The sequence below is a fragment of the Podarcis pityusensis genome (assembly GCF_964106645.2).
Source record: "Podarcis pityusensis genome assembly, chromosome: 2".
Taxonomy (NCBI): Eukaryota; Metazoa; Chordata; class Lepidosauria; order Squamata; family Lacertidae; genus Podarcis; species Podarcis pityusensis.
Genome location: NC_138029.1, coordinates 57,575,175 through 57,863,532, shown reverse-complemented (window position 1 = coordinate 57,863,532; position 288,358 = coordinate 57,575,175). Strand labels below are relative to the sequence as shown.

At 40.7% G+C, this 288,358-nt stretch overlaps 1 protein-coding gene across 8 annotated transcripts; it reads right to left on the bottom strand.

Annotated features, from left to right (window-relative positions):
• Positions 1-125,126: 125,126 nt before the first annotated feature.
• Positions 125,127-265,737, bottom strand: RAPGEF6 (Rap guanine nucleotide exchange factor 6). Of its 8 annotated transcripts, XM_080997077.1 has the most exons (31): positions 263,752-265,737; positions 244,401-244,471; positions 243,872-243,928; positions 242,089-242,172; positions 231,351-231,420; positions 225,297-225,440; positions 187,181-187,312; positions 180,267-180,447; positions 179,132-179,268; positions 178,202-178,360; positions 177,607-177,759; positions 177,085-177,249; positions 175,278-175,385; positions 174,507-174,710; positions 173,870-173,978; positions 170,687-170,930; positions 167,325-167,482; positions 165,820-165,834; positions 162,548-162,788; positions 160,575-160,958; positions 159,782-159,993; positions 157,017-157,140; positions 156,226-156,249; positions 150,717-150,937; positions 147,695-147,886; positions 146,716-146,850; positions 145,160-145,273; positions 140,287-140,515; positions 138,143-138,654; positions 131,168-131,479; positions 125,127-129,026 (listed from the first exon to the last, which is right to left on the bottom strand). In XM_080997077.1, the coding sequence occupies exons 1-31, from the start codon at positions 263,818-263,820 to the stop codon at positions 129,001-129,003; spliced, it is 4,986 nt and encodes a 1,661-aa protein (XP_080853203.1). In that variant the 5' UTR covers positions 263,821-265,737; the 3' UTR covers positions 125,127-129,000. The 8 variants fall into 8 exon arrangements, with proteins under 8 accessions (XP_080853203.1, XP_080853207.1, XP_080853204.1 ...); XM_080997081.1 differs by lacking the exon at positions 131,168-131,479; XM_080997078.1 differs by lacking the exon at positions 165,820-165,834 and having other exon boundaries at positions 263,752-265,736.
• Between the last annotated feature and the right edge of the window lie 22,621 nt (positions 265,738-288,358).

Sequence of the window (288,358 nt, the reverse complement as noted above, 5' to 3'; positions counted from 1 at the left end):
CAACATCTCCTTTCCTCAGTCAGTTCATTTCTACTATAGCTGCTTTTTTGATGGTGCTACTGCATTGACATTTTAAAATCATTATTATTATATGGCAAGGAGCTACAGATCCATTAAAGTATTGGGTTTCTTTATATAGGCTAATTCCATGTTTGTATGTATAGATAATCAAATAATATCATTTTTGAACAAATGTATTTAGAAATCACAGATATGAACACCTATTTAATTTATTGTTGTCATAAAGGACAGAATTCGACTCTCGAGCAATTTTCACATTTCAGACATGTTTGTTCTGATATATAGAATTATAAATTAGAGGTGTCATGGCTACAAAAGCATTTTCTTGCTAGAGGGTATCCAAAGGATTATATAGTCTCAGCTCATTTTATAGAATCAGCAAAAATGAAGGTTCAGCATTAGGATAGCAACATTCTCCTTCGGGGGGGGGGGACTGCACACAGTAGCCATACCTGTCTTTGGACTTTTCATCATGTCGGCTAGTCCTTGCAGAGGACCACATACAGAAAGTATATAGATATGAGGCAAAACCTTTTAATATTGTGTAATGGATGGTGTAAATGGACTAAAATATCAGACAGGAACATTAGAAGAACCCATCTGCCCATCTAGTCCAGCACTCTGTTCTCACAGTGGACAGCCAGATGCCCTTCGGAAGCCCCACAACAGGACCTGAGTGCATTAACACTTTCCCCACCTGTGATTCCTGTGGTATTCAGAGACATAATGCCTCCAGCAATCAAGGTATAACATAAACATTGGGGTTAATAGCCATTGATAGATTGACCATCCATGAATTTGTCTTTTCCACAGTTTAATTATGCAGTGTGTGAAGTACATTCTAGTGATGGACCAGAATGATTCCTATATTCATTCTTGACCTCACAGTCTACATTGATCAAGTCTTCCTTCTCACATGAACATCACCCTTGTGAGCACTGAATTTAAGATTGGAGAACTGAAGTTAAGATTGGGAAAATGAGAAACAGAGAAGAACCAAGACTGACAGCTCAGCCCATCATACTAGTGGATATTATTTTTCCTATTATCAAAGTTTTAAATAGATCTTGTTCTCCTTTTTCATTGGCAGTTTAAACAATTGCTTCCCCTTCCTATACTGTAGATTTTTTTAATAAAAAAGTATTATATATGTTATTTCTTATTTGTAGTGCACTTGAATAAATGTTCTTCGAAATACACTGAGCCAATAGCAGCTTTTTTGCATGCACGCTTGAGATTTCACCTCCTCTTGCCCTCTTTCTCTTATTGGTACCTTCCTTCCTTCATTTATTTATTTTGCCACATTGAATTGTCACATGCATGCCACTGCTTGTATTTAATACTGCTATCTGACCCCATTAAGTCTTTTGCTGTGCTTAACTGATAAACCATCATGGTTACCCTTCTGGAAGTTGCAAAAACTAGGCAAACAGTACAGTGGTACCTCGGGTTACATATGCTTCAGGTTATATACGCTTCAGGTTACAGACTCCGCTAACCCAGAAATAGTACCTCAGGTTAAGAACTTTGCTTCAGGATGAGAACAGAAATCGTGCAGCAGCGGCGTGGCGGCAGCAGGAGGCCCCATTAGCTAAAGTGGTGCTTCAGGTTAAGAACAGTTTCAGGTTAAGAACGGGCCTCCAGAACGAATTAAGTACTTAACCCGAGGTACCACTGTACTGGGAGAACAGTGATTTGCTGTGATTCTCTGTGAGGACACATATAATCCTATAACAGAGGCAGAATTCTGCAAACTCTCTGCTTTCATTAAGAACAAATACAAATTTCTAGTCCTTGTGGCTTTGAAGAGATGCTTGTAAATCAATACGTGTTGAAATCTCAGAAGCCAGAAAGGTGGGAGGGCATTCTATGGCTCGCATAGATTCTTGCTATTGTTACGGGGAGGATAAATTATGCAAAATATTAAAAGGAATTGAGCCATTGATTATGCAAAATTAGAGAAATCATGCACTTCTGCTCATTTTGCAAAAATATGTGGGTCATGTTGTTCAGGTTTGTAAGTGCAAAATTCAGTTTGCTGGAAGAGGTTGTTCTTTAGTGCAAAGTTTAGCTAGCAGTGTGAAGTGATACTATCTCCTCTCGAATTTCTTGGGTCTGTTGCTTCCTGTGTGGAGCTTGGCTTGGCTCACTTGCTTGAATCAATCAGTACAGTATTTGATCTTCAGATACTTACCTTTTTTTTTGCTCTGTAAAACTCACTTTTTCCCTCCTAAAAAGTAAGGGGAAATGTGTGTGCGTCTTATGGCACGAATGCAGGCTCCGCAGCTATCCCAGAAGCCAGAACAGCAAGAGGGATCACTCTTGTTGTTCTGGCTTCTGAGATTCAGAATATATTTTTTCTTGTTTTCCTCCTCCAAAAACTAGGTGCGTCTTATGGTCTGGTGCGTCTTATAGAGTGAAAAATGTGGTATATGTTGTGCACCTGTGGGTGCAGGGTGGGTCATATTGCATGAGCAGATCTGTAGCGAGTCACCAAAATGGGGTGGGGAAAGCTATGACTGTTAAAGTGGTATAACAGTGTGTTAAATGCGACTTCCAGGTTAGCGCCTCCGGTAATGGCTGAACTCCTCTAATCGGGAGGAATTTGCTTCATGAAAATTAGCGTCTGGCCACCACGGCAAAGGCGGGGACCCACCAAAAATCACAGGCGGGAGAAGCCTGTGAACGTGGGATTCAGCTGGCACCTTTTGCGCCTCCCCTACTCACGGGGAAACCCGGTTTCGGGGATCCGGAGCGACGTGGGGTGAGTGGCGCGGTGCTTTGAATTGATTGCTTCTTTCACGGAGTGAAGCCGCATTGCTGTTGCCGGAGAGCGCTGACTTTTTCCTGTGGACAATTTGATCTTAAAACAACTACCCGTGAGTAGAACAGAAAATTGGATTTTTAAACGTCTTAATTTGGCACCGAAACGGGGAGGTTTCAAACAGGAAGTCCGCCTTCCCCTTTTGTATATAGACTGAAGCAAAGAGGCTGCAAGCTAAAGTCTTGGAAAGCCCTTCATAAAGGATTAAACTTCCAGCGGCTAAATCATCAAACCCCCCTTGGAAGCAGGAGAAGAGGGGGAAATTTTAGATCATGTAAGCCTGCAGGAGAGAGTGAAGAAAGTTAAATTACCACCGCTCTGAACCTGGAAACGGGCTGCCAGAAAGACTGAAGTTTTGGATATGGTCATTGACTGTGAATAGATCGTTTGTTGACAGTAAGTTAAAGAAGAGAAATACATTGTTTCCATTGTCTCCTTCTGCGTTTAAAAAGGAGTAAAAGTAATTGAAAATTGAAACTAACTTTATTGTTTGAACTGTGCTTAAAAGGATTGATACAAATAGAAATTGTTTCCCCCTAGAGGAAGCTTTTGAAATTGTTACATGAGCTGAGCTGGGGAAATTTCCACCTGCAAGATAAAACTATGAGAACCTGGGATTGACCTTGGACCGTTAAGAATGTTGACAGAAGAAGCCTTAGTGGTTGCATTATGTAAGATTAATGATTCACTGGAACAGCTCCATAAGAAGATGGATGAGGGGACTATAAAAATTGATAACTTGGAACAAAAAGTGACTAATCTGGGACAAAAAGTGAATATTAATACAGAAATTACTCAGGAATCGATACAGGGATCTATTTTGACATGGCAAATTGAGGAGAAGGCGGGGGAGAAAGTGGTTGTTGTGGAACCTAAAGCTGCACAAGTGGAGAGGGAGAGAGCCCCAGCCTTACAGATGCAATTTGATGATTATAAGTTGATGCCTTTTAAGACTGAATTTAGAGAAAGTCAGACTTTGAGGATTGGAGCCCCGCTTGGACTGAAGAAGGAAAGTTGGATAGATCCCTTCATGCAGGGATTTATTGACCTTTGGGACCTGGATTTGGGTCAGGAGGAGACTGGAGTTGTGGGGACCGCCAGACTTGGAGGAACTTTGAAATACGACTGGAAATATCTTTTGAATTTCAGTTTTAACTATGGAGATTTGGCTGACTTGTCGAGAAGGAATAAAAACATTGCTAGATGGGAATTTCCCCGAGATCCACTTTTCAGCATTAAAGGAAGGAAAATAAGAACAAGATCAGGAGAAGACAAAGTAAAGCGCACGTATAAATATGAAGAAGACTGGCAGAAGGGACTTGGAAAAGAGTTAAGAGCCTCGGACAGAAGATCACCAGGTTGATGGACTAATATGGAATTGATGGAAATGACTGGCAGAATCCGAGACCAGGGAGAAGAGACGGTGGAAGAATATTGGAAAAAGTTTAAAATCTATATATGGAAATAATGTAAAATTAATGAGTGTTAGAAAAATGTTGGGAGGGAATTATATGGCTTTAGTAGAAATGTTTTAAGGAATTAAGCATAAATAAGTATTATAGTATTAATGGAAAATAAGGTTAAAATATGTTAAGATAATTACATGACAGAAAATAGAGAAAGATGGAAAGGATTTGCTGAAATAATTAATAGAAATGAAATACAAAAAGGGAGGTGAGAGGAGGTCGATGAAACAAGGGTATGAAAGAGAGGATATTGAGATGGTATGATGTGTGTTTTTTGAATTGTTTTTGCTTTTGTTTTGTTTAATGTGTTAATGTTAATGTTGTGTTATGTATTGATTATATATTGTACTGTATTGTTTTTGTTGTTGTTGTTTTGCTTTGCTTTTCTTCTTTTCTTTTCTCCTTTTTGTAAGGTTTAAAAGTAATAAATATTATTTTTTAAAAAACAAAAAAAAACAGTGTGTTAAATGCATGGTGCAAATTTGGCCATATCTGTGGCAAAGCCACACCTGTGGCTAAGTCACACTCAGTGGAATTGCATTCCCACCCCCCCACCCCCTGCCATGGTAGTTGGTAGCTTTCATGCATATTTTGGGTTATATGAACACTCCATCTGCCCAGGCCGTGCTTACAAGCTAACTGGTGTCAAGGGCCTGCCATGTGAATAATTTGCAAAATCATCCCCACTGAAAAAGGGAGCAGGAAAGGTGTTTATATAACCATGAATACTGCCTCCACCACATGTTGTACAGTGGTACCTCTGGTTACGTACTTAATTCGTTCCAGAGGTCTGTTCTTAACCTGAAACTGTTCATAACCTGAAGCACCACTTTAGCTAATGGGGCCTCCTGCTGCTGCCGCCGCGCATTATCTGTTCTCATCCTGAAGCAAAGTTCTTAAGCCAAGGTACTATTTCTGGGTTAGCGGAGTCTGTAACCTGAAGTGTATGTAACCTGAGGTACCACTGTATTGTAGGCAAGGTGCAAACATATAACTACACAGAGAAGGAAGCTCGTACCAATAAGTACATATGTAAGCTGGCAATTGGTCAATATTCCATCTCAATTATTTAGTGGCATCTGTTGAACTTGAGCGATCAGGCACTATTTTTGTTAGGTTTGCCTCATTCTCAAGGCAATTGCATATTAGCAAATATCCTGTAGGCTACTAGACTGAACAAAAGAGATGCCACCAGGCATCGCTCTCTGATATTAATAAGATGCACTTTTATAGTCACTCACTGCTGCCAGATGCATTTTCAACACTTCTGGGCAAACCCAAAAACAGTGGCAGAAAAGCCGGTTGGGACGAAAAGCAGGAGGGATACCTCTTTGAAGCACACTTGCAAATCCTCCCTAAAAGCTTGATTTCCATGAAAATCAACTGTGATTCACACTGCCAAAGCTTTTTTTTACAAATGGGAAAGCTTTGTCTGAAAGTTAGCTCAGGCTCCTGGTGTCTAACATTATTGACATCAGGTATGTTGCAGTACTTTTTTAACAGAAGTAGATTTTTATGTGCATCAGATAAAGAAAAGCCATACAGGTATGGATAGAAAGAAGCCATACAATTGGCTCTCTTGGGCTTCACATACACAAAAAGATAGCTTAGAAAACAAGCCATTCCAAAGAGGGGTATTTCCTCTCATTCAAGCTTCTCTGACAGGAGTTTAGAGGTGCTGTTCAAAGAAATCGACTACATAAAACACAAGTTTTCTTAAAGCCTGTTTAAAAAAACCCCACTGTGAACATGGGGTTCATCTTCCTAACTGTAAAATGTAATGCATTTTGCATTTACTATAAGTAACTTTTATTCTGTCTAGAATTTTGGCTGTTAGTAATGAAAGAAGCCTAGTGGATGTGAAATATTTTCTTATTCATATAGAGTAATTGTTATTCTGGCACTGTTCACCAATGGGGCTGTGCTGTTCTCACTTGTGGCTGCTTGGCTGTGTAAAATATATTCATTCTCCTCCTCTCCCAGGGAATGGTTTGCCTCTCCTCCCGCTCTCACACACCGTAGGAAGGGGGTGGAAGGAGTGAGTGTTTTTGAAGCGAAATAGATGCTTCTTCAATGAGGGCATATTTTGTCGCTAGTCAGCATAAAAACAGGAAACCCACCAGTTGTGCCATAATTCCATTGAAATCAATGGGACTTTAGTCATGTCTAACCTTCTCTGCATCCAAGCCTCTGATTCCAAACCCAGATATATCACCTCCTCCATGAGTGTAGCAAATTCACCCAAAGGTTTCTTTTAAATGTAGCGTAGTATATGAGAGTGCTTATTTATGATCATGTTTAGGGAGCTGCATCTAAATAACCCAACTGCATGGGCAAGGCTGATTGCACTGGACTGTGCCCTGGCACTGATGCCTTCAGAAGGACCCATGTAAAAGGTAAAGGGACCCCTGACAGTTAAGTCCAGTCACGAACGACTCTGGGGTTGTGGCGCTTTACAGGCTGAGGGAGCTGCCATTTGTCCGCAGACAGTTTTTCTGCGTCATGTGGCCAGCATGACTAAACCACTTCTGGCACAACGGAACACTGACACCAGAGCAGCACACATAAACGCCGTTTACCTCCCCACCGGAGCGGTACCTATTAATCTACTTGCACTTTTGGCATGCTTTCGAACTGCTAGGTTGGCAGGAGCAGAGACCGAGCAACGGGAGCTCACCCCGTCATGGGGATTTGAACCGCCGACCCTTTGATTGGCAAGCCCAAGGCTCAGTAGTTTAGACCACAGTGCCACCCACTTCCCTTAAAAGCGATACTCAACAGCACTCATATGATGAATCACCACAAATTCTTTCCATTCTTTGAAGCTTTAAAAGACTGCAATGAATCACACACATACATGCCCAAGGTGTTTTTATCTGGAAGCTGCCTAGAGTCCCATCAGGTGAAAAGGTGGGGTATAGATAAATATAGTAATAAAAATCAGAATAATAGATTTCACAGGGTTCCAGTCAACAATGTCCCTGATATTATTGAAGAATTGACATCAATTATCACCCTGTGAGCTTCAGGACATGGCGGTGGACTCATGTGCCTCAAGGTACCCACCAAAACAGAACCATCCAGACACTACAGTACTGCTTGGAAATCTCACAAATCATCCGAAAGGCCACCCCACTTTTGGGATGGGATGCAAGTCTGCACATAGTGGTGTAAGAATGTATTGCAAATGAAACTTAGTGATGCCAGTGAACTTTCAGAGCACTGATTAGATCAAGCATGTGGCATTAGTGGCCCCATTTGGCTAAAGAGATCCATGCATGGAAGTAGCTTTTCGTGTGCATACCTCTTGCATAATCAAAGATGGTGGCTCTAAATCTAATAATGCACATCAGAATGTGTCTTGTATTGGACATTCAAAGGCAGATGGGGCCATTTTGAAGAACCATTTTGAGAATTTTAGTGTGGGGCTAAAAACTCACTCATCTCCGTGGGGAAAACTTAGGTTTACAGGTTCCACAGAATGTTTATTTTCAGAAACCCCAGACTGACTTGGGAGATAGACTAAGCTATCCCCAATTCATTTTGAAAAAAAATCAGCTTTCTCCAGAATCAGCCCAAGGTGAGCATAGGCAAGCTTGGCGATATCTACAATGAATACTGTGAGTCTTAATAAGTTGCTATTTTCAAATAGTCTTAGTTAATATGGTGTCAAATAGTCTTAGTTAATATGGTGTTTTGTATAGAATTTACCAAGTGCTGTTATTCCTCCAAAAGCTTCACTTCTTGAGATTATTCATGCAATAATTTCAAAATTGAAATTCAGCCATATCCCACACTCCCTGAGTTTTTCCTCTCCGCAGTGCAATGTTGTGGGTTACCTTGTTTACTGAACCCTGCCTGGATCTGTGGTTGGTTGTTTTGCCACACGCACATGAGCACACAAAGCAGGTCACTGCACCACTGCAAAACTGCCCAAAGCACATTTATCATTGGTATGGTGACCTGCTTTCCGTGGTGGTGGCTAAGCAAATAGAAAACTGATTTTCTGCAGATACACCATTCATCACAAACACAGTCACCCACCACTTCCACACAATGGTTTCTGTGAATTGCCCCCTTTGCTGTATGGGAATTTAAAGTCCAATACACCAGTGTGGAAAATATGATCACTTTGGAGAGAGGAAAATCATACTGAAATGCTGTGCACACGCCATGCAGTGAGGAAATGGAGTGGGTCCCTGCTGCTGCTGCCGACGCCAAAGCCCTCTCTCCCCTAGTTTGTATGTAAACATTGTTATTCTGAAATATGTTCAGACCCTGAATTGGGACAAGAGGATAGGAAAGTGCTGTGAAGCGCAAACTGATGGTCTTGTCATCTCATTCATGGTACAAGTATGTTTTAATTATTTTGGATCCTTGGAGAAATTATCAGACTCAGCTGGAAATAAACAATTTGTACATTGGCCCAGCCAAGGCTCAATATTTTGTCCCATATTTAATATTACTGCAAATCATCATAAGGCCTTTCTCCCTCAACTACTCTCCCACTGGGGGGCGGGGGCAAAATTCGCTTCTAATTGTCAGGTATAAATCAAGACTCTTAATTAGCCCTGTTAATTGTGTCCTTTCCCCATTCCAATCCTGCATAGACCCACAGAATTATGTACTGCCGCTTCAACTGCAGCCCACAGGGACTTGAAACTATTTGTGCAAGTCCATACTCAGGCAGAGGACGGAGGGGAGAGAAGGAACTTTGCATTAAAGATATCCCCACCCCAGCCTGGAAATTCTTATTGTTCTGTGTCCAAGAAACTCTATACCAGGAACTATCAGCTCTTGAGGGTACGTTCTTTCATATGTGGTGGACCTATAAAAGGGTAAAAGAGCACTGGGAAATAATTCATAATGAATTGAAATAAATGTTTAAAAGTACTTTTCAAAAAAACAAAACAAACCAGAGTCCTTTTTGTTAGGGATGATTCACACGGAAATTCCAAGGTGTCAAAAAAAAGTTATCTATGTATGCCACTACCTCGCCCCGTGTTTTGTTAGCCCCAAAATGGAAAATGAGTGAGGTCCCAACTAGAGAAGAATGGCAACTTAAACTGATGGAATATGCACAGCTTGCAGACCTAACATATAGAATAAGAGAACAAGAAGAACATATGTTTAAAGAAGATTGCAAAATATTTATTGAATATATGGGGGGGAATTGTGTACACCTGAAAACATTGGCAGCATTAAGATAAATTCAACAGTGTAAATAAGTTTTGATGAATGTAATAATGGAATACTGATTGGTTTAGTGTATGTAAAATATGCAGGGATTTTACATGCAAAATGAACCATGGAAAGAGAAGAAGGGAAGTCATTGGTATTTTAAGGTTGTCTAAATGAATATTCGGGACGCGGGTGGCGCTGTGGGTTAAACCACAGAGCCTAGGACTTGCCAATCAGAAGGTTGGTGGTTCGAATCCCCGCGACAGGGTGAGCTCCCGTTGCTCGGTCCCTGCTCCTGCCAACCTAGCAGTTCAAAAGCACGTTAAAATGCAAGTGCATAAATAGGTACCACTCCGGTGGGAAGGTAAACGGTGTTTCCGTGCACTTCTCTGGCTCGCCAGAAGCGGCTTAGTCATGCTGGCCACATGACCCGGAAGCTGTACGCCGGCTCCCTCGGCCAGTAAAGCGAGATGAACGCCGCAACCCCAGAGTCGGCCACGACTGGACCTAATGGTCAGGGGTCCCTTTACCTTTAAATGAATATTCAAAAACGTAAAGCAGAAAATTTAATAAAAATTATATATCTATATCTATCTATCATCTATCTATCTATCTATCATCTATCTATCTATCATCTATCTATCTATGAACTACCAACTCTTTAGGTATTGTCTTTGGATCTGCAGACCCATCTGGAGACCATTTATCCACACTGCTTGAGTTTACATGAGTTGGCATTTTATTAGCAACTTTTAAAACATTGTGATTTGATGTTTAAAGTGGTACGTATCCATCTGATACATCTGCACACTACCAAGGCAACCATCATGATTTTAAAAAATTTAAATGCAAAAGCAAACAAATGGTATATTGCCATCACACCCAGGCACCCAAGAATTCTCCCCCCCCCTCTCTCTCTCTCTATATATATATTGCACCAACAAGGCCTCCTCACTGCTCAGTTACCTGATCTATTCGAAATCTTATACCTGTTCGCAATTCCTTGTATATATATGCATATATATTGAATTGTTGATATGATATGGAGTATTTACTGCCCCCCCAAAAAATTAATAATATTGTGGATGCCTACGCATGTAACCCCAGAGAGGCTGTCCCAACATTTCTCTCAGGCCACCCAGTTGATTGCATCCTTTGCAGTTAATGGCACAAGCTGGGTTTCTTTAGTATTTCATAGACACTAAAATTTGAATGGGAAATATATGCAGAAATGATAAAGAGAAAGCAAGATCGCTCGCTTACAATGTTATTTGCATTTTTTTTGTGTAATGGCAAAGTAACTTATGAAACATTGTCATAGGTTCCTCCTGGTCTCAACAGCTTCAGTAATTCAACAGTAGGGATGGGAAAGAAATTCCGTTTAGTTCACATTTTAAGGCAACTCTACCTAATTTGCACTTTCTGAAACAATACATGAACTGAAATGCAATCATCCTTTGAAATCCAGACGTTTCTATTTTTTTCTATATACTTCTCCAGCCAAGTAACAATGACCCTGTTGAAAAGGATCCTGGTGATTATTGTCAAGTATTACACCTCTCCCCCATCCCACTAGTGTAGGTTGTTTTTCCCAAAGTCTTTTTCTAATTAATACCTGCTCCAGAGATGATCATTATGAAAAAATATGGCTTTTCATCATGTTGCCTTGTAACCAAAACACAATTATCATGCACATTAAATACATGTTCTCATGAAATTCAGCCTTATGACCAAAAAAAAAAAACCCCCACCAAAAGCTCATTTAATTGAGCAGCGTGATTAAACAAAACCTTCATCACAACTTAGAGTGTTAATTTTCTAAAGCAGAAACTCCACTCATTAGTTTCAACATGAAAGGATGGCATCTCCTGCTTGATAACACGCGAAGGGGGTGGGGAATGATTCGCTCAAGTCTATAGACAGATGAGTTTAAAATCACAAAGAGTAAATCTTTTGTGCTTGGCTAGACAGAAACATTTTGATCAATAAGGTTGTGTCCTTGTTGATTATGTGCATCACTCATCCAGCTACATAATCTATCCTAGCCCCACTCCACTCATGTAGGAAGACAACTGGAAGGGAACAAAATGCAAATAGAAAGTCTACCCCCTTGCTAGATGCATCTCCACCTTCCATTTCACCCATTTAAACTAAGGAGTCATTCAAATACTTACTAGCTTTAGTCGTTAACATCTCTCTCTCTCCTATGTCTGAACTACCTCAGGTCTAAGACTTGCTCTTAATGAATACCTCATGTAATAAATAACTTAAGAAGTCAAAAATCTGTGTTGGATCTGGAACAGTTTTACAATAAAATTGTTTTATATAGGTTTATATTATCGGTGTTTTGATTCTTAAATTGCTTCTATGTTTTTTATAGGAAGGAAGCAATTCATGAATGGAATAAAATAAAATATTATTTATCATATTCATTTTACCATTTATATACAATACATTATGTAAAAATAACAATAGTTTATTATAGTCACAACCTGTTATCAAAACGTACTGGCCTGGGGGGGGGGGGCTTGAAAACTTGACTTCTCTCAAAGGTAGTAGATTTTGTGATGGAGTACAGCACCCCATTTGAAAACTAAAGCAGGTCAGTCATGTTAGCTGCCACTTTAGACATTTGAATTAGTGTTTTCTCCTCTATCTCTCCCTCCCTCTCTCTGTCTAGCTCTATCCCTATCTCTGTAAGTAATAAAAATAAAAGCCGACAATGAATATTCAACCAAGTCAATATATCACAACCTAGAAGGAATGTTGTTCTTGTGAGATAAATTCAGAATTTGATTGTGAAACATTGTGGGGTGAGGAACACTAATTGTATTTTGATGTTGGTTCATGTTCAGATCAACCAGGAGGAGCAAGCAGTTCCACACATACATGCATACCCTGCAGACCTCCCCTTTACTGACAAGCCCCTGACTCACAGATAGCCTGGAGACCAAGCCAACAAGCAATGCAGGGACAGTCTTACGCTCCCCCATGTGATCTCCCCATGTGACCTGCTATTGGTTTCTCAGCACTACCCACATAACTGATTATGCAAATGGCAGTGCACATGCTTCCGAGCTGTCCTACAGAAGGGCAGTTGCTGGGATTGGCACACAGGTGATCAACATGTACTTGTGATAGCTGCCATGTGATTTAGCCAGCTCTCTTGATATTGGAGCCATAGCTTTTAGTTGCTATCCCTAACAATTTCCCCCCGCCTTTCAAAAAAAAGAGTGGTGTATAAAAACTTCCTTTTGAAGGGATGGAGAATCAGGACAATCAAACCTACTGCCTTCTGTTGCTTCTTGCTATTGGTCCATGAGGGGTAGTGCAAGTTGCTGAAAGATGGATAGCATACAGTAAAAGTTTGAAGGGCATTTCTAAATCTAAATGCAAAGTGGTCAGAGGACATTCAGTGAGTTAAGAGGCACCACAGAGACTGCAGAAATTGAGGTTTGTCCATCCCCAGTTTTTACAGCAGACTTTTGCCAAGAAAATACATTATCCTTCTGTTTGCCTGCAGCGTTGTATTATCCTAGCATTATTTCTCTCTAGCACACACACACACACACCCTTTTGAAATAAGGCATGCAAGAAATCCCGTGTTCGTCCCAACCATGGGAATGTTGTGTCCTTATCTGAACTCAAGGATAACTATTAGCTTCAGAGACCCTGTGATACTGTTTTGCCTCCATTCTCACTTCAATTAAAAGTTTCAAGGTTCTAATACACTTGGAGCCAGGCTTCAAACTCCTTAAATCAAGCAAGCAAAGCAAAATGCTGGAGGAAAAAACCCAGTTCTGTTCATCTTAAGGCTGCTGTTGGTTGTGACTTCCTAAATCCATTCCAATTTATGTAACTTATCTCTGGAGAGCATTGCTGCAGACTCCATGGCAGTACAGTGGTACCTCGTGTTAAGAACTTAATTCGTTCTGGAGGTCCATTCTTAACCTGAAACTGTTCTTAACCTGAGGTACCACTTTAGCTAATGGGGCCTCCTACTGCCACCGCACCACCCCCATGTGATTTCTGTTCTCATCCTGAAGCAAAGTTCTTAACCCGAGGTACTGTTTCTGGGTTAGTGGAGTCTGTAACCTGAAGCGTCTGTAACCTGAAGCATCTGTAACCCGAGGTACCACTGTAGTGGCTGGAATTGTCAGACAAGGTTGTGGAGCTGTCCTCCCAGCACCACCATTCCTACTGCAGCTTACCTGCTGAACACTGGAGCAATGCAGGGGCAGGGCTTGTATCATGTCCTAATATGACTTTTGAGTCCCCATGCACAGTGTGAATATATTTAGGATGAGGTCTAACATTCTACAAGTGGATTCTTTTCCCTTCCTCGCCTTTGATCTGCTAGTGGATGAGCACAATTAGGTATCACTGTTAGATTTTATCTTGATAAATTCCATGCAGTCTAAGAAGAAAAAAGGTATACTAATCATGTTCTACAAATAACTTTTCTAAGGTCCCATCCAGATCCCTATTTATTATATCTCTCTTTTGGTGTTTCCATTTCCCCACACGCCAGGGTGGGGGAGCAGCAGCTAGGCACACAGTAATTAATTAACAAAATTATGCAGTGATGCATACAAATTACCAGAGGGCAAGATTACTCCCTCAAGACACCTAAGTATTAGACAGAGTTGTGTGATCAAAAGCAGTAAGCCACTGGGAACTTCATTCAAGACAATTATCCTATTTGTAAAAGATAACAATTTTGGTGACTCTGATCTGCTTTCCAGAAAAGTGAAGCAAAATAAACTGCATTCATTTGTGAAGCCTGGAGATCACAGAAATGTCAAGGATCACAAGATGTTCACAAGAACTTTATATTTCAAACACCCACCCTCAAGTAGGATTAAACGTTCTCTCCAGATGTTTATGCAGCCCTTTTCGAGGGGGGGATCACACACCTTTCTTAGACTATCTATTCATTGGTACCCGTTGCTACAGATAATACATATGAAGCTTCCTTATAATCTGTTAAGCCAACTGCTTTAACTAACTGACTGGCTTCAGCTCTCAAAAGCTTCAGACAGACATCTTTCCCAGCTAGAGTTGTAAGAAATTGAACCTAGGACTATTTGCATGTAAAATCACTGAGCTACATCCCTTCTGCCTTCCCTTAAAATTAGCTTTAGAAATCCCCTTTATCCTGAAATGTATATCAAAAGGACACAAGTTGAAGATCTAGAGCAGGCTTCCTCAACCTCGGCCCTCCAGATGTTTTTGGCCTAGGACCAGTGGTCAGGGATGATGGGAATTGTAGTCTCAAAACATCTGAAGTGCCGAGTTTGAGGAAGCCTGATCTAGAGTAAGGTAGCATCAGGGAGCACCACATTGCCATGCCAGAGAACTTGATAGGAGGGGGAAAGACCAGGTCAGGCCAAGATTGAAGCAGAGTGTGGCAGCCTAAGGTACTGGAGGCAGGGCAGTGGAAATTTGTCAATAAGCTCCAGTGAAGGCCCGAGCCAACATCTAGTTCTTTAACTGCCACCAAAATCTCATCAATGTCAACAGCAGTCATATCTCCCCAACCAGCTCACTCTCGCTGCAGGTGCTTAAGAAGCTGCTGCTCACTTCTTGGTTTTTCCTGCATTGCCTGTCAGGCTTGACAGGAGGATATACTTGTACTGGGCCCCAGGTCAACAGGACACCCAGACTCTTACCTTTTTTTGAGACAAACAATAATGAAAGCTAAGTCAGTCTAACATTGATAAGGAAAGTTAGAAAGCTAAATGTGGAGATGCTGTTATGAGGCTTTGGTAGGCAGCAGTGTTGCCAAAGACACTCAACCACTGTTGCTAAGCAATCAGAGAAAGGAATATGAAGCATTACCTATATCTTTCCTGCTGAAGAGTTTCACTCTTTTCCAATAAAACCAGCTTACAGTGAGACGCTCCTGATCAGATACAGGACCAAAGTGAATAATGTTGAAATTAATGAGGAATAGAGGAGAGGAGAGAAATGAATATTAAATGCATTAATGGGCCTCATCACTACAAGGACTCAGGTAAGGGGCTTTCCAAAGCTGCAGAAAAATCAGGAGAAGCTCGTTATTGTCCCCATTATGTTATTTCCTCCCCAAGTGTTCTGCATTTATAGCATAAAACACATTTAAATGATTAAATGCCCAAAATTGCTTAAAGTGGAGTCTGGAGTCAATTTCCTGCTTTTGATACTGTTGTGGCTGGCATTCATCAGGCAAGGCAACTCTTGGCCCAATTTCTTCCACCACATGGAAGCCTGAGGAAGCCCTGATGTCCCAAAGTGGTGGCATGTATCTGTGCCATGTTAATGCGGCAACCTTCACAAAAGCAGATGCAGATGGTTCAGAAATGCATGAAAGGCGTTTTATACTTGTTTCCAGACTCTTTGGAAACAATAACAAAAACTGACTCCTGAAGGTTTCATGAATGTTACATCCTTTCCCATACATTGTGGGAACATTTTCCTCAGCTACTGGATATTGCGTGGTTTCAATCTGACACATGTTGTGCATGTCTTTCTTCAGTGGCTGAATTATTCCAACTTGAGAGGTAGGATGGAGGTAGTGATTTCTGTTGTTGAAAGTCAAACATCATTGTCAGCTGGCAAGCAGGCAAGCAGTCATATGAAAGCAAAAGTTCTAGTTACAGGTAGGTAGCAGTGTTGGTCTGCCATAGTCGAAATAAAATTTAAAAATTTCTTCCAGTAGCACCTTAGAGACCAACTAAGTTTGTTATTGGTATTAGCTTTCGTGTAGGTATCTGAAGAAGTGTGCATGCACATGAAAGCTCATACCAATAACAAACTTAGTTGTTGGTCTCTAAGGTGCAACTGGAAGAAAGCAAAAGTAATAGTGTGTGTATGCTTGCAATTCCCACTACTACTTATTTATTTAGGGCTTCTCCTCTGTCCTTGCAATGCCTGTACTTCACTCGGGGCAGATTATAGCAATTTAAGATGACAATGTCATAAAATAACATTAAATAAACAAGAAAAGCAGAGTCCACAAATAAAATATGGCCTTGATAGCAGATACAGATCAGGCAAAGAGACTGCCAAAATAAAAAATGTCTTTAGTGATTGGTAAAAGACAAGTGAGGGGGGGGGTCATCTGTTTTTCATGGGGTAAGTTGTTCCACGATATTGGTGCAGCCACTAAGAATGCCTTGTTTGGTTGCCTGGGAAACAAACTGCCTTTCTCCCATCCCAATTCCCAAGCAGCTGTTAGAAAACACGCATACACAAAATAATATAGAATAGAACAAATTAGAAGAGAGAGAGAACATTTTGAAGTGGATTCAGGGTTCCTTGTAATTTCCAAGCAAATTTTAAGACAAACAATAGGATCATATATTCCTGGCTGATTATGCTAGATTCAGGCTCCCAATTCAGTTTGCGTTTACAGATGAATTTATCTAATTTGCACTTTCTGAAACAATATGAGTACTGAATCACAGCATTTATCTAAATTTGGCAGTGTCGTTCTCCAGCCCAGTAACGTATACAAAATTGCATAGTCTAGGGTAAAGTGTGCATACATATATTAGGGGGGATTGCTTTGCAAAAATGTGTATATATTAGGTAACATTGCATGCAGATGTGTATATCAGGAAAAATGTGCACAAAAATACTGATAAATTTTCATGAACTGACCTGGTCTCTGCAATCATCACCCAAGGTCCTTCTTTGTGTGCCTCCTCCATGAGAGGCCTGGAGGGTGGCAACAAAAGAACAGGCTTTTTCTGTGGTGGCTCCCTGTTTGTGGAATGCTCTCCCCAGGGATGCTTGCCTTACATCTTCATTCCTCTTCTCCAAGGCCTTTGGCTAAGTAAACAATCTATAACCTTTTAAACTGGGAGGGTATTACTTTTGTTTGTTGCTATGGTATGTTTTCTTGTGTTTTTATATTGTAAAGAGCCCTGTGATCCTCAGATGGAGGGTGGTAAAGAAACAACAACAACAAGCTGACATGGATATGCAAAGCATAAAACGTAAGACAAAAATATAACCTGAGAGAAATTAAAATGGATTTACCCATCCCTATATGAGTGTGTGTGTCTATATTACTGTGACTCAGAAGCATGGCTTTACATTTATCTAAGATAAGAGTCTGCGTATTCCATGTCTTTGCTCCTTTAGTGTTCTGACAGTGTTTTATCCAACCTCCTTTTTATGAAATGATTCAGTTCCCTCTGTTCTTAGTACTACATTCACTTACCATTAATTTTGCAGAGCTTATACCTTTAGCCCTAATTCTGACCTTTAGCTCAGCAGAAATATGTCTTTTAGCTTTATAGTTTCCAGAGGCCTGATAAATTCCTGTTAAATTGAAAGGCTGTAGTTTGAAGTAAGAATGTCACAACAGGTTACTGAACCAGCTACTCTCCTTTTAGAACAACTCCTGAGAAGAGAGGCTTTTGTCAATTCTATTTTAGCTTGTCTGAATCAATAAAATAAAAAAAAGACCAATACATACACATCACAGAAACACTTCCCCTTCTAATTACATGGAAATACAGCATCAAAGTGATGCTAGAAGACATGGGACTTCTATTCTGGTTTGCGGAATATGCTGAGACTAGAAGGGCAGCAGAAATTGGGCAGCTTACAATGTATCAATTATAAAAATAGAAGTGGATCAAAGAGTCACCCATTCCATCCCCTGACCCAAGGGAAGAATTTCTACAGCATTATCCCACTTCCGCAGAACAAATTAAAGCCAAAGAAATCAGCCTACATATAATTGTTTGTTGAAAATTCCACCCTGCTTTCCTCAGTTCAAAGCCGCTTACAAATAAGGAACAAGCATAAAATCAACAATGATTCAACCATTAAGACACAATTTATCAATCTAAAAACAGCAGCACCGGCAATCAATATGTTAAGCAGCTGCAATGGTTTAAAGGGGAAGTTTCCAATTGCTAGTGCAACACAAACAAATATAACTTAAGCTTGGGGTCACAAATGTGGTACCCATCACACAGTGGCTCCCTTGAGGACTTTCCCTGGAACTGGTGGAGGTGGGTCCTCATTGGGACTGGTAGGGCAGAAGTCAGGGAAGTCAGGTCCCCATCACTCTCCCTGCAGAGATCTACAAAGGCAAGACCAAAACTAAGGAGGAGAAGGAAGCTGACTGTCAGTGGCCTCCCCTGGACTGGTTGTAAATGAGGAGGCGGAGAGGTGGGGTCAGGCCGAGGAAGTTCAAGTTCAGAGGAAAGCTTGCTTAAATGGGTAAATCTTCAGGAGCTGACAGGATGTCAGTACCACTGACACATCTCTGTTTTTAGCAATGAGGGTATTCCACAACACTGGTGCCCTCAGTGAAGAATCCCACCTCTTTGTTACCACAAACTGATCATCATCAGGTCCTAGCAAAATGAAGTAGGTTCCGTTTGCTGACCTTAACACAGGGCAGTGGGGGGGGGGGGTGGAGAGAGATTTTCAGGTAACCTAGTCCAGAGTTGTTTATGGCTTTATATGGAATACAGCAAATGGGAGGGCAGGTCAGGAGAGCTCTTTTCCGCTTCTTCTTTCACTTCGGTGTGCATTTCACAGCTCAAATCAGCTCCTGACAAGTTGAACACAAACCAGAACAACCAAGCGGATAGAAAAGGAAAGTGGCGAATAAGAGGAAAAGCAGGGAAAGCTTGGAGATAAGGATGGGGGAAAATGGAGCAGCCATGGAGAAGAAGGTGCTGAGAGAAGGAGAAAGAGAGAAGACTGACACTGCTGCCCCACAGCATTTACTACCTGATACTCTCTCTCTAATGGCCTCAGTCTGCATGGTCAGGGAAATTCAGCTCCATTCTCCTCTGTATCCTATTCACATTTTCTGATGTGCATTTTAATATTTTAATCACTGTGTTATTTAACTTTCGACATGATTTTCACCACTCGACAGCTTCAAGAAAAATGCAGAGAGCACAACCAACCCTTGTATATGGTGTTTATTGAACTGACTAAGGCCTTCGACACTGTAAATCGTAAAATCAGATGCCCAGATAAATTTGTGAACATCATTCGGCTTCTCCAGGATAATATGACAGCAACAGTCGCAGATAACAATGGCTCTCAAAGTCAACCATTCACAGTGGGATCAGGTGTTAAACAGGGTTATGTTATCACCCCAACTCTATTTATTATTTTCATTGCCATGATCCTACATTTTATCGAAGGGAAACTCCCCACCGGAGGAGAAATGATATATCAAATAGATGGAAAGCTCTTTAATCTACGTGGGCGGAAAGCCAAGAGTAAGGTTACCATAACTTCCATCATAGAGCTTCAATATGCTGATGACAACGTAGTGTGTGCACACTCAGAGGATGATCTCCAAACCATCCTAAATATCTTCGCAGAACCTTACAAAAAGCTTGGCGTATCGCTCAACATCAAAAAAAACAAAGCGCTGCACCAACAAGCACAAAATAACCCCTCTGCAGTGCCACAAATCCAACTCGATGGTGTAACATTGGAAAGTGTTGGTCACTTCTCCTACCTGGGCAGTTATCTTTCCACAAGGGCTGACTTTGATGCCAAAATCCAGCATCGCCTGAGCTCTGCAAGTGCAACTTTCTCCCGATTGAAGTGCAGAGTGTTTGAGGACTGGGACATTTGCAGGGAAACCCAAATGCTTGTTTACAAAGCTATTGTACTACCAACCTTACTGTATGCTTGTGAAACATGGACCACTAATAAATGCCATCTCCAACTCCAACAACGGGGTCTCCGAAAAAATTTACACATCACTTGGGAAGACAGGTGAACTAATGCTAGTGTAATAGAAGAAGCAAAGATCACCAGTGTCAAAGCAATTATTCTTCAACATCAACTTCATTGGACTGGTCATGTTGTTCGGATGCCTAATTATCATCTTCCAAAGCAACTACTCTATTCCAAACTTAAAAATGGAAAACGTAATGCCTTAAACAAAAGAGGTTTAAGGACTTTCTGAAGGCAAATCTTTAAAAATGTAGTATAAACACTGACAATTGGGAAACACTGGGCTGCAAGCGCTCCAACTGGAGACAGCCTTTACCAAAGGTGTCATGGACTTTGAAGACGCTCAAACTCAGGATGAAAGGGAGAAACATGCTAAGAGAAAGGCACATTTGGCAAACCCTGACTGTGATCAACTTCTACCCGGAAACCTATGTTCCCACTGTGGAAGGATGTGTAGATCCAGAATTGGCCTCCACAGTAACTTACGGACTCACTGTTAAGACCATGTCATAGAAAACAATCTTACTCAGCTACGAATGATCACCAAAAAAGGAGAAGTGTTTAACTTGCTATGCATAATATCTGTGCTTGTTGTGAAAGTGTGTGCCATGTGCCCCAAAACACAATTCTGTCCCCCCCCCCCATTGTGCTTCTAATAAAAAGCAAGAAAGCATCCTGCCCAGGTGTCTTTCAGTCTTCCTACACTTTCAACAAATCACTTCAGAAGGGAAAGAAGCAAAGATCAATATTAACAATAACACAGCCATGAATCACCATGTGCACAAACCATTGTGGTGAAGAACTCCACAGCGGGGAGTCATAAAACTGGGCTTTTCAGTCATGCCATTGCCAAGAGAGAGAGAGAGGGAAGAGAAAGGAAAGAAACAGGTTTGATAAAAAGTCCAATTAAATTGACAGCTTGTCTGATCTTCTGAACACAAAATGCATTCAGGCCCCAAACCAATAACCTAAGATAATGTTGTCAGACAGATGGCGGCTGCTTCTACATATTTATTGTTTATGGACGCAAATCGGTGAAATGGAAACGTATTTCAAAGGATACGACATTGGGATAATCTTGTTTGAAGAAAAATACGTTCTCAGAGCATTTTCATCTACAAAGTCTGCTGAAAGGCTGCAGCAAGCATGATAGTCTGAGTGTATGTGGCTCAATATAGGCCTTTCATGTTCTGCCATCACACTGTAGCTCCTAAGGCAGGAACAGGGAACATCTGGCTCCACAGGCATTGCTGGAATCCAATTCCCACCAGCCAATGAAGGATGGCCAATCTTCAAGGATGACAGGAGTTGTAGTCCAGTAACACATGAAGGACTGCAGGTTTCTGCCCATGGGCCAGCTTGCATCCTACCCAGCCTGTGACCTGAGAGAATGTTTCCCATTCAAATTGTCCCTGAAACAGCACTACATGTGGTTGCTTCTACCACCATTATTTTGACCTTCACAGAGCCCTCTCTGACACAGAAGTGAAGGGGGAAGCTCCAGCGACTGACAGCAAAGAACGGAAAGAGAGTTCCAAAGGGGAGGTGCCACCACACTAAAGGCCCAAGTCCTACACTGTGTGGGACGGACCTCTTGATAAGATTGCATTTGCAGGAGGACCTCACCTGCAGAGTGCAGTAATCAGCTGGGTATATAGGGAGTCATATGATATTTCATGTATCCTGGTCCCAGGCTGCATAGGGTTTTATGCACCAAAAACAGCACCTTGAACTTAGCCCAGCAGCTGATTGGTAGCCAGTGCAATTCCTTCAACAACAGGGGAACACATTTGTGATATCCTGCCCTATTTTGTGCATACAAAGTATACTTCTCCTAAAGACAGAATGCATATTATTTTAATATGCAGGCAAGCAGAAACATGAGGTGCCCTGATACAGCTTGTGTTAATATTCATATATCTTATGAACAAAGACGTAGTGACCATGGTTCGAGGAAATGATTGTAGCCCAAATAACATTTTGTTGTTTCAGTAAGCAAAACATGCAGATTCCTTAATTGAAAGTGTTCGTTCTTTGGGGTCAGAAGCCTTTATAAACCTAGCATCTGTTACTTTCTCTAGAATTGGAAATCAAGATCTAACACTGATGCCATTGCTGCCAGTTAACCATGTGCATTAGTGAAAGAAAGAAAGAAAGAAAGAAGGACAACATCTCATGATACTCTATAGTTCAGTCATTTGCAATCTAGCCTTACAAGCAAACTTCATTGAACTAGTGTGGACCTGTCACCTTCACTGGAATGGTCAATACCAGTCATTGATTAATGTTTGTCAATAAAAAAGGAAACGGAATAAGAAGGTTCTTACTCCCAGTGAAGATTCACCTTCACTGGAATGGTCAGTAGAAAAAGGAAAAAGGAAAAGAAGGTTCTTTTAATGTATGGAAACTGCAAACTGCATGAAAACTGCAGTCTAGAATGTAATTTTCATCTCTGCTCTTCCCCCTAAACTTGGTATTGGTATGCACTACTATTTAGTATTCTGTTTGGAGCGACAAGCTTGCCTTCAATCCTCTCAGTTTGATGCAAACAAGCCCCACGTATTTTGGCTTCTACGTCTTGGAGAAATGTGACCCTTTAGGCTTTGCTGGAGCAGAAAAGCATAACAGCCAATGGTTGCCATTTAGGAATGCACAGATTTAACTTCATCCCTCTACAGAAGGAGCTCATCTCACACAAGTGCTCATTTCCTATCCTTATGGGAAGCAATTAGGTTTGTGCAGCAAAGTGATTTTCTTAATATAAAATAAAAAAACTCACAAAATTCTCCAGCACTACACCTGAAAAAAAGAAGAAGTAGTAGTAGTATAGCTGTTTCAAGGGCCGAATTCATTAGGTAGACGTAGTGAGGTGAGAATATTCTTGAGAATGAGTATATTCTTGAGAATATTCTCTGCTAGAAAATTCTCCAGAGAATATTCTCCACAAACTGTAAACGCTAATGTAAGAACCACTTTTACAACCCACATTTTAAAAATCTAGTAAATAATAAGTCAAGCTGTGATATTGCCAGTGTAAGTAATGAATAATGATTTTTTTTTTTATCCAGTTACATTACTGGGCATTGTGTCATTCACCATTGGCAGTTCTGAAATGTGAGCTACAGGAAACATTTATTTTATTTTTTTGTTTTTTATTGGTTTTTATTTTTTGTTTTAAAAATGCTATTCATTTAATTTCATGAATATTTGAATTCGTATGTATTTCAACTATATGTAATAGCCTTTTTTCTATTTTGCTGTGGCCTTATTCTTAGCAATTCTACACCCTTGGCCATACAGTGTGATTTATTTATTTTTTACAGAAAGTAGCTTTAATGCTTTATAAAGTACCTAGGCCTAAACAATTATGTGTAACAGCATGTGAGGTGGCCTTAATTTAAACAGTTGACATTTCTATATTTTTAATTAGTGTCAGTAACTGGTTTTTGCAGTGCCACTCCATGGTACAAGGTGCCATTCACCAGAGACTGACATACTGAAATACATTATCATATAGTGATAATACAGGTATATTTAATGTTAATGGCTTCTTTTTTATATGTATCCATATAGTTTTGTTTATCAAGCTGCATTTTAGTCACCAAAACAGTTATTAAGTGTTAGAGCTATTAGAAGCACAAGATAGCCTATTACTGAATTTACTTGTATCAAACCTTAACATGCTGAACATAACTGAATTTACTTGTATCAAACCTTAACATGCCAATTGTATTTTTTGACTTGTCCTATAACATGTACATATTCTAATGGAAGAATAAAATATGATTTAACTACTGAGTTTCCTTATACCAAACCTTAACATGACAATTACTGGTGCCATCACCTTTTAACTTTAAAATGGTTTAATTTTAACTATAAAACATGTTTTCAAGTTTGGTGCAAAAAATCAAAGAATATGAATTCACTGCATTTCCCCATTGAATTAAAGTATCTGCACAGTTTTTGGTTGCCATCTGAACAAGTTTACCCATGAATAAACATGTATATTAACTAATTATATCATTTTCAGTGCATTAAAATTATATCATTTTCAATGCATTCAAATGAATATTCTCCTATTTTAAATGAAAATTCTCTAAAATTCTCATTAACTGAGAATATTCTCCAAAAGATTATTCTCAAGAATTTAACATCACTAGGTAGATGTATGTACGAATGCAGTTTGATGATTCTGGGGAATTATTGCTATTCCTCGTTGTTGGTGAGTAAGAGTTATGAGGAACCACCTAACATGGATGAATAGAAGTGGGGGGGAAACAATCCATAAATATTGCAATGAAATGATGCATACTGTACACTGTTAATGTCCCAGTGTGTAGCGTACCTTCTTTAGATTCATTTGTGGTTAAAATTTTATATTTATTTGAAAATATCCAAGATTATGGGTGGAATTCTTAAATATACTCAGAGTCGAGGGTGGATTTCATGCTCTTTATTCAGCTCATAGTGGTGGGGAGGAATGAAAGTTCCTCCAAAGTATCTGCTTTATAGATATTATTTACACAATGGGCTGCATGTGATTGGCTAATTCCGGAATTCTCCTGTAGGCCAATCAGGTTGTGGATTCACTTCCATCTGGAGCTGGATTAGGTGGCTCCTGCAGACCAATCATACTGCTGCATTGTTCTAGGACCAATCAGACTGCTGTATTTTGGATCCTATTCAACTCAGTACATAACAAATTCAAAGCAGTGCTAAGTCTCTTGCTCCATCAGTACAATAACTTCTCTTGGTGTAGCAGAATGTTCTCCCCTCTCCTCATGCACCACCTTTGTCTCTGGAACAGATTTGGAAAGGGGAAGGCGGGAGAGGAGGGAAAGTCTCATTGCACAAGAAGGAGTTATTGCACTGACCAGATGGATTAACCAAATAATCCCTTGCTTCTGACATAAATTTGTAATTTGAAATGGCCAAAAGGGGACTTGAACCCTGGGCCAGTCACTGCCTCTCAGCCTAACTTACCTTGCAGGATTGATGTGGGGATTAAATAAGGTAGAGAACCATGGATAATAAAATAATAATAATAATAATAATAATAATAATAATAATAATAATTTATTATTTATACCCCGCCCATCTGGCTGAGTTTCCCCAGCCACTCTGGGCGGCTTCCAATCAAATGTTAAAAACAATACAGGATTAAATATTAAAAACTTCCTGTGGCGTTTGCCTCCTAGGATGGGTCATAAGGAAAGGGTTAAAATAGGTGTGATGTGATTGGCCAGTGAGAATGCAAGGGGGGAATAAAAGTTAGAGTGGGAGGTTTTGAAAGTCAGTTGAGTTGTGAATTGAGGTTTGGGAGTTGAAGAAGGAAGAGGGAGGTTTAGGTGTGGGTTGGTAGAGTTGTATTGTGAGAGAGTGAGAGGAATTGTTAGGTGGAGTCAGATAGATAGTTGGAATAATCAGTTTGGAGTTGTTAGGAACTAAGAATAAGAAACTGACAAGAGAAAAACTAACTGAAACCATAAGCTTGTTCCTGCATTTAAAAATAAACTTGATTATTTGTTTATGTTAACAACTGACTGGACTCCGTGTGTCCCCGTGAGATACGGGGTGGTGGCAGCGGAAAAAGCAATTGCAGTGGCAGCACAGGGTCAATAGACCGTCAAACGTCCGGGGGCCCTGTGTGTGATCACCACACTTCCCTAAACAGGGCTGCCTTCAGATGTCTTTAAAAAAAAGATTGCTGCTTATTTCCTTCACATTTGAAGGGAGGGCGTTCCATAGGGCGGGCACCACTACCGAGAAGGCCCTCTGTCCGGTTCCCTGTAACCTCACTTCTCGCAATGAGGGAACCGCCAGAAGGCGCTCGGCGCTGGATCTCAGTGTCCAGGCTGAACAATGGGGGTGGAGATGCTCCTTCAGGTATACAGGACCAAGGCCGTTTAGGGCTTTAAAGGTCAGCACCAACACTTTGAATTATGCTCGAAAACGTACTGGGAGCCAATGCAGATCTCTCAGGATCGGTGTTATGTGGTTCCAGCGGCCACTCCCAGTCACCAGTCTAGCTGCCGCATTCTGGATTAATTGCAGTTTCTGGGTCACCTTCAAAGGTAGCCCCACGTAGAACGCACTGCAGTAGTCCAAGCGGGAGATAACCAGAACATGCACCACTCTGGCAAGACAGTCCGCAGGCAGGTAGGGTCTCAGCCTGCGTACCAGATGGAGCTGGTAGACAGCCGCCCTGGACACAGAATTAACCTGTGATTCTGCCCTGTGCTCCTTGGAGGAAAAGGTGGGAGGTCCATGCACTAAATAATTCTTTCCTTGTGCTTTACAGGTCACAGCTCCACCCATTGCACACCACTCCCTTTATGCCTAGGGCTGGACGATACAGAATGGAGAGAGAAGAAGGGAGCAGTGGCTATCTTGAAAGAATGCAATCAACAGAAAATAAGAAAAAGACAAGCAGATTTTAACCTTGTCTGAGGAAAAGCATGTGTGGCCCTCTTATAATCTGCACACCTTGAAACACATGTTCATACATCATATGTTGACTTGGCAATGAAGTTTCAGCAGAGACATAATGAAGTTTGCCACTACAACCCCTTCTTCTTACAGTCTATTCATGGGCATAGCCAGGATTTTTATTAGGAGGGGCAGGACTTGGGTTGGGGGGGCAGGACTTTTGTTGGGGGGGCAGAAACGATGTAATTGGTTAGTTAGTTATTTCTATTGTTTTACTTGATTTGGGGGGAGCTGCCCCCTGCCCCCCGCTTGGCTACACCCATGAGCCTATTCAACATTTTTCTTCTCTTCCCTCAAAGAACCACAAACAACTGGACGTCACATGTTTCATGTAAGCATCTGCACCAATTTTCAAAAGCCTCTTACTGAGCCTGGCTTCTTTATCCAGGGTATCTCTGTTTGTGCTTGTTCTCTTTGAAAGCAAATTTACAGCTGAGCTGAAGAGACTGAGAGCCATCAAGCTTAAGCAACACTTTCTGTTTGTCAGTGTCTTATCCTCTTACCTTTTGTCAGTAGCCAGTAACCCTCTCAGCTTTAGCAGTGATCATTACACTGCAGTGTAAAGATAACAAATATCCATCTATTAAATGTTTGACAGAATAAGAAGTTTTTATATACCTAGTAGAGGAGAGTCTTTCCAGCGTTAAGGGTGAGGAAAATGCTGATTACAGGATTTTTTTTCATATACTGGGAAGCACAGCAATCGTTTAGTCCTTGATTTAAATGTCATCTGCTTCCAGAAGTCAATCCAAAACATGAATGTGAGTCTATTAGCAAGGAGGGAACAGATAATCTCCACTGTAAATTCAGGCATCGAGACCATTTTTACCACAAACCTGCACCTCATGAGCTATCTAGGGAAGCATAGAAGTGGCACATTCTCCCCATGTGTGATGGGTGGTACAGGTGCTACATCATCTAGTGGTTTCAGGCCAACTGTATCAAGAAAAAGGTCACTTGTATATCCACCTAGACAGAAGATCCCATTGCTAGCCCCAGTTCATTGCCAGTTCTGCCTGTTTGACAACAGTGCTTGCAAATCTTACAGAAAAATCCAAGAGAATTATTCATCTCATAGGGGTTGTTCTGGCTCCAGTGACCTGCGGGTGTCTAAACGCCAATATATTCCCTCTGTAGTGCATGTAAATCATGTACTGGGTCATAATAAGCATTCTTGAATATTCTACCAAATATGCCTCTCTACTTCTTTGTGACTGGAAGGCAATGCTGTTCCTTGTGCTAAGGCAGCCCCATCCTCTGAGACTAAGGACAGATGCATCATCCTGTTCTCCTTCTTTGTCCATTCTGCATGCACTCAAATCTGTTCCATCCCATGTTTTGTAAAAAAAAAAAAAATTAAGTACAGAAAATTTGCATTTAAATTGTGCACATTTTATATGCATTCTTCTCCTAAAATTTGCATTTTGTATGCTTTTCAAAGCATTCTGCTCTAAAATATACATATATTTGTAATGATTAATTTTATTTAGTAATACTTATATCCCATTTTATATCTTTTTAAAAAAAATCAAAAGAGGTGTACAATATAAAATTATATTTTAAAAAGGCAATCAAGCACCATGAAGCCATGAAACAATTATAAATATATCATCCATTCTGGCAGCTGTGTATGCAGGCAACATTACTGGTGTATTTTTAAATGTAAAATTCTCTCTCTTGTTAAAATGATATTGCTGCATTGCAAAATTTACTGAAGTGCATAATCTGATTGATTTACGTAGATGGGGATGCAACTAAGTTGAGGGCCAGCACATTAGATCTGTTTGCTTTAAAAGTGGAAGGAAATATTTTTTTTTCCTGCATCCCTATCTGATACAGCTGTTGAAAAGCTGGCTAGAGATGACTAAGAGAACAATCCAAAAGCCTTGTGCTGAACTGAATGGAGACATCCCTCTGCTCAGCCCTGCCAGTCTCTCACTGGCTACTAACTGCAGAGTAATGCCAGCATCACTCAACTGGTGTGGAGCTCCTCCTTCCTCCCCACTAATGTGCAGACAGAAGTACTGCTGGTAGATAACCAGTGGAATGCCCTCAAGCGGTCATTAAGCTGGGGGGCAGAGTTAGGATTGCTAAAATCTCAAACAAGCACCACACAGAGAGTTAAGAGAAACACCATCCTGTCATACCCTCCAAGTGTCCCTATTTTCCAGGGACAGTCCCGGAATTACAGAAGCTGTTCCAGTTTTCGATTTCATCCCAGAATGTCCCAGTTTTTCCTTCCCTCCACAACTTAGAGAACAATAAAAAATGGCGGGTGGGTGCAAAAACAGAGTCCTGTTTATTCTGGGGGAAAAACACAGTGGTACCTCAGGTTACAGACGCTTCAGGTTACAGACGTTTCAGGTTACAGACTCCGCTAACCCAGAAATAGTACCTCGGGTTAAGAACTTTGCTTCAGGATGAGAACAGAAATTGAGTGGCAGTGGGAGGCCCCATTAGCTAAAGTGGTACCTCGGGTTAAGAACAGTTTCAGGTTAAGAACAGACCTCCAGAATGAATTAAGTTCTTAACCCGAGGTACCACTGTACCTACACCAAGCATGCCTCAGTGTCCAGGCTTCTCCAGCCTTTGGTTACTGTTGGCAGAAACCATCCCTCCTGGCTCCTGTGGACAGCAAGAGAGTAGGCCACTGAGGCCACCTGCTCTCTTTTGCTGGCATCCTCTTGCATTCTAAAGGGTACCTATGTCAGCTGGGTCAGCCTACCATTCCCTCACACCGCCATTGTCCATGTCAATTTCTAATGAGGCTGGGCAGAGACCCAATAAACAGCCCAGTGGTTGACCAGATGGAGGAGCCTTCGCTCTAGTCAACTCCAAGGCCTGCTCCCTCCACAGCTAAATAGTAATAGGTCATTCAGCCAAAGAGAGAAACACAGGGTCTGCTATGTGGTAGGCAGGTGGCTCCACTGCCAGACCCCTTCCCAACATCTCCCTCTCATCTCACAAGCCCAAGCAGCTTCATGCAAAACAGGGAGCCTAGCCTGAAAGCAGAAAGTCAAGTGCAACAATCTGACTACACACAAAAAAAATGCCATCCTCAAGACTTATAAAGCAAGACTCCATCATATTTCAGTGCCTAAACATTACGCAGCGGTTAGGGCATCTGAAGGTTTTGAAGACTGTCTGCCCCTCCCAATTGCATTATAACAAGTACCTTTCTTGCATCTGGTATAAATCCAGCATGACCCTTATTAGTCCCAAGAGGACTTTTTCTTACTATGGAAAACATTCTGCATAACATTCTGCCTTTGAATGTAAGATATGTTGCAACATCTATTTTAAGTACATTTGGTGAGAAGGGAGTTTTCAGCAAACAATGAAATGGAGTCACATAAATGGTGTTATTAGTGCTGCAACACTCGGTCACTACATGCTGGCCCATCCAAACCAGAGTGTACCAAATTGGAGGAGTTTGTTTTTCCACGCAGGCTTGTTCCTAAAATTTGTCAGTATGGTAAACCTGAGCTGGAGAGGGATCATTTTATGCTGAGTGCATGTTTGGGTAGGGGACAAGAGTCGGTGATATATTAGTGGTATAATTAGAGATGGGAATGAGAGCAAAATACAGAAAGCAGCAGTTTCTCAAAGTCCATTAATCAACCAGATGCACCCACCTAGTCACATTCTAGAGTAGTTTGTAACATAAGAAAGTTTGCTTATTAGGCAGGTTCTCTCAGGTTTTCTCACAAGTCCCTCACCAACATCAAAAACAACAACATCAGGGCAGTCAGTCAGTTATGGCTACCCTGAACTTTAGGGCATTGTCAAGGAATGCAACACAATTCTTCTGGTTTATTCAACACTAGGACGCATCATTTCCTACAGATAACTGACAGAACAAAACAAACAAACAAACAAAGGCTAGGATTCTATTCATTTTATTGCCTTTATATTCCACCTTTCTTCCATGACAGAACCCAAGGCAGTATGATCAGAGCTCCTAAGTGGTCCACCTACCCCAGCCCAGGCACTGATCTGACCCAGATCTGCTTAGTTTCAGCAAAGTTGCTACATCATGCGCCTTCCACAACACACAATTTTAGCAATGCGGTCATTTCACTGGAAGAGATTTTAAAGTGTCAGTGTAACAGAATGCTACATCAGATCCTGATCTGTCAGAAGCTGTGCATTTGCACATTGCCACCTAATGCCTAGATGTCCAAACATGTAATTTACCAATAACCAGAACTAGACTATAAGCACCCACCCTTACAAAATATCCAGGGGGGTGCTTGTAGTTTTAGGTTCCTGGACTTCAGTAGAGCTAAGTAAGAGTGCATTGTTGCTGCTGCTAAATTTATATACCACTAACTGTCAAAATCAGCTTCCAAGCAGTTAACAAAATATAAAAATCAATTACACAGCATTGTTAAACATGCAATAAAAATACACCATGAAAATACACCATGCTTAAAATGCACAGTAAAACAATCCCATTAAAATAACACAATGGGTAAAAGAGGAGATCCAGCTCAAGAAATCAAGAGAATGCCTATGAATATAGGCATGTCTTCAAAAGCTGTGGAACATCAGTATAGAAGGGGTCTCGGGTATGTCAGCAAGGATGGAATTTCACAACACCAGAGCAACCAGCGACTGCATGCTGACTACATGGTATGGAGCTATTAACAGAAAGCAACATCCTACTGGACTTAGGTAACAAGCTGAGAGGCATTTATTTTGACCACACATTAAGTTATATCATATTCATTCAACCTCTCTGATCTCATAAATTAACCAAATGTCACCCTGAGCATATGAGTAATAGGGGGAAGGCCAAAGCTTGATGGTTGAAAATCTGCTTTGCATACAGAAGGTCCCAGGTTCATCCCCCAGTATCTCCATGTAAGGTTGGGAATATCTCCTTTCTTAGACATGGTAGAGTTGCCACTAGTCAGGGGAGGCAGTATTATGTTCCAGTGTCATATTCCATTGAATTGAATAGATATGAAAATTGCTCTTAATTGCCTTGCAACAATGTCAAGTTGCAGTATGGGTGGGAATAAATAAAGGAATTATCTTTGGGCTTCTGTGGTTCTTGTGCAAGATGAACATTTTGGAGTGGAGACACCCTAAACCATACGCTAATTCATTCCTCCCTTTGGTAGCTTACGTTCAAATACAATATTAAAAATATATATCAAATGTATTTGCTTGCCAGCACAAAAGCTTTAAATCAAAGAGAATGCAGTTCACATTGTAACATTTCCTCATCCATTATATACAGCAGATGGTCCTCAGAGGCTCAGGGGGGTTTGCATGCGTGCATGCGTTTTAAGATAAAGAGCCTGGCTACTTCCATATAATAACTTTCTTTAATGGCTTGTTTTCTCTAAAAAGCAAATATAACATTTGGATAATGAATGCTACAGATTCCAAACTCAGCAAAACTGGAACAAAATGAATACCACAGCATTCTCCTTTTTATTTAAAAAAAAGGTATTTTGAGAAATATTTTCTAACATAAAACTAATTGCAAATATGGCAAATCACATCAGTACTCAGTTTTAATAGTATGCACCCCAATCCAGCAGCTTCATTTCACACAAATAAGCTTTAGTCTTCCCCCTCTGCTGTACTACCTTTTCTGATATATTTGCACAATGCACTTCCCTCCCCACTGTTGAATAATAGGTGCAAGTAGAAAGATATAAAGCGTGTCTACCATGCAGCTTCAGTGTATATTATCTCAGCCAAACACAAGAAGGCCCCTGTTCCCTGATCTAGAGACATTTCATTTTGTGTTTGTACCTCATTTTTCCTCCAAGAAAGAGAGGGCGTCTAAAGGGACCAACAAGAATATACCAATGCAGTATCAAAAGCAACAAACCAAACAGGCCTGAAACTTACACTGAGTGTCCAGAGATGTGGGTGCGGGCTTTGGATCTGGCAGAATCAACACCTCTCCTGATTTACCCCGACACATTCCCAGAATGCCTCTGTTGGAGGTTTGAACCATCATCAGAATGCTGATGGCATTGGTATGATGGTGACAGAGCTTTCTGCCACCATGCTGAGGAGGCACTTGAAGGCAAACCTTCCTCTCTTCCTGCAGAACAGGAGGTTCCCTGTATCCTATGAGCCCAGGGAATATAAGATTCTAGCCTAATCCAAGTTTTATTATTCTTCTTTATTTAGGGGGGTATATATGTTGATGTGTTGGGTGTACATGCCACGGAAGCTCAGTCAAGCGGTTAAGTTCTCCACAGAAGGCAGTCATTTAACAGAATTATATTCACTAAGCTAACACCAACATATACCACTATACATACACTTCATTTTTAAAAGCTAACTGATGCAGAAATGCGGAGAATCGATGATGAGAGCAGAGAGACTGCAAGGAACCGAAAATGACAGATTTGCCCACTGCTAGTCCTAGCTCAGGGCTTGCACGTCTCTTCCCACCCAAGACTAGGAAACTGGGGCTAACTGGGGAACAATACAGCTCCCTCATGAAACATGTTGGGAGTAGAAGAGGAATGCACCAGAACAGCAAATGTTGAAGAGTCACTCTTATTATGGTTTCTTATATTATTGCTTTCATCGTCTCATTCACTAGTCCACAGAGCAAAGCATTTTGTTTATTTGTATGCAGTGTCTCAACACCCTCTCTTCCTCCTAAGAGACCTGCTGAACTACAAATTCTAATCGCACTGACTTATTTCTGTATCATCCTCTTCTATGACTCAGACTTCCCCTCCTGTCAGTCTGTCTGGCTCCTTTGCAAATGGGCTCCATGAGTGGCGGTTTCCCTGTCGAGTGCTCCTCGACTCCTGCATTTCAAATCTATAACAAGTCAAGGCTACAGAGTGACTGAATTAAACATGCTTTGTTTGGGAAGGGATAGTTTTGGGATTTTGTTCATCTCACGGCTGTAAAGAGGGACCAGAGAAGCTTTTTTAAAAAATGATTGCTTCATTGGTAAGCATTCTGATTCCTGCTTCTCTGACCTTTTTCTTTCCCAGCACTTAGTCTGAGATTCCAAAAGGACCATTGGCTTCTCAACAAAACTATGATTTTATTTGATTTTATTTGGCTAGATGCCTTAGAGCAGATTCAGAGCAGCATGAGAAATTTTGCACTCTGAATTTCTATCTTTTACCTTACATTGGGGATGGCATCAGGGCTCAGCATTGCTGGGTGCCTACCAATCTTCACTCATCAGGGGTCCAACACCAACTCCTGGAACCTTGTTTCTCTTGCTTCTCTTCCTTGCTACCATGGCCCTGTTGACTGGCCACTCTGAGCATGCAAGCAGTGAGAAGAGCAATGAGAAGTAGCTCAGTATTTACATTATCTGGTGGTGGCTCTCCAAAAATTACAGACAGGGTTCTCTCCGAGTCCTACATGGAGATGCTGAACTTGGGAAATTTCACAGATGATCTGCCACTGAGCTACAGCTTTTCTCCTCTCCCTTCCTTGTCTGGTTCCACTGGGAGATGATGATGCAAATAAGGCCCAGAGGCAGAGGGCAAGTGAATTACCAGGAGGTAGATAAATTTAGGGAAAGGTGCCCCCTCAAGGGACATCTTGCTCAAGCCCCCTCCTCAAAGCTGAAATCAGCACTGATTTGCTTAGAAGTACATATATGGGTAAAAGCTCCATAATATTGAGCTTCATCTCCCTAAGATATAGCTTCTGGCACTAATCCTGAGAAAAATATTTGCCCTGAAGTCCCAAAGTGACAAGTTAGTCATTACTAACTTACAATTTTAATGGGCCTCAAAGAGCTCTTGACCTTAGCAGAATTAAGGTATTGGTGTACAGAGTGGTATACAGTCATACCTCGGGTTAAATATGCTTCAGGTTGAACACTTTCAGGTTGCGCTCCGTGGTGACCTGGAAGTAACGGAACGCATTACTTCCGGGTTTCGCCACTCGTGCATGCGCAGACGGTAAAAATGATGTCACGCACATGCATGGAAGTGGCAAATCACAACGCTTCAGGATGCGAACGGGGATCCAGAATGGATCCCGTTCGTATCCAGAGGTACCACTGTACTTATAACAAAGCGTACATCAAAAACGCTTCTTCCTTTCCCCTATCCTGACTTCCAGCAGAAGGAAACTAAAATGTTATGTGTTTCTATTCATGGTGCAAAGGCATCAAGGCCAATTTCAAATGGCAGGATGTATTAATCAGTAGACGATTACAGACCAATATTACTGCCTTAGAATCCAAAATTCATAGACCCTTATCGGTGGGTATGGGTGGCATTCCCAGGAATGCTGTGAGTGTGTCTGTAGTTTCCCTGGTGGATTTGAATATTCTTGTTATGTGTTATTCCCCTCCCTTCCTGGGCTGAGCATACACCGGATTTGCTGGCACACAACCAGTAGATCTCCAGGCCCAGCAAACTGAAAATATAGGATTGCTTATCTAGATATATAAGCAAATGCCAAATGGAGTAACTGCATGGATTTTAACTGACTTAAATACAGAGACTTCCCATATTTTCTTCAAGTCCTTAACTCCCTGCAACCCCTGCTCAAATTATCAATGCCTTTTACTACCTCCAGTTGCTATTCAGAGTTAAGAATACTGAAAGATACTGCTAGGTGCTTATTCTTCTCAGGCTACATTGTGGAAAGTCTGATAAATATAAAATGAAGGCTTCTTCCCCACCCACATCCACCCTTCCCTGATGCCCACAGAGTTGCTCCTGAGCAAAAGACCTTAGCTCTGCTGCCACTCCAGTGTTACACAGCTTCCCTTTGGCTCTAAATGCCTGTTATGAGTGGGCAAGTATCCATTTTAGCAGCAGATCTTGGAGCACCATTATTCTCTTCCTGTCTGTCTCATTGATTTTAGTCAGACTGGCTGCACCATTATTGTTTGCTCACCTTGTACTATTATAAAATTGGGATCTTATCGCTTCCCTGCCCTTTTCAAATGCAGCCTTATTCCTTTCCCATAGGTGATAATGCGCTAAGAGCAGCAAATTGATCCAACTTGATAATGCATTGTCCCCCATGAATTTTTATAGCGAAGCAGGTTATAAAGGCTCGATGAGCCAGAGTTCAAACCTTTGCAAAGCTGGCTCGGGGAGTCAGAAGCAAAGACAACAGCTGGACCTCTAACAAATCTGCTAGGAACAAGCTATTGTTTAAAACAGTGACGTTTGTCAGAACTTTGATGAACTGAAGAACAATAAAAATCATTCCATCTGCCATCAGCAGCAGTCAGACCTATAATTTAGCTAGCTATGTTTTTTAAGGGTTTATTTTATCTGTGTTGTAATAATGATGCTTCTGCGTATAGCTGGAGTTTTTAACTGGTTTGTGGATTTTATCATTTTATTTGTATGCAGCTTGAAGAGTTCGTTGATCAAGCAGATTATGATCTTCTAAATAATGAAACAATTACAGGGGGAAAGCGCAATGTAAACTAGTATCTAGTTCCCCCATCCAGGTCTCAGTGGTACAAACCACATCCGTTAAAATACACCCAATAGATGGATGTGCAAGTTTAGTTTTATGGAATGTAAGAGAATTCAAGTAGTTTAACACTTGCAGAGCTCTCTGGCAGCCAAGTATCTATGTTTACAACAAGTTCCCTTTTACCATGCATGTTCATCAATATTAGATCAGCCCCATTACATTCAGTGGAACAACTTACAAGTACATTTGTTAGTCTTACAGGACTGGCAAGGAGAAAGGTATAATATAGGTATGTATTTATTTAGTAAGAAATGTGTTATATACCTCTGATGTTAAGTTTTTTTCCTGTTACATTCGAGGTTGAGGTGCCTAGCATGCTACAAATAATCCAACGATTTTATATAAAAATATTTGGGTATTTGTACGATACTCAGCAACTTGTCTGTTTTTCTGTTAGAGTATCAGTAGGTGGTAGCATATTGATGGTATAATGTCACTGTGAACAAACAGGGCTTCAAAAAGATATGCTGAATGTATTTCTCCTTAAGGGAAATGTAAGACAATCTTCCATTTCCACAACACTTTTCAGTAAGTACAGCTTCACTTTGGGGACATAGGCTTGATGATATCGAAGCATTCTACCCCATGCTGTTCACTGACAGGTATGTGTATGCTTATGAATTCATCTTAAATTCTGGCATTGTAAAACAGACAGCAAATGTTAGCATAGCAACATCCATCTAATGAAAACTTCCTTTACATGCTGTAGAACTGCAGATTTGGGGAGAGAGAGAGAGAGAGAGAGAGAGAGAGAGGAACATTTGGAACTAATGAACAAGCACAGCTGCTGGTTACATGGAAAAAGCTATTAGTCAAGTATCCATAATGTTTCCTTGCTAAAAGGATACATGAAATAAGAGTGCTGTAACTGAATGAACCTCTGCTCATCATACAGCTGTGGAGAGGGAAATAAGAGATGCAATGGTGATACACAGCTCTGCAAAGAAAAAACTTACTCCTTTGCTCCAAAATGCAGGTCAGCTGCTCTGAGTGGCACTGCTGCATGACTGTTCACTGACAGCAACTGCATAGCATGAGGAACAGTGCAAGGGATTTGGCAAACAAGGAGGTGGAAGAGAGAGGGGAAACAGGGAATTTTCTATCACATCTTGGCCATGGGAGGATTCAGCTAAGTTGTTGCATGCACAGAACGAGGTCTGCTTGCGCAACAGGATTTCCTTCTCTCCTCCCATGCACCCTAAATCTTCTCTGAAGGATTGGGGGAACCCCCATAACAGGTTTAGAGTGCGCACAGGGGGAGAGAGCCAAAAGTCTTGTTGCATGAGGAGACCTCATTCCATCCACTTAATGTTGAATTCCACCCCATGTATTTGGATTTGTATAATTTGTGTTATGAAGATATTAACACGAGTCTGCTGCAGAGAGATGTTGTAAAGATCACCGAGGTAATGTCCAAAATGTTTGGAGCACCCAAAATGTGTTTCATATAGAATTCCCACATTTGCTATTGTTTCTAAGATCTGTATTATTTTGCTTCAACTTTTCTGAGACCTGTTTGAACTGTTGATTATACAAATGGCAAAGCGTTTTTTAAAAAAATCTATAACTGAAGAAAAAATATTTGGCTGTGGATGGTATGATTAGATAGACAGGGCCAATCAACCTCACCATGCATTTTACATGCTCAACCCTGGATGAACATGTATGGTAATTTTTTTCCTGTTATGACCAAATATTCCTTTCTATCAAATGCATAAGTTGATATAAGACTACAGTAGGTGTTGGTGAGGCATAAGGTTACAGGAACTGTGAGCAACCAAACAAGCTGTGATCAGAGCTTATGATTATAAACCATGACAACAAACACAAAGACTTCCGGTCGGCGCCATCGGTTAATGGCGGATTTCCCTCCGAGCTCCGAAGGGGGTCTGCTTTACAAGTTCGGGTCCTGTCGCTACGGCGAAGCGGGGACCCTCAAAAATTACAGGCGCGGAAGCCTGTGAACAAGGAGGCTCGGTGGGCACCATCGCGCCCCCCCGAAATCGCAAGGGAGCCTTTTTAAAGGCTCCGGAACGGCAGCGGGGGGAGAAGCGGTGCTGAGAGCCGCTACCCAGCTTGTAAAGCGAAGCCGCATCGCCATAGCCGGAGAGCGCCGATTCCTTCCTGAAAATTGGACTACAAAGTAAAACCAGTGAGTAAGACTGACTTAATTGGGATTTACAATTATCTTCATGAAATTTGGCTGAAAACGGGATTGGTTAAAGTAAGGAAGTCAGCCCTTCCCGGACTGCATAAGGATAAAGCAAAGAAGGATTAAAAGCTGCAACCATTGAGAGATCGCAAAGAGTGAAGAGAACCAGACATAAACTGTGAATTTTCCCCCTTTTGGTAGGCAGGAGCAAAAGGGGGAGGAATTTGGAATTAGAACCTGCCAGAAAAAGATTTTAAAACTTTTTATCGCTGTGTCAAATACCCCTGAAACGGACTGCCGGGGCAAAGGAACCTGGAGAGAGAGAACTGTCAGTGAGCTGTCACTTAGATTATTACATTGTTTCAAACTACTCAGCTCAGGAGAGATATTAAATTACTGGTTTGTTGAACTCTGAAAATATAAGAACTGTTACAACTGACTATTGGGAAACCTCAGGGGAATTTTGGACTGTAAGACATTTTGTGTAGCTTTGGAAACTTTGTTCCCCTAGAGGACACTTTGATAACTGTTGCAAATTGGGCTGTAACTATTAAGGCAGTGGAAATTTCCCTTGAAAAACAACTAACAGCTGCGAGAGTGACCTTGGCTAGGCATGAGTGGTGCATCAGAAGAGACAACAACCAGGTCTGGGAGACAATACAAAACAAAATCTTCACAGCGAAGAATTTCAGTCCCAGGCATCCCAGTGGCACCAGCTGCAACTGGTCAGACAAGAACAACAATGTCATCAGATCCTGTAACACAAGCTTTGGTTAAAATAAATGAGTCTTTGGAATCTTTGACAAAGCAGGGGGCGGAAAATAGTAGAAAATTGACAGAACTCTCAATTAAACTTGATCAGAATACACAAAGTGTGAATGAATTAGGGAAAAGGGTGACATCTAATACAGAATCTATTAATAAAATATTAGAGGACTCTGCTAATATACGTAAAATCGCAGAAGAAGCCAAAGTCTCTGCTGATGAGGCTAAAGTCTCGGCGGATGCTACACAGGAAAAAATTGTACCAGTTTGCAAAAAGCTAGAAGATCATACATTGGCCCTGTCTATGCTTGAATTGGAGAGGAGAAGTAGAAACTTAAGACTACGAGCGGTGCCTGAAAGTGAAGGAGATAACTTGGCGAACTTCCTTTCTAAAGAATTTTCTGATTTTTGGCAACAGGAGTTAGAGAAGGAAGAAATTAAAATAGTCACTGCTTTTAGGCTGGGAAGAGCACAAGGCAGGAAGAAGCCAAGGGATTGCCTAATAACATTAAGATCAAGAGAGGAAAGAGAAAAAATATTGAGCCTGCATTTTCAAAGAACACTCGAGATTGAAAAGTCTTTTGTGGAGATTTTTAAAGATATCCCAAAGGAAATTCTAGACGCAAGAACATACTATAAAGAATTGGTCGGATTGCTGAAGAAGAACGAAGTACCTTTCAGGTGGGAATTCCCGCAAGGCCTATCTTTCAAATTCAAAGGTAGGAAAATAAGGATAAGATCAGTAGAAGATCGAGATCAATTTCTAAATCACTACAGGGAAGACCTTCTGAAAGGAACAGTCGGAGAGGAAATAACATCAGAAACGAAAGACGCAACAGACATTTTAAACCTGACGTTTGGACTGAAATCACCGACAGAAGAAGAACAACTACTCGGAGCGACAGGAGGTAAATAGCTTCAGGATGGCCCTGCAACTTCTAAGCTGGAATTGTAATGGACTCAATCTTCCGCGAAGGAGGAAAAATATATTCCATTTATTGAAAAAAGAGCAGTTGGACATAATTTGTTTACAGGAAACTCATATAACAAGATTGCATAGGAAATTACTCGTCAATAAGAGATTAGGCCAAGAATTTATTTCATCGGATAAAGTCAAGAAAAGAGGAGTGGTAATCTATGCAAAAGAAAAATTTTCCCCAAAGTTTATATTTAAAGATGAACAAGGAAGATATTTGGCAATTGAAGTGCAAATTCAAGGTGAAAAATTTTTGATACTAGGGATCTATGCACCTAATGAAGGGAAGTCAGAATTTTTTAAGAAGCTGCATGAGACATTGTTGGACTATTTGGATTACAAATTAATTATGATGGGAGATATGAACGGAGTGGTATCCACAAATATGGATAAAGCACAAAGACAGGTAATTACCAGAGATGGGAGACTACCAAAGACTTTCTTTGAAATGACTGAAAATATGGACTTGATTGATATATGGAGAACAAGGAACCCTCTCGAGAGAGAGGGAACCTTCTTCTCTGAAGCAATGATGACCTGGACCAGAATCGATCAAATTTGGATTACTAGTGGGTTGGCTCCAAAGATTAAGAAAGTGGAAATCTGTCCAAAGACTTGCTCCGACCATAACGCCGTGAAGATGGAGATGAAATTTACAGTAACTGGTCAATTCAGATGGAGGATGAATGACAATCTATTTCGAGACGAGGAGATCCATAGAAAGGCCCAAAAAACTTTAAAGGACTATTTTGAAATAAATCTAAAAACTGATGTAGAAAAAAGAGTGATATGGGACGCAAGCAAAGCAGTGATGCGAGGATTTTTAATTCAACAAAATTCAGTAAAAAAGAGAAAGCAAAATGAGAAGAAGGATAAGATTTTGGAAAAGATAAAAGAAGGAGAGAAGAAATTGAGATCAAAACCAAAGTCCCAGGAGATTCTGAGAGAGATTAAGTTATACCAGACACAATATATGGAATTGATGAATCAAGAGATTGAATGGAAGATAAAACAAATGAGACAAAAGACTTTTGAATCAGCAGATAAATGTGGTAAGCTTCTGGCTTGGCAACTGAAGAAAAGACAGAAACTAAATACAGTTACAAGTCTAGAAGTGGATGGAAAGAATATTTCTAAACCTAACGAGATAAGAAACTGTTTTTTGAGTTATTTTAAAAAGCTATATTCACAAGGACCGCAGAAGGAAGAAGATATAGACGAATTCCTTAAAAAGTATGGACTACAAAAAATCTCCTACCAAAGTAAGGTGGATCTAAACCAGAGAATAACAGATCAAGAGATAGAGAGTGCCATTCAAAATATGCAACTGGGCAAATCTCCAGGACCAGATGGACTGACTTCCAGATACTATAAAGCTTTGAAGGAGTGGTTGGTACAACCATTAAAGGAAGTCTGTAATGAGATCTTGGAGGGGAAAAGGGCACCAGAATCGTGGAAAGAAGCGTATATTACACTCATACCAAAGACAGAGACTGAAAAGACTCAACTTAAGAACTACCGCCCAATATCATTACTTAATGTGGATTATAAAATTTTTGCAGACATTCTGGCAAAAAGATTGAAAAGAGTGTTGATGGAGAAGATTCATAAGGACCAAGCAGGCTTTCTCCCAAAAAGGCATTTATCAGATAATGTGAGGAACATAATAGACATTCTGGAATTATTAGAGGTGAATATAAACACTAAAGCAGTTCTGATCTTTGTGGACGCGGAGAAAGCCTTTGACAATATTTCTTGGAGTTTTATGAAAAAGAATCTTCATGGGATGGGGGTAGGCCAAGGATTTGAGAATGGTATGGGTGCCATATACGCTGAACAAAAGGCTAAGTTGATTGTAAATAATGTGATAACTGAAGAATTTAAAATAGAAAAAGGGACACGACAGGGGTGCCCAATTTCCCCTTTACTTTTTATTTCTGTTCTGGAGGTGTTGCTTAATATGATTAGAGATGACCAGCAGGTTAAAGGTGTACAGGTCGGAGCCAAACATTACAAGTTAAGGGCCTTTGCAGATGATTTAGTACTTACTTTACAAGAGCCAGACACTAGTACAAAAAGGGTGTTGGAGCTAATTCAAGAATTTGGTCAGGTGGCCGGATTTAAATTGAATAAACAAAAGACTAAAGTTTTGGAAAAAAATTTGACAGTCATGGAAAGGGAGAAGTTCCAGAATGAAACAGGTTTGACAGTGGTAAAGAAGGTGAAATACCTAGGGGTCTATTTGACATCTAAGAATTCGAACTTGTATAAAGACAATTATGAAAAATGTTGGTCGGAAATTAAAAAAGATCTAGAAATATGGTCAAATTTGAGATTGTCAATGTTAGGCCGAATTGCAGCTATTAAGATGAATGTATTGCCTAGAATGTTATTTTTGTTCCAAACATTACAAATTCTGGACAAGATAGATTGTTTCAAGAGGTGGCAGAAGGATATCTCGAAATTTGTCTGGCAGGGCAAAAAGCCCAGAATAAAATTTAAAATACTGACGGATGCAAAAGAAAGAGGGGGGTTTGCCCTGCCGGACTTAAAACTGTATTATGAAGCAGCAGCATTTTGCTGGCTGAAAGAATGGATGCTCCTCGAGAATACAGATATCTTGGACTTAGAAGGTTTTAATAATACATTTGGTTGGCATGCATATCTATGGTATGATAAAATTAAGGTGCATAGGGCCTTTAAAAACCATATTGTCAGGAAAGCATTATATAACGTTTGGATAAGATATAAAGATTTGTTGGAAAGTAAAACCCCTAGATGGTTGTCACCTTTAGAGGCTACAGCGCTGAAAAAGCTTAATATGGAAGCTAAATGGCTAAAGTATTGGGAAATTTTGGAACAAGATGGAGATAAATTGAAGTTACAGAGCTATGAGAAATTGAAACCCAAGGTTCGAGATTGGCTCCATTATTATCAAATAATGGAGGTACATAAACAAGACAGGAAAATTGGATTCCAGGTGGAGAAATCAAAATTAGAAATTGAACTGTTAGAATCCAATACTAAGAATTTGTCAAAAATGTATAATCTGCTGCTGAAATGGAATACACAAGATGAAATAGTTAAATCAGCTATGATTAAGTGGGCACAGGACATTGGTCATAACATTATGTTTGCTGACTGGGAATGGTTGTGGAACACTGGTATAAAATTTACGGCATGTAATGCCTTAAAGGAAAATATTATGAAAATGATCTATAGGTGGTACATGACCCCAGTCAAGCTAGCAAAAATTTATCATTTGCCTGATAATAAGTGTTGGAAGTGTAAAGAAACGGAAGGTACTTTTTATCATCTTTGGTGGACGTGCCCGAAGATTAAGGCTTTCTGGGAAATGATATATAATGAAATGAAAAAGGTACTTAAATGTACTTTTCCTAAGAAACCAGAGGCCTTTCTCTTGGGCATTGTCGGCCAATTGGTGTCAAAGAAAGATAGAAATTTCTTTATGTATGCTACGACAGCAGCAAGAATACTCATCGCAAAGTATTGGAAGACAGAAGAATTACCCACCTTGGAAGAGTGGCAGATGAAGGTAATAGACTATATGACACTGGCTGAGATGACTGGCAGAATCCGTGAGCAGGGGAAAGAGACGGCGGAAGAAGATTGGAAGAAATTTAAAATTTACCTTAAGAACTATTATAAAATTGAGGAATGTTAAAATGTCGAGGTTTGGAGAAAGAAAAGGAGATTACAGTGACATAAGATTAAGTTGAAGAAAAGAATAAGAAAAAATATATTTGATAAAATTAATTAGAATTTGCTGAAATAAATTTTGGAAATTGGGATGTAGGAAGGGGAGGTTTGGGGGAGTCCGAGAAGAGAAGGACATGAAAAAAAGGTTATGAAATTTTACATGTTTGTATGTCTTTTTTTATTTGTTTGTATTGTTTAAAATTATTCTGTAAAACCAATAAAAATTCTTACAAAAAAAAACAACAAAGATGCTCATCGCTCCGTAATTACCTATTGTCTGAAGAAATTCTGTCCTTATGGAAGTCTAAGGAAACCAGGCACATTAATCAAAGTATTTCTTTTAATATAAGTGATTTTCTTATTCATTCCCAAAATTTAATAAATAAAATACCTATTTATTTATTTATCCTACTGTGCTCTGAAGTCCAGTCAGATAAGAAGCCATTGCACTAGTCATCCTGCTTGGAAAGAGAAGCAAGGGGAAGAATCCAAGCCTGGTGCACACATCTCTCTCAAAACAACACATCAGCAGTGTCACTGGTTGCCAGGTGGAGCTGTATTGGAACTGTATTCTTCAGCTGAACAAGGCTGAAGAAACATACCGGCAGTATCCAAGCCCATATGAAAATCCCCATTCAAATCCAGATACACCGATTTCTACATGCTTACCCTCCCTGACTAGAGTCACATTCACACCACACATTTAAAGGACTATTATGCTGCTCTGAACAGGCATGGGAGCTTTAGCTTGTTAAAGATGCTGAGAGTCGTTAGAGGAGTCTCCTATTTCCCTCACAGAGCTACAATTTCCAGAGTAGTTTAATGAACAAGCCCTCATCACAGGGAACTCTGGGAAATGGTTTTTAAATAAACATTGCAATTAATAAGTGACACTATTCCTAGAAGATCTATCTTACAGCCAGAACAAACGATATTACTGTCATAATGTAGTTAACAGCAATGTTTTTTTAAATCCCACTACAAAATCACTGCGATTTTCTGGGAAGTCTACCATGATGAACTCAACTCAGCAAACTACATCGCCTTTGTTCTGTAGTCTCTTATCCATACACCTCTGTCTACTTAGTCCCCACAGAATCAGCAGTTGTTATAATCTAATCCCCTGACTCAAGTATCTTTACATACACTGTGGGCAAGATGCTAAAATAAATGAATGCCCAAATTAGCACACTGGCTTATAAATGGACTACTCTCCACCTGTTAATGATTTTAACTGCCAAGACTCACTTGAAGTCAGAAATTGATATATTTTCAGTTCAGGAAATATCTGAACGCTGTGCCAACTATAATTAAGATCTTTGTTAACTGTACACTCTTAGCTTCTTCTTTTAAAAAAAATTAATCATATTAATTGAGTTTTCAAATGCAAAGTAAACATACCATCAAATGCACAGAAAGCAATATTGACATGAAATACTTTAGCATACTTTCCTCTCTCTCTCTCTCTTTTTTTTTTTGCTCCAACAGATGAAAATTGTTCCTTCCCTCCTGCATATACACTTTGTTGCATGACCTGCCTACAGTCTCAAAATGCGTCCTGCCACAACAATCCATAGGTCTCTGGAGGATTCCAACTGCTCTGTTCTCTGTTACAAACATAATAAAGTTATACCAAGTCTCTTCAAATTCTTCAGTGTTTGCTTATCCTTTAGGCCTTTTCTACTTCCACTGACAGCTTCTCCAAAAGTGTTATGTTCCAGACTTCCTGTCTCCATAACTCTAATGAAAGAATGAAAGATTTCCTCACCTTCACTGCTACCATAAAAAACACATTTGATCCTGTGCTATACTCTCCCCTTATATAAATGCCTTAATTTTAAAATATACATTAGATATTGAAAACCGAAAGGATCCCAGCCACCTCACCTCCCATCAGTATGTGCTTATTCGGATTTCAAAATGCTTTGTGGTTCCATAAGCAAGATTCCTCTTCAACAGAAGCAGTAAACTCTGTGAGAGGTATATATTCAATTAACAATCAACTTCTTAGGTTAACATGTTGCTTCAAGGGCTTTCTATGTTCATTAAAGCTCCAAAATGCTGGAAAATTGCAGCTTTTAATGACCATGTGCATAACAGATGCATTATTTGGAAATAGGGATATGGTATGATATTTTAACACTGAGTTTGGGCTTGTTTTGTAATCCTGAAGAAAATCCTGTACTATAGGTTAATATTACCCTACAGTAAAGAATGAGTAAAAGAGCTGAGAGAGAGAGAGAGAGAGAGAGAGAGAGAGAGAGAGAATATCTCACTTTTAAGTACCTTTTGAGTATTATTAGAGTTTGAGAAGGGAGTGGTAGTTTCACATCTGGAGAGCCACGGATTCCAAATCCCAGTGATAAACCATACTTTTTTGTTATGTGCAAACCATTCCACTAAATCACAAGCAATAAGCTTCCCATGTGCAGGAAGAGAAGTCATGTTTTAATTCAAACTGTATTATAGAAATTCTAAGTTGGCTCTCACCTAGAGACATCCTGAGGTATAATTAGAGGGTGTGATATTCTACATTATTTCCAAAAAGATGAAACATAAATTATATGTGTGTTTCATAAATCCTAGGCTAAGAGGACTATTAGACTCAAATCCCTAAGCAGCAATAGTTAATTGAATAGGCACCATAGGCTTATGACTAATTAAGCTGAAACTTTCCAGTTCACCATTCACATGACACATTTTGCTTGAAAACACAGTTTCTCAGATAACTTTTGGTTCTTAATGAAGGTAAAGTAGTCAGTAAGGGAATACCTTTCAACTGATTTTTGTATGTTAATTTTCTCAGAAGTACCTTGTTTAAATGATCTGTTCTTGCAAGATGATGGGATGATTTTGAAGGATACTTGTCTGTGCTGCTATGCAGGTCTACTGCAGAAATCTCTGTGTGTGTGTTGTATCTTGGACAATAACAAATTGGAAGCTAGTTTAATTATATAATGTCCTGCTTTATCTTGTGGGTTCAGAGCAGTTTACAGCAGTTTTTCAAATCTGTCTCCAAGAGGCTCATGATTTAAAGAAATAAGGATTGTGCTAGAGGGGGGCAAAGATTAATTTTTTTAGTTAGGCACTTAACACTTGGTGGTGTTTTTTCCCCAGTACATCTCTCTAAATACCTGTTACTGTGGAACATGGAGGGGCAAGGCTGTCAATGGCTTCTAGTCATGCTGGCTATATTCTGCCTCCACTGTTGGAGGCAGTTAACCTCTGAACACCAGCTGCTAGGAATCAAGTGGGAAGAGGGCTGTTGTGATCAGACCCTGCTTGCTGGCTTCCCATAGGCATCTGCTTGGCCACTTTGAAAACAGGATGGTAAACTAGATAGGCCCTTGGGCTGATGCAGCAGGATTCTGCTCAGGTTATTCATCATGTGATCTGAAGTAGTTCAGAAGGCTTCTAAGAAAGCCTGCATGGAGGATCTGGGGGCATGGCTTTCAGTAATATTTTTTCCCTAGCAGAAATTCCTGCTTTTTTTTTTCCATTCTCCAAGAACGATGCATACATTTGTGCTACCTAGATCATCCCTTATGTGATCTAGCCAAACAGGAAATGAAAACAGTATTCACATTCAATATGAAAGAGAGATGATAGGAGAGAATCTTCAGCAATACAAATGAAAGAGCAGAAGTCCCTTCCCGTAATCTGACAGGTGTTAAGTTTGAGCTGCTTTTCAATGGGCAGCCAGTGGTTCAAAAGCCTGTCAGATTACTGCAAATCCCTTTCCAGACATACCATATAAGGTGATTAAAAGACGTTGGAAAAGACCTGAACATTATATCACACTTTTATAATCCTGTGGCTTTACAATGTGGCCCAAAATTCAAAATTCTGTCCAATGTTCCCACATTATGCTGCTCCTGTGTGTGTTCAGCAGTTTTGTATGCATGCTGATTTGTACAGCTCAACTAATGTGTAAACAGACTGGACACTTATTGAAAGTTATATGTGAATAACTGTGCAAGTGTACAGCTCCATTATTTATGTACAGTACAGAGATTACACACTCATTGAATGTAACATGCAAGGCACCCCTATTTATTTCAGTGCTCAAGTATGCTTATGTCTGTGTTGAATGGCAGTGCTGTTGCTCATGAGGTTAAATTGGTGTGAGTGTATCTACAGTAAACAGCCAAAAATATAAACTAATAGTGCCAATCCAATGTATGTCTGCTCCGAAGTAAATTCTATTGAATTTGATGAGATTTATTTTCAAGTAAGTGTAGCTAGGGTTGCTGCTTAAATCCAACATCTGAAATATATGTAAATCAATGGCTTTTTCGCTATGCTGCAGATCAGGGTTTATAGCCAACCATTTGGGAATGTACACTTGTACACCTGTAGACATTGCCTTCCCTTCCAATAGTAGATGTAGAAAATAGTTTCCTTTGTAATTTGCACTTCTTGTATTTTAATCAAACTAGTGAAAGAGCTTCACCTTTATTTTGCTTTCATTGAAGCACTATTTAAAATTAAAAACAAAAAGTTAATGACAATTGAAGAAGGCTGGGATCCACAAAGCTGAGTGGCTGCACAGGGACAAAAATACTCCCATTTAAGCAAATAGGTTGAGGCTGCAATTCTGTGCATACACACTGAGACGTAATTTCCCATTTATCTAGTAGAATTTACTTCCAAGTAACTGTGTACGTACAGGTTTATAGGTCAGAATGCCTTAAAATTAATTGAATGTTTTGTGCACTTTCCCCTAAACCTCATAAAAATTGCCAAAAAAACACCCTTAATTATCAATAGTCAGTATTTGATTTTGATTTGCTATCACTATTTTTCTTGATAACTTCAATCCTGAGAATGATAGCCATGTTGTCACCATTGGAGGTCACAATAATCTTTCATTCCTTGTGATACAGAAAATGTAACAAAAGCTATTTTGTGCGTGTATGTGTTTTCACTTTCAGAATGGTTGCTTTTTTGTCTAGAAACTGTGCTTGCCAGGAGATTTGGAAGGTCACGGGAGGGATAACAGGTAAGCGGGGGAAATCTAGTTTGCTATGGGGAAAAGAACTTAATAGAACAAAACTATACTCCACTTTCCATCCATCCATCCAGCAGAAAGGCCCTCCTCATCTTCTGTGCAATCAAGCACTGCAGTTGTTTATAGGGACGAATGGGACTCTGGTGTTATAAGGATGTTTCTTGATTTTAGTTGCTTGGTGTTAGAAATTTAATTCTATGTCATTGGTTTTATTTATATTATGGTGATGATTTAATTATAGTCTATACTGCTCTAAGCTTCCAAAGGGTGGAATAGCCTTTCTGATTGAAATCAATGTTACTTCTGAGTACACATGATAGATTTTCACTGTGGGAGCCCAGATTTATTACCTGAGGTAAATGTGCAGCTGGAAATCAAGGGGGTACAGCTACTGGGGGGTTAGAACAGAAAAATATCTCATTGGGAAAAACTTACATGTCCTCTCTTCCAATGCCATGGATCTATCTGCTCAAGATGTCTCTGATGAAGGTGAAGAAACTGGCAAAACAATAACAGGCTTTATTTATAGAATGTTTTACCCAGGGAAGTACACCTGGCACCATCAGTTTTTGCTTTTTAGTATCAAGCTAAAACATTTCTGTTACCCAGGACTTTTATTGGGAGGGTAGTGACTTACATTTTCTGGCCTTTTAGTTCTCATCTTTGGGGGGGGGGGGGGTTATAAACATTCCTTGGTGAGCATGTTTAAGTATTGTGTTTTATGGTTGTTTTATAAAGAGTCTTTATGTCTTATGCCATAAATCACTTTGGTGCACTCTTGTGTGTATCACAAGCAACAAATAAATATAATAAATTTAAATATAACTTCTGCTGTTAACCACTAGAGAATGGTGTTCCTTCAGTATGCCTTAGGGAACAAAGAAACTTGTGTCCTTTCCATAGTTGCCATACCTCATTAAACAATCAACAGAGGTGACAGGGCTGTTGGGATTTTGCACAGCTGTTCTTAAACATAGAATGAGTGGATTAGATTAGATTAGATTAGATTAGATTAGATTAGCTAAATTCTGTTTGTGTTGATGTATAGATATTAAATACTTTTTCACTATCCTACCTGCATTCCCATAGTAGTGTTGCAAGGGCATTTGATAGGGTTGAGTGGCTACAGAGTTTATGATCAGAATAATCTGTCAATTCACAAAAGAGAATGCATTCATTATCAAGGTTAATTGGGTTCCTAATTGCTACCAGTTCAGACATCTGTGATCTGTTAATTGTTTTTTTCTTTTCTTTTCTTTTTTTAGAAGACACTAAACAGAAGTTTAGTGTCTTCTAAAAACACTAAAAACAGGGACGCGGGTGGCGCTGTGGGTAAAACCTCAGCGCCTAGGACTTGCTGATCGTCAGGTCGGTGGTTCGAATCCCCGCGGCGGGGTGCGCTCCCGTTGCTCGGTCCCAGCGTCTGCCAACCTAGCAGTTCGAAAGCACCTCCCGGGTGCAAGTAGATAAATAGGGACTGCTTACTAGCGGGAAGGTAAACGGCATTTCCGTGTGCTGCACTGGCTCGCCAGATGCAGCTTGTCACGCTGGCCACATGACCCGGAAGTGTCTTCAGACAGCGCTGGCCCCCGGCCTCTTAAGCGAGATGGGCGCGCAACCCCAGAGTCGGACACGACTGGCCCGTACGGGCAGGGGTACCTTTACTTTACCTAAACAGAAGTATCCTGAAAGACTGGGCATAAGGTACTAGGTGGGCAGGAAGGAGCGTGTCCCTAGCTTGAATTAAAGAAAGCAGGGAGTAAAATTTTCACTGAACGAAAGCTGTTTGTTTTGCAGTGATCACAGTGATTATATATATAATATCACTATCTACCTCACCGTAATGTGAGCTTTCCATATAAATTTGACCTGAGAGCTGAAATGAAAGCCCTGTTGAGATGCTCTTGGGAAACAATGCATTAATTTCAGTGTACAACTATACTGATAGCAATGCTTGACTCACTCTTATAGTTGTTATATTTTAATGCAAAATGAGGAAGGGAGGAGGTAGTAAAATCCCCACAGGACAGATCTGGGCTGCAGTTCTATACATACTTATCTGGACGTAAGACCCAGGCATGCATAAGATTGTGCTGTTTCTCTGATACACTATACATTTTCAGTCCAAACCTGTGCAGAATTAAGTGCACCTAAACCCATTGCTCTCATGAATTTAAGTGAGCCTGACCGTGTACCCTGTTGCATTAGGTGACATCCAGTGTTAGTCACACTCAGAGTAGAGGGTCTGTACTGAGTATTACTTAGTTGGATAACACCCATTATACTTATCAGGAGCATATGATTGCCTGAAACGCCTTGTAGAGTTGATAACAAGCCCATGTTTGCCTTCGCATAATGTGCAAAATGGCCTAACATCTTAAATGTGGGATTTATTTAAGGCAAAGGTAAAGAAATGATACAGAATTTGCACCACCAGTATGGTATTGCAAACAACATATTTGTAGGAGACAAAAATAAATGTTGGAGCTATTACAAGGCCTAATAATGTCATCTGCAACCTCCAGAATTAATTCACCAGCACATCTTCCAAGGTGATACAGGACTTAATCTTCCAACAGTGTCATTCTGCATTCTACATAGGATAAACATGCTCACCTCTACACCAAAGAATGTTTTCAGAAATGGCATACATATATATATATACACACACACACACACACACACACACACACACATGTGTGTGTATATATATATATATATATATATATATATATACACACACACACACACACACACACACACACACACCCAGTGGGGGAATATTTCAGCCTCTGAGGACACTCTGTAATTTACCTTAAGGTGGCCATGCTGGAACAAAGGCATTTCAAAGCAACTCTGCAATTATAAACTGCTCTGCAATTATAAACTGCTGGTGTCCAATGAACTAAGACAGTGTCTTGACTGCTTTTATCAGCAATTGTTAATCAGGCAAATATCCCTGTCACTGTAATTTTTGCATTTCATTTCTCTCTGACCTCATTGTTTACAAACTCCCCACCCCAAATGATGTGCATTGGTGATACAGGATAATCATTCATGAAGTAGATGGTAGTTCACAAATGCTTTTACCACAATAATTGTGTTAGTCTTTCAGGTGCCACAAAATTCTTTGTCGTTTCCACTGCAACAAACTAACAGGTCTGTCTTTCTGAGAATAATAGAATTAATTATTTTCTGCATCACACTGCCAAGTATGTGAATCCCCACAAAGAAAAGTTACTAAATATGGAAGTGCACTCTAAGTAGAATGTTCAGTCTTTATTTTGTTAATGAGGAATGAATTTTGGCCTTAATCTGTTTTTCCAGAGTATCACAGACTAATTTGATGAGATTTCTGTACATGTAGTGCAAACTGAAATTAAAGCCTGTGCATGCTTACTCAGAAACAAGTTCTTGAGTTCAGTGGGGATTACTCCCAGGTTAATGTGCATAAGATTGCAAGTTCATTTATGCTAGTTTTAGACATGATTAGCAATAGCTAGCCGACATAAAAGAATTATGTGCTAATTCGGAATAATTAAACTCTTTTAAAAGTCATATTAACATTTTGTCAGGGAACTGCCATCAGAGCTAGAGGCGGAGGGAAGGCTCCAGAGGGATGGCGGAGAGGGTCCCAGTAGGGAGAGAGGCAGCCCGTCCACGGGGGAAGGAAATCAGCGTAACACCAGTAGAGAAGGGGGGCAGATGGGGGAAGCGGAGAGGGGGCTCCAAGACTCCTCTCCGGAGACCAGCGGAGAGAGTACGGGTACTCCGCTGCCCACACCCTCCCTGCGCAGAAGACTTCCGCGCAGGGAGAGTAGGAGGAGACTTGGTGTCAAAGAACTTTTGTGCTGGAAGAAGTTCAAGAAACGCCCACTGACGGATTCTGCCAGTGACTGAGACAGTCACGATGCTGGAGGCTGTTCAGTCAGAAAGGGTTAAACCAGGTAACCTCGCCAGCAGTGGCGGCAACTTACACACGAGCAACCCCTAAATCCATTACACATTTATACTGTGTGCAGTCCACTCATGGACAGCACAGAAAGCAAGAATGTCAATAAAAGTTTTCAAAAATTTAGTATAACCTAATAAGTTAAACGTTGGTATCATGTTAAAAGATTGCACTTAGTGACAGAGGGAAATTTCAGAACCATTTAATAAAACGATTTTCAATGTTGGCTTATATAAATGGAATTCATAAATCTATTTTGGAAGAAAAACTGACTGGGGGAAAAACACTTCAACAACTGTTGCTTTTAGTGGTACTTAAATAAATCTACTATATATTTTGAAAAGTGGCTTGTTTGTCTGTTTGTTCTCTATACGCTTGGACGCCTCCTGAGATATCATTGAGATATCATCAAATTTGGCATGGGGGTTTCAGAAGTGGGAATGGGGACCTATGTCAATGTTTGGGTGCCAGGCACCATTTTGAATCAAGGAGACAGACAGAAAAATCAGTCCAACCAAGATTATGTACCTAAATTATGTACCTGGGTTATTGAATACCAGCTTTATTGTGATATTTTTAAAAAAGTCCCGAAGATGCACTCACTCCCTATATAGGAGACACATTTCAGCACAACTGTCAATGAGGACACTACTTCCATTTTAGGGTAGGCATTGAAATATGGGACACATATGGGTACACAATGCTGAAATGTAATTTCAAAGTCTCAATTATGGAAGACAGCTGCTGGATAGATACTAATGTCATAAAGAACAGATTTATCATTTTATAAATGTCTGCTTCACTGTGTCCATTGCCAAGTCTCACAATACTATCTGAAAGCCTCAAATCAAATTGCTTGGACATCCTATGGAAGCATCTCTTTTAAAGGTGCTGATTTTACTTCTCTGAAGTGGCTTTTTACTCTGGCTCTGTCTTGCATACAAAAAATTCCAGGATAGGCTAAGGGAGCTAAATCTGAGTGTAGAACAACTTCCTTCTGCTTATATTCTTATACAGGGTGAGTCTTTTAAAAGAGGAACATGTGTACTCTGTATCCACGGGGCCTCTTTTAAAGGACTCACCCTGTAGTTATGGCTCTCAATGAGAGGTGGGGAATCTTTTTCTGTCCAAGAGCCACATTCTAAGCTCCAGTGATGGATGTGGCCAGAGGCAAAATGGCAGGGTGGGTGTGTGTCAAGCCTTTGTACGTTCAAGTTCCACTAGAGTCAAAAGATTCTACACACACACATACATACACATGCAGCTCTCCATCCAGGCAAGAAGGAAGCATTATCTCAACTCAGGGACAAATTCTGACCAGACAAAAAACACTCAAGAAGAATGTGGCCTGAAGTTAGCCTGGGAAGAGTCGGGGATGGGGCACAGAGAGCTATGTTTACCTGCCAGACCTAAAATTCCCTGCTCCTGCTCTAGTTCTGTATATTTAGGAATTCACATTCCATTTCTGCAAGTTGGGAAATTCCACAGACCTCCCACATCTGCAAATGTTAGCTTCAGTAAGTCATGTCTGGTTCAACATATATGGCATATAAATAAGAAAGCCTAGGAACCCCTAGCAATGTCCAGAAAACTTCTACAGGATTTTGGATGGTAGTGTGATGCCTGTCTTTCCCTTTTTCTTTTGCTAGGATGGAAGTAAAACACCCTACTATGAAAGTGAACGTGCGGATATCATTAGGTGTATAAGTCTATAATTTAAAATGGCAAACGTTGCAAATTAACTGAGATATCTAGGACCCTTTGACTTAATTACTAACATATGAGTTTAATCGAATTGGGTGCCTAAAACATTCTGAGTATCTAACTTTCTTTGGCACTTTCGAGAACCCAAAGGCTAATGAAACCCACATTCTGGCTGTTAGTATTTTAGTCATCATGAATAAAAGTGAGGCCAATAGGGTTAATTTAAATCTAGCTACATGGTAGGATGCTGATAAAGCAAGCCTTTTATTTGAGACCTATAAGCTGCCAAACTATTTACCTACCCAAAGCCTGGGGGAAAATACTGTACATGGCGCCCAAGGATGGAAGAAGAACACAAGAGGATTCGGCAACAAAGATTTATTTCATGTAAAATGTAAGAGGATATAATGGAAGTTTCACAATGCCCCTACATAGCATCCTAGTACACATTAGCTAGACTTTCTCTGCTTCAAGTTTCCTTTGACTATTGGTTATAACCTGTGAAATGTGGCTTTTTTATGATTAGAGCACTGTCATTTATAGGCCCAACTAAGGCCATTCATTTGGCCAAAAAAAAAAAAAAAAAAAAGAATCATTTGTCAGGCAGAAGAGAATAATTTAGTTTCAGGAACAGTTCAGTCTTGTACATTTATGGAATTTATAAATTACTCCTGTGCAGTCAGCCAATCCAAATGTAGAATTATGTAGCCCTGATCTCTTACTTTCATCGTATGCCTTACATCCCAGAAAATTAAAAGTTTTAAAAGAAAGTACCCAGTCTGCAGAGTCTTTCAACAGAAGGTGCTAGTATGGGATTTCTCTTTGAGTCAAAAGATTTAATTCTTGAAGCCAAAATGGCAAAACATTCTATCACCCACACACAGAGACCCCACTTATCTTCAAGAGGAAACATTCTGTTTCCAGGTTTGAAATAAAAAGACGAATGCATGCCTCGAGATGGCTGTTAATGTTATATGCATGTTTGACAGTTTCAAATACAAGTATCAAAAAATAGGAATGATGATTCAGCCACTTGGGTTTAATGATTTATTGAGTTTTAGTCCAATCCTTAGCAAGCTCTCTGTGCGTATGCCTGTGTGTATCGGTACAACAAAAAATATATCCAGCACATTCCCAAAAAGAAAATTAAAGACGGCCAGACTGATCATAAAACTGGTTTGTGAGCAATAATTCCATTCATTTCAAGAATTAATCAACTATTGAACTCCCAAGGGAGATGAGTCCCCAGGTGTAATTTTCCTTTCAGCAGTCAGGAGAGGGAGCTAGACAATATCCAGGCAGACGTGGGGCTACCACTAATTTCTTCCACCTTTTTCTGGTAGCATCTACTCCCGGACCCAGTTCACATGTAACACAATGGCAAACCATGGCTTAGCATGGTTCAGGCTTCCAAAGAGATTGCTGCTGCTTTGCTCCTGCATGAGTCCTGCTACTGTTGTTGGGAGCTAAGCAAGGATTCCTGCCTTACTTCCTTGTAGGCCCCCAGTGCTTTTATAGCTCCAGCATGTCTCTTGTATTCAGAGCGACCTGGTGAGCGGCCCTCTGTTTCAAGGTGAAGAATCTTCTCATCAGTAGGCACATGTTTAAGTTCATTTATTGATACTCCTGTCAATAAGGCCACAACTGGAGTAGGTAGCCCCATATTTTACAATCTCTTGGTGGGGCAAAGTGCCATGATGGTAGTTCCCCAAGAAGAAAATTCCACAATGGGGGTGCCACCCCTAAGAAGGTCCTGTCCCAAGTCACTGCAGTGCACTGCAAGCCTATTAGCAAGAATCATCAGCTGGCCCTCCCTGGCCAGTCTCAGACTATGAACTGGTTAGTACTGGGGGATGCACTTTCTTAAGTATTTAAGTCTTAAACCATTAGGGTAGGGATGGGTAGTCTCAAGCCTGCAGGTCAAATGCCTTTTCATGACACCCCAAACCACCTACCTGAGGCAGTCACTTCATTCTACCCACTTAGCATGCCTGCTGCCTTGCAATTTGATTAATATACACTAGTGTACATCTGGACGTTAGCTTTTTGTATTCATCACAGGAGTTTCATTTTTCATCAACTACCAACAGGAAGCTTGTTGTGTCCACAGAGTCATTCTTATCTATACTTTATAGAGAGAAGAAATCTCTGCATAGCTTTATTTTAAAGTGTCTCCACTATATCATTTTGTGTGCTTGTTATGATGAATTTTTCATTTATTTCATTGTGAAATATATACAGTGCTGCCAATGATAGCATGCCATGAAACTGGATGATTACATCTCAAGAGGGTGTTTAAAATTTCCCCTGCATATGTACGGTTTAATTCACTGATGGTAAAATACTGTTTAAGACAAAGGCAAAGGGGAAACAGATTAATAATTCTGGTATATCCATTATAGCACATTTTCTACTTGGAGAAGAGAAGGGGGTGGGAATCCCACAAAAGGTAGAGACTTAGATGGAAAAGGCAGATTTTGACCTAGTGAAATAAGGGTGGCTATTTAAGGAAAGTGATTTCATTACAGTTGCTATAGCAATCAGAGCTATTTGGCAAAAACTAATGAAAAGATTATGAAAGAATTAAGAAAAGGCCGAAAGCGGTCAAAGGCGCCATAGGAATTGAAAGCTTATGCATTTCTGAGCAGAATCTATCCGAAAGCACCCCATTTCCCCTGGAATATACTATATATATTCTGTCATCCACTCTGTTGCAATTGCAAAAAGATTATTAACCTCTCAAGTTATACTACAGTAGCAATCCTAAACCCACTTGCTAGGGAAGAAGCCCCAGTGAACTCAGTGGGGCATCCTTTTGAGCACTTTAAGCTGATCAACCCATTTTCTTGTTGGCTGGCATTCTTCTGTCTCAGGAGACAATGGAGGAGTATGCCTTTGGCGGTGCAAACTGTTGGAAGGTTGCAACACCTGCTGTGGAGAGACAGGTCTTGTTGCAGCTGGGGCAGATAAAGGCAACCAGTTCTGCTGCTGCTGCTGCTGCATCATGGTGTTTCTTCTCTCTGTGCTCCTCCCAGTGGTCATTCCTCCTCTGGTCGCTGCAATGGCTGCAGGAGTCGATTTTCAGCCTCCATTCTTCCCCAAACTGAATTGCTCCACCACTACTCCTGCTTCTCACTACCACCCCACGTAAGTTTATGGTTGGTAGAAAGGGATTACCTTAGCCCCTTCTCCTTTCTTTTTTTACTGCACAGCTGTTCTGACTAGGAAGTTCAAAAGTTCAGTCAAAGAACTGACACTATAGATTTGATGTTCCTCTGGAGACTAAAGCAGGAAATGAAACCAAAGAAATGAGGGGAAATGCAGACATAAAAATAAACTCTCTTGCCCTTATGAACAGCCAGTATTTGGGAGGGGGAGTAAACCTAAAAACACAAATATCAGTAAAACTGGCAGATAGGGTGGTGTTAAAGTGCTGGGAAAAGCGAGAAGGCTACACCACAGTGCAAACAAAGATCAGAAAGCTCTGGCTCTGTGTTTCTTTAAAGCACAGGTGGAGAACTAGTGGGCCCCATATGTTGCTGGACTACAGCTCCTATCATTCTGGGCCATTACTCCTGTGGGCTGAGGCTGATGGGAGTTGAAGTCCAACAACATCTGGAAGCTGAACACTTAGATGCATTTTCGAATTCATTATAATTTAATTTTGCTCTTATTTGTGCATTTATTGTAAAAATGTGCTTCATTTATAAAAATGACCCCAATTGCAGTGGTTCTGGGCAAGGGAAGGTACAGGGGAGGGGGAGGGGCAAGCCAGGTAAGAGCCACACCAAACAGGCAATCAGTGATTGTGCCATGTGCCAACCCCACCCTCTTCTAAGCCGTGTAACTTCATAGCTTCAGTGCAAACTGAAATCTGTTTTAAAAGGATTATGATAGGGTGGGCAGCCATAGTCTTGCAAATATCCAGAGGTATATCATTGTAGAATGCCTTGAGTAATAAATGAGGTGGAGTGATTTAAGTTCTACAACTGTCTAACTAATACAGTGGTACCTTGGTTTATGAACATAATCCGTCTGGAAGTCCGTTCTTAAACCAAAGCATTCTTAACCAAGGCATGCTTTCCTATAGCAGTGGGGGACTCAATTTACAAATGGAACACACTCAACAGGAAGTGAAACATGTTCTTATTCCAAGGCAAAGTTCACAAACCAAAACACCTTCTTCCGGGTTTGCAGCGTTCTTAATCCAAGGTGTGTGTGTGTGTTTCTTTGTGGCTGATTAGCTGCTCTCTCTGTGCAAAGGTCAGAGGGGGCAGGGTTTCTGTTTGATCCATCTTTTAGATTTAGGGGAGCTAGTCTCAAACGTTTGTTGGGGGAGACCTAGGTTTTTTTTGTGGGGGGAGTTATTTGTCCTGTCTTCACGCTTTTTATGATGGAGGACCGCTGTAGCCACCCCCAACGACACGTTCTCAAGATGGAGGGGGAGGGAACAGCTGCAGTTGCCTGCGGTTCCTGCGCAATGTTTGCCATCTTGCCAAAGGTTGCAGGCAGCTTTACCTGCAGCAATTGCATGTTGATTGCCCTCTTAAAAGACAAAGTCCAGCAACTGGAGGAATGTGTAGCTACGCTCCAAAGAATTAGAGAGCTGGAGCTCTTCTTGGAAGCAGCAGAGCACACCGTCTCCACCAAGGAGGAGACAGGGGACTCCCCTGAGAAGGAGGCTAGTTCACCAACACAGGAGCCAGATATATGGAGAAACATGACTCAAAGAAGTAGGAGGCCCAGGGTTCGCTCTGATTGTTTAGAAATACACAATCGCTTTGAGGTCCTCTCCCCTAGCATGGAAGACGAAGAGCAGACTCCATTTGAGGATCTCTCCCTCATTACAGTCGATCAGGTATATGAAGACGAGCAGCAAAGTCAGTCCTCAGGGAATGTGCAGGCGACCTTGGAATGGACAGCTCACGGAAGAACCCCGACCAAACCTAAGAGGAGGCGTGTAGTGGTGATAGGGGATTCCCTACTGAGGGGAACAGAAGCAGTGATCTGTGGGCCTGACAAGATGTCTCGGGAAGTGTGCTGTCTCCCCGGGGCTAAGATCCAAGATGTAACTGAACGACTGCAAGGAATCATAAAACCCACTGACAAATACCCCTTCCTCTTGGTTCATGTGGGAACCAATGACACTGCAAGCAATAGCCTCCAGAAGATCAAAAGAGACTACGAGGCTCTGGGCAGGAAATTGAAGCAATTAAATGCACAAATTGTCATCTCATCTGTCCTCCCAGTTGAACAACGTGGCCCAGGGAGAGAGGGAAAAATAGTGGAAGTGAACAGCTGGCTTCGCAAATGGTGTAAACAGGAACGGTTTGGATTCTTAGATCACGGACTGCAGTTTCTTGAAGATGGACTTCTGGCAAGCGATGGGCTGCACCTCACAACGGTTGGGAGAAATGTTTTTGCCAAAAATCTCAGAAACCTCATCAGGAGGGCTTTAAACTGACTAATGTGGGGGAGGGAGACAGTGCTCCTGAAGGTAGGAGTCTATCAATTGATGAAGATGATCATCCAAATGTCATAGACCAAATGGAGCAAACAGCACGCAGACCTAGCGGTGAGAGGAAAAAATCCTTAAATAAGAGTCACGGGGGAATGATTAATGGACTTCAATGTCTGTACACTAATGCACAAAGCATGGGAAATAAACAAGATGAGCTTGAGCTCTTGGTACAGCAAACTAAATATGACATAATAGGCATCACTGAAACCTGGTGGGATAAGTCCCACGTTTGGAATGTAATAATGGGGGGATACAATCTATTTCAGAGAAACAGACCAGACAAGAAAGGAGGAGGAGTGGCGTTATATGTCAGGGATGTGTATACCTGTGAAGAGATCCAAGATTTAGAACCTCAAAGCCAAAGTGAGAGCATTTGGGTCAAAATTAAGGGAGAGAAGAATAACAGTGACCTCATTGTGGGAGTTTACTATAGATCCCCAAGCCAAACGGAGGACATAAATGATGCCTTCCTGGAACAGATGGCCAAGCATGCAAAAGGAAGGGAGATAGTAGTAATGGGGGACTTCAATTCCCCGGATATTTGTTGGATGTCAAACTCAGCCAAGAGCATGAGGTCAAACAGATTCCTCACTGGCCTTGCAGACAACTTCATTGTCCAGAAAGTGGGAGAAGCAACAAGAGGAACAGCCATTTTAGATCTGGTCCTAACCAATGTGGATGACCTGGTTAGTGGGGTAGAAGTGGAAGGATCATTAGGCGCGAGTGATCATGCTCTTCTGAAGTTTACTATACAGCGGAAAGGAGCAGCCAAGCATACTAGGACTCAATTTCTTGACTTTAAGAAAGCCGACTTCATAAAACTTAGGGAAGTGCTGGGTGAGATCCCATGGACAGTAATACTAAAAGGAAAGGGAGTTCATGATGGCTGGGAGTTTGTTAAGAGGGAGATAGTAAAAGCACAACGTCAGGCAATACCAATGAGACGGAAACATGGAAGGTGCCTAAAGAAGCCAGGGTGGCTATCTAAAGAACTTTTAACTGAGTTAAGATTTAAAAAGGATGTGTACAAAAAATGGAAAAGGGGGGAAACCACCAAAGAGGAATTCAAACAAATAGCCAGCACGTGGACACAAAGTCAGAAAAGCTAAAGCCCAGAATGAACTCAGGCTTGCTAGAGAGGTTAAAAGCAACAAAAAAGGCTTTTATGGGTATGTTCGTAGCAAAAGGAAGAACAAAGAAACAGTGGGGTCACTCAGAGGAGAAGATGGTGAAATGCAAACAGGGGACGCAGAAAGGGCTGAACTCCTCAATGCCTTCTTTGCCTCAGTCTTCTCCGATAAAGAAAACAATGCCCGACCTAAAGAATTTGGAGCAAATGATTCAGCAAAGGAAACACAGACCAGAATAACTAAGGAGATAGTACAAGAATACTTGGCTAGTTTAGATGTATTCAAGTCTCCAGGGCCAGATGAACTGCATCCAAGAGTATTAATAGAACTGGCAGATGTGATCTCAGAATCACTGGCAGTCATCTTTGAGAATTCCTGGAGAACAGGCGAAGTCCCGGCAGACTGGAGGAGGGCAAATGTTGTTCCTATTTTCAAAAAGGGGAAAAGAGAGAACCCAAATAATTACCGCCCAGTCAGTCTGACATCAATACCAGGGAAGATTCTGGAGCAGATCATTAAGCAAACAGTCTGTGAGCACCTAGAAAGGAATGCTGTGATCACCAATAGTCAGCATGGATTTCTGAAAAATAAGTCATGTCAGACTAACCTGATCTCGTTTTTTGACAGAATTACAAGCCTGGTAGATGAAGGGAATGCAGTGGATGTAGCCTACCTTGATTTCAGCAAGGCATTTGACAAGGTGCCCCATGATATTCTTGTAAAGAAGCTGGTAAAATGCGGTCTTGACTATGCTACCACTCAGTGGATTTGTAACTGGCTGTCTGACCGAACCCAAAGGGTGCTCATCAATGGTTCCTCTTCATCCTGGAGAAGAGTGACTAGTGGGGTGCCACAGGGTTCTGTCTTGGGCCCGGTCTTATTCAACATCTTTATCAACGACTTGGATGATGGACTCAAGGGCATCCTGATCAAATTTGCAGATGACACCAAACTGGGAGGGGTGGCTAACACCCCAGAGGACAGGATCACACTTCAAAACGACCTTGACAGATTAGAGAACTGGGCAAAAACAAACAAGATGAATTTTAACAGGGAGAAATGTAAAGTATTGCACTTGGGCAAAAAAAATGAGACGCACAAATACAAGATGGGTGACACCTGGCTTGAGAGCAGTACATGTGAAAAGGATCTAGGAGTCTTGGTTGACCACAAACTTGACATGAGCCAACAGTGTGACGCGGCAGCTAAAAAAGCCAATGCAATTCTGGGCTGCATCAATAGGAGTATAGCATCTAGATCAAGGGAAGTAATAGTGCCACTGTATTCTGCTCTGGTCAGACCTCACCTGGAGTACTGTGTCCAGTTCTGGGCACCACAGTTCAAGAAGGACACTGACAAACTGGAACGTGTCCAGAGGAGGGCAACCAAAATGGTCAAAGGCCTGGAAACGATGCCTTATGAGGAACGGCTAAGGGAGCTGGGCATGTTTAGCCTGGAGAAGAGGAGGTTAAGGGGTGATATGATAGCCATGTTCAAATATATAAAAGGATGTCACATAGAGGAGGGAGAAAGGTTGTTTTCTGCTGCTCCAGAGAAGCGGACACGGAGCAATGGATCCAAACTACAAGAAAGAAGATTCCACCTAAACATTAGGAAGAACTTCCTGACAGTAAGATTCTATGATTCTATGATTCTATGATTCAAGTTGTTCATAAACTAAGCTGTTCTTAAACCAATGTACCACTGTAAAACAAATTTCATTGGTTAGCTAGTTAGTTTATGTTACCTAATATATGTAATTGTTTAACAATGATTTGAAACCATTGAACTTTTGGACCTTTCTCATTATTTATAGTGTTCTGTGGCATTTGGAATGGTTTTATGTGTTTTATAATTGTAATGGTTTTATCTGGTTTTATAATACTCTATTACATTGTTGTAACCTGCCCTTACAGCGAGGGTTAATAAATAAATCTATAAACAGAATATAAATAATGAGAAAGGGCCAAAAGTTCAGTGGTTGACATTGTTAAACAGTTGCAGATATTAAGTAACATCAAGTTCTTATTGTATTCAATAAAAGTGATTCAGTTTATTATGAATCTCTTTTGTCATCGTATTTCTTTGGAACGGATATACTGTGTTAACTGAGCCACTGAAGCAAACGCTGACATTTTTTCTATCCATTCTTTTCTAGATGATATCACTGATAGTCTCCAGGGGTGTGGGCTTTTTTGTTGTTGTTGTTTTGCAAACAAAATTCTGACCTGATCAAGTAATTTGAGTTCTGATCTCCTGACTACATCTTAATTTCCAGATTCCTGAGACAGCCATGCGGGGCCTCTCCCTAGCCAAGCTATCAGATACTCTGAGCATCTTTAAAGATAAAAAGTGGGGAAATTGTCATTAGCAAGCTGAATGGCCTACTATATTATACTGAAGAATAACTCAGACATGAAACTTCGATTGAAATGACCAGGAGCAGGCACCCTCCTCAATGACTCACCCAGATATAATTAATTCCCTTGATGAAGAATTGCTGTGAACTTAGTTACAGTCAAGAAGGATTTGAAAATGAGAAAAGGCAAAAAGTTCAAAGAAGCTATTTTATGCATCTGAGCAGTCAGAAGAATCAAACGAGATTCAGTTACAGGGATAGTAAGCAAAAGGCAAGGAGGGTGCTAAATGCTTTGCAGCTTTGAAGATGGACTTGCCATTACAAATTCACATTCTGATCCTACTTTAAAAGGTAATGTCATTCAAGTAAAAATTGTGACCAGTGGCATGATGATCATTGAAAGAGCTGGCCCAGTACTAAGTGAAGGCATCCCTTTTACTGATTCCTTCAAAGTGAGTTGCATGTAATCTAACAATATTGCCCATTGGCCAGAGGGATTCTCTTGTTGGTCACATGTACCTTAGCAAGATTTTTATGGCAAACTGAGCCAAAGCATGACAGTCAACGAAAGACATTCCTTCAGGTGTATAAGCAAGCATTAGAAAGGGACATTTTCATTCTCCTTCACTTGATGTGATGAAACAGAGAGAGGGGACTTTAAAACTTGATGGACATGTCCAAAGATGCATACAGCCAGGTGAAAAAATGCCCATAGAAAACATTTTGAGAATTAACATTAAATCTTATTGCTCATCTGTAGCGTTTACATTATTTGATATATTATTTCTTTTTTAAAATAATCAATTAATGGAGAAGGGAAAAGCTTACATAATTATGATAAATTTACATAGATGCTTATTCAGAAACTAAGAAGGCTTCCCTGCAGAGAAGACCTGACAACGGTCATTGTCTCTTGCTACTCGGTGACCTTGCTTGAGCACAATGCTAAACTATGCTTTAAAGGTAAAGGACCCCTAACAGTTAAGTCCAGTCACGAACAACTCTGGGGTTGCAGTGCTCATCTTGCTTTACTAGCTGAGGGAACCGACGTTTGTCCGCAGACAGTTTTTCCAGGTCATGTGGTCAGCATGACTAAGCCGCTTCTGGTGAACCAGAGCAGCGCACGGAAACGCTGTTTACCTTCCCGTTGGAGCGGTACCTATTTATCTATTTGCACTTTGACATGCTTTCAAACTGCTAGGTTGGCAGGAGCTGGGACCGAGCAACGGGAGCTCACTCCGTCGCAGGGATTCAAACCACCGACCTTCCGATCAGCAAGCCTTAGGCTCAGTGGTTAAGACCACAGCACCACCCACGTCCCATAAACTATGCTTTAGCATCATGCAAATGAAACTTCTGTGTTGTAATTTTGGGAAGGAGATCACAATATTCCAAGTTTCAAATATACCTTTGTACATGACTGGCTCCAGATTTTGACAACAAACTCAGGCCTCCAATTTTCTGATGGGGGAAAAACAGGAAATATAAGTAATAATTAACTGCCAGCTCTGGGGATCATACAGATCTAAGAAGTGAGGGAGTGTGGTACGAGGGCATCATTTTCTGTAGTAAGTACACTAATTTCATGTCATCTGTGATCAAAGAGAAGTGCCACAAAGCCTTGCAAACAATGTTAATGTTGGGATGAGTGTGCATATCACAGCAGAGACTCTATCAAAATTGTCATTTGTCTGTTTTAGCTCTAAAATTCTTAAAATTAAACAAAGGTTTCATCTCTGGTGTATGTGTATGTTAAAAAGGTAAGTGTTTATCATGAGATAATGAGAGCTAGAAGCATTTTGTATAAATTAAAGGTGTGTAGAATCTTTTTTAAAAATAATAGAAGTAGAGGCTTTGTTAAAACTGCTGCAGGCTTTTAGCATCTGCTACAATGGCTACCCTGCTTAATGGCTGCTTAATGGTTCACCAGAAAAACAGGCAGATTAAGGCTGGGTAAGGAAGGGGAAGTCAAGTCACAGCCGTAAAGTGAGATCAATAAAAGTATGGCCAAAGGGTATTTTATACAGAAGGCAGACCAAACAGGATCTTGGATAGCTCCATTTGAGCCCTGCTGATTAAAGTGCTATCCTACCAAGAAAGCTGTTTGCCAGAAGGAAACTGAAACCAATTTAAGCCGTATGTACGCTAACAAGACCTGCAGTGTGATAACCCACAGTAGTGGGTTGTTAATGGTTGTGCCTTTGTCCTCTCCCCAAGAATGCCCTGAATAAACTACTGGTGGTTCTCTCCTTTGAGAAAGAGATCTGATCATTATCTTCATCAGAGTTGTCTCCATGGTCTCAAGGATCTGAGACCATGATAAGGCCAGTGAAATCTTAGCGAAATTGTGAAAAGTGATTATTCCTATGCTCTTTGCACACACTGAACTCATTCGTAGGAGGGTTTTTGGTTGTAGTTTTCTTTGCAGTGGTTGCCGCTACACAAGGGAAACTGACAAAAAGATACCCCATCATGCCTTCTTGTGTGAGAAGAAACAGATGCCTGCTTTTGAAGATGGGGTGTAAATAAATCTAAAAAGAGAAAAATGAAATATGGTAATAAAGGATAGGTTCTAATTTAATTCACCCTGATGTGCTGGAGAAGAATATCATTCCATTATCAATTAAAATCTCTTTCCTGGAGACCCAGTTAATGAGAAGACTCTCTGTCTTTAATGCTGCCAAAAAAAGATAAGTTTGCATTGATTGAATAGACTAGAGTTTCCTATTATGAATTCTTTTTTTATCCCTTGAAAGGGTTCTCCCATTTGTCTTCCTTTCTATGCTAATAATAAAAGATATTAATGTTTATCTGGGGCAATAAACAGAGCCTTGTTAGTGTGTGATGCCAGGATCATCATGTAAGCCCAAGTGTTCATAGTAAGAAATCTTTTAAAGGCTGGCATGGAAAAATACAACTCTCTTAAGTGCTGTACTTCTTCACAATGAGGAAAAAAGTGATGCATAGTTGTCTTCAGACTGTTTCCCCCAAAACGGAACAGCTCTGCATTTCTCTGAGTGTTTGAGGGGATGATCACCTTGTGTAAATCATTATGTGGCTACCTGAAAGGATGTGGGGAGGGGAAGAGACTCTTTATATCCTTTCCCCCTTGAAGTATCCTCTGTGCAGCAGAGCCACAACTTGAACTGTGTTTTCTGCACCCAGGATCATTAATTTTTTTACTTCTCTCACTGCCAGCTCAATTAATGTATCAATCGGTATGGATTTCTCAGATGTAAGATCCGAATTCAGGAAAAGGAGGAGCTGTCTCATGTAATACATAGTTGCTTTCTCGTCTATCTGACCTTGGAACATTTAATGTCCTTTGTTTCTCAATTCACAACAATTAGTTCTTCTGGTGGAGTAAGATTCTGTATCGTTGACTCTCCTGCTTTTGCTTCATGCTGACAGAATTTACAGCATCAAGCTACACCTTAACTCTTCATCAAGCCAATATTTTTTTTAAGTCCCTCTTCTATTCAGTTGTGTATTTTCATACTTTTCCTCAAGGGAGGGGGGAGATAAGCTACCTTTTTGCTTCAAGATAGTAAATAAGGAGTGTGTATAGTATGGTTTTCTTGTTTCTGAAGGTTCTCCATTATTCATTTGTGATAAGGGATCTCCCTTTAGCTCAATTCAGAATGGGCTCAGGATTTTCAAGACTTTTGTTGTGTGTTCAGAAAAGCCTTGTCTGCTTTCTGAGAGTTCTCTCCAGGTTTGCATTATTGGTTGATGGTGCTACACATATGCCCTGGGACTGTAGTCTGGTTTTCTCCTGTCTGACACCTACCCACCAGTTCTAGATCTATTGTAATATCAACCATAGCCACCCTGCCTTGCTACTGAGTCACACTTGTTAGTATAGTCAGGGCACATAGTTCATTCCCTTGACAAGAGTTTCATCAAAAGGATTCATGTTGAATAACTTCAGTTCATACATCCACAATGTGATTGGCTTTGGCTGTCTGATCCACTCAACACTGCTGGTTCATACACAGATCTAAGTAACATTCCAAGCCAAAGAAGAACTTTGGTGGCGAGTGTTTGTTTTATAATGCAGCCAAGTATTATGAGGCTGTGCAAGTTCATATATTGAACCAGGTGATTACAAATATTGGTGCCATTTGTGCTATCATTGGTGCTATTATTAACTGTATTATTCACTGGAAATGTCAGATGATGTAGGAGGGGGTCTCTTCTAATGGAAGAGACTTCCTACTATTGCTTAAAAAAACAGGAAGTTGAAATAACATCTACCTATCCCTCAAACAAGGCCTCTTCCAGCATGCTACTAGAAAACAGCAGAAGAGAAAGAGGATGGCGTGTAGGCAGGCACAAGCCCTGGGATCAAAGGATTATCACCTTGGCTCAAGCAAAACAAGCACTTAATCTAAGGAATCTCTGGGCAACTATGGTGAGGCTTTCATTGTCTCCTGAGGGCTTCTGACAGTGTATCACTGGCCTCTATAGAGTCCCCTCACCCATCGGACTCCATTGCACAGATGGTCAAGAAGACTCCAAAGTTATCCCACACCCAAAGAATTCATTGTAGGTTCCCCAAAAACTGGGTTTTATAAATTCATTAATTCCTCATGGGGGCCCAAGTGTCACTCCTCAACTTTCACCCGTTTGAGAATTTGCATAGCTTGTATTAGCTGTGGCAGCAAAAGGGACTGCCTTTGATTTCACAGATACTGTAGCAATATTATTTCTGAAGGTGAGGAAGAACTTGGGCCTGTTCCAACTCAGACTTTTTTCTGCTTAGGAATTAATTGACTTTCTGGGGCAAATAGGTCCATAGGATACTGCATAAAAGGGTGACTGTCAGCCAGCGCTTGATGATAGGCTAGTCTTGAGTTAAGGTCAATTATTCTTACTTGTGAAACATTATGATAAGGGACCGGGAACATCAATATGCTTCTGCTGGTACGAATAATACATATTTGTTTAGTGAGGGGAGAGGAAGGGCATGAGAATGAAAGTCCACATTTAGGGAAATTCATTATAATAACAAATCAGGGAGTTTATTTATCCGCATCCTCTTAAAAGAGAAGGAAGCAGTCAATCATATTGATTATATTATCCAACTGAGAGGAAGAAATAACCCTGAATACAGAAACCTAATCACTACATTGTAATTTACTAAACAAAACTAATACCAAAAGAATTGTTTCTTCTGGTATATTTTATAGCAAGCGTCAACATTAAAGAGACTACAATTGCAATTCATATCAACAAATAAATAACTGGAAGCTAGCTGGAGCTTGCATAGCACAGAAGGATTATAAAAGTTTTCCTTTTCTCCTGAAGAAATACTGTAGTCAGTGTATTGGAACCTGCCTTATATTTAATCAGACCATTGGTTCTTAAAGCTCAGTCCTCAGTACTCACTACTACATTGAGTGGCAGCAGCTATGATTTCAGATAGTTACTCCCTTGTGTAAAAGTAGTATTATAGCAGCTCACTACGTGTGTGTGTAAATGCATTTTTGCTCCAATTAAAAGATGGTGATAAAAATGCCATCCGCCATGAGAGTTATAGTGGATGTGTACCTTCAAATGCCACTCAGGTGAACTTCTCCATCCACAGCAGGTATGCCACACACCAGCTGACATGGATGGAACATAGCAGGATGTACACACAGAAAAAGTGCAATATTCTTGCTAGTGTGGAAAGTCTATTGCAATTCTACTTGTAGTTTACAAGAGAGGAGCAATGATTGGGGAGCACTAAGATCAGCCTCTCTGGAAGCAACCAAAGATAAAAGTGTTATGGCCAAAATTGGTATCAGAATGCAAGGCTGACAGCTTCAGCTTTATTTGCAACCTGTCTCAAATGTGCCCTCAGCTCCAGCTTCCATTACAACATCAAGGCTAACAGAAGGAAACAAGTAAAGGTAAAAATGTTTTGTGAAAGGAATACAGGCTTTAATGACAGATGTGTGAGCTGTGAAACATCACCCACAAAGGACAAATGAAGTTCAGGGAGTGCAATAAAAGATAAGATGAGTAAAAGTGGAAACTGTAAATAAGGCCAGCAAAAACATTAAGATAAATAATAAGCAGAATTTCTCATAAATAAAGAACAAGAAATCATGTGAAATGATGGAGGCATCTAAAGAGACGACAATGAGAGGAATAATATATAGATGGGGAAAGGGAATAAGAAACATTTATCAGACCTTCCTGTTTGTTTCCCTTGATGATAATCGTATTTATCCTATGCCCATGGCCCATAACCTTGGAGTCCTATTTGATTCTAAGCTCTCCCGTAGGAATCATATTTATCAGGCAGTAAAATTGTCACAGAATCATTTAGGACTCGCTCCAGACTGTGACCTGTGCGTTCCTACCAAAGGCTGAAATTGTTGTGCTGCTGGCTTTTGCAATGTCTTCTGCAGGTTATTGTAACCAATTGTTTGCTAACTTCTTGGATATTAACTTGCCTGTCAAACTCAGCTGCCACAAATGCTTACTAAATGGTATATCCTCCAAGCAATGAAAAAGAGTGTTATGATAAATAATTTTCACAGACTTTTCATACTATGCTGATCGAGGGTGCCCAGAGTTCAGCAAAATTCTTTCTTTTCCCTCCCTTCATCCCAAGCACTGCTAAGCTAGATGTGTACAATGAATTAGAAATGTGAGTATGCTTCTTAAAAACCTGAGATCAAGGTGACATTACCAGAGATGGACTGTAATTATGCAGGCAAGAATGAAGACTTTTTCATTGCTCCTAGTTTAGAAATATTTTGTTACCTGATTTCAGAAATCAGAAAATCTGTCTTTTATTTTTTGTTGTACACACACACACACACACACACACACTCACACTTTGCAGTGGCCACCTAGAAGGGAAGAAATTATGCAATAGAAGATACAAAGATAATATTCGCAACTGAGGTTGCAGTCCTATATGCACTTATCAGAGAGCAAATTCCATTGAAGTCAATAAGAGTTATGTTCCTAAGTAGACAAATAGAAGATTGCACTGTTAGATCCATATTCATTTATTCCTGTTTAACCTTGGTAGTTTAAATTTTTAAAGGAGTAAAAGGTTTGCTGAACTGGGGTGCTTAACACACAGGAGGACTTGCAGCCATAGAGCCACATGAGACCACCCCTCTCAGACTAATTTCAATAGCCCTTTCAAAATGTAGCAATCAGTTTTGACCCCTGGTGAAAGTGATTCAATGGCCTGCTAAGCTGGGAAGGGGGCAGAGAGAGAAAAGGGGTGATCCTGCCCACTTGTCTTCCAATGTACCAGCATGTGGCTTCCCATAGGCTACCTCTGAGGAAATGCAGGCCTTGACAGACACAATCTGTTTGCCACTACAGAATAAGCCCTTTTATTTTCTTTTGTTGACAGAAGTAAGAAACTGTGAAAGGCAGGATTTCTGAACAAACTAATATCCCAATTTCTGCTTTGCTCAGCAAGTTCACCCTGCCAACTTTGTTCCTTTAGATAAATAGCTATCTCCAGACCAGGCTGGCATCAATTTGTGCATCAGCTACATCTGGCAATGTCTCTCCTGCAAATGATAAAAAAAGCTGATGTGGAGATATTAAAATGTTTAATTCAAGCAGCTGGGAATTTGCTATGTATCCCAAGCAGTTGCCCTTCTGCTGTATTGACATTCATGAGAACCTATTATTTCCATCATTGAAATTGCTGTCAAATGCAGGCAAAGTAATTCTATGAGGTGTCTGAAGAAATCTTTTTGTCACTGACCCAGTTATGGTATAATACTAAGCCAAACCGTGGGGTTTACTATACATGGGTTTCCAGAGAGGAGATTGTGCCTATTTGCTCCTACTCCAGTCCTGCTGCCACACAGAGTTGAGTAGGTCAAACATGCTAAACCAACAACAAAAAGACCAAAGGAAGGTCAAAATTGCCATGATGTTGTCTCCCATAGCCCACATGCATTTGCTTTAAGCCATGGTCTATTTTAGCGTTACATGTAAACTGAGCCTTTCAGGTGCCCCCCCCCTTAATGCTTTGCAATTTATTATTTCCACAGAGATTGACATTTTCCTTCTTTGATAGGATAAAACTATTGTTATGAGTTTGGGGTGTTAATATGCCAGAGCCCTCTAATCCGGGGATCCAGCAAGTGTTAAAAACTAATCGAGCCTTCTAATACCTGGAATAGCCAAAATAACTTCCTGGTGAGGTGATGGGGAATTAAGGGGCTCAGTGTGAGATGGCAAATGGGGGGGGGGGCACCCTTAACAGACAGAGCCAGACTTTGCAGTAAAGTTTCAAAGTGATGTGACCCAGAAGTAAAGCAGCAAGCTGGAGAGAGCCACAGCAATGTTTGAGAGCAATGTTTGATTTCTGCAGCTATGGGAGAAATAAGACCCTTTTGGGGTGTTCATGCTGTGAACCCCTCCATCATAGGCTCAGGTTGTGTAAATAAACCATAAATCATAAAAACACCCAAATCTCCGCTGTGCCTCATTCCAAAAAGAAACATGAAACCTGGATAAACTCCTGGAACACCGGGAATTTCACACCGCTCAGGGATTGGGGTGGTGTGCAACACCGTTATAATTCTGTCAAATATAATTGTAGACTTTAAATAGTTAGCAGACTCCAAAAGAGGTTTTTTTCTATAGACGGGCTAATTTTCCAGCAATTAAGAAATTCTGTCACATAGATGTTTCAAACTTGCATGGCCTAAAGGAGCTATAAACATTCGCTAACAAATACCTGCAGGTAGAATGGTGATTACCCTAAATAGTCCTAGTTGTTGGAGGGAAGCCTTAATCTGGAAATTTGTCAGAGTGGACACAAAGTCTACTATTTTTGGTGTTCATCAATCACTCCAGCAGGCAAGGAAAGAAACTTTATCAAAACTAAACAAATGAAGGGCATGGTGTAATGGGCTCAGGTGGCACCGTGTCACGGGACACCCGGCATTGAAGTATCCATTTGTCAGCAAAGTCCGACATGCCAGAACCCAAACTCACCTTTTGTTTGAAGAGCTCTTGAAAGGAGGTCATGGCCCGGAAAAGGCTTGGGCTCCCTGTGGTGCCAAGTTCACTTTTGCTGTCCTAATTGAATTTTTGTGCTGAAAATAAATTTCCTTCATAAGAACAAGAAAAGGAGAGAACAAATCCTGGCTGCTTTCCAGGTAGCTATAGCCATTTCAACATCATCCGGAGATTTAGAGATCCTAAAATGAATTATAAATGGGCCAATTTTGTTCTGCTTAATGGAGGACTATGTACAATGCAGACTGGGGGATTTCTCTTGTGCTAGTTGGGACAATAGCCTTAAAACACTGCATGTTTTATAACAGAGACATAGTTGGAATAGTTCGAGATGACTTTTGCAGGTGGCCAACATTGTAAAAAGTCTGCCGGGTCCCTTCTCATTTATACTAAGCAGGACAAAGCAAAGCATTTCCACGGAAGTCTGTGGAGCACAAAATTAAAACCTGCATGGATGGGGAAATGATAAAACTAATACATAAAACATTACCATGTTCAGATCCCAGGTAATACTGAGTAATGGCAGATGTTACATTTTTAGAGTACTGGTGATGGCTTGTAAAAGGATTCTTTTTTTAAAAATCACTGCTTCATTAGTGTAATAGATCGGTGGAATGCTTCACTGTTTGGTCAATTCTTGGTAGCAACTGTCTTGATTACTCTGTAACTTTTAAGGCTGCAATCCTATACATACTAACCTGGGAGTAAGCTCCATTGAAAGCAATGGGGGCCTTAATTCGGAACAGACAAGTATTGGATTACACTGTACATTGCACCAAACTGCAATGTAATTCCTGATAATAATGTACTGTTTCAAAAAAACAAATTAAGCAAGAAATAAACAATTATTGTGAAAGTCTGCCTCCTTACTGACAGACCCTCTCAAGCACTAAGATCAGCAGGGGGACCATCTTGGTAGCTTCTCCCCCTGCAGAGGCTCAGGGGGCTGGAGACCTGGAAGAGGGCATTCCCTATGGCAGCTCCAAGCTGTGGAACCCCCTCGTCACAGAGATGTGTCTGGCACTCTCATTATACAGCTTCTGGAGAATGCTGAAAACATACCTTTAACCCAGCTTTTGACACCTGAGGTGTATATTTTTAGGACCCACCTTGCTTTTATGATTGCAAGTTGTTTTAAACCGTTTCTAATGTTGTGTTTTGAAGAATTGATGCTTTTGAATTATGGTGCTGGAGGAGACTTGAGAGTCCCATGGACTGCAAGAAGATCAAACGTATCCATTCTGAAGGAAATCAGCCCTGAGTGCTCACTGGAAGGACAGATCGTGAAGCTGAGGCTCCAATACTTTGGCCACCTCATGAGAAGAGAAGACTCCCTGGAAAAGACCCTGATGTTGGGAAAGATGGAGGGCACAAGGAGAAGGGGACGACAGAGGACGAGATGGTTGGACAGTGTTCTCGAAGCTACAAACATGAGTCTGACCAAACTGCGGGAGGCAGTGGAAAACAGGAGTGCCTGGTGTGCTCTGGTCCATGGGGTCACGAAGAGTCGGAGAATGTTGTGTTTTAATGTTGTAATGTGACCTTAGGGTGAAGGGCAGGAATTAATTAATTCAGAATGCTTTGATGCTATCATAGAATGCTACACTTAAATTAAATATTTCCAGGATGGTTTACAGCAATATTACAAAAAAATGGAATAAACCATGAAACAACAATGAAAGAAAGCATTATAAAGGTACAACAGAAATAAAAAGCATATCTGTGATTAGAAGACTAGGAAAATAAAAAAGAATTTGCCCGGCATCAGAAGTGAAAATACAATCATATCTGAGGTAAATACACACACCACATAATGGTGAATGTTCCAGTAAGTTTTAACACAATTATTCAGGGGAGATTCCTACAGGAATTTTGTTGTGACTTTCTTGTTTTTACCATATGTTTTTTACCATATATTTAGGTTGTTGGAAGCATCCCGATGTAGTGAGATTTACTGTATTTTTCCATGTATAAGATTAGGTATAAAAAATAATGTCCAAAATTTGGGGACGTCTTATCCACAGATAGATCTCTCCCCATTTTCTTAAATCGGAATCTCCAAAAATAGGGGGTGTCTTATACATGGGGGTGTCTTATAGACAGAAAAACACAGTATTTTTTTTCACTAAGTTGTCAATATTTTCAAAAATTAAATATCCTTAGGACTGGCTGGCAAACAAGCAAAAAAACCATGAGAGATGCAACCCTATGCATATTTTACAAGGAAGTTTATCCCACTGTATTCGGTGGGGATTACTCTCTAAGTTTAGGATTGCAGCTGCAGACAGCCTATTCCTCCTCAGACCCTGAGTGACTTATTGTATGCCCTGGGTTTTCTGAACAACAACCCAAAAAAAAGCCTGAAAAAGACTGCCAAGCAAGTTCATAGGCCCCAAAAGGCTATTCTGATGGTAAGAATGCTAAGCTCAAATGCCCAAAGAATGCAAGGCCTCCTAAATTTGATCTGCCACATTAAAGCTTTCTGGACACACACATAATAAATCCACTGATGGGAAATGAGCTATATTTTACTATGTAAGCTTTACAGCCTTTTAAAAAGTGGGGGGGGGGTGGATTCCACACGCTTCTGCTCATGTTGCCTCCAGAGTGATTTCACCTCCACCTTGGTCTCCACAGCATATGGTCTGTTGCTGCTATTCCATTTCCAGTCCCTGTGAGAGCCATTTGAAACAGTGTGAAATAGCATGGTACATTTGAGTTTATGGCGTATTAAAGGGCTACACTGAAAGGTAGCCCTGGCAATGAGGTGAGTTTTTTTATTGCCCCATTGCACTTTCCCCTGAACTGCCTTAAGTCAGGTCAGGTATTGGTCATTTCCAGTAACTTCTCTAAGGTCAAAGATGTATGTATTAATGGAGATACTTAAGAAACATTTACAGCAGCCAGACCTCTCTATGGCTTCGCATGGATCTCCTATGACAAGCTACTGTCAGAGTCATGCTGAGCAGAACAGTAATTTGAGTCTTGGGGAAATGAATGGCATTTATACCGTAGTTATGTAGCCTTCTGAAGGAAGGAATCTGGGAGCAGGGAGGGACAAAGGCGTAGAGCGCTGAAGCAGCTGGCATGCCATGGTCCAATGCTGTATTAACTATCTTCGAATCAATCACGATTTACAGGTGAAATGTACAGAAATTAGGAATCAGATAGGTAGCCGTGTTGGTCTGACACAGTAGAAATATATAAAAAAATAAAAAAAATGCCCAGTAGCACCTTAGAAACCAACTAAGTTTGTTCTTGGTATAAGATTCCATGTGCATGGACACTTCTGTGTATCTGAAGAGGTGTGCATGCAAATGAAAGCTTATAGTACCAAGAACAAACTTAGTTGGTCTCTAAGGTGCTACTGGACAATTTTATATATATATTAGAAATTAGGAATGGCTGTGAAGTCTCTGAGGTCAGCCTTGAAAACTAGTTTTGGGCTCTCATCAAAGTTCACCTTAAAGGAAGGGCAAGATTTGAAAGCCCTGACATTATTCTCCATCTTGGATTAAAATCTGAACCAGAGAAGAACTCCTGGCTTCTCCCCACAGTTCCCTGCCAGTCTCTAAAAGTCTTCCAATCCATATCCCATTTCACAAAACATCCCCTTCCCTTTGTTCACACTTCAAGTGAAAAAGCATCCTAACATGAGAATTAGCAATGTGCCAGGGCACATAATTAATGTTTGGTCTATTTAACAAAATTCATATCCTGACTCCCAAGGAAAGAGATGCTTCCCCCTGAAATTCAGCCCCTCCTGGTGGGCTCCCGTTTTGGCTATGTTTTAAATATCTGGGTGTGCATTTTTTTCTGCCCTTGGGTTCCAAACAATGCCTTCAGCCCAATTGGAAGGAAAGCATAAAAGCATCCCTTTTGATCGCAGACATGTTTCTGTGGCACTAGGGAGGTATGAAGGCTTGGCTCCCGAACTGTTGCTGGACCACCATTCCTATTATTCTTGACCGCTGGTCATACTGACTGACTTGACTTTGAGTCCAACAATATGTGGAGAGCCATACATGCAACAGCCATTTAGAAACTTAGCATATTCCTATGGCCTCTCAGTACTAGAAACCAACCAACTCACTCAGTGCATTTTTTGCCTCTGCAGTGTTACAAACAAAAAAATTAAATGGTGTGGTAAAAGATGAAGAAGCTGCTGAAGAATCCATTGGAATTAGCAAAAAACTAATCATCCTTCTGCAAGTCCACCACTTCACTTTAAGGGCTTAACTTTATGAGTAGCTGGAAATTCTGGGTCATGTTATAGCCACACAGCAAATGAGAAAAAGCCACAAACAACCCTTTCCTCCATGTTAATTCAGCAGATATACCGCCCACAGTTCTTCTCCAACCACAAGCATAACAAAAGTACTGTCTCAGCAGTAAGGTGGTGATTACATATTTTTATGAGGCTTGATGGCACATTAATTGATTTTATTGCAAATTATTGCATTTGCATAATGATGTGAAACAGAATTAAGCTCATCATGCAGAAAGTTATAAAAGTTGGTGTTCAGGAAGGGAAAGGTCTGATTCAAAAGAAATCAAATGCAAAAGGTCCATTTTCTTGCTCACATTTTCCACTTGTTTTTCAGCCAGAATGTTTTCGTGCATCATTCTCGGAGGAAGTTGATAGCAAATAATCCAAACATAGTGTATATATATGTACTGATGAATGACACCCATTAGCTAAGAATAGCTTTGGACTCTGAAACCTCTGATCTGCTTATTTGGATGAAGTGGCTGAAAAGTTCCCTTCCCCCACATTGAACTGTGATTGGCAATAAGATGATGTTGACAGCAAAAGGTATAACAACATTACTATGTGATAAATGATTTACTTGAAAAAATTCCACTGCCTTGATTCGCTCCACACTTGTGTATGCATACAATAAAATAAGTGTGCAGACTTATTTTGAAAGATGTAATAGCCTTTTGCAGTTTTGACTGCATTTTCTGTTAACTCCACAGAAATATATTTTCTTAACCACAGGGAGTGGTTGGAGCAGAAGACTGAGACAACACCCCTGCTGGTAACCAATTCCTTATGCACAAACCTGCGGTGCATGGGAATTCCTCTTGTTCCCTAAGGAACTGATGCATGAAACACAACTTGGGTACAACTGGAAGAAGAAAGACAACTATCTTGACACTAGCAAAAGTAGTCTATTAGCTCCTTGTCATGTCCTGAAACAGTTCCCTCCTCGCAAACAAAATTTGATCTTACTTCTAACAATGAATCTTCAAACAGCTCCCTCAAGAATGGAGAGTAGTGCTGGTGTGTTTTTCAAATACTTTAAGGAAAATCCTATTAACCTGATTCTGCAAATCTGATCAGTGAATTAAGACTTAAGCAAGGTTTCCTCTGAAGGTACCTGGCAGGCAGAAGAGTCTGTGTGACTTAATGTAAATCTGGCCCTACACTTTCAAATTCCTGCTCAGTCATAAAGCTTGCTAGGTGTTCTTCAGCTCAGCTAACCAATCTTAACAGGGTTGTTGTGAGAATAAAGGCCGGCAGAACTATGTCACTGAGCAATCTGGAAGAAGAGACCAAGAAGAGGCGCGGAAGCAGCAGCAATGGGCCGCGGGCTCCGCTCTGTGCCGGGTGGCTTTCTCCCGGCATGCAGCTGCCCAGCATATTAGGCGACTGGACTTATAAGACGAACCCCCAAATTGCAGCTGCTAATTTGGGGGGTCGTCTAATACGCCCAGTCGCCTAATACGCCAGAATCTACAGTATTTGTTTTAGAAGCAGCTTGTTGAATCACAGAATCATAGAACTGTAGAGCTGGAAGGAACCCCAAGGGCGATCAAATCCAGCAGCCCGCAATGCAGAAATCAAAACTAAGGCACTCATGACCATCCAGCCTCTGCTTAAAAAGCTACAATGAGAGAGAGTCTACCAGACCTTCTGAGGGAGTTGGGGAAAGGAAATTCCAAACGGCAATAGGGCAATGCATTCATAATTCGGAGCAATTACTGCCCCCCCCTCTCTCTCTCACACACACACACACACACTTTTCTAGGCACTTCCACTCAAAAGGCAAGTTTTTGGGCCAGTATGAAATAGTACACAGGTGGAGGGCAGATGTTGGGTACATACGTGTGTGTGTGTGTGTGTGTGTGTGTGTTTTAAAACTTCCAGTAGCAATTAATTTAAACCTGGAGCAAAGTGCTGTTACAGAGAGGGGCATCTATATGCACTAGAGAGAAATCTGATTAAGAAAATCAGTGGGTGCTGTTTTAGGAACAGTTTTGATGGCATGATAAAGACTGCAAATGGAAGACTACTTCACACAGCTTTACATGCAACCAGTCATTTGTACTTCCTGCCACAACTGTGCCCCTGGCATCCCATACTGAGAAGAGCCCCTCGCCATGTTTTCACACCCAGAGAGACCCTTCCGTGAAGGTCAAGGTGATCAGTGCCTACCAGCCACAACGGCTCTGTTGTGCCTCAGCTGTCAGAGGCATAATGCCTCTGAATACCAGTTGCTGGGAGTCCCAGGTGGGCTGGCCCACAAGCACACTCAGGTGCTGCATTGCAGGGGCTTGGTCTAGATGACCCCTTCCAACTCTACAATGCTATTATTCTATGATCTGGTTGATCACTATGAGAACAGGATGCTGGGCATGATGGGCCTTTGGCCTGGTGTAACAAGGCTTTCCTTATGTTCTCTTTTTCTGGGCCTAGCTGCACTGCTTCACCAACAACCTTCACAGATGTGCACCTTACTGATCTAGCCGCTCACCACTTCTTCCCACCCCACACAGAGCACTGGCTGTGGAACAACCACCCATCTTCTTGTGCCAACCTTATCTTCTCTTGTAGCAGCAGGCAATCAATTGCCGTGTCCCCATCACTCATCTGCAGTGGGAACAGCAGCATCCATTTCTGCTCACTTATAAAGGACTGGATTATATAATGGCTAACCAAGCTATGGGGATTGTGCCAGGAGCCAGAGAGGGCTGGATGAAGGCTGGTTTAGGTCACTGGCTCTGCAGTGCCAAGCCAGCCAGCTGCTCCTGGTTCATATTCAAGTTGTTTTTCCTCTTGGTCGTTCCCTGTTCTTTTGAGAGCTCACAAAAAAATCCAGCTTTTTTTTTCCAAGAAGGAGCAAAATGGTAATGCAATATTTGCAGGTGCAAATCACCTTAGCAATAAGTATAGATTTAACATGTGCAGCGATGTATCAGGCAATTGAGTCCTCTCCACTCCAGTACATCTGCACTATTACCTTTCTCCTCAGCACCATTTAGCAGTGTATTACATGTTTTTAAATTTCTACTAAAAAGCCTTTCGTCTTTTTTAAAAAAATGTTTTAGTATATTTTGTATATTGCCTTGGGATATATGTAGATAGCAATTATAGCCTCCAACCTATATTCCAAGGTGATGTAGAAAACGTAACAAAAATAGCTTAAGAACTAATTATACAGCAGTACACACACACACACACACACACAACCTCAGAAGATGAGTTTCAAAAAAAGGCAAAAAGCAAAAGGGACACCCATGGCAGAGACCTGCTCATGTAGCTGAGAAAGCTTATCAGAACAAAAAGATATTCAAAACAAAACTGCTACCAGAAAGTGCAGATAGTGAGCGCCTGTTGTATCTCAACAGGGATGCTGTTTCACAGAACAGGGGCAACCACACCGAAAGCCCTGCTCCAAGTTACTGCAGAGCAGGCTCCTAAGATCTTTGGAACTATCTGGAGTAACTCTCCTGCAGACTGGAGTTATCTTCTGGGTATATAAGGGATAAGACAATCTCTAAAGTAACCTAGTCCTGAACTGTTTAGAGTCTTATATGTTACTACCAACACACTGAAATTGGCCAGGTAGCAGATTGGCAGCCAGTGCAAATCCTATAAGCAATACAACATTATTGAATGCAGGCTGTGCAAAGGAAAGGAGGAGCAGATTTGTGTGGTCTCAACCACCCACCCACTATCATTTAATGCTCTTGTGGGACTGTTACTACTTTGCCACTACAGCAGTGCTCTTGCAGGGCTTTCTAGTGGTTTTCCAGCCTTTTGCTACAGTAAATAAATATTATTAAAAGCTTTAAATATTATTGAAAGCAGAAAACTGTTGAAAGTTCAACAGTTTCCTACTCTTAAACTTCATATAAAAGTACTCATATAACATATATAACAGTCCATTTCAAGGCAGTTTACAAATTAAAATGATAAAACAGTGGTAAAACAGAAAGCTCAAAATAATAAATATAAGATGCCACTGATAAATAACGTTTGGAATAGTATTTGTGCAGCTGCTTTTTGAGGCCACCACTTCTGGAAGGACCCTTCATTCCCTTAGACAGTATTCTTCAGTCTTGAGATGGACAGGGACAATGGGAGCCATATTCTGACACCATCTGGAGGGCCCAGGCTGAAGAAGACTGCCTTGGCGGTCCATTGTGAGGAGGAAGACCCTGGAGAGCTCACACTGCCATTGCTGATGTGGAAGAAAACATGAGGAGGCAGAAGGTTGGTGTATACAGGTGATACGTGGAGTGGCAGCAGCTCTGCCTCAGCAGAATGGCTTGTGCCAGCCCTGTACATTGTGCCCACTAATGGGTACAGAACATAGTGGGAGGTGTGCACACAAAAGCATTCTACCCACCAAAATCAGTCATAACTCACAGTGGAAGGGCAATGACTGAGTAGAGTAAGACGCCAGTGATCTGTAACTATCCTCGTTAAGCCATGTTCTGGCCTTCATTGTAGTTGGAACAACGTTGATGCTACAGCAGGCATAGGCAAACTCAGCCTTCCACATGTTTCGGGACTACAAGTCCCATCATCCCTAGCTAACAGGACCATTGGTCAGGGATTTTTTTTTAGATTTATTGCATTAGCCGTGTGGCCATAGCATGATATACATTGAAATAACAACATAAAATGGGGGTGGGGAGGTAGAGGTAGATATCGTCCTGGGCGAATACTTAAAGAAAGAGAAAAAACAAAACAAAAACTGCTGAGGCTGGAGGAGGACCGTTGAAGGGTCCTTCAGCTCCTCAGATTAGTCCTAACTCGATTGTCCTTGTACAATAAGGCTACTTGGAACTTCGTTCGGTTGTGCGGCGTATCGACTGCAGCTGTGGTGTTAAGGAAGAAGTTAGTGCCGCTTTCCTCTTCATCACACTAAGCAGGAAGTTAGCTGTCATCTCGGTAATCCAACAATCAGAATCCTGCAAAAAGAGGGACACTATCCAAGGCTGGATTGGGAGATGGAACTTATTCACGAGGGGAGTTAAAAACCGAGATCTTTCATCTGCCCAGTTGGGACAGAAGAGCATTACATGTTCCATAGTCTCCAGGGCCGTGTCATTACAGGAGCATGTTCTGTTTGCGATGGGAACTCTGGAATAACGACCCGACAGAACTGCTGTAGGAAAACAGTTGAGACGGGCACAGGTAAAGGCCCTTCGCTTAGCCTCCGAAGAAATTGTGAAGCAGTATAGAGGGATCCCTTCAGGGGGTGGAATAGCTAGGGCTAGGCCTGAACACTGTCCTCTTGCACAAGAAGCTGTGTTAGAGAAGTCAAGTTGCTGTAGTTTCTTTTTAATTGGGGGTAGGGCCACCGGGCTGATACACTCTAAGTTAAGAACAGTTTTACAATTCAAATTGAGAAGAGAGCGGAATTTGAGGTTAATTGTAGTTTTCCAAGGGGAGTTATGAATATCTCTTAGGATCAGATTGGAAAAGCCACCTCTAATTCGAGCATCCGATGCTAATAGGTGGAAGGTGTAGGAAATGGCTCGACTCCATGCTCGTCTAACAATTAAAGGCTGGGCGAACTCGAGTCGTAGGGCTGCACCTGAGACACATCTCGGGACGCCGGAAAGAGATCTCAGAAACATATGAAGTGGGCGATCCAAGTTACCTGATATTGCTGTAGTCCATACTTCGCATCCATATAATAATTTAGGGACAACTTTGGCATTAAATATTTGAATTGCTGCTGGAAGGTGTTTGCCGCCCTTCTGGTGGTAAAATCGGACAATGGCGTTAGAGGTCGTGGTTGCAGCGAGAAAGGCAGATTGTAGATGGGTGGTCCAGGAGAGATTATAAGTGAATATTAAGCCTAGATATTTAAAGGCTTTTACCTTTTCTAAGTAGCCACCTGTGATCTTAAGCGGCTCCAACTTGAGTTTGCGGGAACGAGTGAAGTGGAGGACTTTCGATTTTTTATAATTAATATTAAGAGCTTCCGCCTTACAATAGGCGATAAATGCATTAACTGCATTTGCTAGGTCCGCAGCTGTTCTGGATAAGATGACGGCATCATCAGCATAGAAAAGGGAAGCAACGGGGTGGCCTGCTAAGTGAGGAGGATACTTAGATGCTAGCTTCAGAGTGGAAATTGCATCATGAAGATAGAGATTAAACAGTAAAGGGGCCAAGAGACAACCTTGTCGGACGCCCTTGGCCATTGGAAATGGAGTAGTGAGGGAGCCGTTAGGACCAGTTCGGACGCGAGCTGTGGTGTTTGAATAAAGGGAGATAATTAGGGAGAGGAGGTGCGGATCAATTCCCAGATGGGCAAGTTTGGACCATAATCTCTGCCTAGGAATGGAATCAAAGGCGGCCTCCAGGTCCATGAAAGCGGCAAATAGGTGGCCTTGCCTTGGAGCAGTGTATTTACTGGCAAGGTGATAGAGAGTTAGACAGTGGTCCATGGTTGACGCTGACTTTCGGAAACCAATCTGTTCTAGCGGTAGAATGTTCCTCTCCTGGACCCATGAGAGAAGTTCCTCCAGTAAAACAGCGGCAAATATTTTCCCCGGGATGGATAATAAGCTGATGGGGCGATAGTTCCTAGGGATGTTTGGCTGGCCGCCTTTGAAGATCGGAACTATTATAGCTTCTCTCCAGGAGTCGGGGATGTCTAGGGCGGAGGAGATAGCGGTGAATACAGGAATACAGGTCAGGGATGATGAGAACTGTAGTCTCAAAACATCTGGAGGGTCGAGTTTGCCTATGCCTGTGCTACAGTGTTAATGCCTTGGGACTTCCAACTCAGGCTTTTTTGGCACTGAATGACCTGAGAGTGTTGTTGTGCTCAGGTCCTGCTTGCAGGTTTCCCACAGACATCTGGATACTGAACTAGATGTGTCCTTGGCCTGATCCAACGGCTTTATTTATGTTCTTATGATTTTGTACACGCCCCACAATCCCACATAATAAGAAACATCATTGTATCCCCTGCTTAGTTCCGACACTGCTGCTACTGATTCTGCCATGTAGCCACTTCTGGGGGGAACGCTTTCAGGTTTTGGTAGAAGGGAACTTAGCATTGCTCATGGGTGTATTAAACATTAAACTGTAAAATGCAGCTTATTTTAAGAGCATTTGTTCTGGCTACTTTTATATCTCAAAATAGCCAGAGAGACAGAGATAATCCCGAGGAATTATTGCATGACAAGCAGCATGCTGGGGAAATGACTTCTCCTCCCCTCCTGTGATGCCCCTGTCCTCTCTTATTTTGTTTGGGATTTCACTTCACCTGTAATAGTTTGAGACTGGAGAAGCTTTTTCAGATCAAGGGCCACATTTCCTTCTAGAAAGCCTTCTAGGGGCCGTATGCCAGTGGGTGAGTGAAGCCAAGGCAAAAGTGGACAGAGCAATTAAAATTTACCCTTGTACAGTAGGCTAGTTTCTACCCCCATCTCCCTCTCCACCCTCCATCCAGGCAAGGAAGAAGCATTATCAGAGTTCAAGGACCCTTCCAGCCAGGTGAAAACACTCAAGGAGAGTGTGAAGCAGTTCCAGTAAGGAACATGTTCTGGGGAGAGGAAATGAAGGCAGGATTCCCAAGGGTCAGGAGGCCTGGAGGACAACAGTCAGCCTCTCCATCCAGAGGACTAATCTACACTGGTGAGTTGTAACGTTAGAAATGTGTTATAAAAATGTGACACCAAGAGGGCACTGTAGAGCAGCAATCTATCGCCAAAGGAAAATTGCATTGGGAGCTATGTTTTAATAGCGTTTTCCAGATCAGTGTAGATCTAGCTCCAGTTCTAGTGACTTCCTTTCTTTGTAAGGAGGGCCAAAGCGGGAATTTCAGTGAGTGAGGTTTTCATGACAAGCTTCCCAACTGTTAAATATGCAAGATCCCTGTCTCCTTTTGCACATGCCTTCCCTGCTTCTTAGATATCTTTGTGGCAGTGTGTATTGTCAGTTTATCCCCACCACCACCTTGCCATTCCTGCCTGAAGGCTTTTGTGCTGCTTGAAAGCTTACTGGCTTGACCCATTAACATAAAAATTGTGTCATCTGAACCATTCTGGGTCCTATGTGTACAGCTTAGTTATTATCTTGGCACCTGCAATTTATTTAGAGAGTGAACCCTAGCAGAACAATCAGCATCCTTAAATAATGTAAAACATTAATGGAGCATGATAATTTTAGGAGTGAATCATTATAGATTTCTGCTCCTCAAGAACTCATTATCAGTGCAGCTGATTAACATAAGAGCACTACATCCTTATTCTACAGGTCCCAGGTATTAATAATGATATATATTTGTTTAAAAAATAACCTTAAAGTACATTTGTAGAAACTATTGGTGTAATTTTAGTGAGAGAAATTGGTTACCCTCTTCAAAACACTTCCTCAAGAGTACATTCCATTGAAGTTAATGAGATCTGTTTAGGACTCGAGCTTTATTATGCAGTGCCTAATATAAATGGTTTCACATTTCCTACCACAGGAAAAAAACACAAAGAACAGATTAGAACCTCAGCTAGTAAATAGGCATGCCATCATTAAGGCAGATTTCTATCTAAATATCAGTGTTTAAGCTGGAGAATAAGTAAATAATGAAAATGGGAACTCGTCCAATTTTATTCTAAGTGAAACAAGAAAGGCCTATTCTCACTGAGAAGAAATATGAGACATGTAATAGCATTAATATTTTACACTGTATTTTCCTCACAGAAATTCTGGCAATGATGCACTCTCAAGCCCCTGGGTCTTTGCTGCTGGAGAGGGTTAAAATATGTTGGTGGTGACCCTCTGCTGACAGGTGTGTGTGTGTGTGTGTGTGTGTGTGTGTGTCCACAACTCTGGATCTTCTTCTCCCCCCACAACCACCGACGCAGAAGGCCACTGCTGGCAGTCCTGTCATCAGCTGTGGAAAGCTAAAAAATATTGTGTTTTGAGGCAGGGCACTAGTGGCTTTCAGTTCAAAGCCCCTGAAGATCCTAGAACCAGCACAGTTAAACAACGAGTAAAGCATCCCCATCGTCTGCCCTGGCCAGCACAAGCCACCATGGTTCTGGATGCAACAGCTGCTCCCCAACCAAGGGTTAGGGTGGCCTGGCCCCTGTCCATCTTCTACTGAGAGAGGTGTTATGGATACAATATTGTTGACCCAAGGCAACAGCAGGGAACAATATCTAAGATTGATACTGGATCTCTTCAATATAGACCTCTTCGGGTATTAGTAATGTCTAACCATGAAGACATGTTTACCACCACCCCTCCACATTATAATATCAATAGAAGTGTGTTGCCTCAATTCTGCCTTATTACTACCACGAAATAAAAAAAATCCTTCCAGTAGCACCTTTAAGACCAACTAAGTTAGTTCTTGGTATGAGCTTTCGTGTGCAAGCACACTTCTTCAGATACACTTCTTCAGATACACGAAAGCTCATACCAAGAACTAACTTAGTTGGTCTTAAAGGTGCTACTGGAAGGATTTTTTTTATTTTGGCTACTGGAAGGATTTTTTTTATTTTGACTATGGCAGACCAACACGGCTACCTATCTGTAACTACTACCACGAAGCAACTGCAGCACCACACAGAGGGAAAACAATTCTCCAAATTCAGCTATGGCAGACCAACACGGCTACCTATCTGTATCTGAAGAAGTGTGCTTGCACACGAAAGCTCATACCAAGAACTAACTTAGTTGGTCTTAAAGGTGCTACTGGAAGGATTTTTTTTATTTTGACTATGGCAGACCAACACGGCTACCTATCTGTAACTACTACCACGAAGCAACTGCAGCACCACACAGAGGGAAAACAATTCTCCAAATTCAGCTGAGTCTTCCTACAGATGAGGAGGCCAAACGCAGTAGACAAAGCCCTAAAGACAGACAGAGCCAGCAACTTACCCACTGCATCCCATGGGTTATGTACTTGAAATATACTCAGAGTCGAGAGTGGATTTCATGCTCTTTATTCAGCTCATAGTGGTGAGGAGAAATGAAAGTTTCCCCAAAATATCTGCTTTATATACATTATTTACATAATGGGCAGCACGTGGTTGGCCAATTCCGGGGTTCTCCTGTAGGCCAATCAGGTTGCGGATTCACTTCCACCTGGCGCTGGATTGGGTGGCTCCTGCAGACCAATCATACTGCTGCATTGTTCTAGGACCAATCAGACTGCTGCATTTTGGATTCTATTCAACTCAGTACATAACAGTACTGCAATGATTAAATTCTAAAGTGAGCTACATTGTACAAGAGGGCAACCAAGATGGCCAAGGATCTGGAAACCAAACACTATGAGGAAAGGTTGAGGGATATGGGTCTGTTTAGCCTGGAAAATAGGAGACTGAATCGAAGTATTATACATCTTCATATATCTTAAGGGCTGTCACCTGGAAGATGGAGTAAGCTTGTTGCCTCATGCTCTGGAGGGTAGGACTTGAACCAATGGATTCAAGTTACCAGAAAGGAGAATCCGACAAAACATAAGGAAGAACTTTCTGACAACAAGAGCAGTTCAACAGTGGAAGAGTCTGCCTTCAGGAGGCTGTGTACTCTCCTTCCTTGTAGGATTTTAGGCAGAGGTTGGATGATCATCTGTAATGAATGCTTTAGTTGAGAATGCTTTAGTCCTGATTTCAGGGGTTGGACTAGATGACCCTCGGGGTCCCTTCCAACTCTAAAACTTTATGGTTCTATGTTTTTGAGAGCCAATCCCTAGATCTTTTTCAAAGACTGTTTCCAGAGTCTAGAGAAAGGATAGAAAGAAGAAGACAGGAAGCCTGTGGCAGATAAACAAACCCTTAAACCCATACAATAAGTCCATGGTTTGTCTATTGTACACAATCACACAGAGTCTGTGGCTTACTGTAAATCCCCATTATTATTATTCTTTTTCTTTGGTGATTAGCCATATTTGAGTAAGATTGTCTTCCATGAATACGGTCTTAGAGGTGTGTCTGTAAGTGACTGTGGAGGCCAATTCTGGATTCACGCATTTCCACAGTGGGGACGTAGGTTTCTGGGCAGGAGTTGATCATGGTGAGGGTTTGTCAGGCGTGCCTTCCTCTTAGGACATTGCTCCCTTATTTGGAAGCTGAAAGAAGGGTTGCATAGCATCCATGCAAATATGTGCCCTGCTGTATGCTGTGATTTCACCTAGATGTAGGTTTATAGACAGCTGGTTTGGCAAAAAAGATTTTCACACAGTAGTGTTTCCTTTGTGCTCCTTTTCTGAAGTTTCCCGCAGTCATGGCTTGGCACAAAAATGACAGTTTGCACGCAGTTGCCAGGAGCTACACTGCCGGCATAGAAATCACTAAGCCCTGTGCTGTTGTCTCTGCGACCCATCAAAACAATAACTGAGCAAAAATAATTTCAGCTGCTAAGTATTCAGAGATTAGAAATCAAAAGACAGTCTTTGCATGACAAAGGGGCGCGCTGGAGTCAGAACGCCGCGCTATTGTACAACCTAAAGTTTGATTTGCCTTGACACTCTGAAGAGCAAAGGATAATTGCCATGCAGTTTTAATGCCGAAGTTACGAATAAGCTGCTATAATGATTTGCTGCTTTATTGAAAAGAAGATCTGGTATAATCTCTTGGAAAAGCACAGCAAGATGATTACTGATAGAGCTGGTCTTTAAGAAGAGATCACCCCATTGCTACAGAAATGTGACTACACATCTCAGGTAACAAGGCGCTTTCTATGAAGAAGGTAGTCAAAGATTTAAGCTAAGGCATGCAGAGTTTGTCTCTTCTCTCTTTGTGAGGGTGGAGAGGCTTAGAGTAAGGGGAGAAATCAGGTGTCACTGAAAGTCACAACATTATACCACATTGTTTGGAGCAACATAGAAGGAAAGGGCTTTCATGGAGCCGGAAATTTCGCACGGGGAAAGCTTTAAAGAATAAACAGCAGCTGTTTGCCATTATATAGTCCTCTCCTCCAAATTCTGCATGCTAAGCCAGCAGTCACTGCAGGTGACTCATCTTAAAGCTGCAGATACATGCAGCAGCAGAGTCACTGTGGTCTGACCTCAATCTGTAGCTATTAAAGAGGTCAGCGATCAGTGCTAAATCTCTTCCTTTTTCCATGGCCGCCTTACACAGAAACGTATAGACACCCACTAACAGAAGTATTCAGGAAATTACTCAGGAGTTGTCCTGTTTATTAACTCACTCTGTCAAAACTTACAAATCCAAAACAGATAAATATCAGCTTGGCTGGGGAAGCAGCAAGGTCTGCAAATGTTTGTTTTTGTTTTTGTGGTTGTTTTTTTTAAAAAACCATAAGAATTTTTTTTGGAGACAAACCGTCCCCAAAAATAGCCACATAAACATGCTCAGGGGACATGGAATGCTGTCTGTCTGTTGAGGTGGAATGATGGTGGAATGCAGTATCCTAGAAAAAGGAATGGGACCCCATTTTGCCACAGGTCCCACTAGTGGGAACTATGATCCAAGGGTGCTAGTCAACTAAGTTTTACTCAGAGTAGACCCACTGAACTTAATGGCCATGGTTAAGTTACGACCTTCCCTTTCAATGGTTCTACTCAAAGCAAAACATTACCAAATACCAAGTCTGTCCTTTCTTCTATACAAAAGTGTGCACCTATACTACATTTATTGCACCTTCATAGAATATGTTTAACAGAGATTTGTTGACTGCTGAATGGGAACAATCCAACCAAAATGAAGCATTTTCAAACCTCAGTGATGTACTTTCCAGTTGAAATTAATGAAACTTAAAAGTGTTCAGAAATTATGGTGCTTCCAAGGTGGCAGGTATAGAGCTAGGACTAATGAGAGGAGATGCCTGGGGAGAGGGGTTGTGGTCTGGATATAGTCCAAGGGGCAGAGCAGAGAAGCTTGGGAAGCTACATTAGGCCCCTTTCCAGCCTGAGTTTCCCCATCCTCACATTAAAAAAAAAAGAGCACTTCAGGACACTACAAAAGTTGACAGCTATGCAACAGCAGAGTTTGACCACTAAGCTTTCCAGATCATTGCTGGCATATTAATTTCTTAAAATCAGTGCTAACTTCGTTCCCCTTCCCACACCATTCTCCTGCCCAGGAATGCAGGTTTTTTTGTAATTTGATAGAAAGTGTTTACAAGCTGGGAAATAAATCAAGATCTTTCCATGAGCATGAACTACCTACTGCAGACAGCCTCTTAAACACTACCGTGGAAGCAAAACCACGAGATTTGTAATGACTGCAGCAATGCAGTTTTGAATCTTGGGTAATGGCTTCTTGATTGCACAGCACAGAGATGACAAGAGCCTACAACAGCCCATTTAAGGCACACACTCACAAAGACATCCTATACGTACCAGCAACAAATGTGCAAACAGCATTATCCTAAGATGAAAACAAAACAGAGCAGTAAATAGTTCACCCATGACAATCAAATACTCCTTCCATTGTACACAACAGGAGAGGAAATGATGCTTCATTTCCAAGTTTAATTCTTTTTCAGTGTGGCCATTGATCTTGCTTGTTCACAGAATAGGAGATGCAGCCTGCAAGTGGCGCTCAATTACACACCAAAGAGCAGATCGTTCCAATGGGTTCCCACGCTCTTCAACAGAACTGCACGTCCAGAAATATAATTTTATCAGCCATTTGTACAGTACTGTCCTATGAGAAAGTTCCATTTTAAAGCAACAGGAGTAAGGCTGCAGTCACAATGAAGCAATCCCCACTGAACTCAGCAGGACTTCCTTCTCCATTAACTTCTATAGGAATGCACTGTAAAGTTGGATTAAACACACACACACACACACACTCATCTGAGCAAGTGCTACTGAGCTAAATGGGCTTGCTCCTTTTTAACCATTTTTTAAAATTACCTTTTTAAACCATTTTTTTTTTATAAAAAAAGAAATTTCCAGAGTACAACACAGAGATGCAACCTTTAACTCTCCCAACACATATCGCTCTGTTTTAACATTGCACCTCTTGAAGCCATGATGACTCAGGAGACTAGAATGCCTTTCAGATACTTTGTGCTGGGTTGCAGCTTGCTGTGCATTTTAGACAGGGCCCAATAAATGAGATCACCTTAGGTATTTGAATCCTCTTAGCTGCAGAAATTATATGCTGACACATTCTTAATAGGCTTTCTGGGGGAAATGATATGATGTTGTGAGCCTGAGATATTAAGCTCTTTTGAAAGTTGGCCTATGCCTGAGGGCCACATTCTTGTCTGCCTCCTCCACGAGAGGTTCAGAGGGTGGCAACGCAAGAACAGGCCTTTTCTGCAGTGGCTCCCCATTTGTGGAATGCTCTCCCAATGAAGATTTGGCTGGCGCCTTCATTATGCACCTTTAGGCTCCAGGAGAAAACATCCCTTTGCAACCAGGCCTTTGGCTGATTTACACCCTTTTAAATGTGTTTGTGGGAGGTGGTGGTGAAGGGAGATTATTGGTTAGTCGTTTTTAGTCTTTATTATTGTGCTGAATGGGGCTTAGTCCCTGAAATATACTCAGAGTCGCAAAGTGATTTCATGCTCTTTATTCAGCTCATAGTGGTGAGGAGGAATGAATGAAAGTCCCCTCAAAGTATCTGCTTTATATACATTATTTACACAATGGGCTGTACATGATTGGCTAATTCTGGAATTCTACTGTAAGCCAATCAGGTTGTGGATTCACTTCTATCTGGAGCATGATTGGGTGGTTCCTGCCAACCAATCATACTGCTGCATTGTTCTAGGACCAATCAGACTGCTGCATTCTGAATCCTATTGTTCTAGGACCAATCAGACTGCTGCAGTTTGGATCCTATTCAACTCAGTACATAACAGTCCCAGACAGTTGTGGACAGGTTTTCACCATTCAGCTGCAATCCTATCTCCACCCACCTGAGAGCAAACCTCAGTGAGCTCAATGAGTCTCACACCTGAGAAGGTACCTATGTATGGGATTGTGCTGTCGAGCCTGTTATTAAAGTTTTATACACTTGTCTGCACTTTTCAGACTGACATTTTTACTCCTTAGAGCATCACACAGTAAGTTCTAAGTCAATATATGATCATAAATTACTCTTTCCCCATTATTCCTAGGTCACTAATGCAAGCTGACTGAGAATAATCTGAAGTAATGCCTATGGTGCAGCACTGCATAACATGACTACTTCAGCTATCTTACTGTTCTCAATAGTGATCTATTTCATTTTCCTTCTTACATGGAAGCAATTTTAAGCACACATGCATCACCATAGTTATGGATGTACTGACATCCCTGTACGTGATGATGGCAGAAACTCTTGCCCCACGGAAACCGCAGTCTAAATCTCACCATTGCGGCAGACGAAGAAGAATAAGGAGCAAAAGGGGTGGGGAGACGGGCAACAAGGGAATTTATATATGAGTAAATGCCCTTTGTATGGACATAGTTTCAGTAGGGTAAAGACAGAGGTTGCGATCCTGGGCACATTTACATGGGAGTAAGTATATCATTCAAATATTTCCTTTGCCTCCTCAGTGCATCTGACACCCACACATGCACATAGCTCAGTTAGCTAGAGCATGGTGCTGGTCACAGATTCAATCCCTGTATGGGACAACTGTATATTCCTGCATTGCAGGGGGGTTGGACTAGTTGATCCCTGGTGTCACTTCCAACTCCATGAGATTCAATGAGATTTCTACATTGATCATAACGTCTGCCTAGGTACAAATGTGGTGTGGCAGGGTGTCAGCATCTATGTGATCAGTGCTCTCACTGGTGCATTTGCAGTGTTGTGACCTCACCACCACCTTCCCCTCTCCCACCCAGGAAGCTGCAGCAATGCCAATGGAAGGAGGTCAGGCGAATGCAAGTGCATCATTCTTCCAACAGTTACTGGACATATGTACGTCCATCTGAACACATGTAGTGTGGAGTCGCATGACGTATCTGATCCAATGTCGCAGTGTACAGACTGTGTGGTTCTGGCTCACGCACATGGGTCTCTGTGCGGAAGGTGTGATCAGTGGACTGGTGCCAGGTGGATTATCTCCCCTCCCCTGCCCAGGTGTTGATCATCAGAACATCTGCATGTCCACTATTTCATGTTCATAGGAATTTCACCGCTCTCTGTATCTGAAACCTCATTCTTTTGGGAATTCAACAGAGGGGGGAAATCTTACCAAAATAAATAAGTCATTTATATGCAGGATTGCATAAACCCTCTCCACTTTCTCTCAGTAGAGGTTTTTTTCCTCAGACACAAATGCCTTTATGTAACAGAACAGCAAATCGCCACTAAAACCAATACAAGGTTTAACCGCCTTATCAAGTGATAGATAGATGATAGATGATAGATGATAGATGATAGATGATAGATGATAGATAGATAGATAGATAGATAGATAGATAGATAGATGATAGATAGATCTCATTTGATAAGAAACTATGGAACAGTCTAATCCAGGCTATTCCCATGCTCAAGCAAACCCCTCTGAGTTCTCACTTCATCGCAAATGAAAATGGCAAAAGTGTAAGATCAGCAGATCTATGGGACCTGGTTTCCCCACCTTCTGATTCAAGAACACTGGGTGCAAACATTTCCTACACTTGGTTCTCACGTTGTCCCATCTGTGTCTTACAGTAGCCTGGTGGCTTATGGCAGCTCCTGCTGGTGCCCTTCAGACACTGGGCTTCCTTGAGCTCAACTGAACCTCCCAACAATCTCTAGCTTCTTTGCAACAAGCTCTATTGTGATATTAGTGTTTGTTTATTTAAAAGATTTATAGCCTATTGTTCATAGATACCAGGACAGGATAAAACATAAAATAAATTACAAGGACCAAATCAATTAAACAAATAAATACATCAAAATTCAGACAGAGTCAGCTAAAAACAGTTGGGGAGAGTGCTGTGCCATGAACGTCTCCTGCTTTGTTTCTTTCCTCAACCGTTCTCCATCGATTTATAAGAAAATAGCTTATGTTCAAAAATTTTGGACTGAGGGAGTAAATGCCAGTGAAATTCTCATGGGCAGGATACAGAGTGTTTGCTGTTTCTTGCCTTACTTTCAAGGTAGCCAAGGTGTGTTTGCTTGGATCTCTGCTTTCATTCTACAAATGATCCTTCCCATGGTCTACACTTTGCAGGATACCTGGCTGCCTACATTTCCAAACAAAAAACAAAACAACCGCACAACACCCTCATCTGGACTTTTATGTAAACATTGAAAGGTGAGGAGACTGCCTACTGGGTGCACTGTTCATTGGTTGGGGATTTTTTTCAGTGAAGTCAAAGAAATCAATGTGGAAACACTGCAAAAGGAAGCACTTCCACCGAAAACAAAATCAGTGACCACACTCATCTCAGGCACTCACTCACTGGGCAGCTTCATGAGCTTCAGTTACCTCTCAAGAGGAGGCATCTTGAGGTAACTCCGTCCATGGAGCGTTTTCAGGTCTGGAAACAAACTTCTGAGGACACTGCAGAGCACAGGAGAAATACGGTAATCAATGGAAATTGCAGTTATTTCTGGGTTATACGGCCTTCCCCAACCTGATGCCATCCAGACGTTTTGAGGCCTAAGGCCTCAGCATGCCTTTATCTGACCCTGCCTAACAACCTACAGTATCCTGAAGGAAAGTGTGGGTGGGTGTTTGGAACCCTAAACAGAGGAAGGTAAACTGCAACATTTTGTTGCAGGTTCTATCAACTATCAGGGATGATTATAATGTTGACAGATCTAGAGGCAAAAACCTAGGCTATATGAAATGTGTTGAATGTTAAATTTGGTCATACTCTGTGTAGCCTCCACTTCCCATCCAATTGTATATACACATTACCCTGTGTTTTGCTTTTTAGTGAAACCTGAAGGCCACCTGCTGCTGCTGTAGCCAATTAGGTCTCCATGCGACGTACTGGATTCCTTCCTTGTGTACATATTACAGGCTCATCCTTGTTTGCACATTTTATTAATTATTATATATAGCTCCATCCAGGAACATGGCGATTTGCAGAATAATAGAAGCAGAAACATGCAGGTCGTTTCCCCGAAGGAACTGGTCATCTAAATTCTGACAGCATCCCAGGAACAAGTTGCTGTGGGACATGGTTTTTTCCAGGACAGCTGACATCCATACTAAGGACTAAGGCTCCTTGACAAAATAACATTTGTCAGGGCTCCTGCGAAGGGAAGAAGTGCACCAGCCCGTATTATGATCTGAATTCAAGAAGGGCATTTGGGATAAAGGATGCTCAGCTTGCAACACATGTGAGCACTGCAGGCTGGAGAGGTTTGCATCCCAAGGCAAATGAGCACCAACTTTGGCAATTAGCTTTTATCCTGGCAGAGGAAGGCAGGCATGGCTAAAAATTTAAACTTGCACCAACCCCTGTATTTCTCTAGCTATATATATTCTCAGCCTGTACCAGTCCACTCAAAACGCAGGTGGAAATTCTAAGACAGCTTTCAGAACATTATTTCTGACACTTAACATTTCCATTTTATTTTTTTGCTCAGGGTGTGCATGTCACCGTCAGCAGGCATAAGCCAAGCACTGGCTGGCAGCAAGGAACTCCAGTGTCCTAATCAGAGGACTGACACAGAGGAGTCGTAAAGAATTCTGAAGGCGGAAACGACAAATGCTAAATGTGATTAGTTTTCTACTTTTGTAGCCTACATCCTCTGCTGAGGCAGATTTCAACATGCTTAATTTTCATTAATAAAATCAATATGTGTGCATACTTCTAAGTGATGCACGAGGTACCACTGCAAATTAGGACTTTAAAAAAGTCACCCGTTATCTGCAATACTGTCAACAAAAATACATGCTTTGGAAGTTCAGTGTGCAGCTCTTGGCTTTAAATAAAGACAGGAGGATGGAAACCCGGTGGGTTATATCCAGCTAATTTCAGAGTAGAACCTTTGATATAAATGAACCAAAGTTAGGGCTCATCCAGACTTCCTTTTCTGCCATGCTTTTAGCATGTTTCAAGCTGAAGTCAGCCCACCAGCCAGCGGACATAATAAACCAATGATGTCTTCTACATACCTAAGCCTGCAAAAAGTAGGGGTTTGTAAGGCACCTAGCAGGTCATAATATATGTCTAGTGTGCTGCATTGGGGTTGGCCTGTCACATATTGCACAGGCTTGGGTTTACAAGTTAGAATTATCACACATACTGTGCATAATTGAAGCCATACACCATGATCCACAGTGCTCTTGCCTTTTAACTGGACATATGGGTAGATGTACAATTTTAATTTTTGGTTGAAGCTATTGTCAAACTGGGCTGGCTACTCTGATGTAATTCTCCAGGCACTCCGAAATTTATTTACAGTTCCTGGTGGGCATGAGCCATGCATCTGGGCCATGGGGGACCATCGACAGGGACTCCCCCAAAGACTTCAGTGGACAGGCAGGGGTATAAGGGACTAGGCAGTCCTTGACTCAAATTCTTACAAGACAAGAACATTGAATCTGGTCTGGTAGCCTTGCCCAGCTCTCTACCTCAGCACAGAATTTGAAGGCTGGTCTCCCTCCATCTAGCTTCGGAATCTGATCCATCACTTGGATCTTCTTCCAGTCAGTTTCACCCTTCAGGCACTAAGCAATGGATATGAAGGTAGGCTCCCCGCAAGCAAAGCTTGCTAGGTAAAAGCGAAGCACTTAGAAAGACAGCAGCTCCTCTGTCAGCTAATCAAAATAAGGCTTGTAAAACCTGAGCTGCTGAGATCAACACAGACTGCTGTACAAAGCCTGAAGAAGGCTGGGATTTGATCTTAAATTATAGCAGCACCAAAGCCTCATATTGCTTCTGTGTTTGACACATTACAAGGGCAGATGCCGAGATATCCAGGTTGGATTGATTATGGGTCAGGTAGTGGGTGAAGACTTTATGGTAAAATCCTTTCGCTGCCTTTTTCAAAGGCTGGCAGATACTTTGGATGCTGTTTGTATTAAGCCACTTTAAAGTACGCCGTATCTCAGACTGCATTATCACGTAGCAGGGAAATGTAACACACCTGCATGTGTTTCCTGAAATAAGTGTTGGGTCAGAGATTTGCAAATGCCAAGTACAGCGAACATAGGGCCTCTACATCTGTTGATCTGGCCTCAGTGAAACAAAATTTTAATCAAATCCTCACTACACCAATGGCCATCAGCTTGGAAGGCTTCAAAAGAGGACTGGGTTAATTCAAGGAGGATAATGCTATCAATAGCTGCTTGCCATGATGGCTATATGCTCCACCTCCATGTTCAGAGGCAGGAGTGCTTCTGAATAACCAATTCCTGGAAGCCACAATAGGGAAGAGAATTCTTGTGCTCGGGTCCTGGTTGCCATTTCCCCATGGGCATCTGCAGTGCTATTTTTCTAGAAAAAGAGATTCCAGAAGTCACCATGAACCATCATTCTCTTAGAATGGCAATGGTGCCCACCTGAAAGGTGCCAGAACTGAGTTCTGGTGATTTCCGGCTGAAAAACAGACTGGGCATCTGGTTGGCACTGTGAGAGCAGGATGCTATACTAGATGGGCCATTGGCCTGCTTGTCTTATATTTTTATTTCTTCTTTGGAAGGAGGCTTGACTGTTGCTTAGTGCTGTCAAGGGAAGCTCCCTAAGAAATAGTATAGAAAGTTGCCAGGTTAAAAAGGAAAAAAAAGGAAAAGGAAAACTTCCATTATCACCTTTAATTAAGCAATAAATTCACCAGGGGGAATAGATCACTTGGCTTGCCTTTTAAAAAAAAAAATACTGTAGGTTTAAATTTTCATTTCTTAAGAACGCCACAGGCAGTTACACTCACAGACATTATATTGAGACTGAATTATTGCCATCCACTATCCTATTGAGCTCCCCGTAGAAAGAATGTGTTACATCTCCTAAAGACCAGCCTGGTTATTACTGAGGAACTCTGGAATATCACAGCAGCTGGTTTCAAGAAAGCTACACAGGTTTGCTAGTTTTCGGCCACTCCAGCAAGCGGCTGACCTTTCATATGCTTTTGCAAATGTAACATTTTGCATTAGCAACCACTGACACTGACACACAAATGTCAGAACATTCCACTGTTTTGAATATGTGGACCTTCTAATGAGCTATGGGCAAGGTGAAATGTAGCTGCCGCGTCAAGACTGATCACAATGAATGGGAATAAGACCCTCAGCCATTTTCAAGTGGTTCAGAGGGGGTGTGGAGTTTGACAACCACTGATCTGGTGGTAATTCTCAGAACTGAGAGACATTTCTTGAAAAGAGAAGGAGGGGAGAAGACAATGGGAATATAGCTTTGTATATGAAGGGGGGGATGATTTATTATTAATAATAACTTTAATATCTCTATGAATGTATCTGAACTTTGCTTTATAAAGCGGATTGCAGATGCACTCTAGGCAGCCTGAAGCCTGTCAACTAAATGTACTCAAACCACCAGCCATTAATTAGTGAGGACTGTTTCTTTTGTGTGCTATTTTTCAAGAAAGTGATGTTATTTTGTAGCTATATATACTTTCTTTTCTTAGTCAAAAGGGGTACAAGCAGAAGAAGTCATTTGGTCTTTGCTAATAATGGAGTTTACTTTATGAAAAGCCTTGAGAAAACAACAAATTGAGAGATGCTCGATAGTCAACATAAAAGAAGATTGTGAGAGAGAGGGGGCTCATGCTGAGAGAGGAATAGAAACACAGTGCCATCTTTTGGCCTAACAAGAGGATTTTAAGCTGCGCATAGCTGGATAGGAACAATTAATTGCTTTCTCTCTTGCTGCAAACAAACGGCTGTGGAATTAAGGCAGTTTTGCACATCTTCAGTTGTACGCAATGTGGTGGTTGCTACACACCCCACCCCCCCAAAAAAACCTGAAGGTATCTTAACATATGCCAACACTATAATATGCTTTCATGTATAGCAGCTCTGAAAAGTTGTCAGAGACCAGTCCAAAGGGCAAAACTAGCAGCTATTGCATTTTAGTGGAGAGGGGATACAAAGCCACTTTTAGTATTACCCACCAAAACTAGATTTATGAGTCTTCTAAGGAGCACCTGGATTGGACCTCTTTCACTACTTCTTAAGAGCTCTGAGAAAGGGAAGATGCTTCCTTCCACCAGCGGACAAGACCATCAGCAGGCACAGAAGATATGTGGTGGCTGTAGCATTGGACCTGTTGTGTTTATTTCTTTGCTTTAATGTTTCAAGGCTGCCTATCATGGATCGCATGGATCACCCAAATGCAAACCAAACAACAACGGCACAATCATCCCAGTCCACATGCTGCATTTAAACTGCAAGAAGTGGTGTGGGATGAACCCACAGCACAGCATTTCCATGTTGCTGCTGTAATGCCCAAAGGGCACCATATTGTTGCCTTATCCCCCATGATTTCAGAGAAGTAAAAGATGAAAGGGGCAGGAGGAGGAGCCACTGTTTGCGCACACTGACCTGTCCAACCTGCTCAGCCACCGCAGTGGAATTCCTACACCAGTAGTCTCTCATTTGCTGTAACAGAAGCTGATATTCCCTGACCGGAACTACACAGATGAGAAGCTGCTGCATTGAAAAGAAGGCTGCCCCAAATGCAAGTAGGTACTAGAACCATGGAATCCAGCATCTGCGCATCCCCTAGGGTGGGGATGAGGAATTGTATGCCCAAGCCAGTTTATGCTGCAGATCCAATCCAAGAGTTGGGACTGCATGCAGACAGGATGTGTTGAAAAGCTAACATTCAATGGTTCCATTCGGTGCAATTTTTTCTAGGAAAAGTGGTGATGGAACTCACTATGAACGCTTCCCTTGTTCTCTTATAATGGCAATGGGGCCCACCTCAGAGGGGCTGGAACTGAGCTCCAGTGAGTTCCAGCTGGGGGGGGGGAGCCCTGGCTCCTCTGTTTCTGAAAGGAAAAGAGGGTCCAAATTGAATCCCTGGCAATCCATTTGTCTATTCCTTAAACTATTAAGAGGATAGCTAAAAAATAAGTTCCATTTAATGCAAATATTAGAAGGGGAAAGGTTGTCCAAAATGTCAACAATGGGCAATCATATGGCCACCCAAAGGAGACTAGAGAATATATTTTAAAAACATGCAAACAAGTGTAGCAGATGCTTTGCCTAAGAAAAACGTAAGCTTGGGAGGAGAATATTTGAGTGGAAACACAGTGGGAGAGTGTTGATTTTGTTTTTCTCGTATGTTGCTTCTCTGCTCCACATTGCAGCTCAAACCTCATGTCTAGAGGACTAAATGTGTTTGGAATTGGGGGCAGGGAGGGACGCACCTTGCAGAATGGGATTAGGAGCAAAGAAGCAGCTGCAAGAAGAAGAGTTAAGCAACCCCTTGCTGCTTTTCTGCTTCAATTCCCCCTTGCAAAGCTGCATTTTCTTAAACCACCAGGCTTTTGTTGTGCATGTTCCTGGACAACCTTCTTGCACGTAGACCCTGGGGCTCAGCACACATCTTTACAGTGCAATCCTATATGCAGAGGTAAGACCCATTGAATGCAATGAGGCTTACTCCCAGAGTCCAGAACTGCAGCCTAAGGCACCAAACGCTTCTTATGTACAAAGGCAGGCATTCATTTTCTCTTATCTCAGAAAGTCTAAGCATTTTTCAACAAGGTAAAAACGAAACTAGAAAAAAACATTACTGCCTTGTCAGCGAAAAGCTTGTGGTTTTATTTCTTTTTTATTATTATTTAGGCCAAGTCCCTCACTTCTTTAATATTAAGATCAATAAGGTGTCATCCCTCCACTTTAAATGCATTCCTGTGTCTATGCTTTATACTCCTATGTGTTTTGGATCAATTCTTGCTTTGTCATTTCACTTCACCTTTTCTTTTTTTTTTAACCTTGCTGTGCTGCTGAAGAAAACAGAATGAACATCCTAAATAAATCCTTGTGTTGAAATTAGTGTGAAAGCGTCAGCGAACACAAAACTGAATGAAACTATCTTGGCTAGAATGTTCCATTAAGAATTCACAGGTAGATCAAATGTTAAATGCAGTAGGAAAGATCATAAACTAAAGTTGCCTTCATTTTAACAAAGGTCAAACTAGAGAGAAAGGCGACCAGAAGTGCCAGCAAATCCACATTGAAAGGACTGCAAAGTGGAGCTGTATCCTTCTTAGGGCTACTGTTGCAGGAGGGCTCTGTGTCTGAGGAGTCTTGGTCTAGCGCCATGACAATATCCGACTATCAACCCACTCCATGCAGACTTTGTTCCCCAATGAGCAACTGCCAAAAGTCAGGGCCCATTCATAATATCACCAAGACTGCAGTGATCCCCTGAAATTGTTGTATTAGCAGACCATGTATTTGGCTAAAGCACATTTAAAGAACATTCTGCATTTTGCAGAAACATGCACCAAATTGAGAGGTACATTGAACTGAGTGATATGTTTCTTTTCTACAGCAAACCATCCCCAAAGCAGCTCACAATAAACATCAAAATTCAGAAAAATATTGAAAAAGAATGCATTACAAATCGACAAATTCAAATAAGGCAAAGTCAATAAACACACCGTAGCGTAAAGTCAATTATAAAGAAAAGATACAATCACACTTAACCAATACAAAGCAATTATAAAAGCATGATCAAAGTTAACAGTAAAAAAATATTAAAAAATTAAATAGATACACAAGCTCTCGTTGCTAGAGCTGGTCTTCCTGCACTCCAAGGAGCTATTGAAGCCCAGTGTAAATTGGGTTTGGATCCTGGACCTGAGTTTTCTGTCATCTGGTAACAGCCATTACAGCAGGCTGTCTGACTGGGAGAGTTCGGTAGCAACGCCATTCCATCAGCTCTGCTGAAAGACCAACTCTAACAGGCTGCTCCCATCTCTCAATTGCTTCCACATCAGCTGATAATTATAAGATCCCCTACTTTTCTTCAAAACTGGTGACCAACTCTGCTTCCCTACCAATCCCTTTTGCCTTTTGTGTCACATCTTTTAACCTATAAATCTTGGCAGGGGTTTTGGGAGCCTCTTCAGCAGAAGAGCAGGTTTAAAGTGCTCTAAAGAAACAGACAGATAGACAAACTTCTCACTAGGCTGGATGGTTCAGAGCTGGATCTATCAACCATAACACAAACTGTCCTTTCCCAGAGTCCTTTGCACAGAACAAGAGTGTTGCGATTATTAATACTGCGCAGTTTGAAGTGACTGGAAGCATTAAGAAATGACTTCTTTTGGAAGATATCATTGTCCAGGCCCATAAAAGTATCATTCAAACTTTTACTGGCAGAACTCTTCAACACAGAATAATCAAAGATACAACCTAAATGTCCATACAATGTATTGTGCTGTCCAGCACAGGCTCAGCATCTTAGAAAATATGAAATAATCCAAGCAGACCTATAAGCAAAGGTCTCTTTCTCTCTCTTTAACAGCCTGCATTCCCGCCTCCATTGGCCTTAGGCTATTTACTGTCCCTTCAGGAGAGCTTCATTTACATCTTTACTCCTTGGAATTTGGGGGGGGAAGACTCAAAGGCAACTCCCTTGAAAATGGAGATCTGCAACCCAAAACCACTCATCACATGATCTAAGGTTACAACACTCAGGTGTTAGCTACCACAGAATAACAATCAGTTATTTAGTCATCAACTTAGCAAGAGCTCAAGAGTGTTCTCCTTTAGAAAACAACACTGGAAAATCCCCAATGACAGCAACCCTTCAGCAATACACATTTAGCCATTTTCCATTTTAAACCTTCATTAATACACATACATTTTTCATTTCTGTGTGAATTAAATCAGTTATACTTAACACAGAGCACTTGCAGGAAACAAGGGTGTCTTTCTTTGTGGTAGAGATTCTGGAATGGTGAAAGAATCACAAGATAGACTTGAGCTACCTTCCCTAGCCTCCCATGCAAAGCAATAATGACAAAATGTCCTGCTCCACTGATGTGTGTCTGTTGACAGCCCAGAAATCTGCTAACATGCCCATGCCTATTTCACATCCCTACTAGGACTATTGCCATTCGTTTCAGCTGGCTATTCACAGTTTCTTTCTAGCTCATCAAAGAATGCAGGCAGTGACTTTTAATGATTGCCTTGCAGAACCTTTCCAAAAAGCTTCAAGCTTGGTTCCAAAAAGCATGATGAGTTGTTTATCACCTAGAACAAATCATAGGTGATAGAGCATCCCAGACAATTAAGAAGCTGAATTATTGACTTTAGATTTGACATCGTGAAGTCTATTAACTGCTCCTGTAGGCAATATGTATTTGACATTGCACTGGCACATTAAATCTCAGCAAAGCATCTGACCGGATGACAAAGTACAAAGGAACAGTCCCTGCAACGCTGCAGATATACCCTCCAGCTACAGGAATGAGACAAAGCCGCTTCTTGATTAGTCAGCACAGACAGCTTTACTAAAGGATGCAGGTACTCTCCCTAGGAAAAGAAAGGGTGTGGTATGTTGCAGACGGAAAATGCACAAAGGGAATGAAGTTTCATTTGAGTATGGTGCAAAGCATGGCTGCATTCCCTTTTTTACACCACAGTATTGTCCCTCCAGTATTTTGGCAGGGATGGATTTGCCCCTCCCACACTCTGGGGCAGAATGAGGGCACAGATGGCGTCAGGTGTCCCTGCACAAGGGTGCTCAGAAGAGGAAGCAGACATGGAGATATCTAATGCTAGCCCTACCCATCCATAGCTTCTTCTTACCCTGTAGGCTACAGTGAGATATCACACCAGGCTCCCTAAGAGGCAGAGTACAATTCTTTTGCTGGACTCTGAGTTCTTTTTTTGCATATTGCATGCTGTTTGCCATGTCACGGGTATTTTTTCATTCATTCATTTAATTAAAACCATTTCTAAGTCACTCAATATTTTAAAATCTCCAAGAGATATACAAAAATAAGATTAATAAAACACTATGATAAAAACAGTAAAACAGCATTATAGAAAATAGAGAAATAAGCAGGAACAGTTAAAACGTTGTGACCAAGGCACATGCATTCTTGTATAAATGGGTGGTATTCAATGCTAATCCTCCTTAGAGTAGACCCATTGAAGTTAATAGACATAACTAACTTAGGTTCATTGATCTGGCAAAAACCCCTTCACTCACCAGCCAAAGGGCAGGACCTTCGCATGCATCAGGAAATATGTGGGGCTCATCTGCGTGGCCTCTCAGGTCCCCTTGTGTGTGTTTTGTAAAATACATTGGCAGGGGCATCTGAACCTTCCTGATGGAATTCTGATCAAAAGCTGCTTAAACATGAATTCTGTAAAATTGTCTTTTTTATTCAATGAATAACTCAAGTGATGAAGACTTCATATATATTATAAATATTTATAATATACATATTCTATTATGTGTTTTGAATACATTTAAAAGAAAGGAGGAGGCCTGATTGGTATGGGGAAATGTACTGCAAGATTTGTTGTTTTAGAACACTCTGAGAACACCATGGAACAATAACAAGTTTGGGACAAGTATTTGAAGCAGGGGGATAAAAACTGCAAACTCCCTCTTGCCACAAGAGTGGTTCTATGAAGAACATGTGCAAGCTGCTGCCTCTTACTTCTCCCGCTGCTTCTCCAATGTGTCTTTTTTTAAGGGGGATAGGAGGGGTGATGTGGGGTCAGTGGAGACTTGCACAAAGGGGAAATTGACTGATTGAGTATTCAAGTCAAACATACAAGCCGCCGGACTGGTTTTTGGATTGAGCAAGTGGCTGCTCACCCATTCCTCGCATGAAAGACATACAGAATTTCAAATAACTCTCACGCTTTTTTGTCACACACCCCACTGGCCATGCAGTCAGTGGAAGTGGCCACATACCTAGATGTGAATACATAGGCATCGCGTACACAAATGGGAATGCTGACAGCTATATCGGTTCGCGCTCAGGGCCCCTTTGCAGTTCTACCAAACATGCAGCTGATGGGGATGTGGTTACCTGCAAGCATGACCTACATATTTCCTAAATAGATGAGGTGGGTGTTTGAAGACCTCATAGCATCCTGTACTGAGGCAGCTAAGATCCTATCCTATGCACAATGAGCTAAACAGTTGTTTTGTCCTTCTCTTCCTTGAGTATAATGTTCCTCGGGCACTAAGGTGAAGGAGCTACTCTGAAAACCTGAACAACATGATACTCTGAATCACCTCTTGCTGGCCACAGCTCTGAGTTCCTTGGAATGTGTGTGGGATACAAATTAATCAATCATAATGAATAACCCTTTCAAAACCAGGAAACTATGGCTGCCCCTTTCAGAACAAACCAGGATCTTAAACCAACTTCAAACCAGACTAACAAACAAAACGTGTAAGTCTATTTGCATTCAGCATTAAGACTGTGCTCACCAAGCTCAAAGCACAAACTTGAAGGTCTGTCAGAACAGCCTTGTGTCACTGTTGAATTATTCTGCAACAACCTGCAGAGATACATTTTTCTCTTCCCAAAGCAAGACCGTCTCCAGAATGTTTATCAGCAATCCAACTGGCATATGCTTGCATCTGTGTGCCAACTTGGCACACAATCTTGATGAGCACACACAGCAGGAGAAATGGTGTGTGCAAATAGCAAAGTGAATGGCTGTTGAGCAGCAGTCTGCATATGGAGGGATGGTATCCATGATAGTTGTCTCAACTGCTCAGTCACGCTCTTGGTTTAATAGTGGACTGCAAAGCTATATGGCAGGGTGGTCTATATTGCTTGCTAAAAAGAACAAGCAGCCCCAAACCAAAAGCAACTACGCTTGCCAACTTTGCTATTCAAAGGATGGTGTGTGTGTGTGTGTGTGTGTGTGTGTGTGTGTGTGTGTGTAGTAGTGGCAGTAAGGAGCACTCATAAACTTTCCAAAAGGAAGCTAAACTTACTCGATTTTACTTTTACTCAACTCTTATTTCTGCTGTCATTTGTCTTTTGTAAAGGTAAAAAGGTAAAGGACCCCTGGATGGTTAAGTCAACTATGGGGAGCAGCGCTCATCTCGCTTCAGGCTGAGGGAGCTGGCATTTGTCCACAGACAGCTTTCTGGGTCATGTGGCCAGCATGACTAAACCGCTTCTGGCACAACAGAACACCGTGACGGAAACCAGAGCGCACAGAAACACCATTTACCTTCCCACCATAGCAGTACCTATTTATTTACTTGCACTGAGTCTAAGCTGTGAGAACAATCAAAATATGAGTACCATGAACCCCTGGCCTACCTGTTAGCAAGACAACATGTCGAGTCCCCAGCCCAGGGTTAATCCATGTGTCCAAACTGAAGCAATCCTGTAAAGATCCTGCAGCATCCATGAGGAGATCACTCAACATGGGCAGTTGAGCAGCATCTCAGCTCTGCTGCCCTTGTGTACTCTTCATGCTGATTGCCAGCATCTGGGCTTGATGAAGCATTTGACCCTCACCTGTTCCAAGCCTACTCCAGCTAAGGAATCAGAGTTAGCGAGCCCCACCTGATCAGCTAAGGGAGCTGGGTTGTGGTTCCTTGCCTGCCTCAGCCTCCTAAAGTTCCCCTCCCACTGCTCCCTATGTCTATATATTTAAAACAGTATCAGGCAACTTTAAACAGTAATGGCTTCCCCCCAAGAATCCTAGGAATGGTAGTTTGTTAAGAGTGCTGAGAGCTGTTATGAGACTCCTGTGCCCTTAACAGAGCTACAACCATAGCTGTCAACTTTTCCCTTTTCTTGTGAGGAACGCTATTCGGAATAAGGGAACTTCCCTTAAAAAAGGGGGGAAAGTTGACAGCCATAGCTACAACTCTCAGAGTTGTTTACCAATTGAGCCATCTTTCCACAGAACTCTGGGAATTGTAGTCTCCTAGCAGCTGTCAGCACCCTTAACAAACTACAGTCTCAAGGATTCTTGGGGGAAAGCTGTGACTACTTAAAGTGGTGTGATATTGTTTTAAATGTATTGTGCCGATGGGACCTGTATCCCTTTTTTCAAACAAACCAGCTAAGAAGACAAAAAAAGCATCCAAATTCAACACAAAAGGGAGACTCCATCCATCAGACATTTAAAAAGAGATGAGAATATCAGTTCACAACTCACCAGTTCGTAATTTAAACACTGATTTTTTAATTTTAAAAAAGCTATTTAAAGACAAACCAGTATCACAATAGCAAAACAACACAAACATCAACTACAAGTGTAACAACCCCTGAAAATAATATTCTTAACCAGAAATCTGGCAAAAGGAGTGTGTCCTTTTGCACCCTTTTCACTAGGGCTGTTCAAATTAAGGGTGTGGTAGAAATGCCCCCCCTCCCAAAAAAAAAACCATGGCCTTCCTCAGTGACATGGCAACTGACCTCCCAGTGGCTTTGTGCCCACATCACCAAGGAAGAGGCCCAAGAGATATACTGGTTGAATTCTATGATTCTACAATTCTGGTGCAAAAGTCTCAGAAATGTATATTGGGCATAGTAGCTATCCTTCCTGTTCATTATCTACAGCTATTTCAAGGCAGGGGAAGCTCCTTTTTCTTTCATTGCAGAAGATACCTGCTTCTCTTGAGCATCAATTATCATTTCTGCATCATGGGAAAGCACATTATTAGGCTGAGTGGCAATTCCAGAATGCTGTTTCCTAGGTCTGGGGAGTGTTTTTAATTTAAAGACAGAAGATGGTACCATTGTTAATCATTTGAATTGGCTAATTTCTAACTGACCAGCTTTTCCAGCTACATAATACACAGGGAGATCCAAAAACAAAAAAGCCAGTTGTCAGATTTAATCACTGTAGTTGGTCCCCAAGTTATGATGGGGCAGGGGGAGAGCAGGGCCCCAAACCCATGGCTCCATCATGATGGCTTTTTCACAGTAGCCCAGAAAGAGCAGCAACATTATCCCTTGTCTGCAATATAAAAGAATTACTTGTCAAGTGATTTTTTTTACATAGCCAACTGCCATGAAATATTTTGCTTTCGGAGGGAGGGGTGAAAGTGGGGAAATACAAGCCCTCCTACTTCCACTTTCTCAGCTTCTGGCTTTGCCATTGTCTACAGCACAACCAATTTATGCTCATATCCACAGATTCTCCTACCTTTGCACCATGCTGCTGTTGTAATTTTGCCTTTTTGCCAGTTAGACCAAAGGTATCCTGCAATTTGGGGGGGGGGGGGTAGGGGAACAATGACCAGAAATCAAGGACAAAGGAGAGAAGCCAGAATGAAACCTTCCATCCCTTCCATCCCCTCTCCCTGCCATGTTGTCGGTTAATTGTTTGTGCCCTCTTCTGTCTTTTTGTTTTTAAAGAAGTTCCTTCAATAACATGCATCCTTGTTTAGAAGCTACTTCTTCCAATTACATGTAATTATGTTTTGCGGCTGCTGTAAATTGTTTGGGACGCGTAACTACATTTAATTAGTTTCTTCCACAGACAGTACCAAAGGTGAAGGACAAAAGTGCTGTTGAATAAACACTGGGAGTAGGGGGGGGAGGCATTGAAGGAAGCAGGGAAGGAGATGAGGGACACAGAAGAGCAGCAGGGAATGTGGAAGAAGGAACGTGGAGCCTGGAAGCTTCCAGGTGTCATTGGACTTCAGTTCCCATCAGCCCCAGTTGGCATGGTCAGTACTCAGTCCTCCATTTAGAGACCCACAGCCTCCCCAATCCTGGTGGATGCTATGGTACTATGGGAAAGGGAGTAAATTGATTGGGTGCATTTTTCACCTCACCCTAAGGCTCTCAGTCCTGGGAGGTCGGTTAAGCTGATAGACATTTACTTGCCCAAGGTCACTCAGGAGCCTCTATGGCTGAAAGGGATCTGGACCCAACCATCAGGGTCTCTGTGTGGCTGCTCCAGATGGTCAGCCACTGTTGTAGCCTCTGCCTAGACCTTTTGGTATCACAAGACCTGGATTGACCCTGTATAATCAGGCAGTCCATAGTATTGTAGAATCATAGAACGGTAGAGTTGGAAAGGACCCTGAGAGTCATCTTGCATGTGACAACCCTTTAGATATTTGAAGATGGCTATCCTCTCTCCTTTCAGTCTCCTCTTTTCTAGGCTAAACCTACTGAAATATACTCAGAGTCGCAAAGTGATTTCATGCTCTTTATTCAGCTCATAGTGGTGAGGAGGAATGAATGAAAGTCCCCTCAAAGTATCTGCTTTATATACATTATTTACACAATGGGCTGCACATGATTGGCTAATTCTGGAATTCTACTGTAAGCCAATCAGGTTGTGGATTCACTTATATCTGGAGCATGATTGGGTGGTTCCTGCCAACCAGTCATACTGCTGCATTGTTCTAGGACCAATCAGACTGCTACATTCTGAATCCTATTGTTTTAGGACCAATCAGACTGCTGCAATTTGGATCCTATTGTTCTAGGACCAATCAGACTGCTGCAGTTTGGATCCTATTCAGCTCAGTACATAACACCTACCCAACTCCCTCAGCCATTCCTCATACGTTTTGGCTTCCAGCCTTATGCTTTACATTCCCCCTTCTTCCCCACCCCCCAGCTCTGCCAATGTACAAATGTAGATTTCATTCTGCCTTGGATATCATATTACAAATATGCCTCCACTGTCTTGATGTGAATGCCTTTGCACAGTTTCCAAGCTTGCCACATGGCACCATTGCTCAACACAAGCATTGCTTTCTAATAAACGAGCTTGAATATATAATAAACTTGATGACGCCTAACTGATAAGTCAATTATCTCACACACTCGACAACGATCCAAAGACAGATGCTTGAGTATGTAAAAGTATGTCCTGTAGTTGCAAACTGCAGATACAATTACAGCCTTCACTTTTACTGCTGCTCATAAATGTTAAATGCAACTCGGTCTACATTTGAAATTCATTTATTCTCATTTATTCTCGTATCGCTGAAGCCAAAACGGACTTATGAAGTTGTCATCCTGGTAATTACTCCCCTGATGAATATACAGATATGAACAGAAACATTTGTTAAACCTGATTAACATTCCTCTTAGACCAAGGTGGGTGGCAGCAGGAGTGGGGGGAGACCTATATCACAGACTATGGCAACCAAGGAAACAGAAAATATCTGCATCTGCAGTCTGAGGAAAAATTAGGGGGGGAAAGAGGCATAAATAAATATGCTATCAGCAATTAGTCTCAAAATGTGAAGCAAATATCCCTCAGGAAGAAATGGCCAATTGTTGGAAGCACAAAGTACTTTCCTCAAACTGTCTGAAAGTTTGGGGGGCACCCCAATTCTACCTAATAACAGATGCTGCTATATCTTCGTCTCATCATTAATGGTTATTTCACAAGTTGTGACAATTCTGCCCAGAAGGCATTTGCTCTACAGAAATTAGCATGCAACCTACATGAGTGCTGGCATGTGTAACCATATGTGTATGTGTGTACAGGTACTGTTTGTATGTCTGTATACATGTATGACAAAATACAACCATGACCAAAAAAAATACCTCTGCAGTTGCCTAACAAGACAACAGTTTGCTTGGCAAGAGAGGAATGCAGAGCTGTGAATCATTGGAAAGAAATATACTTACATAAAGAGGTGCTTTAACAGAAAGACGTGAGAACTGTAGCCTGGGTAGATTCTTGCAAATGGATCCTTACATAGTAGTTGTGGGCAGGGCCAGCACAAGTTATTTTGACACCTGAGGCAAACCACAAAGGAAACCCGTCACTAAGGAAGAAAGGGTGAGTGAAGATCAGGAATGAGGGAGGAATAAAGATCTACAATGGGAATGAAGGTAGAAAGAGACCAGGACTCAGCTATACATCTGCAAATAAAATGTTTTAAGCGTGTTGTAAAGTGCATTATACAAATGTGACACTAGATGGTGATGTGAGCTATGGCAAATTCAATATATTTTTCAAAACGTTTTTTAAAAAGCATTTTCACAACTTTTTTTTTAATATGTGTCTAGATTCTACCCAGTAGTGCCTCCTAGTCATGGAGGATGCTGCTGCTGAGGAGGTGGCAGATTCAGCCTCCAAGGAACGTGCCACAGCTGTCACTGTCACCATGGCAACAGCAGAGGATGATGCCTTCCTTGTAGGCCGGATCTGCTGATCCTGTGAATCCTGCCACCTGAGGCAGTTGCCTCACATTGCCTCATGCATGGGCCAACTCTGGTTGTGGGATTGCTCCTCAATGTCTCAAGGCTCATACATTCACCAGGCCTCAGCAATGCCTACAAAAGTAGGGTGCACAGTTTTGTGGCGAATGTGGTTATAGGAGCATCTCCACCCCCATCGTTCAGCCCGGACACTGAGATCCAGCGCCGAGGGCCTTCTGGCAGTTCCCTCATTGCGAGAAGTGAGGTTACAGGGAACCAGACAGAGGGCCTTCTCGGTAGTGGCGCCCGCCCTGTGGAACACCCTCCCTTCAGATGTGAAGGAAATAAGCAGCTATCCTATCTTCAAAAGACATCTGAAGGCAGCCCTGTTCAGGGAAGTTTTTAATATTTAATGTTGCATTGTTTTTAACACTTGATTGGAAGCTGCCCAGAGTGGCTGGGGAAACTCAGCCAGATGGGCGGGGTATAAATAATAAATTATTATTATTATTATTATTATTATTATTATTATTATTATTATAGCTAAAAGTCTGATATAATAAAGACACGTTCAACCAAATGATAGAATTGTTGGAAACTTGAGTTCTGTCCAAGGTTGGGTGCTCCCTGACCCACATTTACAAGACCTTATTAACAATGTGAACTGACTCAGTAACATGGAAGACAACCACAAACTACCCATATTCCCTCATTATTTGGGGTAGTCACAGGGCTTATGCACACCTCTAACAAACACCTATTGATGAAACTATACTCTACATTTTTGGGGGGGAATAAATACCAAAATATCGCAGCAGCGTGCAAAACAAAAATACTGTAACACTTAAAAAAAATCAATGTCTGTTTCAGCGATCACTTTTTTCAAACCACACAACCCAAGGTTGTCAGTTTATTCGTGAATGTGTTCTATACCACAGAATTAACAAAAGAATTACCTCCACCTGCTTGCAGTTAAAGCATTAACCACACTTCAAGGTATGTCAGTGCTCTCCACTTCACACTAATGCACATTTGACAGGAAAGCAAAAGAAGGCAAAGGAGCTCCTTTAATCCAGGGTATTGTGTGATACATCAAGCCTTTGGGCAGGCGGTGGGAGGCAAGGATAATTTTCAAAATTAATCTTGCCCAAGGCTCTTAGAAACCTTAGTTCAGACTTTGATCCTCCTTAGATTGTATACAATTTCAGTTGAAGAAAATCAAAATGCCCACATTTGATGTTGGGATTGTTGGAAGGGATGTGTGATGGGAAGAATGACATCCGCAGGCAGCCATTTTCTCCTCTCCCAACCTGATCTGAAGCCTGATAAAAGCTGGTACTGATGCTGCTGCCTAGAAAACAATGCTGGAAGGTGTAGCTGGCTGAGAGAGGATGAGTTAAGAGCTGGCTGAGAGAGGCTGTGTGTGAGAGAGATTTGAAGGTTGACGGCATAGTTATTTTATAGTATGGTTGCTTTAGTCAACACTGGCCTGGTTTGCACATCATGCTAAGCCATGGTTTGTTTACCTTAACATGATTCGTTTTATCCTACAAACCCCCGCTCAATACCGTAAACTGGGATGGCTAGGAAAGCACCACGGTTAAATGAACATTATACAACAATATTCCTGTTAACCTTATTACATTGTAGTGGCTGTTTATATGTGAATGCTCGAAAAACATTATATATGCACAAACTGTAGTGTGGATGGGTATTTTTAAAGTGAGCATTCACATAGATAAACCTGGCAAATTTAAACAAAATCCAACTGTTTATGGTAAAGCAATGCAATCCTAAGAGGGAAATTAATTAACACAATACCACCCATAGGGAAAGACTGTTGCCTGCTTGTTGTGGTACAAAGTTAATTAGCACCTCCTGTACAAACACCTGATTTACTACTAAAAAAAATTTAAAATTAATTTTAAAGAACTACCCCCACTTAGGCTAGGTGTATGTTTGGGGTGTTCATTGGTGCCTTGTAAAACTCTGCTCTTTGTTTTTCTGAACCCAAAGTTGCAGGGTAGGGTTATGGAATGGAGACTTGAGACAAAAACAATGACTTTTTGCAAGAGAGCGCTGCAAAGAAGGAGCTTCATGACTCCAGTGAACATTCTGTGTTCATTTAATGGGAAAGTGTGGGAAGCTGGTACCTCTTGTCTGCTGCAGAGATTGGCTGAAGAGCTCTGAGGAGATATCCCTGACCCATTTCTGCAGGTTGCTAACGGCAAGAAAGCTGCAAAGGAGGTTGGGAAATTTGGCAGGCAACAACATAAGTGTGTGGGGTGGAACAAACCCCAATTTTTAACAAAACAAGCCACAATTTGTTTCATCATCTTTGGAACAACCCATCTTTCGTTTACTGTTTGTAAAACAAACCATGACTTACACAAACCATGGTTTAGGGTGATGTGCAGACAAAGGCACTATGATTGCTTTTTGTAATGATTTTTATTGTGTTCCATTCTGAATTGTATTGCTGATCATTTCATGTAAACATTGGGCAGAATCTTGTGGGAAAGCAGGAAAGCAATATAATAATAAACGAACGATAGACTCACCCTTGGAAGTGTGATTATGAATTGGACTGCTTCTTACCCCCACCACCAGTTTGATTTCTTGGAAGCAATACACGTTGCACAATCCCCGCTTGATAAATTGCACAAAAGAATGGACACCTAGAAAGGGAATTTGTAATGAGTGACCCACTGGAGATTTTCTTAATATCTCATCCTCTTTGCCAAGTAATAGACTCCTCCAGCTGCCAACATCTGCTAAATTTATTTTGTGGCTTAAAAAGGGGATGATCTCCCATCACGGATTTACTTCTGGAGAGGTAATTCTCAACTTTTCTGGGATCACATAAAGCCATAATATTCTTCCAGTGCATAAGTGGTTGCTAATTCTTCCTACTAAACAGAAAGAAAGAATGAAAGAAAATTGATTGAAGCTCACTTCCCTGTTGAAAATTAGAAAATATTTTGGTTGACTGCTTCCAGTGAATGAAACTCAAGCTTAGGCTAACAGCCCATTTGTACTGTTGATGTTTGTCAGGAACTCGGGGGGGGGGGGGCGACTGTGCAAGATAAAACAGCAGCCATGCAATTAACAAAGTACCCTTTGCTCAAAACAGCCAAGGAAAAGCAATCAATTCCAAGTTTAGAACCAGACGGGGAAAATAGCTCCAGGAGAAAAGGCCTGAATGGCTCCAGATTACTACTGGGAAGATGAAATGTTTTGACTTTTGCAACACATTGGGAACAGAAACAGCAAGAAGAAAGAATCCACAGCCCAGAACAATCACTAGAAGGAGAGCTTTCCTGCAGCTTTTGGACAAATCCCAGACCTGGACAGTCTGATTCAGGTTTTGCCCAGAGCAAGTTGAGGCAGCCCTGGATTATTCTGGGTTGGGTCTACCTGGAGCAATCTGGAGCTGCTGAAAAGGAAATGGTCAGGAAATCATATGTTTCATCAGTTGTAGTTGTGGGGAGAAGGAGATGCAGGCAGAGACTCTCACCTGTATGGAAATGGGCCCTGAACCAGATCAGTGGAGCCATGCACAGCCCTAAACAGATGAACCACCTTGCAGTTTGGCACTCTTTGGAGGCAAGCAGCAAATACTCCTGGGCAAGCACTAAAGTGACAAGCTGCCCCTGAATGATGCATCTGTTAAGGACATGGCATGGCCCGTATCAGCTTCAATTTCCCAGCATTTTGGAGCTTGAGTGGACACAAAAAGCCCTTAATATAATGTATTAAACTGAAAGTTTGTGTGTTTGTGTGTGTTAATTGAGTAAATATCGATAGACAACTTTGAAGCCTTTGTTCTTACCATTCTTTATATTTGGACAGAACAAGCGTCTCCTGAGAACACCTTTAAATAAAAGACTCTAAACTGGTCATCCTACGCTCCAGTGGTAAAGCTATGCATGCAGTTGTGCTGCCACTGCACGGTGCATAATACAGCACAGAAACCGAGAACAGGACATCCTTTCTCTCTGCTCTCAATTGTTTAATAAACATTAGACTTTTAATACTAGATGAGTGGGTGCATAGCCACATACACCTTAGTGGCTGCTCAGTAACCATGTATATACCACACATACACAGTGACTCATTTGTAGCCTCGTTTGGTCTAGTGGGCGCCCAACCTAAGTGTCTGGCTCTTCATTCACGATGTGTGCCAGCTCAAGGGCCTTGCTGTCTGTGCTAGCCACTGACGTGGGCCATGGAGGCCACACACGTCACTCAATGTGCCCTCCCCTCCATGTCAAAGGTGTACTGTCCCCTTTAATGCTAGGAGAGATGGACAGGTGGATTTGTGATGCATCTGTGCACTCTACCTTTTTCTAGCATAGAAGATGTACCAGCAGAGGGCAATGCGGCAGGCTGCCTTGTGAGTAATTTGCTTGCAAAACTGTACGACAGGACTCCAGCCACCTGCAAATCCAGCTGGTTTGGTAACCCTCCAGTTCTTCTCAAGTTTCAGTGAATAATTATACACTGTTGTCAAGCTTTTGGGACTTCAGCTGATCAGAACATTAGATTTTTAGAAGCGAAGGGAGATGAGACTACATCACCCCTTATATAAATGAGTAGATTTTAATGTTCATGTGTTTGTGGGAAACATTCCATGCATCTGATCCTAAGATGCCATAGATTTGTTTTGTTTTTTTAAAAAATAATAATTCACCATTAAATATATTTGGCACTCCTGTTAGCCTGAAAGATTGTGACTGGACCAACATAACACTTATTGAGCTGCAAAGCTGAACAGGGTTTTGGAGCCACCTTTCCCCATCCATTGCAGCAACCACATTAAGGAGTATTGTACATAGTACAAGTGCACAACTATGCAGGGATGGTGTCTGAAGTCTGTCACAAGTCTCAACCTTAACATTTATCCTGACGTGCATTTTCCTGAGGAAGGGCTGTAAGCTCAGTGGTAGAGAGTCTGCTTTGCATGCAGAAGATCCCAGGACTAACCCTTCGCGTCTTTAGGTGAGGCTTGGAGAGAGCCCCTGCCAGGAACTCTGGGGAGCTGCTGCCAGCTGGTATGAACAAGACTGGCTCAGTATGAGGCAGCCTCCTGTGTTGCGGCCCCAGTCGCAGCATCCTCCATCCCTGTGCGAAGGCAATAGCTATATGGATTCCTCACTCCCCACCCAACCCAGGCACCCCCATGCATCTGGCAACATTCAATCAACTGAAATCATTGTTTTCTTTTGATAAAAAAACAACTGAGGAACAAGTATTTTAGGCAACAATTAGCCACCACAATTAGCAGAGACATCACCTTGCCAACAAAGGTCCGTATAGTTAAAGCTATGGTTTTCCCAGTAGTGATGTATGGAAGTGAGAGCTGGACCATAAAGAAGGCTGATTGCCGAAGAATTGATGCTTTTGAATTGTGGTGCTGGAGGAGACTCTTGAGAGTCCCATGGACTGCAAGAAGATCAAACCTATCCATTCTTAAGGAAATCAACCCTGAGTGCTCACTGGAAGGACAGATCCTGAAGCTGAGGCTCCAATACTTTGACCACCTCATGAGAAGACTCCCTGGGAAAGACCCTGATGTTGGGAAAGATTGAGGGCACTAGGAGAAGGGGACGACAGAGGACGAGATGGTTGGATAGTGTTCTCGAAGCTACCAGCATGAGTTTGACTAAACTGCGGGAGGCAGCGGAAGACAGAAGTGCCTGGCGTGCTCTGGTCCATAGGGTCACGAAGAGTCGGACACAACTAAATGACTAAACAACAAAGCCACCACACTACTGAAGAATCTGCTCCATCGAGAAAATGAAGCGAAACCTGGTTTAGCTGCCAATGCATTAAAAAATGTCAATTTTAAAATTTGACATGAGCAACTTATTTTCTTGGTGCAGTTCCCTTCACTTGAAGCTCCACAAATGCAACTCAGATACCAAGTGCAGGACGAGTAGTTAGCTGCATCTCAAGAAAATGAAAATAAAATAGAGTGGTTCGTTACAAGACTTCAGATCTTGCCTCGCACATTCATGTATGAAAAACCCATTTTCACAAAGAAGAAAAGTCCTCTCCTTAGGACAAACAAGCAAACAAACAAAATCCCCACAGGTATCTATTACATAAAACACACATCCTCCATGTAACTGAATTCTTTTCCTAGCCCCTTCTCCACTCTAAGGGGTAACCTAAAGCTATGCATCGCGATAAATAAATTACTGGCTGACAGCAAATTGAACGAGCTCCCCAAAGGTGTAAGGAAAATAGGACATAGCAGGGGAGGGGGAGACCGCTTCGTGCGAAATGCATAATGGAGTGTGTTGACTTTCTGTTCTGCTTGACCGTGTGATTCTGTCATGGCGACCATGATGGATTGCATGTGAGCTGTTCACTCCCTATGGTATATGGTGAAAACCACCTGAGGGCAGAACTTGTATCGGAGACAAATATTCCCCCAAATTCTAGTGAAAAAGTCAAAGTAAATTTAGGAGACTGATGGTGGTAGAGAAGTAAAATGACCGACACACGACCATGTCAAAAAATGCCAATGTTACTATAGAACTCTGTCTTGCTATCAAAGGAAACTTCTGCAACCTCATTAAGTTCTACACAGGTGTGACTGGAGAAAGCTTCCGCCATGTTCTCTTCATACTGGACCCCTCTCTCCCAGGGCCAAGCTTCTGCTTGATGCTCCGACAGGTCCAAGAGCTCCTCTGCCACCTTCCCAATCTCTCACAGCTTTGGGAAAGAGGCGGGAGGGCTCCAGCATCCTGTCAGAGGCCTGAGGCCTCCTTCCAAAAGCCCAGAAAGCTTTGCCCCAGCTTAGGGAGGGAGGCACGATGCTTACGCACACAACATCAGGACATCATGATATGTCCTCACCCACCCCTGCAATTGGTCTTGCAAGCTAATAATAATAATAAATAATAATAATAATAATAATAATAATAATAACAATAATAAAAATAAATTTTATTTATATCCCGTCCTCCCCAGCTGAAGCCGGGCTCAGGGTGGCTAACAACAATAAAATAATACAACATTCTAAAATCATTTCATTATAAAATTAATTCAAATCAAATTGGGGCCTCTGGCCCCAATTGTTCCCCTATGAAAAATTTCATCGCACGTCACTGCTACCGACAACACCTGCCCTTGCTTCTGCTTCCATTTGGCGAAGCATTTTGTGTGGTCCCCATGCCCACCTCCTGGAGAATGTCTACAAAGAGAAATGTATGGATTTGGTTGATCTGGTAGGAGTATCCATTTTTCCCCATTTACGAAAGTGAGAACAATTTTTTTATTTTAAAAGGGGGGGTAAATCTAAACAACGGGAGGGCTTCAAAATGTTATGGCTGTGATTTAGTAGCATAAATAACTGTTGCCTGCAACCTGAGTTTAATAAGCCAGTGCTTCAGGGGCAAGTGCATAGCAATAAAATGGAAATAATGAGATTTGTGAAAAAAGACAATATGTATAATGAGAATTCATCAATGAGGGGGATAGCTTGGGAAGGTAAATTGTCCCATTTTGTCGCATTTATATGAAGCTTTTAAACAAGGCAAGAAGGGGAGAACCTTTGGGGTTTCAAGCACAGTGTGCCAACATTTTGAAGCCATTTTTTTACTACGGTATTTCACTTTAAAAATATGTTTTATCCCAATTATCCACTCAAAGCAACATTGGTTAAATAAGCTAGGGCTCTTCAAACTTTTAAAAAACAACAGCAATGGAAGAAGATGCTAGTACCAAAACAACTCATTAAGCAGAAATCTCTTCTAATGAAACTGTTCCTTGTTAATTTGATTTTGTTCAATAAAATGCTCATTAATGCACACCTTCCAGTGGAATATAAATGGACCTGCTGATCGCACGCAGTGCAAAGCACACATGTTTAAATCAGTTTTCTTGGCAAAATAACCAGAAGTCCTTTCCCATTCATGTATTTTTCTACTTAAGGCAGCTATATATATAAGCATGGTTCACAACCAATAAAAAAGATGTGCATTTTTTACTTGGATGTCTCTACCCAAGCAGACAAAAGAAGTGGGTTCAGTGGGCTGCCACACACTGCAAAAGCATTGGTTCAGAATAACTTCCCAAATGATAGTACCTCATTATAGGTGTCTAGCAGGGTGTTTTATCTTTTTTTATAATTGCTTTTCACTGGCTATAAGCTGCCTGGATAGCCTTTCATCTCATAAATAAATATATTTCAGCAGGTGAATTCAGTTAGCAGGCATGAGAGACAAGGTCTTTACTTTGGTGGCCCCCAGAACTCCCTCCCCACAGAGCTGCATATGGTCGAACAGGGTCAGTGTTTAAGCTGGCCTTAAACGTGTCTCATTTGGACATTTTCTCTTAATGGTTATTCTCTCTGAATTGGTTATTTTAGTACAGATGGTTTGGTTGGATGGGGTGTATTTTATACTGACGTTTGTAAACTGGGTTACCTGGCCCAAGTTTTTTAAATATTGTTTAAACTGCTGTTGTTGTTATGTTATATCTCGTATATATGTTATATCTCTCGTGTATGTGTGTGTGTGTGTGTGTGTGTTTAGGGGTACTCTCATTTTGACTCAAGAAAAACGCCTTTTTATAGTTAAAATCAGGGAAAATAAATACAGTAAATGGACCCAAAGATTAATGAAATTTTTAGGTGTATGCGTCCCCCTGCATTCCCCCATAAAAAGATCACTATATAAATATACTCTTTAATGGTGCTGTGATCCACTCTGGGTGGGTATGCCTAAAACGGTAGCATACAAATGATTTTATTTATTTGTGGGGCCTGCCTGGTGTTTTTACAGGAGTAGAATGTGTCCTTTTATTTTAAATGCATCTCTGGGTCATTTGTGGGCGAATTTCTTTGGTCTGATGGACAGTGGACCAGCTCCCTGCTGAAAAATTTTGCTGACCCCTGTTCTAAACTAAGCCAAAGCCCCAAATGTTTCTCACAGAGGAGTTACAGTGGTGCCTCGCAAGACGAAATTAATCCGTTCCGTGAGTCTCTTCGTCTTGCGGTTTTTTCGTCTTGCGAAGCACGGCTATTAGCGGCTTAGCGGCTATTAACGGCTTAGCGGCTTAGCGGCTTTAAGAAAAAGGAAACAAACTTGCAAGAACTCACAAGACGTTTCGTCTTGCGAAGCAAGCCCATAGGGAAATTTGTCTTGCAAAAAGACTCAAAAAACGCAAAACCCTTTCGTCTAGCGAGTTTTTCGTCTTGCGAGGCATTCGTCTTGCGGGGCACCACTGTACTCCAGCCCCTTGATCATCTCAATTGCCCCTTTCTCCACCGCTCCACTCCAGAGAATGTATTTTGTTCTCAGGCTGAGAATTCAGGGCATATAAACACACAGACTTTCATGTAAGACAACATCTCTGCTTTCAAAGGGAGGGGGCGAGGAAGCACTATGAGGCCAAACAAGATGAAAAGAGAATTTATGCCCCGCCTTGGTTGATTAGACCTTTTAGATCAAGAGAAGTTCAGCGAATTAGTTCACCATTAGCCAAAATCAGGACATGAAAGATGCTGCCTGAGCCATTAGTTGACAAAGTAATCCCAATGAGCCATTAAATTGTTCCTTCCCTGTGAACTGTAGAGAGGAAAAACTGTTATACAACGCTTGAGGTTATTGACTAAATGGCAGCTACTTTAGCAACAGTCCATCTGCATATTGAATCGGTCGGAAAGAGAATGATTTAGGAAACTCTGAGCAGCTGCAATCTGGCTCTGTTGAAGAACTAAAAGTGCAGATCTGCACTCGTATTAGGCCTGTCCACCACTGAAAGCTACACCGGAGTTCAACAAATGGGCCGGATTCAACATAAGTTGTACCATCTTATTAGCACATAGGACTTCCACATGCACAATGAGACTTCCTCTCTCTCTTCTCCATGAGAGTCCCCCACAGATGTGCTCCGTAGGGGTGGGCAACTGCCAGAACCAATTTAAGGAGTGGGCATGAGATGGGAAGAAGAGAAAAGGCCTGTTACAGGAAAGACGACCTTGCGCTAATGGAACACTGCACCAACATACAAGCCAATATTTAATGCTTTGGTTTTCAGCGAAAGGAGCCCAAACTGGTTCCAGAACAATCCTAAATTAGGAGGATGTTTCACCTCAGAGCTGCTGCTTCCATGCAAATTGCCCTCTGGGTCTAGTCCCATAAGCACCACCTGCTAACTATGTATTAACAACATTTCACAGCAGAAGGGCAGTTGAAGGAGAGACAACACATCCTTAATCAGTATTGGGCAAATGCAGATGTCCCATCACTGGAGCTATACATGAAAATAAAAGGCAAAGGGGGGGTGTGTGGTTTCTGGTACTTCTGAACAAGTTTTGCCAAAAGTTCCCCCTCTTTTCTTTGAGCCCTACAAGACACGAAAGTACTTAGTGGAAGATTCTCTCTTAACATGGGATCAGCAAATCACGATATAGAGAAATGTACATAGATGTTAGTACTTTAACATAAGAAGAAGAGTTTGGATTTGATATCCCGCTTTATCACTACCCGAAGGAGTCTCAAAGCGGCTAACACTCTCCTTTCCCTTCCTCCCCCACAACAAACACTCTGTGAGGTGAGTGAGGCTGAGAGACTTCAAAGAAGTGTGACTGGCCCAAGGTCACCCAGCAGCTGCATGTGGAGGAGCGGAGACGCGAACCCGGTTCACCAGATTACGAGTCTACCGCTCTTAACCACTACACCATGCTGGCTCTCATAAGTAGAGTTCTGCGGGGTCAGGACAAGAACCTACCTAGTCTAACAACCTCCTTCCCACAGTGGCCAAATAAATGCCTCTGGGAAGCCCAGAGCAGGACATGAGGACAATGGTCCATTCCCTGGGCTGATAGGACTATGCTTTTGGTTTGCCAAATACAGTGCACATTTCAGCATCAAATTACACCTCCAGGACATTTTTCTTTGGCCAGCGCAAACTCACATTGTGAGAGCAAGACACATTATCCCAAAGGTTCAATCGCAACATTTGGGCTCAAGCGGCTACTAGCTTGGCACCGTCTTAGGCAGCTATCTGATAACAAATCCCCTAGGTACATGGCAAGATACTTTAGAACTAACTCCAGGTGCTGGAGACAAACTGGGAATGGCTGTAGCATTTGCGCTCTGCTTGTGAGAATCCCAAAGTATATGGCTGGGGGGTCTGCAGCCCTCTAGATGGTGATAAGAGTTAGACTCCAACTCCCATCAGCCCCAACCAGAATGGTCAGTGGTGATGGGAGTTATAGTCCAGCAACATCTGCAGGGCCTTGAGTTCTCTACCTCAGGCTCAGACATAGAATTAATCCAGGGCATCTGGGACAGAAATGGCAGCTGCTATGGAGGTAATTTTAATGAAATGCCAGCTGCCCACTGATAGCTAAAAGCAGCTCTTCCACTGCCAGGAATAAGTTCCCTCGCCACGCCCTGAACCCTGTCAAAATCTCCACCCGCTAATAGAGTGGCAAAATGTGGGGCCATTTTAGCTCAGGCCTATTCCGTGTTTTGTTATGTACAACAGATGCTCCAAATTCTCGCCTATTGAATCAGGGGCTAAGGCTAAGAATCTTGTCAGACGCAGAAGGCTGCAGTGTATTCTTGTAGCTAGTTCAGGGATAAGGTTATGTTTTGACAAGTACTTGTCTAAAACGTATTGACCGTTCATGCTACTGCCATTCTTGCTACAGCCTTGATTAGTAAGTGGAGAAAACAACATGCCATGCTGCCCTCTGGTGGCGTATAAATATTGCAGCAGCAAATAATTTTGTATCTTAGATTTTATAAGTTGGCACACATTGTGTGCTCTTTGTTATCGGTTTTAACCACAGAAGGTTGTAGTAAATGTTTTCTAGTCCAAATCTTCCATTTCAACATGCCAAATCTGGAAACTTCAGGTTACAAACAAAATGATAGAAATATTTTTAAAAAATAATAATAATAAAAAATTAATGAGTCAACAAGCACCCAAAACAACAATAGATTGAAGTAAATATTGCACAGATAAGTGACTACTTGTGGTTAAAGTAATTGCTTCAGGCTGAATGATCAAAATATCCTTGTTTGCTAATATTAAAGTAGGCCCCTTTAAAGAAGGCTGTGATTCAACACACTTACCTGACTACGCTCTACTGAATGCAGTGGGACTTCAGTGCCAGCAAAGATGCACAGGGTTGCTCTCTATAATTACAATTTGACACAGGTGCGCCAGTTTAAAACTCACTGCTCTGGTCCAAACCAACAGGGTGGAAGGGGAAAATATATTAGTGCTGTTCTGTGAACTCTTGCCCAAGCACTACCCAGAATACTTCTCCTACTGCTGCATGATATTGGGGTGGGGGGGGGGGGTTGTGATACAGTTTGAGAAACACGCCAGAAAAGAAAAGCTGTAGAATACAAGCTCAAATGGACTACGAAAAGGTTTTGAATAAGGAGCTTGTGAAAAGCCTTCTCTAGATCCGAGGTCACTTTTCTCATGTGGCACACCTGTGCTAGGGAAAGAAAAAGATAGCCCTTCTGTACATAGTGTTTTCCGCTACCTTTGCACCCAAGTTATTGCTTGCAATGAAGTTAAATATGCCCAAGACCATGTGGACTAGAGGAAGCAATTGCACATATTAAGGGTAGGGAACCCATGGCCCTCCAGATGTTGACGGACTCCAAATCCCATCAGCCCCAGCCAGTTTGGCCAATGGTCAAGTTGGAACTGTACTGCAGCAACATCTGAAAGTTCTCCACCCACTGTATTAAGTGCCTGCAAAAACAACAAAAAGAGAAATTTCCTCTATAAACACCCCAGCATTGATAATCAGTATCAGAGGAAGGCTGGACATGGTTTCGTGAGTGAGTGGATAAGTCCTGGGGTGGGAGCGAATATGAGGATAGAAGGAAACCATTCACAATAATCCATATTAAGTAAGTCGTTTATTGATTCCAACAACATTAGTAGATTGGATATTAAACAGTACTTTTAAACATTCTCTTAACCAAAAATATAACAAATATTTACAATCACTCGGTAAAAATACAAAAAAAGCATACAGAGGCACTGTCTTTCTAAAAGACATAAGTGTAAGAGGTATCAAAAAATAGAAGACAAACATTGCTTGTTACAGAATACTTTACAATCACTGACTTGTGCAGTTTTACAATTGCTATCAGAATACCATTACAACTGTGCAGTTTTTGCCCATATGCTCACATATGCAAAAAGTCATTAATACCAAGCTAAACTGCATTCCATGTATATATATATAAAAATTAAAAGACAAGACAATGACAAAAAAGAGAAGTGAACCAGAGCCAAATTTGTTTCCTACTCGATTTTTAAACTGTTGGCATTTAAAAAGCTTTCGTCAACAAGGGATCACCCCTATTTTCCCGATCAGCTTTGGAGGCAAGTAATATCCTCTTTAAAATTACATTTAATGTAATGCCAATTATATGGGACTTATAACTGTGCTGTTGCTGATAAGTGAATGGCTGAATGGGCCAGGTTTCTTTTTGTCCTGGTTTTACCTCCTCAGAGAAGCTAATAAAGAGGAGCAGCTCACCTCTTACTTCAAATCACAGTAGGATCAGGCCCTAAGAAGTGATTTCAAAAGCCTAAGTAAACAGCACCTCTACTAGTGTCTGTGCAAAGTCCTCTCATCTTTAGCATAGAAAGAATGACTCTTCAGGTGAGAACACAATGTTTTAGTTTACCTTAGGTTGACACTGTGTCTCAGGGTAAGCAGAGTGCATATAAACACATGGGCACCTTCAAAATTACAAAATTGGAAAACATCAGTACATCTAGTACACTTTTTCTACCCCAATATTATGCACATTTCCACAATGCAGTTCATCAACATTATAAGCCCAGCATCAAATAGCACTCAACGGGCAAGCTTAAAATGATGTACAGTTCACTGGTCTACTTACACGTGAGGAGGACTTTCCCCCTCCTTCTTACCCATGTCACAACATGGAGGCAAAAGTTGACATTGGTTCCATGTTTCAGATTTCCAAACTTTCCTGCTTTAAAGGACATATCCTGTTTGGTTTGAGACACGTTTCCTCACAATATATTGTAATAATAATAATAATAAAGGTTATGTGCAGAGAAGAGGCAGCCATTTCAAACACATGATCTTAGAAATTATATCGCAAGGGACAAAAGCACAGAACATGCCAACAATGTACTCATAAACATTAAGAATTAAAGTCATGTAAACAGCATAGAATAGGATTAAGAAAAGTTTTCATGTGAACTGGTTAAAAAAAGGTGATTCTGTCTCTTTGTATCCACCCATTTTGGCTAGTGTCCCTGATCAATGTGACCAGCTGATTAAAAGGGGGGCGGGAAGCAAACAAACAAATGAAGATCAGAGCAAGGACAGACTGAGGCAATTCACACTGTGCAAATCGGAAGCAGTCAAAAGAGTTCATTTACCCAGAGCATATTTACACTATATGGGCTCTATAGGACAACATGATTAACAAGATGTGCAGTGGCTTGAACACCAATGTACTTTAAAAAAAAGAGTATTACTGATGCTGTAGATATGGAAAAACCAAATTTAAGAGGGTGATTGTTATCAAATGGCTGGTTCGATGATCTTCAGACAAGGTGAGCAGACCTTGAGATTTGTCAATAATGTAAATGAAAGGAGTATCAGGATTATCAAATGGAGAAGGATTACCCTCAAGCAAGAAGGCCTTAATCCTTTAGTTTTGTTCCGGCAAGCTAAAACAGTATTTGAGGTTACTGAGAAATTATATTATTGGCCCCAAAACATCAGTATTCCCTATTATGTTTGCAGTTATGTTAGCACTTATGCACCACTTGATACTTAAGATGAAAACTGAAGCTAAGGCTTGAGGTTTGCAAACTTTTTAATGGCAAGTATAGTTGCACCCTTAGCACTTTATGCATGTTATGCAGAGCTAGAGTCATTGAGGTTCTTCACTGAGGTCAGCTGGCTGAACAGGAAACCAGAAGTTTTAAACAGAATAGCAGCTTGCTCATTCTAGGGAGTGAAACTCACCGTAAAAACTTCACTGTGGGTTGGATCCAGACTAAGTTAATGATGCCTAAGGGGACTTAAGCAGGCTTGGGGAAAGCTATGGTCCTCCCAAGGTCAGTAGAATGCAACTCCTATGACCACAAGCCATGCTGGCTGAGGTTGGTGGGAACTGCAGTTCATTATCAGGAGAGCTATAAGGTTCCCCACCGCAGGACTAAAGAATGGCTTAATCTGGATCCAACACCGTTATCTAGCTGCACAGGTGCTTCTTCCCTGCCTCTGCTATGGCACTCATGGATTGTGGCCTATGTACACTTTCCACCAAGACTGTATCTTAAACAAGTCTCACTCAACAGATGAAGTTGGAATAATATGGAATTCCTAGTGGGGTTTGTGCTAGAAAATGTCACTGTGGGTTGGTCTGTGCCTGTGTCAACATTGCCGTATATGCAGAAATCACGGCTGCCAACTTGAGTCAGGTTTTGATATTATTTCATTAAGGCCCATACAAGTTGATCGCTCCCATTAAGGCCTTGGAGGCAAAGAAAAGAGAGCAGACTGATTGCGCAGCTACTTTTCTCAGATACTTAAGGCTAGAGTATTAACATGTGATTAGCCAACTAAATGATGAATCAGAGAGCCTCTCCATCTCCTTCTATTATTTTCTGGTTTGTAATTCCATGTTACAAGGCATCAACGGAATACCTCAGCGGGCTGCCAGAAATGGCATAGGTTTGTCCAAACACCCTCCGGTTCACTAGCACTGCCCTAAGTCAATATGGATCATGCATATAGAAGGCTTAGGGAGTTACATTTTGTTTTTTGGTACGTGTGTTTGGATTCTGCATCTGCCTCAGACTCAAAAGAAAACTTGAAAGCTTAGTACAACTTGAACAGTAAAAAAATAAGTTACTCTGAGGCACCTTTAAAATTGACAAACATCTTCCTTCTAGCTTGGATTGTAAACATTTAAGGTACTAGGATTTACAGGTAAACCTGAAACATACATCCATTTATAATCTTTGACTGGGTAATTGCTAGAGGAAGAAAATAAATGCAGGGAACTCCAGTTCTTCTCCATGTACTCTGGTTGGCTAAGTAAAGCAAAGCTGCAACCTCAGCTTAGCCTAACTGTAAACAGTGACTTACTTTGTTCCTTAGCTTGTGTGTGTGTTCTACATATGCATGTACTTAAGATAGATATATATATCTTTCTACACACACACACATGCAGACTATATTTAATACGGCCAGATGTCCGCATGTTTTGGAGGATGGTGCCTTGATAACAATTCCAAAGATTTGGTCATAAACAACCCTGCTCCTCCCCTAACTTGGGTCATCAGAGCACCTCCAAAGCACAACAATAAAACTACTTTCAGGGTCCGTAAAAGGATGGGATGATGTGCCTGCAGTTGCCCTGGGTTTCAGAAGTGCTTCAAAGTCACTGAGCATCTTTGTAGCCCTGCACCGAAGCCTTGGACAAGGGGAAGGGCTTGATCCTGCAGTCACAGTAGGTTTCTGAGACACTTGAGAGAGAGTTAAAGAGTCCGGCTGCTTCCAAGTGCCTCCATATCCCAGAGCAACTGAAGGCACGAGTCCCCAGCTGTTTCTCATTCTAAACACCCACAAATGTGCTCAGCATTGGAGATTAGTGAGCAGTATTTATGGACTCCCATGGATGGTAATAAATTAAAGGCTACACTTTACAGGTTCGCTCTAAGAGTGGGTTATCTCGTTTGTAAAGACCCTATACCTCAAGTATTTAAAATGGTTTTGGGGGGTGAGGATGTAGAATATGGAATAATCTGGACGCTGAAACACACTAAATTTAGTCCTGGCCACAAAGACAGAAAGATAAGCATACAGTAGTCTGCAGTGCAAATATTGAAAGTTATTGATGGCCACACATTTTGTGCTGAGTTTTTGTTCCCGAAGACTGAAATTCTAAACACCTTCCCTCTTTTGTGTTTTTCTCTAAGACATTGTGGTTGCAAGGAAGCTGACAGTTCAAGTGCAGAGCTTAACCGGAGGCAAGCCTCACTGGGGTTTAGCCTCAAAGTCGTTTCCAGATATGAAGGCTCAGCCAGGATCATATGAGTTCAGTCTAGTGGAGAGTGTGTCACAGCAGCTACAGAGCAAGTAACTGCATCCAGTTTTCAACTCTGGAACTGGGGGGAAAAATGCTTCCAGGTAAATCTGAGGCCTGAGAATCAAGCACAGCATTGTGCATATATAGCTTTGTTTTTTTAAGGAGAAGAACAAAAACCTAACATTCCGTTCCAATTTCCAAAGTTCTCCTTGTTTGAACACCTCAAGCTGAGCATCACTTGACGGGCACTTCTCCGGTGCAAACTGGATGCAGCTCAAAAGTTCAGGACCTGGCAGCTTCTTCCATTTGTTGCAAGGGGACTTGCACTGGATGGGTTCACAGGAGATTGCGCTGTAAATACAACGTAACACACACAGCATGATTCAATTCGACGGAAGGGCAAGAAATGGAATGCGGGAAAGAAAAGAACTGCAGGTACTTCCTTGTTCATTTGATAGCTGAAAGGACGGCGGTCACATGTACTTCACCGGTTTTAAAATACAGGACCAACAGATGGCAGTGTTCCACTACACTATGCACATTAAAGCACACTCAATACACACGTCAGGGCTTGGCATTTTACAAGAGAGGTTTATGTGGCAATGTGTGTAAACCTCTAGCTGCACTCATGACATCCAGTTCCTCAGAAATCCACGGTGTTTTGCTAGCATAAAACATGTCATTAACACCAAGATAATTTGTTACCTTATTTTCTTTGTAAAAGCATTCACATTAGCCAACCAGAGCATTCTAATACACATATAAACAAACAAACAAACCAAAGCCTTATTATAAACTCCAAATTAATAAATTACTCTTCAGATTGCTGCAGATGTATCCTTGGTTTCGCTGAAGTGTTGCAGTTCCATAAGCACGTAAAATAACATTCTTCAATCGAGAGCCGTAATGGTCACAAAGAAAATATCTGAGCAAAGTCTACCAAAAGTGTCTACAGGTTTCCTGCAGAAGAATGTTTCCAAGTTGGCCCCACTTCTTTAAAAGGGAGGTCCTTCTGGATTCTGCTTTCTGCAATTCAGGGTCAGTATTCCTTGGAAATTGTTGTCTGTCTCTCTCAAGATATAAATAGTTTTCTTAGGCTGTGAAGCTGATTGCAGTGAAGCAAAAGAAGTTCAAAATTAGGATCGAGATTAGGTCCGTCATATTATTCAGAAGACAAGCAAATGCAACATTTGAAGTCAATAGCAGCAAGCTGTCAGCTACAGCTAACAATATTGTACAATTCCTTCTTCCAATGTTACTGTGACTTGGGGCAATTTTCACAGGCAGCGCAAAGGCTAGACTGCTGAAACTTGTTCATCTTCTGTGAAGCAAGAGAAACACAGTAAACCATCTGTTCCATAAACATGCAACACATTTAGTCAATACACTGACCACACCCACTCTGAACGTGAAAGCTGCTCCCCACCGGGTTTCCCCGACTCAAAATCAAATGAGTGGCATGCATTTTCAAAGCATTCAAAATCCTCCCTTGCAGCCATCCTTAATGCTTTTGATCATGTGAACAAAAATGAAAAGAAACATGCTGTCAGCTTAAGCAAAATATTACATGTCCTTTCTGTCATGCATTTCCTTTTCTTTTTCTAAAAGGATTTGGGAAGCTGCGTATGCTAGATCTATGGAAACATCACTGCTTATCACCCTTCTTCCCCCCAGTAGCTTCCTTTACTACATACTCTTCAGATAAGGTACAAGGCACACATGCTACTGCTTGAGCACACACAAAAAAACTCTGCTTTGTGTGTGTGCTCAAGCAACAGAATGTGTGCATGGGATGCTTTCAATCATAATACAAATTCAAAAGACGTCTGGAAACTGGGCACTTCATATGGCGGAAACAATGACCAATATGGGGAGTTTCAACATAAAGTTAAAAATCCCATTGCATATGCCCAAGTCATGGGTACATCTAACATAGGTATTTTGATCTCAGCCAAAGTTTGGAAGGGGTCAGTTGACTGGGACTCATTTAATGAGGTACAGCATGGTGCAGTGATGACTGGATCCAAATTTCCCATCAGTCACTGATGCACACTCACTCTGAGCCTCATCTGGCTCACCTGGATGGGGAAAGAACTATACGGGCGGGATAAAATTATAATACAAAAATAAAATAATGGATTATTTTGAATTTGAAGCTGGGGAATGCATCCTAATGTGCTATTTTTAGAGCGCTTTAGTATCCGAGAGATTAGGAACATGATCCCACACTGCTGTGTATATACACATACATTTCCTTCCTTTCACCCACCATCATTCCCCTTCTTCTGAAACACAGCACTGTGCATATAGCACAACTAAGAGCTTTCTCAACTCAAGGGAGCATGTCAGGCAAAATTTGTGCCAAATTTCTAATTTTGTAAAAGCACACTCAAAGAGGAATTTCAATTCATGCATTCAATTAAAAATGGAGGAGGGGATTGTGCCAAACAACCAAGAGTGGTGGACAACAGAAAGTGGACAACAAATGGAATAAATTGCAAAATCAAAGTTGCCTGTTTTCATTAGGTAAAGTGGGGGGGGGGGAGAGCAAGCAAAACCTTCACTTTAGACCCCTTTTAAATCTTCATGATTTGGGGAATTAAGCCCTTTAGGAGATGATTGTTGAGGTGTAAAAAGGTTGGGAAAGGGGTCAGGTGCAAAGTACCAGCGTGGTCCAATTAGTGGGTCCCTCTGGGCTCAATTGTGCCCACTAAGCAATTTCGTGAGGTTTGCAACTCTTGCTTGTAAATAATTGAAACTACAATTTAAAGTCTCAGCTGTTTTCAGTCTGATAGCATTCCCTTCAAAAACGTAAGGGTGGAAACTAATGGCCATTTAATGTGCAGCCACGACTTTAAACTGCACTTCGTTACAGCTCCAGCTGCCTGGGCAGCCAGTAATATCTTGATTCTGGATATCTGGGACACTCAGCCTTATAGCCCCACAGAGCTGTACAGGAGGAAATGCCCAGCTTACTACATGACAGGAGCTTACAGATGGCCACCATGTGGCAGGGGCCCATCTGTTTCCCCCCTAACCAAGACAGAAGTTGCTTGTATGCACTAGCAATTTCGTAGACCTACTTTGGTTTATTTCATTCTGAAGCATCTTTCTGTTACGTACAAAAAAAAAAAATATTATAGGCTCTTTGGGAGAGTTTCATCTGCCTTTCAGGGACAAGAACTGTGGACCACTCTGTGCACCTGGCTTTATACTTGCATTTGTTGGACACATGCTGGTTAATCATGAACACAGTGATTAATGTGCTGGATTTTTTAAAGAGTTGTTCATTTCACAGTACGCACTTGTAAAGCGTGTGCAATTGATTTAGAAGCGGAGGGGGGAAATCACTGAAGCACACTCAAGGCGATCCTTGTGAGGTCAGACAATTCGTGCATTGGCCACACTTACAAATCACACACCAATTTACTCAATAGCTGTCAAATTAGATCTTCAACATACCATCCTCTTCACTATTTGCGTCAGTCATATCTGCTAGCTTAGGATGGGACGGCTGTCGGCCATGCAACTGAGGCATCTTCTTTGGAAAACAAGCCACTGGTTCGCTACTCAGAGGAGTGGAGGAGAGCCTAGAGAGCTTGCTATGCAGCATCTTTGACCTCTGCACCGCCACACTATAGTCTGGAGGTTTTAGGTGTGGGTGGTGAGGTGATCCTTCCTTTAAGTCCGCTAAGGAAATCCCCATATATCCTGGCGGGGTGGGCGGTGGCTCCCTATACCTATTGTCTTCCTTAGGTGAGGTGACACAGTACACTGGCACAAGAAATAAGCAATGGAAATGTTAATGGAGAAAACAAATGAGAAGGGGAAAAGCATTTCTTTAAAAAAAAAACAGTGAAATGTTACAATGGCTAAACTGAAAACTGATAACAAAAAAAGTAAATGAAAGAATTGCTTGTTATAAAAGGCCACCGGCAGGATTTTAAACATTACGTACTGAAAAAGTCACAGTATAGAGAGGCAAGATTCCTAGATTCAAGGAGCTGAAGAGGTCCTTAAAGGCTCCCTGATCTCAACGGTTGGCAAACAGGCAGACAGCAATAGGCACTGTTATAAACCTGCACTTCAATTAATACATTTTATCTTGTAGTCTCCACAAACTCAAGTGCAAAAATCAAATATCCCTAAAATGAGGTGGAAGGGGCGGGGAATAGCTGCATTTTGAAAACAGAAAGAAAAAAGAAAAAAACCAAGTCCAAAGAATTTTAGCAGGACCAGCAAAGCATTCATATACAGTGATATGTGAAAACAGAGGTTTTGATAAGATGTTTGCACGAAATAAGCCTGTTTAGTTGCTACTGGAAGTTATCTCTAACAGCCATGTGATTAATTTGCCTTCTTTGACCATAGCCATGCCGTATACAGTGTCCCCAGCTTTCCAAACCTACTTTGCTAGAACATCTTTTGACAGCAGTTGGACCAACTCTCTAGCTAAAACATGTAAAATTACCGTATTTTTTGCTCTATAAGATTCACTTTTTCCCTCCTAAAAAGTAAGGGGAAATGTGTGTGCGTCTTATGGAGCGAATGCAGGCTGCACAGCTATCCCAGAAGCCAGAACAACAAGAGGGATTGCTGCTTTCGCTGCGCAGCAATCCCTCTTGCTGTTCTGGCTTCTGAGATTCAGACTATTTTTTTTCTTGTTTCCCTCCTCCAAAAACTAGGTGCGTTTTATGGTCTGGTGCGTCTTATAGAGCGAAAAATATGGTAATTTGGAAGACTCTCACATTCCTGATTTTTTCCCCAGCTATCTATCCCTGGAAATGTTCCTCTAAAATAATGACAAGGTGCCGCCCACCAAACCCTTTGCATTGGGGCTATTCTTTAAAAATGTCCTAACTCATGGGTAGGCAAACTAAGGCCCGGGAGCCGGAGCCGGCCCAATCACTTTCTAAATCCAGCCCCCGGACGGTCTGAGAATCAGCATGTTTTCACATGAGTAGAATGTGCCCTTTTATTTAAAATGCATCTCTGTGTTATTTGTGGGGCCTGCCTGGTGTTTTTACATGAGTAGAATGTGTGCTTTTATTTAAAATGCATCTCTGGGTTATTTGTAGGGAATAGGAATTTGTTCTTTTTTCTTCTTCTTCAAAATATAGTCCGGTCCCCCACAAGGCCTGAGGGACAGTGGACCGGCCCCCTGCTGAAAAAGTTTGCTGACCCCTGCGTGACCTTACACCTATGCTATTCATGAGCTCTGGTGCCATTCTTAATTCTATTAATATTGGGTGGAATAATTTATTTCAGTTGTGAAAATCTGGTTTGGAGACAATGGGCAGTATCCAACAAGCTTCTTCTATCGGTACTAGGATTTTTCCCTAATGCAACAAAACTTACCCTCTCTAATAGTCCCACACCCTCCCCAAATCCGCTCTGGAGAGTTGGAGAAAAACCCAGAACAGATTTAGAGGGCACATGGGGAGAGGAAAGTGGGGAGGGAGGGAGATCTGTTGCAAAAGCAAAATTCCTTGTGCTGATGGAACAAGTTAGTTGGATACTGCCCAATCCTCTTTTGAAAAGGTTTATATTACACTCCTAGCAATTAAGATAAGAGTATAACCTCTTTATTTAGGCATCACATTCCTAAATGCATTCTTTGTAATAACAGGATCCATTAACAGAGCAGAGGTAGCTGCTATATTGGCTTCAGGAAACAAAAGTTGCCTTGGTTCTTGGCCCAATAGCTGTTGGTGTAGAAGTATACAAGTGTTCTAAATACACATAATTATTCACTTATAAAAATGTAACTAATTATGAACTGTGCAGAATATTTTAAAAGGCAGATCTTTTAGTAAAGAACCAAAACAAAAAACAAAAAAACCCCAATCTTTCGACACCTGAAATTCATGGTCCACTACTGAATTACAGACAGGGTATTTATTTTATTTATTTTTTGTAATCCTAGGCTAGTTGATTACAACAATCTGAAATCTGTGGTATCTCGGTTTTTGAATGTCTCAGAAGCCGAATGCCAAAAACCTGGAAGGAAATGCTTCCATTTTTGAATGCGTCTTGGAAGTCAAACGGCTTCCGCTGAGGCTTTTTCCCCCAATTTTCTCCATTGCAATTGCAGCCAGGCCTTGGTGCCTCAGTTTTCGAACATTTCGGAAGATGAACGGTCTTCCGGAACAGATTATGTTCAAAAACCAAAGTACCACTGTACTAGACAAAGCACTTTACACACACACACACACACACACACACACGTAACTTATCTGTAATACAAACACTGACATTTCCAAACCTGAGAATTTACTTCATTGTTCCTATGTGAGTGAAAATTCCTGATCAATAACTTTCAAAACCTTTTATATTCCGGCACACACTAAGAGAATCCCACAGCATTAATTTCAATTACTGTATATGTCATACTGCCAGCATTTTTGGCAATAAATGTAATTAAACTACCTACAATTCACCTTGATACTTGCCTTTTCTAGAATTATGTAAGTTTAGTTTGTGAAGCTTTTGTCTTTTGTCTTAAGACTACCCCATTCTCATCTTCAAATATGACTTTTCTTAATCCTAAAGTAGGTAACCAAGGTAGTCTAAGCCAGACAAATGGTGTTAACACTGGAATGTCAATGTTATCCAAATAAGTTACTTATTATTATTATTATTATTATTATTATTATTATTATTCATTTCATTTCTATACCGCTTTATATTTTTAAGAGGGACTCTGCCAGTTAAGAAGCTGCATGTATCAATTCAACACACTCTTAAGTTGCAATTTTACATGTTACATTCATTCAGTAATATCACTGGAAGGTCCTTTCTGCAATTCAAAACCTACAGCTCTTACATAGATTTCCTAAGGTATATTCCAATATTTTACCACTGTTAGATCACTCTAAATGGTTAGCTTACTACTCTCCATCGATAGATTGGTACAGAGCTGTAGTCCTACCACTTGCTAGTGTGAAACCTTGAAGTAGCGGCAGTGTAAGCACTGGAAAGGAACAAAAAAGGGCAGCTGAAGTCATGCATTTCCAGGCTCATCTGTCACTTCTAAACTATGCCAAATTTCAACATTAAATTTATTTACAGTGCCAAGGAGCACAATTTGCAACAGGTTTTTTTTTTTTTTGGTAAGTTTCTATTCCAAAACAGCTGGCTTCTATAAATCAAGGGCAAAAGTGAAAACAAGATTATATGCTGATAAACTAATATCATTTACAGACAATTGTTGTGATGCCCTTTTAGTTGCTAACAAATAAATGGCAAAATCAAACAAGGAGCAGGCTTTGGGGATATCCTTTGATAAAAGATAAAAATGGTTTGAACTGAATAGCTCAGTCGGTAGAGCATGAGACTCTTAATCTCAGGGTTGTGAGCTGGAGCGTCAGGTTGGGCAGGAAATTCCTGTACTGCAGGGGGTTGGACTAGATGATCCCCAGGATCCCTTCCAGCCCTACAATTCTGTGGTGTTTGCATGTCAGGTCTGTGGAAAAGCAGACAGCTGGCAAAATGCCAAGACTGATCAAGGTGGCAAGAACAGACAGGAACAATGAGAGGACGTTCCTCAGAGTAGAGAATGCTGGGCTTACATCGACTGGGTGTGTAACCCCTGCCCCACCCAAACATTCATTCGGCAATGTTGGTTTTGCCTTAGAGCTAGGCAGAGGATGAAATGTAATGCAAGCCCAAATTTTGGGGGGTGATCTGAGGAGACGCAATTACCCTCTGATGAAAAAGCTATGCCCTTAGGAAAAGGTTTATTATTTAGATTTCACAGGCATTTAACTTCCTGACAATTCCTCTTTGCAAAACTGCTTATTCCTGCTTTGATCTCGTTAGTTTTCCTTTAATTTTGAACTGTGGAAATCCTGTTTACACTGGCACTAATAGGAATGTGAATTAAAACTGTAATGGCATGGGGCAAAAAGACAAAATGGGCCAGCTACTAGAGAGGTGGTTCTCAGTTTGAAAATTGTGAATTCCCTTTCTTTGGTCTACAGACGTGCCATTTTCTTTCCTTCTCCTCTTCCAGCTTGCGCCATGTCACAAACCTGTCACAGATAGTCTCATTCCCTTTCTTTCCAGAGATGAGTGTGGAGCCCTATGTAAGCCAAAAGAGGACCATGCACACACAAGAGGAAGGTGCTAGCACAGGGGTGAGCAAACCTTTTCAGCAGGGGGCCGGTCCACTGTCCCTCAGACCTTGTGTGGGGCTGGACTATATTTTTGGGATGGTGGGAGAACGAATTCCTATGCCCCACAAATCACCCAGAGATGCGTTTTAAATAAAAGGACACATTCTACTCATGTAAAAACACACTGATTCCCGGACCGTCCGCAGGCCGGATTGAGAAGGCGATTGGGCCAGATCCAGCCCCTGGGCCTTAGTTTGCTTACCCACCTGCTAGCAGTCATATGGGAACCTCAGGTCCTGAAAAAATGTGTGTATGGATGGATGGACAGACAGACAGACAGATACAAGGCCACATAATGTTGACTGTTTTTTTGGGGGGGAGAGCTGAATAAGAAACTGGCTGGGTGGAAAAATGAAATTATGAATCCCAAAAGAATGCACAGCTGGTTGGCATACTGAACAGCAACACTCCGCACAGCTGTAATATTTTGCAGCAGCTCCCCCTTGTTGACATTAATTCCATTTTGATTTATCAAAATGGCTAAAAGCTGCTAGTGACATGAATTTAATTGTTCCTACAGTGAAATACGCTTCAAATGCACTTTGAGGAAAAGGAAACTGTGTTCAAAGACTTGGATCCCCCTACTGGGAGAAACGGGAAGGTAATTTTCACAATTCCACCTGTTTAGGGAAGTTTTTAATGACTAATGTTTTAATGTATTTTTAATCTTTTGTTGGAAGCTGCCCAGAGTGGTTGGGAAAGCCCAGCCAAATGGGCAGGGTAGAAATAATTTATTATTATTATTATTATTATTATTATTATTATTATTATTATTATTTATTATTATTCCCCAGTCCCCTAAGATAATATATTCCAAGTGATTAGGAGACCCTCTGGAGGTGTCACTGGGAGCTGTATAGGGAAAGAGGAATTGGCAAAAATTTCCTTCCTTCCTCCCTCCAGTAGAAGCCTCTGTTGGATTGGAGTCCCTCACATTGACAGAAGAGCAACCAAGGGTCCAAGCCAGGATGCCCCCACTTTATCCCCAAATATCACAAACAGCTGATCAATGCACAGTGGTTGCACAAAAATAAAAATTGCAACTCCACCCTCAAACCCACTACAACAACTTCCCTTGCAGGGCTTTCAAATATTTTTTAAAAAACAGTCAGCCAAGGATTCCAAAAAGCACATTCCAGACATGCAGCCAACACCACGCCAAAATATCCAATGTCACAAAACACTACTTTCTTCCGGTATGGTCCTGTATTTCATACCTGACTGAGAACATTAGTAGGAAGGTACTGGTAGCAGTACGTGAACGTGCACTGCTACCAGCAGCTGAGCATGTAAGGCAATCTATTGGGTGGAAGAGGATGCATATCTCACCCTCTTTCACAAGATGCCTGGGGTGGACACTGATGTGGGTGTGAGAAATGAAGTAACATGGTACAGCTGAGGATGAGTTAAAGGGAGGAAAGAGGTATAGGGCAAGTATAGCATCTAGGAGCAGAGATCATTGCACATTGGAAGAAAGGGCAGGCAAGAGAGAGAAGTCCCCTGAGAAAATGTATCCATATCCTTTTCTTCAATGCTGGAAGCAGCTTTCATATCTAAGACAATGTGGGATATATATATTTTTCAATAAAAGAATCACAATGATTTATGTATTCTCTTAACTGATTTACAATCTGTGTACAATTATATTTTTATGCCATATTTCCCGACTTCAATAATACGACCTGATATGTCAGTCATTTTGGTATGAAATCTATTTGGTTTTGGCACAAAATACTTCCTGGGATACTCAGCATTTGGAGGATGGCCAAGCTGCTGGCAATGCAAAATGACACCTGGGGAATATTTTCTTTCTGCCTTAAGGGCAAAGGGGAGCAGGTAAGCAGGGCTGAATGGCTGGGAAAAGTATCGCAACGTGGACAATTTCTGCACCAACTTGGTCATCTCCAGTGTAATGCATGAGAGGGCTCAAGAAAGGACAGCCCAAATTCTTATTGGAAAACTGCAAAAAGATATCTCAGAAAGGTTTTTTTGGAAAAGGCCACAGGGAAAATTTCCTCTGCTTGTTGCATAAGCCTGCTCCCTTCCCTGTAAGGCAATAAAAAGTTTGCTGTTCTGTTACTTTAAATCCCACCCCTGCTCCCAAGGAGGTCTGGAAACACTTTGGGCTGTGGATTTATTTGATTGAAAACATGTGTACAAACTGGATTTTAACATGCAATCTGCTGATGTCATTTCTTAACAGCTTAATAACATAATACAGTGCAGCTGTGGGAGCTTCCACAGCCTTTGGGCGGCTTACCTATGAGGCCTCTCTCGGTACTCGAAGTGACAGTTTTGTATGTTGTATCGCCACCTGCTTTGGAGTCCAAAACTTCAGCTTGCTCTACTGCTAAGCTGTCAAGTCCTCGCCGCTTCACTGTCCCACAGTTTGCTTCATATGCGTCTGACAGAGAACTCGATGAAGCCCAGCTCTGCCGGGATTGGTCAAAGTCCATGCCCGTTTTGGATTGCCTGCTGCTGTTTGAGTGGGCGTGGGGCTGCAAGTGAATCTCTTCAGGGCAGCTGCTTGATGGTTCTACTTCAGCAATGGCCCTTTCTAAGTGAGCGTGGCGGTAAGAGTTTAAGAGGTCCCAGCCTTTCTGGTTCTGGATATTTTGGAAATTATCATGAGAACTACTGGAGCAGGAGGTCCAGCTCCCACGACCACTATCTGCTGCTTCTATCGTGATGTGTTCGTGGGAAATCTCCTCCGTGCTCATGGAAGATGGGACAGGCAGGCCTCGGATCACTGGAGGTCTGGACAGTGGCCAACTGAAATCGAACACCACAGCATTATAAAGGCAGCATGCAAGCAATTCAATGGTGACAAATGACGACAACATCCAGGGTTGAAGATAGTCTGTAAAATGCTTGCTCACCTCTTTGCATCTGAGCACGTTGAGCAGAACTCTTGGAAATTTTCAAGGTATGAAATTAAGTTTAGAGTCCAGTTGGTTCAAAATATGACTACTTTTGCCTTAACCACTGGTTGTGTCTATACAGTTGTACCTTGGCTCCTGAATGATCAAAACCCGGAAGTGAGTGTTCCGGTTTTCGAACTATTTTCGGCAGCCAAATGTCCAGCGTGGCTTTCAAGCCAATCAGAAGCCGCGCCTTGGTTTTCAAACGGTTCCGGGAGTCAAACCTACTCTCGGAACACATTCTGTTCGAGAACCAAGGTACTACTGTACTGAAGACTTATCTATGTGTTATTATATCTAATACAATGCTATGGTAGGGTTATCCAATGTGGTGCCTTACAAATATTGTTGGACTCCCAACTCCCAACAGCCCCAGCCAACATAGGTACTGGGCAAGGCTGATGGGAACGATAGTCTAATAACATCTGTAGGGCACCACATTGTCTACAACTGCATTACAATGTCTTTCCACTAGCCAAGTCTTCTGACAGGCTTTGCCAACCGCAAATGTTGATTTCTATGGGTGGTAGTCAACTAATTGAAATTAACGTACCCAAGCTAGTCATGATCATTAATATTAGTGTGTCTACTATGAGGAAAGTTAGTTAAATACAACCCCATGATCTCCCTTCTTTCTTTTCTTCAAGACAAGCATCAGACCATTACACATCTAAATGCTACAATTTTACCTGCTTGTAGGAAATAATAATTTCAACAACTTATATTTTCAATCTTTATGCAATTTCTTTTAACCTATGATGACGTGGCAAATCATGTACTGAGCACCAAGTGCTATTGCATGTCAAGAAACAGTTATTAAATGAATCAGTGATTAACTGAATATTGATTAGTGAACAGCAACGTTAATTGAATCTACATGGGGGGGGGGATTTTTTTATTTTTTTTACAAAAGAAATAAATGTTGGTAAAAGTTCTACAGACCCTGGAGGCCTTAGTTATAATTGGTATTGTCCAGCCTTCCACTGGCAGAATCCATCTTCTCTTCTGAGAGCAGCAACCAGGTTTCTGACCATTATGCCTTAGGCATAAGCCTGGAAGCACATTTCCCACTTGCTTAGCAGAGCTGTTAAAGAACTGTCACGAAACACCATGGTCACGCTGTACATTTGAACACGAACACATTTTAAATGGCAAATCTTTTCAGGGCTTTCCAGGATAACAACTTTGAACATTCAGTGCCTGGTGCTATACCAGAGGCAATTTATTTAAATCCTGCAGCTTTAATGCATTTTCTAGGATGTACATTAATACACCAATTTAAAGGCCTACCAATATAGGGAAAATCATAGCCTGTTTAAAATTCTAACTTGAGATTTCCCGAGCAGGGAGCATACTTCGCTCTTTCTAAAAGTGGTTTTCAGCAGGCTAATAGCACCTGTAAGCATGATTACAGCATAGGCAGTAAATGGCTTGAACAGAAAATCCTTTCGCTACTCTCTCACACGTGTCAATCACTTCTTACCCAGGGCAAGGCTGGCTGTATTCAGAGGACGGATGAGGGTGCTCCTTCCTTTCAACTGCTCCTACTGAATCCACAACTACGACAGCCTGAGCCAGACATCTTTCATCCTGAAGGGCTGCAGACATGGAGTCAGCAGAGCAGTTGCTCACAATGCTGGACCGTGAAGAGATCTCACTGTGGCTGGAATCTGAAAAATTCTCGGATTTTGCAGATGGTATCAGGGCATAGCCTAAGGAGGACAGGGGAAGAAAGGATTCAACTTTTTTAAAGAGTTCAGACAGCTAATTTATGACACTGCTATGGTATTTTAAAGACAAAGATGCTTTCCACCACTTCTTTCTCCTCCCTTGTATGGCTTTTTAATTGTTCATTTTACGTTACTGAGCTTCCTTTTCATTCAAAAGAAGAGAATAAAAAAATCAACTGTAGAGTGGAGCAACGCTTCACTAATTACTCTGAACATTTGTCACAAGGATACAATTTGCATGCTTTCCTTCAAATGGCTATAATATACAATGAAAACAGAGCAAAAAAACAACAACACATGGTATTTGCAGATAAGGCTTCTTTGAAAGCTAAACATAAACCACAATGTATTTTGTATAGTTAAGTTTTTACCTCTCTCTTCAGCACATTGTATTTTATTTTATCGCTATGGCTAGTAGCTGGTGCAAATAAAGATTCTTCTGATTCTGAAGCTAAACATAGGAAAAGTAATTTGCCAGTCAATAGCGATCAAGAATCTGCAACGATTTCACCCAAGATACACCCGCAAACAGTTTAAAGTAATTTTATGTTCATTTGCACTAACATTCCCCACGGCCAATAATGAAATCTAAGCTGTTCATAAATCTAGATTGAAATAGGATATAGATACTGTGTTGACGGTTTGGCTTTAATTTACTCCAGTTAGGTTACGTAGGGAAAGTATTCATTAGTATGACAGTTCCAATTTTTGTTCTACCTGCTGTTCTGAAAAAATTGATACAGGTAACTAACAGAATTGTGAAGTTGGAAGGTACACCAAAGGGCCATCTAGTCCCCTGGAATGCAGGAATCACAGCTAAAGCATCCCTGACATGGCCATCCAACCTCTGATTAAAAACTTCCAATGAAGGAGAGTCCACCATCTTCCAAGGAAGCCTATTCTACCAGCAAATAGTTCTTACTACCAGAAAGCGCTTCCTGATGTTTAGTCAGACTCTCCTTCCTTGCAACTTGAACCCATCAGTTGAGGTTGTCCCCTCCAGAGCAGCAGAAAACAAGCTGGCCCCATCTTCCATGTGACAGGTATTTGAAAGTGGCCATCATATGGTACAGCTTGATTTTTCTCTTCAGCTGCTTAACATGTGTGATTTCAACTTTACACAGTTGGAGGCCAGCTGGTTAAAATCACACAAATTATAAGCATGGAAGGCAGAGAGCTTAAAAGCTCTTTCTGCGCAGGGTTTTCCCAGTGCGGAAAGAACTGCTTTTCTAGGACTGCAGCTGAGAGTAAGCTGGCTAGGATTGCTGAAACCTCATTCACCGCAGGCAACTGTGGCAAATCCTTAGAAGGTGAACGTGCTGGTAATTTTCTTATCTGGCAATCTGAACAAAAAAAGTACCTGTTCCGGTCTTTGCTGGGCTGAGAGGCAATAAAAAACCCCAGAAGCAATGGGTTCACAAATTAATTCTAAAGCCTGTGGTTTGTTGCCTCTCCAGTGAAGTATGGGAAGAAGCAGAGGATATCAGGCACAACTAAGCAGCATCCCATTAGCACACTGTTTATTCACTTTAGGCCATAGTTTGCTTTAAACTGTGGTTTAACTTTGGTGGTGAACCAGTCAAATACGAGCTTCAAGTAGCATTTTTATACCAATATTCTTGCTAAGCCTTACTGTGCTGCACTGTCTACTCCCGTATGTTCAATTTAAGGTGCATTACATTTCAAATGGATTTTTTAAAGGTAAGATTCAGATTTAACGTCATACGAGATAACACGAGCTTCAGTACAAAGATGTCTGCAAATGTAACATAAAGGCTGGCAACATTAACCCTGGCACGTGGGAATCCCTTGCAGATGACCACAGTGCCTGGAGACAAGCTGTCAAGAATTCATAGCTGTGACCAGAGGAGAAATGACTACTGGGAGGAGCGTAGAGAGAAAAAACACCATAGTGGATCTGCAGCAGCCCTTATCTGCCCCAGCTGCAACAAAACATGTCTTTTCTGCATCTGTCTCTACAGCCACAGCAGGAGCTGCAACTGTCCTACAACTTGACCTCAACCCCAAAGGTGCAGTCCTCCATTGTCTCCCGAGACAGATGGATGCCAGCAAAACAAAAACCAATACACATTTCATACCTGTGAACTTCCTAGGCTGTGTAATATCTTGCTGATGTTCAACTCTTACTGAAACCGTAAGCCCTGGTCCACAACTTAAGCGCTACGGCACTCAGTAAGTATATCAAAAATAGTGACAAGTCAAAACCTTTATCTTAACACTGCAGAAAAGAACTTTAAGGGCATCTATCTATCTATCTATCTATCACATTTCGTTTGCTTCAGCTAATTGTAGTAAGTACTGGCAGTTCTGAAAATGCCTCCATTAAGTAAACCAGGAGACTTCCAGAGTGAAGCTGTAGAATCTGATGGGCCAATCAGACATGCAATTTTCCATTTGTCAACTAAAAAAACAAGCAAGCAAACTTGTCTGCAGGCGACTCTAGACAAAACCATTATTCAATGGTTCAGAACACATGGTAACATGGTTCCTCACTGCTCCCAATCCTTGACAGGTCTTTCTTTTTTCTTTTTTTAAGTATGTTCCTGCAATGCCTTAGCACTTTTCATGTTTCTATTTTTCTCCCTTATCTTCATTGGATATGGGCTTTTAAAGTAATTTACTTGTAAAAAGAAAGTAGGAAATTGGTCTCAACATACTGCTTATGATCCAGGAAAAATAAGTGCCAAGCTTCTCTTGCTGTAGCTGGTCATATATAGAACACCCAAATTAAAAAACTAGCTTGCTGTATTGCTTATTTGAAAGGGAAATTCCCAGAATAATATGTATGTTATCTGTGCCCTTTTTAAATTGGGGGAGGAGAGTTTGAGTAACAGTTTGGGGGTCCATTATATGTAGCTACTAAGAGAAAGAAACATTCCTTGTGTATGTGTATATAGGCTATGCATATGGCTCTGTGATACATGGCCAAGATTTATTAATGCATTTATTTTGAAAGTAGACACTCTTTGAACTGCTTCCCACGGAAAAAAACAACCTGTGTTTACCTCTTATGAATTTATACAAAACACATGGAAATAATCCCAATTAATAAGCAAGCTGGCATTTTGGGATATAAAATCCAGAAACTTTGAGGTATGCACACATTTATAAATATTTTCATTAGTGGGAAGTAACCATGTGTGATATTTTATGAGATGATAGATCCAATAGCTTAAATGTAAACAGATACATTTTGCCTGAAAATAATTCAAAATGCATCTACTCACAACATGTTAGGGAAAATTTGTGAAACATTTTAAGTATATAGTAAAAGCAGAAACCTCTTTATCATGAAAGCAGTTGGGAAGTGAAGTTAAAACCTTTGATTACATAAAACACTCACACCTGTATTATTATTATTTTTAAAAGTAAAATGAAACTGTAAATACCAAAATTACACATAACTGAATAGTAGTGCACACTGATGTGATATGAATGATAATTGTAGATTGTGGCTACACAGTTCAAAGGCTATCCCTACAAGAGGGCAAATACTGAGAATTGTTGTATATTTCAAACAGGCTGAGGTCTCTCCAAAAGAAAAATGAAAAAGGTACATACAAGCTTATGCACACTTTCTTGAAATAAGTGCCATGGTCCTTATGTATAGGTCAAGCTACAAGGGCTGATTCCTATATGCAAATCATATACTTGGCCACATGGGAAGGCTTTTGTGTGAAGCAACTACTCCACTACGGTTCTGTTTATCTCATCCACACCACTATATGAACTGTATGAATAGTAGGAAGGGCACACAGAGCTGCTTCACACAATTTGTTTGCCATGTAAAACTGCATGTATGTAATTGCATATCACGCAGCAGCCCAACTGGAAATTGCATGTCGCCATGTATGTGGCAGGGGGCTGGAAAGCAAGATAATAAAGCATATTTTAAAAAGTATTTTGCTCCAGAAAGCATGACCCGTTAGTCACTCGCTGTATTCTCATCCTCTGTACAAAGCCTGCAGAACAAGGCTTAATCTGCTATTAAGCTGAGATACAAGTCTATTTCTAGTCACTTCTCAACCATCACCAATAGAAGAGGTTGGGTGGTCTTCTAAGAAGCTCCTAAAGGAGTGTGGTCCTTCTAGCTTTAATACTGAAAATGTACAAGTAAAAATGAATCTCTTGCTAATATCGGCTTCCATGTCTGAAAAAACTCAAAATGGTGTCACACATACTTAACATATCTGAATAAATATTTACAGTATAAATACAGATTTAAGCCTGACACAGGCAGAACGGCATGTCACATAGTCTTCCTTCTCTTGTGCCTCAGCTGTGGACATAACCACATTAGAGAGCTACTGTTTCCATGGCTACTGGCTGTATGCAACACATTACTGTCTATGTCCTTTTGTTTCTCAGCTCTATCCCTTTCCTCCTGCATGCACTTTGCGTCCATGTCACGGGCGACAGCTGATCTTTCCCTGGAGATACTCCTTTCCCTGAATCTTGCAAAGGGAGAGACCATTCTTTTCCTGGGCTTATACTGAAGTTCTGCCTTGTCTCTGGCATCCTCACTTTGCCTCTTTTCAGGACTGACTGATATTTCTGCTGTCCTGCTAGTCATCTGCTGGATTTTCTTTTGCAAATAAGCCCCACCTATTCCGTAGCTGCGCTGTCCACTGTTCTTGTTGCTTGCTTCGCTTGCAAGAGAGGAGGACGAGCCAGAGAGGTTGATCTGGCTGCAGTGATCAGACCTCTGGGGATTACCAGCTACAAAGAAAGGAACACGCAAAGTAAATAACACACGGGCAGTAAAAGAAACACTCTTCTTGTTTTTTAATCTACGTAATGTTACACTTGGATGCAGCACAAAAGGAAAGATAAGCTGCAGTTAAGTAAAGAGGGGAAAATGATGTGCCTGTTTAATTAGTTAGAGAACAAGTAATCTAATTTTAGCTCTGCAATGAGATGTTAACAAATACCAAACAGGGCAGAGGCCACTTTTATCAAAACAAGGTTGTTCTTAAAGAAAACAACAACCCCTGAATGCGTATCCAACAACTGAAATCAAAGGAGACAAAGCAATCCTCATGGAGTCACATGAAAGTTAATGAAAGTCGCATGCTTATGTAGAAGAATTCTAGCAGGAGTAACTTTTGACAATCCAAGAAGAAGAAGAAGAAGAAGAAGAAGAAGAGGAGGAGGAGTTTGGATTTGATATCCCGCCTTTCACTCCCTTTAAGGAGTCTCAAAGCGGCTAACATTCTCCTTTCCCTTCCTTCCCCGCAACAAACACTCTGTGAGGTGAGTGGGGCTGAGAGACTTCAGAGAAGTGTGACTAGCCCAAGGAGCCCAGCAGCTGCATGTGGAGGAGCGGAAACGCGAACCTGGCTCCCCAGATTACGAGGCTACCGCTCTTAATCACTACACCACACTGGCTCTCAATCCAACAAGAATAGTCAAATATCCAGAAAAAATAATGACACAAATAATGGTTCTTTGAATTACTGTATATGAACCAGCCTGGACCCTGCAACCCAGACCTGGGCCTTGTGATCATCATCTGAGGCCTCTCTTCGTTTGCCGCCTCCACAAGAGGTGTGGAGGGTGGCTACACTGAGAATGAGCCTTTTCTGTGGTGGCTCCCCACTTGCGGAATGCTCTCCCAAGGGAGGCTCACCTGGCGCCTTTGTTACTTATCTTTAGGCACCAGGCAGAAATATTCCTCTTCTCACATCGTCCTACTTATAGCAGTTACATATCTCCCCCCCACCCAGATTTCCTGATCCATAAGATCGGACCCTTATGTCTGTGATCCCCTGAATTTTTGTTTTATTTATTTTATACACTTTTACATGTTTTCATACAGCTGTTCTACTTGTTTTAGGTTGCATTTATAATTACATTATTTTTATATTTTATACCAATTAAGAGATTTGTAAAATATTAAGTGGTTTATAAATGCCTTTCAATAAATAAAATATAATAATATCCAATGTTAAAAACTTTCCTGAAAGGTTTCAGGCACAATGGTCTTTTCCATGAACACATGAAGTTTCTTTTCTTTTCCCCAGTGAATAAGTTATGCCTTTTGTGAATACCCAAAGTTCATCTTTTGAGTTTACTGAGGAAAGGAAAGACAGATCCTGAGAAGAAAACTAAAATATAGTTAAGCTGAGACATGTTAAGACTAAACTTGTGTCTTCTCCTACCTTTGCGTGGGGAGTCCTGAGGAGAAGCAGGAGGACTGGAATGCAAAGAAGATGCCATAGATATATTGTCTTCTGCTTGTTTTTTATTGTTTGTTTCCTCAGACAAACTCATTGACTTCTGAGGAGAACCTGCACCTATGAGAGCAATCACAAAACAAGACAAATGCTTATACACACAATTCAAACTGAAGAGTTCCTACAAAAGCATCTTTTATGGTCCAAAGGCAACTGAACTATGACCAAAATTATTTCTGGACTCCTTTGTGAAGGTTGCTTTGTTGGAAGACAACTTTTAAAAGCCAGCCATGTTCAGCAGGGCCTCAAGTTATGTTGGGAGATGTTCATATATATATATATATATAAAACACACTGACTCATACTGTCCCCAAACCTCAAAACAGAATTTTGAATCAGCCCTTTCTTGTTTACATGAATTTGATAGAAGTTGCAAGACATTTAGCAGAAACAATTCACATTCTCAGTGTCCCTTTCCATGAAATGTAGGAGATTTGGAAACATTTGGTATGGCTTAATTTGTCTTTATGGAAAATTTGACTTCTCAAATCTCTATACAAATGTTATTTAATATATTTGCATTTTTCAAGAAGTAATATTCTCAAAGGAATATACAAACTACTTATCAAGCAAACAATAAAATACATTTTAAAACCATAAAAATATATTGTTAAAATATTTCAAAACTTAGTAATACTAAAACATTAGTAATACTAAAATGTCAAAATCAGGCTAAAATTAAGTATTTTGCTTGAAAAATTTAAACATATCCAATCTGCTGCTGAAACTGTAGGGTTTTATAATCTAGTATAGTGAAATATATGCTAGGATATGACTATATCAAAATGGAAATGAAACTGACATGCTTTAAGTATAGCTTAACATTAGCCTTGCAAAACCTTCTATCTGCCCATTTTATATAGTAATTTGATTTAAGAAGTGAATCCTGTAGATAAATACTCACTAAAAGTCACATGGTCCTTTGCTGGTGCTTTTTTCCTAATGGGGTACAAGTTAACAGCTGGAACCTGAAGGACTTGACTCATTCTGTTTTGTTGATGTAGATGAACTTTTGTAGTTTGGCCAACAGATCTCAGTGGCATAGGAGACATTTCTACAGCTTTTCCACCTCGTCTTTCACTTAGATTTTTCGTCACTGACATGGTGAAAAAGAGAAGTCAATATTTTTTTTCTATAATCTGTTGCAATGTTAATAAAAACCACAATTAAAATGGAATGTGTATTGAAACACTAGATGGCAAGCTGGTATTTTTGTATCCATAGCAATATCTGTAAGGATTCTTATCCACTTGTTCTTTAGAAAGGTATCCCCAGTGTTCCACTAGGTGGCACACTTAACTCATAGAATAAGCTATACTACTGTGTATCTGAAGAAGTGTGCATGCACACGAAAGCTTATACCAAGAACTAACTTAGTTGGTCTTTAAGGTGCTACAGGAAGGAATTTTTTTATTTCGACTATACTACTTCAATTTCATTACCGGAAGATGCTCATCTATGGTGTAGCCTCATCTGCTGCTACTCCTGCACCCAGCACAAAAATGGTGCAACACATTACAGCTCTGACCTGTTTTGCAAGGTGAAATCATGCAGGATTTGTGACTTATCTCTCCCCCCCCCCCCCAAAACAAGCCCTAAAAAATGGAGAGAATCTGCTTTATGAATCAGCACTAAATGTTTTTGGTAGCTAAGTGTTATGCACTTCCACTGTGTTGTGCATTTCCAGAGGGCAGGTTTTCTAAACAGGTAAAGTAACTGTTTATATATGAAACCCTGCTCCTGATTTCATAAGGAAAGTAAGCTTCTGTTTCAATGAGGGAAACTTGCTTCCGTTAAGTTCAATGAAATATGTGCATTTGGTACTCTCCGACAGGATATACAGCTGAAAACCTCTACTGGAAAATAACTTCATGGTGCTTGCCTTTTACCATCTGCGCACAATTAAATCAGCTCTGAAGTTAAAAAGCAAACAGCGCATCCAAACTTTATCTTTACATTTCTGTTAATTTACTATCGGAGAGGATACAACATTTTGAGATGAAGCACAGAAGCATTTGTATACCTATATCTCAGACTACCCATCCAAAAACTCAGAGCACTCCAGATCAGAAAACTCTCAACAGCCAAGAAGGCAAAAAACTGGCACTAAGAAACTTTAATTCAGTAAGCCAAAAACCAGCAAAAATAGGAAGTAGAGAGAAAGGGTTGGGAGCCAACGTTGGCAGGACCCACTTGCTCTCCCAAGGACACTGTCCACAACTCTGCTGCACTTTTAGCTCTCTCAGATCTGGTAAATCCCTGGCACACCTGTGAGCAGTCACGATAGCTCCTGGCCCAGCACTGCATGTTTTGTAGTATGCACCTCTCTGACTGGGAGCTGCTGTGAACACTCGAGCCACCTGCAGCACTATTGGTCGTTGGTGCATGGCAGCCCATGAAATCATTAGGGATATATCTGGGGTTGGCTAGGGTTCAGCTTATTGGGTTTTGTGCATGGTGTGGATGAAGAAGGGAGGAAGAACATCAGCACAAATAAGTTTAGTTACAGTGATGATGAAGATTACTACAAAATACTGAAACTTCCAGGACTGCTTACAGTTAAAAAAATAAAACAATTGAACAACTAATAATTGAAAAAGCAGCAGAGTCTAGGAAGATCAGCAACATAGGAATGGAACTAAAAGTACTAGAAAAAACAAGGTCTTGTGATGTTAGAAAATGTAACATTCAGTACTAGGAGAATTCCATAAACAGTGTGCCATCACTGAAAAAGGACTTTCCTGGTTACCACCCGACAAACTGCCAAAGGCAGCTGTAATTTTTATAACCACTGGGCCAGGCAGAACAGTTTGTCATCCCTCTTACTGACAATTTGGGGCCAAGGCTGATGAAGAGAACCTTGCCCAAGGTCACCTAGGGAACTTTTCCAAACTGGGAAGCCTAGCAAAAAGGAAGTTGCGAGGGAATGTCAGAAGAGTCAAATATCTCCAGAAAACTTGGAGGTTATTAAAAACCACAATAATAGAAGCTTAGGTATATTTACTGCAGATCACAAAAGGTGCCAGAAAATTTCATGAGAACGTTAGTGTGGTTAATGAGCACGATCAGGTGCAAGAAGGATCCTTTCAGAAAACAAAGGTCTTCCCAAATGGTAAGAACAAAAAGGCACACAAACACCCAGGCACAAAAATAATGCAAGGAGGCTGAGGATTGTTTACAACAGTCTTCCCCAACCTGGTGCCCACCAGATGTTGACTATTAATTACGATTGCTTGCCAAAATTTAGATAACCTTAATAGTGCATTATATTTTGGAGTCTGTCTTAAGACGTTCGTTATTTCCTGAATAGCACAGGTCAGAGGTCTGTTTATAAACTCTTCCTCCGCAACAACCTCTGTTAATAGTCAAGGCATTCAAAAAGTGTCAGACCATCATGGTATATCACTCTCCTCTCTACTATTTTCCCATTTCCCAATGAAATAATTTCTTTACTTATGTCTTTCTAACTATTTGTCTGTGATAATATTTTATCCTTTCATTTTCTTGTCACTTACACTAGGCTTACCATTACCATTTCTTAATTCTGTAAAATGCTAACTTGGCAAAAAAAATATTGCAACATACTATGGAATTTTTTGGCAGGCTAGTGATAGGCGCATAGATTAACAACTGAAGGTCAATGGTAAGACCTATAATTTCAAGTTTGTGCAAACTCAGTCAGAACTCAAATTGACAAGATGCCAAATATTCATCAAGGGTTTTGAGGTTGTTGTTCTTTTGCAGTATCTGCTTTTAAATATATATTTAGCCTGCATTAAAACTATGCTTAAGAGAAAGCCCATAGAAATGCACATAATTATGTAACCATAGAAAATTAAGTCTAAAGAATGACACAAACATTCTTCCTAACTAACACCACAGACCGTTCAAGCTCAATTGCCTTCCTCAAAGTTTGCTTTACTTACAAGTGCTATACGCAGGTTCACACTGAAGCGACATTATCTGGAACTTTTCTTCATCCGTTTCCACATTCAGATTGGAGAGGTATTGTTTGACTTTCCTGGCCATCTGAGCGTCCTCATACAATTTTTTGGCATTTAGAAGGGAGCTGCGCCGGGCACGTTTTTTGTGTGCGCCTCCTTGAACGTCCAACATGTTTGAGTTTGTGCTGCCCTGACTTAGTGATCTGCAAGAGAAGACATCCAGGTAGTTAAGCGGCAGCCGCTTTAGTAGTGAGGAACCAAAGCAACAGACACTGAAGCACAAATACTCTCCCATTAAAAGCGCATGCTGATGTCAAGTTAAAAAAGAAGATGAATAGTGTTAACAACATTTGTTCTAAAGCGATTTGCAAGACTACTGAGTTAATATGTCCAGAAGAGAATTATAAAACAAAAAGTGTGCAATGATCAGGAGCCAGGAAAATTTCCATGAAAGCTCCTCCTAACAGATGTAACCAAGGCTCTTCAGACTTACACCAAAAGCCCCAATACTGTGTTTGGGACAGAAGATAAATTCCTTAACAGTTCTGAATTCGGTGTTAACGCAATTTGGTCTCAGAAGATTAGAGCATGAGCAAAATGATGGTTGAAAAAGCCCTTTCTTCTCTCTCTGAGCTGTTCAAAAGCTTGCAAAATTGGAGGGGAAATGTTTGCAGTAAAACAAAAATCATAATTCCATTGTATTAATAACTTCTGGTAGCAGTACTTTGCATAGGGGTAGGTGAGCTTCATTATTTTTACCATATTCCAAAAACTGGAATATCATCTTGTATTTATCAGAAGACAGCAATGTGTTCTCTGATAAACAAGTTGAGTCTGCCAGGAGAGATTAATGTAAGACTTTGCTGGGAGCTGCTATAATTTACTATTCTGCTTCTGAAATGGGAGCAACAACGACGGCTGTGATCAAGAGATTTGTGTGTGGAAGACCCAGGAACACTGCTAGATGTTTTTCTTTATGTTTTTATTCCAGCAGTCACTCTCTGAATAGCAAACTGCATTTTGAAGCACAGCAGTTCAGTGGGGGGAAACTGATGGACAGGACGTGGAAACAATGTCACCCAGCTGCATGCATAAGGTGGACTCTTTGAATAGTGATCAGAGCTTGGAGAATTGGAACCTGGGATTCTAAAGATGATTATCTCCCGTGAAGACATGTAGTCTTCAATAACAACAACTATTACAAAATCCTTCTCATCACACCTGTAACGAAATTACTACCTTTGGTCAGAAACAAGCTTTACTCTCATTGAACGAAGTGCCTTAATAGTTAAATGGAAAATAAGACTGATTGTCTTTAAAAGTGTGCGCCTTCCTTGCAATTTTCTCCTGTTTTATTGTGAGACAGAAACGATAATTTGTTTGTGGCCATTTAAACAATTCTAGGCATTATGCACTTAAACTGTGAGAGCTCCGATTCCTTCCATAATCTGTCCCTGAGCCATCTAACAAGCAGTCACAATGATCTGGAGAACTAGACAAATACCTTCCAATTCAGTACACAGAACTATTGCTGCTGGGGAAGAAGCAAGTAAGATACCTCAGCTGGAGGGAGCTGTTGTTGTTTTTTTAATTATTGTCATGAAAGAGTCTGAATTTGAAAAATTATGTGTCAATAAAAGCAGCATGTTCTATAATACCAAATAGGAAGTAATTAGAAAGAAAGTAGAGACATATTTTCAAGCTGACACAGATATAAAAACTCCATATTTGTGAGACCCAGAGATCTTCTGAGGAAGATACGCAGATCTGACGTTCTTTGGCTTTACTGTTGAGTCAGTAAAGCAAAAACCGGGAGAACAAAATGGAAAATGAGAGAACTTAAGTGAGTGAGTGGGTAAATTTCCAGAGATCCCTATACTGAATAATAGAAAAGGAGAAAGATTTAAGGCCTCTGTCTCACACCGCAACAGGAACAGGAAGGGGAAAGGAAGTGATGGAAGATTTCTAGTAAACAAAGCAAGGAGAAGCTGTGAAGAGAATAAGGAAATGGATGTGAGGGAAAGAACTTGTGAAATTTCTGGTTTTATCTTGGGAAAGCTTCTGACAAGTATAATCTAGTATATCAAGTAAGAAAGAACCTGTTTTTCCGACGAAAGCTACTAAAAATTCCATGTATATTCAGGCTTCTTCCCTGTCAGGGATTTTGTAGTTTTAATAACTTTGAGAGTATGTTTCAATTTAAAGGATGATCTAATTCCAGTATATGTCTCAAAAAGTACTTTGAACTGCAGGCTAATTGTATATATTTATTCTGACTGAATGGTATTTGGTACAAAAGTACTGCTATAGCAAAACAAAGTGGACCACCTATTTTTTATGAAACAAATTTTAAACTGTTAAACAAATTAGCTCAATATTTCAACAGGGGACACAGCCAAACAGAAAATGCTTTGAAATACATAACTTTAACAACAGAAGCAGCAAGATTTCAAACAGCAATAAACATTAGAATATGAGTTCTGAGAAGTAGAAATGATATTCAAAGAACAAGGGACACACTGAGTCAAATAATACATATAAAGGAACAACAGGTTTAGATAACACATATTCACAACAGAATGAAGACTGATCACTGATTTGTTGACATCAGAGCAGCAACAGGCTCAGAATGTTGTACAGATTTAACATGGGAAAGTTTCGTAACTATAAACATTCACAAACCACAAGATGGAAATACAAGTTATGTAACCTGGTGACTTTGGTTTGTTATACACCATGTTTTTGGTGTGTTTTTAAATCTTACTAACTTAAAAAATTTTAGTATCCTTTTTATTAAAGCATCATATTAACTCATGTTCCTTTAATTTTCCCAAGTAAAAGTTGAAATGCAAGCTATACAAGAAGGAAATGTATTTTTGTTCTTTACTGTCATCTGAATATTGAAAATCAAGAAGAGTGTTGGCTAAACTTTAGCCCACCAGCTACTGCTGCAGAACTACAACTCCCATGATCCCTGACTATAGACAGTATTGGCTACGGCTGATGGGAGCTGAAGTCCAACAATATCTGGAGGGTCAGAGGTTTCCCACCACTGATCTAGAAGAAACATCTATTCTTTGCCCTTCCCCCATTATTAACAACTGAAATCTCAATCTTGTCCATTCCAGAAATCAAAACTGAGTTTTTGGAATGTTATAAAAGGGTGAAATAATCTATTAAGGGAAATAATTTCAAGTTCTTCTCTGCAGATTCCATATCTCAGGAATATGATCTCATTTAGTTACTGTTAAGTTTCCCCCTCTTTAGTAATAAGACAATGCAAAATTACTATCCAGACAGCATAGAAAACCATACACACAACCATACACACTCTGATCCAGTGCTATGGTCTGGGCACAGAAGTGCCAATATACCCATATATAGCTTAACTACTTGGAATGACTTCATATTCATTTAAACAGAAGCAGTCATTAAATGTGTGAATAGATTGATCCTCTGGATTTAAATTAACATGGACCCCATGAAACCCCAATATCAAAATGCATGCAAAACTTTGGACTGGAGCAATTAGGTCTAACTGCTCGATAGCAGGAGCCTATGCGTGTGTGCACACCTAAGTAGCTTATACATGCTGGCTGAAATTTTAGGCTGCATTATTGTGATCATCTTGGTCCCTTGCATACATTCAAGGAATGACCAGCACTTCCAATAAAATGTGAAAAGAAAAGACACTGTAATTCTGAAGCAGGGGCTTTTAAATTTTGCCTTAATAAGGAGACAATGATTCAAGGTTCTCCATCCAGAATTGGAGCCATGTGTTGCCAAGACGCAAAAGAAGACTATTGTGTTAAGGTAGCAAACAGGCCATAAAATACTCTATATTATTTATTTTATTCCAACAATTTGAAAACCACTTAATCACAGTCATCTCTAAGTGGTGTACAGGAGACCCAATAAAGTAAGACTAAAAATGAGTTACAACTATAAAATCAGAATTCAATTAAAAAGTATGCTTGAATTTTTTAAAAAGTCTTTTGTGGGTGCCAGAAGTCCAATAGGTAGGTAAGTGGGCTTGTCTGACCTCAACTAGCAGAGGGTTTTATGAAATTGGGCCCACAGTACTGAATGCATACTTCTTGGGGATCTGAGCCATGCAATTTGAGCCACGGGAAACCAGTAACGGTGACTCCCCCAAAGACCTCCAGCAGACATGGAAGGGGTCCAGCAGACCCTGAGGCTTCCCAGTCTCAAGTTGCTAAGGGCCTTGTACATTAATACAAGAACCTTGAACGTGGCCTGGTGGCATCATTATCAGTCTAGCCACAGTATCCTGGAATAGCTGGAACCTCTGGACCAAACCCAAGGGTAGCCCCACATAGAAAGCATTGCAGTAATCAAGATTTGAGATTGCCAAAGAATGAATTTAGGGTCCAATTGGACACAGTAAACATGTGGGAATATAGCAAGTAAGCCGTGTTACTTATTGAAAAGACAGAAACAAACTGAAGCTCTTCTGTTTAACCAAATCCATGACGACAAGAAGTAGAAACGAGAGACCATTAAGTGGATTACTCATCACAAGGATTCGGTGTTTGTAAGATTGTTCTATCAAAATGGGGATTTGGTTGCTGTGTTCTAGTCATATGAATTTAGAACAGGACTTCCGGAAGACTTGTTGGAATTCCTGTGGGTGTCAGCAGGTCTTCTTCTGCAGTTGTGATGGCTGGACTGGTTGGCAATTCAGCCTACATTGGGGTGGTTAAACTGTGGCCCTCCAGATATTAACAGACGACAGCTACCATGACCCCTAACCTTTGGTCATACTGGTTGGAGCTGATAGAAGTTGGAGTCCAACAATATCTGGAGGAACTCAAGTTAGCCACTCCTTTCTGACACAGAGGTCTCTAGTGCCAATGAGCACTGACTAATAACAGGATGCACGACTTCTAGAGAGATTGTGTCCAGAGTTTTGGGGACTGAGCCCTCTGTCAAAAGACTCTTCACTGGAGAGCCATTCCTAGCATGCAGACTGCATGGATGTCTCTAGGTGCTGATGACAGAACTTTGTGGCTTCCAGGATCTTTCACACAGGTGGCTATCAAGCTGTTTCCCCTTCTTTTACAGCCCAAGGTAGTGATATTTTCAAGCAAACAGCTGGAAATCTATGATTTAGAACCATGGAATGCCTCCATGGTAGGGGCAGGGGAAGTTGGACATCCTTTAATAGACGTTTAATGCCAAAGTTTTAAAGTTATGTTAACCTCAAGTGAAAAGGATAAGCTCACTATGATTTTGTTTTGCAAGAACAATAGAAAAGCCCTCCCCACCCATGGGTGCACTCAGGTTTGTTAAGAATCCATGTTATCGTCGTGGGCCTGTTTTTCCTTAATTTTGGGAATAGTTAGAAACAACTGTTGCAGAGTTAATAAAATGCATGCTATTGTTCAGATGCATGCATTAATGAGGATGCAGCATGTTAAAATTGGCATAACTTTTTTTGAGTCTTAGTTGCATTAATCTCTACACTTACCCCAAACTCCTCCACCTCTTCTTCCTGTAAGCAAGAGCCATATACAATGAAGCATGTATTTAAAAAGAAAAGCAAAGGGGGAAAATCACAGTTGAGAGTCAGAAAGGAAGAGGATGTAGACAGGAAAAAAGAGAAATGAAAATTTCAATTAAGTAAAACAGTTCTCAAAACAGTGACACACATTTTTCAGTGGAATAGAGACAGAACTTGTTACTATGTGCAGTGAATACACAAGCACAGAGAACCAAAGGGTTGGGAGTTTAAAAGACCATGTATTTTGAAGGAAACCTCCACTTAGGTTGGCATGTGCTGTTTTTCACACATCACTCACTCCCTTTCGAACCTACAACCTGATCTCAAGGACAGTACAAATTAATGAACTATTCAATCCTGGCACTGATCATATTACAACTGAATTTTTAATATGAAGTTCCATTTTACTGGGTTACATTTTCAATGCCAATGATTACTCTGAATTGCCTAACCTCTTTGACTTAAGATATTATTGTGTTTTTCCTATTATGATACTTTATCCTGGGTGAGATGGAAAGAGCCCTAAGCTAAAAACTTCATATATTGAAATACGCCAAATGTTATTTAAAAACTTTTGTAAACCTTCACTTAAGCATTGCAATCAGCATTAATCTACATTTGTCTCATATTCACTTTCCCATGATAAATGTTAACAAACAATGAAATTAAACAAAAAACAAACATGTGAACATACACATATTGTTTCCTCCACACAAGAACACCTCCCTTCACCCAAATTTCCATTTTAAACGCCATACCTTTGTCTGAACATTACTGCAGGATCCATATTAGCAGAAGTCATTCTGATGACTTGACGAATCTCTTTGGCAATCATTCTGAGCTTCTCGAAATTTACCAAGCCATCCACCCTTGAATCATTTCCTATACAATTAAAATATGTGCAAGAAAACCTTAAGAGGGTTCACAACACTTCAGAGACTGACATGTTATTTCTCTCATATATCACAAGCCACCATCAGATGTCAAAGGTCTCAAATTCAAGTGTCGTTAAAACCACAAGAAGATGTAAGGTAGAGTATGGATGCCAGTCAAAATGCTAACTTTACCCTCACTCAGTTGTTTTTATAGTGGCAGCTGTCAGCAGAAAGAAAATGTTACAATTGGGCTGTGTTCGCTTTGATTTTCCAATGATAAAAGGGTCGGGAAGCTGATAGCAACAAGGTTATTGCCCTTTAAAAATTGGTTCTACCTCTTAATTTAGGGTGGAAAGAATTCATCTTCAACAGTTTTCAATTCTTTTCATACACAGGAGCCAATGCTAAGCCAAATATGGGTATTGTAATGGTTCTAGGGGTTGCTCGTGCGTAAACTGGTGCAAACACCTGGCTGGGTTGCCTGAGTGAACCTTTTCTGTCCGGACAGCCACTCACCCGTGGCTGTCTCAATCGCTGGCAGAATCCGTCAGTGGGCGTTTCTTAAACTTCTTCCAGCAAAGAAGCTCTTGACGCCTAGTCTCCTCCTACTCTCTCTGCGCGAAAGCCTTCTGCGCAAGGAGGGCGTAGGCAGCGGAGGACCCCTACTCTCCCCGCTGGTCCCCAGCAAGGAGTCATGGGACCGCCTCGCCGCTTCCCCCATCTGCCCCCCTTCTCCACTGGTGCTACGCTGATTCTCTTCCCCAGAAGATGGGCTGCCTCTCCCAATCCCGGGACGCTCTCTGGAATCCCTCTGGATTTTGCTCTCTCCCTCCGGCACTGATGGCAGTTCCCTGACAGGTATGTACTGTTAATTTTTTACTGTTAATTTTCATTTTTCTCATTGTTTTTGAGAGTTAGGGTGACAGATATAGGGAGGCAGGGTCCCTATACTGCAATAGCTATATAAAGTGAGGATTTTGACGTGTGTAGCTTGTTGATCGGGGTGATGTTGTACCTGCTGAATTTCCTTCTTCACTGCAGCGATTAATAGCCAAACATCTGATGTTATAATGGCATCAGGTGACTGTCAAGGTTAATATGTGGGTGACGGGGGGTCCAGTTTGCACAGAATGTGCTGGTGAAGCAGGATGTGACGGAAAAGTTTGTTTTGCTGGGCAGTTTGGGTCCCCAAGTGTTTTCATTTTCTTTTTCCCTGCCAGCAAATGGTTACCGAATGGCAGCCTCTGATTGGCCGGGGCTCCAGGTGATGGGGTTGAAAAGGAGAGGATTTGGAGAGACAGTTTGGTAGGTTGGGATAGAGGTTGGGAGAATAGGGTGGGGGATAGGGAGTGAGAGGAGAGAAAGTTGGTTCTGGGTAGAAAAATCCCCTCTGAGGAATATATCAAAAGCTAGAGAACGGAGGCTCTGAGTTTAGTGTGAAGGACAGCGTGTGGTGTCCTGTAAGGGTAATTAGGCCAGGAATTAACTAAGAGGCTGAGGTTGAGCCAGGAGAAGTAGAAGCTGTGATAATAGTCTACCAGTCAGGAGAGGAGAGATTCTTCTACAAAAAGAGAATATTCCCAAACCAGTTAAGAGGGGTGTGGTGATCCTTTGGGTCTGTTACTTGGAGTACCTCAGGAATGGTTGTCAAAGGGGTGTGTAACTGACAGAAAACACCACCTTGTTTAAGAACCAAAGTATTAAGCGGCATTATAATCTGAAGTATCCTATGTTTTACCCATTTTGTGTCATAAACTTCCTTTGTTAAATAAAAGCTCTCTTGTTTATTTGATCAAATCCTGCCTGAGACTCCAAATTATTAATTTTTTCCTCACACAAATCCCCCACAAGATAATCTGGGGTAGTTTGTAGGAATTGGTGGAATTGGTGTTCTGTGAGGTTGGTGCATTATATTTAAGTGAGGGCAGGCTAACGGCGCCAGGGGGGAAAGTGCCATTGCGCCGTCGCACAGGACCCAGCAGGACTGAACTTGCTGCTCACTGAGTGATGTCAGCTGTTTGACACATAGGCATGGTTTAAGCAAAAGGGCATTATGGGCAAATATTGACCTGCAAACTGAAGGTTTCCCACCCCTGAATTCAATCAAACACATCTACCCACCACCACTCTCTGTATTTACTTTGCTACCATCTGGTTTTAAATTGTCATGACCAAGAACCTGACATCTCTCATATTAATAACATGCTGTCAATTGGTGTTATGTTAATTTGGCCAAGGTTTCAGTGACTCCTAGAGGACAGATTCTGTTGGATGCTTGCTACTAGAAATAATCAGCATTATAAGCCAATAAAAAATAAGGAATTGTGGGCATTGTGTCTTTTGAGCCTCTATAATAATGAACCTATCTAGACTCTGAGATCAACAAGATCATCATCTGAGGCCCTTCTTCATTTGCCTCCTCCAAGAAGTCCAGGGGTGGCAACATGAGAATGGGACTTTTCTGCAGTGGTTCCCCATTTGTGAAATGCTCTCCCTCTGCTTACAGTTTTCTATGTGCACCATAGTATATTTAATCTTAGCCCTAATCATGTCCTCTTTGGCAGCAAACCTCAGATCCCTTGGCGCAAACCAATGAAGTATTAATATGCAATTTAATAAGCTGGCTCATTACTTCTCTGTGGCATTACCTTCATGCATAAATGTAATATCCTTCTTGACAACAGGAAAAAGTGGAATAATTGGAGGCTGCATGCTCTGACTGCTAAGGATGTTGCGATACTTTGCCATGTTTCTAGATGGATCAAAAAGGTCTTGAAGATCTCGTAGGTGCTTTTCATACTTGCTTGGTAACTTTTCCCATGTACCCCTAAGTCGGGCTACTGGTGCCAGATTAAGACCACTGCAAGAAATAACTCTCACATTACCAGTTATCAAATAGAAACAAAATCATACACCCTATTCAAAAGAGGATGCTCCTGACCCACATTAATATCCCAGGATATAGAAAGGAGCCTCCTCCAAACCCTAAACAAAAATATTGTGATACGAGTGAAATAGTGTGGATAAAAGAATGCTTTCTGAAGTGAAGGTTTCCATGAGGTTGGGTACAAAGTATGCTAGCTTGTCCACATGAAAAATTAGTTGCCTGATTATCTGCAACCTGGTTAATAAATTTTATCAATAATATTATATTACTGCCATTAAAGATGTTAATTGTACATTTAACTAAAATGCATGAAGAGTCCATGTCTATAAACAACACATTTCCACCTAATAACCCCAAAGAGTCATAAGTACATTTTAAAGTTTTTCCCCCCAGTAAACTTCTATCAGTATGTTATGACATACCTATTAAGTTACCAAGCACATCCCAGATCTGACAATAACTATTCAAATTCTGATATCAAGGCTATGATCAGGTACTTCATTTTAATTCTAGTTTTCTACTACTCTGCTATCTATCAAAAGAGAATAACCTACCTTATAACAGCAAACATAGAGTTGAAATTCTTGCACTCTCGACAATGGAGAGCAATTTTTATGAAATGTTTTACAATCTTCATCCTTTTAAGCTGGTTTGGCTCTGATAAAATTTCTGTGGCAACCCAAAATGTCTCTTGATTCATAACATCCTCAAACTGTTTTAGATTAGCATTCCCCGCTTTAGATTCAAGTTTATATAGTTCATCAATATATTCAGTAGGTTCAATGTTCCGAAATAACTCAAAGTCTCTCATTGATAGCTGGGTAGCTACCTCAATGGTGCTCAGCTGTAAAAGGGAAATCTGGCTCTCTCTAAGCAATTCTTGAGCATCTTCATCTGAGCATAGAGTCTCAGTTTCCATATTATTTTTCAAGTAATACCTAAAAAGCATTGTTAGAGAAACAAACATTAAATGTATTTTAATACAAATGCAGAAAAGTACCAACATAGCTAAACATAGCTTCCCTGCAGTAGCAGAGGGCCTTGTTGCACCTCCCTGCAGCAGCAGAGGGTGCCACCCTACCTCCCCGCCATGGTGGAGGGTGTGCCACACGTCCCCGCAGCAGCAGAGGGCCTTTATAAGGCTCCCCGTGGTGGTGGAGGGCCTTAAAATGTAAGGAATTCAGTAGGGCTTGCTTGCGAGTAGACACGCATTTGCTTGCACTGCTTACCAAAAAACACCTTCCCCATCATTCCCACATAGTACCCAAACTCCCATTTCAGCATAAAGGTAGCCAGCTAAATCTTCTCCCCTCCATTACCCCCCCCACACACAAATACACAGAAGGGCCCCCCAAAAGCCCTCATCCTAGCAATCTCTCCCTTTTTATCAAGGTGAAGGAGGGAGGGCAAGCAAGCAAAAAGACAGTCTCCTTGAAATAATAATTTAACAAAACCTTCCTTTTTAATATGGAGGAAAGCTATTTAGGGGGAACCAACAAACATAAACACCACCAGAAAATAAAAATAAAAACTCTTTCCCCTCTTTTTTCACTGGTGGGGGCGATTGCGTTCTTTGTTTACTTTGCCGCTGGATCTTTGATTTTCTAGCTGTGTGAGGTTCATCCTGAATTGTTAGCAGGCTCTGCATAAGTAGCTGAACTGGTAAGAAGACAATAAGCCTTCACACAAACCAGCAAACTCTTTCAGTTTCACCAGTATATTTCCACTTAAAGAGTTTGCTGGTTTGTGTGAGGGCTTATTGTCATTTCTTATTGGTTAGGAGGGAGGAGGGAGAGAACAAACAAAGGAGACAAGGTGCCTGCAATTTATCTGAAAAGTATCTGTACGGGACGCAGGTGGCGCTGTGGGTTAAACCACAGAGCCTAGGACTTGTTGATCATAAGGTCGGCGGTTCGAATCCCTGCGATGGGGTGAGCTCCCATTGCTCGGTCCCAGCTCCTGCCAACCTAGCAGTTCGAAAGCACCTCAAAGTACAAGTAGATCAATAGGTACCGCTCTGGCGGGAAGGTAAACAGCATTTCCGTGCGCTGCTCTGGTTCGCCAGAAGCAACTTAGTCATGCTGGCCACACGACCCAGAAATTGTACACCAGCTCCCTCGGCCAATAAAGCGAGATGAGCACCGCAACCCCAGAGTCGGTCACGACTGGACCTAATGGTCAGGGTCCCTTTACCTTTTCTCTGTAAAGTATTGGTTCAGCTGGGCTACCCCCTGGGAAGCTGTTAAGTTCCATCTTTTGTTCACCGGTATATTGCCTTGTTGAAACACTTATCACAATGTTATTTCAATACTGGTATTCAACAATATGGCGATTTATCACACAGCCCTAGCAGGAATTAAAACCCTGGTCTCTCAACACTAATCCAACCACTATACTCCACTGGCTCTTCTAACATTAGAGAAAATAAATTTAGTGTTATGCTCATTGTAAGAGATTCCTCTTTTTATTTTATTTTTCTACAATTTTCTTACTTCTGTCCTTTACTTAAAGATGCAAGCATACCAACCTTCCATTCAGCTGAATCCGATCGGCTAACTTTGAGAACTGATCAGGAAGCCTTCTCTGTTTGATAACTCCTTCGGGACTCACAGAAACCTCACAGAGAGAATAGGTCTCTGAGCCTCCTGTCAAATTGAATTCGTGGACTGCATGGCTTACGACTTCTTTTGCTGTAGTGTCTTTGCTTATGATAATGTAACAGCTCTGTTGATCGGCTTTGAAAACTCTTATAACCTGATCTGGAATGTCTAGGTTAAAAAAATTAGAAGTATACAGTTATTCCCTTAAAATGATGTTAAGTTTTTCAAAAATTATATAGCTTTGTTTTCTGTCACAATAAATAGCTGTTTCATGTAAGCGTATGTGTAGTATTGTTTGCTGAGCAAAAACAATGAAAATTTACATTGCATGTATGTTATCTTTAAAAATATATATTATTTCTTTCTATAGCCACAAATTTATTTTTAAGGTTTTCATCCTCCCTGTGCCCACTGACCAAATAGGTAGCTCTTTGTTCTGGACCTTCAGCGTTACATAATGCTAACGTAATTTAGAAAATAACTGCACTTGACGATTGATGTGGATTATGACAAGTAGTAGGTATATCATAAATCAATGAGGCTCTAAGCTTCAAGTTTAGTTTATTGATTCATTTTTCTTATAGACAATTTACTCTTTGTGAAGCTGAATTGGTTTGGAAAATTCAGCTGATAGGGTACAAAGTGCTATATAATTTAAATGACCATGTGCTTCTTTTCTTCATGTTGCCCTGTATCACCAAAGTCAATTAACAAACTTATAAAATGGGCTTTTCAGAAGAGAGCCAGATGTGACTCAATGTCAGACAGATCTGATTTTGACATGCAGATAAAACATGGCTCGTGGTGCAGGTGGTGGTAGAGAACCACATGTGTAGAATCCCTGTTCTTGGAAAAACAAAACTAGCATAGCAAGAGAAGACAAGGACAACTCTCCTCTCTTTCCAAGGGCAAAAAAGTTTTATTTTTATTTTTTATTATTACATAGGACAAGCTGTTGTCAACCTGGTACCCTTCAAATGTTTTAGACTACAACTCCTATCAACTGGGGATGATAGGAGTTGTAGTCCACAAAATCTGGAGGACAACAGGCTGGCAAAGGTTGGCATAGGGCAACATTGAAATCTGCTATCTTCCACCTGCAATCTGAAATGGTACAGTATGAGAAAGACTCAACCACATGTTTTGGCTGCATGTCTGAATCAGACAGTTACACAAGTAATTAGTTCCCAACAGCTGGCATTCAAATTTGCTATAAAAGCACAAGCCCTATAAATTCATCCTCTTTCTCCCTCTTGTTTGAAGTGTTCAACAAAAGCAGTATTTCTGAATCATTCTAATGATTTGAACTCAGTAGTATTTACATCCTTTTAATATCTATATGAAGCCGTTGGGAGAGATCATCAGGGGGTTTGGGCTGGGTGTTCATCAGTATGCAGATGACACCCAGCTCTACCTCTCCTTTAAATCAGAACCAGTGAAGGCGGTGAAGGTCCTGTGTGAGTGCCTGGAGGCTGTTGGAGGATGGATGGCGGCTAACAGATTGAGGTTGAATCCTGACAAGACAGAAGTACTGTTTTTGGAGGACAGGGGACGGGCGGGTGTGGGGGATTCCCTGGTCCTGAATGGGGTAACTGTGCCCCTGAAGGACCAGGTGTGCAGCCTGGGAGTCATTTTGGACTCACAGCTGTCCATGGAGGCACAGGTTAATTCTGTGTCCAGGGCAGCTGTCTACCAGCTCCACCTGGTACGCAGGCTAAGACCCTACCTGCCCGCGGACTAGCTTGCCAGAGTGGTGCATGCTCTAGTTATCTCCCGCTTGGACTACTGCAATGCGCTCTACGTGGGGCTACCTTTGAAGGTGACCCGGAAACTGCAATTAATCCAGAATGCGGCAGCTAGACTGGTGACTGGGAGTGGCTGCCGGGACCACATAACACCGGTTCTGAGAGATCTGCATTGGCTCCCAGTACATTTCCGAGCACAATTCAAAGTGTTGGTGCTGACCTTTAAAGCCCTAAACGGCCTCGGTCCTGTATACCTGAAGGAGCGTCTCCACCCCCATCGTTCAGCCCGGACACTGAGATCCAGCGCCGAGGGCCTTCTGGCGGTTCCCTCATTGCGAGAAGTAAGGTTACAGGGAACCAGGCAGAGGGCCTTCTCGGTAGTGGCGCCTGCCCTGTGGAACGCCCTCCCAGCAGATGTCAAAGCAATAAACAACTATTTTACTTTTAAAAGACAACTGAAGGCAGCCCTCTTTAGGGAAGTTTTTAATGTCTGATGCTGTACTGTTTTTAATATTCAGTTGGAAGCCGCCCAGAGTGGCTGGGGAAACCCAGCCAGATGGGCGGGGTATAAATAATAAATTTATTATTATTATTATTATTATTATTATTATTATTATTATTATTACATCCAAGAAGGCATGTATAGGATTGTGCTATAATTGTACTTTCACCACCCTAAAACTACCTTACTATAAGATAGCAAGTCCTGTAACCTTTTGCAACTGCCCCCCCCTCCAAAACAACAAAACAAAACAAAACAAAACAAAACACCAAGGCTGAAAAACAGGAGTATAACTGCTACACCTTCTTCATTCCAAAGATACCTTAAGAAGGTGAAATTTTGAGTCTCCTAGGTCCTAGTCCAGCAATCTTACCACTAAGTCACAATGGTTCTAATGGAGTTATTTCCATTTGCCTAACAGCAAAGATAGCATGGACAGGCATGGAGAACTTTTTTCAAAAAATCTGCAACAGTCACCCTTCCTCCACACAATTTTTGCACCTCCATGTAGGCCACGTACTTCATGTACTTTTGGTACTCCATTGAATTAATCTCTGTCCTGCATAGATGCATTTCTCAAAACGTGACTGTCATGACAAGGTAGGTATTTTATAGGAAAGTGCCATTATATTTATGAGAAACTTTAGGAACAAAAGTCAGCCATCTCTAACCCTCAAAGGAGCAATAATTTAGAGTATGTTGCAAGCTAATACTTGCACAGCGATCAAAGAATTATTACATAGTCTGACTCACACATATGTTGAAAGATTAGACACTGAAAGATTATAGACACTGAAACAAAACAGGTTCAGCTATACTTCTGAAAAATGGCTTCACCACTTTGACTGCTTAGAAAAATGTTACTATTTAAAGCAGAATTTCAAAAATACATTTTTTAAGAAAACATAACACATTATAAAATCATCAGGTTGCCAGTGATTGGAATACTTACAGTAAAAACCAACCGCTGCAGGATAAAAAGAAGGGGGGAAAGTCAGGATCCAGACTTTACACTGACATCATTAGTCACACACTGTATATGTGTGGATATGAAAACAAGTTACTTTGATTTTCCTCTTATTAAAAACTGTATACCAATAATCTGATTCCTTGTTACATCTGAGAAATATTAGCTAATCACAGCTAACATAATTGAAAAGAAATCTCTTCAAGTGTAAACAGAAGTTGCTACATAAACTGTTACATAAACATAAAGTTATGCCACAATGTGTTGTCAGAGTGCATAATTAAGCTAAAAATGTGATCTGTATAAAAACAAAGAAGAGTTTTTCTTGTTTTGTTTCTAAGAGGCCTAGGTGTGATTTAGATTACTGCAGTGAAAAGATGTGATGGTAAAAGACGCACACTAAGTTTTGTAAAGAGATTGACACAGTAAGGAACGAAGAGGTGTTTAGGTCAGCAATGATCATGGGTCAATAGCATCTGGATATGCACACTGCCAATTAATTAACTTTGATAGGTGGAATCCAGTTGATATTTCTCCACTGATAGAAAGTACTATTGGTACCTATCTGAAGAGCGGTTTCCCACTGGAACTGCAAGGTCATCAGGCTGGGCAACATCTCCCCCTGGTAGTTGAAGGCAGGATAAAACTTTTGGGAAGCACGCAGCTCCCATAATCCAGTTTGTGGACTTGCTTAGTTGTAAGCAAAAATTACAAAAGGTAAATTTGGTGGCTTCGTCAATAGCACCTCATTTGTGTCAAAAAAGGTACCTCTGGGATGATATACTTGCTGGTAGCATAAAAAGTTGGGGGGCATTGTCTTCCAACTTCTTAAAACACTTCAAATGGTATATGGTTTAAATTGTAGTAGCTATGAAAGCATGATGATAAATGCATTAACGTGCCCCATTAGAAACAAATCTGTACTGTGTAAAGCACTAATGAGCACAGGAAGCCTCAGTGAATATAGAAACCTATTGTTTTCTTCTTTGTTCTTTTCATTTATTCTTTTAACACTGCTTGACACATATCTAGAATAATCTGGCAAACCCAAATTGTATAGATGTGTCAGGTGGCATAGCAGGGCTGTGTGGTGGAGCCATCATCCTGACAGTGGCATTGCTGCTGCTGCTGCTGCTGCTACTTACAGGAACAGTGTAGAGGAGGGGCAGAGTAGTGACGAGGTTGGGGCTACGTAGGTGTTTAGATGGGAATGCTGGATTTTGTGCACCCACAGAACCCTCCCTGCTGCCCCACCCTTACTGCTCTTCCGCCCCAACCCACACTGGTAAGCAGCAGCAGCAACACAGCTTTCAGAAGGCTGGCTCGAAAATACTAACCCAGCAGCTCCTGAGGTGTGCATCAGAGTCACAAATTCTGGCAACTGCATTTAACCTGCCTCCATAAGTAGCCAACCACGTATTGGATTGTCAATGCTGATTTACAAAAACATGGTGGGAAACATAGCGGATAACAACTGAGGGTCTTTTTACCTGAAGGGTTAGAAAAATCCAACATGCTGGTTGTAGGCTGCAAGAGATCAGGACTGCTGGACGAGAGTGTGCCAGGAATAGGCATAATTGCCAAACTGTGTCTGCACTGCCTTGTCCCCACAATGCTGTCGTCCTGTGACTGGCTTACACTACCATCACTGCAAGGAAGTTTTAGAAGGTGTCAGTGTTTAAATGAAACAAAAGCATAGTTGTTCTACACAAATGAAGCAAAACAAGGTATAATTTTCACTGACAATGGAAGCATGAGATCTTAAAGCATGAGACCTGCTCTTCTTGTTGTTTACAGGCTGCTGTGTCTCTAAGGCTCAAGGTAAAACTGAACTGCTTACCGAAACCTCCTTTCAGAGTATGCACTGCACATCCATAGATTTAAGAGTGCAGGGCTGCTGATGCAGAAGATTCTTTATCTTGGAAGCAGTTACAGCACTTGTACTAGTGCCCCTTCTAGCCTACTAACACTTCTCTTTCTCTGCAGCATCTGATTAGCTGATGCATATTACCTCCATGAAGGTCAAGAAGATGGCTATACTGTTGGTTTGTGTTTCTCCTATGCAGACTGATGAGCTTCAGGGCCTTGGTCTGTCCTTTACTAGCCTCCTGTTTTGCTTCCTCAGGAAGTGAATAAAAACTGAAGTCCTCTCATCTCACAAGGAACTCCTTGTAAAAAGGGAGGGTGCCTTTTGGCCCACTGTGTTTTATTTGGCTCATTTCCATAATAAGGAAATTCACTTACAGTGCACAGATTCTCTCATAAGTTCTTTACTGCCTTCACAAGGCTCTGAAGAATCAATAGGCTTCAGAGTGAATGTCAGAATTCTGCAAGATGGTGCCTATTCCACCAGCTCTGCTGAGAGACTGGCTTACTTTAGTCTTCCTCAGTGATGGACTGAATGGGGAACAATAAACTGAGGCTGAATCCTGATAAGATGGAAGTGCTGTGAGTGAGTGGTTCCTGTGTCTTTGAATAAGATGAAAGGCCTGTTCTGAGAGGGACTGCACTCTCAAACAGATTCATAACCTGGGAATACTCCTGGACTCGTTAGAGATCTTACTAGAGTCTGAAGTTGTTTCTTTGGTTAGGATTGCTTATGCTGAGCTTAGGCTGATTTACCAGCTATGACTATCCTTGGTCCATGAACTGATATAGTTGTCCATGATCTGGTGGTCTGCCTTCTGTACTACTATAATGTGATATATATGGGGCTATCCTTGAAGATGGTTCAGAGGCTGCAACTAGTACAGAATGAAATTGCTAAGCTGGTAAGTGGGGCAGCCTGATGGGACCATAGGTCTTGAGTCCTGAAGCTGCTGGCTGCCAGTGAGCTACTGGGCCTAATTCAATGTATAAGTATTAGCATACAAAACCCTAAGTGGCTTAGAACCCAAGTTCCTAAAAGAGCATCTTCCCCTATATCACCCACCTCAGACTGTACCATCAGCAGGTGAGACTTTGTTGGTGCTGCCATTGGGGGCTGCCCAGTTGGCACTGACTCATGACAAGGCCTCCGCAGTGGTTTTTCCCCATTTGCAAAATGCCCTCTCTGATGAGGTGCATCTGTCCCCCTCATTATTATTTCCATTATTTTTAAGTTTTATCTTTAGTTTTTGTAAATTAAGAAACAATGAACCATAATAACAACACGGTAACAGTAGCAACATGAGAGCAGCGAGTACAAAAGTAAAAGATAAGTTGTGTTCAGCACAGGTTCGTCCCAGTAATCATATTCTGAAAGGTCCAGTTTCAGCTAAGATGTTTTTAATGATATTGTAAGTAACATGTTTGGTGACTGGGCTCCTTTGGGAGGAAGAATGTGACATATATTGACTAAATTAAATAAATAAATAAAAACTGAAAGACCGTAACAAAAGTCAATATGGCTCTGCGTAAGGGGAAGTCTATGCATATTCCCATACGTGTGACTACGAAGCAGAGGCACAAGAGAGAAAACTATCTCATAAACTGTGGTTTTACACTTACTTTTTTTGGTTCAAAAAGGTGCCAAAACCAAGGTCAATACATGGGATGTGCTACCAGGTAATAAAAGTATGTTTCCAGTAGGACAAGTGAGTTTTTCATCCTATTTCTGCCTGTGTTTTTTTTATTATTATTATTATTCTGTCAGTCACAATCCATTAATAGAGCAATGGAAAATAACTGAGGTCAAGAAACACCAAGCCACAGAGAGTAACTATTCACAGACTGATGTGCAAAAAGCTATAGAGAATGACTGCTGTTAGAAAAACTGTAGGTCTTAGCACTGTCTGTAACTGATGGAGCTTTCTTTAGCAGCTCTATCTGACTTTCTAGTAATAGACTACTTCTTTTGAAACACAGAATGCTTATTTAACTTGGTTTACAAAATGTTCCAGATACTAACAAAAAATAACAAGGAATAATGCAAGTAATAAAATTTAGATGGTTGGAAATTTTCCTAAACAAGAAAGACAAAAGGGATGTCGATGAAGGGATGCACAATCTAGTTCACAAATCAGCAATCGTCTTAATATTATTGTTAGTGGGATTTCAACATATCTGGCAAACTAAACTCCAACTATTCCTGGGTGTGCTAGAGGACAGGTTAGCTGACTAAGCCGTCGGTACTTTAGATGAAGAAACACTAGGTTTGATTTGCTGTGCACACACCCCTTGGAAGCACAGCCAAAGAGGCCAAATAATGGACATAAGTTTGTTTCCAGGGAGGAAAAGAATGTAGTGAGGCTGGGGGATCATGGCTGCTAGATGGCTGGTGACTACTGTTGAGCAGTGATTATCAAGATGAATAGCAAATTTATACAATTTATACTTAGCAAAAAAAAAAAAAAAGACTGTATGCAAATAAAGGGAGATTAAACAACAAGAGAGAAATAAGCAATGACTACTTTGCTTTTGCTTTTCAGAAATCAGAGAGAGTGAGAAGGAATTGGAAGCTCTGGGGCAGTTTTAAAATTATAAATATACTCGAATCCAGCCAACAGATATTCTCCATTCACTAATAGTGGAAGAGCCTTCCGGCAAAAGGCTATTGGAATGTACTCAAAAGCTTAGCCTAGGAATTGGGCACAGAGAAGGAAACAGCCCTTTTGCCGAAATGCCTTTGGTGCTGAAATGAACAGAAAAGACTTTTACTTGTGGAGCTTTGGATTAGGCAGCATAGATCAAGGCATATACCACTTGCCTTCCCTAGTGCACCACAAGTAAAAGAGAGGAATTGTCACAGCCTGCAGCTTTAAAGGAAGGAAACTGCATTTCCACCAACAGAGAGCTAATATAGTCTTTTCTTGTCTAGTTATAGAAAGGGTTGTAGAAAAATCCTAGTTTATGAGAAAGTATTTTATCATACCTGAACAATTTCGGAGGTAAGATGCTGAATCGCGTCTTGTCTAAAATTTTCTTTATTCTGTTTCTTCCACCAGACACAGTGTTTGCTTTTATTTTCTTGTTTCCTTTCTCACGTGGAAACATCTGTTCCACATCTCCAGGAATATCTGGGATGGAATAGCGATTATTTTTCTTTTCTGCAATTTTTGGAATATGAGGAACTCCATTCTTCTCCTGCCCTATCCTGCTAAGCAGCTCTTTGAAGACTGTAGAAAAGAAAGTCAAAATGTTACACATTCATTCACCCAGTATTATTATTATTTATTAGGATTAGGATTATGCTAAATCCTAAAAAGGAACATTTTAAAATGTGTTCCATTTTATTATAATTTTGCTTTTAATGATCCAAATCTGCAGCAAATGGCCAAAATCCTAAAGCGTATATATTACCTTGAGAGAGCACAGCTTAAGATGCACAAAAATAAAAGAGTACATTAGGATTCAAAACTCTATAGAAGCTTTGGTATGGGTCAAAGTCTTTTTTTTTAAGTTGTTTTATTGAAAACATAAATTTTCAATAGAGAAATATTATTTTAGTAGAAAAATGAAGTGGAGAAAAGGTGGAAAAAAGTCAAAAGAAAAGAAAAATGTGCTTGAAACTGTGGTACAATACATCATATGGTTATATAAGTAGTATGGTTATTCTAACAAGTAGAAAATTATTAACAGGTTTTATAATTTTTATAAATGCATTCCTGATATCATCATATTTCTCCATGCACAATCTACATCTAAAAGCTTTTAGACGTAGATGGGTCAATGTCAGTTTGAGGTATGTATGATGTGTAACAAATCAATGAATAGCCATCTCTAAGCTGAACCACCCGGGAGCCAGTCTGCATGTGATGCCATGCTAAAATCTAGGCCAATCTGAAGAAGAGCAAATATCCCCAGGTAAACCTGGTTTGTAATTCTGTTGACCACTAAGGCAGCCTATCATATTTAGACAGAACCTGACCTTAGCTCCTCTGCTCTTTGCCCTTCCTTGTCTATTCCCCTGACTTAAGTAGCAAGGTTTCTTGCTGGTTTTGGTTGCTTCAACATAGTTTTCACAATGAATTCTCATACATGACAACTTCATTTTATCCTAAAAGACTATTCAATACAGTCCTAATCCAATATCTTTCTTAAAATATATTACTTATACCTAGTAATCAAATATTGGCCAGGATCCAAAGAGGTTTGAGAAAAAAGCAAAGTCTGAACTTTCCATTCTGATTTGCAGTCTCTTGCACCTCACAGAATGCGGCTCTAGAATATTCTCAACCTTCAGGGGTGATGTTTCAAAGAGTGTGCGAGAATGTGATGCAAAAGATCCCTTGGATAGCAGCCATTATCTCCTAAAAATTATTATAGTGTGAAAACTAGAGTAAGAGCACACTACAGTAATATGAAAGATGTGGCTTAACTTATCTAAGAGGCTCCCTCTATTGTGCATCTGAGGTTGCAGAGTTAAGACTACATTCGCCATATAATTTATAGTTCAAATGCTTTTTCCCTGCTGCAAATGCTACAAGCAATTAAGTATTGATCGTTCACATTTTTACTTCTTGGACAGCTCAAGCTATGTAAAATGAAGTTGTGCTATATGACATATGTGTACATTTGAATAAGAGATTAAAATACAGCAGTAGGGTCTGGGTGGTGCTTTGGGTAATATAGAATATGGGGGAAAGAGTTAAACACAAATCCATTAAATCAGCAAATAAAACTCCTGCCAAGGACTTCAGCAGACATTCATGAATTTTCATGAGCAACAAACAAGGCAAGCACCTTGAAGCCATTACATCTGACAAAAGAAACTTGGAATCCATCAATAGATGGATCTGTCTATCTACATAGCTGCACAATTAAAAAAATAAACTTAGACCAATTCATTTTGTAAAAACATCTCATATATCTCATCTCACTATTGTTTCTACTCATTCAGGAGGTGTCAATATTTCACTGATTAGTCCTTCCCAGAGCAATTTCCAGCACCATATCCCATGCTACTGGGAAGGATACCCTGACTTACAGGAGTAGGTTTTCCAAAGGCTGCAACAGAGGGGGCAGGAAGGACACAATGATCACATCAACTATATTTCGCTATTACAATTTTTTCCCTTGAAGGTGGCTTGCACGTGACACATTTTGACTTCTATGTTGATATCAAACATATGAAAAGCATACAGTGGTACCCTGGGTTACAGACGCTTCAGGTTACAGACTCCGCTAACCCAGAAATAGTACCTCGGGTTAAGAACTTTACCTAAGGATGAGAATAAAAATTGCATGCCGGCGGCACAGCGACAGCAGGAGGCCCCATTAGCTAAAGTGGTACCTCGGGTTAAGAACAGTTTCAGGTTAAGAATGGACGTCCAGAACGAATTAAGTTTTTAACCCGAGGTACCACTGTACTTGGATAAAGATTGTGACAAAATAGAAGGGGAGAGGAGGAAGAATCAGGTCCAAAAGAAGCGGAAGTAATAGTTACCACCTATAGAAAGAAGTTCAAACACCCTTAGGAAATTTTCTGTTGGACTAAAATGTGAAGCTTTACTGTATGGCCTGTCACCTCTAGATGTAGGTCATCACTTTTGAAGTGCCACAGTAGACCAAATTCAGGATTTTGTATAGACCTTTAAGATAAGGACAGTGTCCTAAAACTGTAACTAGTCCTGTGCACCAAGAGTGATTTGAGCATACAGTAAGCCTGCAATTTATGCAAGAGTTATGTTGTGAGGGTCACACATTAAGCCAAAATTGAGTACAGCCAAAGCACATTACTTTCAATGGCAAATGGGGCTGCTAAAGCGGGCTGCTAAAGCTGTTTTTCGCAGAGCCCCCTCCCCTCCCTTCTTTTTTTGCCGCATGCCTAAACTGAATGCACACAAGTTAAATGCATGTAAGTGGCAGACTTACTGTATTTCTTAACCAGCACCTTCCTCCACCATCCCTTTGGTGTATAAAGGAAATTTAAAACTGGGTGGGTGGGAGCTTCAAAAGCAGCTTGGGAATGTCATGGGTGTCTATGCATGCAGTTCTTAAATTTTAAAGGAAATAACTTTCAAAAACCTCATGAACTCACTAAAACCTTCAAAGTAGTTCTTTGGCCAATGTCTCTAAGCGATATCATTTATATGGCTTATACAACGGTACTCACCAAAAATATTTGTTTTTACAGTGATGGAAAGATGAGTATTGTTTCTCAAAATTTCAGTGGCTTTTGCAAATGTAATATTCTCAAAGTTTTGCCCATTTACTTCCATTACCTTTAAAATAATGCAGGAAAAAAGAATTTTGTTATAAAGAAAGATGGAGTATTACCAACATGGAATCTTAATCCACTTTTTTAAAAATTCAGCTCCGTTCTAAAAATACGTTTTGAAACCAGCCTTATTTAATGCCTCAGAAGTTATAAAAGCAGCATTTTTATTAAACAGCATGGCTGAAAGAATTGCTCCCCTGCTTAGACTGTTTACATATGTTTGTCTTTCACTTTCAAATGTTACATTTCCATTTGACTACCATAACCAATCCTGAGAATAATTTGTTTTTTCACAATATAAATTTCTCATCACATTATGGAGGCAAAACTATTAATTTAGAAAACAGGTCAAACCATCATTAAACAAACCAAGGAACATGAGAGGGATGTGGTATGAAAAGTGTGGTTTTAGCCGAGATCTCTAAACCAGCCCAACAAAACAAATATCTGAAGTCAATTTCTTTGGTTGAATATACTTCACTTAACCAAAGCAGATATATGATTGTAAATGAAACACCGGGTTTTACTTTACCTGATCACCACGTTTAAGCCCAGCTTCTGCTGCTTTGCTTCCTGGTTCTACTGTCTCCACAAAAATACCAAAACATTTTTCACTTCCTCCAAGGAGGCTGAAGAAAAGTGGGGAGTCTCTAGAAGGCTTCTGCAATGTGATTTGTCTCCATTTTGCCTTGGCTGCACAGGCGATGTTTAGTAATCTGAGGTGCCCCTTCATTTTCTGTAAATTGTCAAACACATGAATATCTCCCATCTAGAATTAGGTGACACCAAATCATGTAATGGTAAAATTACACAGAACTACCTCACTACCTAATCACACCAACCCATTATTTGCCATAACTGTGCCATGAAACAGCATTACCTGTATTATGTCTATAATAAAAAGCCCTTTGAAATAAATTTGCAGTGCTCAGTTAAAACCTTCTAAAAATGGTTGCAGCATTCGAGGAACTTCAGTAATAGTTGCAATGTAGATATAAGAATTAAGATATATTAAGAAAAAGTTAAATTATGATAAACGTGTGTATTGGCAATAAGTAATAGGAAATTGAAATAAGGAATAGATGGGAGGTCGGGTCTTTAGTGTTAAGACCAATTTATGTTTTATTGTTTATTTGTGTAATTCGGTATTTGTGTTTACACTTTTTTCTTTTCTTGCTGTATCAATAAAAATCTAATAAATAAATAAATATAAAAAAACCTTCAACAAATGTTTTTGCTATAGTAAGAGCTGCTTTTAAAAATGCATGATGCAGCACAAAACTCAATTTATTTAGGTTCCTACCGCATTTTCCAAGTTTTTTTCAAATTCTTCCAAAAAACGTGTCATGGCTGGATCTCCCTCAAAATCATTAAAATGGTTGTTCACCCACAATAGTACAACTCGGGTAACCTAAAAACAAGTACATATGTCAAGTTAATACAAGTTTTGTTTGTAAGAGGAAATTAGGTTGCTATTCTTAATATAGTTTTGACACTAACAACCAGTCAAGTAGCTTTTGTACCAACTATATACCTTTCCACACTATGAGCCAATTTGTCTATGCTTTTATACATTTTTTTAAAAAAATAATATGACTATCTTTGTTACCATAGAGAACAGGCCTACAACTCAACACCTGGAGTACTATCTCTCTTCCATGGTTTTCTTATGAATCAATATTTCAAAGTTGCTGCCCTTGCAAAATATTTGTCATTTGCAACGGCTGCTTCTATGAAACTTACACTAATAAAGCTAGAATTTCCATCTTCATTTTTTTGACAAAGTAGCCAATTGGGCTATAAAATTACTGCACAACTGGCAGTCTGTCAGATACCTTGTCAGTTTAAAACAAAAATGTTTTTCAAAGAGATCTATCCAAGTTCTCTAACCGCATAAAATGTTACTTCCTGCTCTGAGGGCAATGCCTTTATATTTGTAAACATATAATGGTATACAACTTCTGAGGTCATACTAATTATGACTAATTTTTTTTTGTGATAATCATTTTACTTGGGATATCTCTTAGTGACTGGTTCATGGGTGTGAATTGAAATACTTAGGCATAAAGATGAAGCAAGAATAAAAGTTCAAAATACAGCGGAAATATCTGAATCATAAATGAGTTTATTTCTTGCAAGTTTTCCCCATCCCCCAGCTCTGGTATATGATGGAAGACTTTTATTAGGCAACAGAAACTTTTACCAACTGCAAGTTGATACTGCCAGCCTAAAAATATTTAGGAATATTGCCTGTTCTCAGCATTCTCCGAATTTAAAACAATGTACATGCTTTATTATTACTACAATTTTTATATAGTGAATACATTATTTTTCAGATGATTTCTAAGTTCTCTGTGTTTCACAGTACTGTAAGTCACCACACCAAGAAGTTCAGATAAGACTTCATAAAAAAGAGTGACCCACTGTGAAGACAGCAAATTCTATGACATGGGTCATTAGAAAAGGAACCAAAAATAAAACTGTCAATGTCACAATGCCATTACACAAATCTATGTTGAGACCACATTTGGAATACTAGGTACAGTTCTGGCTGCCTCACCTCAAAAAGGATATTGTACAGTTAGGGGGGGAGTTCAGAAAAAGTTAACCAAAATGATCAAGGAGATGGGGCAGCTTCCTTATGGTTACAGCATTTGGGACTTCTTAAAATAGAAAAAAAAGGCAGGCAAGAGGTAATACAATAGATGTTTATAAAATCATGCACCACATGAAGAAAGTGGATAGAGAAGCTTTTCTCCCTCTGCCATAACATCTGAACCTGAATGTTGAAAGATTCGGGGTATTGAACATAATTAAAATATGGAACTCACCCCCACAGGGGTGAGGCACTAATAACCACCAACTTGGGGGCTTTAAAGAGGACTGGACAAATTCAAGGAGGAGGAGAGTATCAATGGGTACTAGCCATAAGAGCTATGCTCTGCATCTGAATGCCAGTTGTGTGGGCTTCACACAAGCATCCAGTTGGCCACTGTGAGAACTTGATGCTGGCCTGGATAGGCCACCGACCTGATACAGCAGGCTCTTCTTATTACCAGTACAAGAAAATTACCAATCAGGGTTTGGTTCTCTCTCATCTAGAAACTAACCTTGTCCCTGAGACTGTCTACTTGAAACCATTCCAATAGTTTATCCCCAACTTCCAGGGGGCTTGCCAAAAATGTTCTGTATGTTAAGAGAAAGTCTTCAATGTATGTTGGATCCACAATAGAATGTTCTTCTATTAAATGTGTAATCAGGCGTTCAGGTGTTGCCTTAAAAAGAAGAGATGACAGTTAATAAAATAATTCCACAAAAACAACATACCATTTTGTAATATCACCACCAAGCCATATTCATAAATCCAATTCCTAACTTTCATCCTAGAGACACATTTATTTTCATAATACTTCCTGCATACCAATACAGCATTACAACTCAGATTTATGTCTGTAAAGACTATATTGTTGAGTGATGTCTAATTGCCCAGAGGCATATTATTTCCATTATTTCTAATATGACTGCATAACAAGAGAACTTCTATGAAGATGAGAAACTAGATCACTTTGTTATGAAACTGAAAAATGCTATATAATAAAACAACTTCTTCGTAAGGTTATGTTTTTGATCACCTTAATGACAATGTGTCCTTTCCTGGTTCCACTGCGGTCCAGCTCTCTGTGCTCTTTCACCATAACAATTTCTCCTTCTTCTTCAACCTTGTGTGTATTTTTTTCAACATGGTTCAGAATTCTCCAATAATCCTGCTGGGCTATACATACAAACTATCCAAAATAACAGAGGTGTATAAATACACAAGCAAACCGTTTTGTTTTTTTAAAATCCATCAGTCAAGCCTAGACACATATAACATAATTATGGCAAAATGGAATTACTAATCAATCTGTTTCCATCTTGTTCAACTTCATAATTTATTTATTTTTGTAATACCTTCAGAGATTACTACAACTGATACATATAGATAAGAAGTCTACATGAGAACTTGAATTCAAAAAGTAAAATTGTCCTGAGCCCATTTCAGCAGACTTTGATATATAAAGTAGGGAAAGCATTGGTTCCTGTTTGCTGAATAACCTATGCTATGAGCAAGAAAGTTGTAAGTGGTTAACATTAGCCAAAATTGCACTATTTTATTTCTGGAATGATTAATTAAATAGAATTTTTAATGAGAAAATGGAAGAATGTTTTACTATGAAGTTATCTTACCTGGCAGTCATCTACTTTGGTCCGAACTACACCATTCATATATTGCTTTTCCAGAGAGGGAGTAATTCCAAAACTATTTCCCATACAGAGACTTTCCGTTTTCCCATCTCGATGGCTGATTTCCACAGTGCCATTTAAAATAACATACCAAGAATCAAGCTAGAAAGAAAACCCAATAAAAGCATTTCAATTATCTTAAGCATCCAACTGTATCAACAATAAGCTAAACAGAAGGCTCACTGGATGCTTAGTATGCCTCTGCAACAGCAATATAACCATTGGGGTAACAATAAAAATGATTAATTTAGTAGTAATGTTAACAACCGGTACCCATCTTCCATGACCAGATCAGGAAGAAACACAGAGATGAATGAGATATTCGGACAGAAATTAGGATAGTCATTCTAATGTAAGATTCAGGATGTGGTATTGTTGCTTTAATTCAAAACATTCATCAGGTGCATTTGAGAAACTATGGCTTGGTTCGCATGGCGCATCTTAGTTACAAACTCATGGCTAGTGAGAAGAGAACTTAACCATGAGTCCAGATCCAAATCATTGTGATCCAGGAATAAAAAAGACCAGGGAGGAACAAAACAACTGCAATCACCTCTCTGGGAGCCCATGTTTGCAAAGTTTCACTAAGCCATAGTTTGCATTACCATGATGTACAAACCAGGCCTATATCTAAGGGATAGAAACATGGTTTGACATTTGAAATAAGCTAGCAGTAGGTCATAAAAAACCCCTGTGAAATGTTTTTTGGAGCTTTTGATAATATGCAATGACACTGGGGAGTTATGCACTGCTACATATGCTGTAAAACTGAAAACATTTCACCCTTATCTGCATGGTAAAAAAAATATATACTTATAGGTGTTTGATGATCACATAGCAACATGATCATAGCATGCATTATTCAATACTTACTTCTTGCCCATCATTAAGAATGATGGCTCCTGCTTGTTCTACAACTTCAAATATCATCACTGAGCAGAGTTCTCTCCTTACAGACATAGTCATGTTTGCAAATGCTGGAAGCTGGTGCATGAATTCCAGTAATTGTTCTATAAGAACAAAAATAAATATATGATAGAAACAAAGCAAGGCAACATTTAGTTAAGTTTTACTATCATGCAGGTTGGTATTATTTAATATATAAAAAATGGATTTCAATCTGTATTTGCGTCGCTCATCAATTTATGTTAGTTAATAAGAGCGGTTACAATGAGTTGGAATCAAAGAGGACTTTCAGCATGCAAAGGCATCTTCTACTCAAAAATGGGACTTTTGAATGAGAAAAAGTGAAACTTATTATGAAAGCAGAAGCATGAGAACTGCTATAGAGCTATTTTAGCATTATGCAAACTTTTGTGAAAGACTTTGCAAAACTATGCCAGCAACTATTGTTCTATTATTCATAGTTATTTGGATCCAACCCCATGTTAATAGTACAAAAGGAGGAAAGTGAGTAAGAAATAGCAGTCTGGTGTTAGAATGGCCCAATCTGCACACTTGGAAGTGCAGCAAGATGTTTGGGTCCTATATGCATAGGAATTGATAACATTTAGTGGGTGGATGCTTCCCCTGCCTATACATTCACACACAATCTATATATTTTATGCAATAGATAAAGCTATAGATAAAGGTTAGCTATAGATAAAGACATAGGGAATGTGTGTAAATAGATAAGTGAGACCTGCAACAAAATGTTGCATTGTGAACTGCTTCAGATCAGATTTAGCCAGACAGACACGCTCTCTTCAAGGATTCTCAGTTCCATTCTCTCCCTCTCCAAATGTCAACCAAAACGGCTGGGGCTCTTTTGTGGGAGGCAGTCATTCTTTTGTTTTGTTTTTAAATATACTTCTGCAAACCTTAGGGTTCTCTCCCAAGCCTGCTACTATCTCTCTCAATGGTGCCACTTTAGCTACATAAGGATTGGCACTCAGAGTGTGTGTGTGAAATAAGCTACTCTATCAGCTTGTCATTAACTTTCAAAATACTAGATTATTAGGGATAATCTGTTGAAACTATGTAGAAGTAGTTTCTTTTTACGTCTCACCAATGTCATCATCTGTTTTGTCAGCAGGTTCCTTTTCAAGGCATTCCCGTACAACATCTCGCCCCAGCAGTGGATCTGAAGTTCTGTCAATGTCTTCATCTTCTTCTTCATCATCTTCAGAATCAACTGGTGCTTCTGGGAGACCAGTTAGATCTACATCTCCCATCTCACTTTCGGTAGCCTGTACATAAAATCAATGCAAGTTCTTTAAGCTGCTGAAAATTAAGCACATAACTTTTGACACAAATCCACTTAGTTCTGGTAATATCAACTACCAGCCAACTGAACAGCTTGGAAGAGCTCTGTGAATAGCCTCCAGCTGCGCTGTGGGCAAACAAGTTATACTCGTCACTAATGGACCCTTCTGATTTTTTGGGGGGGAGTGGGATTGGGGATAATCAGTAGAGCATGGCTAGAATATTCACTTGCATAGGTTATTTGTGAAATCCAGATGTTAAATTCCATCAATAACGAACACAGAAATTAACAGATTTTCAGGACCATAAAGCTGGTGCTGTCTGCAGCAGAAAGTAAGTCAGAACAAAACTGACAAGTTCTACCCTATAACCAATTTAACATAAACAATAATATTATATCCTAAAGGGAAAAAATTGTTAAGATGGCTAAAAGAGTGATTGTACATTTAAACAGAATGATTTAAGCATTTATTATCTGCAACTAGGCCATGTCATATGATGCCGGTAGATTTAAACTCAAGCTAGGCAAGGTCAGCTAACCTCAGCAGATCCAGCTTGTTCTCTGAAAGGTTCAGAGTTTCTTTGAATATGTGGGGAACATAAAACTCAGCCCTTCAAGAGACTCTCAACAATCTATCAAAGCAGCAGCTCATTTGATTCCTATATGGCTAACATATATAGAAAACTCCTGGCAAGTAAGGTCAAGTGCCAGTTTAAAAATAGAAAGATTTAGCATTTGTACAATCTAGCACTTTGTACAATGCAGCAGCATTTCCTTTGAGAAAAGGTTTTGTCAAGCAGAATCACCGTTTATAGCTTGTATTTTTAAAATAATAATAATATTGTAATAAAGGTACAATTCAACTTATGGAACACTAAATCTGAAACCGTAAAAGCAACCAAAAGTTGAAAAGTAAATTCAGGTAACATTAAAGATCATCTGAATTAGGTCTCTGTCAGCCCACTAGCCCCTCTTCAAAACTTGGCATCTCTTCTTACTTTGGAAAAGCCTCTATTTTCCCTCTGGAACTATTGCAAGATGGTCTTGCAAACAGCCTCAAGAAAAGGACATCCTTCTGATGGCACCACACCAGAAGAGTGGATTGGTAGGGTAAGAAGAGGGCTTTTTCCAACTCCATGGAGAGACACAAACAGTGAGAGAGCTCTGCTGAATATGAACTTGCATTTTTGGTGTTTCTCAGTGTCTGTTTCTGCATCTGTCAGAACGTATAGTGTGTGTGAGGGTCTGTATGTATGTTCTGGAGAGTATGTATATATGTTTACACAGCAAAACATGTGTTAGTCACTTTGACCACAGCCATCACCAATATGAAGCCCTCAGGAGGTTGGCCAATTTTCAGCATGCTCATCAGCTGGGGGGGGGGGAGCTACTCAAGGTCTAGATGAACAAACCATGTGGGTTGAGTGGGGGAAAGGGTTTAGTTCACTGCTAAGCATGGCCTTCATGAAGGACAGTCAACATTTCTGGGAGAAGGAACTTAACTCATGATTTCTGTATATCTAGATCAGTTGTAGCAAACTTCTGGCCCATGGGCCTAATTAGTTAAAGCTGCATTCAATATATCTGCAGAGATAGCTCTGTCAGCACAAATATTTCTGCTTGCTCTTCCCCCTACCTGGTGTTTCCCTGCATCACCCCTCTCCTCTGCATGATGTTCTTAAGGGCTCTCCTGATTCTCCAAAGGAGATTTGGGGGTGGTGCAGGGAAACACCGGGTAGGGGGAAGAGAGGGAGGAAGTTGTGTTATGCTAGTGATAATTTCTTATACTGGCTTCTAGCAGACCCACAATGAATAAGACCCACAGAATTTATTTTAATTACTTAGGTAGTTTATTAACCTCTTGATCAAAGAGGTCTTCTCCAATTTGGCCCCATTAGGCTCCCCCCATTTGGCCCACTTGGCTGCTTATTCCAAACCATGCCTCCAGTCCATCATATGACATCAGGAACAAGACAGGTAAAGACATCATTTCAAACTGTGCTGAATTCAAGCCACAACAGCAAAGGAATATTACCCTGCCACACCACTTTCAGGAGTGATAGAACAGAATACGCTTGGGAGCTCCTGTTTGCTCTCATGTGTCTGACCACTTTCAAAAGCTGCTGACTGAGCACACTGAACTTGAAATTTCTCTACAGGTATAGTTTAAAGTTTAAGTAATCTGATGTTATATGTTCTCTGGTGAGTGACAGGTGCCCTCCATCCACCTGTCAAAGTGGTCTACAGCAGGCTGGCTACTTCTGGATTCAACTGTACAGCTGGATCTAATTCCCTATCCCTGATCTATATATTAAAGGAATAGTCTCTTCTTCAGAGAAAGAAGGAACATTCAGAAAATATAAATGGATATTCAGGGATCCAGTCTTAGAGCATCAGTAGTATTGAACCAAAGAAGATGGAGGCAACTGAGAGATCACTTGGAGTCCCAAGTACAATATTTATTTTAATATCTGTGGGAGAAGATACACAAAGGAATCTATTTACACCTATTTACACCACATCCTCTTTCAGTGTTCCACGAAACTTACATATTTTGGTCTAGTAATTTCCTGATAGATAATTCTGATGCAGAAAAAATGATCAAAGGATCAGAGTCTCAGATTCACACAAAGCAGTAGCTGCAGTGATCAGCATGGACAGAACAAATACTGTATTTGTCCCATTAGCTATGATGACATCCAGTGCAGATCAATTTTGTTAACATATGGTTATAGGGCAAGTGCCCTAAGCAATTTAAAGAGGGCAAATAAATATGGAAACAAATGTGCTTACTACATGACAACAGAAAGAGATTAGTTACATGATTATCAACCTATACAGCAGATGGAAAGCAATAAAAACATTCCAGTTCTGCTGTTGTAAATATGAAATAGAAGCAAGACACGTTGATTATGAGCTAAGAAAGTAAGAACGTTTTCTGAAACAGTACTGATAATATTTATTTAAAATGTTTGCTGCGACGATTATGCTGTCAGATTAACACTTATAAAAGATCTCAACCCTACACATAACTTATTGTGTATGTAAAAACATTCACTCTGTGCCACATTCAGTTCAAGTAAGCAGTGCATAGGTCAGTTTTTCCACATCTGTAAGTAAATCATAGACCCAAGAGATGTTACACCTTGGACTTTAAAACTGAGGTCCTGGATCTCTTCAAAAGAGAGATATGTGGTTACATTCACGGAGTTCTTTCACAGTCAGCCTTAATAGCAGCTCATGTACGGTGACAGAACCATTACTTTAACAGCTGATCCCCCAACCACACAGAGATTACATAAAGTGTCAGCTTCAATACATACATTATCAAGGATATCAGATAAAAGTTATAATAATCAATGTGAATGTATGCCTCCTGCATATGTAGACTTTGGAATGTTAGCACACAATCTTTAGAGACTATAGATGGACTTTTTGATATTCTGAAACACTCTGTTAATTGATTTTATGTACCTTTGGATGGAATAAGCCTCATTTAACATTACTTTTTAAAACTCAGTCTATCATTGTGCACTGCTTAGGAAAAATCTACAGTAGAAGTAGTAGATGACAAAACAATTAAAGCATATCAATTATGCCAAGGTCATCCACTGTCACTTAATGTACTTTAGGGAACATCAATTATTAACCTATAGTGGATCAATGATGAATATAACCTCCAAGATGTATTTAGATACAGACTAAACAGAAGTGAAATAATTAAGTTGCTTTTTATAGAATCCAGCATATATCAAAGAAGTTGTGTGACTTACTCCACAATATTAATTTCGAAGAAGGGTGGAGCTAAATGTTAAATGCACATGTGCATAACAAGAACCAAACAGGAATAGTGATTAGGATCAAGAAGTAGCAAGGAGGAATAACATATCTATTGCTTTCCCCTGCCCACCACTTTTCCTTAAACCTTGGCTGGATTGTGTTCAGACTAATAGAGAAATTACCCTGTAATTTATGAAAGACTTGTGATCTGCTGGATATTGTCTTACCACCTAGTTCCATGCTTGTTTAAATCTAACCAATTATAGTAGACTTGCTGCTAGATAAGTATGCATAGGACTTCAGCCTTAATCAAGCCTCTTAACTTTGACAACTACTTTTTTATATAATAATAATAATAATAATAATAATAATAATACAGCACATCCAAAAGGGCTCAGGGGAAACACAAATGGTAGGCAATTTGTTGCTCATCAGCTGGCCTTGTGAAAACTCTGGTTGGAAACTCTGGTCATTTTCTATCCACCACTACATGAATGGGGCTTGAAACATGGGGCTGGAAATATTCCAGGACATATCCCAAGCTATTCCATGACTTACAAATGAATGAATTTGACGTGTTTAACCCAGCTGTGCAATCTTTTTTTCTTCTTTCTTTTTTAAACCTCTTCTACAGTCTTTCCCACCATGAATATCTAGAAGCTGATAGTCTGGGCAGGAGACTAATTATTCTGGGCTTACTGCATGGCCGTAAGGTATAGATGTCTGGCTTTCTATATATTAGGAGCCACCACATGTTGTTGTTTAGTTGTTTAGTCGTGTCCAGCTCTTCGTGACCCCATGGACCACAGCACACCAGGCACTCCTGTCTTCCACTGCCTCCCGCAGTTTGGTCAAACTCATGCTGGTAGCTTCGAGAACACTGTCCAACCATCTCGTCCTCTGTCGTCCCCTTCTCCTTGTGCCCTCAATCTTTCCCAACATCAGGGTCTTTTCCAGGGAGTCTTCTCTTCTCATGAGGTGGCCAAAGTATTGAAGCCTCAGCTTCAGGATCTGTCCTTCCAGTGAGCACTTAGGCCTGATTTCCTTAAGAATGGAGAGGTTTGATCTTCTTGCAGTCCATGGGACTCTCAAGAGTCTCCTCCAGCACCATAATTCAAAAGCATCAATTCTTCGGCCTTCTTTATGGTCCAGCTCTCACTTCCATACATCACTATTGCGGAAACCATAGCTTTAACTATATGGACCTTTGTTGGCAAGGTGATGTCTCTGCTTTTTAAGATGCTGTCTAGGTTTGTGACTGCCCTCCTCCCAAGAAGCAGGCGTCTTTTAATTTCGTCACACAGTTCACTTTTAAGCAGTTGTCTGAATTCACAGAGAGAATTAAGCAGGAACAGATATAGGAAAATAGGAATCTGCCTTACACAGAGTAAAACCGCTAGTCTATCCAGCTCAGCGCTGTCTGCACTCACCGGCAGCACCTTTCCAGGGTTTAAAACAGGGATGTTTTCCAGAGGAACTTGGAGATGTGGCAGGTTGAATCTGGGGCTTTTGTCATACAAAGCAATTGCTCTACCACTGAGATATAGCTCTCCTACTATATATTGTTGTCTGATTCTTGAATTCAAATAATCTTCCCTGTAGTCATAGGAATTTTGATCCAAATTTTTCACGTTTTTTTTTGTACTACAAGCTCTTTAGTGAGACACAAGTTTCATTATAAGGCAGCCTTAAGTTGCGTGTCAAGACCCCCAAGGCCTCCCCCCCTAAGTTGACTAAAGACACATGGGTTCAAATAGCCGAAAGCCACGCCCCTAGGCCAACCGAAAGAAGAAGAAAAGGAGGCTGAAGAGTTTAGCAGGGTTCATGTCATTTGTTCCCCTAGCAATGCAAAAGCCTGAAGCTCTGTATAAAAAACTCTCAATAACGCAATGATACAAAGTGTGCCTACATCAAACTAGAAACACATACTTAAGTCTATTTATATTGTTTAAGCACTCTTTCCTTCCTATAGCACAAACAGCTCTATATGCACATTTAATGAGACTAATGTAAAATATAAATGGTTGTATCCAACAAAGTTAGTGTAGAAGAATTGAACCTAGAGCATTTAAGTTAGCCATATTAATTTATTCCAGTGAGTCTACTCTGAATAGGCCTAATGTTGAAAGCAACCCAGCTTTTACCCAATCTATTATTGTCAATCAGTTGACAATAATTATTTATTTAATTAATTAATTAATAAAGCCAAACTCACTCTAATATGCCATTTGCTTAAATTGACTTCAACACACACATATCATTAACAGCACTGCCCTCCTTTTCAGTTGCTGCTGAGCCTAGTGAGTGTTCAGTGGCTTGGGACTCAGGACACCAAAACACCTCTGATTGTATCCTAAATCTCAGTTGATACATTGCTTCTTTAGGCATCATGGGGGAAAAACCTCTATTGGTTACAATAGCCAGGTATCACTTGAATAACTACATATTATCACAAACACTGATTTTATTATTATTTCAGTTAGATTTTAACTTGAAACAAATTACATCATTATCTTCCAAATCAAAACTTAATATTCCTTACTGAACCCAACATATTACAGTGGTACCTCGGGTTACATACGCTACAGGTTACATACACTTCAGGTCACAGACTCCGCTAACCCAAAAATAGTACCTCGGGTTAAGAACTTTGCTTCAGGATGAGAACAGAAATTGTGCTCCGGCGGCACAGCAGCAGCAGGAGGCCCCATTAGCTAAAGTGGTGCTTCAGGTTAAGAACAGTTTCAGGTTAAGTAAGGACCTCGGAACGAATTAAGTACTTAACCTGAGGTACCACTGTATTTTGTTCATTGTGCTGTCAGACTTTAAAAGTATATGATAGCAATCTTATGCTTCTGCTAGCATACAGGGATTCAACCATTTAAGTCCTCCCTCTTTTAATGAAAACAGAATGTTAAAACAAATTTTGGACTTACTTGGTAGATGTCAGATAAACTGCTACTCCCAGAATCACTAGCAATGCTGCAGCCAGACTGACTTGAGGGGACATGTGTCACCTGTGGATGTTGACCATCTGTGAGATGCATCTTGGTCAGGTCTGCAGGAAGCTGGAAGCAAAGTGCAATGTAAGGGAAGTTAAATAGGCTTTCAATTTCAAGCAATTCATGCTATGTTTAACTTGATATAATTTAATGCTGACTGAGAAAATGCAATATACATTGCTTTTTTTTTTTTTTTTTGGTTGAAATATTGTCAGTTACCAACTACATATTAAGCCTCGTTGAGTTTAGGAAAGCAACTTACAGTGAAAACTTGTGCATGTAAAAATTGCACTTTGCTAAGTTCAAGGTGTTGGTTCTGGTGTACAAAGTCCTACACCTCTTGGGACCACAAAAGCTAAAAGAGCATCCTACCCTCTACGTACCCAATTGGTCACTCTTTCTACAGATGAGGGTTTCCTGCAGATCAAGAGATCTGTTCCATAAGATATAGAGATCTGTTCTTCAGTGTGGTGGCACCTAACCTTTGAAACTCGTTCCTGTTATACATCAAACAGGCACAGTCTCTATTGCCTTTTTGGTGCCAATTAAAGACCTTCTTTTTTAAAACAAGCCTTTCAAAAGGAGATCAATATCCTAGGCTATACCTGTATTGAATAGGAAATGAATTTTACATATGAAATTGCTTAATTGTTTTTATATAATGGAATTGTTTTCATTGGTTATTTAAAAAAAAAAAATATTTTATTAAGGATTTTCTTGTTTTACAGAAGTGTAATGCCTCCTTTTTTTTTCCCCCCATGTAACATTTTTACAAATCCGTTTCATTTGTTGAGGCATTAGGGGGAGAAGAAAAAAAGGAAAAAAGAAAGGGGGGTGGAGAGAAGGAAGATGGATGGGGGTGGGGTCGGGTGGTGGTGTTTCTATTATGTTTAATGTATGTAGAGTTTGGTGTCAGCGTTGCTTGTGTTGTTCACTTGTGTTCCTTTGGTGGTGAGAGAGGTTGGGGTTTTGGGGTTGGCCTAGGGTGTGATTGTTTGCTTGTGATTGGCTGTGGTGATCTTTGTTTTCGTGTGTGAGTGAGGTGGGTGGGTGTTTTGGATCAGGTTAGCCATATTGATTTGTATGCTGTTGGTGGATTATTGTCATTGTCCTGTTGGGCTGTGTATGTGATAAAGGGGAGCCATACCGGGGTGAAGGCGTCTTCTTCTGTTTGTCCCCGTGTCAGTTTCAGTTTATTAGTTAATTTTTCTAGCAGGGCTGTTTCCCATACTATTTGGTACCATTGGTCCATGTTTACTCCTGACAGGTCTCTCCAGTGTCTGGTTATGGTGTTTCTGGCTGCTGAAAGTAGGTGGGTTATGAGTTCTTTGTGGTGTAAATGGGCATTGTTGTCTTGGAAAATGTTTAGTAGGGCCAATTCTGGAGTGATGTCTATTACTTGCTTAGTTATTTTACATATTTCTTGTATGGCTAGTTGGATTTTGGGACACTCCCACCACATGTAGAGATATGTGCCTGTGGAGGTGCACCCTCTCCAGCATTTTGGTGAGGTTCCTGGGTGTATTGGCGCTAGTTTCCTTGGTGTTAGGTACCACCTGTAGGTGAGTTTCAGTGTGAGTTCTTTTCTTTTTGTTGATATGGATTTAAAGGGGGGTTTAGACCACATTCTGGTCCATTGAGTGGGGTTAATCTCATAGCCTATGTCATTTTCCCATTGTTTTTTGATTGCATCTAGGGGATTTGCGGGATTTTGGAGTAGTATTTTGTATATTGCAGATACCGTCCCTTTACCGTTTCCCTTTGTTGTTAGGAGGAGGTTTTCGAAGGTTGTCAGGGGCCTAGTTGCTGCTGATTTTACTGTTGGGTTGTTTAAGAGGGCATGTAGTTGGTGTTGTGTTAACCAGGGCATTTGGGTGTCTTCTAGTTTGTCTTGTATTTCTTGTGTTGACAAGGGTTTGTTATTTTTATAAAAGTCTATTAGGCGATATAAGCCTTTGGTTTGCCAGGTTTTTATCTGGAGGTTTTGTGCTGCATGGTGGAATAATGGGTGGTACGCCAGGGGGATTAGTGGGGATGGGGTTGGGGATAGTTTGCCTATTTGCGTGGCGAGTTCCCGCCCCCCCCCCCACCAGGATAAATAAAGACACAAGACACCATAATTTAAGGTTAATTGGGCGAATTAGGCCACAACTTTATTGAATTCAGGAATGAGAGGCATTGGCTTAGGCATTGGTCCTATCGACTATCCGGCTCCAGCCCATTTGCTGGAGACACGGGGAAGGGTTAACACTATATCGGGGGAGTCTCCTGCCGAGGCACGTCGACTAGGAGCTCCCCCGGGTCACCGCTCGGGGGCGTGCCTTTGGCCCACACCTCCATAGGCTTCGGACAGGGCCACGCCCCCCGGAGTCCTTTAACGGACCACCCTTCGCTCACTGGGGGGAGGTGATGGCGTTCCTCCCCCCCCCCACATCCTCTTAACCCCTTCTTACCAATGCCTACCGCCACTCGAGCAATCGCTCGCCGCCAATACTCTCATGCCTGAAACCAATCCCTTATCCCCTTTGCTATGTCGCACAGCCAAACATCATTTCCAGCATCCGAAAGATGCACGCCATCAAGCCAAATATCATTTCCCACATCCGAAAGATGCACGCCATCAAGCCAGTAGAGGGCCTCGCAGTTGCCCGGGTGGTCAATGACCCACCCACCCACGGCTGCCACTCTACGCACCACCGCCCGATCCAAGGCTTTCCCTAGCCCTATTTATGGCTATCGGGCACCTGCTCTCTCTCCAAACCCGGCTTTCCATCAACAAGGCCCAAAGAATGGTGATGTTTGGATAAGAGGCCTTCAGTTCCTCAAAGTCACTAAAGATATGCCACATCAAGTCGACAGCCTTTCTGTAAGCTAAATCCTTTTCGCCTAATTGGATAACTGAAGCATCTGGGGGGCCCTCCGCTGCCGCTCTGGCCCTAATTGCGGGCCACATTTCGGCCCAGCGCATTCCCCTCCGATAGATCCAAGATATATTGATGTAGTTAAGGTGCGGCCCGAGACCAGAATTGATGGCGCGGACCCTGGCCCAATGCACAATGCTGTGCCCAATTATCCAGATGCGCGCCCTCATAGCTCCTGCACCCTAGGGTCCCCGTTAATGGCATGGTTTCTATCCCAGGGGACAGTGCAGGGCCTATAATCCAAATGTGCACCACAACGTCACCTGAAAGCAAAAGAAGGTAACGAAGCCAGGTCAAGTATACTGTGAACAATCACAAGGTCTTACGAATATATCCCTTAAATGCATCAGACTTCCACTGCCCCCAAGTCCTTCATCCTTTCAGCTGAGAGTCCCAAATGCAGTGCTGTGGTGGCGGCCCCAATCCTAAAGGAGTTAGCCGCGAATTCAGCTGAGGATAAACTGCAGGCAGCAATCTCCCTTCGCATAATGCGCGTGGACTGATGCCATGCAAGGCGGGAGCCATCCAAATGTATAAGGAATAGACCTGAGACGGTTGGTCTCACGTACACGGAAGTGGCTTTGTGTTTTCCATGCTTTGAGCATGGTCTGTGTGTACCTGTTAAGTGTTGTGGGAATTTTCTATGAAATTGCTTTAAGATGTTTTATGGGAAGTGTTTCATAAATTGGATCAAATAATAATAAATGCTTTGTATGCAAATGGTCCCACATTCTAACCTAAGCACCTCCATTTTCCAGTGCTGGGAAACAATAATACTTCAGTAGCCTCTGCTGCCACATGCTTCTTTGCAAATACATTCTGCAAACATCTGTTACTATCACATTATGCAACAATTATTAGTACAGTGTGTTCGGCATAATACAAAAGTGTTAACACAATAAATAGAAGGGAGGAACCACTACCTGAAATGATTATCTGTAACTTAATTACAATAATAAAATATTTAGTTCAGAAGCAGAATGACAGCTATTAAGACGTCGTGTTCGTTTGAGCCTCTGCTCCAAATGTTGTAATACTCTTCCTAAAAATAGGAAGAAGAGACTCTTCAGTGGAAAGATTTAAAGCACACCTTGAGTTAACTCAATTTTAGCACATTTCAAAACAACCTGCTTAAAACTGTATTTCTTTTTTAAAATAGAAAATCATAACTGTGAACAGAAGCAATGTGCTCAGATTGAGAATCTGCAAGTAGTATTTTTCTGAACACCTGCTAAAGAACAGCAGATGCGAAATAGTGAACATGTTCCAAGGACATTAGGAAGTTTCCAGATTTGAATAGTAGTTTCAAAAGCCAGCTAACAGATTGGCCCGAATGTCAGGCTGCTTATATTAAAGAAAGAAAGCAAGGGGGGGGAATAAATCCCCTGGCTGAGAATTAATTGGCTTTCTGTCAGCACATTAGATGAGATCCTGGCATATACTTGCATGACCTCTTTATGTAATCACAAAGGCAGCTCTGAAGCAAGACAACCTACATTTACTAAGTCCTAGGTATTCTATTTGGTGTGTGTGTGTGTGTGTGTGTGTGTGTGGAGGGGGAATACTAAATTCAGTAGCACCTGCATGTCTGCCATTCTAGAACATTGAAGGTAAGCAGACATAAATGCCCATTAGCCAACATCATCACATAGTCAACTTATATGTAACTAAATATATCCATGACATATCTGCCTATATTTTATCTTATATTCTGCCTGTAAGATTTCCATAACAAGTTACAAAATAAAACATTAAATCAAATATCACGTCAAGAATTATGCACTGGCCATTAACCGAGATGCAAAAAAACTTAAGTTCTTAAGGGGGGGGACACAAACTTTTAATCTAGTGCATGAATGCATGGCCAATAATTTTGGGGAGGGGGTTTCACAGTTAGGGCACCACCCAGAGAAAGCATTGTCCTAGATAGCCACGCCCTTCATCTTTGAAGGCAGTGATGTTCAAAGCAGAGGCTCCAAAGATCCTAACTATTTGGAGGTTCATTGGAAGCAGATGATACCAATATCCCAGACCATTTAGGGCAGCAGTGAGAAACCTGTGGTCTTCCAGATACTGTTGGACTACAACTCCTATCATCCCTGACCACTGTCCATGCTGGCTGGGACTGATGAGAGTTGGGAGTTCAGCAACATCTGGAGAGCTGGTTTCTCATCTCTGATTTAGGGATTATGTACATAAACAAACCTAAAACCAGTACAGATGCTTAAATCACCAGATAAATATGGTAGCAACTATATTTTCAACCAGCTGCCAGTTTCCAAAGACAACCCCATGTAAAATGTTATCATGGCATGATTCACCAAAGCAAGATCATGTTTCTTCGAGAAGGGCTAAAGCTGCAGTACCTATTGAAGTTGGTGAAAGTTGCCATGGATGTTATTTGGGCATCCATTAGCAAGGCTTTATTAAAAGTTAAAAGTTAAAGTAGTGGACTGGATTCTTCAGTGGACTGCAAATTCATTTAAGAAGTGGCTGAATCTCTTTTGCATGGTCAACTGTACCACATACTAACACCAGCACCATCTCTCTGGATGCTATTACAGTGAAATCTAGAAATATTTGCTATTTTAAAGAAAATAAAATTCAGATGCAGTATACATTTACTGGATATCATTTTTTAAAGTTGGCTTTATATTTCTGACTGAGCGAATGAGTAGTTATCACTGTACGCAGAGCTACATTTCCCTCAAGATAGAATCAGTATTTTATGTTCAGTTGACAAGTGAATCCAAAATTACTCCTCTTCTCTTTATAAACTAAAAGAATTCAGATTGTAATAGATTCTGCTAGAAGCATATTGGTTCCTCCTCTTTATAAATCAGTAGTTGGCAACATCCATGCTGAACCGTGTGGTACCAAACAGAATTTGTATAGTGGGTGAAAGAGACTGAATGAGCTAATGTGAATTATTTTTAAGAAAACAGACTAATAAATCTCCAAAGCTGAAATGAGGTGCATGAATGCACAAAATACCTATTTGAGACAAGCAACCTTTGTACTGCCTGCCATTTTTAACATAAATCTCTGCCTCTATTTTATATACATCACATTTATTATCCACACATATTGAGCTGCCTTACATACCTCACTATGTTGAACCGCACTGATATGATGAATTTGTAACATGATGGTAGCAGTTGTGAAAATGAAATGTAGGATAAGGTTTGAGCCATGTTTACTCAGTATAATATAACACATTTATTCAACTGTGAATGTTTCAAATGAGAGATTGTGTAAACTAAAGACATGTTTTCCTGGAGCAATTTTCCCTCTCCAGCCAGATCATTACCTGCATCAAGAATTCTTATAATAATGCTGCAAACATACAATTATTTGTTCAGATGCCTGAACAATGAAATATTGTTCTACTGCCATCCCTACCACTAAAAACCTTGCAGATCCTACTGTCCATTGCCTTCCCTAAAGCTGTATTTATTGCAGGAAAAGTACTTCTTTTTCCTAATACTGCATGCATAGAAGAAAGTTACAACTCGAGGATTAGTGATTTTCTATATATATTCTGGCTAATCCACTCATTCTGGCTACCCTACTCTTCTTGGTTCTATGGCACATCCAAATGGACCTCATTTAAACAACTTCTCATGTTGCCTATATCTCTACTACTTGTTGCTCAGTCTGAAAGACTGTCTCCCCTACCTATTTTCCTCTAGCTTTCCTGCCCTAATCAGTATAAGAAACAAATCCTGAAATTACTCAAAAATACCAAGCCAACTCTTAGATCACTAAATTAGCTCTGCACTGGGCTACTTGCCAACCACATTTCTTTGGAATACAGTCACTTTTTGTTTTATTGGCTCCAGACTTCCTGCATCAAACAGACTAATCTTTTCAAGAATATTTATTTGCACCTTATAACTGTGGGTTTACATGGGGACAATTGCTCCATAGATACCAAGTATACTTAACAGGGGACAGGACCAAAACACAAATAAGTAGTTCCCACACATCTTGCTGCCATTGTCAATGTAGTCCAGTGAACAGTGACAGAGCTGCATTCAGTGACGATTAACAAGTCCCATTAACTCACCAGGTGATGCTGGGCAACCCCTACTTCAACCTTTGCTCCCTACTGTATAATTGCCCTAGCTCACATGCTCATCATGCAAATAAAGTTGATACATATTGCTTAATACTATTATGCACTAATGGAAATGAAAAAATACTAAAATAAAACTACAGTGGTACCTCGGTTTAAGTACAGTCCTGTTTACGAACTCCGCAAACCGGAAGTAGTGTCCCGGTTTCCAAACATTACCTTGGTCTACGAATGGAATCCGAACAGTGGAAGGGCACCGGCAGCGTGAGGCCTCATTAGGGAAAGCACGCCTCAGTTTAAGAACAGTTTCGGTTTACGAACGGACTTCTGGAACGGATTAAGTTTGCAAACCGAGGTACCACTATATTAAGTTCTCACTATTTTGTAATGCCTGTTGTCTTTGTCCATGCAGTTTTCTTGGCAGGGATACTGGAGTGGCTTGCTGGTTCCTAATCCAGGTGAATCACGTTTGGTCAAAACTCTCCACTATGACCTGTCCGTCTTGGGTGGCCCTGCATGGCATAGCTCATAGCTTCTCTGAGTTATTCAAGCCAGGAAATTGAATGCAGATTTCCGAAAAATAGCAAGGAGAGACAAGAGGGCCTTCTTAAATGAGCAATGCAAAGAAATAGAGGAAATCAAGGGAATGGGGAAAACCAGAGATCTCTTCAAGAAAATTGGAGATATGAAAGGGACATTTCGTACAAAGATTACCATAATAAAGGACAAAAGTGGTAAGGACCTAACAGAAACAGAAGACATCAAGAAGAGGTGGCAAGAATACACAGAGGAATTATACTAGAAAGATATGGATGTCTCGTACACCCCAGGTAGTGTGGTTGCTGACCTTGAGCCAGACATCCTGGAGAGTGAAGTCAAATGGGCCTTAGAAAGCACTGCTAATAGCAAGGCCAGTGGAAGTGATGATATTCCAGCTGAACTATTTAAAATTTAAAAGATGATGCTGTTAAGGTGCTACACTCAATATGCCAGCAAGTTTGGAAAACTCAGCAGTGGCCAGAGGATTGGAGAAGATCAGTCTAGATCCCAATCCCAAAGAAGAGCAGTGCCAAAGAATGCTCCAACTACCGCACTATTGCACTCATTTCACACACTAGCAAGGTTATGCTCAAAATTCTACAAGGCAGACTTAAGCAGTATGTGGACCGAGAACTCCCAGAAGTGCAAGCTGGATTTCAAAGGGGCAGAGGAACCAGAGACCAAATTGCAAACATGCGCTGGATTATGGAGAAAGCTAGAGAGTTCCAGAAAGACATCTACTTTTGCTTCATTGACTATGCAAAAGCCTTTGACTGTGTCAATCACAGCAAACTATGGCAAGTTCTTAAAGAAATGGGAGTGCCTGATCACCTCATCTGTCTCCTGAGAAATCTATGTGGGACAAGAAACTACAGTTAGAACTGGATATGGAACTGATTGGTTCAAAATTGGGAAAGGAGTACAACAAGGCTGTATATTGTCTCCCTGCTTATTTAACTTATATGCAGAGCTCATCATGCGAAAGGCTGGGCTGGATGAATCCCAAGCCAGAATTAAGTTTGCCGGAAGAAATATCAACAACCTCAGATATGCAGATGACACAACCTTGATGGCAGAAAGTGAGGAGGAATTAAGGAACCTTTTAATGAGGGTGAAAGAGGAGAGCGCAAAATATGGTCTGAAGCTCAACATCAAAAAAACAAAGATCATGGCCACTGGGCCCATCACCTCCTGGCAAATAGAAGGGGAAGAAATGGAGGCAGTGAGAGATTTTACTTTCTTGGGCTCCATGATCACTGCAGATGGTGACAGCAGTCATGAAATTAAAAGACGCCTGCTTCTTGGGAGAAAAGCAATGACAAACCTAGACAGCATCTTAAAAAGCAGAGACATCACCTTGCCAACAAAGGTCCATATAGTTAAAGCTATGGTTTTCCCAGTAGTGATGTATGGAAGTGAGAGCCGGACCATAAAGAAGGCTGATCGCCGAATAATTGATGCTTTTGAATTATGGTGCTGGAGGAGACTCTTGAGAGTCCCACGAACTGCAAGAAGATCAAACATATCCATTCTGAAGGAAATCAGCCCTGAGTGCTCACTGGAAGGACAGATCCTGAAGTTGAGACTCCAATACTTTGGCCACCTCATGAGAAGAGAAGACTCCCTGGAAAAGACCCTGATGTTGGGAAAGATTGAGGGCACAAGGAGAAGGGGACGACAGAGGACGAGATGGTTGGGCAGTGTTCTCGAAAATACCAGCATGAGTCTGACCAAACTGCAGGAGGCAATGGAAGACAGAAGTGCCTGGCGTGCTCTGGTCCATGGGGTCACGAAGAGTCGGACACAACTAAACGACTAAACAACAACAAAGTCTGTAATGCATATGCTTCCTAGATACCATATCTTTCCGTGTATAAGATGCCCCCATGTATAAGATGACCTCTATTTATTTTAACCCAAAATTAAGAAACTAAGTTGTTTAGCTTCTTTGTGGGGGGGAGGTCACTTCCGCCAATCACTCACCCGCTTGCCTGCCACTGCCGCTCGCACAACTTGCCACAGCCACCAACTGTCTGCCTGCTCACCGCCACCAACAGCCCACCCACCCACTTGCCGCAGCCGCCAATCACCTGCTTGCCTTGCCATAGCCGCCAAACGCCTGCCCAATTGCCGCAACCACAGCCAATTGCCAGCAGGCCTTGCCGCAGCCACCAATCACCCACCCAATTGCCGCTGCCAATCTCCCGCTTGTTGCTACCATTAATTTCACATCCCCCCTCTGCATTCATTATCCATGTATTATAAGATGACACTCAAATTTTTCCTAATTTTTTTAGCAAAAAGCATCATTTTATACATGGAAAAATACAGTATTCTCCCATCTAGCTATTTATATTTAAGCCTTCTCAGCTGGGTGAATAGATTGCTGACATAGATATTGTTCATAACTAATCTGTTGTTTTTTGTTTTGTTTTGCAACTGTTTTTGTTATATTTTGTGCATTTTTTGGGACATATGTGGAAGATGATTAATAAATAACCGTTCTTATTGCACATGGACATTCACCGACTATCCTACTTTGTCAACTTTGTGAATTGATCTGGAAGATGGCAGGCTTATATCCATGTAACTAATAAAATAGTCATACAAAAATATGGACTGTTTATTTAATGAAAAGGCAGATTAGAATCAGACAACTGACAGTGTTAAGGTGACAGGTTTCACATACAAAAACCACATTCTTTCATTTCATTTCAGCCTTGAATCACCACTACTGACCTTTTTAACAAGAGGAAATTAAAATGCAAGAGACCATGAAAGTGTGCTAATGTGCTGAGTGCCTGAATGCATTAAGAGTCAAGGCATTCAATGACGTTGCTCCCACAGCCACCTAATTATATTCTCTAGCCTAGATAGCGTTTCCTATCACACACAAATACTTCATTAACTAACCTATGATAGAATATCAGCAAGCTATATGTGTAGCTATTTATCCATATGTGCTAGCTAAAAATACATCTATTCTTAGAAAGTCTGTCCTGATGGCACAGGACCTTTGGTTTGTGACACAGACCTAGAATATTAGCTGTCTGACAGCAGTCTGGAAATTTGTTTTTCTAAGGGTGGCACACGTGGCCCTTAGGATAGGAAAGCTGTCATTGTAGCCCATGTTCTAGGTTGACAGCTGAGGCATGGGGTAGGGAAACTGGGAAAAGAGACAAGCAGAGAACATGAATTATAATTCATTTCAGAATGGTAAAAAAGCAAACATATGTGATTCAAATGATAAAATTGTATAGACTGATTTAATTTATGAAAAGTGTCAACAAGGGAATAAATATCTAAGGGTCAAAATCAGTCGCTTGAAGTGACCTCAGAAGCCAGTGCAGATGGAACAGAATTGGTGTTACAAGATCAGTTTGCCTTCAACCTTCAACAGTCAACAGTCTGGCAATCACATTCTGCACTATAGTGGTATCTCGGGTTACAGACGCTTCAGGTTACAGACTCTGCTAACCCAGAAATAGTACCTCAGGTGAATAACTTTGCTTCAGGATGAGAACAGAAACTGTGTGGTGGTGGCAACGGGAGGCCCCATTAGCTAAAGTGGTGTCTCAGGTTAAGAACAGTTTCAGGTTAAGAATGGACCTCCAGAATAAATTAAGTTCTTAACCCGAGGTGCCACTGTAATTGAAGCTTCTCGGCTGTTTTCAAACACAGTCCCTTGTAAAACATATTTCAGTAATTCAACCTAGATGATGATGATGATGGTGAGGATTATATGTTCTGGTAGTTGAATGTAATATTTAGATCAGATATAAGGAATCTGAGATCTTCCAGATTTTATTGATGTACAGTTCCCATCATCCCTGACTACTGGGCCAGGCTGGCTAGGACAGATGGGAGTTGGAATAATTCCATTGTTTAACCACTGGTACCATCTAGCTAGCTCAGTACTGTCTCTGCAACTACTCTCTAGGGTTTCAGACAGGAATCTATCCTGGGCCTACCAAGAGACGCTGGGATTGAAACTGGGACCTACTGCATGCAAACCAATTTCTTTTACCACTGGACTATGCCCCTTCCCCCACAAAACACGGGCTGCTTCACCAATCTCTCTTTAAGGCAGGCTTCATCAAACTCGGCCCTCCAGATGTTTTGAGACTACAGTTCCCATCATTCCTGACCACTGGTCCTGCTAGCTAGGGATCATTGGAGTTGTAGGCCAAAAACATCTAGAGGGCCAAGTTTGAGGCAGCCTGCTTTAAGGAATTGATTGGAGAGACTGTAATCCCCACTTGATTTTCTATCTTTCACCATTTTGAAGCTTCCTTATTTTTTATTAGCCAAGAAACATGACAAAACATGACCATTTAAAATATACCTATCATTATAATTTATGCTGTATTTCTTTGTTCCATGTTTTCAGCATGTTTTTCTTAACATTTAATACACTGAATGCATTATGCCACCTATGTGACCAAGAACAAGGAGGCCTTTTTGAAGCCCCACAAGTAACCTACTTCATACTAAGGATTTGTTATGAGAATAACTCTTTTCAAGACATGTTTTCAGCAGCTTAAATGTTTATATTCTACCCCAAAATTACAATTTAAAACTAGTTTCCCTTATGTACAAAACCCAAACAATTCAAGCTTATGGGATATATTTTCACCTAGCTCTAACCTCTATACAAATTTACTTTTTCAAAACTATCTGTTACAGAATTGTTACTAACATAGGCTGTTCTTAATATACAATTCTAAAATATCTTAATGCCATATGTTAATGAATAACAACAACAAAACTTCTCCACTAGAGCAGCTAACCTATGGCTCTCCATAAGTTGTTGTACCCCAACTACCATCAACCCCAATCAACATTTCCAATTATCAGGAACGATGAGCACTGTAGGTCAGAAACATCTGGAAGCCACAATTTCGCTACCCCTCATTTGAACAATTCAGTGAATAACTGATTAAATGAAAGTTTCAATAACTCAAGCAGTTAGTTTTCTGATATGGGGTCACATGTCACGGCAAAAATGGCCACTGTTTCTTTAATGCTTAAAAAAGCTGGGTCAGCATGAGTCAGCGGCCTGCACCGGGTTGTATATATATAGTGAGAAATGTTAGTTTGTTGTTGGGTTGGTTGGTTGGTTGGTTGGTTGGTTAGTTGGTTAGTGAAAGCTGGTAGTGTTGTTGTGTGTCAGTTGCTTTTGCAGAAAGACTTTTAAGAATAAAACTCTGCAAGGATACTTTTCTCGTGAACTCTTTTATGCCGACAAGGGTCTGAGGATCAGGCTGAGGAGACAAAAGTAGGTCAGAACTCTTTTTTTCCCTTTTACAAACACTGACATCACAATCCCGAAACAGATGCATTTCGCTTTCAAAGACTAAAGCTGCATACTTTGCAGAAGAATTTGCATTGCATATTGGACAGCATTCTTCAGTGTGGACTTCTGAAAAAGTGCCTTTAACATGCAGTAAAAATGGCACATTACCATAACTTCTGCCGCCCCACTGGCTCAAGAGGGTCAGAAAACTTTCCATAGCAGTTTACCACCACTTTATGTAGGACAGAATTTAAAACTGATGAGTCTGTAATTTCCTGGGTCCTCTTTCCAACTCTATCTATCTATCTATCTATCTATCTTGCTACTACATTGACAAATGTTCAGTAAAGATGCAGATGCAGAATATAGTGACAAATTCCATATTTTTGACAGCATATCAACAACAGCATTTGTAAAAGTTGCAAACACCATCTTAAAAGAGACATTTTCCCTTTTCTCTTTGAAAGAAGGAAATACCACTTTCCAAGCTGCCTGCTACATGACATGCACATATAATATACTTCTTCAAAATAAACTATGAAATTTACTCCCACAAGATGAAATAATGGCCACTAATTTTGATGGATTACAAGACAATTAGACCAATTCATGGTGAATAAGGCTATCCATTGCCGCTGGTCACAATAGCTATCTCTACCTTCAGTGTCTGAGGCAGTATCCCTCTGAATACCAGTTGTTCACAAGTGCTAAGGAGAGGACAGTGCTGTTGCACTCTACTCTTGCTTGTGGGCTTCACAATGGCAACTGTGAAACCATGATGCTGCTCTAGGTGGGCCTTTGGCCTGGCCCAGCAGAGCTCATCTTACGTTTTCAACATAAAAACCAAGCAAGTATGCTTCTTGCTTTATATTTTACCCACTTGCATTAATCAATTAAGATCTCTTTAATTGGGCAGCAATCCTAATGTGTACATTTTGTGAGTCAAAAGCCCAGCATTCTGAATGGGTGCTCAGGATATAATACCATTTACAGAAAAGACGCATGAACTCTTTTTCAGTATCAGGACCTCTGAACCAATCAAAGCTTTTTCTGGGTACCATTCCACTCCAGAGACACAAACTGAAGCAAGAAACAGGCACAACTAAACTCCACCCCCTCATGGTAATAGACTTGTCTGATCCTCTCTTGTCAGGTGCTTCTATGGGTACATCCCCCTCTTCTCCCAAATTGCTAGAGAGCAGCTGCCAATTGGCTATAAAAACAGTAAGGGCAGGCTCATGTTTATCTATAACTTGGTAGCAAACTAGCTTCATTCATTCAATTACTTCTCTGTATTTATCTATCACAAATCACCAGTGTATGTAAATCCAAAATGTCATGATTTTTCAAAGTTGCTACAAATGCAAGTATATTCCAAAAGTTCGCTCTCATAGGTTGCTGACATAAAACTAGGGATTCCACAAACCTATTGGAGCTTATACTTAAGAAAGAACTTGGGAGGCTCATGAAAGCCCACCTCAAAGTAAAAGTAAGCTACCCTACCTCACCACCAGTCCTCCTGCTGCCATGACCTCTCCAAAACACCCTCACTCTTTCCCTGGGAAGCAGCAAAAGCAATGGGGGCAGCACCCATATGGGTTTGCTCCTTTCTTTTCAGCACTCTGGCCAGTAGTTGGCATCCATTTAAAAAAAAAAAGGTTCAGTTATAAAGTTTTCAATAAATTCCATTTTGTATATAGATTTTTTTAACCTTTCAGAGACTATCAAAGAATTACATGTTTATTATTATTTTTCTATGTTGCTTATTAGTTCTGTATCTTTATGATCACTATTAATAAATGAATTTTGTGTACGGGTCCACTTGCTTAGCATTTGTATTTCAGTAGCTAGAAACAGTATTGTACTATTTACTTATATGAAAGATGTTTCTTAATATGGGCACTGTAAACTTATTTACATAAATATCCCTGATCATGAATAAGAAGCTACACCCATGAGTGTACACCCATTCAGTTGGGAAATGAACATTAAGTAGCTGACTGCTAATTAAGTCAGCTTTCATTTTTTGAAAGGAAATGTAACTGCGATGTTCCTTGTTACCTACTGATGAAAGAGGGACAAATTATACATATATGTATAGAATGGCTTTCGTTGTTTTCAAATGAGCAATAAATTTTAATATTGAGATTACACTCATGAAGTAAACTTGCCTTTTTTTAAAAATAAATTGTGCATACACTGAATGCTTATTAGTTTTGACAGATTGTTATATATCGGTTGCCTAACTTTCATGATTAGCTTTACTAAATTAGTCTTCGGGAGATATTTAAACAGGCAGTTTCTCCTTTCTAAAATTTCAATATTTAGTATGTTGAACTGCATGATTTAAAAGGCACATTTCATACAATTTAAAAAGAAGAGGACAACTAATATTATTAAATATATGTGTTTATCTAATGTTATTGTTGGTAGTGAACTGCAACCTGAAATTTGAATTTCTTCAATGTAACAGCCACAAAATAACTATTTTGACGCTATAATCATTACTCCTAATACAGTGGTACCTCGGGTTAAGTACTTAATTCATTCCGGAGGTCTGTTCTTAACCTGAAACTGTTCTTAACCTGAAGCACCACTTTAGCTAATGAGGCCTCCCACTGCTGCCATACCGCCAGAGCACAATTTCTGTTCTCATCCTGAAGCAAAGTTCTTAACCTGAGGTACTATTTCTGGGTTAGCGGAGTCTGTAACCTGAAGCATATGTAACCCAAGGTACCACTGTATTAAAATTGTCAGCATTATTGTAGAGCTTGTTGCACACAAACTAATAATACCTCTACAAATTTGTAAAGCATAAGTGAAAGCCCAAGATCATAGATGCTTGGTGTACTTAAAGAGGGAAGGAGTTCCAATGAACCAGTGCCACCAAATTGAAGGACCTGTTTCATGTACAGACAATCCAAGCAACCGAAACACAAGATACTGTCAACAGAGTCTCTTCAGCACACCATAGTGGTTGGACAGGGTTGTAGAGGGCAGAGATGTTCTTGCAGGTAGTCTAGTTCTGAGCTATATAGGGCCTTATGTACCAACTTTAAAACCTTGAGCGTGGCTAAGTAGCATACTGGCAACCAGTACAATTCCTTAGGTCTGCTTCACACACAAGTCTAGCTGTGGTTTCTGGTCCCAACTTAAAGACACCTCCACATAAGCAGCACTGAAATAATTCATTCATGAAGTTAACATCATAAGCACAACCTTATCTTTGTTAATTTCCAATAGGTTGGCCGTCATATTAGTGGATAGCCTATTATCACCTAGGGAATTCACAGCTGAGATGGAATGTCAATTGAAGGCTTATGGCTCACACTCCCAACCATCACTCTCAAACTGTGTGAAAATACTTTTCTTTTAAAAATTAGCAACAAAAGTTTATTGGAGACTACATTGACAACAATGATTTATGTCAACAACAAATTTTAAAACAAATCTGACCTGAAAATTTTCAGAATTTATTACATCGTATTTGCAGGAGGTGTATAAGGGGTGAGATGATCTTTCAGGTCTCTTTCAAGTTATGCAAGTCTTAATGTGACAATAATCAGTGATTGTCCAATGTCCAAGTGTCCAAACTATCAATCTAGTCATATGTGTAAACACAAAGTTAGAGATTTACCAAGTGATTGTTTTCATTGTTTTATTCCTTAGTACAGTCGTACCTTAGAAGTTGAACAGAATCCGTTCTGGAAGTTCGTTCGACTTCCAAAATGTTCGGAAACAAAGCACGGCTTCTGATTGGCTGCAGGAAGCTCTTGCAGCCAATCAGAAGCCATGGAAGTCCGGTCAGACGTTCGGATCCCAAAAATAGTTTGCAAACCAGAACAGTCACTTCCAGGTTTGCGGCGTTCAGGAGTCAAAACGTTCGAGAACTAAGCTGTTTGAAAACCAAGGTACGACTGTATCCCCTGTCACAAAGAAGCCTTCAAAGTCTTTCATGGTACAAAGCATTTTATATAAATCAACACACACGTCTGACAATGAGCAACATATAAAAGAAAACAGAAGTTAAACATTCACAAGCAATAAAAACATTACCAATATTTTTTCCTTAAAAACTACAGAAGGATAAAATTAGTTATCTGATCAAGCTGGCTAAGTTCCTATTATTAAGCCTTGAAGGACAAAAATGCAATGTACCATTTCAGAATTAAGAAGAGCGAAAATGCCAGAGAATATAAAAGCATTTATGCTACATAATTTTCTACATCTGTCTTTGATTATAGCAACCTTACGGTAAGAGCTGTGAAAATTTGTTCCAGTAAGTGCCCAAGCATTTTTACCTATTTTAAACCACTTTAAACAATGCAAAGAAAATCAAAAGCAATAAAAACAGAGTGATTTATTTCAAGTTACTAGGAACTCTTGTTTTAAACAAGGAAATGAAATTTGTATTCAACTAAAACTGGTGACATCAATGGTCGGTGGGCACCAAATCATCTTTCTGAATGTTATACAGTGTGTTAACAGAAGGAAAGCAAAATCAACAACAGACAAGTAGAAGGTACATGGTTGTCTTGGAAGGTGGGGTGCTTCCATTAAGAATCCCAACAAGGAACCAACTGAAGCAGTATAGATTAAGACTGTAATCCTATACCCAAGGGATTCCCAAACTGTGGCCTGCAAACCATTCAGGCGGTCTCTGTTATGTCTGTGGATTTATGGGTGAAGACAGCACACCCATCGTATTAAAAATATACATTGATTTTTAATTGTAATGTTACTGCTTCTTATATTCTATTTCTTACATTGTATCTTATTGTATTACAAATTTGAATTTTATGGAATTCAGACTGTGATACAATAATACGTAAGAAATAAAAGCAGCAATAAGAATACAATTAAAAATCATACAGCATCTAGCACAGTACATTAAAATTGCTATAACAGTCTGGAAAAATCATGAAGTGGTTCACCAAGATCCTCAGCTATGTTCAAGTGGCCCAGGAGGGTGGGAGTTTTGCAACCACCATTACACTTCCTTACCAGGGAGTATGGTCTTCTGAAATTAATACGACTTTTTTCCAAGTAGACATGCACAGGATTGCACTTTCATATATAGCAGTCAGATTTAAATAGGCAACTTGTACATTAAATTAGTGACAATTCTGAATGTAAGCATTCTAAATGTGATTTTTATGACAGAGGCTGCTTTTTAACCATAGGACAATATGCTTTACATACAAGTCAGACCAATGGTCCATTTAGAACAATATTGTCTACACTGACTGGAAGTGGCTCTCCAGGATCTGAGTCAAGAGCCTTTTCTACCCGGAGGCGCCAGGGGTTGAAGCTGGGACCTCCTATGTGTACAACATGGATTTTACCACTGAACTATGGCTCCACCCAATTTGATTCAAATTGAATCAGTTGGAATCCAATAACATCTGGAGTGCACCATCTTGGCTACCACTGATTTGCACAAACCACAATTTGCCTAGAAATTAGAGCTTGAAATGGGTTTTTCATTTAAGTTTGGAGGCAAGTTGCTTTTTGCCCATTTTAATCAGAAATGAAAATTACGGTTTGTCCCAAACAGGGATGGAAGGAGGAGGAGATCAGGAGAAGAGAGTACACTTGTCCAATAGAAAACCAACAACAGATTGACTGTTAGGTATGAGTCAGGCCCTACTGTATTATTTATAATATTTAACCTCAAGAGTCAAATATCTTACTTCACAATTGCTTTCCCATGTACAAGAAGTAGATCTTCAATCAGTTGATTGAGTAGAACTCAATCAGCTTGCTAGGATGTCATGATTACATTATTAAGATCTCTGCATTAAATTAAAGGTTCGTCTTCAAGTAAGTTCTTTCTAAAAAGAGACTTACTGCAAATAGTATTATAAAAAGCAAAGGGATCTTATTTTTCTTTTTAAAATAAACTTGTATTTATGTAGATTTATGTTCCCACATCAATGTTATTTCTTATTGGTATTCTTAAAATTATATGGGAAAGTGGATCCCATCACGACCAGGTCAAGAAATTACACCCTTGCAAGGATGGACAAGTTGACATAACTCAGGGGTCTCCAATATGACATCCACAGGGTCACAAGTGCCTATAGAGTGCTACCTTCATGCCACCAGAGTTCCTAGTGCACACACGGCAGTTTCTCAGTTTGCAAGTATGCTCATGGACCCAAAATGTTTTATGACTTAAAGAGTTTTATCCTGGGAAACTCTTAGGATAAATTGTTTCAGACAGATCAAATCCCTTCAATGTCTCACAGTGATGGTTCAGTAACACGTGAAACATTTGATTTTAACAAATTAAAAACATAACAGCAGTGCTGTACTCACTGTACTTACATTATTATAATACCTGCACTATTCATTCCATCAACACTTCTGCAGAGATCAAGATACCCTTACAAGTTGTATTTACATTATCTCAATTAGGTCTAAGCCCTTAGATAAGATTCAGTTTCCAAGTAAGAAGCATAACTGAATATTTAAACATTATATACTATAATTTGCTTCACACGGTCAAGGCTTTGGAAGGTAATGTATAGTTAAATAGATTATCTAAGTTGGGACAACCCATTCCTATTTCAAACTTATGGGGGGAGGTTTAACATTCCAGGAATGAAACAGACTTTAAATGGCTTGAAATATAGGTAAAAAAAATCTTTGGTGGTCCATCAGTCACAACTTATTTAAACTGCTTTGTGAGGTCCGTCTGAAAAGCAAAATTTCTTAAATTAAATAAAATCCTACATGCCAATAAAAAACTGAATGCCAACTAAAAAAGCAGTAATATTTCTTAACAGTGGTACATTGGTAAGAGGTGATAAGGAATTTTGAATACCATACACAAACAACCCAAGAATGAACCTGAAAGTATTTTAGAATGTATGATGGGAAATGGCCAGTCAAACTCAGATTTACTACATGATACATTTAGAAAAGCTTGACTACGTGAAGAAAGGAGAAAACAGCACAACCAAAAAAAAGTAATGAACTACAACACATAGTTTAAGATTCCTAATTAACACAAACTTTTATTCTTGGTTTCAGGCAATAAGGTATGTTTACCTGGCTCCCTCGGCCTGTAAAGCAAAATGAGCGCCACAACCCCAGAGTTGTTTGCGAATGGACTTAACTGTCAGGGGTGCCTTTACCTTTACCTTGAATAAAGCAGCATCTAGTAGGCCTCGGGCAAAAATGGGAATACGGTTGAAGTGTTTCACAAAAATCTTTGACCACTCTGTAAAACATTTTGGTGATGGGGTGCTGTACAATGTGGCAAAAGTATCTGTCCACTCAAGAGTGAGGACAGGATGTATTGCCACCATTCTGACTCCTTCACATCATCATTATGTAAGAACATAAGGAAGATCCTATTGGATCAGGCCAACGGTACACCTAGTCCAGCTTTATCTCCTTACAGTGGCCAAGCAGGACCAGAGTGCAACAGCACTTACCCCACTTATGATTCCCAGCAACTGGTATTCAGTGCCACATTTTGTCTCTGACAGTAAAGGTAAAACATAGCCCTGAATCCACGAATCCATCTAATTCTCTTTTAAAGCCATATTGGTGGCCGCCACTACATCTTGAACGAGCAAATTCTATATTTCTAACTGTCCGCTGTGTGTAGAAGTACTTCCTTTTGTCTTGCTCTGAATCTTCTAACATTCAGCTTTACAGGGAGGCACAAGTTCTATTATTTCAAGGGGGGGGGGGGCTTCTCTATTCACTTCCATCACACTATGCTCTATCATTCCCCTTGTTCACCTTTTTTCTAAATTAAAAATTCCCAAGTTGTAATCTTTCCTCTTTGTGGAGTTGTTCCAGCCCTTGGCTCCCTTTGGTTGCCCTTTTTCTTCTTTTTTCTTTTTTGCATCTTTCCCAGTCTAAAATATCATTTTTTAAAATAAAGCGACAGAACTGTGAACAGAATAGTGAAATGTGACTGCCCACGTGATCCCCAACATGCTATCAAGGCAGGAGTTGGGAGCAAGTCAGCAATAACTCACAAGGTGTCCGTGAAGTTAACTCTTTATTCAAAGAAACAAGAAAGCTCAGGCCTAGTGATCACAGCAAGTCTTCCGGTAGGTCTTGCCCCAATGAGGCAGTTGTGAGGACTGAAGGTTCCTGCCTTCCCACCGCTCTCTAAGGCTGCTCCTCTCCTTGTCCTCTCTTTGCTCCACCCTCTTCATTCCTCTTTATGTTCTGGGAGACCAGGGAAGAGGGGAGCTGGTCACAGCAGGACAGGGAGACTCCCTGACTTCTTCAGCAGCCTGCTTCCACTTTGCTTCTTGGCCCCCTCTTTTGCCTCCAATTTTTGCCTCCAATTCTGAACTGTTCCCTGTCACAGCCTCTTCCTGCTCACTAAACTCGGTTAACCCTTCAGCTTCAAACACCTCCTCCTCCCAGTCCGCTCCCTCTTCTTCCTTTGAGCACTCATCATCGTCCTACCACCAACCCCCTGGGGCTCTGAGTCTTCTTCCCTCGGGGGTTCCCCAGCTGGTCCACTCCTCTGCATCCAGCCAGTCCATAACACATACCCAGTGAAAAGAAACACTCTTTTTAAACATTGTCCCAAATCAGTCACTGATCACTCCAGGTAAAGCCACAGCTTGCAAATCTGCTGGAACTGAAACTTAGCCGCTTCAGCCATCTAGGCCTCCAGGGCAATGATGGATCAACAAACACCCACAAGATCCTTCTGAAACAGCACAACCCTATCCAGAACTGGTCATATCCCCACTTCTCCACCATAATAGCCACCTACACACAGAGACTCCATCTTGTCAGGATTTAGTATGCTACATTACTTCTCTAAGCTAGAAAACACATAGTGCTAAGAAAGCAGCACTCAAGTCTTCTAGACTCACAGGGTCACTGAACTTTGAATCCCAGGAAATGAAGAGCAGGGGCAGAAATGTTTTCCTAAGCAAGCATATTAGACAAGAAACTAGTTCCTGTCATGGGTGTCAATTTCACTATGCTGGCTGTATGTCTTCTCTCCTCTTTTCAGTCTCATATTGGGGGTGGGGGTGGTGCACACCTGAGCATGTAGGTTGATATTGGGCACTGCCACAACACAGCTGCCTTTCCTAGCTGAAGAAATATAGTGTTGTGATAGTTAATTCAGGGTAGGGGGAAAGACAGGAAACAGAAGATGGATACAGGAGAATTCTAAGAACAGAGCATCCAGCCTGACAACAATACAAGACCAAAGTGGATATTCACCTTTTCAAATCACTTATTTGCAGGGCTGGTAAGAAAAATAGGTTTGAAAATTTGATCTCAAAACGATGAAGAGATAAATAAAGATGCCCTGAATATAAAAGCTGCTGGTCACATGAAACAGCCACCAACTTTTAAACAAACATTTGCTATCTTAAATCCTTACCAAGAACAATACTAAAGAGGGATGCTACCTATTTCTAGCACACAGCACGTTGAAATTGTAGAGACAAATGGGGGTGACACAATTTTTAGTTGATTTTTAGTTCTTCATTTTCAAAACATCAACAAATTTTGTGTACTGTACATATTTATTATTACTATGTTCCATTATCATAATAATATTAAGAGGGAGAATACTAGACGAACTTTCAAGCTCAGGAGCTCTATGAACTTTCCACCCGCAAGTCAATTACTTCACTTCAGCCTTAACAACCAGAAAATAGCTTCTAGGACACTAAAGTTTGCTGTTGTGAAGAAGCAGTGAAACTTTCATGGAGGTATAACTTTTGTTTAAAAAGAAAGAGTAAGGATATCCAAAATATGTAGCTTTAAAGATAATTGCTTCCTCTTGCAATGTCATATATGTTTCGAGAACTACAGCCATAAACAGTTGTATTGCAAACTGACTATCTTCACATACATAATGGTGTTACTTTGAAGACACGATCATTTCCTAATTACAAGCAAAATGAGGAAACCATAACCACAGCTTTCTGCGACTTTAGGTGACTGTTAAGGAGGCCAAAGAGCTCAAGCATTAATATATATCTTGTTAGATTTAAAGATTTCTCTTACACCAAACTGAAACATCCTAAGATTACCACAAGAGTATTACAGAGTTTCAAAACTAGAAAACAAACTGATTGTATGTTTAAACTTTAAAAAGTTCTTAAGTAATAGCTAATTTCAAATTATGTTCAGCTTGAGAAAAACCTACATATGAATTCTTACTTACTTTAGAGGCCCAAGGCTGCAGGCAGTTGGCGTAACAACGAACAAGAAAAGCCATTTCCTGGGTTGAAGGGAAAGTTTCCACTCACCAACAAGAAATTAAGATCCTTAGAAGTTTAGAAACCATAAGCCAAAGAAATGGATTTTCAGGCACAAAATCAAGTAGACTTTAATTTCACAGTGATTAATTAAAAATTAAATTCCTACTGTATCTCAGTGGCTTTCAGTGTTGCAAAAATTACTGCAAAAACAGTCCAATTTCGACAAGTACATAACTGCACATTCAAAATTTTCAGTGCTGCTTCTTATTCAAATACAAAGGTCAATAGATTTCCCCAGGCAGGAAATATACCTGAAACAGCTAGAATAAATTCTAGAAAGGTTTACAAGTTAAATGCAACAGTCTCTGGAAAGCTGAAAGCTGAATTCCTTTTAAGTATTTTCCCATTGCAAGGCACAGGTTAAAGCTGGTTAGTCTTCAGAGTCCCATTTCCTCATCTTCACATTTTATAATGCAGGTATAGTTTTGCAAAGATTCTTGTTAAAGCAGATCTTGGATGACTGTGGAATCCTTCATATTAAAGTTCCTTCTTTATACTCTTGCCCACCATGACAAGAGTAAATCCATTCTCAGCTAGTATCTTCAAGATATATAAATATACACAGTACTCTTAACAGGTTTGCACTACAGAATTGCTCAAAGCCTCTGCGATCAAAGCCATTTCCCTCCCAACCCCCTCCAATGCAGAGTTTAAAAATGCTGCAGTATAGCTTAGAATTCTAATGCACAGCCAGATACATGGTTAATCCAAACCCAGCATTTACCAATTAAAACATTTCTAATACATTGCAAAAGGCAACATCCACAGCAAGACTGAACGCTCGAGTCCTAATTCCTACTATCTTTGCTCGTTTCTCAGCAGCTCCCTCAGGAGAAGCTCTCATCGATTGGATGCTCCGCAGCAAGATGAAATATCTAATAAGGAGGGGAGAGAGTGGGAGGGGAATGGAGCTAAAAGGATGACATCACCTGTATAGAAAGCCTTTAGAAACTGCATTAGATCAATTGGCTACTGTATCTGCAGATGCAGCCAGAGCATCTTTATTGACCTAGTATAAACACACCTCTGTACAACAACAATTCAGCAAAACATACTCTATGTTACATTTCATATCACTCTGCTGATCTGACTGTGCACACAATTCCTTTGGGTGTTGTTGGGTTTTTTTAAGCACTTACTCTTGAAATGTGTGTATCAGCTCACATTTTTTTCTAAGTAGCATTATGGACAAAGCATATTTCTTATCATTGTGATAAAATTTGGCACTGACAATTCCTTCATTATGACCTGCTGCTTATTATCTCCCTACAGATTCTGCCTATCCACACCCTCTCATAGCAAGGAATTTTATTGAAGAGACTAAACTTTCTCCAGTAATGTTGAAAGATAATTTTAATCACTAGTCAGGGTGACCATCTTACAGTAGGTATACTACAAAAGGCAGACCAAATTTGCTTTTATGACCAAAGCGAAACACTTTGTGGTTGAAAATGGGTGTCATTCACCCACAAGTTTACATCAACCTGCAAGTTACATTCGATTTGTATCTTCCCAAAATATATTAGTTAAGAGCAGAACTCATCAAAGCTTGAACTGGCCAGAAATGGAGAAACAAAGATATACATGCAATTGAGATCTTGTGTAGAAACTGGGTTTTATATTCGAAGGCAGCAACTTGAAAATAACTTTTAAAACATAGGGTTGTATCCATCAGCATCCTTCCATTCACAGGAGACCCTGTTTGATCCAGTGGAGGCTCCCCTATATGGGAGGAGGTGATTTTTCACTAATCACCTTGCCCTCTGTAGCCCCTTTAACTGGCTCCCAGATTTAATCCAGAGTATTAGGGAACCCACCAGCACAGCGTGGAATAAGGGCACGGGAGGAGAAAGAGGAAATTGCCTTCCTTTTGCTCTCCAAAGCCTCCTCTGGGTCTCAAAGAGCCTTCCATGAACAGAAGAACAGTACTGGATAAAACTGATGTGTACCTAGAGTATGCTTTATTTAAATAATTTTCCTTTTCGTATGTTTATTTATTTTTAAAATATATTCAGTACTGCTTGAAAAATGAGAAAGTATTCCGCATTTAAACTAATTTTTTGTTCACAATAAGGCAGCAGATGAGCAGCTCCACTACTGTACCTACATCTTTTTAAACGATTCATGTTAACACTGCTCAAAAGTGAACAGGTATAAACCCCAAGTAAGAAACTAGGTTTCCAAAGAGTTCAACTTAAAAATAATTGTTTAGTGATGCAATGTAACTATACTAAAACAGGCTGTATCATATTAAGAGACATGCATTTTATTTTTATTTTAAGAAAAGATGCCTGATTAACAACAAACATATTCTGTTGTACAGTTGAACTGTGTGTGTTAGCTTTGAAATTGCTGCATTGTGCATGAATTTACTCCACCAAAGATTTTTAAGTGAATGCAATATTTCACAACTACTGTAAACATAAGCTTAATAAGGGGATTTTCTCCCCTTCCTTTCTAGTTTCCCCTTTAAGTGAAGATGACATCATCCTTTTCCTTTTCCTACGAATCAGACTGCAGCTACTGCAACACCCTGGGGAATGTATCTCAGCCCCTACATGCAATCCTGCCAGCCTAACAGCTATGTGCAGGGTGAAAAACTGACCTAATTCTACGCTGGCACCCTTTTAAAAAGCAAAGTGTCTTTATGCCACTCTTACATAAATTCCTTAATAAATTATCTGTTGAAGACAAATGTCAAATGATCAAAATTCATTATCTGCAACAGAGGAAAATAACCAAGTAGGATTTTAAAATGAATGCAATCAGAGCTAAGGCTATATTAAATATGTATTTGTCTGTAAATTATTTATTTCATTTTTTTAAAAAAGGCTATAAATGAAATAAAGTGACTTTTTTCTTTTATTAAACACTTTAAAATAATCCATCTACATACTGAAGTAGGAGAGAAAACCAACAGGGTGATGTGAATATGATGGAAAGAACACTGTATTTTTGTAATCTGAATACTGTTTGGAGGTTTATTATTGGACATTTTTTCAACAGGACTAGAGGCCTGTTCTTTTTTTAGAAGATATACTTTAATCAATAATTATGCAAACCCACCATCAAGAGAATGTATGCCCGTCACAGGACTTCTAGCCAAGCAGCTACTTTTCATTCCAGATGTCCAAAAAATGTCAACTCTCCTAATTCATTATTTGTGCCCTGAAGATGAATGTTTGAATTAATTCCCCGGTGCACTACTACATGAAAAAGCAAGTGATAGGGGAAATGCCAGTACAGTAGCTAGCAGGTTACTTCCAATGCAGTGCAAAGTAGTAGCGCGACTTCGGTAACCCACTGTACTCAGGAGTTGATAACTTGAAAATACAGTGGTGCCTCGCAAGACGAAATTAATCCGTTCCGCGAGTGTCTTCGTCTAGCGGTTTTTTCGTCTTGCGAAGCAACCCTATTAGCGGCTTAACAGATTAGCGCTATTAGCGGTTTAGCGGCTATTAAAGGCTTAAAGGCTTAGCGGATTAGCTGCTAAAAGGCTATTAAAGGCTTAGTGGCTTAGATAAAGGGGGGGGAAAGCGAAAAAAAAATCTCAAGACTCGCAAGACATTTTCGTCTTGCGAAGCAAGCCCATAGGGAAATTCGTCCTGCGAAGCAACTCAAAAACGGAAAACCCTTTCGTCTAGCGGGTTTTCCGTCTTGCGAGGCATTCGTCTTGCGGGGCACCACTGTACCTTGGTAATTGGCAGCAAAAGGCAATGTTAATCAGCAGTATTTTAATACATATTATACATGGAGAAAGAGGGAGGGAGAGAATATGAATGAATAGTGATGGGTCCGCCTAACATTTTAGTGTTTCAACAGAAGAGTTTCAAGAGTTTAAAGTTACATACAAAAGTGTTTGAAATGTATTCCAAAACAGAAAGGACCAATGATGGAAATGAATATTGGCAGATGGAAAAGAATCTGAGAGAATCTTCATGCTGCACTGGCAAGCCTTGAGTAACTTCATACTGCTGGCAGATCACACACACACACACACACACACACACACACACATACTGCACTTAAATATCTTTCATAAATATTTTCAAGCAAGGTTAGATCTATACATTGATTTTTAAAGATGATTTTATTCTTCAGTCTTTGCACAGGTGAGACATTAAAAACAGCCCCTATGAACTCCCCTCATTTCCTCTTCCATAGTGACATTATGCTCTGACATTAAACAGCAAGTGTACAATAGTTTTCATTGCAGCTAAAATCCTATCAAAAGGCACAGAAAGATTCAACAGCCGTATGAAAATGTAAGCCATCCTAGGAGGGAGGGTGGAGAGCAGAGGAGAGGGGAGGGGAGGGGAGGGGAGGGGGAGAGAATGTAAGAGAGAGGCTGTCACTAGAACTAAAATGATGTAAGCTTCTAAAATTAGAATCAGCGATACAGAGGGAACAATAAAAAGGCACCACAGATTCAATTTCCCTATAGGCTTTGTAGCTACTTTTCTTCTCTAAGATAATGCGATATACATGAAAAGGTCATCTCCCATTTAGAGCTTTGACATTTATATTTTTAATAAAACTAATATGAATTTTATATGAATGGCTTAATTGTTGTTTCATGTCTATTTCAAATGTTAACTGTACCCATGTGTATACATGATCAACACGAAAAGTCCATCCCTGTGTAACTCTGCAAAGACAACACACATATTTGTATTTAGAGTTTCATTGACGATTACAATCAATCTGTTAATTAATGTTAAAATATTAAATCTCAGTGTGGAAGGACTGCCTCAACAGAATGCAACACAAGCAAGAGAACTATTAGGCATGGCGTGTGCACTGCATAAAGGGAATCAGTTATTATTTAGGGAATTGGTAGAGGGGTGACTGATAGCATAGACCCAAATCACATTTTCTCAATCCAAAGCTCTATCTCTTTCACAAAATCAGAGATGCTGTCTCAAATGCTTGGCTTAGGAAACAAACCACAAGTGAATCTATAGGCAGACATACACATTATTTTGTAATGCACAGGCAATCATTTCAAACTGCCTCCTTGTGATGTCTTCACCATGCTACTACCTTCAAGTGTAGAGTTTCTATTGTACTGCTTTCCATTTCGGCAGCTACCTGTCCATGTGATATGGAAAACTGACATAATCAGCCATACTATGTTATACTGATGATGGGAAGCAGACATATGGAGAAGTTAATTCAAGCAGTCTCTGCATGATAAAGGTTACATACAGATCGGCCAATGCCTTTTGGTGCATCCTTAGGCAGTCACACTGACTAGACTGGCATACACAAACTTCATGTGCCTGCATAAACAGTTCTCTTCAAACATGGTTGTTACAACTGCGGCTATTAGGAGGAATAGGTTTTCTCAAATCACACAGCAAACATAATTCCCCAAGCACTACTGCTAGGGAAATACAAATCATTTTTCTTAAAAGGATTGTACACCTATATTAAGAAATTCTGTAAGGATGCTGGAGCAGCTAGACTAGTATGACCAAGTGCAATCCATCACAGCACAGCTACTCTGATGATGCAGGTGTCCAGGCATGCACACAAGCAGAGCTCTGCAAAAACATAGGCTTCCACATTTATTGCACCACATTTTTTTGCTAATGCTAACTTCTGCATACATATTGGAGCAGCACAAAATTAGAGATTGGACTTAAACTTCCACCAAACACAGGTCCCTATGAAATACTGACTTCCCTGAACACCAGGAGTATGTAAAGCATCAATATGGAAGACCTTAACCTGTTACACAAAGGGAGATCACAGGATGTCTGGTCTGAACATGTCCTACTTTTCAGATCTAATTCTATCAGCTTCAGAAAACAGTATCAGCTTGAAAACAGATATTTAAACTTCGGACAATCGTATCTTTGTTTAACAAGCCAAAATATTAATAAGTATGTTTCCTGCATCCTATCCATTCTGAAGGAAATCAGCCCTGAGTGCTCACTGGAAGGACAGATCGTGAAGCTGAGGCTCCAATACTTTGGCCACCTCATGAGAAGAGAAGACTCCCTGGAAAAGACCCTGATGTTGGGAAAGATGGAGGGCACAAGGAGAAGGTGACGACAGAGTACGAGATGGTTGGATAGTGTTCTCGAAGCTACCAGCATGAGTTTGACCAAACTCCGGTAGGCAGTGGAAGACAGGAGTGCCTGGCGTGCTCTGGTCCATGGGGTCACGAAGAGTCGGACACGACTAAACGACTAAACAACAACAAATGTTTCCTGCATAAGCAGTGCCTTCACTTTTCCCTTCATACAAGCAGTGATTAAACCAGACAGTCTCCAATTAATCATAGTTTTCCATTTCATCAGAACCAGAAAACTATGGTTACCAGGTTGCATACAAGTCAGGATCTTAAGCCACAGTTTGAAGATGGTTTAAGATTCTGACTTTTTCCATTGCCAATAACCATGGATTCCCAGTTTGGATGAAACAGAAGACTATGGTTTATTAGAGATTTCCTGCTTTAATAACAGCTCACATGTGTGGGCAAAAGGTCCATTTACATCTCTGCTAGTTAAACTGAGATGTGTTTATTTGAGGCAAACTATTCTGTTTCATCTGTGTGATATATCTCTGAATGACAGTTTCTATATTCTATATAGGGAACAAAAAGCTTTCCTGGCCTGTCTTGTAAAAGTGGATCTTATGGAGTCGGAAAGACTTTCATGACACAAATTCAGTAGAGGAAGCTTTTCCTAACATGAAGAAATCTGTGTTGAATTTCATGCCTGTGATAAACCTCTTTAAAAGGTTCAGGAGTAAATTACACCAAAAGTGCCTAGATAAAATTATTCAGTAATTATTCAGTCATTTTAGAGATGGCTCATGTAAGTGAACCAATCAGCATACCATTTCAAACACCTAAGGCAAGAGCATTTCAGTTGGTGGAACTTCACAGCAGTCATGTTCATAAGCAAAAATGAATGGAGATGTTGGGTGTGAACAAAACCCTCGCATGCTTTCCTTTGTGCAAGCAAACAAGGAAGTCTTCTATTAACATTACTTTCCCAGTTTGTCCCAACCAGGAAAGCACAGTTAATATTCATGCATGTTCTGAAGCTGCTAAGCCATTGTTTGAAGCTGATTTATATACTGTATCCTGGTTTTTCCAAAGCTGCTAACCAGAATTTCCCAGTTCAGAAGAAGACAGTGTATTGGAAGACGCCCTAGCTCGTTTGCTTCTGCCAGGAAAGGGGCAGCAAAGGGGCTGCACACATGGCCAAAACACTTGTTCCTATCTCAACTTATTAAACCAATATATGATTGTAAGTTGATACAAGTACTGTTGATTTAAAAACACTGCCCAGTGTCAGGAAAGCATTGTTTAATGTCTGGATAAGATATAAGGACCTACTTGAAAATAAAACCCCAAGGTGGTTGTCACCGATGGAAGCGAAGGCTCAGAAAAAGCTCAATATGGAGGCCAAATGGCCAAAATATTGGGAAATTTTGGAACAAGAGGGAGACAGATTGAAATTGCAGAGTTTTGAAAAACTAAAAAATAAAGTGCGAGATTGGCTTCATTATTATCAGATAATGGAGGCATGCAATTTGGACAAGAAAATTGGTTTCCAGGTGGAAAAATCAAAATTGGAAACAGAATTGTTAGAACCCAAAACGAAGATTTTGTCAAAGATGTATAACTTGCTGTTGAAATGGAATACTCAGGATGAAACGGTGAAATCTGCTATGATTAAATGGGCACAAGATGTTGGACATAACATAATGATGGCTGACTGGGAACAGTTATGGACCACAGGTATGAAGTTTACGGCATGTAATGCCTTAAGAGAGAATATTATGAAAATGATATACAGGTGTACATGACACCAGTCAAGCTTGCAAAAATCTATCATTTGCCCTGTAATAAATGTTGGAAATGTAAAGAAACTGAAGGTACATTCTTTCACCTTTGGTGGACATGCCCAAGGATTAAGGCTTTCTGGGAGATGATCTATAACGAAATGAAAAAGGTATTTAAATATACCTTTCTGAAGAAACCAGAGGCCTTTCTCCTGGGCATGGTTGGCCAATTGGTGCCAAAGAAGGACAGAACTTTCTTTATGTATGCCACAACAGCAGCAAGAATACTTATTGCAAAGTACTGGAAGACACAAGATCTACCCACTCTGGAAGAATGGCAGATGAAGGTGATGGACTACATGGAACTGGCGGAAATGACTGGCAGAATCCGAGACCAGGGAGAAGAGCCGGTGGAAGAAGATTGGAAGAAATTTAAAGACTGTTTACAGAAATACTGCAAAATTAATGAATGTTAGAATGATGTCAGAATGAAGTTAAGTGGTTTTAGCAGCAATGTTATAAAGGAGTATGTAAAAATGGATTGTTAACAGGTGAGAATCTAAAGTTATAATATATTAAGTTAAAGGATTAAGATAAAAACAAAGAGGGAAAGGATTTGCTGAATTAACTAACTGAACTGGAATACAAAAAAGGGAGGTGTGAGGAGGTCAGGGAAACAAGTAAATGAAAGACAAGACATGGAAAGATTGATTTGTTTTTAAGTGTTTTTATTTTTCTGTATTTTGTATTTTTTCTTTTATTTTTTTCTTTTTTTTCTTACTTTTGTAACCTTTTCTGAAACTTTAATAAATATCATTTAAAAAAAAATAAAAACACTGCCCAGTGGAAACACTTGATAGAAGACAATCTGAGAAAAATAGACCAAGAGACAACTAGCACCTGGCTTCCTGGACCTTATGTAATAACCGAGGAATCACTTTTTCAGTTGTTCAGCCCTGCTCCTGGCCCCTGAACAGTGATGCCAAGAGCAGATTCTTACATCAAGGCTCTTAATCAGGGGTCTCATACAATCAAAGCCATGATGCTGACATCCATCAGCCAGTACCTGCATCTTTACCTGTCCAGCCACAATTTCCATTGACTCCATTCTTATAGGCTCATCTCAACACTTATGAGAGCTACAAACCTGCTGGTTTCCAGGAGCAGCTGGATGCACAAAATGGTCATACAATAAATGAGCATTTCTTCCTACAAATTGCACTTGCCTTCTGAAATTTTAAGTGCTAAAAATGCAGCCAAAAGGGAAATTTGCATATACCATATACAGATGGCAATATATTCCACTCGTGCTCATGGAACCTTGGATCCAACGGCATTTGAATAAGGGTTACAAAGCAATTGAACACCACAGTGTTCCCAAAGTCAAGGGTTAACAATATAAACTTCTAATACAAGTATTTTCAAAATAGGTAGCGAAATGGCTATAAGCATTAGGATGCTTGTGAAGACAATCACCAAAGTAGATATTTTTAAAAGCAAATATATTGCTAACTCTTTCTGTGCTGAGAATGGATGAACATTAAACCAAGAATTCTGGCTGCATTCCAATTGTGAAACATACTTTGGCCGGAATCAAATAAATCTTTTGTTCCAATTAGTTATAGAAGCAGTACTCTGCACTCAATATGAAGTCCTGGCATGCTTGCTCTTAAGAAGTTGAATGATTTGCAACTATTGATCACATTTCAGGAGCAGACAATCATGGACTGGTCCTTCCATCTTCCTTTCTCCACAAGTAATGTAAGCAGTGTGTAGAGACTAAACAACAAAAGAGATGGCAAAAACTAGACACAGCCACTTAATAGAATGAACGGGCTTCAACAGTATCTGTTTAATACTTTTTTAAAAGACGGGCCATAATTTGCCTATTCCAACATTCTCTTACAATGTCTCCAATAACCAAGCCACATACTTTTTCTAAATTAAAAATTAAGAAGCATTTCACTCTAACACTTATGCCCAGATGCAGCAGATGACCTTCTCTGAGGCCACAGAATTCTGACACTTCTGTGTCATGGGAGATCAGTCACTCCTAAATGAAAAGACACAGTAGAATCGGATGCCCTTGTAGGAGGCTGACTGGAAGGAAGCACATCCAGAGTCTCACAGGACATTTTAATTATTTAATATATTTATTACAGCATCACTAGTAATGCTCTACGAAGCCCAACTAGCATTGACAACACAGAGATAGTCTCTTCAGGAACCCATATATTCATGAGAACTGGGCCATTTTCTACATTCCTACATTTTCCAAATTACCATTAAAAGTTCAACTGCACTGGTTAGAACAGTACAAAGTGTAATATACTGACATTCTTCCTGGGAGCAACTTAGTTGCTATATTTTTCAAATTTTTAGATAAGCCAATAAATATATGCATAATACCCCAAAGTTCAGTGTTTTGTTCACTATATACAACAGAACAATCATTTAAAATTTCAGTCACTGCATAACTCCCTTAGTACTGTTGCCATTACACTACCTGGGCTAAGCCATGGTTTGACTTAGTGTTAGTCAGAGCTCAGATCATGGTTTGTCTCATTCTATGAGCTGAAACCAAGAGCCGGGGAAGACAAATCACAAGGCTGTGTTCAGAGACAACACTGAGCTAAACAATAAGGAGCACAGCAGCAGCAACACAACAATCTTCTCTCCAGAAACCCACATGTGTTTGATCATGCTAAGCTATAGTCTAGCTTAGCATTTCATACCAAGTGGCCCACTAAATTAAGAATATACATTGAGTAACATTAGCCACATTTTAAAATTGAAAATATCATGTTAGTTTCTAAGAGGAAAAGGTGTGCACTATGATACTTTAGAGACAGAAATGAAAGCCTTAGGTCATAATAAATCAAAGCTGCATCAAAATAATTTGATGATGCTTGCTTCCTTTAGATATAAAACTAGAACAAGAAATCAGAAGAGACAATTCCTTGTCACCTCACCAGGGAGTTTAGTTTGCCTGGTTCTTCATGCTGTTCTTTTGGATGCCATCTTAAGCCTGTTATGCTCCCTTTGTACTAACCAGGCATTCAGCCAGAGAAGCAGCTTCCTGTAACAGTTGACAACATCGCTTAACAGCACTCTATGACAGATATGACTATCAGTCTTCCACACATCTTGCTAAATGAGCCTGACTAAAGTTCAAGGAATTCCCCCACCAAAAAAAAACCCCATCACAGAATTTTGCAGCATTCCTGTACAATACATTGCAATTCTCTGTATAAGCTCCAGACAAACATCTTTTTCCTGCAAGTACCAAGGTAGCAAATGAAGCAGTAAATTACGTGTTCATAGATGGCATACAGAAGTAGCTTACTACTGTATCTAGACTGTTCAGGAAATTAATTCACCACAGTCACAGCTTCTTTCTGCTAACAAGGTTAACAATCATCTGACTGAAGCATTAATACAAACCACAAAATAAGAGACCAAACAACTGTCAGACATATTTGCTTAGCTCCCCTACCAAAAAACAAAACAAGAACAGAAGATAGACTGCTGAACTAACCAGTATCCACTGAAGTCCTTTCTGATTACATGTTTGAGCCCAGGTACATTCATGAGCAAAGAACATCAGATAACAAAGAGTAAGATGGATGAAAGGGACTTTGGAGAGCTAGCAAACGTTGTTTTTTAAAAAAGGAGACGAAGAGCTATTTTGCTTTACCCAAGTCTTCATCTCACACAGATGAGAAGTGAGATACCAGCTCTTTTCAAGCGGTTAAACTGAGAGCAAGACATTCTAGGCAGATTGAAACAAACTGTCCGAAACTTCAGGGATGGGAAAATCAGAGAGCAGTTACTGAATTACTACAGTATTTCAAGATATCATAACAAACTACTTGAAGGTATGGTTCACAGTAGGAGTGGGGAAAATCTTTTTTCCCCCCTTTTTTTTTTTCATTGGGTCTGCATTCCCTCATGGGGAACCTTTCAACTAGTGGGTGCAACCAGAGGCAAAATATGTTTTGCATTGTAGGCTGCCTTTCAGCAAGAGAAACAATCTAGGCAAGTAAGAGGCTTTTTCACAGTACCATTCCAGCCAAGTCAAACCATTTGAGGAGTGGGGTCAATGGGAGACGTAAGACTAAAAATTGCAGTGACTGGTGCTTGAGGGCCAGCCATTAGACCCCTGAGTCTGAGATTCCCTATCCTATTCTTGGGTATCTTTTGTTAGGGTTGGATGAAGCTCACAATAATGTATCAATTTAATAGGAGATGAATGCATTAAAAAGATGAAAGTAAACTTACGAGAAATTAAAATTCTGGTATATAAAAGCTACTGGTCTAAACAGTACTTGAGCATAAAGGACATCTTGCTGGCTTCCCAGCAGGACAATTTGCAATGTATTTAATATGGGAACTGAAACCAGATAAGTCCTTGTTATGGAATGATTAGCATTTTCCAATGGCAAGTCCTTGCTAAATCAATTTTAAATTAATAAAAGAAAAATTCACATCCTGGATAAATGCATCCCACACAAAACTAGACTTAGTTCCTTAGTAACAGGAAAAGAATCATCTGCTGGTTGTTCTCTCAGATGTCTGCAACAGTGGGGAGCTATTTACCGGGAAGGGGGAATCCTTCCCCATCACCACTGGGCTAAATAACTGCCCAACATAAAATGGAATAGTCTCAGGTGGAATATACAGAAGAGCCTCAACTTGACCAAAACTGCAAGATTCCCTCAATTACTGCAAAAAGGGAAATCTCATCTTTCTGCCTTGATTACATTAATCCAAAGTTCAAATTCCCATAGCCTTATGCTTCACTGACTTTTTATGCTGACATTTTTTTAAACAAACAGGTAAATTATCCTGTGCCCCTTGATAGAAAGATACAATACAAAACTGACTGATAAATAAAAGAGGGGAAAGATCTGAAACAGCTATTACTTTACATATTGGGAAAATGAATACACAGCCTGTAAACATTAAATACATCCCAAGTGCAAGAACATGTCAATCTGATTGAAGGATGTATTTAAGGATATTCATACATTCACTATCAAAAATAATCCAAGTATCACAGACAATTCCTAATTAGTATCACAATTATCATCTTTTCCTGCTTTTACAGTAACTCTTGTACAAGAGCATACGGCCAATATTCTGAAGTTAATTACTATATATTTTATATTAAAAGCAAATATGAAAACCTTTTTTTTCCTTTTTCAGTGAAAATATGCCTGAAATATGTACTTCAATTCATTTAAAATTACCACAGTGCTGTATTCACTACACCAATCTTTTTCAAGGATTATACATTTTAAACAAAAAAGTCTTGCCCTAGAACTCTCAAAACAAGCAACAAATTCTCCCTACCAGTCACAATTTATTATGTTACCATCTGAGTTACTTACTTTAATAATTACAATTACTTATTGTAATAATTTTTACCACTGATATCAAATAATTTTATGTCAGCATGCAGGTATGGAGTAAATCTCTATATGTCTACTCAAAAGAGTTCCATGGAACTTACTCCCAGAAAGAATAGGATTGCACTCAGAGAACATTTTTGATCTTACCGTTATCACAACTGTAACAAAGATAAAACTCTGCCTAAAGGTGGGATCAATTAATGTGTGTGAGCATGCTTTTTTCCCATGGTTGTCTGAGCAGAACACAGCACATGAATATAAGAAGAGCCTGCTGGATCAGGCAAATGGACCATCAAAATCCAGCATCCTGTTCTCACAGTGGCCAACCAAATGCCTGTGGTAAGCTTGCCAAGCAGGTCCCTTGGTCAGGAGAACTCTCCCCTCCTGCGGTTTCAAGCAAATGGTATCAACCAATATTGTTCTCTCCCTTCTCTGTCCTGTACTCAGCCCCAAAACACTGTCCAGAGTTTAGGATTGCTCTGTAACAGTGAGGCTACAGTGTGAGGCAAGGAATCCCCAAGGGAGGCATCCACTCGCACAAGACAGCTCTTCCTGATTTGGGCTGATTCTACCCTATAGGCACACCAAGCAGCAGCCTGAGGCTTGTTTCCTACAGATCCCCTTCATTTACAGCCTGAACAAAATAGGGAAGAGGATGCAAATATGTCCATGTCTTCTTTTAAAAAATAAATAAATCCAAAATTGAAGCTTAAACTTTCTGTTTGTTTTTTTTTAATGATATTTATTAAAATTTCAGAGAAAAAAAAGAATTACAGAAAGACAAAAAGTAAAAATACAAGAAAAATACAAAATACAGAATGAAAAAATAAAAGACACTTAAAAAGAGAAAAAAGAAAAATGCGTCAATCTTTCCATAGCTTACATTCATATCCTTGTTTCCCTGACCTCCTCATACCTCCCTTTTTTGTATTCCAGTTCAATTAGTTAAGTCAGCAATTTCTTTCCCTCTTTGTTTTCTCATGATCCTTTAACTTAATATACTATAACTTTAAATTTTCATCTATTAACAATCCTTTTTTACATACACCTTTATAGCATTACTGCTTAAACCACCTAACTTCATTCCAACATCACTCTAACATTCATTAATTTTGCAATATTTCTGTAAATAATCTTTAAATTTCTTCCAAACTTCTTCCACCGACTCTTCTCCCTGGTCTCGGATTCTGCCAGTTGTCTATGATCAATCTTTTGGTATTCAGAGTTAGGCTGACAAAAAGTGGATGAGAACCTAATCAAATTATACTTTAAATCAAAATTTGTGCATGTGTGTGCTTTGGTTAGCAGCCCTAAACCTTTTGTAATGGAGATTGCTAAAAACCTAGAAAAAACTGAGATGATGCATAATAGAGTCCAACAAATAATTAATCATACTAAATATCTGGCGTTTTGGTAGCAGCTGGGCTACCAGAAAATGCATCTGAACACAACTCCAGTTGATCGGTCTCAGTCTAAACTTACCAAATGCGACCACAGAGTGATGTGGTCTGGAGTAATCTTCACCAACGGATAGTACATTAACACAATCCTTAAAAGGTTACAACTGCATTACAGTCAACTCCTAAATAGCCATCTACAACTCTAAGTCCAACAAAATCACCTTTGTAAATTTTATCCACTTCTTCATCTCTGACTTCATCAATATTTCCCACAGAAAGAGCAAGCCTCAGCCAAACAGGTTGGAACATGGAAATAAGTACACTCACCGAAAGATAGCTGCTAACATCCACGTTATCTGTGATGGTCTGACGTTCTCCCCTCTGGTTAATCTTCCTAAACCTTCGTCGAGATTGTCGGAGGGGCACTTCCCTTTGCAGGATGTTGTCTTCATTCTCTTTCGAGTTATCCACCTGGAACACATGTTCAGGATCCTGATTAAACATCCAATTCTTCCATATCATTGAAAGTCTGTGTAATCTTAAAAAACTCATGAGAAAAAGCTCTACGTGAGCTAGTAACGTCTGGGGAAGTTTATCTGAAGGCAGCCTATTGCAAGATCCTGAAACTAGAGCTACACGTCTTCAACAGTGTTATTACAATGAGTTGGAAGGCCACAATTTCCTTCCCGGAAAGAGCTTTTTTCCCCCCCTAAACTAAGCAAGACTACCTTACCAGCAATAAAAAAACTATTCATTGAACTCAGACTGTTTAAAATTAAAACAGTTGCATAGTCACAGGGTAAAAGTTGTCAGTTTGATAGTTACATATTAAACTACAACCTCAACATACACAATTTGCTCTCTTCCACTCACCAATGTTCCAATACCTCAAAAACATGCAGCAAAACACTTTTTTTAAAAAAGTCCTGATGCGCCATAGATCAGATTGTTAAAACCTTAGCTGCAGCTATAATGTGACAAGGCTAACTTTTTGAAACAACATTTTGAACCATATTACAGTAGTTCAGGCTGAAAGCTTACTGTCCTTCATGATCATTTATTCTATAAAAAGCAAGTCCTATCTTCACATTTCCTTTTGAAATCTCAGCAGGAAACAACACAGACAGACACATATATACAAGAAACAAGTGGCAACAGTGTCTATTCAGGATTTCAACTGTATATTACATGTAAGTGTGTACCAAGGGAAGGAATTGGTTTATCACTGCAACTGGCTGGGATGTAAAAAGAACTGAGAAATTAGCAAGGAACATTTGCACTTAAAACACTTATAGAAGGTTCATTTTCAAACTGGAAAAAGGTCTTACTATCCTTGTCTACCAACACAAGTGATCCACTGCACTGAAAAACACACAACTCATACAGGTATCAATATTTGAAAGAATTAGATCATTCAGAAAGGGTGGAAGCCTATCAAGGTTGTGCACATTAAATTCCAATGGATTTAAAAGGAGATTAAAGCAGCTACTTAAACTTCTCTCACTGAAATCAATGGACCTTAAAGTATGGGTAGGCTGTACCAAAAAATATTTATAATAGTTATTTGAGGAACAATATATCTGAAGAAATGTAGCCGCCCAGAGTGGCTAGGGAAACCCAGCCAGATGGGTGGGGTATAAATAATAAAATTATTATTGTTTTAGATGTGTCTATGCAGTTATGAGAATATTTCTACATGGAATGTAGAAAATGATTACAAAAATTATATTCATTCCTAATCACTGGCATGATTCTTATTTGTTTTCTTCTGATTCTTATCTTTTTCAGCCATTTGTGCACCCAGCAAGCAAAGGCACTTGACTGTCTTCATATTTACAAATACTTTAGCTGTGATTTTGCACAGTATGATGATGTCATTATCTCATGCCAGAAGCTGTTCAGGTAGTGACGACTGAGTACAAAGTTTTTTAAAAAGCATGTAAGAGATTACAAAGTACAGGTTACTACACTTCATGGATCATACACAATACACATTACAACACACACACACTTTTTCAAGTCTATTATTCTTCAAGCCTGCTGGTATGTCCCTTTTTTGTGCTTATGATGCGATATAAGGCACAGACTGGCACTTGTGAAATGAGTTCATTATTTGTATATAGTAGAGGTGCCACAGAGGCCTTCCCTGGCACCTGCAGGTTCTTAATCCCCTGCTGAAAATAAGCTTGAGAGAAGAATTCTATTGTAGCTAAAATAATAGGCTGTGGTGTATGGTAGGTTATTTGGGGGCGGGGATGCCCAAGACAGCGTCTCTGATTTGCATATGTCCCTGACAGCCAAAAAGCTTGGCAACCACCAATATATCAAAACATTTTCTCCAAGCTCACTCTGTAGTTCACCAAATCTAGAATCCCCAAAACCACTTCTAGTACTTTACTATCTGAATAGGAAAGGTCATTGCCATGTAGCCCAAACCCTTTGAAAGACTAAAAATATCTTAAGTTCATAGGTTTTTCAGTGAGAACTGTGGACCCTCAGTACCTTCACAATCAAGCACTATTATTCTGTTCACAAGTGGAAATATATCATAGTTTTTTAGGAAATTATGGACCTATGCAAAGCAGTTTTCCAGTTGAAACAAGGTTTTTTTTTATACACAACACAGGCTGAATACTATGAAAGCAAAAGGTTAAGTATGTTTGTTACCAGAAAGGCAAATACAATGAACTGCTAGCAGGAACTATAGTAACTACGCCCACCTGCTTCCTTCAGATATTGCCAGTACTATGCAGTTGAAAAATACAGTCAAAGGAACTGAGAAATCTCTATAAGAAACAGCTTTTGTTGACAATTTCTCTTGCTTTCTATACTACAATGCTTCTTGGGCACTGTAGATTTCCAATGCTTCTTAGGCAGAGTAACTTACAAATTTAACAAAAACTAACCAATAAAACATTCCATACAAGAAAGCTGAAATCATACAGCAGAATAAAGTAACAGTATAACATTTCTAAAAACAAAGACAGCAAAGGACATAGCAGTAGCTGCAACAATTCTAAAAATGGGCCATTAGCAATGGCAACCAAATTCAAGGATATATGTACAGTGGTACCTCGGGTTACAGATGCTTCAGGTTACAGACTCCGCTAACCCAGAAATATTGCCTCGGGTTAAGAACTTTGCTTCAGGATGAGAACAGAAATCATGCAGCAGTGGTGCAGTGGCAGCAGGAGGCCCCATTAGCTAAAGTGGTGCTTCAGGTTAAAACAGTTTCAGGTTAAGAACAGACCTCCAGAACGAATTAAGTACTTAACCCGAGGTACCATTGTATTCAATTGCACTAGTTGCCTCAATAGGCATCCAGGTGGCAAAATGTGCTATGCAAAGTTGTAAGCCTAGATGGCAAAGCTCCATTGTTTAAGCCCAGGGTGGGCAACCTGTGGTGCTAGGTCTAATTTCATGCAGGTGATAAGCAAGTAAAAAAATGGAGGGGAGAGGTGGCAGGGAGAAAAGAAAACAACTTGGCTTGGGCCCTGCCCACCACTGGCATGAAACCCACCCACCCTAAATCCAGTCCTTGAGAGAAAAAAGTTCCCCTCTCCAACCCCACCCTGCTTGAATCAAAGTCTGAAAGAGCCATGCATTCAGTCTGATAGGACAGTAGTGAGCCCAATGTGTCACCCAGTATTACTTCCCATTCCTCTTACTTTTAAGGCCAGAATGCATACAGAGAGCAAAAGAAATATTTTATTTGTTTAGTGCATTTGTACCCCATAGGGACGTGGGTGGCGCTGTGGGTTAAACCACAGAGCCTAGGACTTGCTGATCAGAAGGTTGGCGGTTCGAATCCCTGCAACAAGGTGAGCTCCCGTTGTTCGGTCCCTGCTCCTGCCAACCTAGCAGTTCAAAAGCATGTCAAAGTGCAAGTAGATAAATAGGTACCACTCCAGCGGGAAGGTAAACGGTGTTTCCGTGCACTGCTCTGGTTCGCCAGAAGCAGCTTAGTCATGCTGGCCACATGACCCGGAAGCTGTACGCCGGCTCCCTCAGCCAATAAAGCGAGATGAGCGCCGCAACCCCAGAGTCGGTCACAACTGGACCTAATGGTCAGGGGTCCCTTTACCTTTACCTTTTACCCCATACTTCAGACAAAAAAGGCTCTCAGAGTGGCTTGCAATACAATCAATTAAACCAAGACATTAATACTGTTCCCTGAGCACAACCATTAGGGTAACCTTCTGTGCTACTTTCCCTGCCTTCTGAGGGCTGGGGGTCAGGAGGATAGCAGTCTGCATTTTGCATCCTTCAGTGCTGCAAACAGAGCAACTACAAGTTGTTCCCCAAAAGAAACAAAGAAGGGTTTGCGTATGACGGTAGCAGAAGCCATCTGTGAGGAGTAATCAGAACTCCAGGTTGCCAAAGAAAGCCACCATGACTTTTAATATGTTGGTATTAAAAAGTGATAGAAATAAAAACCCAATATAAGAAATGCATCCTATCTTCCCACTGTGCACAATTACTTTCAGAACAAAAAGGAGCACATTTCCAAGAAAGAACATCAAAATTTATGGGCTCCTTCCTCTCCGTTACAGATGTAGACAAGAAATATATCCAAGAATCAAAAGGCTGGATCAAAGAGTAATACCAAAAAAACCCCACAAATGACCAAAAAAATATGGTGACTGCTGTAACAGATTTGAGTTCAAGGAAGCAATGGCTTAAAGTGACCCATACAAAGGCAATATTCCATGTAAATGTCGCTAACAATACAGCCACAGAAAAAATAAGGCGGTTGATATTTTCAGTAACATCTTACATGATCCAGCTTTAACCTAAACTTTCTGGCAATACACAAAAGGAGGCAAAAAAAAGAAAAGAATAGGTCATAGGTATATATCAAAGCATCAGCACTGGGCAGTAAGCATTAATACAACTTCAAAAGCTCAGGTTTCATAAGCCATATCTTAGGTTTTTAAAAATGAAAGGCTTTTTTTTTAAGCAAAGCTCTTTATAAGATAGAGATTAAGATCCAGAGAAAGGAGGGTATTTTATTTCTGAACTGCTCTTACAGTTTAGCAGCTTAATCCATTTTTCTGTACAGTACTGCAGATGGGAAGTTCCTACCCACACTCAGTGAATGTGCTGTAGAATTCCATTTCAGTATCTTTTTAAATATTTCAAAGTGGTCAAGATGTCTTGCTTCAATTCCCAAGTTAAGTGTACACATGCATACATGTGCACACACATCTCTCAGCCTACACAAAGATATATGACATTTTACAAGTTCCAAAGCAAATAGAAGTTATGAAGCGCTAGGTGTGTCAGCCTCCACCAGCCTGGTACCCTTGACCCTGAGGTCATCTCTGACCATTAACCATGCTGACTCTGGTTGGAGGGCATCAGTTTGGGGGCGGCTGACATAAATGTACTACTGAATAACAAAAACAGAATAAAATTAAATAACATCAGAAGTTAGGTAAAGCAGAGGAGCATTAGTTATCTGTTTAGACTTGCAGGGGTCAGCAAACTTTTTCAGCCGGGAGCCAGTCCACTGTCCTTCAGACCTTGTGGGGGGCTGGACTATATTGGGAGGGGGGAATTGAACAAATTCCTATGGCCCCACAAATAACCCAAAGATGCATTTTAAATAAAAGCATACACTCTATTCATGTAAAAACACCAGGCAGGCCCCACAAATAACCCAGAGGTGCATTTTAAATAAAAGGACACATTCTAATGAAAAAAAATGCTGATTCCCAAACCGTCCGCGGGCCGGATTTAGAAGGTGATTGGGCCTGATCTGCCCCCTGGGCCTTAGTTTGCCTACCCATGGTTTAGAGAAAGGAGAAAAGGTATCAGAATACCTGTAGAACATAACAGGATTGTGGGCCAGTAGTGCCATAGTGCAGCAAACACACAAACAGTTTAGCTGAGACATATTGAGCATGGTGTCCATAATGATAGGGAAGCATTCATTAAGAAGATAACAGTCACTCTGTTCATACGTCACAGTAAGCCATAAATCTTGGGTTACCATGAATGAGCAGTGTGCTAAGTGCACACTATTAAATTACTCCCATTTCACTTTCTCCTTCTTGGTGCTGGCAGCAACAAACTAGCACTCCTAGTTTGTTTCTGCCAAACAAGCTGCCACCAGTAAGCCAAGAACAAACCTTGGTTTATTACCATAGTCAGGAGAGGAACACCCCAAAGAGTGAGTCAAGACTCATGGGTTTGTTGCTCCTGTTTCCGGAAAATGCAGAGCAAGACAGGAGTGCTTCAGCAATATGCACTAGCACACCACTCATTGATGGTAGCCATGGTAAGATTTGTGATAGAATTCTCTAGAACTGCAGCCAAAGTGAACATGACTATTTCAAGGGGGACTATGCACACTGGTTTTTAAAAGTCTATCCTTACCACAATCATTTCAGAAGGCTCCAATACAATACACTCGCAACCTCGTTTTCCTCCAGACTGCTTGCCAAAGCTGAGAAGAAAAAAGAAGAAGGAAAGTATTATTACACATGAATAGTAAGCAACAAAATCAAACAGAGTAGGGATGAATTATAGGAATACTAGTAACAGCACACTGTGAAACAGTACCTTTGATTGTATTTCACATGCCTATTAAAGGGGCAATATGTGTTTTTGATGCACCATCACATTATGCAGCTTGTTCAACCATCAGAGATTTTTGTGGCATAGAACTGAGCCACTCCCAAGTGAAAGATGTGAGAAGAGTATTGATGAGCCTGTGGGGCATAAGACCATTAGTTCTTCAGTGATGGAAAGACACTCTTATATGTATATGCTTGGCAGCAATCCTTGGTATGTGGGTTGTAATTATGTTGAGAGTGAGTGGTTTGCCCATGAATGGCTGCTTGATAGAGGTACCATATGAAGGAGTGAATGATCATAGTGGTTGTGGGAACAGATAGTGAGTGTGGTTGGATGAGTGGCTACATGAACAGTGTGTTTTATGTTGGTTAGGGAGTCTACATTTTTCTGCCTTGTAATGCTTTACGACTTTCCTGATATTGTTATTACGGATACTGTTCATGTATTTTTAATGTAAATAATTTTAAATTGTTTTTATTGCTCTTATTGTGGATATATATTATGCAAGTGTAGCTACTGTAACCCACTTCAAGATCTAAAGCTATCAAGTGGTCTATACATGGAAACACAGTAGAATCACAACTGCTGCGCATTTAACTTGCATGATCACAGCTTTCTGCGCTAGGTAGCAAACCAGCTGATATCACACAAACGCAAGGCAGAGCGCTTAACAGTTCTTTGCACACCAGGTTTTCCTGCAACAGAAAGCACTTTTTATCTCTCTGCCTTGCTTAGTGTTCTGGGAAATACTTGTGCCAAAAAGTAAGATTGTTCGCACGGTAGCGGTTCCTTGGAGTGGTTTTGACACAATTTTGGCTTTATGCACTAACCGCTCCCCATCATCATCACCACTAGAACCTAACACCCACACAAGACACGACACGACTGTGACGAGGACAACAACAAGCTGTTTTTGGAGTACAGCTCCCGTGCATGCAAGGAGCCAAAGAACTGGAATAACTGCCTATATGGTATGATAAACACCATGGTCACTACTAAACACAGCAGAACATCTTAGAGCAAGGGGAAATTCTCTAGTTGGACAGAAAAAACAGAAGTGTCCCTTGGAAATTTTGTTAGTTATCCCCCAGCTGAGGGAGGTGTGAAAGACTTAAAGCTGCATTTGAATGTGTGAAGGTTTCCTGGCATATTATGTTTCTCTTTATGATCCCTGCTGATACAGTGTTTATTTTCTTCTCATAAAACACAAGTAATTATTTGCATGGATTTGTCAAATTGGCTTTCATCTACAGTAATCAAAATACCACAATCAACAGCTTGCTCTGTGTGATCGCTTGAATCACATGGAACTAGATTTGGTCTCCTTATTGATGATGAAATTGAGAGCAAACATCTTACCACACCTCCAAAAATGTGTGAAATACAGCACAAGGAAACCAGGTAAGCATCAAAGACATACCGTATTTTTCACTCTATAAGATGAACCAGACCATAAGATGCACCTAGTTTTTGGAGGAGGAAAACAAGAAGAAAAAAAATATTCTGAATCCCAGAAGCCAGAACAGCAAGTGGGATCTGGCTTCTGTGATAGCCGTGCAAAGCCTCTTCAGGGCAGCGGGATGAAGGCTCCCCCTGCCCTCAAGAGGCTTCGCACGGCAAAGCCAGGACAGCAAGAGAGATCGCTGCGCAGGAAGGCTCCCCCAAGAGCCGCGCTCCCTTTAAAGGGGAAAAGTGTGTCTTATGGTGCGAAAAATATGGTAAGTTACAGTGAAGATTTAAATATTTTGTTTGCTGTAGTTCCCTTCCTTTTCTTGAAATTTTCATTATTTATTTAATTCAAAATACCCAATTAATCATTTGACGTTTCAATATCAGGGTAGTGAGAATGCATAATTGTTTGATTATTATGCGTATTACAGAACTTTGTGAGTTATTAAGAAAATCTTATTAGTTCCTAAATATTTCAAGTTCAGCTAAGATCTCTTATTCAGGCCTTTTTTCTTTAAAATAGTGTTGTGCAGCCAACACACAACACATACTCAGATAGTATGAAAATGGGTGTGATCAAGTCACCATGCAGGGAAAGTTTAAACTCCAGAATATTTTTTTATTTTAAAAAAATGCCAGAAAATACAGATGTGATTCATCAAGAACAGATGTTTCCTGAAGTTATTCTAAGAATGCCTCAGTTCTTTCAAAATGATAAGTTTTAATACTAAGAGTCATAGTGATAAAGAATTATGATCATGATCAGTAGGAGGCAAGAGCATCGTAATTAGAACTGTCAAATCTCTTTTTAATAATCTATCACAGAACACAGAGCCCTCAAATGTGTTAACTGTGAAACTTATAAATATGACTAAATGCACCTCTTTGTAATAAAGCACAGGAAGTGAGATTTATATTGAAATAAGCGGGTCAGAGTGGGGATCTCCAAAAGTTGAAATGGTGACAGGACACAGAACTACATTTTATACTAGCAAAACTCAATGCCTTCTGGATTACTCATATGCAGGGGCAGTAGTGTACTTAATCCTTTTTACAAACACATATTAATCTCTGCAGAAGGATAACTCCACCCTGTTTTTCCAGATTTCTTTTAGTGTTAGCGTCTGGCTAGGAGATAGAAGTAAAAAACCAGCTTGGGTGGCAAGGATGTGCATTACAGAGGCAAGTAGGCAGTACCCAGGTTATACTGTACCATACGCTACTCTTGTTGCCAAGGCAAGGGTTACAGAACAGAGCAGGCAGGAATGGAAAAAGTTCAGCATACCCCACCTGGCAATTCTTGGGATCAAGCTACCGTATTTTTCGCTCTATAGGACGCACTTTTTCCCTCCTAAAAGCAAGGGGAAATGTCTGTGCGTCCTATGGAGCAAATGCAGGGGGGAGGCAGGTGGGAAAAGCCCCCAAGAGCCGCACACAAGCTCCGTGCGCTCTTGCGGGCTTTTCCCCAGGAGGGAGAAGGGACTCACTAGCCGCATCAGTCCCTTCTCCCACCTCGTAGAAAAGCCCACAGGAACCACGCACCCTTTAAAGAGCGTGCGGCTTCTGCGGGCTTTTGCGGGAGGTGGGGGAATTTTCCCACCTCGTAGAAAAGCCCGCAGGAGCCGCACACCCTTTAAAGAGCGCACCGCTCTTGCTGGCTTTTCCCCGAGGAGAGACAAGGGACTGACTGGCCTCGTCAGTCCCTTCTCCCTCCTCGTAGAAAAGCCCGCAGGAGCCGTGCACTCCTTAAAGGGTGCGTGGCTCCTGTGGGCTTTTGCGGGAGATGGGGGAATTCCCCCACCTCCCGCAAAAGCAGGGAGAAGGTCTGGGAGAAGCGCACAGGCTGCCTGCAGCCTGTCCGCTGTTTCCAGAGCTTGGGGGGGGGGGAGATCCTATTTTTTTCCTTGATTTCCTCCTCTGAAAACTAGGTGCGCCCTATGGTCAGGTGCGCCCTATGGAGCAAAAAATACGGTACTCTGAACTCTGTGAAACTTACTTCTAAGGAAACATGTATTGCAAACCTTCCACTAACAAGCTTCTAGTGAAGAATACTTAAAAACCACAGTAAAATATAGTAAAGCAGCAGCACACATAAGCAGCAACAAGTGGGGTAAGTAAAAATGCCCCATCTCACCAAAAACCAGTGCAAAGAGTCTTGACTTGCTGTTAAAACCTATATAAAATTGGGGGGTGGGGAGTGCCATAGCTCAGGGGCTACCACTGAAAAGGCAGCCTTGTTAAAACTTTGTCATATACTGGACTAAACAAGAAATATGTTTCAAATTGGACGATGTACAGAATTAATGAATCAAATCATAGGATATATATTCCAGAAGCATATTTTCTGAAATTATCAGAAATAGTAATATATACCACATTAACGGTTATTAAAACATTTTATCATCTACTTGTGAGGGGTTTGCATTAAAAGTGTTGCAACAAGGGCTGGTACATATAGAATGTTCAATGATAGTCATACTCTGAGTAGACCCAATGACATCAGTGGACAAGTAACTTGAGTCCATTAATTTCATTGGAAATACTCCAACAATCATCTAACTACAGTATGGATGACAAAACCTCAACTGAACCCACTGAAGGTCCCTGGCAGTCAGTGTAGACAATATTGACCCAGATATAGCATCCTCAGCTCTACTGAACAACCTCAACCTTCAAAAAAAAACCAGCGCCTTCTTGTTTGAATATTACAGCTCAGTCTGGTGTTTGCAGTTTAAAGAAATGATCATTGGGAGCAATCTGCTAAGGCATCAAAAAGTTACTATACTAACATGAGCAAAGCTTTCTATTATAATAGAACCTTTTTCAATTAGTACATGCTCTTGCTTCAGTGCATTATTGTGCTCTGTTCCCCTGACGCTTTAACCTCTCTTCTACTTCAAGAGAAATACTCACACATATGTATGTGGAAGAAAAAATATTGCATGCATGCTGACACACTAAGCAGGATGCATTTGTTAAGCTTGAACATTTTTTCTTTCCCTGCTGCCCTCCATGCCCTGCCAACTTAAAAGTTCCTTTTCTCGTGCTTGAGGAAATCGGTTTCTTATCCCCAGTCTCTGTGGTGCTACATACATCTTAAGAAATCTCTCTTTTTTTAGGCTTTTCATTATTAGATTGCAGAAAAGGTTTCATACCTGAGAGTTATTATAATTTTTATGACCTTGAAGAAAAACTGCAGTATCTATAGCGCAAACATTTTACAGTTCCCACAAGAAGCAAAAGACAAAAAGCCTCCATATTCCATTATTTACCCCTTCAAAAGGCTTAGGCTTCACATAAGTGACAACTATAGGAGATCTACAAGTAATGTCCATAAGGAAGTTCCATAAAACCAGCACTTAGTAGATCACATCCTACATTTCCATGTAGATCTAAGTTTGGGAAATCAACTAAGAGAGTCAACAGGACCACTGGATGGCAAGGAGGTCAAAACAAGATGGCAGAAAATGAATTATTTGCATCTGTCTTCACTATATAAGGCAGCTTTCTGTGCCTGAACTACCTTTCACAGGAAGGTAGTCTTAGGAAGTATGGTAAATGGTGGCAAAAAATGACAATGTATCTCAATGAGAGGGTAAAAGAGGCAAGAGAAGGAACTTAGCTGAAGCAGTCCACTCTCAGTGAGCCTCCATGAAGTCAAGCAGCTACAAGTTGAGTGTGGAGCATCAAACATGTGGTGAGGCTCTACAGAAACTGAACAGTCTGAAGCAGCCTTTAAAATATTGCTAAACATAACTGCTTTAGTTTCAGTGAACTAGATTCTCTGTTCATTCCTGATCTTATATTATTCTGTTTTAATGATGCATTTCATCTTATGGCAGTTTTTGTTGTTTGCATGTTTTTAATTTTGTTTGCTTTGATTTAGAGAGCCAATCGATATTTTTGTTGTTGTTATACAGTATAAATAATATTAACAAACAAAAGAGGCACTTCAGTTCTTTTGACAAGATTGGCTTTCAAAAGCATATTTCTTGTCACAACCAGCACAAAAGGATTATATTGGACTCTTAAAATACTACAAAATACCTGAATCCAATGGCATGGCTGGACAATTCAAACCAGTAAAGTATATAAAAAGAAACTTTTGACTGTAGGACTCATTTTTAAAGGGAAAAACTGGTCTGTGCTTCATCACAATCTCTGTGAACTTAGAAGGTCTCAAATAGCAGGTTGGGAGTTCTGTGGACTTCTAAGCTACGAGCACAGAGTAATGCTCAGCAATTCTATTAACAACTACAGTTTTATCTTTTGACTTAGCGGTTGCCTGGAACAAAATAATAAAAGCTGTAATTTATTTCAATTAAACAACATTAAATTTGCTTTAAATAACAGATAAAAACAAGAAAAAAGCACCAGAGAACAATTGAATCCACCACATGCAGTTAAATCACTGAGAAGGAATTCACAAAATGTTTATTACTCAGATTACATCCATCTTCTCACTAAAACTCCAGTTCCTGCCATGCATTGTTATGCAACAGCTATTCCTTCTATATTTGTATATCCCAGAATACAAGTACTTATGCCAGAATTACAAAACTCAAGATTTTTTTTTTTTTAAAAATGCCAAGCTACAATAGGAAACGATCAGGAAGTCCTTCTGAACTACATAATTTAATAAAACCACATCATTTTTCATTTATAATCTGCTACTCCAATAGTAAAACAATATACAATAGAAACGATTCCCAGCCAATTTCACAAACCGCATAAACTGGAATACGCAAATAAATTCAGAACACAGCATTCTAACTTAGCTGATTAATGGATTGGGAAATAAAACTGATAAGCACCTTTGGCAGGTCTCAGACTGCTAATCCTACATTTTCCCACATTCAGCTTTCCCTTATGAATGTGATTCTGTTGGGTGCAGTATCTTCAGTAGGACTGTGAATGCCACAAGGAAGCATTCCTGCATATGATTTCCTAACTCCCAGACTGATGCCTGCATTCCCATATGAAAATGTGAAATCCACAAGATATACATTAGATATCATAACTTTCCTCAAAAAATGAAAACACACCAAGATAATTACTCTTCAACCAAACCAGACATTTCCAACAAATAATTCCTTGCTCCCTCATTTCAAAAATTACCATTTGTGAGGTGGCTGGGTTTGTAAAAAAAAGAAGAAGACGTGACTATTTATAGTAAATATGAAATACTAAATATTTAATTTACTACTGAAAGAGAGATTCACAAGAAAAAAAAACCAAGCATCTCTGTTCTATTTGAAGAACAAACACACATGGAAAGAATTACTACCTGAGAATTTTTGGACCAATAAGGAAACTCATTATAAGACAGAGAAATTGAAGTTGAAAAGCAATTGTGTGCAATGGCTTTTTCCCGCCTGCGGATTGGAACATCCCTTTTTCCTGTGGCTCCCAGAGAGCATTCCAAGACCTTTGTATATAAAAACCAATGCTACCCCCAAATGGGCCCAAGGAGATTTTCAAGAGACTGATACACAAGAACTACATACCTCCTCAGCCACTAAGACAGTGTGGATGCTGTCACCTTCTCACTAAAGAACTTCTCCCAAAATCATACAAAGAAGGCGTCCAAATTCCTTACAGACACAAACCTATCCAAATAAAAATATGGAGTGCCCTCCATTTGTGCGCACATACCTCCATTTGCAAAAAACCAAGCTTACCTTGAGCAAGAATGATGGATCAGTTCTAAGCACTATTTTATCCTGGTTAAAAAAGTGCAGATCTGAGGATCAAATAACAGAGCTCCCAACTCGGGGGTGGGCTCTGATCCACTGGAGGAGGGTGTTGCACCACTTACGAGTGACCTTAACTAACATAGCTAGGGACAGCACTAGGGAGGAAAGGTGCTCCTTGCTTACGAAAGGTAGCTCCAAATCCTCCTTAGGGAATCCTCCTATCCTTCCTCGAGTCTGAGCCGGTGGCAGGGAGTAAGCTAACGGTGCCCAAGGCGGGTGCATGGGGCACAGCCTCGACTAGAACACCAAGGGGAAAGTTTTATTTAAGTTTTATAGTGATAGTGGAATTATAAAGGGATATCACAACCACATAATCCATAGGTTAGCGGCATACTTCACATGCGGTGTCCCTGGAGTGAAATATAAAAACTTTTATTTCTCCACATTTAGTGGCAATCAGTGAGATAAAAGCATCACATTATTTACAGAACTAGAAAGTCTGTAAACAATGTTCAAAATGAAATGGGGGAAAGTGCTATTAAAGAAAAGAACACAAGAAAATGGGTATCCTCCACTTTAGCAAAAATCCAGGCTCTAAGGTACATTTGCCTGAAAGTGAACACCTACACACGTGGGGGGAAATTATGCTTCACTAAAAGCTTCCAGATAAAGTGGGAAGATACTTATGCAACTCCTTCACAAGAAAAGAACTAGTGCAGAAAAGAATACATAGGATATATCTGAAATGCTCCCACGATTATGGGTGAAGCTGTCATGCTGGCAACAAATGGCAACAGCAGCATCTCATTTAGTAGTGTTGGCTATTTAGCATAATAAAGTAGAAAATGGGCTTACATGAACATACTATGAATAAATTCTTCAATGCTTGCCACACAGTATATTGAAGAAAGTGTTAAAAGTAAACACTATTCCACCACAAGCTAGGTTTGTATGAACACACTTATTTTATGTTCAGATAGATGTGTCGAAAGAAAGAACAATACAAACACCACAGAACAAATTCAACAAATCCAGGATACTAAGAATTTTAGGAATCAATGAACAACCTTTACTCGAGTATACAGTGCTGCCCTTGCCATGATGGCTCCTTAAAACTATTATGTTCAAGTACAGTCTGGTTGAAAATGAACCGACCCACTTCCTTTTCACACCGTAATTCCAAGAACCATCTGTTAGGTATCTTTATTGGGTTTCTTCAAAGAATAACCTTCCTCAGTACAGTCACCCATTAAATGTAAGGCAAGTTTCACTCTAGGTCTAGGAGCAGCAATATCTATTATTTGCTACAGCAGCAAATGCCAGGATCCAAAGAGCCCTATATAAAACTGGAAATAACTTACGGTACAGTGAGTTTTTCTCATTTTCCTTTCCAACTGCAGCTCTGAATGCTGCATTGAATCCTGCTCAGTCTGGAGGGTTGGCCACTGTGAGAACAGGATGCTGAACTGGATGGGCCACTGGCCTGATCCAGCAGACTGTTCTTATGTTCTTATCTGGTCTCTTTTGGGTGAGCAGAGGCACCAAAATATAGACAAAATGCCTGAAAGTGTTCATCTGTGATCTCAACCCCTTGCCCTTCTTGATTTGTGCATCTAGCAGAAGACTGACTGGGTGAGTCCAGGGAGAGTTAGTTCTTCACTGTGGTATCAGCTAGATTGAAGGACATGCTGGACCCAGAAGACTGGCCAGTAAGAGGACCCTCACAATTATTACAGAGAATAGTAATTACAGAGAACTTCAGAGAGTGGTGGCCATGCAACTTTAAGAGTGCTTGGTGGAAGCTGATTATCTTGACCCATTTCAATTGGGCTTCAGGCCTTATTTTAGTACTGTAATTGCTTTCATTTACCTATGTGTAACCCTTTTGCTTCTCCTTGCTTCCTTGGCAGCTTTTCATTTTATCAGCTATGATACGGGGAGGCCCTGTGGTTTAGGGGTTGAGGGCATGATGTTTTGGTGGTTTCACTCCTATCTACAGGGCTAGTTTCTGAGAGTGACAGTGGGTCAAAGTATACAGAATGTGGTAATCTACTGTCACTTAAGGCCAAAGTGGCATGGATGATGTGGAGAGCCTTTTTTCAGCAACAGATGGTTTGCTATCTACCACCATTCCTGGACTGAGATAGCCTAGTCATGGTTATCCGTGCTCTAATAATCTCATGGCTAGACTACTGCAATTCACTCTGCCTGGGTCTGCTCTTGAAGACTGTTCAAAAAGTGCACCAGGTACAAAATGCAGCAACCAGAGTGTTGATGGGCTTTTGTGCACACAATCATGTGCCACTGGCTTTTAAAGATCTGTCAGTACATCACTGAGCCAAATTTCAAGGTGTTAGTTTAATATAAAGCCTTAAAGAGCTTGGGAAACTGTTACCTGAAGGAGCACCTCTTTTTATAATGCCCCATCTAGAACAGCTGGGGAGCAGAAAGGTGGCTGGGAGGTATAATCCAGTTTGAGGCACATGCTATACTGTGTTTTTGTTCACTCTATTTAGAATTTTAAGATGATGAAACCTAGTTTGCCGACTCAATGAATCTTTATGCAATAATTTAATTGCTACAAAAAGCAGCTACCTGAAAAACTCTTGTGGACAGTTCAACACAGCCTGGGTGCTACTGCATCAGAACAGCTCTACTACTATCTACCTTGTGATAAAGGATAAAAAATGTGGTGCAATTCATGCTATATAGACAAGATAAATTCATATTCCCTAATAGGCAGAAGCTAATAATCATTTACTTCAATGTTCATAAGCAAACACAACTATCACTTCCAAAGATTAATGCTATCAAGGAAACCTAAATCAATTATTTTGAACGTGTATTCATTCATCTTGTCTAAGACATTATAGGACTGGGGGCGGGGCTATAAACTAGTAGCCCTGCTTTACATTTTCTACTCAGGCAGAGTAAGTGCCATACACACTGCTCAAGAGAAAAAGTCGTGAATGGCGGCTAACATGTCAAACTATGCAAAGGATTTATGCTTACCTTTAACACAAAGGAAACAGGGAGCCATGCACAGAGCTTGCTGGTAACAACCACTAGCTCCCATTCAGACTCCCCATGTCTGACTTTAAAGGCAGAAAAGGAGTGAACAATGAGTACTCTTGGCAGTTATCCTTGGGGGAAATTTAAAGATGGATGGACCAAACAGGAAGAGAAACTGGAGGAAAATGTAGAGTTTATGCCAATTATCCAAGTTCAGAAACAATATCTGAACAAGAGGAGGAAAGATTTACCATATAGCTTATCAAAATTAGGTACTACATACTTGAAAATCTAGTGTTATAAAATATGTATTTAACTAGGCATCCAGGTTTATGGGTTCCCCCCCCCCGTACTAAAGAAGATGCTAACTTCTTACATACCTGCAAGGTGGCAAAAACATGGAGTCCTTCATAAGCACAGATCCAGAAAGAAGAATATACCAGCATCTTGCAATAGTGTCTGAGCTAAAGAAAAGGAACAAGTATTAGCTACATCCTATCAGTGTGAAGTGCACTATATATCTAAAACATATAATCAAAGCTTTAAAAGCATGTCTTTCGCCATTCACTGCCCTATCTGGGCAAATTTCAAACATGAAAAGGAGAGCCTCTCAAATATATAACAAGTGGTAAAGCTCTTTAAACATGGGAGCTCTGTCCCAAGGTGTCAGTTTCTTTTTGGGGACAAGTCACAGAAGGTAAATAAATTTGAGAGTAGTGTAATTCCTTTGAATTCATAACTTGCTTGAGCCAAAGAAACAGTATACAAATAAAAAGGATTTGGTTCTGAACCTTCTGGTGACAGCTAAGGTAACAGTTGGGTCTTCCGGGCAGCTCTTAAAGAAAGGGTAGAAACGTGGTGTAGTAAAGTGGCTACAAAACCAAGTATGAATCAGAAGTGTCTGGTTCAGATGTTGTATTTGCTATTAAATCAATAGGCAGCATTAGACAAGCCACTCCCTCTGAGTCTCTAGGCCTCAGAATTTGAAATATGGGGGATAACACTTCTGATTTAGCTTACAGGGTTGTTGTAAGGATTATAATGCATTGAAAGTACAGTGGTACCTCGGGTTAAGAACTTAAACCGTTTTGGAGGTCCGTTCTTAACCTGAAACTGTTCTTAACCTGAAGCACCACTTTAGCTAATGGGGCCTCCTGCTGCTGCCACGCCACCGGAGCACAATTTCTGTTCTCATCCTGAAGCAAAGTTCTTAACCCAAGGTACAATTTCTGGGTTAGCAGAGTTTGTAACCTGAAGCGGCTGTAACCTGAGGTAATAATAATAGTAATAATCTTAATAGTAATAATAGTAGTAATAATAATAATAGTAATAATAATAATATTAAATTTTATTTATACCCCGCCCTCCCCAGCCAAGACCGGGCTCAGGGTGGCTAACAAAAAGTATAAAAACAATTGATTAAAATACAACTTAAAAACAAGATTAAAGTACAACATTAAAATGCAGCCTCATTTCAGTGGAAACTCAAATCAAAAACTTTTTGGGGATGAAAACGTCAATTCTTCACCAAGGCCAACTGTACCACTGTATATGTAAACTTGAAAGTACTACATAAATGTTGAGTATTAGTATTTATAATTTACTAAATGACTATCAAATAGGACATGTCCAGTCAACTGAAGGCACAGCATCTGTGTGAATAATTCCATAATCTCAGTACACTCCTGTTTTTCCCTACAACATCCCACCCTACCACCAGCAGCAGAAGGGAACATTTGTGTTATTAGTAAGTATGTGTTACTAGGAAGCATAGCCCTAGACAGCTTTCTACCTACCTTGCTTCTATCTAAGCATGAAGTAGAAAGGAGTGGAGTGGAAACACAAGATGCTCTCACACCTCCTGTTTCCTTTAATGGCTTTGTCTGTGTACACACCCATGATCAGAAATAAATGGAGAGGAAAAGATAGGGCTCCATTGAGCCAATTGCAATCTCTTGAAATCTCATGCCCTAACTCTGCACATGTGATGTACTGAAATGTTTTCATATGACTTACGCCAAAACCATAGAGAGTACACAGCAAAAATATGGGACTATTGCACAAGAATGTGTTTTATGAGCTATGTTAAGGAAATCTAAATAAATGTTAAACTGTCCTAGATGTATTAAATTTTCAATTTAGGTAATGGTGAAGTGCACTTACCAAAACAAAACTTGATTTCCATCGTACCTTTTGTAACGTGCACTGGAAGTCATAATTCTGAGAAAAAGAAATTCAGTATCATTATGAAGCATGCTTATCATATTTTGGATAATTGTGAACTATTAATTGCATACAGTTCTCCTCTTTGCAATACCAGTGCTCAAGGAGGCAATAAATTAATATTCCCGCTTTATCATTGAGGAATTAAAGTTAAGAGAATTCGGTGTACTGAGATTTAAACACAGATCCCCCAAGAATGAATACAATATTTAGAACCCCTGGACAAATTGTGATTATCATTTTCACATTACGATTTGTAGTCTTTTACTTTAACAACATGTCATACTATATTTCACAATGCATCATACAAAAGGTTCCATGCAGAAAACGGAGAACAAATGCTTTCTTACTTACAAAATCAGAAAGATTGATCTTACCTCAAAACAGTCAAGTATTGCAAGCCTGAATGCAAAGAATGCTCTCACCAGCATAGCCAAAATCACTTTTGCATTAGCCCAGCTGCTCTTACCTTAACTGATGCTCCCTGAGATGAGACAGTATGTCCATTCCATGAAGATAGTAGTAGATAGTATTTAATTCCTGAAAAGAATAAAATAAAATGTTATATTCAGCAACAGAATTTTGTGTAGTACATTAGTTAGTACAGTGTAATGGACAGGGTGCCAGTCTAGGGATAAAGAGGGAAGGAAAACCTAAAATTTTATCAACAGTATGCCGACACCAGGTTGAAACTGGTTGTTCAAGAGTGCCTTTGAGAAAGACTTCTGTTCAAAACATATTGGACTCAATTTTTTAGTGTTTTTGTGTACCTGAAGGTCTCTTCCACTACAGGGCTCTGTTTATAGGAATGAAGGGAAAGAGAAGTTTACAAGTGATGGAAAAAGGTGACTTAAGCCAGAATTAGATCACATACTTCATAACCCAAGGACAACAGAGCACAGGCTTAGGTAGCTTTTCACACTTGAACTTTGATTAAAATGTGGGTAGGGTGTGCCACTGATAAGCCATAATGGTATATCATCAGAAATTTGTTTAATTTACATATTATTGTAAACCACCTTATAATAATTTTTTCTAAAGCATACAATTCATTTTTTTTAATTTAAAAATGTATTCAGTGGCATCAACATTGGCTTAATAACTTTTAGTCACATGGCAGACAGGAATACAAAGGATGTAACAAACACAAGAATGCTTCACCACTCATAAAACAAAGTCATGCTCGGATCACCAAGGAAAAGTTACTGCTTAAAATGCCATTTATCTTCTGTTGGTGTTAGCTAGTTGTCAGGGAGCTTATTAGTCAAAATGTGATTTAGAGCTCCAGTGGTGAATGGCTAAACACCTAAATCTCACGGGTTAGTCCTTTTCAGCATCTCTTTGTCAACTTGTTTTTCCTACCTAGAAATACTGCTGTCATAGAAAGATGTATTCACTTATGTTTTTAAATATACTGCATTAGCAAGTCTTCTCTGCAACTAGTGCATGAAGAAAATTTGTTGCACTTTTAATGGGAACCTGGAACTTCAAATCTAGCAAAATTGTAAGCATCCATGCCCTGTCATAGAAGCCATGAAAATTTATATGGCCAGCTCCAAGAGACAGACAGCAATTTAGGGCCAGGATACCCAAGGACTGTCTCCTGCCATACAATGTGTCTGTCTTTTAAGATTTACCAGGAGCTCTATTGCCATCCCAAATCTGAGGTACATTTAGCAACAGCATGCAAGAGATGGCTTGGCCGAGTTTGTTGAATTCACTGTCCCGGTAGATCTGCCTGCCCTCCATATTACCTTTTTGTGGACTCCTCAATGCTTTTTCATTCTAACAAGTATTTCATTTAGCTGTTTAACTTCTAATTTAACTGGTATAAATTTCTGATTATAATCTACCATCCTGTGTCTGTCTGATGGACTGACAATCTGTTGGTTTTGTCTTTCAAAATATTGATAGTCACTTTCTGTGGATGCTTTTTGTGGAAAATGTGGTATAAAATTTGACTTCAGTAAACAGAAACATTTTTTTCCATAGGAGTGCCATTGTCAGTGCCACAAGCTCACAATCTATAAATATGCATAAATGTGTGTGTGTGTTTAATTTGGGACCTGATGTTCTAAATGACATTTTTCTTAGTTACATCTTCCATGCTAGAATTTCTCAGACAAAGTACTGGATGCTTAATTCAAAATTTGAGAGTGAAATTCATTCTACCACAATCCCCTTAGCATTGCCAGGAAGCAACACTGCAGTGACAGCAGAAGCCACAACTTGCAAAAATCCTGGAACAGTCTGCTTTGTAGATAGAGAAACCCCAGACTGCCTGGCCACTTCCTCCTGCCAACAATGCACTGACTTAACTATCTCAACAAGTCCTGTGTGCAGTTTAGACCCAGTCTAACTTTCGCTTTGTCTTCCTTTCACTGCATCTACTACTTTTCTCATCTTTTCAAACCACTCAGTGGGTCCCACTTCCTTTCAACACTTTTTTCTCATTACCTATATCCATATTGCATTATTCCCCTCACCCCAAAACACAGCTTATAGAGCAGGGGTAGGCAACCTAAGGCCCGTGGGCCAGATGCAGCCCAATTGCCTTCTCAGTCCGGCCCGTGGATGGTCTGGGAATCAGCGTGTCTTTACATGAGCAGAATGTGTGCTGTTATTTAAAATGCATCTCTAGGTTATTTGTGGGTCATAGGAATTCATTCTTTTTTTTTTTCCAAAACATAGTCCGGCCCACCACAAGGTCTGAGGGACAGTGGACCGGCCCACAGCTGAAAAAGGTTGCTGACCCCTGTTATAGAGCTTTCTCATCTTAAGAACTGAAAAGTATGTCCCTGCAAGCTCCCAGTACCATGCTGTGGTTAAAATCTAGTCTCCTCTCCCTAAGCTCTCTTCCCTTTTCCTCTTGCTCAACCTTACCTCACATTCCTCTTCTGCAGTCTGCTGCAGCTCTGCATCTAACAGGGCACATGCCCTGAGCAGCAGATTGGGGGTGGCAAGCAGGGGTGCAGCATGGAAGAGAGGAGAAAAGCATGATGGCAGATCTCACCCAACCTCCCTGCCCCGTAGCTTGTGATAATCCTCTCCATCTCCACACTTCCCCTGTTGCTGCTCCCACAGGTATGGGCAGGACAGAAATGCTTTCTCTCCTTCACCATCATCTGCCCCATCACCACCCAGAAGTCTTGCCCCACTTCATGCCCCTAGACATCACTAAGAGAACGGGCTTCCTTCTTTCAGTGCCAGTGGGGAGGCACACACAAACCCACAGGCTTCTTTTACTTGGTTATGGTGGGGTAGGGAATAAAGTCTTCAGCACCCTCCCACCCCTGCTACTGAGAGAAGGAAGCCTGAATAGGATGGGTCACAAAGAGAAGAAAGACCAGAGTTTGAGAAGGAAGAATCAGTCACACACTGACCTGCCTAGGCTCAGCCAATCAGGTGGCAGTGGCTCAGCAGCAGGCACTTCCACCCAGGCCTAAGAGGGAGGGATCGCCTAACACCTGTTATTTCCTAACATCTTTCCTAGTTAATGCATAGTATACCTAAAACAAATTCATATACATACAAACAAGTATCACTGGTTTCAGAAGAATTCTATTCTAGTTAAACATGTTTAGGATCAGCCCAAAAAAGTGTTCCCTATTCCAAGGCACCAAATTATATGCACTGGAACTGTACTGCAAATAGTTATGCTACAAGAGTTGATGTTGCAAAGCAGCTAAGAAACTGAGCTATGCTTTGAATCAAACCTCTGCTCTAGTTTATAGATCATGCTAAGTCAACGTTAGTTAGTTGCTTCCAATGAATGAACAGATGACTCAGGCACTCTGCCCAGTCAGTCGCTTTTTGCTTCTAATCACTGCAAGCAGAAGCAATAAATAAGCCACGAAGCTTTGCTTGGCATTACATCTGAACCTGGATCATAGCTTGCTTCTCCTTAACAAGCCATGGTCAGCAACTGCTGTTCGTACTCCATACACAAGTTTATTAGACATTAATGTACTGCTTCAAACAAATTTTAAATTTTGTGCTATTTAAGCAGCATCTGCTTATTACCACAATATTGTTCTACATCACTTTAGGATCTGATGACTGCTGCCCATAATTTCTCAGATTGTTTTAAAAACTAGTTCTAAAATATGACAATTCTATACATTTGAAGTACAAGATGAATTGTAGCTTGTGTGAGCCACCTAGTGGGAAGACCAAGCAACTTCATTCAACATTGACACTTGACAAAATGAAACCCTTAAAGAGCACTTTTTAAGAGAATGCCTCCATTAAACATATTAGAGTGGTGTCAATCAGTTATGCTTGGGAATAAGAACTGTGAGAGAGTTGGATAAAAATCACTGAAAAAAGAGCACCAACACAGACAATATACAGTGCAGATTTACCCCCTTTGATAAATCCTTCTCCCCATCCATGCTGGTCACCATTCAGTCCTATCAGTCCACCACTGTGGATCACAGGAAATTACATCTGTTCAAATGGCTGCTCAGGCCATGAAGCTTTCTGTGTCTTGGGCAAGTCTTGCTGAGACTGCAATCCTATGCGTGCATACTTTGGAGTAGGTATCACTGAATGCTTTTCTGCCAGGTTCCATTCAGGTCATACATACAATTGTCACAAAGAACACAGCCATACAGTAAGTGTCTAAACCAGGGTGGTCCAACACATGGCCTGAAAGCCACAAGCAGCCCACAATGCCTTTTTTGGCAGCCCTCAACATTTGACATCCTTTCCAGCCGCCTTTCCAAAGCCCAGTGCTATGGGAAGGAGGCATGAGGGATTTGACAGAATCCTAGAGTCCTTCTGCCTCCTTCCCAAAGCCTAGTTAGTACTTTCCCAGCTTTGAAAAGGAAATGGGGGGGGCTCTAGAACCCTTTCTTAGCCAGCTTTGGGTAGGAAGCAGAGGCTAAGGGGGCATTAAATTTTGGCCTTGCTTCTCCCCCCCCCCCTCCACACGCACAACAAGGTAATGTGCGGCCCATGAGTTCCGTATCATAGTACTTTTGCAGCACGCTTCGTATGAACCATACCACTATTTTTTGGTCTCAGTCTAACAATCCTCATGGGGTTTAAGATAATGCTATATACAACACCCTGAGCTCCTTGCAGAAAATGCTGGATACAAACTATGACAAACAAAAAATAATAAATTGCCGTTTTTACGTTTTGTGCTTTTTCCACAGCAGTGCAGGAGCTTTCACATGATACTGAAGGAGGGAATATTGCATGAACCACCCATTAATCTCAAAGCCATACTGAAAAAAAGTAAAACAATAAAAAGAAAAGAAAATTAAGTGATTCAAGCTGCTGAGGGTAGCTCTGGGGTACTTTATTAGGGTAACCATATCCAGGCTAACCATACTTAGTTCTGCTCTCAGTACAAGGATTAAGAGCCAGAGGGGGAAATGGGGGAATGTGTTAGAAGGCAACAAAAAGATGGAAGGGACAAAGCTCATTCTCTACAACACAGCTTTCAACTTCTTTTGAAGCTTCCACTGGCATAGGACTGGATCCAGACTCTGCCTTACATGAACAGAAGGATCCCTTATAATCCAGCATTAGAATCCTGTTTTGTCTTCCCTCCTCCACTGCAGTTTCTTATAACACCCTCCTCCAGGTGTTTGAGAGGCATAGGAAAGTTGGCATAAAATCACCTCCCCTGCCACCTTTCTGTCAATGGGGCATGCTAACTGGAACTTCACTAAAGGAATGCTACTGCCAGCAACAGCAAGCTCTGAATCCAACCCATTGAGCAGTACACAGGCAGGTTTGTTTTTGCATTATTTGTCTCGGATCTCTATTTTGTACTGCAGGGTGCAGGGTCTACTGCAACCACAAAACAAACTCATTCTGAAGATTCTTCAACCATCTCCATACACAGAATCTCATACTGACTTTTGGCTTGGTACCAGTTGTATGAGACATTCACAACGAGCACTGTATTTGCAACTAGCTTGACCCTGTAGCATCCTGGTATACATCCCATGCCCTCAAGTTAGCTGAAGATTCCCTTTTGAGTTCCTGTAGATTGTACAGTCATTGTGGTTATTATTAGGTTTAGTGACTGTTGGAACTTTACCATGTTAAAAACTGGATTTTGCCATTTTTCATTGTTATCAGCACTAAACACTGCACTCCAAACAAGGTGATATCCCCACCCCCACTTTCATTCTACTGTACTAGCTTTTGTAGATCCACATATCAGTTTGTGCCCTAAGCTGTAACTCCTGTATTCTCTCTCATGGATGCAGTTGTGCTTCAATGTCAGTCATGAATTTTATTGGTGTTTCCTTAAGTCCCTATGTAACACAGGCCCCCTTTCTTTCCCATGAATTGAAGGCTGAGAACATTCTTGTACCATTATTGCTAAAAAAATTTGTTGTTGTTGTCTTGCATATGTTCACTGTACTTCCTCTGCTCCTTTGTCAATTTAGACAGCAAGCTCATGAAAATTGATTTACTTTGTGGCAATTCATGCATATTTTTCCTACTGCTGGCGTCTGACACAGCTCTCCCTTTGCATGCTACGGTGTACATCTGCAAGCCTCCAGAATGTTTTAGTACAGTCTGTGTGGCAAAATTCTCAACTGCATCCTTATCTCTTTGTTGCATCATGTCCACATTTTTGACAGTTGGCAGCAAGCATTTCTATTAGTTCTTGAGATATCTCATATGTTCTAGATAACTAGAAGTCTTTATAGTATTACACTGTCCTGCAGATTGAGTTTTTCCTTTATTTCTTTTGAGATTTATCGCAGGAGGATGCTGTACTTCCTAGTTTATTGCCTGGAATGTTTTCCTCTGCTATAATATATCTTAGGAACCTGCTCTTTCAAGGGAGGTATAACCCCATCCACAACACGGCATCTGCTTAATTCTCACACCCTAGAACCACCAACCCACAGAACTTCCATCTTCTTGGGATTCAGCTTCAATTTATTACAGGTGGCACACTTGCCACTAGATTCCATGCCCTGCCCATATTCCTGATTTTTTTGCCAGATATACTGATAAACTTTTATCATGCACATTGATGACACTTTATTAATAGCAATAATGCATCCCCTTCTTATCTTGTAAAGATAAGCTCCAACAGCTCCTTCCACCTTACCCAGTCATGTGCTATGTTTTCAGTTTCAAAGTTCATAGGTGACAAATCTTCTATATTGCTCTGTAAGGGTTATGAGATATCCCACTCTGAAATCAAATATGGTCTGCTGAACCTTTTAAAAGAATTAAGGCTCCACAATGGAGCTTGTTAAACTCATCTTTCTTATGTACTAATGAAGGATGCTGAACTTTGCCTGAGACAAGAGATCAGGAGGAAGGGGAAAAGTCAAAAAGGTAAAATGAATAAATTAGTTAATTCACTATACACAAATTCAACACATGGATTCTTACATAAATATTAATCAAAAGCCTCCAAATTGCTGAGCATCTCCACATTTGGATCTCAGCTATATGTAAATGCCAACTTCTATGACTAGTTTTAACATACGAAAGCACATTGTAGTATACAATAAAAATGCATTCACACATATTATACATAAACATATATGCAGAGAACATTCTTCGTATCACTAGTGAGGAACCTCAGGCTAAAATGCTTCCTCATTTCTTTCATCCACAATTCCTCCCCTTTCACAGAAGCATGAAGACTGAGGAAGCAATGACACTTCCAATGCAGGAAATCCAGAGCTAGCATATCCACAAAAACTGACTGCCCAGCTTCTTCCTGAAGAACGCCAAGCAGTCCTTTGAGTATTTACTTCTATCATTTGCAATTGTTCCGGTTGTATGCAAACCATGGTTTGACGAAATGTTGTCTTTTCTCAACCAAGATCATATGGAATGGAAAGGGAAAGTAGAGGGAAAGATCAGATGTTTCTCACTTCTTGTTCACGTACACTGCACACCATGATTTGATACTGCATCTGAATTGTCACAGAGAGAAGATTATTGCTCTTTTCACTAATTGCAGCCCTTATCCTGACAGGATGATTTGAGTCTTAGCTAAAACTTAATGACAAAAAACTTCTCAGCAAACTACTGAACATTTAAATATACTGTAAAATAGTAATTGTTAAGATCTTACAGTATTTAATCCTAAACATGCATACAGAAACACGGTACTGTATAGCCTTCGGCATCTCCCACTAGCAGGTTTTACAGATACTGTACAGTATAATTACATGCTGTTGCTACTATATACCAGGTGTAAAATATAGGGCATATCCAGCCCTAGGTTTTGTCCATGGCCTTCAGCCTATGCTGCTGTGTGGGTATTTACCTAGCATAATTTTTTAAGAAGAGAAGCCCAGGATAAGGTTTTTCAAGTTGGGAGGGTGGATATGGCTTAAAGACCCTGCTTTGATTGTCCCTGGTCATTATAGACCTTTGGGCTCAGAAGAACTAGTGTGATTCTCGAAAACGGACATAACTTACCTAGTCTGTCCTTCAGAAAATTTGAAGATGCTGTATATCCAGGTTATATCCAAAAGGAACCTTTATCAAAATACTCTTAGGCTACAAACAATGAAAGGAAACAAGATTCCAACAGGGCATTCAACCCATTTTGGAGGTAACTTCCACTCAAGCCAGGCAGCTGTGGGGAACCTTCAACTAAAGGTAAACCAGAGGAAGAGGATTTGAAGGGAGAGGCTGCTTGCCAAGACCATTTGCAGGTGTTAAAAGTGGAAGGACATCTGTTTCCAATGTTTACTAGCACACTGGCATCAGCAAGACTGAGAGGATGCCAGCACTACAGTCCTCAGGTGGAGGAAGAGGGATTTTCTGGCTATAGAAGGTGGGGTGTGTGGCTCTTATCTATTAGCAATCTAAATGATGCTGACGTATCATTTCAACTAGATAAAAGAGCATGTACATTCCAAAACAATTCAACACGATTTAGAGGCAAAAAATATTTTAGGACTGTATGGAAAATCAGTCAGAAAGAATATAATGTTTTTAAGTGTTTACTTCCCCTTTGCTTAATTTGGAGAGGCTGGAACCTATCTGATTTCCTTTACTTCCTGCTGAGGCCCACTTCTAAAAATAGTTCTTAAATTTTTTTTTGCTGGAAATGTAGTAACCACATTGAAGGCTATGAAAATAAGTTTACTTCAGCACTTCAGAACCCTTGTCATAACTACTCTAAGAAAGCAAACTGCTCTTCTTGTACTACCACGAGTTCTGCATACTTGCAAAGAGCTCCTAGTAAGCCCCTTGGATGTACAAAATATTTAGTATTCATTGATTACATAGATTAAAGTCATCCAGAGAAACCTGCAAAATGTTTTTCACTTAGAAATCAGATTTAGACAAGCAATTTATTAAGGAATATAAAACAGGCACAAAATTCTGCTTTAATTTTGCTTTTAAAAAACCCAGTAATTGATAACAAGAAATAGAAACCTAAAGACATGCTGAAAACTTGCTTCCTTTAAGCAATAAGCTTGGGATTGCACTAGGCCTTATCTACTGCAGTTGCATCCATCTTTTGGAGTCAGGATGCAGGATGCAGGTAAAAGCCACATAGAGTCAAACCACATCAGTAATGTTTTTATAAAAAAAAAACCTACTGTGATTATGTCCCAATAAAAGCCTGCTGGACTAAGAGAGTTTTCAACTGATGCCAAACTCTGAGTCAATGTCATTCATATATCTTGGGAGGTGGGGTGTTCCATAGGCAGGGTGCCACTGCAGAGTAGGCAGTCTCACTGGTTGTCACAGTAATACCTCTTGATACAGAACAACCAGGTGGGCCTCGCCCATCCATCATATTACCAATTCTGTTTTAACCAATTTGGCATAACATAATGCCTCCAATTTCCCAATATGAGTTCGGGCCATTACCAAGTGTTACATTTTCTACATGACTTTTGTAACGTGTGTTTGTCATGTAGTTTGTCATGTTGACATGGCAATCTACAAGAGGTCTGAATCTCTTTGGGACCTTTGGACCAAAAATTATGGTATCTAACCAAACCATAGTAACAACAATAAAAAACAATATTTTTTACAATGCAAACATTGAGAACAAACAGAAGAACCACTTGGCAACAAATGTTTAAAGTGGGGCACTGGTGGCAGTTTTTTCATGCAGCCTGTTTTTGATTTCCGAAAAGGTCTGAAACAAGCTAAATCATTTACTAATTATGTGTTATGTACTACAGAAGTTCCAAGTGTTTTGCATGTCTTAAGCAGATTTAGTGCTTTAAATTGATCACCTTAATTGGAAGAAAGCATTTTGTTCAGAACGCTATCCAGAGAATTTTAAACTGAAACCTATGATGAGAGGCACATGTATACTTTCTGGCTGAGATTCTGGTCTTAATCCTGTCTGTTCCGTAGAATGGAGCCCTAAACCAGGGTTCAGCAAACTTTTTCAGCAGAGGGACCACTGTCCCTCAAACCTTGTTGGGGGGGCCGGACTATATTTTGAAGAAGAAAAATGAACGAATTCCTATGCCCCACAAATAACCCAGAGATGCGTTTTAAATAAAAGGACACATTCTACTTATGTAAAAACATGCTGATTCCCGGACCATCCGCTGGATTTAGAAGGCGATTGGGCCGAACCCGGCCCCCGGGCCTTAGTTTGTCTACCCATGCCCTAAATTACATGTATTTCCATTCTCAACAGCCTACTACTACGTTCACTTTAAGAAGGAAAAAACAGCTTTGACAGGGCAGCTCACAAGTGCTTCCCCATTACCACCTTAGATTTAGGCAGCTGGTTAGCACAGCACTGGCATAATGTTAATAAATCCAGATTCCCTCATAAAAGGCCTAAATTCTATCCCAGTTTATATGTGATTTTCTACAGACCACCAAAATCTATTATTTCTTTAACTAAACTGGTAATGCTGTTTCATTGTAATAAGAACTCTCTCATGACTTTTTCAGAAGTGCTGATGGGTCTAACCAGCCTAACAAGCTGGTTCTTGCAAAAAGTGACTAGTTTTTAGGTACAAGGATGTATACGTAAAATGAGTCCAGCTCCAATTATCAGTTCTAGTACTGTGTTGTGTTCCCTACATATAAAAGTGGAATATTGTTTATTAAAAACCACCTAACCTTCACCAACACATATTTGAAAACAGCTATTTGGTTTATAGCACAGATTCACAAAACCTTCCATAAAAGGGTAAGAAAAATGATTTTATTTTCATCCCTTACATCCTTAAAAAAAATCCTGAAGGATAATTCAAAAACCTTCTCTAAAGATACCCAATACCCACTAATCAGGTTTTGACTGGAACACAAGCTACTTTTTCCAGTTAAAGATTCTGAACTACAAACCTACCCTACCCATCAGCCTCATAGCAAGAGATACCTAATTTAATAAATTGCCTGAGAAAAAGACAGTGGGATATTAAGAAATATGGAATTAAAGTATTTTTTTTTAGCTGTGCTGTAAAAAGGCAAATGCAGTGTTCAACATCTTCTACATTTAATTTGTATCTCACTTTCCTGCAGATGTGGATAATAAGCGCTCATTCAAGTACAGTTAGTAAAAAATAATAATGTAAAATCATAAAAGTTAGAATTCCAAATTATTTTTTAAAAAACCAATCACAAAACTAAAATCATATTACACCGTCAATTCCCACAGGGCTATCAGAATAAAAGCTTACCAGCTTGGGTAAACGTTCTACAGTACCACTGCCACAGCTAAGAAAACCCTGCTAATTACTTTTGAATTGAAAGAGCTTTTGCTGTTCTCTCACAAAGGTAATATCAGAAGGAGGCCTGAGTCCAGTCCTATGCTGTGATGTGAAGAAAATGAGCCACCAGGAACCCCCTCCTTCTGATCACCCTCAGTTGGCATGGGTGAGCATACACACAGTATACTCAAAGCTATCTGCCCACAAAAGAGAGAGTGACCGAAAATCTATACATGATGACTTTTATTTATTACAATAATATAGCAGGGCACTCTTCACAAATGAAGGGATAAATGGAAGTCAACAAATTTCAGCCTTGAATACCAAACCCTTATGTAAATACTACCCAATTGGAGACAAAATTGAACACAATAATGAGGACTAAAATGTGCTTTCAAAACCAAAGTTATATTTTTTTTAAACCAAAAGCTGAGAATTTCAGAAGTGGACCATCTGACAGTTCCCACCACACTAAGCACAAAACTATGTGCTTATAGACAACTACCAGCCCACAGTCTAATTATTTCAGTACAGGATGGGGTGAGAATCAGTTCTACTTATTATGAAGTCCCTGTTTCTCTGGAAAGTATACAGTGCCTTTGAGTCAGTTATTCAATATACAGTATTATAGGCAGAAGCAAAGCTTCTCTTACTTTAACAATCACTTATTGTCATAATACGATGACAATGTTTGTCACTAAGCTATGCTATAACTGGTCAACACCTCACTCCCCATTAGCCATTGGCTGACCTACTGAGCAAATGATGCATCCTAAAGATTGCTTTAACTATGTAGACAGGTATCAAATAGTTCCATCAAGACTATTACCTTCATAACACAGGGAAGTTTAATCATTAAAGCATCTTTAATTTTAAAGCTTTCTTTTTCATGACATATGGGATGAAGGATAGCAAAGCTCCATTATAAGCATATATTCCATATAGAAAATAGGTTCACGATAGCTACTGAAATGTACAAATACATATAGAACCCAAAACATCCGTCATGAAGTTATGCAAAGGAAAGTCTTCCAAGGGATGTGCCCTATAATTCAGAACATCCTGACTCACTGGCTCAAATTTGCCAGCTGACTTTTATGACCTCTAGAACGGGAAGCCCTAACACAGGATTTGTCACAAACAAAACAGGATACAAGTGATAATAAAATATACCATTATCCCTACCTCACACTTCAGAAGAAAAAACTTTTATATTAAAGGAAGCCAAAATTCAACTGAACACATTTTCATGTTGATTTTTAACCACACGTTTGTAAATGCTCAAAACTATTTGGGAAGATAGGTTTTTCTGGAAACAACAGATGATTTATTTTAAAAGTAAATTATAAAAAGTTGCTTAATTAATATAGGTCATGGAGGGAAACAATTAGCTAAGACTAACTCCTTAGTGCACCTAAAAGATTTAAGCATGGAAGTTATTGGACCCATGAAAAAAAACCTCTACTTCAAAATACCAGTTATTTCTGGAAACAAGAAGCAGATGTTTTCCTCTGTTTGGCTCAGCTGTGCAACAGCACAACAGGCCTTTTGTTATGCTGTCAGCAAGAATTTTATTACAGCCTTTTTTACAGTGTTCATCACTAGGGAATCTGGGTGCGTGGTACACTTTGTATATTAAAGGAGAATTCATAATAATGGCATAAACAGAAAACAACAGTTGCAGCCAGAGCAACTTTGTTAGTAGTCTTCCATGATTTTAAATAATGGGAGAAAGAGGGATTAGTCCTTCAAAGGAAAGAACCATGCAATAATCCACCAAAAAGGTATTTTAACAGGATGTGACAAAATAATTTCCAAAAATCAGAAAAGCTGCAACAGAAAAGTAATTTCAAACGCAGTGTGCTCCAAAAGAGAAAGCCTAGCTGACATGTATTTATGTTCCCCATTATCATCTACTGTATACAGTATTATTTGAAATAGTAAAATAAAATTACATATTTTTAGAAGAAAGTAGCAAACAGTGGGAAGAATTCAGTGTTGCACTATTATGATAGTCCTCTCCATCTCCCCTCTCCTCTCCCTGCAAGTTATTTGAGGGGGCTGTCCCGACCTCTCAGATCTGAATTGGGAAGTGCGGGGAACACACAAGAGGAAGCCTCATTGCACTACCAAGATTTGTTGCACTGGCTCCTGCTGGCACAACTGTTTAGCTGAATACAGCCCCATGTTTGTTTTCAATTTGTTTTGTTGTAAATAAGGAGAAATGCATCCCATTACTTTTCCAGTGTTCTGTATCAGAAAATCCAAACCTCGGAACTCATCACTACAAAATTGAAGAAGTGAGAACCCACTGATGCTTTTCTGTTGCGAAGGAAAATAAGGATGATCAATAAATACTTCTTAACATTCTATTTTTTTCTGGACACCTTCTTAATAAACATTAGTCATAATACACCAAAGTTAATTGTAAATCTGCATGCATTTTTTGTTAATTTTCATTCAATCAGTCCCAGTGCCAAATTACGTACTACTTTTACAACTTCACCATGCTCAAGTAGTAGCATATATCTTGTCAACAAGGGCAGAAGGCACTCTACTGTAATAAAAATTAATGAAAAAGTGTAAAATGCAGATTGTGTGTATGGAGGGGGTCTAGATTCTAGTTCTTCCTCATAGTTAGTATTATATGATCAGCATTATCAATGCCAACAGTGATGAAAGAGCCTCTCCTCTACATCTACATTTGGTGTACCCTGCAGACAGAGGAATCAAACAGTGCAATACTAGCCATATTTACTCAGAGGTATATAGAACTCACTCCCTAATAAGCATAGTTAGGATTTCTGTCCATGTCTCTTACAGCACAAGTCTATATATCCACAGATATAAGCCATATTAAGTTTAATAGGACTTACTCCAGGGTAAGTGTGTAGAGGATCAAAACCTGATCCTCTGCCCTCACAGAATAAATAAATCTTCCTACACCATACTGAATACTCAAAATAAAAAAATCCTTCCAGTAGCACCTTTAAGACCAACTAAGTTAGTTCTTGGTATGAGCTTTCGTGTGCAAGCACACTTCTTCAGATACCAATACTGAATACTGTTAATATATTTGTATTGTACAAAATATGTTATCATTCATTATATTAAACTGTGTATTATTTAAATAAAACTGAGCCAAAAATAGCCCCAATGTTACCTGCCATTAAACCCGTTTTCATATTTTAGTGAAATACAGCGAAATTGCAGGTAATTTCAGGCCCTGCTTTCCATGCTGCCAGTGTACTTTATGATTAAAAATATTTCAAAAGATTTCCTACAAAATTGGCCTCAAGCAATAAAACATTGTCTTAAGTAGCCCAAAAATTTGCCGAGATTACAAAGTAGGCACTTCAAAGCACTTCAATATAGGGACATATAGACCTTCATTAGTTTAAGAACTTGTCTACTATTACCCCCATCCCCCAAAAAATGCTCCAATGATATTTTAAAGATAAATATCACTCTTGTGGTAATTTCACACACATTCATGAAGTTTTCCATCTCTTTAAACATGAGCCAACATGTTAGCATATATGTTTTGCATATTGCACAGTTAAGAATTGGAACTCTACCAGAAAAACAAGAACTTACTCCTGAAGAAAAAATAATAATATGTAACACCTAGATGAATTTTAGTATCACACATTAAACCCTAAAGTAGACTAAACAATCATATTAGTTTCTATTTTAACAGGTTAAAGCAAGGTTAACTTATACCAACAGCAGTGCTTCTAATAGTAATGCATCTATCACTGATAATTATCACCTTAATTTGGGCAGAGACCTATGCATGAATGTGTTTAATTTACCCAATAGATTTTATGACAGTTATTACAAATAAAATTCCTAACTACATAATTACAAAAGGGATAACTGAAATGCCACAGATATTATTCCTATTATTACACAATCTGTTATTATTTGAAGTTAAAACAGTGGTAAAACTGGCCAAGGTATCTACCTATTTATCTGGCTTGTTTGTTTTTAATGTGCCAGTTTCCCACCTATCAACCACATAATGCTGAAGGGCAGAGGTAGCTCACATAGTGTCCTCCCAAAGTCCTCCCAATCATAAGAGAAACATGAGAAGAGCCCTGCTGGGTCAGGCCAGTGACCAAATAGCTGTCAAATCAACACACTCTTCCACCCAACCTCAGAGCTGGTGAAGGGACACAGATCACAACAAAGCTGTCAAGACAATCCTTACCCACCTTTACAGCTTCAAAGTTGGGAGAAAGGCTTGTTATGTGTCAAAGTGCAGTGGCATACCCATCTTGCTAAATGTAAGATGAAGGCCAGCTAACCATCTTTCAAATATTAATGTTAGTTTGACCTCGGAAGCATGCACTACCAATTCAGTTCTGTTACTCCAGGCAAACTATACACAGAATTACAATATACCATCAAAGAGGTCACAGTTTTAACTAAATATCCAATTTTATTGCTAAGAATGCTTACTGTAAGAATGCTTATTTTCTAAGCATTTTCTTTTTAAAGAAATGATTTGCTTCCGTTTTGCATGATAGCACTAAGGTCTGTGTGCTGGCCAAGATTCAAAGACCAAACTTCAAACTAAGGAACTGAGTACACCCCAAAGAATCTTCCTTTTTTTATTTGAATGGCAGACTCCCATTTCCTTTTTTCATCAGTTTCAAAAGAGGTTTTCCATGAGGACTTCTATTTGAGAAACACAAGCCCAAACCTTCTTAGGAGTAGAAAACTGCCTATGTGTTTATTTGGATCTAAGCTACTCATATTAACCCATATAATAAAAGCTTATGGGCCTTTGTATAACATTAAATACGTATGTTTTCCTTCTCTTCCCTCAGTGTAGCTGCAGTCTTCAATTAACTGTGGTTTATTGCTGTATCTGTGGCTAATATTTAACTATGGTTTACAGAAACAACCAGAATCATAGAACACAGTTTAAAGTTGGCTTGTTTGAATAAGCCATGGTTAAGACCAACTATGGCTTGTTGGGGTTTAGATGTAACAAGTAACTGCAAGAAGTTTAAAATGGAAGTAAAAGCTGCCCATTGCATCATTGCAGTCATAACAGAGGGGAAAATGGAAATAATCCATGAGCCAGAGAATCATTCATCCAACACTAAATCATTTCCACATCACACTAAACCAAGTGCAACACAAACAAGCTAGAAGGAGTTGGAGTGAGCTTTGGGCTCACACATTCCCCAGACCCTTCCCACTCAACTAGGAGGAGTTCAGAAGATTTTGCTTCCACTTTCTTTTCAAAGTACCGGTAGCTTGTTTAATTGCTGCTGCAATATGAGATAGAAAACTTTTGCTTCTATTTTAAACCAAAGAAAGTTAATTATTATGACTGAACCTGGAGAAACTATAATCACCCTAAACCAGGCATCCCCAAACTCGGCCCTCCAGCTGTTTTGGGAATACAACTCCCATCATCCCTAGCTAACAGGATCAGTGGTCAGCGATGATGGGAATTGCAGTCCCAAAACAGCTATAGGGCTGAGTTTGGGTATGCCTGACCTAAACCATGCTGTATTTACACACACACACACACACACACACACACATATATATATATATATATAACAGAGCAAGCCAACTTCAAGTCATGGTTTACAATCCTGGCTTGTTCCCCTAAACCAGCATGAGTCAATGTTGTGTCCTCCAGATAGTATTTCTCTCTGTCAGATGTTAGGCTCTATTTAGATATTCACTATTTTGATATTCACCGCACTGGTGTACTTCTATATTCACAAAAGGAAAGCTCTATAAGAGAATAGTCACTACTATATATGTAGCATATTTTCATTTCCACAGGTATGTGGTAGCTTATTGCCTAGTTGAGGGAGATATTGAATAAGGAAACTTGAACAGAAGATGCTGAAGGAACTTTTATTTATTAAATCTTTTGACTACATTTGGCAGTACACCATTGATTTTATTTGTCTAAAAGCAGCAAATACAACAGTTCTTGTTATCAACCTACATAAAACCAAGCCTGAAATTCCTTTCAGGTCAATCAGCACCGAGGAAGAAATGACTGAAAAATGGTCAAGCCTGAATTTTGATTATCACCAACAAGTTTACATATGTGAAGTTATCACTTTGCATTGGAATTATTCTAATTATTCCAACACAGACCTGAATGGAAGAATATATAGATTTATCATTTTATACCACCACTACATTTTAGCACTTAAGTACCTGAACTGTTTCTAGCTTCAAGTTACCACTTACTTAAATACAGTGATCTAAGTTTTGATTTAACAATGCATATGTTCCACAAACTACCCAAAAGTAGTTAGTGACCCCAGGGTTCACATTCACACACACACACACACACCCTGATATCTGCAAACATCTTTTGCTTATCTTTTATGGAACAGTGCAAGCTTCTTTATTTCTAGCAGGTCTCTTCAGTTAGTTAACACCATTTTAGACAGATATAGCCTTTGGGTTTTCTGTTTTGGTTATAAACTTTCTTTTTTTTAAAAAAAGGGGGGATTGAATGGCAATCTCTGTAACTTGACTGCTGAATGCTCAAATAATCAGCAAGAAACTAAACAACACTAGCATCAGAAGTACTGGATTAATATGAATCCAGTTGCATCTGTTGCTACTATCCAAATATGGTTAGCTCAATTTCCATCTCATCCCTTTAAAAGGTAACAAGAAACAGGTAAAGAAACATGCTCAGAACCTCATATACACATACTGGATAGAAATTAAAGATTATTCTTCTTAATTCTGACTATTCTTCAACTGAATTGGGAAAGAAGCATTTCCCATCAATTAGTTAAATATCCACTGGGATCCAAGTGCATTTATCAGGAAGTGGATACAACTGAAGGATGGCAAACCAGGGATAAGTACAAAATTAAAAACCAGAACAATTTAAAAAACAACAACAACCAGTCTACCCTACAATCAATGATTCTTCCAAGTATGGTCTCCAAAAAAAGCCAGTTCAGGAAACATAAAATGAAGTAATGTGAAACCTAGTTTCTTAGATCTGAATGTCAAAGTATTATAGAAAGACAAAATAGTGAGAAATGCACATGAGATTGATTAAGGTTACTGGCAATGACTATTTTCTATGTCCTATTTCAACACATTTTCTAGAAGGCTCTTGTTCCAGGATTCTTTGCTAACCAAAGTAGCAACAGAGAACAGATGCTTCCCTGTCTCAAAAAGAGCCAAGTGTAGCATGGTTATCTTCCCATAGTGCCCCCCTCTCTCAACCACATATAATCACAGCAAGTATGATTCAAAAGACTCCATTCAGAACTTTTAACAAAAACATTCCCAGGCTGAGAATAAAATACAACAGCCTAACAACAATGGCCTTGCATAATTTACATTAAACCCCAAGTATTACTGGTTACAGGTTAAGAGTTTTAATTACCACATCAGTGCTTAAGCATAACTACACTGCAACCCAATATCCACTACCCTAGAAATAAGTCCCATTAAACTCAATGGGACACTTCTGAGCAGACATGTGTACAACTACACATTAGATTTGCAAATTTCTACACACATGCTTTGTGAACAATTTATATGGGGATACAAAAGTATTTTAAACTAGGTGTCTAGATACCCATTTTAATCTTGAAGAACTATGTTTGAAAAATAGGTATCATTCAACTTTTACTGAGACACATCAACATCATGCAGCCTAAATTACTGTGTTTCTGAGACTAAGAGATTATGGTCTTAAGCACTGTAGCTCTTTAAAGTTCACAAAAGGCTACAGAAGGACTTTAAAGTGAAAAGGAGGGTATTCAACTCTCCTTTCTACAACTCTTGCAAAATTACCCAAAGTGTGTCACTGCATTTGTGTGTATAAGGAATGATTTAACACAAAACTATTTCCTACATGAACTGTATTCCTGTGAAAGAAATATGTTGTTTGTCACTTCTTAGGAATGTACATATAGACATGTATTTCACCCATACTTATGTCACAATCATGAAAGAACAACCAATAGGCATTTCTACCAGTGTATCCCACAGTGCAAAACAAACATGCATGCTTTGTCACGTGTGATGATACAATCCCAAATTCCGTGAGCAGTCCTAGATGGAAGCAAAAGTAGCCTAGAGTGCTTATGTGAAGCAGCTCCAACATTTAGGCATAAAGAAACCAAGTGAAAGATTTACAGAATAACATACCTCTTGAGTTCTTTCTGATGGCTTTTTCCGCAGTGCTTGTTTAATCCTGGGATCCACAAGAGATGTCATCCTATTACTCTTGTTATCCAGTTGTCCTAGTTCACAAAAGGTTTTTTCCCCCCAAGTCAAACCCCCTTGTTACAACAATAATGGTCTTGAAGAGGTTGTGGTGGGTTTTTTTAAAGTAATTCCAGACAACGGGCAAATCTGAGGAACTGAAAGGTTTCACGAAGATCTCAGCACCTCCAATACATATTCCGCATCCCCAGAGAGGTCCAACAGGGAAGAAAACATCCAGAGTTTCATCTCCTTCCAAGGTTTAGAAACTTTTTACAGCACGATCAAGGAATGAAAACAGTAGCCACACCGCTTCTTCTCTTCCAGCAGGGATCTTGGGAGCGGGATCCAAGAAAAGACCTCATAACGCCACAAGGTTCAAAGGAGGAAAATGTTTTGGAAAAGAGAAAGAGGGGAGTGTTTGTGGTTTCTGGAAGGAAAAAATGTTTGGAAGTCGGGTGGCCAAATTCTCCTCCAGAATCCGCGCCAAGGGAGAGCCGCCGGGGGGGGGGTCAGATTAAGCACATGGAGGGCTCGGGAAACCTGGCGAGAGGGTCAGTGGGGTGGGGGGGGAGGCATGGCCGAATCCAGGTGTTGGGAGGGGAGGGGGTGGCTCAGCCATGGGGAAGAGGGAGGGACGGAGCGGGGAAGGCGAGCCAACGGATTCCAGAAATATGGAGGGCGGGGATGAAAGGGGGTGTTAAATCCGATGGTGAAATTTTAGGAGAAGGAATGGGAGGAGGGGAAAGGGGGTTGTGGCTGGGACTCCGCTCGTACAAACGGAAGCTTCGCTGCGACTTGCTAATTTGGGGCGGAGAGAGAAATGGGGAGGGGGGGAGAGAGAGAAAGAAAAAAGATGTGGGGCGGGGAGGAGAAACGCTGGCTGACTGACCCGAGTGTGTGTGTGTGTGTGTGTGTGTGAAATTCTGTCACGCGGAGCAAGGAACTCCCGTGTCAGCGGGGCAACGGGAGGGGGGGGGGAGAGAAAGTGTCCGTTGAGGGCGTTGAAGCGACACAACCAGCTCTCCGTGGGGCGCGCAGGCACGTCGTCCGGCCAGGGGGTCCCGGGCTGGGTCCCCGTTCGCTCCCTTCCTCCCCTCAGCGGCGCGGTGCCCGCCCGGGGCTCCTCCAGGCTTCTCCCGCGGCTGCCCGAGGGGCGCGCGGCGCAGGCGGCGGCTGCTTCATCCTCCACAGGCGGAGGGAGTCCGCTCGTCCTTTTCCTCGTTCTCCTCCTCCTTCGGCTCGGGAGCGGGCGGGATACTTGCTGGGTTAGAAGTTACCGGCCAAAGTCTCCGGACTTTCTTCGGCCCGCCCGCTGCCTCTCGTTCACTCGTTCGCTCACAGGGACGTGGCTGGCTTTGCGGTTCTCGTCCTCTCAGGGACTGCTCATCCTTTGCGCGGGCGGGGGATGAGGCGCACAAGTTCAACCGGCGACTCAAAACTTCCTCCGCTGCTTCTCCTTCTAGAGAAACAAAATGAGAGATAACCCACCACGATTCGCCGAAATAAAAACTGGGGATAAAGGCATCCCTTCTCACACTCGCCACAAAAAACGCGCCCGAGCCAGGGAGTTTTTCAGAAGCCGCGAAGGCGGGCGCCTTACACTGAGTATGAATTAGCGGAGGGAGGAGGTGGAGGAGGAGGAGGAGTATAAGACTTTCGACTCCAGAATGGGCTGGTGGGAAAGGCGGGGCATGATCTAGACCCCGCCCACAACCATCGCTCCTTCGTGGAATGGATAATCATAGAAACTGAAAGGCTAGAGTAACACCATAGAGTTGGGACGTTACTCACACACACCCTGGCTTCCGGTTCCATTTAGAATGTAGTAGCCGCGTAATATGTCTGCGTGGAAGCGAGCGGAGCACAGCCGCGCCTGCACTTGGTTGACCGCTGCTTTTGACTGAGGGAGCGGTGGCGGTGACAGTTAACCAGGATAACTCTTGCTGCAGAGCGTTGATAACTCATTCATAGCAACACCGTTAGTTGAATTTAGTGCACTTGAAATACCATTATTATTGTTGTATTTTTTTAAAAAAATGCATATCGTCATAATACAAAACACCCGCCTCAAAGTGCAATATGGAGATACCCCCTAAGGCAGGCGTGGCCAAACTTGGCCCTCCAGCTGTTTTGGGACTACAACTCCCATCATCCCTAGCTAACAGGACCAGTGGTCAGGGATGATGGTAATTGTAGTCCCGAAACAGCTGAAGGGCCAAGTTTAGCCATGCCTGCCTAAGGCTATCTTGCGGGGTTGCTGTAAGCCACTACCTTGCTCCCTCAGTCCTCCTGTCTGCAATAAGGGAATCCCTTAAAGATTATTGCAGTGCCTGGAGACAAATTGGTCTCTACAGCCACAGTAGGCACTGTAACCAGTGCTTTTTTTCTAAAATAAAAATTAGGGATACTCTCATTTTGACTCAAGAAAAGCACCATTGTATAGTTCAAACTGGAGAAAATAAATAAATGGACAAAAGTACAAAGATTCACAAAATGTTTAGGGGTATGCGTACCCCTGTGTCCCCCCAGAAAAAAAGCACTGACTGTAACTCTCCACTCCTGAAGGCACACTCCTCCATTCCCCCCCACCCCCAAAACAGACGGATGCCAACAACAGCAGCAATATGGGGCTATTAGCAGTGGCTGTGTGGCAGAGTTGTTGCAAACCACTATCAAAATGCGGGGGCACATTGCAGGGTTATTGTAAGTAGCTTTTTTTCAGCACCAAAAACGTAGCATAGGAACAATGGCATTGCTGGGATGTGGAGATGTGAACAGTGATAAACTTACTCCTCAACCTCTGAAATGTTCGAATAATAGCATGACAGTGTTGTGGAAATATGAACAGTGGACTACAATGAAAGTTTGTTGTCATAAACTACTCTCAGCCGCAGCCTCCACCACCCTGCTTGCCCATCTCCAACAAGGCAAGAAGGCAAGGATATTTTAAAGCTTATTCTTCTTGCGAAGCAGAAAGCATTTACAGAGCAACTATTGGTGCTAAAAGTAATGACGAAATCTGGTTGTCAAACTATCGTTGTAGTCTGTCTATGTTCTCTTATAATGGCAATGGCACCCACCCACCTTAGACATGCTGGAACTGAGTTCTGACTGAAAAAGAGCCCTGCATGTATGGAACATGGTAGCATCATGATCAGCAGCCCACACTGGCCAACCCACCAGTATGGAGTGTATTTTTGAAGTCTGGTAATAGATTGACCAGGCTCCTAAAAAATAGGTTGTTAGCACGGCTGAGGAACATTAGTTCAGTTCCTGAGTTTTAAGAGGTTATATCATTATACAAGTAGTTCCAAGCAAAGAAAAGACATTTGAGAAAGATTGCTTGATAAAAAGAAATACGAGTGCTCCTTGCTTATTCTGGAATTAAGGAACACCATATCAGAATAATTTCTTACAGATTGAAAAGTAAGCATCCTCTGTAATACAATGGTACCTCGGTTTTTGTATATCTTCATTGACAAACATTTCAGTTTTTGAACGCTGTAAACCTGGAAGTAAATGCTTTGGTTTTCAAACACGCCTCAGAAGTCAAACATGCCACGCAGCATCTGCTGAGTGCAAGATCCTGAGGCCTAGCTATTGAGTTTTCGATTTTTGAACAGAACTCAAATGGTCTTCCGGAACGGATTATGTTTGAAAAGCAAAATACCAGTGTATATTAAGGACACTTAACCTGTAAAACATATTTCTAAATAAGTATACAGTGGTACCTCGGGTTAAGAACTTAATTCATTCTGGAGGTCCGTTCTTAAGCTGAAACTGTTCTTAACCTGAAGCACCACTTTAGCTAATGGGGCCTCCTGCTGCCGCCACGCCGCCATCGTGCGATTTCTGTTCTCATCCTGAAGCAAAGTTCTTAACCCGAGGTACTATTTCTGGGTTAGCGGAGTCTGTAACCTGAAGTGCCTGTAACCTGAAGCGTATGTAACCTGAGGTACCACTGTATTATACTTAGATTAAAACACACACATGTACACACATTTGCCAGGCTTATGTAAGGTGCATTATTGTCTAGCCAATACATTTACAAACTGCTCATCCTCATAAGCCTCATAAGTCTACAATTCACAAACTACTGGAATGTGGGAGTGAATAACAGGAGGTAAATGAATCACTCCTTAATGCCTCTGCTTCCTGCATATTTCCTCTGAATCACCCTGACAGGGCCATTGTTAAAAGGGGGGGGGGGCTGTTGGGATATAGGTAGAACACTGATCTGACCCTAGCTAGTAGAGCATAAACTATGGCCTCTATGTATGGAGAGAGCTCTGCAATCACAGAAATGTAAGTGGCAGTAAAATATTTTTACTGATACTTTCTGATGCATATATTTGTCAGTGGTCCATCTTTCTAACATCAGCCCCATTAGCAGCAGCTCTGTAGTATGGGTTTTAGCAACAAAAGCCTCTTTCAGTCATGCCCTCTAATATTTCTGAGGAATAACAATGCAATGCCTACTCAGAAGTACGTCATATTGAGTTTGATGGGCCTTAAGTGTGTACAGGGTATAGGATTGTAGCCTATAAGCTTATACATGTGTTTCCTTAATACAAGTGTGCTATAGGTCTTTTATGCACATAAACATGAAGATCCAGAACATGGCATCGTATTTTATACAACTATTTTCAGTGACAAATTGCTAATGCATGATACATAAAACTTTTTTTTCCTTTCAAATTGACACTGAGTTGGGAAGAGAGTGACATGATGGGAATTTATGACTTTTAATTGTGGGATTTAACTCTAAAATCTAGAACGCTGGATATGTAACCCAGCTGTACAAGTCGGAAACTGCTATCAGTTGTGTAACCAAAAGCAATTTTTTCTTACCTATCTTCCTTATTTTCTTACCTATCTTATCTTCTTCCTAGAGCACAATTATATGAATGGCAGCAATTCTGGGGAAAATAAGAGTTGGAACAGAACCCTGAACGTCTGGACAATGACTGGAAAACTATTTGTAAAATCAATTTGCTGCACTTTCAAAGTTGCAGTGCCAAAATTTCTTAGTGATGAATGAAAAGGTGGTGAAAGAGTATCATAGAACTATCCCTGTATTACTAAACATTCCTTTTGTTACAAATCTATTTACAGACAGCAGCTGATTCAACTCTTTTCCCCTTTGTTTTTGTTGGGTGGTCTGATGAGGCGTTCCATTGACAACTCTGGAATGTTCACCAACTGTTAATGGACAGAAAGGTCATGAATGGCAAAATAGTGCTACACCATATGAAATGTGATTTATCATTTTAGAAAATAATCACAACAAGAGCAACAACTAGGGCAACTTAAAACATGTCAAGAAGGCTACAGACCTGAATAGATGCAAACACCCATTAGAATTTCACATGACATTTCTAGGAAAATGTAGGGTGAACATCCTAGATATGGGCATGAATCTTGCATGAAATGCCTGCACACTGCACAGCACATACTGTCATACTGTTGCGGTCAGAGCCGTCATTCCCATAGGGCTTAGTGGTGTGTCGCACCAGGGCGCCGGCCTCTCAGGGGCGCCCCGGCAAGTGGGGGAGCTGTGCGGCTTTGCCGGCAGCCTCCCCTTTCCCTGCATGCCCGCCAGCTGCGCCCTGCCAACCTATGGCTGGCGGGTGTGCAGCTTGCTTCCCAAGCCTCCGCAGAAGGAGAGCAATCCCTGCAGAGGCTTGGGAGGGAAGCTGCACCCCACCAACCATATGAATTGTCTCTGAAGTGCTGGCTCCTCAGGTTTGACCATTCAGTGACTACAGTGAGGGTTAAGCGTGTAAAAGGCTGCATTTACATTGAAGTAAATGGGAGCTGCAAATTGCAAGCTACTTACTTAAAGAACGAATGAACTAATTTTTTTTCTGGCAAAAGGTGTCTATTGTTTTCACTACTTCTGCCCAGCTATTTGCAATTCAAAGTAGTTTATGATGTATCTGCAAGGCAAACTGGTTCGTGGACAGGTGGAGACACTGAAAACATATACGCCTCAATCCAGTCTGCAGTATGTATTTGCTAAAGCAGGCTTTAACATGCATAGCCCCAACTGGACAAGTAACCACAAGCACGTGAGCAAGTGGGTGCTGTGTAGGAACACTTCAAGCTATAAAAAGCCACACCCAGAAGCTGGGACCTAACTAAATTCAAAACTGCACGTGCAATTCCAAGCACATAAAATTTATCATTTGGGAATCTTCCCCCACCCACATTAACATATATTACTATCATTAGCAACTTGCACTTTTCCTGCTTCACCAAACGCCTTCCAGTTTGGAGAGTAAACCTCACACCTGGTTACTTTGGATGCTGGCCAATAATACCATGCAACTATTATTGGATGCAATCCCATTATGATGTGGTTGGTGACAGTTTAAGAGCGTGCAACCTTCCTTCCTGCATTCCACCACCATTTCCTTCATATTTTTACTCTTCAGTCTCCAATGAAATGGTTAAGGGTTTTTTTTTGTTTTTTTGGTGAAACAAAAAGAAAAGGAAAAAGGAAGAGCCATCTCAATATCACAGATGCATTAAAAGTTGCTGATCTTTAACCATTGTCAGAGTGGGGAAAGGATGGTCGGATGTCAATAAAACTGACAAGGCTTCCCTCTTCTACACGACCTTGTCAAGTGACAGGATGGCAAATGCCGAAGAATGTAGAAAAAGCTCAGCAAAGAAGCTCCATTTCATAATGGAGACCATAGAAGCACTTCTGCAGAAGGAGGAATGGCTGGGTGGATTGGTCACAAAACTCAGGCTTCTAATGCCGGCCTCTAAATACCCCAGCTTAACAAAAATACCTGATAAAGAAATGCTAGATTCTGAAGCCTGTGTTAATTAATTATAAATCAGCACATTTGCTTATTTTATATAGTATGCTTTGCTTTTGCTAATTTGGGGGAAATGCAAAGAGCTATGCAGCCCCCACAACCATTTCCTTCCCTCTTTCCTTTCCTCCCACTTCTGAGAATTTGCCAAGTGTTACTAGCATGCTTTAGTTTCAAGTCAGTCTTCACAATCCTGAGGGCTGGAAACTTCTCTCTATAAATGTATGCTGTGATCCTGTGTATACTAAATTGCTCACCCAAGACAAATTCTAGGCATTCAGTTGTAAGATAGCACAGCCCTGCTTATGCATGTCTCCATGTTTTCGTCTTTCCAGGGCTGGATTTGCAGTTATGGTAAGCATATCACAGCACTGGACCTCATGTATTCGTCTCCTCATTTCATTCTATGAGCAGGCATCCCATTGTTGCCTTGCAGATGGCCTCCTTCCTTCTCCTTGCATTGTTCTACAATCAACAGTATGGAAAGATATGCCGTATTCTTAGCTATGTCTTGCAAGCATTCCTCATTATGAAAGACATCCTGCATCTGTTTTGATCTTTCAAGTTAACGGTTTGTGTTTCCTCTGCAGCATTGCAAAGCTCCAGCTGCCTTTCTCATGACATTTTGAGAGCAGGCATATGGTCAAATGCCTGTCATCCATCACCATATGAAGCTGAGTAGCCAGAGCACAAGCCCGGCCGTTCAAGTCACCAGAACACCCACTTTTCCAATAGGAACATATAGAAAGCTGTCTAAAACCATTGGTCCATCCAGCTCAGTATTTTCAACACTGGTACAGTCATTCTTACATGGAGATGCCAGAGATTGAACTTGGGACCTTTTGGAAGTGAAGCTACATCCCTTCCCCCATCTAAGCTGGTTCTGGTTTGGCTGATCAGGTTTCAGTAAGCTTTTCCCCTCCTCCTAAAAAGGTAAAGGGACCCCTGACCATTAGGTTCAGTCGTGGCCGACTCTGGGGTTGTGGTGCTCATCTCGCTTTATTGGCCAAGGGAGCCAGCATACAGCTTCCGGGTCATGTGGCCAGCAGGACTAAGCCGCTTCTGGCGAACCAGAGCAGCACACGGAAACGGCATTTACCTTCCCACCAGAGTGGTACCTATTTATCTACTTGCACTTTGACGTGCTTTCGAACTGCTAGGTTGGCAGGAGCAGGGACTGAGCAACGGGAGCTCACCCCGTCGCGCGGATTCGAACCACTGACCTTCCGATCGGCAAGTCCTAGGCTCTGTGGTTTAACCCACAGCGCCGCCTCCTAGCAACTTGCTATAGCCTGAAATTGACTGATTATTCCTAAGAGTTATCTCCCCTCCCCCCACAATCTTGCCCACCCATTGATCTGTTTAAGGCTCTGATTGTGGTGCAGTTAGTGAGCACGCAAGCCTTCTTAGCTGCAGCATTCCCTCCCGCGAGAGGCCTCTCTTGCTCCTCACCTGCTGAACTTGAGGAAGTTGATGAAAGGCTGATGGATATCAATTGATTTGCTCCCTCCTCCTAGGTAGCTCTTGGGCCCCGTGGTGGTTGCTTTTGTTTTTCTTTTGTCGTCTTGTGCTTAACTTTGTCTTGGTGTTGTTAAGTGTGCATTTTCTTTCCTTGTACGTTGCTTTGGGGTCCCTTGGGACCAAAAAGCAGGCTAGGGGTCTGGGAGACCAGGATGCAAATCCCCACTCAGCCATGAAGGGGCATTAAAAGACAGAAAGCATCTTATCCCTCATACCATTGTCCATTTCCTCCCTGCTCTGTATGAAGGCCAAACGCTAGGTAACATAAGGTTACCAGACGTCCCCGTTTCCTGGGCAGTCCCCAGATTTACAAATCAGTCCCCTGACAAAATCCACCTATTTAGTAGGAAGTTGAAAAGTGTTCCCGGATTCACTGGAAAAAAATCTGGTAACCTTAAGATAACACCATTTTGGACATGATACCATTTACCTGCTACTTTCCCTCCCTTCCTGTGTCAAGAACAACCAAGCTAGATACAATTAACATTTTTTTGAACAGCTTAAAAAAAAAAAGTAAATTGCAGGCATGCAGAGTCTGATCCAGACTGGAATCCTGGCATGGTGCGTACAGGGTCTTTAGCCTTTTGCTCTCTGCTGAGTTACAATCCAAATTGGAGGCCTCACACCTGTTGCTTTTTGCATTTTGGCTTCTTTTGGATCCAGATCAAGCTCCCTGTTTCTGCAATTTACTTCTTAAAACCTATTTGCAGAGTTGCTAACTGAATGAATGCCTTTGTTTTGGCCATCAATATGCTACAAAATTAATACATTGTGCCATTTAATTGTGCCATCACCTCTTACTGTTTTTATTTGTGAACAAACATCAGTCCTACTTCTATTTTAGAAACAGAAATCTGTCTAATGGCACAATCCTAACCATGCCCACTCAGAAGTAAGTCCTGTTTAATTCAAAAGGGCTTAATCCCAAGTAAGAGGGTTGGGAATGCAGTACCTACCAGGATGCAGTAAATTGTTTTTAAATTAGATTGAAGAGTGGAAGGAACCGGGCATTTTTCATAACTTGCAGGGTAATAATTCCCTGTTCTACTCTTGTCAGTCCTATTTGCATCCCGCTTATATTACAAAGAAAACAGGACCTCAGATACGATGATCAAACAAAAGCCGATCTGTGCACGGGGATCACAGGCTGCATCCTGGTAGGTACTGCACACATTATATTGTAATGGGCATGTGTGTTTCGTGTCACCTTTGTGTGTTTCACTTTCTTACAGCTCTATTTAGCATCAGCATCAGTTTACCTGCAGACACAGAAACATGTCCCTAAACTTCACAGACATGCTGGATAATACAGTCATCTAAGTAATGGACCTCAATTCCATGTGTAGTATTTGCAAAAGCAGATTCTAACTTGGTGGGGTGGAGAGTTAAATATTGGTGATAAAGTTCTTAACATTTGCATCTTCCACTGATTACAATCGGTTGCAGGTAGCTGTCATTTTTAATGCTGGGCCCCTTCGTACTTCCATCAGGACCCAACCGAACCATAGCTGTCAACGTTTCCCTTTTTTTAAGGGAAATTCCCTTATTCCGAATAGGATTCCTCACAAGAAAAGGGAAAAGTTGACAGCTATGAACCAAACCCCTCCTAGGATCGTTAGTGATTTCCAGGTTTGGTTAGGTTTTTCCTTCCCTTTGCTTTCACCCAGCCTCGTTATTCTATATGGCAATCCCTGTGTCTATGTATTTCATTTCCTAGAGCTGTTGCAGAAATAACACAATTTACTGGAGAGTTATTTTACCCGGCACAAGCATCAGAAAAGAAACAGTAAGACTATTAAAATATCAACCCCAGGGAGTTTTCAAAGATTCCTGTTTTTGTGAGACCAAGTTCCAGTCCCGAGGTGCTGAAACATACCGGATAATCACATGATAGCCATAGCATGACAAAACAAATTACTTTTCAGCATGTACATAAAATCTTATTATTTTCAGTTCTAAAAATACACATACAGCTGACTGCTCTTCTGGCTTGTGTTATAATCCTCCAGATGCTGGGAGAGATCCGCACCATAGCTTTAAAGCACTGCCAACACACATTGCTTCTCCCAAAAAAATCCTGGGAGTTGCAGTTTGATAAAGGCACTGTGAATTACAGCTCTGCGAGGGAAGAACTTCAGTTCCCAGGATTAAAGTTGTACACTTTAATGGTTTAAATGCAACGTGTGGAAGATGTGAAGCAACGAATCAGATCTCAGAGACTGCCCTTCACTCATATACCCAGCACAAACTTCCTGCAAATTGTGTACCACACACTTACAAGGGGACACAGGCATACACATACCACACTCACCTATGTGTGGATGAATATTACAGTAAATGCCCATATATTCCTCACATATTTTGTAAATATACTGGTGTCTGTTGACAAGCAATTACACAATGATCAACATCCATTCGGGATGCGGGTGGCGCTGTGGGTTAAACCACAGAGCCTAGGACTTGCTGATCAGAAGGTCGGCAGTTTGAATCCCCGCGACGGGGTGAGCTCCTGTTGCTCGGTCCCTGCTCCTGCCAACCTAGCAGTTCGAAAGCACGTCAAAGTGCAAGTAGATAAATAGGTACCGCTTCAGCAGGAAGGTAAACGGTATTTCCGTGCGCTGCTCTGGTTCACTACAAGTGGCTTAGTCATGCTGGCCACATGACCCGGAAGCTGTACGCCGGCTCCCTCGGCCAATAAAGCGAGATGAGCGCCACAACCCCAGAGTCGGTCACGAATGGACCTAATGGTCAGGGGTCCCCTTTACCTTTACAATATCCATTCTGTGGATGTCAATATTCACCAATTTTTTGACACTGTATTTTTAAACACACACACACATATCTTAAATAAAATACCATTTATAGGCAGCCAAGTCAAGTGCCAATTCTGATGCATAGACAAGCATTAGGATCATATTTAAATATATGGCTAACAGGTTTCCAGACAAATGTCTCTCCCAGTCCTACTTGGCAATGCTTGCAGTTGAATTTGGGATCTCTTGCATGCAAAAACAACACACGGAAAGACAAGCAGAAGGAAAAGGTGCAGGACAGCACTTAAACTGGTATTTCAGCTGCAATGGGAACTACTAGAAATATGCATCCTAACTCCTACTGAGTTCAGTTGAGGCCATTCCACTGTAAAAAGACATAGGATTCAGATTTTATGCACAGTGCTAATAAACCAATTCAGCCTGCCGTTTAGGTCTTCCTAGAGTCCTAGACCAAAGGAAGCAGCCCTTTATGTGCATGCCATATATAAAATATCACGAGAGGAGTCGATGTAGTCATTTCCACAGATAGAACAGAGCACTGGAAGTGCATGCAGAAAGAAAGAAAAATAGGAAGCAGATCATATGACCGAATGAGTCATATTCTGATGCAAGCTATCAAAGGCATTGTTCTGTGCTCCACCCAGACAAACCAGAGCCATATAAAGGCTACATATATTTTCAAAAGTTACTCATTCTAATAATAAAAAATTGTGCTCTAGGCAAAGCTAGTTGCTCCTGATTCTGTTTCCGTTCAGTTCTCTCTCCCCCCGCCACACTTCATCTCAAGTGGCTTACATAGTTTATTGTGCAAACAAAGCTTCCCACTTAAAGAAATGTAAGATAATTCTGGAGATTGGCTGTGATATGTAACTTTTATTTTTAGTAAACTACATTCTAGAGCACTTTTTTATTTTTTGGGGCTATTCAGAGTTTGGAATGTGAACAACTCAAGCTTCCTACGAGGATGAGACTAGAGGTGACACAGGGCCACATCTATCCTGCCCCCCAATAAAAACGAAAAGTTGCCTCGAGGGCTGCCTCATCCAGTGCTAAGTCTAGCCCATCTGCTTTGCATTGGCCACACCCACCACTGGAAATTTGGCCGCAATAAGAGAATGTGACAATCGGGCTGAAAAAATTTCCCCATGCTGTCTTAAGCTCACCCATAGCTCCTTGCAAAGCAATGAAATTACAGTGGTATCTCGGGTTACATACGCTTCAGGTTACATACGCCTCAGGTTACAGACTCCGCTAACCCAGAAATAGTGCTTCAGGTTAAGAACTTTGCTTCAGGATGAGAACAGAAATCGCTTGGCGGTAGCGCGGCAGCAGCAGGAGGCCCCATTAGCTAAAGTGGTGCTTCAGGTTAAGAACAGTTTCAGGTTAAGAACGGACCTCTGGAACGAATTAAGTACTTAACCCGAGGTACTACTGTAATGTTTGCTGCCAAGAACATGGTTAAGCATCACAGCAAAAATGTGAAGAAAAAATGCTAACTTCTGGGAATAAAATAAGATCGTGTACTTCATAGGATGGTGTGAAGCCACAAAGGTAGTTAGACCGTGTGGTCCAATGTTCATTATGATCATTTTGGGATGGTTACCTACTGCAAATTATTATTCCCCGTTGCTTCACCCTAAATACACACGGGGATCTTAAAAGGATTAAGTTACACAAAGTCCTGCTTCATAAATACTAACCTTTTCATAACATGTTATGCCAATTGAGCTGGTGCTTCACACAGTACAGGGAAAGAGCAATCATTGGAAAGCAACTCCACTTTGCAACAGATCAGTTAAGTCTTAAATATTTAGGACCTACAAAGCAGTATCAGATTTGTGGAAATGAGAAAAACGTTCTTCCTCTTCACTAACCTCTAATTTCAGGAGCAATTAACACATTTTTATTCCATGTTGAAAATATAGTTTGCCTCCAGTCCATTGACTTTCTATAGAATACTAACTTTCAGAGCAAAGCCGTTTGAAACGACAAAGATTAAGACCTTTGTTTGAACCATTTGCACCATTTTAGAAAAATGGAACATTGAAATGAAGGGAGCACAGCCATTAATTATTGCTGCATAAGCTATACAGCTGCAATTATCATGCTCCCTCTGAACATGTCCCTGAAAAATTCATCTGTCAGATGTTTAATCTATGCAGAAAAGGAGCATTTATTTCTCTTCTGTGCTCATCTGCAAGTGATTGGCCTTGTGCAAGATTTCCAGCTTCAGCTGCTGTTAATAAGCCTGCTGCTTCAAGATGTGCTAGTTAATTTTGTAAGGTTCAGTGGGTCTCATGTTCTATCAAGGATATTGTTGTTTCTCTATGGGCCAGTGTGACTTTGAGAGAATAGAGATTTTGCTTATACGTTGCTGGATGCATTGCTGTGCAAGGGAACACAATCTCCGCAAACAAAACATTTGGTGCTATTTTTACATAAATTGGTCATATCAACAGCAGGCACCATGATCCCAGTCTTCATGTACATAGCCATGGCCAATAGCCAAGCATCTGTTTGTGAGGAGCAGAGATCATCTGTTCATGGGGAGCTGAATGCAGCCCCTCTTTCCCAATTGGATGACAGACAATTCACCTCCAGCAAACAGTACCCATGTTCATATTAGGCCATCATTCAACTAGCCTACTTTTACTCACACATGGTGCAGATGAATTGGGATGGTACCCTTTTAATGTACCCAGGGTACCCCTTTAACTTCAGTACAGATAAAAATCCACATGTGCAAAGTAATGTGAGCACAGATCTGTTCCATCCATTGTGCAAATAATGCTTGCAGAGACATGCTCCCTCCATTAAAATAAATAGGTAGTACTTGTATATGAGGGGTTCTTATGACGCACTCAAGCCTTTCCTCTGCTAAATAATAATGGTGATGATGATTTGTTGTTGTTTGGTCATTTAGTCGTGTCCGGCTTTTCGTGACCCTATGGATCAAAGCATGCCAGGCACTCCTGTCTTCCACTGCCTCCCGCAGTTTGGTCAAACTCATGCTGGTAGCTTCGAGAACACTGTCCAACCATCTCGTCCTCTGTCGTCCCCTTCTCCTTGTGCCCTTCATCTTTCCCAGCATCAGGGTCTTTTCCAGGGAGTCTTCTCTTCTTATGAGGTGGCCAAAGTACAGTGGTGCCCCGCAAGACGAATGCCTCGCAAGACGGAAAACCCGCTAGACAAAAGGGTTTTCCGTTTTTGAGTTGCTTCGCAGGACGAATTTTCCTATGGGCTTGCTTCGCAAGACGAAAATGTCTTGCGAGTCTTGAGATTTTTTTTTTCACTTTCCCCCCCTTTTTCTAAGCCGCTAAGCCGCTAATAGCCTTTTAGCAGCTAAGCCACTAAGCCGCTAAGCCTTTAATAGCCGCTAAACTGCTAATAGCGCTAATCCGCTAAGCCGCTAATAGGGTTGCTTCGCAAGACGAAAAAACTGCTAGACGAAGACACTCGCGGAACGGATTAATTTCGTCTTGCGAGGCACCACTGTATTGGAGTCTCAGCTTCAGCATCTGTCCTTCCAGTGAGCCCTCAAGGCTGATTACCTTCAGAATGGATAGGTTTGATCTTCTTGCAGTCCATGGGACTCCCAAGAGTCTCCTCCAGCAGCATAATTCAAAAGCATCAATTCTTCGGTGATCAGCCTTCTTTATGGTCCATTCTTTATGGTGATGATGATAACAACAGTTAAAAACAAAAACAAAAAACCTAGGCCTGGCAAGAATAGGTTTGTTCTCAATCCCGAACTGTGTCCAACAGTATTGCAGCTAGAATTACAATGCTCTGGAACCCCGGATTATTTGTAAATAAATTATATACCGTATGAAATCAGGCTCTTCATATTTAAGCTGGTATTGTTGACACACACATAGTGCAAACTGAACTCAGTTTAAGAGATGACAAGGTTTGAGAAATTATCAATGCCCACAAGCCAGATTCTCTGTCGCAAGCGTGAAGCATTTTCTGACATGGAAAAGGACACATTAACACCAATGTCTGTGGGTTAAACCACAGAGCCTAGGACTTGCCGATCAGAAGGTCGGCAGTTCGAATCCCCATGACAGGGTGAGCTCCTGTTGCTCAGTCCCTGCTCCTGCCAACCTAGCAGTTTGAAAGCATGTCAAAGTGCAAGTAGATAAATAGGTACCGCACGGGCAGGAAGGTAAACGGAGTTTCCGTGCGCTGCTCTGGTTCGCCAGAAGCAGCTTAGTCATGCTGGCCACATGACCCGGAAGCTGTACGCTGGCTCCCTCGGCCAGTAAAGCGAGATGAGCGCCGCAACCCCAGAGTCGGTCATGATTGGACCTAATGGTCAGGGGTCCCTTTACCTTTACCTTTATCTGCATCCACCTTGTCAACTGAAATAACTAGTTAGTCTAAACTAAAACAGCTTAAATTGAAGTGTTCCAGCTAGAAGACTGCAATACTGAAAAAGAAATGGGAGCAAGCTTTTACAGTGCTTCACATCTAAATGTATGCAGAGTTCCACTGGAATTGGCGTGGTGTTGTGGTTAGAGTGTTGGACTAGGACCTGAGAGACCAGGGTTCAAACCTCACTCGGCCATGAAGCTCTACTTCAGAGGGCTACTAAGAAGGTCCTCTGCCTGGTTCCCTGTAACTTCACTTCCCGCAGTGGCAAAACTGCCAGAAGGACCTTGGAGCTGGACCTGAGTATCTGGGCTGGGTGATGGGGGTAAAGACCCTCCTGGGCAGAGGCTGTTTAGGGCTTTAAAGGTCAGCACCAACACTTGGAACTGTGGTTGGAAACTTCCATTATTTGCTGGTTATCTGCTTGTAAATGCTTTTAAGTTTTGTTATTATAGTTTTATTGTGTTTTATGCCATTTGAGTGCTGACAGTAATGCATACTCATGGCAAATAAGGGTATAAGTCTAAATAAAACTGATCATAATGTCTGTGCGCTGCCTCTGAATACCAGTTGGGAATCACAGAGTGCTGTTGTGTTAATGTCCAGCTTGCAGGCTTTCCACAGGCTTCTGGTTGGCCACTGTGAGAACAGGATGCTGGACTAGATGGACCTTTGGCCTGATCCAGCTGGCTCTCTTAAGTGTATTATGTTCTTAAAATGTTTCCAAGTAGCAAACTTCATTTTTATGGGAGTGCACAGCTTAGCAGTTCGCCCAGCTATTGCCCTAGGCGGCGAAAAAGGAGCTAAAGTTTTAAAAGAACAGAAAAGTGGAAAGGAGCTAAGGAGCTAAAGTTTTAAAAGAACAGAAACGTGGAACACATTGCAAACAGCCAAGCCGCCTCAGGCCACATGAATTTAAACAGGGGAGCAGGAGAAGAATGGACAAATATGACTGTGGTTATCTAAAGTTCCTTATTTACTATGGTTTCCGGAGCTCAGAAAAAGACCAAAAGGCTTGCCAGTCATTCTGTCTGCTCATGCACAAAGCTGGCTTCAGATTGAGGAAACAAATCACATTGCATAACCAAGCGAGTCCTGGATTGGCTAAGAACACCATTGCTCACCGTAGATGCAAATTCTGACCCCTGGTGGTTACAATTAATTTCTGCTTATTGTTACTGTAACAAAGAGAATTAAACAGAAGTGACCATTCTAGGGAAGTGGGGGTATTAAAGGAAGTACAAAGAACAGTCACAAGAGGGTTTTTTGTTTAACTGGATGTGGAAGAAGGAAGCACAGTTCACTCCACTATATTTTGTAATAACCAGGCTTATAAATATAAGGTATGAAACTACATCATATAGACATAGAGCACATCTTTTGAGTATTGCTTTATCCTGCCTGACCTTTTTCAAATACATGCAGAATTATCTTTCATCTTCCTTCTTTGAGCACCTTTGGGGCTTGGATCTGCTCCTGACCGCTGTTTATTCTAGTTTGGGTTTTGCTATGAATCTTTAATTTCTTGCATTACGTTTTTTAGGGATTGCAAGGCTGCCATCAGATAATGAGAGATCACATTTAAAAAGTGGCAACAAGCCATAATGTTTTCCGTCATCTATTTGAAAGGGATACTATTTGATGTCCCTGAATATCAGCCCAACCCAGAGGAATGTAGTGCAACTGGCCAGAAGTGATCAAGCAGCTGGGGGGGGGGGCTGGAGGGAGGTGGAAGTGCAGGGGAGAGTTATCTTGCTGCTGCTGCGGCGGCAGCATTTTTAAACAACTGAAATACAAAACCCCTTTATTTATGCAAAGAAACCCTTTCTATCCTACCCCGACTTAACTTTCCTAAAGTTTTATGCTTATTAAGAGAGTTAATAGATTTCAAAAAATGTGGCATCACAGAACCACACATCGAGAGATGGTGTGGGCCATTCGGAACACTGGAATCTGTTTTTTAATTTCTGAGCCGGACCTTTGGTCCATTTATTGTCTACACCAGGGGTCAGCAACCTTTTTCAGCTGTGGGCCAGTCCACTGTCCCTCAGACCTTGTGGGGGGCCGGACTATATTTTGGGGAAAAATATGAATGAATTCCTATGCCCCACAAATAACCCAGAGATGCATTTTGAATAAAAGCACACATTCCACTCATGTAAAAACACCAGGCAGGACCCACAAATAACCCAGAGATGCATTTTAAATAAAAGGACGCATTCTACTCATGTAAATACACACTGATTCCTGGACCATCTGTGGGCCGGATTGAGAAGGCGATTGGGCCACATCCAGCCCCCGGGCCTTAGGTTGCCTAGCCCTGGTCTACACCAACTGGCAGCAGCTCTCCAGGATCTCAGATAGGGTTCCCTCCTAGACCTGTCAGGAGTAAGCATGAACCAATGGTCCCAAATAGTATGGGAAACAGCCTTATTAGAAAAATTGACCAAGAAACTGAAACTGACACAGGGACAAATAGAAGAAGACGCCTTCACCCCGGTATGGCTCCCCTTTATCACGTACACAGCCCAACAAGACAACAACAAGAATCCACCAACAGCATACGAATCAATATGGCTAAGCTGATTCAAAAACACCCACCCACCCCACTCACACAGGAAAACAAAATTCACCACAACCAATCATAAGCAACCACACCCTAGAACAACCCCAACCTTTCTCACCACCAAAAGAACACAAGCGAATAGCAGAGAACCTGCACAAGCGACGCTGACACAAAACCCCACACATAGATTAAGTAAGATAGAAACATCGCCACCCGACCCCACCCCTACTCACCATGGCCCCCTCCACCTCTTCCCCCCTTCGCTTCCTAATGTAACACTAATGTCTCAACAAATGAAACTGATCTGCAGAAAATGTAACTTGAAAAAAGAGAGATTGCACATACTTTTGTAAACCAATAAATCTTTAATAAAATATGCTTAAATAAAAAGAAAGGGTTCACTCCCAGCTCTCCCTGAGGATGCTGGGGGTTAAACCTGGGACATTCTTTATGCAAAGTAAATGAGCTACCACCGATGAAGGAAAATGCCTCTATCCATACCATTTTTAGTTGTCAGGATCATTAATGACTGTTCTGAGCTCTGATGTTCTTATATCCAGGTCTTACACAGCAGCCCTTCCCTACCCACAAAACAATATCGGTTCCCCTTTTGATCACACTCCCGGGAAGCTACACTTTCCTAATGTGTTCTACTTCACACGTGTTCTGCACCCCTATCAGCATGAAAAGATCCAGTACGGAAGGAAGTTCCAGCTCTCTGTCACAAGCCTTGCACACAGTTTGTCATTCAATACCTATGCAAATCCCTAAGCTGCTGGAAAATGGGGGGGGGGGAGACTTTTTAAATGCATTTATTACCATTCCCTGTAGCAATCCCTGTAGCAAAGGGGATCTTTGTAGCAAAATGCTCATCTTAAGGTTAGCTTACGCTGCCCACCTATGTAAATGCACCTGTTTGTGGATTCCCTTGGGAGAACAGGCACCAGGGCTCTAAGAACTGTGTATATTAAATTTAAGGTAAACCTGTTACCTTAAATTTAATATATACTCCCTGGAAAAGACCCTGATGTTGGAAAAGATTGAGGGCACAAGGAGAAGGGGACAACAGAGGACGAGGTGGTTGGACAGTGTTCTCGAAGCTACCAACACGAGTTTGACTAAATTGCGGGAGGCAGTGGAAAACAGGAGTGCCTGGCGTGCTCTGGACCATGGGGTCACGAAGAGTAGGACACGACTAAACGACTAAACAACAACAACAAACCTGTTACCTGATGGTAAATAAGACTTGAGCAATCTGTACACTATTCTAGGGCAACCTGCAAGCTTAATTAATGTAGTTTCCTGCTGCCTCATAATCAGAAATTTACCTTGCGCATTATTTAATGCTGAGACCTTTGCAAAAACAAAAATAAAAATGGGCAAGGGCACTTCAGACTGGAGAACTACAATTCAGAAACATTGTAAATGCACTAGCATTAGTGACTGATTTATAAGGGAAAACTCAATTCAAGCAGGGTGCCTCATAATATATAAATGTCAGTTTAATGGGTCTTTCAAATCTGGTGATGCATGATATGTGCATTTGGTGACTATGGCCCATTACAGAATTCCAAGTTGATAGTTTTTCTGCCATGGTTCTGCCTGGTCATTTCTATTAATGAAAGTGTGCTGTGCCATTTTTCCCCCCTGCCACATTGTCTAACGAGTGTAAAGTTTAGGGGCCACAGCCAGTGGTCAGGCTTTCCCATGTTAAATGGTGCCTGGGCTTGCAGATTCCCAGGCAAACCCTTGTTAATTTGCTGCAGGTAACATTGATGTGTTCTGAATGACCAGAAGTAGAAATTATAATAATGATACCTATGGGTATCTCATTCAGCATTCAGAAAGGCGGCTTTGGGGCCAGGGAGGGGAAAATAAAATTAAAAAGTTGTATCCCTGCAGAGGTGCTGAGGGAAGGGCTGATGAGAGACACGTGTGCCCTTCTGCTGCTGCCATAAAATCATTTGCTAAATGGCCTCCCAGCAAGACAAACTCTTGCCACATACCCCCAAAGAGGCGCCACAGGAGCAATTAGCCAAGCACGTCCCTTCAGTGTCCAGAAGAACTTACTGTGATCATTTGCTCCTGACTCTATTTAGCTAAAGTTAAAGAAGCAGTTTTACTTGTTAATCCAGTTCAGAAAACTGATTTAGCATTTGAGCAGGGCCGAGAAGCCTCCTAATGGGAGTACAGATTGACATAGAAGGAAGCTCCCTTATAAAACTGGTCCACCTTGCTCGGTAATTGTAATGGCTCTATTACAGAGTTTCAGATTTTTTCCCCAGACCTACCTGGAGATGCTGAGATTTGAACCTGGGACCTTTTGCGTACAAAGCAGGTGGCTCTGCCACTGAGCTACAGCCCTTCTCTTCAATAAGCTCATGCTGGTCTAATGCACAGTACTTTTCAGAGGCGTCTGAATACTCACTGGGTGATGGGGGTCAGTGCACAGGAACCAGAGGAGCAGGACCCATCTCCAGGGCCAGAGGGGCCCCTGTCTCCACAAACACAGCAGGCTTTGACCTGTAGGGAGCAGCAGGCAGGACACTCCAGGAGGCTGAGGCAGGCAAGGCCCACAGCCCAGCTCCCTAGCTGGCCAGGTGGGGCTCGCTAGCTCTGAGGGGAGGCATGTGATTCCTTAGCTGGAGTAGGCTCAGAACAGGTGAGGCTCACTTGCCTCATCAAGCCCAGATGCTGCAATCAGCATACAAAGTGCAAAAGGGAAGCAGAGGAGGTGCTGTGTCTGCTCAACTGCCCATGTCGATGGACCTTGGCTTGGATGTTCCTGGACCTCTATGGGACTGTTGCTTTCCGTTTGACTCTGGACTGTATTCTGACTGCAGGGTTTCAGACTTGGCTTGCTTGGACTGACCCTGGACTGTGTTTCCTGGACTTTGCTTACGTGGATTGACCCCCGGATTTTGAACATTGGACTTGACATACTGACTTGCCGCCGGACAGGCCAGGGGTTCAGGACAAGATTTCAGGGCAACACTGTTCACAATTGATTTCAGATTACTTTTCCCATCCAAAGAACTAGTGTGTTGTTAGTACTTCTCTTTCAGTAGAAGTCTTCTCGATAGCAATCAACAGTATGACACCGGGTAAGCATTTCCCAGTTGGGTGGGGGGAAGGAACTGTTGTAGAATATTGGGGAAACTATTGCTATTTCCACAAAAGCTACCTGGAAATATGCATAGTGAAATGAGTACTGTACATGTCCAAAAGGAGACAGCTGCTCAGCTGGCTAATTTCCTGGACTGTGGTGACACTGTTTCCATTAAGAAAGCAAGGTAGAATATGTCATATATATAGGTCTCCCTCATAATTTTGAAATATTCAAATATAAATTTGAGATATTCAAAAGAAAACAATTTTAAAGCAACAGATATCAACCTACCCACCTCAAATCTTCTCAGGTAGTAGAGAATGAAGCACAAACTCTAGCTATCAGCATGTAAAAACAAGGAATTTTTTTAACCACTGATTATTTAAAGCCTCTAATTCTTCAAAGTCTCCCCACTTCTTCAGCTTTCTCTTCCAAGCATGATGGACAGTGAACGGTGGGAGAAATGCTTTGAAGTGGAGACTCTCCATTCTGCAGAGCAAGATTAACCTGTGCTGTTTTGCATTCATAAATCTAATACTTTAATAATGTGATTTTAATAAATACACATATATTTAAAAGCAGCTACCGTGCAACAAGCAGGAGGTGGCTCATGTGAGGCCATTCAGAAACTTGATGGTGACATCACTTTCTCATCCATAGTTTCCATGATGGGATACGGGGAAGTTGCTATTCTAATCCTGCTCCACTTTTACATGTTGCAAATGACTTGACCAAGTCCAGGGTGCCTCCACTCTATGCCACAGGCACTGCTCATCAGATGAATATGCCATGCAAAAACAAAACATATAGGGTTGTGAATACCTAGCAACCATCCCTTTTTATAAGGCTGCTAGAAAATCAAGCATCCTATAGTGCAAGGATGAAGGACCCTGTGGTCCTCCAAATATTGTGCAACTGCAACTCCCATTTTCCTGACCACTGAGTATCCAGCTTTGCTTGATGGTTTGAATCCAATAACATCTGGAGGGCCATGGTCCAGTAGTCGAGCAAATCCATTGCATGCAAAGCTCCTGGATTCAATCTCCGGCAACTCCTGGAAGGACTCGAAGTGACCCATCTGAAACTCTATAGAGAGCTGCTGCCCATCAGTGTAGACCAGGCATGGCCAAACTTGGCCCTCCAGCTGGTTTGGGACTACAGTTCCCATCATCCCTGACCACTGGTCCTGTTAGCTAGGGATGATGGGAGTTGTAGTCCCAAAACAGCTGGAGAGCCAAGTTTGGCCATGCCTGGTGTAGACAGTACTGAGCTAGATGGGGCAACGATCTGACTGAGGACAAAAAGCAAGTTAAAAAGGGAGTGTTACTTGAAGAACAAGCAATGCAATGTTGCACAGGAAAAAAACAATTGGGGAGGGGAGGGAGAGAAAGCAGAGAAACCTGATTCGTGGCAGATTCAAATACTTAGGTTATCAGCCTTGCCATGCTCCAAAAAAGTTCTGAGCACTCAGAATGCACCTGTCGCACCCATGAGCAACCGTTTCTCAAAAATGAAACATGCTTGGTCAAAAGTCGGCAGCTTTATCTGCTTGCAGCTGCTTCCTCAATACAGTTTCAGGGAAAGTATCCAGTAGTGCCTTCAATAGAAATCTGAAAAAACAAAACACTGCCAGCACTGCTGAAACAGTTAGACCATGTGCTCTTTTATTTAAAATGCATCTCTGGGTTATTTGTGGAGCATAGGAATTCGTTCATCCCCCCCCCCCCATATAGTCTGGCCTACCACATGGTCTGAGGGACGGTGGACCGGCCCCCTGCTGAAAAAGTTTGCTGACCCCTGAGTTAGACTGTGTTTATCATGCTTGAAACACCCTTCCTCTGCCCTGTCCTTAAATTTATGCATTATACAGTACATACATGCATTATACATACATACATGCATTCATTCATAATTTTATTTGTATGTCGCCTTCCCACTGTTCGAATCACACTCAAGGCAGCTCACAACAAGAAAAACACACACATAACTACAACATAAGAAAGGGACACGGGTGGTGCTGTGGGTTAAACCACAGAGCCTAGGATTTGCCAAGCAGAAGATCAGCGGTTCGAATCCCGGCGACATGGTGAGCTCCCGTTGCTTGGTCCCTGCTTCTGCCAACCTAGCAGTTCAAAAGCACGTCAAAGTGCAAGTAGATAAATAGGTACCGCTCCAGCGGGAAGGTAAATGTTGTTTCCGTGCGCTGCTCTGGTTCGCCAGAAGCGGCTTAGTCATGCTGGCCACATGACCCGGAAGCTGTACGCCGGCTCCCTCGGCCAATAAAGCGAGATGAGCACCGCAACCCCAGAGTCGGCCACGACTGGACCTAATGGTCAGGGGTCCCTTTACCTTTACAACATAAGAAGTCATAAACAATAAATAAAACATTAAAAAACCCACAACCTAACTAAACAATTTCCTCAACAATCACAAGATCTAAAATAAAGATGCAAAAAACCAACAGCAACAACCTCACCCATCCCCATGTGCCTGAGCTCATGAAGCAGGTAGTGTAAACTGAATGGCAAAAATAGCACACATCTGAACTTTTTCTAGACCACAGCCAGGGTACTGTAAACTGAATGGCAAAAGTATACACCCAAGGTTTCATTGGAGAAGATAGCATTTACTGATGCTGGTATTTTCAAAAATAAGGAATGTCTCCATTCAGATAGATTCATGTTACAGCTACGTCATGACTGTGCTGGTGGTAGAAATAACTATTCCGCCCTTCTGTTGTATTGGAAGATGCAAACGTATGTTCATGGTGGTGAAGCATCTGGAGCAGACTGGCTGAACCTCTGGGCCTCGAATCCTTAGAACTATTCCTCTCATTCTTCTTCCACATAATTACCACTGTATGGGGGGGACGGGGACAACAGGCTCACACTTGCCCTCACTGTCATGTCTCCTGCTAGCCAGAGACCCTGCTTTTCAATCACTGTAGGAGAAGGAGGACAGATGTTGGCTGTAAATTAGCAGAATCCCCAAGAGATTTTAAACTTTGTGCAATCTATGTTCTAAATTGCATGGGGAACCTACACCATCACATGAGAAGAGGGTGGGTGAATCGGGTGGATGTGCACAGCAGAGCAGGTACCTCACGAGGTTCAACATGGGCACCACAGTGCAAAATTTAAAGAACTACAAGCATGACCAAACCCAGGTGGTATAAGCACTTTGGGCTTCAATAGCAGTGCTCCCTGCTTTATGGCAATCACTTCGGAGAAGTTGCAGTGAGTTTTGTGATATGGGTAGGAGAAGCAGCGGTGGAGAAAGCCAATCGGGCGCCTGGGGTTGTGCCCGGGGGCGGGGTCAGCCACCGTGGGGGCGGGGCAAGCCGGGGCAGGACGCTCCGTGGGGCCTCCAAGGAGTC

What these genes read in the sequence shown, in the direction of transcription:
- RAPGEF6 (XM_080997077.1), bottom strand. Translation starts at nt 263,820, where the DNA reads ATGACATCTCTTGTGGATCCCAGGATTAAACAAGCACTGCGGAAAAAG. An exon ending in TCTATGTTTGCTGTTATAAG is followed by an intron (nt 159,994 to 160,574) that starts GTAGGTTATTCT and finishes TATTTCTTGCAG; the next exon opens with TGGTCTTAATCTGGCACCAG. An exon ending in AAAGGACCATGTGACTTTTA is followed by an intron (nt 146,851 to 147,694) that starts GTGAGTATTTAT and finishes TTGCTCTCATAG; the next exon opens with GTGCAGGTTCTCCTCAGAAG.